The sequence below is a fragment of the Heloderma suspectum genome, chromosome 2 (genome assembly GCF_057233095.1).
Source record: "Heloderma suspectum isolate Gila_16-S chromosome 2, 16-S_ref, whole genome shotgun sequence".
NCBI classification, from domain to species: domain Eukaryota; kingdom Metazoa; phylum Chordata; class Lepidosauria; order Squamata; family Helodermatidae; genus Heloderma; species Heloderma suspectum.
In genome coordinates this window covers 96,179,894-96,468,251 of record NC_139459.1, presented here as the reverse complement: position 1 = coordinate 96,468,251, position 288,358 = coordinate 96,179,894, and the positions used below count along the sequence as shown (strand labels likewise).

Sequence of the window (288,358 nt, the reverse complement as noted above, 5' to 3'; positions counted from 1 at the left end):
CATTTTATATATAAAATTATACACACACACACATTTTATTTTATTTTATTTTATTTTATGTATATAAAGTAAAAAATATGCCATCTTTTTTCCAAAAAAAGGAAACTCAAGGAAACCCAAAACATATTACAGAAATAAAAATTGCATACAATCAAGTCCACAAAATGCATTAATCAACAGAAAATACTAACATCATACAAACATCCTAAAATGTGATGTCCCTCCACAGACCCCTCTATTGGTTTCCCATGACCCCCCACATCCAACACAAACCTCTTCTCTTACCTTTAAAGTTCTCCATGATCCTTATATTTTCTACCTTTCAGTCTTTATTTTGCAATATACTGATGCCTTCACTCTTCCAGCTTTACTATCCTCAGCCACTGAAATGTCTCCTTATTTCCGCCCGTTCTTTCCTGCTTCTCTTTATGCCTAGGATGCCCTCTCAGAATACCTACAGTGGTATTTCTCTCTTCCCTCATTGAAAACCACCTTTTCCATGAAGCCTTTTGTGTGTTCCTTTTGTGCGTTAGTTAGCCCATTAGGACAGGGCCAAACAGTATTCCTAGAGCAGGGAGTTCTACACCTGAGCACCACAACTGAAAAGGCCCAGCTCCATGTCCTGGCCAACCGAGTATCTGATGACAACAACACCATGAGCAAGGCCTCAGGTAACTGCAGTGGGAGAACAGGCTCAGTGCCAGGATCTGGCACACCAAGGCAGCTGCCAAGGCTCAGCGGCTCAGCAGGGCCCATTTGTGCTGACACTTGCCCCAGGCCTCCCACAACAGGTGGCTTGATCTGAGGACTATAATTTTAATTTCCCTCGGTGCCCTGGAGTGTCACTAGTTCAGGAGTTCTGAGGCATTGTAGGAAGTTAAAAATATGGCAGCTCTGAGCTTGGAGTGTCTGTGCTAGGGATGTCAGAGAATTTCGCCATGAATCTCTGGGAGGCCGAATGCCAGCGCATTCGGCCCCCTGAAATCGGTGGCGAAACAGTCTGCCCCCCCGCCACCCCCCCCCCCCGGGACTCACCTTGGGCGAATCTCCCTGGCGGCTCCGGCGGTGGTTCGGCAGCGGTTCGGTGGCAGCGGCGGTCGGTCTTCCGACCGGCTGCCACAGCTGCCATTTCCAAGTTTAAAAACAAAAAAACATGATAGGCTACGTAAAGATTTACGCTAGATTTTAAAAAAATACCACGATAGGCTACATAAATATTTATGTAGCCTATCACGGCTGAGTTAAAAAAACAACAACAACGCGCGTACGCAAATGGCGGCGCCCATGGGCGCCGCCATTTGCATACCCGCGGTTTTGTTTTTTTTTTAACTCAGCCGTGATAGGCTACATAAACATTTATGTAGCCTATCATGGTTGACTGCAGGGACGCAAACGGCGGCGGCTACAGCCGCCGCCATTTGCAGTCCCGGCAGGACAGGATTCGCGGCAGGAGGGACGGGGCGCCTCCCCCCCAGCCAGAATTTCGGGGTGAGGGACGGAGCGCCTCCCGCCCACCGCAAATCAACTTTTGTCACAGGTAAGTGACTTTTGTTCATCCCTAGTCTGTGCTGGTACTGTCACTGCAAGATAACCTGAGCGGGGCACCAGAGGGTGCTTGACCCAGGGCCACTTCCAACTCACTGCCAGCCCTGTGGGAGAAGACAGTCCTTCAAATAGTGGTGGTCCTAAACTACTTAGGGCTTTATAGTTAATAACTACCCTTCTGATATCTGCTCAGAAGCAAACTAGTATTTGGTGCAGATCAAATAGGTCTGAGTGAGAAATTTGTAGGTTTTGCATTTTAATGTGAACTTCTGAAATTGTCTTCTCTGCATTTCTTAAACTTATGCACAAACTGTAATGCAATGATACAGCATTATGCATACTTTTCCATATTTTGCACACACATGCATACAACAGGGAAATGTGAGCACAAAAATTTGTATATTAAGGGAGGTGTCCACAAAGCCAAATAATATTAGGGGAAATTGCTAACAAAACATTGTATATTTAGAAAAAGTGTACAAAAATGCATACATTTAGATAAATGCGGACAATAATATGTACAAACTTTCAAATGGACTTTAAAAAACACATTTGCAAACATGTGAAAATGAGATGAAAGGTAGGAAAAATGAGAAACTGACCAGAATTTACAAAATCCTCAAAAGCATTTGGGTCCTGAGACCCAGTAAAAGTTAATCTGCTTCTACTAGTGTCACCATGCTTCTCTAAAACATTTCTGAGGCCAGCCAATCACCCTACATTGAATTATCCCTTGTGAAAAAAGCATTAGACATGGTCTAATTTTTATTTCTCAAAAAATCAGATTGTTCTTCACCATCTAAAACATACACACACAGGACAAGGAAAAGAAAAAGAAAAAACAGAGTAATATTTTCATTCATACATTGAGGACAATTATTAGACTCTCTCCACAGCATATGTTGAATATGAGCAGCAGCTCTGTGTGACGTCCTCAAAGGAAGAGAGTTCATATTTACAATCAGTAGCCATTTCAAGAAACCTTAATGTTAAACCACCTTGAATGCCATTTTTAGCAGAAAGGGAGGATGCAAATAAAATAAATAAATAAATGTTGCAGTCTTTGAAACAAGTAGCTCCTGGATGCACTGAGACAGCACTGTTGTATCTTGATAGAAATGTGCATCCTCCCTCCACCCACCAGGCTCGAGATACAGAAAATTTTGCACAGAAACCTTGCTGAAATGAAAGTGTTACAGGTTATATTGGTACATTTTTTAATAAAATTCTCTTACCTAGATAAATCTGTGCTCTTCAATGTAATGCTGAGATTAATTCTCCAAGACACATTGTGTTGATGTATTAATACTCAAAATCATCTTCTAAATGCTTGCTTTCATATTTGGCATAACTACTGTAACCGCTGTAGAAACTGCTTCTATTGACCTTTAGATTAAAAATATGTTGGATTATCATGATTGACACATTTAAAATAACCCATTTTTGCTTGCCAAACACAGCAGAGCAACTTTTAAACATTCCCTTTTCTTTACAGCTGCCTCCACTTTCATTATGTGAAATATGGCTTTATTATATGCCACCTCTCATTGCCTAACATGCTTTTCCCCGTGAGTTCAAGAAGATTTACATTTGGAGCTAAATGTTTCAGTGATTGCTCTGTTGGATTTCATTATACCAGTGTAGTTAATCAAAGCAAGTCTGGCCTTGCAACCATGATTCATTGCATGTTTTTTTGAACTTAGTCATTTACACTGAATGAATATACACATTATCACCAGAGTACCGGATTTTATTTAACAGCCTGAACTATAATGCCTTAGTAAACTGCTTACACCATTTGAGCTCTGCAGAGCCTATGACAAAAAACAGTTACACAGATTTTGATTAGGACTCCCCTAAGGTCTCTTACCCAGTGATCTCCTCAGAATTAATGGCTAGACAAAAATTGTCTTCTGGAACTTCCACTGCATTCCTGACACATTTGTTATAGGGTAATCTTTCCATTGGCTCATTTGGTAAGCAAAAGATGAGTGTGGTGGTAGCAATGGCTGCTGGCCCAACAAAAGATGAGATGCATGTGGACCTGAAAATGTGGGACATCCTATTTTATACTACCTTAAATATTGCCAGCCCAAGTTATTATTTTGCTTTCTGAAGCAGAGCACCAAATGGTGCTTCCCCTTACTATATCAGGGCCAACTCTTTAAAATGTCTCACTGCACCATTCAGACATCAGTTCCTGCTTTCAGTTAGGGATGTATGAGAAATTTGTTTCAGTTCAGTTTTGGCCAGAACTTGCCCAGTTCCTGGAACCAAATGTGGACACTGCAGTTGAAGTCCATACATTTCTGAGCATGCAGGGGAAACGTGTTTGTAAAATGCATACATTTGAAAAAGGTGCATGGAAAAAAATACGTACTTTTGAAAAATGCACAGAAACCTGCTTTAATCAATGGGAGAACAGGCGTACATTTCAAAATGCAGGCAATTGATGCAGGCATTTGGAAAAAATGTGCACAAAAATATGCACTAATTTTCATGCCAAAGGGGGAAACAAATCAAAGCTTGCAGTCTGATACAGAGAAGAGTCAACCTGAGCTTCAAGGTGGAATTTGGAGAACCTTGATAAAGTCAAGTTTTGCTCATTCACTCATCCCTCACTTTCCTCTGTCCCTCTAAATTCCACCACCTGAACCAGCTGGCTTCCTCTTGCTACATGACAGGGACAGCCCTGACTTTAAAAAAGAGGGACAAATGCCATTGAGGATAGCTTTGTAGCTCCTTTACTATGAGATCCTTCCCCTCGTAATGCCGGGGGGGAGGGACTATCAATAGGGGCTGGACATGGTACAATTACATGGTATCAGCTCTTTAGGCCCTTAACCTACTTGGTTCTACATCCTCAACCTAAGGAAAGTTTATAATGGCTGGGACTGAAAAAAGCGAGTAAGAAAAGACATGATAGAGGAGAACAAAATTAGGCATAGCATGGAGAAAGTGGATAGGGAGACATCTCTCTCTCTCTCTCTCTCAAAATACTAGAACCTGAGGTCCACCATGAAGCTGACTGGTGGGAGATTCAGGACAGATAAAAGGAAGGGCATCTTCACAGTTAAAAACTATGAATTCTCTACCATAAGATGTAGTGATGGCCACCAATTCGGATGGATTTAAAAGGGAATTAGACAAATTCATGGAGGATACAGCTGTAAATGATTACTAGTCCTGATGGCTATGTGCTGCCTCTACTATCAGAGGCAGTATGCCTATGTACACCAGTTGCTGAGGAACATGGGCAGGAGGGTGCTGCTGCACTCATGCCCTGCTTGTGGGTTTCCCATAGGGATGTCAGAGAATTCCGCCACGGATCTCTGTGAGGCCGAATGCCAGTGCATTCGGCCCCCTGAAATCCATGGCGGAACAAAGGCCCCCCCCCCACGAAAGGCGCGCGAAACGGGACACCTACCTGCTGCTGTTCCCGCTGACTTGCAAATGGTGGCCGCGGCTGCCATTCGCTTCATCACTATAGCCGTGATAGGCTACATAAATACTTATGTAGCCTATCACGGCTAATGCAGGCACGCCATTGGCATCCCTGCGGAAGCCATGATAGGCTGCGTAAGTATTTACATAGCCTATCATGGCAAAAAAAAAGGGAACGCAAATGGCAGCGGCTATGGCGGCTGCCATTTGTGTTCCCTTTTTTTTTTGCCGTGATAGCCTATGTAAATATTTACGTAGGCTATTACAGCAAAAGAGGGACGCAAATGGCGTAGTGGCCACTATTTGAGTTCCCTTTTTTTTCACCATGATAGGCTACGTAAATATTTATGTAACCTATCACGGCAAAAAAAAAAAAAAGGGAACGCAAATGACGGCCGCTGTAGCCGCCTCCATTTGCGTTCGCTGTTTTTTGTGGGTTTTTTTCCATGATAGGCTAAGTAAATATTTACGTAGCCTATCATGGCAAAATACAGGGACGCAAATGGCAGCGGCTACGGCAGCCGCCATTTGCATCCCTGCAGGCTGCCCAGCAGCTGGATGTCCAGCTGCAGGCGGCCCCGGCCGGTGGCTCTGCGGAATCTCCATGGAGCAGAGCTGGCCAGAGAGAATTTTGGGGGGAGGGACGAAGCGCCTCCTCCCCCCTACAAATGTCACCCTTCAAAAAGGTAAGTGACTTTCGTACATCCCTAGTTTCCCACGGGCAGTTGGTTCAGCAATGTGTGACCAGAATGCTGGACTAGATGGACCCTTGATCTGATCCAGCATGGCTCTTATGTTCATAAATAAATAAATTTCAAGTTCATGTCAGCAATACTCCTGACCACATGTTTTGTTTCTTTCAATTCTGCTTTCCTCCCATTCCAGTACATGGTCCCACAGTTCCTTCTAGTGTCACCAGAATGTAGACTCTGTTTGTCAGTACCATGTTGCTGAACATTCAAGTAATGTCTTGGTTAGAAAAGAAGCCATGTAGGATAAAACATTGTACCGTGGATAATGAAGGTGAGACACGCAGATGACTGTTCTATGTGTGCTTTCTGGGGAATTAAGGGAAGATGAATAGGCCTTGGAGGTTACTGAACCAGAAGGTTAGCCCATAGAGCAATGACAAGAGGAGGAGAGCAGAATGGGTGCAAGGAAAGCAACGTGTGCAAAGGACTGTATTGGAGAGAAGAACTGATAGGAAATAAGTCCTAACTGGTGGAGAGAATTGGAAGCTTCCCATGTGTTTGTGAGAAAGGCAAGAATAATGGTTCTTGTCTTGCTACATTATAAGACCATTTAATTCTATAACTCTCAGATGACTGAATCTGACAAACCAAATTCCAGATCAAGCCAAATCCTTGCCTAGCCAACTGAAGCTTGAGAGCAAAACACTGACTAATCTTTCTGGACGATCTCTATTTATTTATCGCCGCTGGAGTGGATCTGTCCTGTAACTTCCTAAGAACTATTTTCCACATGAATGAAAGGATAACTGCAAGCATTTAACTGTAGAAATAAGAGCAACAGAAAAGAAAGTAGCCTACCAGTCACCATTTTAGATTTCCCTTTTACCTTTACCTATATCAAGAGTAGCTTGGCAGGTTGAATTTTTATTGTCACAAGTAGGGATGTCAGAGAAATCTGCAATGGAATCAAATGAGTTCAGATTTCTATGAATCTACCCCACAGATTCTGCAGCAGACTGGCTTTTCCTGAGTCACACAGAATCCATTTGTAGACCAAGTTTTTACTTTCCAGAAATTCATTCAAATTTAGTCATAGAAAAATATGTAAAATTAAAAAACTACAGCTGAAAATGTGCATTTCCTCCATAGGCTAAAGCATGAAATGCACATGGGGGGGGCGGGGTTGCACATGGGGGCTGCACATTTTTGCAAGTGCAGATTTGCACAAATTCAGGAAAAGGGGGAAAATCCAATTCCGTCAATGAGCAGACGCTCAAATGAAAGGCACCTGCCAATCCACAAAATACAAAATCTGTACATCCCTAGTCACAAGTTGTTCCACAAAGCAAACCTTGATGTCATGTAACATGTACATACCAGTTTTCATAATATTTTTATGCAGCAATCCTATGCACACTTGCCTGGGTATAAGTCCAGTTGAACTCAGTGGGACCTACTTTTGAGTAAGCATGAATAGGGTTGTACTGCTAGGCATTTCTTTCCATCTTATAAAGTAAATTTCATGGCAAAAGTTAAATGTTCCACAAGAATTAACTTTAAACTAGCATTGTTGCTGAACAATGAGCTTAGGGTACTGATTGACATGTGAGAGGGAGAAATGACACAATTTGCTTCATTAGATGTTCAGTATCAAATATTAATTCTTGTGTTTTTTGTATGCTGTATGATTTTGAAGAACCTTTATGTTAAAAATAGATTTGGACACAAATATTATCTTGCCTTTACATTCACAGCCTCAATAGCCCTGTTGATCCCAATATGAAAAGCTGAGTAAGTGGCTCAGTCTCTTTATTTGAACTACAAATGTTTAACATGCTGGAAGCATACATTTTTGAATTATACAACTTCAAGTTTGCATTTTCAAAGTTTAATTTTTTTTAAAAAAGATGGTGATATATATCTGATGTGAGCCTTATACAGCCACATGTTCTTTTAAACAAAGTAACACAAAGGTCTATACAGAAACATAGGGTTGCTTTTCATATTACCTTGATATGGGAGGGAGAGGAAGTAGGATTGAACTGTCTGCCCTGTTTTAGTGCAGCTGGTATAACATATAGCAAATGGAACTTGCATGGAGAAGGTGCACCTGCTCCAGGTGTGGAACAGCTTGCCAGTACTCCCTTGGCATTGCCATGCTATGTTCCATAACGATGACTGAAATGCATCTCACTTCTCCATTAAACCCAGGACTATTGTAATCTTACCAACGCAGATCCCGCCCTGCTCAGCTGTTCATGCTAACATGAGCGCAGCAATGCTGTTGCACATGAACAACTTGCCAGTGCTTTCAGTGTCAGATTACAACCCAAGACTGTTGGGCATGTGCATCGAGGAGCAGATGTGAAAGCCACCTTGTGTACCAAATCCAGAGCTTGTGCAGTGAGAATGGAGCAAGGCAAAGACAGGAGGAAGGAAGGTGTTAACTGTTTTTAGATCTTACTTTAGATCTTTAGATCAGAGCGTTGTTGTTGTTCAGTTGTTAAGTCGTGTCCGACTCTTCATGACCCCATGGACCATAGCACGCCAGGCCTTCCTGTCCTCCGCTCTCTCCCAGAGCGTGCTCAAGTTGATATTCATTGCATCGGTGATGCTATCTAGCCATCTCATCCTCTGCCGTCCCCTTCTCCTTTTGCCTTCAATCTTTCCCAGCATCAGGGTCTTTTCTCTTCGCATTAGGTGGCCAAAATATTTGAGCTTCAGCTTCAGTATCTGTCCTTCCAATGAGCACTCAGGGTTGATTTCCTTTAGGATGGACTGATTTGACCTCCTTGCAATCCAGGGGACTTGTAAGAGTCTTCTCCAGCACCACAGTCTTCGGCACTCAGCCTTCCTTATAGTCCAGCTCTCACAGCCATACGTTACTACTTGGAAAACCATAGTTTTGATTATACAAATCTTTGTCGGCATTAGACAGACACAGAAGCTTTTATAAGGATCATGGCGTATTACCTGTTCTGCTCTATTAGTGCAAAAAGACTTCTTTGACTGCCAAATGAAGCTCAGTGGATGTCCACTTGAAGCAGGGCCTTCTCACCATCAGTGCCAACTTTGTGGGATGTCCTCCACATCTGCCAGGTCCCAATACTATACACTTTGGGGTGCTTGCCCATGATCTGACTCTTCCAGGAAGTTTTCACTTGATCCTCATTACTTCTTTTTCAGACTTTGCTGATATTTATGGTAACTCTTGTGCTTTTGTTTTACTGTTATCTGTTGTTATATGATGGTGCCCTGTGGCAGGGGAGGGCAGAAGGTAGGTCTCCAGATGTTTTGGATTTCAACTCCCAGAAGTTCCTGCCAGCATGGCCAACGGTCAAGAAACCTGGGAATTGAAGACTGGAGATTTATTTTCTGCCTACCCCTGCTCTGGGGTTGTATTTTTATGCTATTGATATCTTTCATGCTATTGATATACATATTCTGCAACCTTGTGTTTATGTATTATTACATTATCCCACCTTTTCCCCTCTTGGAAGGAACCCATGGCAGCTTACATAGTCACCCTCCTTCTCCATTTTATCATCACAACAAGCCTATGAGTTAGATTAGGCTGAGAGTCAGTGGCTGGCCCAAAGTCATCCAGTGAGCTTCATGGCCAAGTGGGAACTAGAACCCAGGACTCACGAGTCCCAGTCCAACACCGATGTTTTGTTGATTTCATGCTGTTAGCCACTTTGGGTCTATTTTGATACTTGATATTGTACTCTTTTTTTATTAATGGAGAGAGAGAGAGAGAGAGAGAGAGAGAGAGAGATGTGACTGGTGTCACTGGTTTCCTTCCAATACCCTTCTTTGGTCAGAACTGGCTAGTGCTGCACAGGCTGGGTCTCCATCTGCCATCCCTCAGATTAGCAGTTCCTACTGCTCATAATCCCCAACATTTTGAACACCATTCCAGGCCAAAAGCATTGCTCTGAAACGTGCCTCAATTTGGCAATGTTCTGCCTGGTGCAAAAAGACGTCAAGGACTGATGGTTGGGTGAAGGTGCAATGGCTTTAGAAATAAATGTGAATGTGAAGCGGACTGCTTTCACTTTGGCAAGCTCAACTTGTCCATATTTTGGAACAGCTTTTTAGGGGGGCTTTTCCCATGTACAAAGTTAGCAGATATGCTCCTTCTACCTCATCTCCTCCTGTACACTGTCTATACACTGCAAGGCCCCAGAGCCAATAATGACATCCTGCGGTACATGCATGCATTCAGAAAAATGAAATGTGCTTTCCTCTCAAACATTCTGTGAGCATGTGGTGTGTTCATTACTTGTATTACTTGTGAAGTAGCCTACAGAATGTTTCAAGCTCTTTCATAGAAAGCCAAGGCTGGTCTAAGTTTGTAAAGCACTTCCAGATAGGAAGAGGCATGAAAGTGGTATGCAGAAATATGAGAAAGTGTATAAAAACCACTGTATACATACAGCAAAATAAATATGTGTATAATCAGTTGCACTGATAGTCTCCTGGCTAGCTGCCAATCAGCGTCTTAATTCCCTGAGCCCCCCACCCCCACCCCGCAATTTCCCACCCCGCAATTTCCCACCCTCTGTTTTGGCATCAAAATTTTCCATTTAAAATGGCAACTATTTTTATAGGCTTTTCCTCCCACAAATGAAGTGTTTTCCGCCCTCCTAAATGGAGCATATCAGTGTTCGTAATGCTAGACAGGACTACGTAAGAGAGGATAGCAATAGTTGCCATTAAAGAAATCTATGGAAAATGCTCTTTAGAAGAAATTCTTTAGGGAAAATAAAGATGGATTTCAGTAAAACTTTAATGAAAAATTGGAATGGATACAACTGATGTTAAAACTGTTGTAGGCCTTGCTTGTATTGACATCTTATGTCCCTATATATTTTCTGTATTATTATTTGGAATATGTTGTTGTTCAGTCGTTCAGTCGTGTCCGACTCTTCGTGACCCCATGGACCATAGCATGCCAGGCCTTCCTGTCCTGCGCTCTCTCCCGGAGTGTGCTCAAGTTCATATTCATTGCATCGGTGATGCTATCTAGCCATCTCATCCTCTGCCGTCCCCTTCTCCTTTTGCCTTCAGTCTTTCCCAGCATCAGGGTGTTTTCCAGTGACTTTTCTCTTCGCATTAGGTGTCCAAAATATTTGAGCTTCAGCTTCAGTATCTGTCCTTCCAATCAGGGTTGATTTCCTTTAGGATTGACTGGTTTGACCTCCTTGCCATCCAGGGGACTCGTAAGAGTCTTCTCCAGCAGCACCACAGTTCGAAAGCATCAATTCTTCGGCGCTCAGCCTTCCTTATAGTCCAGCTCTCACAGCCATACTTTACTACTGGGAAAACCATAGCTTTGATTAGACGGACCTTTGTCGGCAAGGTGTTGTCTCTGCTTCTTACTATGCTGTCTAGGGTTGCCATAGCTTTCCTCCCAAGGAGCAAGCATCTTTTAATTTCATGGCTACAGCCACCGTCTGGCGTGATCTTGGAGCCCAAGAAAATAAAATCTGTCCCTGCTTCCACTTCTTCCCCTTCTATATGCCAGGAAGTGATGGGGCCAGATGCCATGATCTGAGTTTTTTTAATGTTGAGTTTCAAACCAGCTTTTGCACTCTCCACTTTCACCCTCAGCAAGGGGCTCTTTAGATCCTCTTTGCTTTCTGCCATTAGGGTGGTATCATCTGCGTATCTGAGGTTGTTGATAATTCTCCCAGCAATCTTAATTCTGACCTGTGATTCATCCAACCCGGCATTTCTCATGATGTACTCTGCATATAAGTTAAATAAGCAGGGTGACAATATGCAGCCTTGTCGTACTTTGAACCAGTCGGTTGTTCCATGTCTGGTTCTTACTGTTGCTTCTTGACCCTCGTACAGGTTTCTCAGGAGACAGGTAAGGTGGTCTGGTGCTCCCATCACTTTAAGAATTTGCCACAGTTTGTTGCGATCCACAGAATCAAAGGCTTTAGCGTAGTCAGTGAAGCAGAAATAGATGGTTTTCTGGAATTCTCTTGCTTTCTCCATGATCCAGCAAATGTTGGTGATTTGATCTCTAGTTCCTCTGCCTCTTCAAAACCCAGCTTGTACTTCCGGTAGTTCTCGGTTCACATACTGCTGAAGCCTAGCTTGTAGGATTTTGAGCATCACCTTGCTGGCATGTGAAATGAGCGCAATTGTACAGTAGTTTGAACACTCTTTGGCATTGCCCTTCTTTGGAATTGGAATGTAAACTGACCTTTTCCAGTCTTGTGGCCACTGTTGAGTGTTCCACATGTGTTGGCATATTGAGTGCAGCACTATAACAGCATCATCTTTTAGGATTTTAAATAGCTCAGCTGGAATACTGTCATCTCCACTAGCTTTGTTGTTAGTCATGCTTCCTTAAGGCCCACTTGACTTCACTCTCGAGGATGTCCGGCTCAAGTTCCGTGACTGCACTATCATGGCTATCAGGGACATTAAGATCTTTCCTGTATAGTTCTTCTGTGTGTTCTTTCCACCTCTTCTTAATCTCATCTGCTTCTGTTAGGTCCCTGCCTTCTTTGTCCTTTATCATGCCCGTCTTTGCACAAAACGTTCCCTTGAGATCTCCAATTTTCTTGAAGAGATCTCTAGTCTTTCCCATTCTGTTGTTTTCCTCGATTTCTTTGCATTGTTCCTTTAAGAAGGCCTTCTTGTCTCTCCTTGCTATTCTCTGGAACTCTGCATTCAGTTGGGTATATCTTCCCCTTTCTCCCTTGCTTTTTGCTTCCCTTCTTTCCTCAGCTACTTGTAAAGCCTCCTCAGACAGCCACTTTGCTTTCTTGCATTTCTTTTTCTTGGGGATGGATTGAGTTGCTGCTTCTACTTCCTTGTCCAGTGGTGGAAATATTTATGCAGAAGAAGACTTCCACTAGTGCATCCATAGTTGGGTCAGAAACAGTGTGTGCAATGAGCTTTTCACATAGCTCCTAATGCCAAAAAGTTCAATCCATCCCCAAACCAAATGATCAGGATCCTGCTGATCATCAAGTACAGTTACCCATTCATTTCAGTGAGAACTGCTCAGAAGAACTTCCTGGCAGATTGCTGGCCCAAATGTGTTTTTGATCTTTTATGAGTAAAAGGTTCCCCACCACTAATCACAATATCTTCTGGAAGATAGATTTCAAAACACTATCATAACGTACCATTTAGAACTAATATAATTCAGTAAACAGCTGCCACAGATCACACTTTGCCTGTGGACCCATATGAAAAATAGTGCTGACACTTCTATGTGGGTAACCAATTAGGTAAATGTTTGGAGCTACAATAATGCTAATATTACATTTTAAAAAAAATCTGTGGCATCTAAGCTATTCAACCATATATCAGAATGGAATTGTGTGCTTATCTTAACCTGAAGTAGAGAGGAAATGTCTCCAACGTCCAAGCCCAGCTTATTTTTAACTAGATGATTAACTTGATATGAAGTATACCCCTTACTTGAGAGCAAAATTAACTAGTAGATTAATGCTGGGAAAAAAACCCTTTCCTATGGAGCAAGCAGGTAATGTTTTTAAGAACTTGCTCTGAAGCTAAGTAATATGTCTTCCTGTAGTAACCGTTAGCAACTTGAAAACTGCTGGCAAAGGGTTTGCAAGTTGTGGCCTTCCAGATGTTTTGACCTACAACTAGGGACGTACAGGTTTCGTTAAATCCGATCCATCTGTGTTTTGTGGATTGTCAGTGCCTTTCATTCTGTCATCTGGTCATTGATGGAATTGGATTATTTTTTACTAGAATTCCATTCTACTCACACTAATGCACATTAGTGCTATTGTGCACTTGTGCAAATGCGCTAATGTGCATTAGTTAATATGAATTCATGTTAATGCGCATTAGATTAATGCAAATAAGTGCTAATACAAATTAGCGCAAATCTCCGCAAAAGTGAAAAACTGGTCCACAAGTCTGTGAAATCCACATGACTTAAAGAAAACCCTGGTCTGCTGCAGAATCCAGAGTTTGGATTCATAAAAATCTGAAGTCATTTCAATTTGTTGCAGATTCTGACATCTCTACCCACCACTTCCATCAGCCCTAGCCAGCCTAGCTAATGGTGAGGGATGATGGCAGGCATAGGCCAAAACATCTGGAGGGCCACAAGTTGCCCATTTCTGCTCTAGGTTACCAACACAGTATTGAAAACAAGAGAAAGGACCTCCTTGGTGACAGCACCAGACTGTCAAATGCCCTCTCTCATGAGATTCACTTTGTGCTGTCACTGGCAAGAATTTTTTTGTTCAGGCAAGCATTTCTCTATGCTGGTTTTCTCTGTGATGGTTTTAGGGTCTAGTTATATTGGCTTCGCTCTGCTGTGGATTAGTGTTTTTTTATAAGTATTATTATTTATGTTAATGTGTTTTCTTGTTGTAAACTGCCCTGAGCACTCTGTTAAGAGTGGAAAGGTGGGTTTTAAAAAGTCTAGAAAATAAATAATTGAAATAATATTCTAGCACACAGCATCCCACTTTCACTGGCTGGAGTGGGATGCGATATGGTACAATATTATTTTATTTATTATTTTATTTATTTATTTACTTACTTACTTACTTACTTACTTACTGGATTTTTAAAACCCACCTTTCCACTTTCAACAGATTACTCAAGGCAGCTTACAATGTAGTAAAATTATATAGTAATATATATAGTAAAAATATAGTAAACATACAGTAAAAGGTGCTCATTTTACTTTATGAACATTCTATGAGGGCGAATGAATGGTAAATTACTGCTTGTTCTTTAACAATGTAAAATAATGTTGATATATTTTAATTATTTTCCCCCCACAAGCAAAAGCTTAGGAGAAATAAGTCAACTGGACTGGCATAGTGAAAACAGTATTCCCTAGGATCGTCTGTAATTCATTTTCTTATAGACCTTGAAAATGACCGTGACTGTCCCAGGTACAGATCCCTGCAGACTTTGCAGTGAGATGCTTTTGGAATGTTTTAAATCCTTCAATGAGTGAAAAAATATTTCCAATACTGGACCAAATTGTTTCCCAAGGTTTCCAGCATGGATGTCCTTTAGGCAAACTACAGAAAGCCTAGCATTGGGTGTCTGAGCCCATGACATAATTCAGCAGCGTGCAAACGGCTTTGGGATAGAGGTTGCAGCCCTTGTTGCTTCTCCTTGTCACAAAATAAAATATGGGTCTGTGTTAAATGACACGGCCCTGACTGGGCTGATTATTGCACGACAAGCACACCATGACATTCAAGGGATTCATATATGAAGAAGAAAAATTACGTTTGTCAGTTTCGGATAAAGCTTATTGTTTCAACCTTGAGGGAACAGACATGATACAGATACCTAATAACTCTGCAGTATAAGAGAAAAAAATCTAGGGCAGTAACACCATGAAGGATATATATATATATATATATGTGTGTGTGTGTGTGTGTGTGTGTGAGAGAGAGAGAGAGAGAGAGAGAGAGAGATTAGAATTAACTGTACAGAGAGATGATTGAATTCCCTGTTATGGTGCAATCTCATTTATCCAACTGGCCTGGGGATCCTCTGAAGAATTCAGATAAATATTCAGATAAGTGGGCATGCTATTTATATAGTGTTACACTAATAGGGGTTACACAGGGCACACACAGTGAATTCCTATACATTGGAATTTTGAATGTCTGAGCTTCCCATCATGGGATGTGTGTGTGTGTGTGTTCTATATTAATGGGCTCTATGACACTGACAGATTTTCAGGATGCTGAAGTGAGCACTGTTCTTCATTAATATTTACACAGTAATAGCAAGCCCACTAAAGGCTATGTCATAAAATTGAAGAAGAGATCTCTAGTATTTGCACATTCCCACTGCAATTATGTCACAATGCCAGAGAAACCAGGTGACGGTCATGGAACATATGAACCTACAAGGCTGTTCTTGACACAGTACGTCTAGCTTAGTTCTGTGTCCCTAACACAGGCTGTTCTGCTCGCTACAGAGGAGGTACTTAACAGTGTGCTAATAATATTTCATGTTGACCCTGTGAACAGTTTCCTTTGGCCACTAATTTCATATTTACTCATTTTCCTGTATTTCTAGACACTTTTGATGGACCAGTGGACTCCAACAATAGAACAGTCCCACGTCTGATTACATATATGTTGGATAGGGAATTGTTCTCAAAGCCAGCTACTCACAGAAGGGCACACCAGAAGGAGCTATGTCTGTCGGTCTTTGGAGTTGAATAGGCAGGTGACTACATGGTGAACAGATTGGGCCTTGAGAACTGAGAATACATGTTCTCATTCGTCCTCACAATAATTTGTTGAAGAACACAGGTTGCTATATTGCTAATAGTCCCCAATGAACTAAGCTGAGAGACTGGAATGCAGGTCTCCAACTTTTAGCATATCCACTGGCCTCTATATAGGATGTTGGCCACAAATGAAAATGACTTCTTCTTCAGGGTGGATTGGTCAAAAATTGTTACAAAACATTATCACATGGAGATGCAGTATACATTGCATTCTCTGAGTCTCTCTGATAGTCACATCTCATGGTAGAAAAGAACTTGGTGCATTTACTGGCCCCCAGAGACCACACAGCAAAGTTTTGTTTGTTTGCTTGCTTGTTTTTAGAACATTTTGTGTTTAATTGCATGAAGCACATTGGCTTAATGTTGCCACATGCAGTATAAAACAGGGCTCATGGGATTTTGCTAGTTATGAGAAGAAGAAGAAGAAGAAGAAGAAGAAGAAGAAGAAGAAGAAGAAGAAGAAGAAGAAGAAGAAGAAGAAGAAGAAGAACTTCAACGTCTGTGGCTTTTCTGTCTATGATGCACCTCCTGAAAGTCTTATTTCAAGTCATCTATTATAAGCACAAGAGCTCTGCTGTCCTGTACTGAATCTGCTAATCCTACAGTTACTCAACCTACTGCTCTCTACCTATGGAGCTCAAGAATTAATCTGTAGCTGTTCTCTTTCAAAAAATGCATTGCCTCATTCACAGAGTTTTATGGGCAGTCCAGACAACAATGTCTTCCACCTGTAGCCCTCCCATGTTTTCCTACCATTTCCTCAGTTTTTTTTCCTATTCTGGAAAATCTATTAAGGAGACAAAGACAGCAGTTCCATCTTTTTGTCCCTTAATGGATTTTCCACTAATGCTAGGAGGCCTCCACCTGGAAGATCCCTATTATATTTCCGATTTAATTTGATTGCTCTTACATTGTATTGATTGTTAGGAGCATAATTGTGTTTTAATTATGTTTTAAGTTTTTACTTATTGTTCATCACTCTGAGAACATTTTTCTTTGTTATACAGTGACTCTTAAATATCATGGGTTGGATCCAGGATCTGGTTTCCAGAATAGGAAGGGAACTTCCATGCCAGGAAGGGATCTCTCATGAGAGAAAGGGCTCTGTGTGTGGAGGGTCCCTCCACTCGGTTTTTGGGGCTTCCCCCCAACACAGCTCCCCCCACCCAGCAGGGTCTCCTGACTCTCTGTGTAATATTTTCAGGGGCTGCAGGGGCTGACATAGGAAGGAAGGGTCAGGGGAAGCCCACTTCTGCAGGTGCAGCTGATTCAGCCTAAATCTGGATCCAACCCAATAAATATTGTCTGTTCTGACTGGCTGTTGCTCAGAGTCTCAGGCACAGGTCTTTTACATGGCCTGCTACCTGGACCCTTCTAATGGTAGATGCCAGGGATTGAATGTGGGACATTCTGCACATGAAGTATGTGCTCTACTACTGTGCTATGGCCCTCTCAAAAGGCCAAGCAAGGGTTCTGTGGCAAATGCACAGGTTTTCTACAGCAAGGAAGCTGACATGGGAAGGGTTCCATGTAAGAACAAAGTCTGAAGAACATCTCCAGTTTAAAGATTGAATATCATGCATCTAAATGAGTCTTTGTGCTGGCTGGGAACAATGGGAGTTGTAGTCCAACACATCCAGAAGGCACCAGAGGTTGGAGAAGGCTGATCTAAAACATTCTGGTAGGTATTTGTCCAACTGTCCTTTAAAAACCTCTGAAGGAGGAGATCCCATAACTGCCGTAGCGAGTTTATAATCTTGAGGCTCCTGCTGGCTGGAGTGCTCAAATTGAACTAGATTACCTCTGCCTTTCTTTGAGGCTCAGTAATTCATTTTACTTGATCAGATTTTGGTGTGTTGTGTTGTGTTTTTTTTAGGTAAGGTTGGAGGAGTATAACGGAAAAAGAGATGAAGCAGGAGTTTGCGTTTAATATCCCAGTGTGTGACCTGCAGGGCCTGAGATAAAGCACAACCATTACCTTCTCTTGAAGGCTACAGCCTCTGCATTACTAGCCCTTTCTGAATGACACGGTGCAGAAAAGGCCATTAAGGGGAGGCTAATGCCTATACAGCCAGCGTAATGAAGAAATGGGAGGTTTAGGCACAGGGAAGCACAGCTCCAAGAGAAGGAGCTGAAGAGATATAGATAAGATTAGTGACATATGTAAAGGCACAGATACTGTGTGACAAAGTCTGTGCAGCTGAATAGACTGAAGCCAGCAGTAATAGGAAGCCCATGTTCTCCCTAATCCTCCCAGATAAGCTGTTCCATCCAGAATTATCAGCCAACAATCTTCAGGGTATCAGGCTGAAAATGAAGTTTCGGACTGCTTTGATTCCTCATCCATAAATGAGAAAGTGCCTGAAGGATCTTTATTTATTCTCACTCCCACCGAAACACTCTTCAAAAAGTGCCAATATACTAGCAACAGATGCATAAAGCCTCCGTTTGTTTGATTGACAGAACACGATATAAAGCAACCCTCACTTGACATTTCAGTTTCATAAGACTCCTAGCAAGGGAAAAAGAAAGAGAGAGAGAGAGAAGAAGAAAATACTTCACCAGGAAATAAAGGGGGATTTATGCAAACTCACAGATAATGTTTCAGAAAGTTTCTCACTTTTTTTTTTTAACTGCTTTCCAGTTTCAGGGGGTCACAAGACATTCTGGGTTGCTGATGATGAGTAATTTCGATACCTAGCTCTTTAGTCTTGGCTGTGGCGTTGCTACATTTCTTAGGCGGCAATCCAAAACACACTTACTAGGGACACAGCACTTACTATAGGACACAATAGATTTACATCGAAGTAAACATGCATAAGATTGTGTGGGTTGTTTCAACATTCCTGCTCTTCATTTGTTCTGAAACGCAGGCTTCTAATTTGGGGAAGATTGTTTTTATTCATGTTGAACAGGGCTGGACTAAGCTACTTTGCTGCCTGAGGCAAAGGATAAGATGGGGCCCCCTCTTTCCACATAGAGAAGCTGACTAGACGGAGCTGGCAGTTGAATCTTGCTTCGACACTGGGACAGTGTCCTCCACCACACCTGAGGGCAGTAGCCTATTTTAGGGACCACAGGGCGGGCTGAGTGGCACACACAACAGTGTCTTCCAACACATCATCACCATTTCCCACTCAGTATTTGGTGCCTGAAGTGGCTGCTTCACTATGCCTAATGACAGTCTATCTCTCTATCTCTATCTCGCTATATTATATTTTTTTTCTAAATGAATAGGCATTTAGGAGTTGTGTCCCTGTGGCCTTTACCAACAGAGCAATATGCCATTCAACCAAGAAAAAGAGGGTGGTCCTTTCACATATCCTTTCACCTTTGCACTCCAATGGTCTGGATTCAGTATTCCCACCATTGCAGCCTGAGTTCAAATAGTAGCCAGGGGAAGGCACCACTGCTTTTTTTTTTAGGGAGGTCCCAGAGCTTGGTGGTACAGCACATGCTTTCCATGAAGCAATGTACGGATTTTGTAAAGTCTGTTCTGTCTAGGTTTCATGGCATGTCAGGCGCTTTTCGTTCCATCATCCGCTCATTGATGGAATCATATTTTTTCCAAGTTCCCAAATTTGTGCAAATCTGAATTTGTGCAAGTTTGCAAATTCAAATTTGTGCAAATTTGCAAATGCACAAATTCCCTCCAAAATGTTCAATTCCCCGCCAAATGCACATTTTCATGCTTCAGTCTGTGGGGAAATGCACATTTTTGGCTGGTGATTTTTAATTGTATTTTTCTATGACTAAATTTGTATAAAATTCCATAAAGTAAAAAAACTGGTCAGCAAGTCTGCAGGATCCGTGCGACTCAGGAAAAGCCAGTCCACTGTGGAGTCTGTGGGTTGGATTCACAGAAATCTAAGTCATTTGATTCCATTGTGGATTTCTCGGACATCCCTATTTCCATGTACAAGGTTTCAGGTTCAATGTGTTGCATCTCCCATCAAAAGAATAGAAAGGAACAGTTCTTATTTTATTTATTTATTAATTTATTTATTTATTGCATTTATACCCCGCCTTTTTTCCTCTTGCAAGGAACCCAAGGCGGCCTACATAATCCTCCTCCTCTCCATTTTATCCTCACAACAACCACCCTGTGAGGTGGGTTGGGCTGAGAGTGTGTGACTGGCCCAAAGTCACCCAGTGAGCTTCCACGGCCGAGTGGGGACTAGAACCCGGATCTCCCGGCTCCCAGTCCAGCACTCTCGCCACTAGACCTTGAACAGCTGTTAGCAGTCAGTGTAGACAGTAATGGGCTTTGTGAAACAATGGTCTGACTCAGTATAAAGCATCTCAGCTTCTTATGTTCAAAAGGGATGGGACAGGAAACCTATAGGCCACAGATGAGGAACCTCTGGACTTCTGTCCAGATCTGGACTTTGAAGGTTCAGTCATATTGGCTATGGAGATCTCCCCTGTCCAAACCCTCTCTCTCCAGGCCCTACTGGATGATGCTCCATGGACTGCTTTCCCATATTTGCCTGCCTGCCTGCCTGCCTGCCTGCCTGCCTGCCTGCCTGCCTGCCTCCTGGTCAGCATCTGTGTCTCAGTCATTACTGTGAGAGAGACAGAGATGCTGAGCTGAAGGCAGGTATCCAGGGAAATGTGGGAAAGCCAACCAGCTACAGCATTGCTGCTCTCCATGGCCCCACATGTGCCCTCCGTTCTGCCTGTGGCCTGGTTAGTGTCTCAGACTCTTTTGGGGAGATGAAAGACACACCAACCAGGAGGCAGGCAGGCTTCGCTTCCCTGCTGCACACTGAGAAAGGGAGCCCTGTTTTTCAGCTTGCATCCAGGAAGCAAAGCAAGCTGCCTATAGAGGAAAACAGCAATGCCTTTCAAGCACAGCATGAAAACAGAAGGATCTGCGTGTGTGTCTGCATGTCTGCGTATGTGTGTACATACATTCACACGCAGGGGTGTGTGTGAATGGGATGTTTTTGTACATGTATGTGTGTAGATATATTTGTATGTGTGTGTGTGTGTGTGTGTGTGTGTGTATGAATGATTATGTGCATGAATGCGATGTGTTTGAGTCTGTCTGTCTGTATGCTTTGACCCCTGCCCACCGCTGGCATGCAGAATTCACCACTTTCCCGCAAAGGAATGTCAAACTCTGGGGGAGACGTTTTCCCACCCCTGCTATAGGCAGTAAGTCCCTTCATCATACACACACAAGCTTACAGAGTAATTTTTCCCTATTTCAGTCTCCCAAACAACAGTCCCAGTCTCCTTCAGATCGCATACTCCTCTTCAGAGCCATCCCAAGACATTTTGCTGCCTGAAGAGAAGTTGCCCCCCTCAGTTCCACGTACCGAAGCTGGCTGGGCTGGCAGTTGAATCTGACTTCAACACTGGTGACAGCAAAGAGCGCCCCACTGCACCTGAGGGCAGCGGGCTAGCTCAGTGGGTGCAGGGCAAGCTGTGTGGCACACAGAGCTCGGTCGTCTGATATCCTGCCACCACTCCCTGCCCCCCCCCCAGCATGTGCTGCCTGAGGCAACTCCCTCGCTCCGCTTCTTGGTAGGGCCAGCCCAAACCCATCATGTTTTACGCAGTTTGGAATGTGATCTTTTTTTTGGTGGGGAGAGAAAGGGTTCCATGGCAAACATGGATGTGCCTATGTACTTCTTTTGTTTGCAGCCACAGAACTAAACATAATAAACTTTTTTGGGGTGGGTGGGGGTACTTATGACTTGATTTCATTTTTGTTAAAGTGAAAACAATTCCTCAAAAGAAAAAAAGAAAGGCTTACTAAGCATGCAAAACTTGCTCTGCCATATCCTAATTAGTGATTGCGTCTTAATGAAGTTTCCATTTCCGTGTGTGCTCTGCAGTGCCCTTGCATCCCAGAAGGTCACTGAATAAAATGCAGCACACATAAGGCCTGGAGATTACCAGACGTCTGTTTTCTCTTAATGCATTAAAAAGGATTGTTTCCTTTTTCAAGAGTCTACTTTTGTAGAACTCAAAGAGCTCTCATTTACAAACCACTAGGTAGTGGTGCAAAAAGAGTTTGTGCCTACAGCAGTGTCCCAAGCCTGACACACACCCTGGGGGGGGAGGGGCAGCAGACGAGCCCAGCAACTCTGCACCATCTGCCAGGGAAAATCCTGAAATGCTCCCTGTGCATTCTGCTGGGAATATTACAAACTTGTCTGCAAGTTGCAGGAAGGGGGCAATGTTGTAGTTAGTTCATGAGCATTTGGGCATAGATTTATACCCTTAGGGTCTCTAGCCTACAGTGTGTTTTATTTTATTTTATTTTATTTTATTATTTATTTATTTATTTATTTATTATTGCATTTATATCCCACCTTTTTTCCTCTTGCAAGGAACCCAAGGCGGCTTACGGTATCCTCCTCCTCTCCATTTTATCCTCACAACAACAACCCTGTGAGGTGGGTTGGGCTGAGAGTGTGTGACTGGACCAAAGTCACCCAGCGAGCTTCCATGGCCAAGTGGGGACTAGAACCTGGATCTCCCAGCTCCCAGTCCAGCACTCTTGCCACTACACCACACTGGTTTTTCCTGTGATTTGCTCCTCCCCTTCTCCCCCCCCCTTCCTCCATTGCTGGGAACACGTGGTTTGTTCTCTTACTCCTGCCTGTGTAAAGGAACACAGAATGGACTAAACAAACTCCTTTTTAATCCCTATGCTGTACATGCATTTTATGTGCAAGAATACTTGTGAGTAAAGCTGTTTTTCTTCTACTACTAAAGGAAGAGTGTGGCCACTCGTTTTTTAGCCTTTTATGTGTATGTGGGACTGGTAAACGCTCATTCTGAGAATGCCTTTTTGATTTCATGGATCCTCGTTTTTACCCAGTCCCGCTAAACACCAAACTTGAAGTGCCATGGCAGATGTTTTCAATTGTTAATAGCCACCATGGGGAGACCCCTTTTTCTTCAAGACCATGGCACAATGGGAGGAAGGTTAACTCTTTCCTCCCCTGCCATAGTCCTGGTACATGTACACCCCACCCCATGGCAGCTACTAGCCCAGGAAGGCAAGTTTTCGTAGGCATCATGGCTATTTTGACCCATAGTTTCAGGCAGTGTCCCATTTTATTAAACTTCTGTACAGCAAATCATCATAATCAAGCAGGGGTGGGCAACCTGTAGCCCCCCCATCATGCATGACAATTGGCCATTCTGGCTGGGGCTGATGGGAAGTGGAGGCCAATGTCTGAGGGCCACATACTGCCTATCCCTATATAGAAGGCGATGTTTCTCCTGTGTTTCAGAACACATGTGATTGTGCATCAGGCGCACTGACTTCTCTGATTTGATCGAGACTTAGTCATACTTAGAGTAGACCGGATGTTATCAATGCAGTGTTAGAGTACACTAACTTAAATCCCATTGATTTCAGTGTCTCTGCTCTGGATCCAATCCACTGAGTTCAATAGGACTTATTCCCAGGTAAATTTATATAGCAGGGGTGGAGAGCATTTTCAGCCTGAGGGCCACATTGGCTCTGACTTAGCATATCAGGGGCCATATGCCCACCCCCACTTGTGGCCTGCAGCCCACACACATACACACAAACACCCATTCACGCACATGCATGGAAAGGAATGCCCATGGAGAAAGAGAACATGAGCAGCTCCTTTCTATACTCTCTCTCTTTCTGTCTTTCTTCTCTGGAATATATCTGATGCTGAATTATCAAAGTGATCCTCTTAGACCTCAGCTAGAGAAAAAGGGCACAAAGTATCATTGGTTTTATTGTATTTGCTTTCATTATGTACATTGTCCTGAGAGCTTCGGCTATAGGGTGACTCATACATTAAGATGATGATGATACACAAGTACCTAGCTTACAGCAGTATTTTTTTTATTTAGGTGGCAGAGAAAACTTCTACTTTAAGTCTTCCTCGTCTTTTTGCAAACTGACGGAGAACATCTGTTCTCCCCCCTCCCCAACACACACACCCTCCTGTGAGTGCAGAAAGTTTAATGGAGAATATATAAAAAGTCTGCATTTTGCTTTCATTATGTAGACTGGATCTCTGCCTTGCATTTGTTTATTTTAAACATATTACATTTTGTACATTCAGAACAAGGTTGCTTCAAGTATGATGCTTCCCATGGCCCAAAGCAAACAACTCTGATTTTAGCATCCTATTATGCGTGGATGAAAAGCTAGGCTAATAAGTAATTTTTATCCTTACAACATGAACGCCCCTGACAAGATTTAAAATGATTGTCTTTAGTGGATGTTTACTAACATTAGCCCAGGGTGGACAACTAGGCAAGGGAGAAAACATAATACGATCCTGCCTTACAACAAAACTATTTGTTCCCCGAATGGCTGGGGGGGGGGGTAAGGGGAAGACCAAAGCAGTCACAAACATAAACAATAAGAAAATGAAGAAACCAAGAATACCCTGTGGGAGAGCTGGACCTTTGTATCTCGGAATGTCACAGTCTGTCTCCCACCCTGTTCTATAGATGTCTTGGCATCATTCTTAGAATCATAGAATCATAAACTCAGAGTTCGTGGGTGAATCGGTTTTTTTGAGCCATGCTCACCCAAAGCTTCATGTAGGTCTAGGGAAAACTGCATGGCCTCTGGGTCTGAATCCTCCAGTTCAACCATGGCATTGGCAAGAGTTTGTCAGGGCATAAAAAAATATGCCTCTGTGCTGCAGTCAGCATTGACTTCTAGTTGGATTCTGTGAGGAATTCAAGGGCTTGAGTTAAATGAAGGATAGTTACCTGAAGGATCATCTTCTCCCATATATACTTGCCTGGACCTAAGATTGTCCTCAGCAGTCCTTCTCTGGAAGCCCCCACACCACCACAGGAAGTGAGGTGGGTGGCTACTAAGAAGAGGACCTTTTCTGTTGTGGCATCCCGGTTGTAGAATGAGCTTCCCAGAAAGGCTCACCTGGTGTCTACGTTGTGTTCTTTTCAGTGCCAGGTGAAGACCTTGTTATTTCCCAGGCATTTTAGTCTTCAGTTTCTGTTGATGTAAATCTGTTATTGTATTTTAGATCTTTGCACTGCCGCTAGGTTTTATTTTCATTTTTATTTGGTTTTTATTTTTATTTTATACTGTACCATAAAGTTCTATATTGTATTTTATCATGTTTTATTTTATGGATTTAATTGAGCTTTGGCTATTAGACAGTATGGAATGCAAATAAATACATAAATAAATAAGTAAATGAAGAGGCCTGCATGGTTTGGGAATCGGTCATGCGGAGGCAGGGTGCCCAAAGTGCAGGGGGTTTCAATATGGAAATATAAGCATTTGTTAGACAAGATGAAAGCTTCCACTGACCCTCTCTCTTTTATGTAGGTCTTGTTACATGAGGAGATTGAGGATGCACCTGAACAATTAATGATCCTGGCCAGGAGATGCTGGGAATTGTAGTCCATCACTTCTGGAGGGCACCAGCTTGGGGACAGCTGCTCTAGATAATATACATCTCAGCATATTATTTTTGGAAAAAAGAAGAGGCAATTGCCACAATAACACCAAAATTAATTTCTTTCTTGAGGATAAGAACTCCTGTCTTAGTTTGCCAAACTGGGCAATCAATCTGATTAAAAGAAGCTTGACTCTATCTTATAAAAATGCGTGCACACTGGTTTTTCGGGGAAAAGTTCAGGTAAAAGCTAGAGAGAACTAGTATGAAGACATAAACAACCATGAGGAAATGCTTTCAGCCATATGGCATGCCTGGGATTTCAACATATGTGGTCAACAGTTTTCTTTCAAGATGATCCACATTCCCTCAAATGAGGGATAAAGAAATCTGTGCAGTTTCTTCCAGCTTTTCAGTATCTTTGCTTTGTCTATTTTTTAAACTTTTTGTAATGACTATAATGTATTGATCATTGCAAATGAGCCACGTTCAACTGGAACTGTAGACTTCAATCATCCATTTTGAGAGGCAAAAGGACAGTGATGGCTTTGCACACAGGAGAACTATATTGAATCCCGTCTCTAACATGGAGTCATGGAGTGACCTTGGGCAAGTCACTATCAACTTAAGTTCCCTATCTGTAAAATGGAACTAATAGTGAGGCTTATAATAGGGTTACCCACATCATGACTGATTGATTTCATTTGCCTTGTACCCTGCCTTTTTACCAAAAAATGGTACTCAAGGTGGCTTATGAGCATAACTTAAAATCGATTAAAAAACAATAAAATACAGTAAAATACAGTAAAAACATAACAATTACACGGCACCCAACCCAACAGACCTACTTACAGGCCAAAGGCCTTCTAGATACAACAGTCTTTGCTTGCTGGTGGAAGGACAGCAGAAAGAGCGAACCTAGTGGAGGTTGGTGGCTCCAATTGTGGTGGGGCTGTTAATCCATTCCAGGTTTCAGTCGGAACCAGCTGGAACCCTAAAGGAGCTATCCATGGTGCTGAAGCTGTTTTGGGACTAGGGTTCAGCACCTTGGATAGCTCCATTAGAGTTCTGGCTGGTTCTGACTGAAACCCAAATTGGAATCACAGCACCAATGAAATTGTAGCCAGCAGGCTCTCCTGAGCAACCGTAGCCTCCCTCGGCAGGGACTTCCACAGCCTGTTGATTGATCATACTTAAGTTGATGTATATGCTACATTTCCATGGAAAACAATGTCCAAAGTGGCTCACAAGTAGGCTAAAACACAAACACCAAGATAGCAATGTGGCAAATACATATAACATTTCATAATTTTAGTTACAACGTTTCATAAATGTTAACATTATATCCGTATCACCCAGCTAACAAAAATAGCATTCCACCAATTAAATCCCTTCATTAATGAGAACCATAATCACCTTTATTTCTGCAGTGAACATATTATATTATTGTGTGTGTTCTTCTTTATTGCCTTTATTTTTAACTTCGTTTCAAAATAAAACTAAATGTCATGGGTAAAGTAGGCTTGTACAACCAGTGGTGCAATAGGTGATTTTAGACTCTGAACTTAACAGACTCAAGGCCTTTAGGAGGCCTTGAGTATTACTTCAGTTGTGAAGCACACAATTAACATAACTCTAATCCCTCCCTTCCCACCCCTACCATTCAAGGCCTTATAACTGCTTCTACATTCCTTATACCCTAGAATGTTTGCCAATTCTGATTTTTAAACTCTGAAAGAACTGACCAGGCAGCCATCATTTCCTTGGATGCAGAAAAGGCCTTTCACAAAATTCATTGGATGTTTATTTTTACCACACTGAGTCATTTTGGTTTTCCTACAGAATTTTTGAAATGGATTAAAATGTTATACTCAGCTCCAGGAGCGAGAGTAAAGACTAACAGTTTATTTTTGCCTGTCTTTTTTTTTTTTTTTTACTTGGCAGGGCACCAGACAAGGTTATCCACTTTCCCAACTGATATTCAACTTATGTTTGGAACCCCTGGCACGTGCTATTAGACAAAATAGTAGTATTCATGGATTTGTCCATTTTGGCTTAGAAGTTAAAATTAGCCTTTGTGCTGATGATCTTTTGTTGTTTATCTCGACCAAGGCGACCAAGGCCGTTTCTGTCCCATGTCCAGGCCTGAAGCCCGACTGAAATGGGTCTAGATAATCAGTTTCTTCCAAGTGTGCCTTCAACTGCACCGCCACCACCCGCTCAATCACCTTGCCCCAAAATGGCAGATTTGAGACTGGGCGAAAGTTGTTCAGAACTTGAGGATCCAAGGAGGGCTTCTTTAAGAACGGTCTTATCACTGCCTCCTTGAGGGCTGATGGCATCACTCCCTCCTCAAGGGAGGCGTTCACCACCGCCTTGATCCCCTCACCCAGTCTCTCTCTGCAGCTCATAATGAGCCAAGATGGGCAAGGATCAAGTAAGCAGGTGGTCGGCTGTACCGATGAAAGCACCTTGTCCACTTCATCAGGAGGAAGAAGCTGGAACTGATCCCACAAAACCAGTTTGCCACAGGCCGCCTCTTGCTCACTAACTGTATCCACAGCGTGCAGAGTAACACACCTAATCTGATCAATTTTATCTGCAAAGTGCCTTGCCAAGGCCTCACAGGAGGCCTTAGAATGCTTCAGTGGTTCCGGAGCCACAGGACCGACCAGGCTCCGGACCACTTGGAACAGCCTCCTGGGACAGCACTCTGCAGACACGATGGAGGCAGCATAATATTCCTTTTTTGCTGCCTTCACCACCACGTCATAGGCTGAAGATACAGCTCTAGCCCGTGTCTGATTGTCTTTGGAGCGAGACTTCCGCCACCGGCGCTCTAGCCGTCTCACCTCCTGTTTCAGAGCTCGTAACCGCGGATTAAACCATGGTGCAGTCCGAGCCCTGTTCAGGGGGAGAGGGCGTTTCGGAGCCACCTGATCTAATGCCCCAGTGATTGCGGCATTCCAGCCACCCACCAGGGTCTCGACCGAGTGGCCGTTGGCATGCCCCAGAGAATCCCCAAGCGTGTTCAGGAATCCATTTGGATCCATAAGACGCCTGGGGCGGACCATTTTAATGGGTCCTCCACCCCTGTGGAGGGGTTGTGGAACCGAGAAGTCCAACGTCACCAGATAGTGATCTGACCATGACAAGGGGGTGGTGGATATACCCCCGACTTCCAGATCACTCCCCACTTCTCCAGAAACAAACACAAGGTCTAGTGCATGACCGGCTACATGGGTGGGCCCAGTTAGAATATGGTGCAGCTCTCAGGAGGCCATGGTCTCCATGAAGTCCCGAGGTGCTCCTGTGAAGATGGCCTCCGAATGTACGTTGAAGTCCCCCAACACCAGTAAGTTAGGGGACTGCACACGCACATCAGAGACCACCTCAAGCACCTCGGCCAGGGAGTCAGTTGTGCAGCGGGGTGGACAGTACACAAGCAGAATCCCCAGACTGCCCTTCGGGCCCAACCTCCAGTACATGCACTCAGCAACCTTGGTCTCCCGGAGAGGGGGTCTGGTGAAGACCAAGGACTCTCGGTAGATAACAGCCACTCCCCCTCCCCGATCCCCAGCCCTCGGCTGCTGTGCATACGAAAATCCAGCTGGACGCATGGCTGCAAGGGTTGGAGCAGCAACCTCACCAGCCAGGTCTCCGTAATACATGCCAGGTCTGCAACCTCATCCAGGATCATGTCATGGATGAGGGAGGTTTTCTGGGTAACAGACCTGGCATTGCAGAGCAGCAAACGAAGGCCAGCAGATGGGGTCACGCCTCCCCCAGCCATCCTTTGGCTCTGGACAGGCCCGGAGCAGGGGACAGATATTACACATCTCTCCCTTGTTCCCCTTACTTGGCATGGCCTGCCCCTAGCGCTCCACCAGCTCCTGCCGCCCAGCCTCGGTATCTTCTGGCCCCCAACACTCCCCCCACTACCTCCATCATGTGGACACATGCCCCCTCGCTCCCGCCTATCAAGCAGGCTACCCACCCCTAAAACCACAACAAAATCCCCCAAGAAAAAGAACACACACACACACACACACAAAACAATTAAAAATCCCCTTAAAAATAATGCCAGGCCGGAGTCCACAGGGAAGGCCAGGTGGTGGTGGTGGTGGTGGTGTGGCGGCGGCGGCGGCAGCAGCTGCCGCCGCCGGCCCAGCAGCAGCAGGCGCGCCTCTTCCCTGGTGATGGTGGTGGCCTCTCCTGCCGGCCCTGGCTCTCCCAGGCCACCTCAGCCAGCCAGCTTATGTAGCCCCTCCAGGGAGGGCAGGTGGAGCAGCACAGCTGGCTCGGTACCTGGGGGCCTGGTCCTGCAGGGACTGGCGGTCTGCCAGGCAGAAGTCTCCAGGGAAGGCCTGGTGGTGGTGGTGGCGGTGGCGGTGGCGGCGGCGGCAGCAGGCCCGGCGGCAGCAGGCCCGCCTCTTCCCCAGTGGTGGTGGTGGCCTCTTCTGCAGGCCCTGGCTCTTAATGCTATGGCGAGATGTATTGTTTCTCTATTTACATTATAGTAGTTCTTTCTAACTTTGCATCTATACATGCAAGTTAACAGTATGCCATTTTTGTGTAGGGAGGCCATTTGTCAATCACCAAAAAACAGGGCAAAGGAGGATGACTATTTGAATAAAATGTGCATATGCTAATTTATAGCTACAGATGCAAATTTAGAAGGGTTGTTAGAATTTAAATAGAGATGCAGTGCATCTCACTATACCGGAAAAGACTGCGACCCTGGTGACCTGTGGGCCCGTTCAGCCTGCTATTCAGGTGCTGATGGTGGGCCACTTCAAGGCTCAGCTCTTCCTTCTGATGGTTCTTTATTGGCCTTGGGCCTGGACGGCACATCAGACAGAGAACTCCTTCCAAAAAGACAGTCCTCTGGCAGCCCTTCAAATAGATCTGACATCTGGACACCCTATTTTTTGTACAACCGTGTCCTCTTTTGTCCTTCTTTTTAGCAATGCATGTCTTCTTTCTTGGTCATTTGCAACTGGCCACCGTACTTCATATGCAGGTTAGAAAGCACATGGGGCATTCCCAGTAACAAGCCTCCCGCAGGAATGCGATTTCTGATACTACATCAAATGTAAACCCAGAAAAAAAATGCTGCCATTTTTGGCAGTTGGCCACCTGGCCTTTAGGGGGGAATGTGCATTCAGTCAGTGCAACTGTCTTTAGAAAGGAGGGTTTCTGAGTCAAATTTCTAATTCTTCATGCCCAAAGGCATGCAATACATGGAGGGTGATGTGCAATATGGATGAATAACCTGCAGCTATACAGTAACAGATTTGCTATGATCCTCTCAACTGTAAAAAGGGGATGGAAGACAGGATGAAAGCCTGACTGAGCCTCCATTTGGATTCAGGTGAAGAAAATTTCATGTAGGACTAGTGAATTTCTTGGGCCAGTGCCCCAGCCCCTTTCTGAGGGACCTTAGGCCATGAATGCTGTATTTCAAACAAGACAAAATCTCTGCCTCTGTACCTCTTTAGACCCACACTTACACAGACACCTTCTTCTGAAGCTCCAACCTCTGGTTGTTGTTGTTTTGAAAAGTGTTTTAATTTTATTCATGAATACAACATACAAAGCAATAATACTGTAACACAGTATCCAATGGCAAAAACAGAAAGGTAGAAAAACAATCTAATCAAAGATAATACCCGAAGACATTAACAGTACTTAATATAAATAGTACCCAACTAGAAGCACTAAATAAAATATAAATACATCTGGCAGAGCAATCCCCATCCTTGCTAGAGGCTGGGTGGAGGGGTGTGTGAGGGGGGATGAAGTGCCCCTCTGCCAGCAAGGTAGTACATCACCCTGGAAGCCCCTAATACACCTGTGGAGTGTTCTACGGACACAGATTTTCCACTGGCAGTATTTCTGCTGGAAGAAGAGGCCCTAATGGAATGTTCCAGGGGAAGAGAAGGGCAACCTTGGTTCTTCTGGATCCAAAGTCCTCTTGCTTTCCTGACCCAACCCAGGATTGCCCCCCAAAGTATGCCAGCCTGTGGCTGGCTTAGTAATCTCCCCTTCCATTTATTTTAATGGGAGGGGAACATCTTAAAAAACCAGGATAAAAAATGGGGAAAGACACCACTCCACCTCCCTCCCTGGCTTCAGTGAGCTGGCAAGGCTTTGGAATGGCAGATTATCCACCATGTATGTCCCACCCAACCCACGTGAAATTGTTTTGTTAAAAACTGAAACCAAATGACATTGTTAAACAAGCCCCTTTTTAATATAATAATGTAAGGATAACAAATATTTATGTGCTGCTTGTTGACTTGTATTGCTTGCCACATTATCATTTTTAAATAGGAAAACCACTAAAGCCTAGTTCTGAATAGGCTTCTGGCTTCCATGCGTCTTTCCTCCTGTTCCCCCTTTCCCCCTGTCCAATTCCCTCTTCACTTCCTTGTTTATGATAGCTATACTTTGCCATGACATCTGAATCAGGCAATGGAGTTACTGCAAACCATTAGGCTGCCTCCAAATCAAAATGGAAAGTCAGTTCCAACTATGGTTTCCAATTCTGGTATGGAGGTAAACTATGGTTTGCAGTAATAGTTTCTACTGGTATAATTTGCCAGTTTGTTTTTCCACTGGTTAGCTTCTACTGGTATAGTTTCCCAGTTTCCCACTGCAAACTATACTTGCTATGAACCAGAAAGTTAAGAATGGAATTGGAGTATGTGAAGAGGAGGGGGGAAGGAGAAGACACGCATGCCCAAAATTCAATGGATGAATTCATCCATTCAGTCAATGGATTCATTCACAAACCATGATTTGACTGTGATATCTGAGCCAAACCTTAGTGTTAAATTCATCTGACTTGCCTTGACCGTTTGGAAGTCTCTCAATAGAAGTGTCAGTTTTTCCATTAGCTTCCAGTTTCTTTCATATTCATTCCTTAATTATGGATTACTTTTCCAATGTTAGGATATTTCTATCCTATCTGTATTTAGTCATGATGTGATGATGATAACATGATGATGTCATCAGGTTTTCCCAGTAAAAACCTTGCATATAATCAGGTGAAACTCTAAACTCTCTCTTTTTTTTTTTTTTAAAGTGAGCTGATCACTGCAGCAGACCAGGATTTGAAATGCTGGGAACAGTTTCATGTCAGCTAGACAAATGGTTTAAACTGTGTGTGCAGAAGAAATCTATTTTCATAGCTTGCTAAAACATGTAATAAAATAAAATCCAAACATCTCTTTCTGCATGGAAAAGGATGTTGAATCAATTTATCTGACCAATCTCAAATGCTGAGCACTTTAACTCATGTCTTTCTAGATTCTCTTTGCTATTTCAGTTTATTGTTCATGTCCTAGCTGGGACTGTTAGATAGAATTAACTGGGCACCATTCAACAACTCCTTTTTATTTCAATGTCAGATATACGAAATTCCTAGACGTATTAATTCTTGTCTTATTAGCATTCAGGAAACAAATTAGAATAGTACTGTATTCGACAGGATTTTTCTCCCCCTTACTGGGAGAAGTATGGGCCAGTGCTAGCTACATTGCCAAAGAAGAGACTATTGGATGGTATCTTTGAAAGACTCCTCTCATGGACTGGTTGGGAAAGAAGGCCTAGGGGAGCAGCAGTCAGCACAGGTAGTTAGACTGTTTGCAATGGCTGACAAGCAAAGGGCTGTGCACCAGACCATCTCTGCCAGCATACAAGGCAGTAAGATCAAAATTAAAACTGAAACTGTCCTCTCCATGCCCACAGTTATACTTCTACCTGTGCAGGTACCATTGGACATGACGCGAATGCTCGCTAACTAATTAAACTGGGTTCTGGCCTAGGTAAAATGGCCATCTAATAAGCTTAAGTTGTATCCACTAGTCATAGTATTCCAATCTATATAATTGGATAAAATGGGTGAACAGAATCAGATCTAATGCCTTACTTTTTTGTACAGCAGTAATTCCCTTGAGAAAGCCCAATGCTTCAAAATTAGAGACTTCTTCTCTTACATGGCTGATGTTATTGCTTCCCTTTGCCCTGTATAGTTCTCCACAAGTTCAGTACTTAGTTGCTCACAGTGGTGTAGTGGAGTCAGGGCTTGCAGGGTTGAAGCACCAGGACTTTTTTTTATTAGGAGAGACAATGATGCCATCTGCTACACCCCCCCCCCCCCAGACTTCCATGTTCCCTGCTCCCTCCTAGCTTGGCAGCAGTCCTCACAGTAGCTGGAGGGAAATGGATTTTCCCAGCAATCATATACTGTCGTGAACAATCTATGTTGCAATGCAAAATATTTGGGGGTGGCTTGGTCATGAATGGGCAATTAAGACCCATTACTTTTACAAAATACCTGCTCCTAGTGGAGATGAAAATAGCTAGAACTGGTATGTTGTCTTGGAGATAAAATGTTTCTCCTTGGTGCTGTGAAATCTTGCGCTGGTGGTTTTGTGCTGTTGTTTGAGGACATGTTATGTCCCCAAACCACTACACTGGCCTTTGCCAGCTCACTCTTTTGTGACTGTCAGCTGAGCCTAATAAATTCTGTGTGTGTATATATACACACATATATAGATATGGATCAACACATACGCTTGCATTTTTGGACTCTCCTTGGGGTGTGGCTGAGGGACTGTTGTGATGAGTTCTTGCAAGGGATGATGGCGAAATCCACAACAGATTCAGATGAGTCTGGATTTCTATGAAACCAGCTTGTGGATTCTGCAGCAGACTGGCTTTTTCTGAGTTGTTTGATTCTACAGAGTTGCAGACAGTTGGGTTTTTTTAACTTTTGAGGGGGATTTGCACACATTTGCACTTGTGTGAATGCTCATTAGCACTGATAAACCCTTGTGCAAGTGGGTTCTTGCATGTTCCTTTAAAAAAAAATCTGATTCCATCAACGAGTGGATGATGGAATGAAAGATGCATATTTATTTACTAATTTTCTTAATCACCCATCTGGCTGGTTACCCGGCCACTCTGGGTACAAACAGTATAAAACAGTAAAATTACACATTAAAACATGGTATTTCTAAAAATACCCTAACCCACTCCCAACAACCTGCCTGAACAACCAAGTTTTCAATGCATGGTGGAAGCTCATTAAAGAGGGGGCATTGGCGGAGTTCCCTAGGGAGGGAGTTCCACAGAGTGGGGGCCACCACAGAGAAGGCCCTCTACCTCGTCCTCACCAGCCTAGCTATCCTGGCTGATGGGACAGAGAGAAGGCCATCCGAGGCTGAAATGTTGAGCAGCCTGTCTGGTGTTGCTGGAGGCGCTCGTTGAGATAGGCTGGGCCAGAACCTTGCAGAGCTTTAAAGGTCAAAACCAACACCATGAATTTGGCCTGGAAAACAACTGGTAGCCAGTGCAATTCCTTCAGCACCGGATAACGTTAATCCACGAAACACAGACAGAACAGACTTAACAAAACCCATACATTCCTAGCGCCTACACTTCAAAATTTACCACTACACTACTAGTTGCTCACAATTTTTAGAACAAAAGGGCTACACAGATGAAGGGAACTAAGACCTCTCCCTTCCCATAACATAACCTCTCTGAAATCCTTCCTTGATGGAACTTAACTCTGGTATCAGAGTGAAAAAGCGGGGGAGGATTCAGTGGCTTGAACTCAAACACTCATTTGCAAAGTGTGCTGGCTATTTCCTCTTTTTCATAGCTCTTCCACACATCAACCCGAGGTTTCTGACAACAGAAAGAGTCCCTGCCCACACACCACCACCTATAACTTGGAACTGGTGTACAAAAAGAAAATGTTTCTAACACAATCCTTTTGTGTTAGTGTGAACTGTTAGTGGAACTGGATACTAAACAATACCAGTACTGTAGTTATTTACTTTTCAACTGGTTTACCTGCAGTGCAGGCAGGCAGGCAGGCCAAAACACGCCTCCCCCCCCCCCAAAGGATCATGTGGGGAAAAAAAACTAATCAAAGGCTGCTGTGAAGCATCATCATTAAAAATAAAGGGTCCATCAAGGAATGGACCTTTCTAGGGATGTTGAACACATACCTTGGGTTGGCAGTGCTTAGGGCCCCACTCATATTAACTCCACAGTATGGGAGCTGCTGCTGCTGCTGCTGCCTGATTCCTTCCTGTGCCACAAAGGTAGCATCAGAAGGTAACATGGGAGGTGTCTATGACATGGCTCCTTAGGATCATAGGAAGCTGACCTATGCTGAGTCAGATCATTGGTCCATCTGGCCCAGTACTGTTGACATTGACTGGGAGTGGCTCTCCAGGGTTTCAGGCAGGGGTTTTTTCAGCCCTACCTGGAGATGCCCCTTCTGCATGCAAAAAAGGTACTCTACCACTGAACCATAGACCTTCCTTCTTTCTCACACTAGCAAAGCCCCAGTTTGTATGGAAGTAAACTAGCATTGGAAGGAGCATGGAAGCAACCACCTTCGGAAGAAGCCACACTGTAGTAACTCCCAGGCTTGGAAGGTAATGTGAAAACAGGCCTTTGGAGGTGATCTTAACATTACGCAGAATGAAGTGATAGGCAAAGTAGTTGAATTCTGGACTATACCATTTTTCAGGTCATGTTTTTGAATGCTCCCCCAAGTACCCTGTAGGTAGTAAAGTAGCACATCAAAGAGAAATTGTTAACAAAACATTCTCCCTGGTCTGTTAGCTTCTGTCTATAGTAGGGATGGGCCACTTGTGGCCCTCCAGATGGTTTGGCCTACAAGTCCCATCAACCCTAGCCATCATAACAAATGGTGAGAGGTCATGGGAGTTGTAGGCCAAAACATCTGGAGGGCCATAAATTACCCACCCCCCTTCTATAGGGAGCTTTTTCCTTGGGGGAGCATTCAAAAATATGATTCTCCAGAAGTCTGAAATGATACAATCCAGGATTCTCTTACTTTATTTGTGTAATGTGTATCATAACTGATAGGCTTTGGGGTATATGTGAACCTGGAGCCAGAATATTTGGGTGATGTCCTTCAAAGATTGCAATGTTTCTTGTAATATTTCAACTTCTGCACATTAGTCTGCCAAATGAAGTTATGGCCTTTCCCCCCTCCATATTTCATCTCTGGGTTTACCTTTCTACAATGTCATGGCAATTACTAATGTATAGCATCATAAATATCATTAGAAGGAAAGCTTGAGCTTTTTTCTGTTGAATTTTTATTCTACCTCTTGATTACATCATTTGCTGACACTCAGTTTTCACTGAGCACATTATGAACTTCTCTAGGGATTAGAAAATGTGTTTTTTAAGTAAGCACAAAATGTTCTGATAAATCAAAACATGTGAATGAGTTTGCTATTGGGGAGAAAGGTCTATTTTTTTATATAATAGAATAGGATTCTATTTCTAAAGTAATTGTAATAAAAAAGGATGTCCCAAAAGGCTAAACTAAATTTGACATTCATTGTTCCCATGGTATGCACACTTTCTGAGAACCTAAACTGACATAAACATGCAAACAACATTACTTAAAACTAATCAGAGAATATTGAATTGGCATAAAATATAAGCACTGGTACTTAAAGCTAATCAGAAAATATTATTTTGAGCAATCTGAAATCATAATATTTTACTGTGATTATTATATATCTCAAGCCCATGTGATCCAGATGGGGCAAGGCAGCCTCCTCCAACCTGAAACCCAACATTGGACTACATCCCATCTTGTTGTAGGCTGTTGATGATGGGAATTGTAATATAGCACATCTGAAATGCACCAGGTTTGGGAAGGTTGGGGTGAGGTGGGCAGAGACAACACCCTCTCCAACAGGCAAGACGGGTTGAGATCTGCACTGACACAGAACAGAGGTGAGCAGAAGGTAGATCTCCAGATGTTTTGGACTTCAACTCCCAGAGGTCCTTGTCAGCATGGCCAGTGGTCAGGAATGCTGGAAAATAAAGTCCAAAACAACTGGAGATCTACTTTCTGCCCACCTCTGCCATAGAAGAAGGAACCCTCTCTTACTCATGCGTATTGGCTTTCCTTGGTCTTACCAGTAGAAATGGCCTCATGCTTGCTAGATGTGCCATTGTGCCCATACTAGTACCCAGTCTTTTACATTGGCTGGGTTCACTCAATACACTAACCCACACTCAATGGTTGAGTGTGGGTTGTGGTTGAACCGTGGCTTGTTTGTTGAACCATGGGTTAGTGTGTTGTTCAAACCCAGGACATTTTCTGCGGGGTGGCTTGGTAACCATGCAGTGTGACTTGTTAATCATGCAGTGTGGCTTCTTGAACACCCTGAACAACCAAACAAGAAAGCATGGGTTCTCAAGGTGGCTTGTTTGAGAAAAATAAGTCACATTGCATGGTTAACAAGCCACCTTGCAGAAAATGTCCTGGGTTTGGACTAGGGATGATGCAGGAGTCTGAGGAGGGGGTGGAGCCAAACAGACACACACCCCATCTGGCCTCCTGGATCCTGCTCACTGAGCCATGGGGTGCTGATGCACCCAGCTGCTGAGCGCCCCGGAGCTGTGCAGATAGCTGGGAGCAGCTTTGAGGACTTGTCCTGCCTCTTCTGTCAAGGGAGCCCTTGACAACCAGGGTGGGCAGAAGAGGCCTTGCTGGTGCTCAAGAGCTCTAGCGCTGTCCTCCTCAGGAGGAGGAGGAGGCTAGAGTGCTTGGGGGTGTGTGCATGTGCACAACTCCAAGGACTTGTCCTGCCTCTGCCAGCTGTTAAGGAAGCCCTTGACAATCAGTGTGGGCAGGAAGAGCCTCAGTGGCACCCAAGTACCCTAGCCCTGTCCTCCTCAGGAGCTTGACTGCTGGCGTCCTTGGTGCACAGAGGAGGGGCAGGTAGGCAGGGTGAGCAGGGAGGCTCGCCAAGCAGGTCCAGGCTGTGTGAGTGGGCTGGGCAGCTCGTCAAGCTCCCCCATGCTCTGGACGGAGATGAGTCTGTCCATCCCTATTTTGGACAACACACGAACCCATGGCTCAACAAACAACCTACGGTTCAACAACAACCCACACTCAATCACTGAAAGTAGGTTACTGTGTTGTGTGAACCCAGCCATTGTGTGTTTGACCTATGAACCTCTAGGCCTGAGCCACTTTTTCTTTCTTTCTCTGTGACACGGAGTCATTGCTTTCATGGGATAAATGCAGAACAGAGGACCAGTTCAAAGATTTCAAATCTTCTCCATACATCTGACTACCCACAAGGTTGCATTCACAAGGGGAACACATTTTGGACATATTTTTATATGTTAACATGTATAATCAAACCAGAAAGCGAGGCTGTTATGTGAACATCTTGAAATTTCTCTTAGGGCTTTAATACACTGCAAAGACCTTTGCTTTTATATAGCTAGTACAATGTAAACCTATGGTGTTTGCAGCCCCAGCAACCTGATATTTGTGAATTCTAACATTTAATAGAAACTGTTCTTACCCCTGATAGGTGGATTATTATCCTTCTGAGCAATAAATGAGAGGGTGAAGTGGGAGAGAAAGAGATATGACAATGTCTGAGAATGCTTCGTGGTATTTTACTAGATGCTCTGTTAGATGATATCAGGGGAACATACATTTTCCTTGCATCTGGAGTTTAAGAGATGCATAACCGTTAGGCCAATGTCAAAGATAAGGGAGATGAACTATAACAAAAGTCGAAATGCCATCTGAAAGCAAGATGCATCTGTAAGTTAAAGAACATTTTCCTCCCTTGCAGTGGCTACTTGTAATAGGTTATTGTGTTAGGAGCCACAGAGCTGCCTCCAGTTAACTTTAATTTATTGTTGCAATAGCTCACGTACTTCAACAGCCTAAAGAGCATTTCCCACAGATCAGTTAATAAGATGCAGTCCAGAGAAAGGCCCAATGAATCTGTTACAGTCTACTTAGCTATGCTTTAGGCTACAATATAGCAGTGCTGAAGTCAGTGAAAAGGCACCAGCAGCACTCCATGATCCAGGGAAAATGCAGGCTGATGCAGCAGTGAAGACACTTTGTTTAGAAAGAGTAGAAACTTCGAGAACCATCTGAGCCGTTTTCTCTAAATAAATAAATAAACAAACAAACAAACAAGCAAAAGCAAAATAGACAGTAATGGGATAAAATCACAAAACCAAACAGTGAGTCATTATGAAGCGACACATGGGCACATGTTTCGTTTTGTAAAACATGCACACTTTTAAGGTAAAGATCTTGGCAAAGATAAGGCGCGATAGAAGAGTGGCATATTTGATGGATATGCAGGCCCTGAAAAATACACACACATCAATTACTTGCTTGGCTCCAATCCAGTAATTTTTATTTGGAAAAGCCACATGCTAGTGCGGTTTTAATTGCAGGAAGTGAGTGGCTGTTGTTAAAGGATACTGTTTCACTGATGCGCTTAGGCTTTCCCCTCTCCCTCTTCCCCTTTCTGATAGAGATGCCGATAGGATGGGCACTGTTCTGCTTTCCATACAGAAGGGTGAGTAAACCTGCTTGGTTTGTTTTCAGTGATCTGTCATCTGGTACAATAATCTTGTTCAAGGTTTTGAAAACACACACCTAGGGTGGCTCTTTTACAGAGGACGGGCCTCTATTTAAAGGGCTGCCAGAGGACCGTCCTCTGTATGAAGGCATCCTCTATTTGAAGTACTGTTCTGCCTAATTCTGGTTTAAAGATGATGAACCCAAAGAACTGTTGCCCATTAACAGGTAGCACCTGGGCAGCAGACTGAACAGGGAGGCCCACAGGTCACCGGGGCACAGTCTTCCACACTGCGGTGACAAGTGCTGTTTTTCTATTTAAATGGTAATATTTATTTCCAAATATGTATGTGCAAACACACAGACACATATTCTCATCTAGAATTTTTATGCAAATCAGTGTCCTCTTTTTTAGTGATTCATAAGTGGCCATCCTACCCACAACTGTGTGCGTATTTGAGTGTGCATGCATGCACATGCATATGTGGAGGCCTATCACTCTTTCAGACTGTCCTTTCACCAGTATTTGTACAAGCCGTTGCTGTGTAATAAAAGGGAATGGAGCTAGGCTTTCCTCAGGAGGTTGAAGTCCCTCCCCTCCCTGCCCTGCCCCAGCACATTTTAAGAGACGTTCTCCAGCACTGGAGACAAGAAGGACAAAACATCCCAAGGACAAAGGCCAGGGGGAAGAAAGAAAAATAGTGTTTGTGAAGGCAAGACATTAAAAATGGTGGAAGAAGGCTGGCAAGTTAGTTGCGCCGTGCCTTACAGCTATCCAGTAGGTGCTTATATTACTGGTGCTACCTGTATTGCTATCCTAAAGTAATACATGTATTATCATTGGGCCTGTTTGCATGTCACAACAAGCCAACATAGGTTAACTCAGCCACAGGACTCTGTGATGCACATGGGCACCATTTGGCATATGCAAGCCACGGCAGGGAGACACCACAGCTTGTCATGCCATGCAAACTGGGCAAGAGTGGGTTGTTGGCACGGTTAACAAACCACCCACAATCCTAAAACAGCCCATGAATTGTGGGTGGTTGGTTAACCACACCAACAACTGCCCATGCCAGTTTTGCACAGCACAACAACAAGCCATGGCAGTCTGCACTGCAGCTTGCATATGCAAAATGGTGGCTGACATGCAGCACAGAACCCCCATGGGAGAATTATTCCACAGTGGCTTACTATGCCATGTGAATCAGGTAACTGTCTAATGTATTATCATTAATCCTAGTTTCTAAACCACTGGATTTAGCTATCTGAGTGCTGGAGGAAAAGTCAGTCCCCTCCATCTGAAGCATGTGTTGGTGGATGTGATCCTATTACTTATTTGTTACATTTGTATTTCCCACTTTTCATCCAAGGAGCCCAAGGCGGCATACGTTATCCTGGTCCTCCTCTCCATTTTATCCTTGCAACAACCCTGTGAGGTAGGTTGGGCTGAGAGTCAGTGACTGGCCCAAAGTCACCCAGTGAGCTTCATGGGAGAGTGGGGATTAGAACACATGTCTCCCCAGTCCTAGTCCAACACTCTAAACCACTACACTGGCTGTGACTGAGTAATCAGTGTTTCATCTCTTCCCATCTACTCACCCAATACCATCAAATTTGGCTACATTTACTTATATACAGAAATGGGGTACAAGATGTCCTTATTTCTGTATATAAGCAAATTAAGCCAAATTTGACACAGATTCCATCACATCTCCCATTGCATGGACTTCCTTGGAAATAGTACTTCATTGAATAGTGATGTAAGACCTGCTTTCACAAATGACCAGAATGTGTTATCTTCAAAATCAACAGATTCCCACATAGGTACTCATTGACCATGTACACAGTGCAAACTTCTGCCTGGAGGGATTTACAGCATAGAAACATAAACATAAAAAGTAAAAAAAAAAAAAAGTGCAATAAAAAGAAAGAATGGCCCAGTAAAGAAATCTGATTGGGGCTAGGCACTCTGATGTGTTCCAATTGTAACCCAAGAGACCTTCTGAATGGTCTTCACATTATACCTGAGAACTCCATTGAGAAATCTGTTCTTCCACCCCCTATGTATGCTTGTTTCACTTTCATGCTAAACAGCAACCAGGGGATTATTCTTTGAGGAATGAGAAATGTATTTAGGGGGAAAAGGCATTTGGTTGTTCATAAGAACATGAAAACAATGCAGGTGGATTGGAATGCCTGCCACCGTCTGTACACAGCAGTAAATAAGGGTTCAGCAGCCACTTCTTAAATCAGTCCCTCTTCATAGCTAAGCTCCTTTCATGAATAACTTTTTCATGAGAGACATTCACATTTTTCCTTATTCATGATCTTCTCACCAAAGAAAAGAATAAGGACAAACACTTTGCTAATGCAGCTACCTGTGGGAGTGAAACTTCTTATTTCCTTAACTGGTGTTCTTGCTGAGTTGGCAGACCCATAATAACACGTGAGTCAATTTCAATATGTAATTGAAGATTAAAAGAGGGATGGCATCTTTACACTGTTAAGAGAAACTAGGAAGAAAGTTGCAGCAGTCAGTGTGAGGAAAAGAAGCTGGAAATCTTATTTCTACTCTCCAAATAATGTCCATATCTTTCTTTTCTTTTTACAAAGAATAGTTGTCCTTATTTAGCATGAGTATGGATGTATGTTTTCTCCCTTACTTGCCCCAGAATGAAAAGGCCAAAGCAAAAAATGGTAGAAACACTACTCTTTTGAATTATGTTTTAGGACTGATGCCAATGTGCATGTTCGACTTGGTATTACTGCAGGTCTCACACTGTGTGACATTTGTGTGCATAGTCCCCAAGTGAAAACAAGAGAGACACCCCTACATAACAATAAAATATGTAGTTTTAAACTTTCAGACTTTTATCATGTTGCATTTTATAGTTTTAATTGTTGTGAAACGCCCAGAGAGCTTTGGCTACTTAGCAGTATCGAAATGTAATAAAAACATCATCCTCTCTCATCAGAGTCATTGCCGATTTTCAAGCAGAGTAGACAACCTAGTGCTCTCCAGATGTTTTGGACTACAACTTCCATAATACCTGACCTTGGTGACTGGGGATTATAGTTGTCCAGCTTATATGGACAGCACCAGGTTGCCTACCCCTGTTTTAAAAGGTTCTCGTTAATGTTGGATGGGTGTTTTCTTTAAAGAAAAAGAAAAAAACAGTGGCTGCTGTGAAAACTGCTCTGATCATGACCAATAACTTGTGGCCCCAGATAAGGAGACATATCCTCATCCATGTGAACACGTACAACCAACAAGTTCTAAGGACCTGGATGAGCATTGTGATGTGGATGCAGATATGCACCCACACAGGTTGTGTATGTGGCATCCTGCTTGTTATGTGGATCTCCATTGCTAGATAGGTGAAAATGGAAAGTTGGCTGAGGCTGAAGTCCTATAAACATTAACTGCAAGCAAGTCCATTGAACTCAGTGAGGACTACATCTGAGGAGACATGTCTAGGATTATACTGTGAATCAGCATTCACCGGCTAGTCTCACTGGATAAAGATGTTCACTGTTGGCTAGTGCTCCCCTCCCAAAAATGGTTCTCAGACATCCATCTTCCTTCCCAATTGCTTTGTCCCATATTCTCCTGATGCTCTCTCCCAGCTTCACCCACCATTCTCTTGTAACTATACGTATTTTAGGCTGCAAACCTATGCATGTTAAGACAGAAAAAAAGTTCTACAGTTCCCCAAATGTCCCAGCTAGCATGGCTAGCTGGAGGGATGCTGGGTGTTAGAAGACTTTTTTCTGTGTAAACAGGCATAGGATTGTGCCCTGATTTATTTATTTCAAACCCTAACCTGATCCTGAGCTGTTTAGGGCCTTATAAATCGGCAGCAATACATTGAACATGGCTCAGTAGCTTCCAGCACAGTAGGAAGCTCCACTGAACAATCTAGCCACTGAAATCTGCACTAGCTGCAGATTCCAACCAGTCTTAAGGGCAGCCCCACATACAGCACATTGCAATTGTCCAGACTTTCAGGACGATTGCACAGTGCATGGATCACTGAAGTCAGGCTATCCCTGTCCAGGATGGCTGCAATTGCCGCACCAGCCAAAGCTGGCAATAGGCACTCTTGGCCACTGAGGCCACTTGTGTGACAGAGATGAATCCAAGAGCACCCCCACCCCCAGACTATGTCCCTGTTCATGTAGGGAGAGTACAACCCCATCCAGGACAGGTAAATTACCCAACTCCCAGACCCAGAAACTGCCCACCCACAGAGCTTCCATCTTAGCAGGATTCAGTTTCAGTTGGTTGGACCTCATCCAGCCCACCACTGCATTCCGCCACTGATCCAGGACGTTAAAGTAATTATAAGTATTAAAGTTCTAAGTCTGGTTTTTGATTTTATTGTTATCATTAAAAGAAATATGAAAGTCATTTATAACCGGGTTGTGTACTTCTGAAATAGTAAAGTGTGCACCAGTAAGATGGACCTACGGTGTCTGAGCATGTATTTTATCAGACTTGAAATCCAGTTGGAAATATTCCTTGCATGGGTTTTCATCCTGCTCCAAAAGCATCCATCAAGACATACTTCAAATGGTTTTATGCATGGATGTAGATTTCAATAGAATTCATATTGTGACTATGACTACAGAGCAGTGGCGCGATTGCTGTTCTGAAAGGGATATGTATGTTTGCATCCATCTGGACTGGGTTACCTATATTACACGATAGAGTTTAGAAATGGTTTCCTCGTGGTGCTAAAATTAAGGGTGCTTCCAAACAGGGTTCTCCTCTAGCAATGACAATCAAAGGGCATTGTGTAGGCATGCAGTTCAGAACTACACAGATAGATGTTTTGAACATATGCAGCTCCACATTTGCTAGTGAGTGCTAACGCCTGCTTACACACACATGCACCACTCTAACTGGAGTGCAGCAAAATCCTCTAATATGCAAGCACAAACAACAGGACAGCTTTATTTCTAGAGTTAAGGGCAAATATTCTCATAGGCTCAGATACTTTTTTTTTTTTTTTTTAAGAATCACTAAACTCCAGCTGGAAAGACTTTATCTCCCATATTTTAAATTAATGTGAGAGACACTGATATATTCCTACTATTAAGAAGTTTATAATTCTGCTATAAAACCTGGTGAAAGAAAGAAATCTGAAGTCCATACCGATAAAGCAGTCCAAATCCAAGAGGCACCATGCAGCCGAAGTTATGCACTTCTAAGTCCCAGAAATTCCAATAGGAAAAGTTAAGCATGTCATAGAATCATAGAATAGTAGGGTTGGAAGGGGCCTATAAGACCATCGAGTCCAACCCCCTGCTCAGTGCAGGAATCCAAGTCAGAGCATCAAACTATGATCAGACTCTTGCACATGGATGTAAATGGAATTTCATTCGCTTAATTTTGGCCACAGTATGCCCATGGTTTACAGCCAATCAACTTTTGAAGAATCTTTCATGATATACATTCAAAAAGCACATTGTCATGTGCCTCCTGGAATCCCTGAACCCCACCCCCAGCAACCTATATGACAATATATCATGAATGCCTTTGTTTAAAATCAGTCAGAAGCAACATACCTTTAGCTACTGATATGCCCTTCCTTCTACAGTGGATAGGGAGAGAGTGAAACGAAACAAACCTGAGCATTTCTGAATTCAAAGCCCTTGAGAACTCTGGAGTCGCTTCCATATATTATAGGTCATTTCACTGATGGAACTCACTCTTCAAGTGAGTGAGAACATATGGATGCATCAAAGAACTTGTCCTTGCAGACACAGAAAACAATATAGCACAGGAACCTTAATGTAAACATGGCTCTGCCTTGTCCCATTGAGGACTATAGTGCAGGTGAATGGGAGACAAGAGGTTGTGTGCAGGCAGAATGCAGGCACTGGAGTGATTCAGATCTACATTCAGCTCCCTCCACTCCCACTCCCCATGAACAGTTGTTTTTAAGACATATTAGTGTTAAGTTCCATCTTGAATAGTTTTCTTATTATTTGCCATTGTAATTTCTGTCTTTTCACTTTGCAGTCTTTTAATTTCCAGTTAATTAATTTGTGGCTTCTCAGTTTGCAGTTCTTGACTTCATAATTTGTACTTCAAAAATTGTGATGTAGTGGTTTATTATTTAGCAAATTAACCTTTACTGTGTGGCTTTGAAATGCTGAAATAAATTGCTAATATGTGATAAATAACTGGTCATGAACTACAAATGTCAACTAAATTATTAAACCATGACTTCATGACATCACTGGCCCTCCTGACTGCCATGTTTCCTCATGATATGACTGCATAAGAGCAGTGAGACAAAATGGCTACCAGCGGCTAACAACTACAGATGCACTATGTTTATTTGTATGAATCAAAAATTTTGCATTGTGCATTTGTGCAGCATCATTAAGAAATGTGTTGCTGGGGACTGGGGTGTCCAGAGCAACTGTGAGCAGTAGATGACTGCCCACTTGACATATGCATATAAGAGGTCCCTGGCTTGCAATTATTCAGTTGGACAGACTGTGGGAATGATGGGGGGATTCAACACTGGCCTTCTGTTGAATTTTCACATTAACGTAAGCCATGAAACAATGGGAGGGTTTGTAGGCTATTCTGTGATGTCCAATTATGGGTAAGGTGTCCCTTAATGAAATCCATAGACCTCGCCCCTGGACTTCCTACAGTTACGGCCCCCCTATAGTCTTCTAAAAACAGTAGCTAAGGGGGCCGTCATGTAAAGTAAGAGTGTCAGGGCCACTCTGGTCTCTCTGTGATTGGGGCGCTGTTCTGTGAAGAAGGTCCTCCAGTGCTGGACAAATATTTCATGAGTAAGGGAGTTCTGACAAGCATGTAAAACAAAGCAAACAAACACTCTGGGAATGAGCTAGCATGTTTTCAACACAAAAAGGGTAGAACTCTCTCCCTAGACACCTATCTACCCCTTGTGGTGTATTTAATTGGGGTTCATTTAATGAAATACCTGGAGGGAAACACTCCTCTAATATTTAGGTGTTGAAGGGAGTTGCCTCCTTACAGGCATCATTTGGAAGTTTGTAGCGTGTGCATTAATGGGAAGAAGCCTTTCTACTGTGGGAGTATTACTCTGGCCAAAAGTACTAATTACTCACATATACAAGACTCAAGAAAACACACCCTCAATTATTGTATTGCTTGAAGTAAATGCTTACTTTGTATGTCTCAACTTGCCAAAGCCCAGTTGTGGGACACTGTAATTAGGATCAGTCGGCAAATAACAATGCAGGAAGCTCTGAGTGGTGTGGGATTGCTTTCTTCGTACTTGCTCGATAAGCTCAGTTTCATGGCTTAGCAACATTTCTCAGGTTAATGACTTACATTAAAAGTATATGATGGCTGGCTGAGAATGAGGTTTTGGCACTGGAGAGGACAGCAGTTCAGTACTACAGAACAGAAGTCTAATTATATATTGTTACTATGTGGGGCACAAGATTCCCAGATCAACTCATAGTTAAGCTCTAAAGTATTTTATGTTCAACTTCAATTTCAAAATGCCACATGCAATCCCTTTTCTAGACAACAGAAATGCAAGTGTGTGTGTCAGTGCCAGCTCCAGGTTTTTGAGGCCCTGTGAACAAGACCTTTTCAATGGGCCCCCACCATCAGTGAGTCTACCTTCTCACTGCAATTGTCACCAGCTGCATTGCTCCTCACCCACTTTCTCATTATTGCTACCACTTGCTGGCTTGACAGAGAGCCAGTGAGCCAGTAGGCAGTGGCATCTACTGCTCCTCCTTCTCACCACCCCCATTGTCTGGGCCAGAGCGAAAGGCAGGTGAACAAGCAGGTTGCAATGGTAAAGAGGAGGAGCAACTCCAGTGGGCCCTTGTCAGTGGGCCTCTACTAGAATATGCACCCTTGACAGGTGCCCTCCCATACATACCTACCTACCTACCTACCTACCTACCTACAAGGGTAGCTGTGCCCTCCAGCACAGCTTCCATATATTTCAGTGGGGTGAAGATGTTCTTTACAGTTTGTAGATACTAGAGGAAAGCATAACACATTCTCTTTCCCCCGGTTCAATACTTTGGTTGCTCTAAAACCCCAATTGACAACTATTTTTAAATAGGTGTCCCCTTTTGAATTCAGTTAGGGTAGAAGGGCCATCAACATTGGCTCTGCCCAGTGACTCACTTCCACACAAATCAAGACACATGTAAAGGGCACACTGGAGGAAATGGTCTAAAGTGTTGCTTGACTATAAAAGAGAATATGCTTGAGTGTTGGATTGTGCCTGTCCCAGTGATGAACCATTGAGCTATATCCATCGCTAGGTGTTCTTCATTTAAGGGGACTGGAAATACCCTTGCTATAGTAGGATGTTTTTGACTGTTTATCATCATATCCCATTTCCTCTTCAACAAACTTGAAATATCACCTTCTCCCATCCAAGGCTGCTCATGTTTTAAGATCTTTGGGAGAGGCCCTTCTTTTGGTACCACCACCTTAAGAGATGCGTTTGGTGGTGACACAAGTCAGGGCCTTGTTGGTGGCTGCTCCCAGGCTGTGTACTTATTACCAAGGGAGGCTAGGTTGGCTCCCTCTCTGCTGTCCTTCTGCTGGCAGGCAATTATGTTTTTATTCAAGTAGGCCTTTGGCATGTAAGTTGGTCTATTGGGTGCTGTTTTCTTCTGTCATTGTTGTGTTTTTAAACTGTGTTTTTAATGTTTTATTATTGTCTTTTAACCAAGTTTTTATTGTAATTTTTTAAAACACAGATACATTTATGATGATCATAGATCAGCACATTACCTGTACATAATGTATGATTTTACTTATGGTTGTTAGCTGCCGAGCTCCCTATTCTTGGAGAAAGGCAGGGTACAGATCAGATAAATAAGTAAAATACAAAAGAAGCATTCCAGAAGCAGTTTACACAGCAACTGCTAAATTAGTACTACTTTAGAATACAGTAGAATACTTTAGTACATTAGTACTAAATGTACTAATTTAGTACATTAGTACTAAACTAGAATACAGGTGGGTAACTTGAAATGTTATGCAAAAGCAATAGTTATTTATATATATATATATTACTTCTGCTTAGAAATGGTGATAAGAATGGCTATGGTGCACGAGAGAGAGTTGCCCGCCTGGCTAAAAACACCCAGATACCATCCATGGTAAAATAACCTCACTGGTGCCTTCATCATCATTGGTATGATTCCACTGGTAATCTCTCCCCGACCCCCCTCCCTGACCTCGAGCCTTCCACAGTTCAAGAGTTCTTATCAGGACTCATAAAAAATGAGCAAAGGGCTGGGTGTGCCTGATCTCGGAAGCTAAACAGGGTCAGCCCTGGTTAGTACTTGGATGGGAGACTGCCTGGGACTCAGGCTTCCTGCATGGAGCAGGAGCTTGGACTCGATGGTCTTGTAGGCCCCTTCCAACCCTATGATTCTAACCCTCAGTATACACACCATGAGAAATTAAATAACTACTTGGGAGTGTTGCCTTAGAAAGGAAAATATATCACCAGTGCTATTTGTGTGTCTGCTCCCTGTGAAGTAGTAACACAGTCCCTGCTTTTTACCCAGAGTGTGCGGCACTGGTACCAGCTTGTATCTGCTCCACATGAGCTGTGCAGTATTACAATGTCCTCTTTGTTCAGATTCTGTTGTGTGCCCGCAGACACATGGATACGGACAACTAGTGTACCTACACAGTGAACTGGAGGCACTTTTTTTTGGTTACAATTTTATCGATTTTTGAGGTACAAATCAAGAAATATACTTTCACAGTAGCGTTTGCTAGATGGCCTGGGGTTCCTGCACGTAGTCTGTGATATATTTTATTGTGATATTCTGTCTTCTTCCCCTTCTTCCCATACTGTCAAACCCCATGGGGTCATTAGCAACAGTAACCGGGGCCTAGTTTAAATCAGTCCTGTGAGCTTAGGTTTTTTGGACAATGAATGTTGGCTATTGAACAGCATCCAACATTTGTCAGGTGGAAGCAGGCATGCTTGATTTAAAGTTACACGAGCAATGAGGTCTCACAATGAGGTTTTCAGCAAGCGCCATGGGAGAACCACTTCCTAGTAGTCTGATGGCTGGCATGGCCTATCCCTCCAGAGAATTTGGGAATCTTAGGGCACAATCCTATGCATGTTTAGACAAAGAAAAGGCCTACAACTCCCAGCTTTCCCTAACCAGAATAGCTGGCTGGGGAATGATGGGAGTTAGAGGCCTTTTCTCTGCCTAAAATGCATAAGATCGCGCTCTTAATCTAGGTCAGTTACTGCCTAATAGTAATAGCTTGCTTTATCATTTATTTCTTACATTTTGATCCCACCCAATAGCCAAAGCTCTCCTGCAAAGTTATGTGAGTGCATGCACTTGGGTGTGAGCGGGGGCATATGAACCCAAAAGAAAGATGCTAGAATATCAACTAGGGATGTACGAAAGTTCCGCCATGGATCTCGGGGAACGGAAATTGGTGGCGGAACGTCCCGCCCCCCAGCCCCCCCCCGGGACGAGACTTACCTTGGGCAGATCTTCCTGGTGGTGGCGGCTCCGGCGGTGGTTCGGCGGCGGCGGGTCTTCCGACCGGCTGCTGCCACCGCCATTTCCAGTTTAAAAAAAAAACCAAAACCAAAAACACGTGATAGGCTACATAAAGATTTACGTAGCCTATCATGGCTAGGTTTTAAAAAAAACACGTGATAGGCTACGTAAATGTTTATGTAGCCTATCACGGCTGACTTTAAAAAAACAAAACAAAAACGCACGTACGCAAATGGTGGCGGCCATAGCCGCCACCATTTGCATTCCTTATTTTGGCATGTCTTCGTCTACATAAACATTTACGTAGACTAAGACAGCGAAAATAAGGGGAACGCAAATAGCATAGCTTCTACGCTATTTGCGTTCCCCTTATTTTCACCGTCTTAGTCTACATAAATGTTTACGTAGACTAAGACGCGCCAAAATAAGGAACGCAAATGGCGGCCGTGGCCACCGCCATTTACGTACACGCGTTTTTGTTTTTTTAAACATTTACGTAGCCTATCATGGCTGACTGCAGGGACGCAAACGGCGGCGGCTACAGCCGCCGCCATTTGCATCCCTGCTAGCCAGCGGCCGGATGTCCGGCTGCTGGCGGAACCAGCCAGCGGCTCTGCAGAATCTCTGCAGAGCACAGCCGGCCGGCCAGGATTCCAGGGGGGGGGGGAGGAACGGAGCGCCTCCCCCCCCGGCGAGGATTCCGGGGGGAGGGACGGAACACCTCCCCCCCAACCATAAACATAATTCGCAAAAGGTAAGTACCTTTCGTACATCCCTAATATCAACCTGTCTTACTCTTGAAAATAATTATTGTTTTTTGCTTACAAGCAAAACTGTGCACCTTTGGGAGGTTGGATTCATCTACTGCAGAGGTGGCAATTTTGGTGGGTCTAGGGGGCCACTCCCCTGCTACCCCAGACCTTCCTGCAGGATGTTCAGTGACATGGCAGCAGCCACCCCCACCCCCTTAAAAAACAAAAAGTTTGGCAATGAATTTCAGTGGCAAACTGCTATAGAGGGGTAAAAGTGACAATTTTAGTTTGTTTTCCATTTTAGCAGTATGTTGGCACTGAGGACCGAAACCAGAGGCCAGGGGGAGCAGTGTGTCCTGTGGGACAGCTGTTGCCCTGATTTAAGGGGTCACTATCTCTGATCTACCCTACTGTTCTTGCGAGATTTCTTCATAGGAAATGAATGCAGAAACTATGTACATGCATTAGCTGAAGTGGACACAATGTGTATAATATAAACTGGAGTTCATAGATCTTTAAACATGTGTACATTCTTCTGGGGGATCCTATCCCAATCAGGATCCCCCGACACATGTATATGGAGGTTTAAAGATGTATGGGCACGGGCATCAATTGTGGGAGACACTGGTTTAGTACCATCATATACACAGCAATGCAGTGCTGTATAAAGTTTTGAGCTGTCCTCATTGATCCAATACACACTTACTTAGAAGCCCTATTATATGCAATTGTGCTTTCCTTCATTCTTCCCCAATTGATGGCGCACAAAATGCAAAGTTCACTTGAAGTCCCAAGGCATGGTCTGAAGGCACAGGAGGCAGCCACCTTGCTGAAGCTAAGCAAGTCCGGCTATTAGGGATGTTAGAGAATTCCACCACGGACTCCAAATGAGGCCAGATTCTTTACAATCTTACCCCTGGAGTCCGTGGCGGAACAGAGCAATCCTCCCCCCCGCCGCCACCCCGGGAAATTTCCCCGGGACAGAACCTACCTTTTGTCAGCTATCTGGACTGTCTGCTGCCCCAGTCTGTGGCCGTAAATGGTTGCCCCGGTTTGCGGCTGCCATTTGCCTCCCTACTTTAGCTGTGATAGGCTACCTAAGTATTTACATAGCCTATCACAGCAAAGAGCAGGGACACAAATAATGTGTGCTACGCCATTTGCATCCCTGCCTTTTGCTGTGATAGGCTATGTAAATATATACATAGCCTATCACGGCTAATGCAGGGACACAAACGGCGGCCGCTATGCCATTTCTGTTCCTGCGTTAGCTGTGATAGGCTACGCATATATTTACGTAGCCTATCACGAAAAGAGCAGGGACGCAAATGGCATAGCGGGCGCCATTTGCGTCCCTGCTCTTTGCCGTGATAGGCTACATAAATATACAGTCAGGGCCAGAAATATGGGAACAAGGATAACTGTTTTGACAGTTGGCCTCTGTACACCACCACACTGAAGATGAAAGGAAACACACCCAGATGGGAGTGAAGTCAGGACTTTCAGCTGTAATGCAAGGGGTGTGACAAAAGTGGGGCACTAACCATTCAGGAAGTACAGCCCGTGGCATACACACACACCCATCATTAGTGGCTCATAACTAATGGAACAAACCAACATCATTTCAAACTTAAGGATTGCCTTTAATACCTGGATGAAAATCCTTTGCAGTCAATGACTGCCTGAAGTCTGGAACCCATGGACATGACCAAATGCTGAGTTTCCTCCCTCAAGATGCTTTGCCAGGCCTTTACTGCAGCTGCCTTCAGCTGCTGCTTGTTTATGGGTCTTTCTGCCTTCAGTCTTGTCTTCAGTAAGTGAAAAGCATGTTCTATTGGGTTGAGATCAGGTGACTGACTTGGCCATTGAAGAACCTCCTGCTTCTTTGCCTTGAGAAACTCTTGGGTAGCTTTTGCAGTATGTTTTGGGTCATTATCCATCTGCAATATGAAGCAGCGTCCTATCAGTTTGGCAGCATTCGGCTGAATCTGAGCAGAAAGTATAGCCCTATGCACTTCAGAATTCATCCTGCTGCTTTCATCAGCAGTCAGGTCATCAATAAACACCAGTTACCTGGTTCCATTGGCAGCCATACATGGCCATGCCATAACAGTGCCTCCACCATGTTTGACAGATGATGTGGTATACTTTGGATCATGAGCTGTTCCTTTCTTTCTCCATACTTTTCTCTTCCCATCATCCTGGCACAAGTTAATCTTGGTTTCATCAGTCCAAAGAATCCCGTCTCTTGACTGTAGGGATGTATGAAACACTTACCTGGTTTCGTCCAGGGACATCCGCGGTGGGGGGGAGGCGCTCCGTCCCTCCCCCCGGAATCCTGCCCGGCCAGCTCTGTGGAGCCGCTGGCCAGGGCCGTCTACAGCTGGAGTTCCGGCCGCAGCCGGGCTGCTGTGGACGCAAATGATGGCCGTCGTACCGGCCGCCATTTGCGTCCAGCGAAGCTGCCGTGACATCACATTTGCATTCCTCCCCCCCCCCCGCTATAATAGCTTACGTAAATATTTACGTAGGCTAAAACGGCAGGAAAAAAAGGAACACAAATGGCGCCCACTACGCTATTTGTGTTCCCCCTTTTTTCGCCGTAATAGCCTACACAAATATTTACGTAGGCTAAAACGGCTAAAAATAGGAAACGTAAATGGCGGCCACCATGGCCGCCACCATTTGCGTACACTGGTGTTTTTTTTGGCTTGCCGTGATAGGCTACGTAAATACTTATGTAGCCTATCATGGCTATGATGAAGTGAATGGTGGCTGCAGGGCAGCCGCCATTCGCAAGTCAGCATGGATGGCAGCAGGTAAGTGCTCCGTTTTGCGCACCTTTCGTGGGTTGGGGGGGGCAGGGGCTTTGTTCCGCCATGAATTTTGGGGGCCGAATGCACTGGCATTCGGCCTCACCAAGATCCGTGGCGGAATTCTCTGACATCCCTACTTGACTGTAGATGTTGACAATGACATGCCTACCTCCTCAAGAGTGTTCTTGACCTGGCTAGATGTTGTGAAAGGGCTCCTCTTCACCATGAGCAACATTCTGCAGTCATCCACTTTGTCTTCCATGGTCTTCCAGGCCTTTTGCTGTTGCTGAGCTTGCCAGTTAATTCCTTCTTTTTCAGGATGTTCCAGACCATTGTGTTGGCCACTCCTACTGTTTTTGCTATCTCTCTGATGGGTTTAGTTGGTTTCCTCAGCCTAATGATGGCCTCCTTCACCCGCATGGACACCTCTTTGGACCTCATGTTGGGAGTTCCAGTGAACAGCTACCAAATGCAAATGTAACACTCAGAACCACCTCCAGGCCTTTTATCTGCTTGATTGGTCATGGGGTACCCAGGAAACAGGCCACACCTGGCCATGCAGCCACTTGTCAGCCATTTGTTCCATTACTTATGAGCCACCGATAGTTGTGTGTGTATGCCACTGGCTGTACTTCCTGAATGGTTAGTGCCTAGGCATGACCGAGAATTCAGCCACGGATCTCAGTGAGGCCAAATGCCAGCGCATTCGGCCCCCCAAAATCCATGGCGGAATGAAGCCCGCCCCTCCCATGAAATGGGCCTGGAATGGAGCCTACCTTTGTTGGCTGTTCTGGTGCTCCTCGAATGGTGGCCGCATCTGCAGCCACCATTTGCGTCTTTCGAATGGCTGTGTAAATATCTGTAAATATTTACATAACCTATCACTGCAAAAAACGGGAACGCAAATGGCGGCGGCTATGGCGGCTGCCATTTGAGTTCCCTTTTTCACTGTGATAGGCTACGTAAATATTTACGTAGCCTATCACAGCTAAAAAAGGGAACACAAATGGCGGCCGCTGTAGCCGCCACCATTTGCGTTTCCTTTTTTTTTTTGCAGTGATAGTCTATGTAAATATTTACATGGCCTATCATGGGCCAGCATAGGGACACAAATGGCATCCCCTACACAGGACGCCATTTGCGTCCGCAGCAGCTCGGCAGTGGCTGGAGGCCCTGCTGAGGGTTGGCCCGGCCAGCGGCTCCGCAGCCTGGCTGCAGAGCGGAGTCAGCAGGGCAGGATTCCAGGGGGGGAGGAACGGATCGCCTCCCCCCACCTGCAGAACCCGTCAGAGCCAGATAAGTGGGGTTTCGTATACCCCTATTAGTGCCCCACTTTTGTCACACCCCTTGAATTACAGCTGGAAGTCCTGACTTCGCTCCCATCTGGGTGTGTTTCCTTTCAACTTCAGTGTGGTGGTATACAGACGCCAACTGCCAAACCAGTTATCCTTGTTCCAATATTTGTGGCCCTGACTATATACGTAGCCTATCATGGCTAACGCAGGGATGCATATGGCGGCCGCCATTTGTGTCCACAGCCTGGCAGCCGATGGAAGTCTGGCTGTGGGTGGGCCCGGCCGGCGGCTCCGCAGGCTTGCCGTGGAATGGAGTCAGCCGGGGAGGATTCCGGGTGGGGGGGATGGATCGCCTCTCCCCCCAGCGGATGGCCCCACCCAGAATGGGAGGAGTAATCTGTACACCCCTACTGGCTATGGTCAATGCTTGGAGGAGCGATCACCAGGAGACCGCATGTGGCCACCTTGAGTTCCACAATGAAAGAAAGGTGGTTATAAATGTAATGAACGCAATAAAAAAAATGAGAGATGATTTTGGCTGCCCTGCAACTCAAGGCCCATTAGAAAAGAGCCCCCCCCGGGCTCAAACCTGGAGCCTCACCCGCGCCCTGGCTTTCAACGACAGCCTTTGTCAACGCTCGCCTCACACCGCAAGGCTTCCCAAGCGCTTCGGTTTCCACCGTAGCCCGCACAACGCCGTCGCCTTCCATCTGGGCTTTTGTGTGCGCGTATAAGCAAAGCCGCCAGGCTCTGCGTGCGCCGCGGGGCGGGGGCGCAATGAAATCAGGACAGTGCAGCGAGCCGCCCCTGGACATCCTGCGCCCTCCCCTCCGCTGGCTCGTTCGAAAAGGGGCTGGAAGAGGGGTCGACTCCGCGGTTGACTCCCCGCCCCCGCCAGCAGCAGCATCGGCGACGTTGGCGAGCGGAGGCCAACGATTCACTGCACGACGCTTCCCCAATTAAGCTCGCGCGGAGAGCGAGGGAAGCCCCCCGCTCCGGAGGGTCTAGCCGGCTTTCTCTCTCCGCCGCCGCGCTTCCCCCTCCCGAGTACTGCTCGGCTGCCGCCGCCGCTCTGGACGGAGGTCGCTGGCGCTGAGCAAATTATCTCCGGATAAATTATGCGTTCGAACAGCCTTCATTTCCTTCTGCCGTCTCTCCCGTTCAGTGCCAGGCCGTCTTTGTGCCCAATTAACAGCCCCGTCTTTTGTAGCCGGGGAAATCCTGACATCTCCCTAAATGGAAGAAAATGAAAAGATCCGAATCTCTCCCCTCCTCCTCCTCCTCCTCCTCCCCCGGGCGCCTCTGTCGCCCCCGTCTCCCGCCCGCCCGCTCGCTCGCTCTCTCTATGCAGCGATTCGGTCCCGTTCACATGAAAATTATGCCAGCTCCAGCGGCGCGTAAAATTGATGTGAACTGAAAGAAGTGGGAGCAGCGCGATCTTCCCTCTCTTGTCTCAACAGGGGTTTCGGCACGTTGCACAAGGCCGAGCTTGTCTCTTTAAGGAGACATTGGCCCCTAATTAGTCCGCATTCCTCCCGGTGTGGGTGACACGGCGGCGGTGAGTGGCACTGGGTGGGGGCGGGACGCGGCGAGGTTCAATGGATCCCCGCTTCCACCGCGCACCTCCCTTGTTGTGCCACCACCCAGCCTACAAGAGCCAGCAGCAGTAGCGGCGGCGGCAGCAACCACCGCCCCACGTTACTTTGATTGACAACTGAACAAATGTTTCCCCTGTTCGAACGCCGGCGCAATCGAACGTCAGCGATCTCAAAGCTCCACCTCAGGCAGAGCCGAGGAGGGAGGGTCGGGGGAGGGCCCCTTCGAACGGAGCCGTCCGATTGGTCGCGGGCCCATGCCGCGTCTGGTCCCCACGTGGGGGAATCGGAGCAGAGCCACCCCCCCCCCACACCTCAGAGACGTAAGCCCATTTGTCAGCGGCGAAATGATGGGCATTAATACAGAACGGCGATTAATGAGTGGCCGCTGCTGATTGGTCGCTGGCGAGGCCTCCGTGGGAGGAGCGGCTGGGAGGGGGAAATAGACAGGCGGCTAAAGAGGCTTTGTGCGGCCTGATGGGAGCGGTAGTTTATTTGGTTACCCTGTTCGCGTTAGACGGGGGCAATAGCTCCGTGAAGGACTACTCATCCCAGGATGCTCCGCGGCAGCCTTGTCTTCCGATTGTTGTGAATATGTATCAGAATGTTAATGATTTGCTGCTGCTAAATTTGGTCAAAGGAGTCACCTCGCCAGAGCGTGTTGTTAGAGCTGTTCGGAGCGGTGGGTTTGGGCTGCTGCTGCGGTTTCCTATTATATTGTTCTGTGTCGCTATTTGCAAGAGTTTGAAGAGGAAAAGGAGAGGATCAAAAGGGGGAAATAAACAACTCAATCAATCAAGATCCTGTTTCTTCTTTTTCTATTTTTTTTTTTTAAGGGGGAGGGAGAACAAGAGCCATTTAAAGGGGAAGGAAGAAGGGGGGGGGGAACCCACAACAAAAGGTTATTGCACTTAGACCTTTGAAGACGCTTGTAATTGCGAGGGGGAAAGACGGGAGTAACAACAACCCATTCTTTTCGTCTCGGGAGTTCCTGGTTGCTATAAAAACAAGGATTTCTTCCTCTTCTCCCCCGTCTGCCTCGTTGCGAAGGGCCAACAACTAAGATCAATAAAAGTTTTCAAACGGAAGAGGCGGCTGCGAGAGGTATCGCTGCGGGAGAGCGTCGCATTTGGTATGAGCGGAGTTTCCCTTTCCCTTTCCCTTGCTTGCCATCTAGGGCGACCGGAGGAGGGTCGATCGCGGTGAAGCGGGGGGTGGGGGGCGAGCGAGAGAGCCGGAGCCGTCCAGGAGGAGCCTCCCGAGCACCGCGACTTCGCGAGAGGGACTTGTCCGAACCCTTCGAGCGCAGGCCGAAAGCCGCCCGGGAGCGTCGAGAGCTCGGATCGCTCAGGGCCCTGGGCGTGGGAGCGCCGGAACGGTGGGAATTGGCCGCGGTCTCTCCGGCGGGGATGGACGTCGGCCAGTGACAGCCCCTGTGGAATGTGGCACGGGCCCCCTTCTGCCGGGGACATCGCCGCCGCCGCCGCCGCCGCGTCTTGTGTGTTCACTCCGGCCCCTGGGGCGGCAGAGTACGGGCAGAGCCGGAGACGCTCTCCAAAGCACGGGCGTCGGGCAGCTCCGTCCTCCTCCTCCTCTCCTCCTCCATCTCCTTCGCATTGTTGCAATTAAAATCAATGAACCGAGTTTTCCTTCTGGCCCAGAGCACCCACTAAATCGGTTTGGATGATTCGCGATCTGAGCAAGATGTACCCTCAAACCAGACACCCGGTGAGTAGCGACGAGCGGGCCAGCGTGACGAGGGCTGGGGGGGCGACGACGGCTCGTGCTGGGGCGTGTGTGGGAGCCCCCCCCCCGCTGTCCTCCTCCCCCCCCCTTTCCGAAAGTCTTGTTTACCGAATGGGAGGGGCGGAACCGTGCCGCGAGTTTGATGCCGGGGTGGCGGGGGGGAGAAAGGGAGAGAAAATAGGCTAGGGACGATCAAGCAGAAGAAAGACAAATCTCCCCCGCCCCGCTTTGCCTCCTGCGCCGAGAACGCAAATGAGGGGGAAGGGAGGGGGGCGAAGAGGAGGCGGGAGGGAGAGTTGGGTGAAACAATTGAGTTGTAGCCATTTTCTTATTGTTGTCTTTGGCTTTCCAGGCTTTACGCTGTCGGGGATGGGTGTATAGTACTTCCCGCCTTGGTTGCGTTTGAAAGATTTTCGAGGCCAGTTTTCGAGAGAAATCGCTGAGCTTCCTCGGTCTTAATTCTCTTTATCCGCCGGCGCGTGTGTTGCCCATCTGCGCCTCGCGATTCCCCTCCTCGGCCCCTTTCATCCCTTTCCGCCTGTCTTATCCCGATGAACAACAGCGGAGGGAGAGCCGCGGTTCCCTTTTCTCTCGCCGGCCTCGAGACGGCGGGTGGGTAGGTTGGAGTGGAGAGATGAGCAATCGAAGAGCAGACGCTCCCTCAATTAGAGGCTTATAGAGGTGTGGGCAAGACTGCACTTTCCGTGCGTCTCCGAGGCACGGAGGACTCCCGTGATGGAAAGACAAAAACACTCTCTGCGTGTCTGCGCGCGCAGACGCTCACAAAAGTCAGTTTTAATAGCTCTGTTCATTAATGATGTATGGGTGACCTCGCCAGGCATGTTTGTATGTGTTGGAAGCGCCAGTGGGCTGGCTTAGCTGAGGAGTAATTAAAACATTTCATTCTCATGACTGCTTCTAGGCACCGCATCAGCCTGCTCAACCCTTCAAATTCACCATTTCTGAATCCTGCGATCGGATTAAGGAGGAGTTTCAGTTTTTACAGGCTCAGTACCACAGGTAATGATGTTTACTTTCGCTGATCATCGTGTTTGCTTATCTCTTGTCACTTTTTCCCTCTCTCTTTCTCTCCCCACCCCCGCCCCACTTTACAGAGGCATGGACAGGTGTAGATGTTCTTCTTTTCTTTTTCTCCTTAAAAAAAATATATAAAAAAAATCATAATCTTGTCTTCCCTAAGAAGAGGTGACCACCCCCTCCCCCCACAAAAACAACATTCTCGGGTATCATAGCCCTGATACAACTGTGTAATTTTATCCCCTTCATCTTGCCGTCCAGGGACTGGTTTGAGCTGTGACCAGACCACTTGACTAAAGGAGGTTTCCAAATATTATGAGTGTTCTTTTAATATGTTCAAAAACACTTCATCAGAGGTACAGTTAAAACAACAAAAACACCCTTCAAATTAATCCAGGTGGAGGAAATCTTCCTTTAAATGGTTAGTCTTGGCAGATCTCATACCAAAACACAAATAAAAGAGGTCTTGCAGATAAAACGAAGCAAGGCTAGAGAATCATTTAAGAAGCAGGAGGATTGGACGCTGCTGAGCAAGGATCCCTTTACCCGCTTTAGGGGTTCAGGAGGGAAATAGCTTATTCGTTTTCCGGTGTGCATCTTTGTTTAAATGTTGTTTGGGAACTGAACCTCTTATGGCCCATCTCCTTCATATCTTGTGTGACAATATGCAATGTGAGGTGCTGATAAATTGGAATTGGAGCTGGAATGTTCTTTCATTATCCATAAGGTAGAAGTACTTTATACTCTCCTTGACAAACAAGGTCTCCCAAGATTGTTGGATTGGCCTTTATGAAGGGGGTGGGAGAAGAGTGCAAAGGAGGCTTTATTGCTCACAAGATGTCGCTTGTGGATGCTGTTGTGCTGTTTTCTTTGAAAACCTAAAACCTTTTCACCCTTTCTGTCTTTGAGTGGTTACTCAAAGTTATACTGTCTGTTTAAGGATGAGCAAGATCACAATGTAAAACCAGCTTGTATCATGGCCGTTTTGAAAGAAAATTATTCAACAGCAGAAAATTTTAGGCTTTGGAAATGGTCAAGCTTTCTAACAATCATCTTTCTGTAAGATGATCTGTGTTTTTTCTCCCTCCTTATACAAGCAAGATGCATTTGCCTCCAAACTTTCCTGGTTCCTGTTTGAGCAAAGGACAGGTGTACCTATCAGCGAAGGAAATTATAGAGATGTTCAGTCTGTTTGTCTTTGCCTTTTTTATTAATATTACAGAGATCTGTAGGGAATATTCATATATCAAGAGGATATAAAAAAGTGGCAGTATTAAATACTAATGGATGTGCTTATTTTGTTTTTCTTGAACAGTTTAAAGCTAGAATGTGAAAAACTGGCCAGTGAAAAGACAGAGATGCAGCGACATTATGTCATGGTAAGCAAGTGGTGTAACGAATTCAAAGTGTCTATTTTTTTTAGTGTGGCCTATGAATAGAGAGAAATGCTCAGGGTGCTGGAGGCGGCTAGCTAGTGTCTGGTAGAGGCGCTGTTATGATAAAGGTTGCATGATGAAGTCTTGGATTTTGAAGGCTTTTTTCCTGCTTAATATTGGTAGCTCTGTCTGATGTGAACTTTTCCTTCTGTGGCACGGTCCACTTGGACCTTCTTATATCTTGAAAATGAATAGATGTATCACAACTCCCAATGTGTCCTGCATGGCAGTAGGTTCTCAATGATTGGATCAAGCATGTTTAAAATGTATAGAATCCCTTACCTGTTCATATATTGATAAATCTATTTAGTTGGTCAGAGGCGTATCTACATTTTCATATTGGTTTCAAGGCAAAAGCTTTCAAATACACATTTCCCCCTTCACCCCCTCGATTTGTGGAACATATCTGTGTTTCAAAGAAAGAAATGTACATTTTCAAAGGTAAGAGAGAAAGAAACAACACTTCAGTGAAGTCTTAGTTCTCAGACCTGTTGCTGATGAGCTGCTTGTTAAAAGCTTCATGTTTAATTGAGGATGTCGGTGACCAGAGTTCTAGGAAGGATTCCACTCCCCTCCCCACGACACATATATCTTGGAATGTCTTTCACCAATAATCGGCATATGATGAAGTCTGTAAACACCTAATTTTCTGAGGGATTGTGATAACACCCAAAGAGTTTTCTATCGGCTCCTCTGTGGTTATATGTGGAAATAATTGCTTTCTTTATGTGATGGAGTGACTCGGTTTTAAGGAGGACAATAACCTTGAGAGAGACGCAGCCTTCTAGCCAAAGCACAAACTATCCATCAAAGCTTATATTCTGGCCTTCACATGTCTAATGTGGCTAATGCATATGGTGCTAACAGGCAAACCCTGTAAAGGAAAATAGGAGGTTTTTAACAACTGTGTATCTACTTTAAATTGCTATTGCTCTGCTCTTTTGTTTTTTCACAAAGCCTTTTTTTAATTGTAGTCATTCTATGTTTTTAATTTAAAAATATTGAAGGAGAAATCTACTCCACACTGCTGATTTATGACCTAGTCTGCTTTCTAGCACTTCTGACATTCTAGCATCTTAGATTTGTGCTCTGGAACAAAATGTATATTTGAGCTTGTCTGATCTTTAATAATTGCATTTGTCACTTTTCCTTTCTGGTATGCATGTGTGTGACTCCCCCCACCCCTTCTGAAGTAGTTGTTTAGACATGACGGAATTAAAAACAGATGAACAAAAATTAGTAAAGTGGGATATTTGGGAAGACTGAAAGTTTAGCTGTGTTACAGTACATATGCCTTCAAAATTGGGTGCATTCATGTCATTACAAGTTCTAAAATCCATTTTCCTTTTTTCTTAGTATTATGAAATGTCGTATGGGTTGAATATAGAGATGCATAAACAGGTAGGCAAAGCATTTAATCTCTTTGCGTAATGTTACATTTAAACTACTGTACTCTTTCAATTGCAGTAAAATATTTGGATCCCTTTTGCTCCGTGTGACAAAATGTGATCCTTCTTTGAGTGTTCCATAAGAAACTCTGTAGACTGACATACCTGGTCCTGATTTCTGCGAGCCACATACCTGAAAGAAACTTTCTAATCTGTAACAGTTAACTGAAGATTTTCTTCTTGCATGTGTTTATTGATCACAAAATCAGGATTGTAGGTTCAAGCTGCTTGAGTTGTAAATTGCTACCTTGTTGAGGTAGATAACTACATGGAAAATGGTCCTGAGATCAGTCTATGGTGAAGGGACAGTTGTCTTAATTTTGTTAAATTATATGTAAGCGGGTAAATCTATTGGGGTATATAGATTGACAAAAGAAAATTGTTGCAATAGGGAGGAGCAGACCCCTGGGGCTATTTAGGTGGACCTTCTAAGAAAAAAACACACCCTACGTCTTAGTGTCAAGCATTCCCCGTAGCAAATGAGCCCATACTGAGGTGAAGTCCTGTGCGATAGACTAGCAATTAGGCCAAGATTAGTAGCTTAAAGTGTAGGATAGTGCACTGGACTTCTTTTCTTGGTAATCCACTCACTGAACTTAACCGTTCCTGGTAAAAAAAGCAAAAAAAAAACCTGCTGGTTTTGGCTTGTTTCCAATGAGATTCTCCCCCCCCCCCCGCCCCCAGTTTCTTTACTACTATGAACTTGTTCCAGAAAGCATGATTTGTTTGTTTATAAACAAAGCTTCTCACAATTGTGAATTGTGTATTGTGGAAAGAACTAGAAGGATGGCAATCGGAAATACCATAGAACTGCCTAATATTTGTGATCAGTGTAATTCTGTACTCGAGAAAATTTGTCCTTGGAATTTTGTTTGTCGTTTCATACTTTGTTCCTATATTTGCAGTTCTAGGGGCTTGTCACAACTAGAAACCTGTTAAACTGGGCATAATAGCAACACACTCCCTAATGTCCTATTGTGTATCCTTTATATCCTGTGACATAACAACCTATGTGCTACATTTATGTGAATTGTCCCCTTTCAAACATTGAGGGGCATGTGCAAATATTCGCAGGGTTGGTGGTTAACAGTGAAGTTGACAAGTGGGTGCCATAAGTAATTAGGAACTACTGGGAACATCTGTTGGTTGTAATAACGTAGTTTTGTTTTATCAGGATGTTAAAGCCCGGGAAACTTTTATGTGTGAATTCAATGTTAAAAGCCCAGCTGTTTACCTATTAAAGACAATATAGTGTATTAATCTAGCATCTGTAAACAAAATTGGTAACCAACATTTCGATGGATCAGCTTACCACATGGTTTCCATGGGTGTTCCAAAAGAGACGTTCACTAATCATCAACACATCTAGAATAATTAAATATATGAATTTAGACTTTTTTATGGGGAAAATTATTTGGGAACGAGCAAAAGCCTAAATGTGAAGTCAGTGACTGCACTGTTATTTGCGATAGGGGGCGGTAGGGAAGGAAAATAAGTGGCCACTATTTTTTATTATTATTTCAAATATTTCACTTTGTGAAATGCAGTAGGCCGTTCTGAGGAAATCATATTTAATTTTCTGAATGTGCCAATTTTGTAGGATTGAGTTTAATTAGAATATCAGTTTTTCCATTACTGTCATTTCTATTCAAGTTAGTAATGTAAACACTCCACCCTTGCACCAAACAGTTCTTAATACTTTTTATCGTATGCTGCTGACACTAATGAGATACAACAAAGAAAGTTCTTGATAGAACTATCATTTTAAAGAATCTTACCTCCTCATCTCTCTCCGCTGTGTTATATGTGGGCTTGATAATGAAGATCATAGGGTTCCCTCCCCTCCCAGCTCAGAGACAGCAACATCCTGTTCCGTCTGACACTATAGAAATATTGAAGGCCGTGCTTTCATAGATGTGCGTAACCACTTCTAAGGGACGAAGCCTCCATCTTAAACCCTTCAGTCTTACTCTTCCTCTCTCCCCCCACCCCCCAATCTCCAACTGGGACAGAGTGATCTGCTTTGGGGATTATTTGTGGGTTTTGTTCTTATATTCAATCACATAAAAATCCTGAGGGCAGTTTATCACATTATGGAATACTTGCAGCTCTGCAAACCACCTACTTATTATATTTTCTTTCACCCTGTCCCTCCTCCATCTGCACTCTCCCCCACCCCCCCAGCATAGAGGCCTATCTATCTTTATTTGTTTTCCTAGGCAGACAGCCTCGCTTCCTCTTAGCTCCTTTTCCAGATGTAGTCGCTGGATGCCCTTGTAATGGAAAGCAGGCAATAATGCAGTGAAGTTGCCCTGCGGCATAATTGGGCCTAGTTCTCAAGATCAGGTTAGGCTTATTCGCTTATTAGATTTGCGTCTCGGAGGGTTCAAAAGTAGGGCTCCCTGGAGTCCCTGGAAGTACCCTAGTAATTGGTGGCCCTGATATTTGAAACCTTTGTGTATTTTTCTGTTCAAGCGTCTGTTCTTCTTGGCTGCTCCCAGCCACAGAGTATTTATTTTTAGAGAACTTTTTCATTGGAACAGAAAATGATTGCTGTGATGGAGTCATGACTTTGTGATTTAGCAAATTGATAAAAGGATAAATGCACATAGCTCTGTGTGTGTGTGTGTGTGTGTGTGCGTGCGTGCATGCACACATGCCTCAGTGGTGGGTTAGGGGTGAAGAGGATGTTCTTTCTTTCCCCTCCCCTTTTGCGAGGCTGATCATCCGTCATCCTGTGTTGATTTTGATAGAAGACTATTAAAGTGAAACCTATGGGGAATTTGTCATTCTGAAAGGAAAGCTAATGTAATTAGTACCAATTAAAGTACATTTAGTAAATTGGATTTAATCTTAATTAAGCCTGCATAATGTTGCCAATTTTTAACAATTATGTTTGAGAACATAATTAATTTAGATTTTGGTAACTGAGTAAATAGCATTAGAGTGATAGAATTAGTTCTCTGAATTATTTTGGTTTATTTATTTTTTTAAACAACCAACAACCTTGGTGTGTGGCATAAAAGCCTAATTTTTTTATCTATGTTTTTGGCAATGTCTGCTAAGATCACTAGAGTGGGATAGATCAATTGGGAGATGCTGGATGAAAAAGGAGTGTGTTTTTGCCTTGGGATATGGGAAAAATATTATCCATCCTTATGGTTAGATGCTATTAACAAGGCTATAATCCTGAATATACTTACTACGAAGCAAATGCCTTTTACGCAATAGGGCTTATTTCCAACTAAGCATGTTCACAATTAGGCTATAAAAGTATTAAACAGAGTGTCCTGAAAATATTTATTTTTTCTCTCTCCTTCTCTTGCTAAAGCACGTGGAGGTATTTTAAAAAAATCAACAAAATTAGGAACATGTGGGTGTAATTCTATTTTCTGACTGCTTGGATTATGTTTTTAATGTTTTCATTAGTTGATTATTGTACAGTGTAATAATCTCATGTTAGTCAAACAAGTATTGGAGTACGTTTATTCAGATATTGGGAATTTATCCCCTACAATAAGGATTGGTGCCTGGCTAGATAAGACACTTATGAATAGGACCAGTGGGAACTTAAATAGGAGGGAAATATCATTGTGGGATTTTTTTTCCTGACTTGAGAGTATAGTAGCGCTTTGTTCTTCAGTTAAGCTTGTTGTAGCTGAAAGAATTCTCAAACTGATCTCCTTTTCCAAAGTATGGAGGGGTGGGGGTTGTAAGGAAGATCAGACCTTGAAGCTGGACATAGAAAAATGAATGACATGATTATTATTTTTTTAAATCACCACGGTAGTCCCCTCCTCCCACTTCTTCTATCTCACTGCAATCCATGTAAATTTTATTACAAGTCTTAGGCAACAACCATTTGAGTGCTGCTAAAATATTAATTGAGTAGAAATGAAAGGGCTCTGGCCAGCTGATAGGATATCATAATCGTAGCTGCAGCAGTCGATGGTAAATGATGATAAATGGCATTAGGAACCTTTTAGCAAACTGTAATAACTACAAGGAGGGAAGTGGTATGGATTTGCATTATATCTGATACCCTCTGGTACCAAGTGGATTGCCAATACTGCTTGTTTAGCATTTTCTAAGGGCAATAGGATATTGATTTCTGACTTACAAGGAACAGCTCTATTTTCACCATTGAAAAGTATTGCAGGTTGTTAAGAAGAAATTGACTTGAAGAGGCCTGACTGCTGCCCATCATGGAGCAAATAAAGCAAAACTGCCGAAGCATGGTGGTGCAGTGAGATGGGGCCCTCAGCAATTTGTTGCTATTAATTTACCATGCTCGACAGCAAATCAATCGGCATCTACTTCATCTGCTGGAGAAAATGCTGTCCAGGGCAGATAAAAGGCCCCGCGTAGTTCAGGGAATAGACTGGATTGGCCAAACGGAGGCTGCAGCTAATGTGTAAATAAGTGAAATCAAGGCCGCTGTTGCAGAGGAAGCTGTTTTTAATTAGGTTGGGGCTTTATAGTGAGCTATTTAAGAAGGTAGCATAGAGCTTGGAGGGGAGGAGATTTATTGCTGACTGGGTTAATATATGGTTTGTATGACATCCTAGCCTTGAGTGTGCTTACTGCTTGCGCTTCAGCAAATTATTTTGGTAAAAGACCAAAGATGGGAATCCATTTGTTTAATTTAGTGCCAAGTTTTGACTATTCTTCATCGTCATGGCCGCAGAATGTTTATATCATTGAGAACACTGGTATGTTATCCTATCTGAGCAACACAGGCCAGGCATTGGCATGGTTGGGCAGTTGCTGAGGCCTCAGGCCCTCAAGGGCGGGCTCCGCCCAGCCATAGCAGCCGCTGCTGCCAGATGCCTGTCTCTGGCTTGCAGCGGCATTGGTGAGATTCGGTACACTCACTACTCCATTGGCTAGCATGCACGCTCCTCTTTCTCCCACTCTTCCTCAACAGAGAAACTAAGGCAAACTGCCATTGCTTGCTTTGTTTGCTTGAATGCAAGTGAGCAGGGCTGGCTGCAATGAGTTGTTCCTTGTCTGTTCTCTCTCTTTTGCAGCTGCAACAAGTGACTGCTCCTAGGCACTATTGCTGCCCCCTCACTCTCCACAGTAGCGGTGGCAGCTGCTGGTAGCAACCACCCGTTTGAGCTGGTGAGCAAGCAAGTGGCGATGGCAGCTTGGGGTGGCAGCTGCCACTGCCCAATTTTCGGCAGTCTCCTCTTGCAAATGGCGGCCACTGCCACCTGTGCTCTATATGGGGGAGGAGGAAGAGGAGGAGATGCCAAACACACGACCAATGGTGGCAGCCCAAGCAAGAGGGGAAGTGTCCCCCCCCCCTCCCTGGGATGGTATGTTGCCAAGGGCTGGCCCTGATTTCATTTCGTTTATTACATTTGGATACAGCCCAATATCCAACGCTCTCTGGGTGGTTTACAAAGATGAAAAGCCCTAACAATATGATAGTGTAATATAAAGCTATTTATATACAAAAATATAGAACAGCTTTGCACATTTGACGATAAAAATCCCAGGGCTCGTGAAAAAATCTTAGCCTATGCTGTCAAATGCCTGGGAATAGAGGCAAGTCTGGTGCTGCAAAAAAGGTGACAATGTTGGCACCAGGTGGCCCTCACTAGGGAGAACATTCCATAATTGGGGGGGCCACCACTGAGAAAGCCTTCTCTCTTGTTGCCACCGTCTGAACCTCCCTCGGAGGAGGCACCTGGTGGGAGGGCCTTAGGTGATGAGCATTGTATACAGGTTGGCTCATGCCGGAAGAGGCACTCGGTCAGGTATTGCAGTCCCCAGCTATATAATGCTTTATAAGTCAAAACCTGCACCTTGAATTGGCCTTGGAAACATACTGATGCAACGAGTACTTTTTCTTAATGGTACGGAATCTGTGTGTGTGTGTGTGTGTGCGTGCACACGCGCGCGTATGTGCTTCACATAGGGGACATATCCCAGATGCCGCTTCTTTTCGTAACATGTGCAACTTGTCCCTAGAGGGGAAGATTCTGATGTATAAAGGAATCCTGGTGAGCAGAAGCTTCCCCATTCACTTCAGTGTTGTGCACAGCTCAGCTTACAAAACCTACAAGGGTAGGAACTTCATATATGTGTTGGAGATCCCATGCTCTCAAGGAGCCTCTGTATCAGAAGGGAGGGGGGTGTACCTCTCCTTACATCCTCGCTATACATCTCAGGGATCAGTGGAAATTCTCCACAAATTGTGTAGTGTTTAAATGGCATTCCTGTTTGTTTGACCCCCCTGATTATCCAAATGTCTTGGATTGCAAATGAAGTTGTGCGTGTGGGTAGAATTGCAAAACATGTGTGCTATATTGATCTGTGGCTGGAGATGTATTGCCCTCTATTTGAAGGAAAGCTGGAGAACCAACTAAAATTATACTGCTTGAATTTTCTTTCCATTTATAAACAGTAGGAAAGATTTAATCAAGACACAAGCAGTGAGGGAGTAGCCGTCAGAATTACTGGGGAGCTTCAAAATAAGATAGACTGGAAGTGAAAATGTAAAGACTCTGGCATCTCACAGTGTTAAGGGAAGGAGGTGCCCTACTTGTAGGGGTTTTTTTTCCTATCAAATTTCAAAATATAAAAAGTAGGTTGACAAATCAACATGACAGCCAAAGCTTATCTTTCCTATTTAAGATTATCTACTCTATAATATGGAACTGGTTCAGCCAAAATAGCTTATTTAGAGCCCAATCCACACCCTCCTCCAAGCCTGATGTTTGCCTCCTGCAGCCCTCCTGTGAGCACAGCTCTCTGGACATGGAAGGATTAGTGACAGGAGCGAGGCAGAGGGTCAGCAGAAGGAGACTTCTGTATTTGAAGAACCTTCTTTAGGGGTGGGAGGTGAGAATGTCGGGGACTAAATCATCCAATTTCTTATTTGAGAAACTGTGGAGTTGTAGAACTACTGACTTAAATTCTAAAAGGTACACTTTATTTTAATAGGGAATGCTTATGTATGCCTGTAATCATAGAATAGTAGGGTTGGAAGGGGCCTATAAGACCATCGAGTCCGACCCCCTGCTCAATGCAGGAATCCAAGGCAGAGCATCCCTGTCAGATGGCTGTCCAGCTTCATCTTGAATGCCTCCAGTGTGGGAGAGCCCACCACCTCCCTAGGTAATTGGTTCCATTGTCATGTTGCTCTAGCAGTCAAAACGTTGTTCCTGATGTTCAGCCGGAATCTGGCTTCCTGTAACCAGAGCCCATTATTCCATGTCCTGCAAGAGATCCTGGCCTTCCTCTCTGTGACAACCTTTCAAGTACCTGAAAAGCACAGTCATATCACCCCTCAGTCTTCTGTTCTCAAGGCTAAACATGCCCAGTTCTTTCAGCCTCTCCTCATAGGCCTTTGTTTCCAGTCTTCTGATCATCTTCATTGCCCTCATAGAATCATAGACGAGTAGGGTTGGAAGGGGCCCACAAGGCCATCGAGTCCAACCCCCTGCTCAATGCAGGAATCCAGGTCAGAGCATCCCCGACAGATGGCTGTCCAGCCTAGTCTTGAATGCCTCCAGTGTGGGAGAGCCCACCACCTCCCTAGTTCATTGGCTCCATTGTCGTATTGCTGTAACAGTAAGGAAGTTCTTCCTGATGTCAACAGAGGCTGTAAAAAAAAATCCTGTGGAGGGACACATCTTGGCAGGGAAGTGTTTTCCTAGAAGTTGAAATGGTTGTGAAAATGCACTCCTATTTCCCTAAAAGAATCTACAGTAAGACAAAAGCTGCTTCATGTTTGCTTTTTGATAAGACAGAAGACTGTGGTAATACCTTGACAACGAATGTCTAAGGCTGTAATCCTACGCACAGTTACCCAGGGAGTAAGCTCCATTGAACTCAGTGGGATTTGCTGCTGAGTAAACACGTATAGGATTGGGCTGAAAAATATATGGTGGAGCATGTGGTGGTGTCATCTAACAACCCCTGAAGATGTGTGGTTATGAGCTGGTATTTTTTAGCTCCTTAGCTGGCAGTTGTGGGGTTGGCTGGATTGAGGCTGATAGGCTCAAAATGCCTTCATGGTATATTGCTAAAATATGCAATTATTCTCCATTTCTTTTTCTGAAAGACACTAATTTCAACGCTGCATCATTCTGTTTAGCATAACCCTCATTTACCTGCACTGCCTGGAAGAGAGCAGAATCATTTGAATAATTAGATTTTCTTATAATTGGATAGACTGGTTTGTATAAGGTTGCACTGTCCCAGAGGGCTGCATGGTGAACAGGGTACCCAGGTTCCGTAACTGGGGAGGGGCTCTGCTGCATGTGTCTATGTGTTTTGTGCAGAGGTTCTGTGTTCTTCCTGGCATAGACTTTTTCCTTTCTTTTAAATGTATCCTCAAACGGTGGAACTGCTTTGCCGCAGCTCTGTACTTTTTGTGGCAGGTATGATTATTATTTGACTTGTATTCCGCCTTTCTACCAAGGCAAATGGCATTCAAGGTAGCTTAAAATCATAAACAAAACTTGACTAAAGTAATAATAAAACAATGCAGCAAAACACAATAAAACACAGTAATAAGAGCATAAGAACTTCATCCAGCTCGACAGACCTGCTTACATTCCAAAGTCCTGCTTGAATAAAGTGGCCTTTGCCTGCCAGTGGAAGGAGAGTTGACAGGGAGTTCCACAAATTGGGAGCAGCCACTGAGAAGGCCCTCTTTTGTTTTGCCACCAAATGCACCTCTGAAGGTGACAATTTCGAAAGAAGAACCTCTGCCAAAGATCTTAATTAAGACCTGGGCAGGCTTGCATCGGAGAAGGTGTTTTTTTCAGGTTGCTCCTGGTATGTCAGTGTCTCCCAGAGCAAAAACAAAGCGTTCATGATATGCCCACATCTTTAAACATCTGTGATCCAGGTCTATGTATAGAGGCTTTAAAACAAGTCTTAATGCAGCAGGGGAACAGGGATCGGAGATAAGGCAGGGAAGCTGGCAGGCCAGATGGGGACCTCCCATAAGCTGTGTTAGACCTATGGGCCAGTGGTTCTCAATCTCTGATGTACAGGGAAGATCTATACTTTACCTATTTCTGTGAGGAGGGAACTAGTTGGTGTATGAATAGCAATTGTGTCTGCCAAGTAAAGTGCCGAGTCACTCTTAGAGACACTCTCCACTTTATGGAGCTCCACTCCATGCTGGTGTTTTCCATAGCAAACTGGGTTCACACAACATGATGATCCATAATCAAAGATTGAGTGTGGGTTGTTGAAACATGGGTTATCATGTTGCCTGAACCTCGCTGGTTTGTTAACCATGAACAACCCATGAAGAGAACCCATAGGCTCGGTTTGTACAACACGACAACCTGTCATGGGTGACAAGTCACAGTAGGTTGTCTTGTGAGAACGTGGACCGATTCTCTCAGGGTGGCTTGTGTGTGGGCAACAAGCCACCCTAACAACCCATGGCTTGTTTTAGGGGTTGTTGTGCTCAAAATGGGTTGGCGTGTTGTCCAAATCTGGCACTACCAACCCATTGTGGGTTGTGGGCATCAGCGAGCAAGTCACTTGGCAAGAACGGTAGAAACCCCTGCCACTCTTGCTGAGTGATCTCTCCTGTGCTGCAGTGACAGCCCCTCACCGGTGCCCAAGCAGCACTTTGGAGGGGCTGTCACTCATTTGGCAATGCTTAAAAAAAAAAAAAAAGTGTCACAATTACAGAAGTGTGCAATTGCAGCTGTCAAACTACATACAGCCTTGCCTTGTCTATTGCCTTGTACGTTGCAGCTGTCAAAAGGAACAAAATGTACTAGAAAACATACAAGTTAACTAACAAGGTGGGGCTGCTAGCTTGACAGCCTTTGACAGCTGACCGGTTGTGGGGAGGGGAAGGGGAACAGATTGGCCTCTTTGCAAAGATGTTAAGTTTTAGAGTGGCCTCCATTCTACCTCTCCCCAAATCTCACCCAAGTGGTTTTAAGGGTGATCTAGAGCTCATCCCATTTCTGGACCTCCACTTTTACTGCAAGTGGGAGCTCTGAAAATGGGGTGAACCATAGATGACCCTTAAAACCACTTGGGGAAGACTTGGGAAGGGGTAGAATGGAAGGGAGGACCCCCAAGGGTAAGTTCTACACTTCAAACCCTGGAGACCAGGTTGCTAAGAGTGCAATCTAATCCCCTTTCCCCCAGTTTGACAGCTGTCTGGGTGGGCAAATTACCCACTGACAGGCTGGGGAAATGGAACCAGCTCACACCCTTAGCACAGTCATCCTCAAATTCTGAAGTGTGGGATATACTCTTGGGAGCCCCCCTTCTATTCTACCCCTCCCTGAGTCTTTCTCAAGTGGTTATCTCCCCCGTGTTATTGTGTTGTATGAACCCAGACAATGCGAACAGAGGCACATGTTTATGCAGCAGTATAACATTTCAGATACCTCTGTCAAACATGACTGCTGTCGGTAGCAAGGTCCTGCTTTTCATGGCACAAGCAACGTTTTCCATAATTTTTATTGAAATTTTATTAACTGCTGAGTTTTCAGAAATTGAGTTGATTGGGTTTAATTTGCTCTAATTAATCAGGCACTCATTTTGCAGGCAAGTAAACTCCATACTTGAATTGTGTGTGTACGAGAGAAAGAGGCCATAGAATAGGGGTGAGGGACCTGCAGCTCTCCAGCTGTTGTTGGATTGCAGCACCCATCAGCATTGATCATTGGCCTAGCTGGTTGGGGCTGATGGGAATTGTAGTCCAATAATATTTGAAGGGCTGCCGGTTCTCTACCCCTGCTATAGAAACTTTGTGCCACTTTTGGAATCTAAGTGGTCAAAATGCACAATTTTCTTCAGAAATCACTTGGCTATAGACTGCGTGGAAGCAGTTTTCCTGTTGGCCCTTTGAAAAATGTGATATCTGTGATGTGTAGTTCATGCCATTTCTTCGCCACTTCCATTACACTACAAAGCAGAACTGATCTCAGCAGGTCTGATGCTAATTGGCAAACATACGTCAGCTTGTAATGGCAAGTCTCTAATAAACAAAGCCTCTAATATTCTTCTTAATTGAAGAGTGTAAACACTGGACCAGTTGTTAGTACAGTGAAGCATAGACCTAAATATTTGTGCCAGCCTCTCAGCTAGTAGTATGAGAGTAATACCCCATGAGGCTGGCGTAGCATCATATTTATGATATTGTGCTTGTCCAACAATAGGTGAGCTCCATTCCAAACATATATATTGAGCAGGGCAGAAAATCTTTGGATCTGAATGTAACATGGCTAGAAAAATGATGTTAGGGAGGGCTATGTTATCTGTTTGGTAGACCTCCTGTACTGTGCTCTTCAGCCATGAAAAAGAAAATCCTTTTTCTGTATAATTCAGTTTGAAGTGATTTTTATCATTATTTTTCAATAGGTTGTTTACCTTTTATCTGCTTTCATTTCCGAATGTGTGAGGCAGGGACACCCCTCCAGCTTACTATATGGAGTGGTTTCCCCAAAGCCATTGGAGTTAATCTAGGACAGGATGGGCTAACTAGAGATTTGTGGGTCGCAATGCAATTCTATCTGCTCCTCAGTAGTCCTGTGACATTTTAGTATGGTGTAAGAAACATTGCATACTTTTTCACTCAGTGAGAGAGACAAAGATGTTTTTGAGTATATTTTTATGTGCATGTATATACAATAACTTCATTATATCTCTCTAGTTTTTTATTGTAATGCCATCCCAAACTTGAATAAATGTTCTCCAGTATGGCCTGTACCACCAGGTGTTGTCTGGAAGTTGGCCACCCATGAAGCATCAAATCTAGCCCCTGCTGTCTGTTGTTGTTGTTCAGTTGTTCAGTCGTGTCCGACTCTTCGTGACCCCATGGACCATAGCACGCCAGGTTATGTCCTGTGCTCTCTCCCGGAGCATGCTCAAGTCCATATTCATTGTATCGGTGATGCTATCTAGCCATCTCATCCTCCGCCGTCCCCTCCTCCTTTTGCCTTCAGTCTTTTCCAGCATCAGGGTCTTTTCCAGAGAGTTTTCTCTTCGCATTAGGTGTCCAAAATATTTGAGCTTCAGCTTCAGTATCTGTCCTTCCAATGAGCAGTCAGGGTTGATTTCCTTTAGGATGGACTGATTTGACCTCCTTGCAGTCCAGGGGACTCGTAAGAGTCTTCTCCAGCACCACAGTTTGAAAGCATCAATTCTTCGGCGCTCAGCCTTCCTTATAGTCCAGCTCTCACAGCCATACATTACTACTGGGAAAACCATAGCTTTGATTAGACGGACCTTTGTTGGCAAGGTGATGTCTCTGCTTCTTACTATGCTGTCTAGGTGTGCCACAGCATTCCTCCCAAGGAGCAAGTGTCTTTTAATTTCATGGCTACAGTCACCGTCTGGTGTGATCTTGGAGCCCAAGAAAGTAAAATCTGTCACTGCTTCCATTTCTTCCCCTTCTATATGCCAGGAAGCGATGGGGCCAGATGCCATGATCTTAGTTTTTTTAATGTTGAGTTTCAAACCAGCTTTTGCACTCTCCTCTTTCACCCTCAACAAGAGGCTCGTTAGATCCTCTTTGCTTTCTGCCATTAGGGTGGTATTGTCTGCATATCGGAGGTTGTTGATAATTCTCCCGGCAATCTTAATTCCAACCCGTGATTCATCCAACCCGGCATTTCTCATGATGTACTCTGCATATAAGTTAAATAAGCAGGGTGACAATATGCAGCCTTGTCGTACTCATTTCCCAATTTTGAACCAATCGATTGTTCCATGTCCGGTTCTTACTGTTGCTTTTTGACCCTCGTACAGGTTTCTCAGGAGACAGGTAAGGTGGTCTGGTACTCCCATCACTTTAAGCCGCAAGAGTACAAAACTTGATTGTTCCTGCTCTGGCTCAACAATGTTCAAGCCTGGTTAAAGAATCCTTAATGATGAAGGCATACAATACTCCTCTTGTACCCCATTTGGAAGGTCCGAGTCACATGTTGAGCCCTAGATTTAAGGTTTAGTAATTTGTGGAAGTCACATAAAGCACTGGGCTTGAAGTGGTGGCTTGAGATCCACAATTAAGTCACAAGCCTGTGTAAGGAGGGTTACGGCAGTTACACTACCACCATATACGTGTATGGTTGAAAAACCATGGTCCCATTATGCATGTTTGGGCTAAAGGTGTGTCTGCATTAAAAAAAAATTGAAAACTACTGATATAAAGAATTTTAGCAAAATGAAAACAGCAAATGCATATAAAAGGGTTCTGGGTGGCTTGTCAGCAAGCTGCGCTGGTGAGGGTAATCATGCAAATGCCCCCGGCATGTGGCTGGCACACGTGGCAAGGGAAATAAGCCGCCATGACCATGTGACCTGGGCCTATGAATCCAAAGAGCTTGTAATGTAAAGGCCTGTGTGTGCAAACTAATACCAGTGGTTTTTAGGAGGCTAACTACTACAGTATCAACTAGTTAAGAGTGAATATGGTTATTATCAGTGGTATGCCACCCCTGATAACGTAAAGCACAATTCATGGTGATACTCCTTGAAGTCACTAACAGGAGGGATATAATATCTGTGATATTCGTTGTGTACATGATGTTATTCGTTTCCCCCAGAAGGTATAGTTACCCCCAATACTTGTTGCTCTGATGGGCATGCTATTGAAAAAGTTAATAGTAGTGTTATATCTCAGCTGTGTTAATTACTGTGAAAGGATGATGGTTTATATGAAATCTTAATCAAAAGGAGCATGGGGAACTGAAAGAGAAGATATACAAAAGAAGGTTTTAATAGATATAAGAAATCTTTAAATGAAGAGGCCTGATCCTTTCCCACTTTCATTGTCTTATTTTATGACCCTTGATTGACCTTCTTCCCTTTCATGGGAAGGGTATGTAAATCCCTTGAGTTACTAAGAAGGAAGGAAAAGTCAAGTATAAATATTGCAAGTATATCAACTCCCTCACATGTAGCACTTCGTTACTAGAACTAATTAGAATATATTGCTAGTGGTAAGCAGACACTTAACTCTTTATTTCTGAGAACGTGATCAGGAGTGTTTGGAGTAATTTTCCATCTTGCACAAATGGTGTGTAATCTTTTCACTGTGGCATCTAATGAGGTGTTGTGTTTAATGTTTTTTTTTTTTTAAAGGGTTTTAAAGCCAGGGAAGTCCATGGTTCCCACAGTTAAACTCAAATTAGTCCCTTTCTGGTCACACACGTTTGTGTGGGGTTTGATGTACCACTAAAAGATATACGTATCAAGTGGACTTCATTTTCTCTTATGGTACTCATAAGTATTTATACATTTTTTTATTACTAGTTTTAAAAAATTCCGAACACTTCAGTTCTTCAATATTTTGGAACAACCTCTTCATCATTTACTTGATCATTCAAATGTATTTATAGCATGGGCTGATCCAGGGTTTTTAGGCTCCAGTGTTAATGGTAAACAACTGGTGCTTGCTTATAGCCATGTTTCATGTTACATTCCTGTGTTTGCATTTTAAGAGATTTTAGGAAGTAGGTAGAAAATGATCAGTGATGCTTATCTTGCTAATGTGCAAATAATCGGATGTTATCTGAAATGTACAGCTGTGGTAGATGAAACTTGGGGAAATTCACCAGATATGTTCTCAGGCCTCCATCTAACTATCTGTATGTTTCAAAGTGGTGCATCTTTTATAATTTTCTGTCTGTTTCCTTTCATTCATCTCAAAAACATACAGAGGGGAAAGTAACATGGAAAGTAGCCCTTGCTTACCACTTCAGCCTGCCTTTTCATGTTCTAAAATAGCCAATGACTTCTGATGTGTTTGGAAATATTTGATTCATTTCAAGGTCCCCTATGGCGAATGCATCATGGTTTGAGGAACACTGCAAATAGAAAAAAAAGTACTTTTCCTTCTAGTTTTTAGTAGCTCCTCTAGTATTTACTTTGAGAACAAGATTTTTTTCCCCATTTACCTCACCAACCAATTCTTTTTCAGAGATGCTCTTGGCAGCTGCATTCCAGAGGTGGGAGGGGCAAAAGGGGCAGGGCCAAAAATACCAGCATATTTGCTTAAAGTTCTTACTGCCAGTAACTAAGTTTTAGGAGAGGCATCTGTTTTTAGAATGGGGAAACTATTACCTATACAAAAGCAGTGGAACAACCAAACAATTGTTGGATGGTTGCAAGGGGGTGGGTGGGGAGGGACAAGGGAAGTTGGGGTGGCCATGTGGGGAACCCTGGGCAGGCCGGATTTGGTCTCCATGCCTGAGGTTCCTAACCCTTGGGCTAAAGAACCTTTAATCCATTATTTGTTCTGGTGGCTGAACTGAGAACTCTGGCTTGCTTCTCCCCAGACAAGCCAGAGTCATATTCCTGCAACATGTCATAAGCCAGCAACTCAAGACTGCTGCTCAGTCACAGTAAGACAGGGCTCCCCAGAATCCTGCCTTATCGTGACATGCAAACCAGTCCTTATTCTATAAAATCAGTAACTTTTTTGTGAACATCAAGTTCCACAATTTTCTCAACTGTGCCACTGCATTTCTCTCACTTTCTGTGTCTTAGCTCTACCTAGTTTCCATATTTGACTTCCCAGGGGGCCATGACAGACTAACAAAGTGTTCAACAGGCATTTTCTTGGGCTTCTCATAATATGCCCCCTCAGTGTACAAGACATTAAGTTCCTATACTTTGCTACGAGGCTGGAGCCTCCATCCAGCAGACTCCCCCCACCCCCCACGTGCCATAACCTGAGTGGAGGCATTGTTAAAATGAATAGAACTCCTCTAGTTGGTTGTGTGTTTCCCTTTTCAACTCCAGCATCCAAATCTTCACATTAATTCATTTTAGTTTTCAAATTTTCTCTTTATTTGGGAGACAGCGTCAAACAAAAATAAAAGGCCAAGTATAGTGAGGAGTAGCCACTGGTCTACGGGCCTCTTGCATCACTTGTACAGAAATGGTAAATAAGGCATATGGTAATGCTGGGTTAATCCATCAGGTGTTTCAATTGCATCCTTAGGTCAGGTATGTAGATTTACTGTCTTAGAAAAGCAGTTCTGAAAGCAAAGGGACCAGCTTCCCCTTGCCTTTTCTGAGTTTGAACCCAGAATCAACAAATCAAAATACAACGAGACCAGCATATGCTCTCTGCAAAGAGTTAATAAAACATTTTGGTACTTGTAGGCAGTGACAGCAGAAGCTGTTTGGAAATTTAATACTGCAGAGGGGTGGTGAAATAGAATGGGAAAAAAGGGAGAGAATACAAAAAAAATCCACTGGCTATAGTTTGGCTGTGTACTGAAGATAGAAATGCAGTTGGGGAGTGTATTAGGAGTTGTGATTGCTGCCTATCAACGGGAGGAGAGATTGAGCTGAAGGCCACTAGGCCTTGCCAGTGGTCTGCTTTTTTCCATGTTGCACAGATAAAATGGGCTACAGAAGATTAATGTCAGTGTTGAGAAAGTCTGAGCTGCACAGGTTGATGACACTTGGCCTTCAGCAATGCTTCAATCCTTTTTTTTTTTTTTTTAGTAGCATAGTGGTGAGAAATTCAGCAAGTGCAGCTTCTCCCATTACTGCACTTTTATGAGAAATCCTGGGTCCCGATGTTGGCTGGTAGGATATAAGTACTGAATAAGCGATGCACTTGCAGAGTCTCTCATAACCACTCATGTACAAAGGTGCTCCCTTTTGGAGTTGGAACACCTTGTCAGACTTCAGTAAATACCGTTGAACAAAGCTTTGTGTTTTGGAAAATCAGTTTGGCCAATTTAATTGCTTTTAGAATAAATGAGCGCTATTGGGAGGAATTTCTTTTTTATACTGTTGAGGAAAGAGAGGATTTATGGTTGGAGTGGGTCGGGGAGTGCAGATAAGAGGTGAGAGGTGTAGTTTCTAGCTGGAAGAACAGTGGGGCAAAGCTCCAAACCGCTGCTGGAAAGAGGAATTTATAATACTTAATATACCCAATGTTTCAACTTAAAACCTTTTCCGGGGGAAGGAACAATCCTGGCTTGCATCATGTTATGCTAATTGGATAAACTGCATTAGTTCACTTAGAAATCTGCCCCATTCAAGATGAAAGCAAAGAAGACAATGCAAGATTGTTTTTGCTCCAGGTGAAGGCTATGGCTGCATTCGGAGGATTTTATAAGCTGAGAGACGCTCAAGTCTTTCCCTGGGCATGCAAAAGACTCATTCATATCTATCTTGGCTTTTTAATCCTTGAGATGATTATCTGAACCCAGCCTGTCTGTGGGTATATTAAATATTTAAAAGATCCCACCTTCGCGTTAGAGGCTTTGGGTGAAATCCAGTCGTCTCTGTCTGCCGACACAATAGCATCCATGAGCAAAGTGAATTCATCCTACGCCCTGTGTGCTCCTCCAGTCTGCTTCAGGGGATGGGAGTGGCAAAAGACTGGTGGACCAGGAGAGGGTGGGAAAGTCCCATTGCATAGGTGGACATTTGCTAACGCAGTGCTGGATGTCGCTCTTTTCCTCTTTTGGCTTTTTTGTGTACTTTCTAGCTGATTACAGTAAAGCTAGATTTTAGCGTACGTAATGGAATTCTAGCTACCAGTGATTGTCCCCACTGAATGCATTAATCCTTTGCGGGACTACTTCTGAAGGGCTGGCAAAACACCAGGGAATGCAAGCATGGGGTATGCTTGTTTTGACTACGTTATGGTTTGGAAAACATAGAAATTGCGACTGGATTTAGAAAGTGTGGAGAAAAGCACTTGAGGGAATGGTGTGGCAAGAATGGAGAACGTGATCTGGGAAGGATATTGTAGTTTGGTGGTTGTGAATGAAAAGATAAAAATAACTCATCAGCTGAAATAACAAGGATGGAGGAATCTAGGCTGATATGAAGAGTAGGAGTGTTAAGTGATACCATTCAAGCTTAAAACAAAATCTGGAACAAATATTGGCAGAGAACTTTGATAATTTGGAGTTTTTATTCAAGCAAATGAATATTATGACTCTTGTGAGTGAAAAGCACGGTTTGCTTTATCTTTACAATTAAAACACCATGTGTAGAACTATTCTGCAATAAGCTATTCTGTACAGAACACAGCGTTCCCAAATATTTAAGTATGTTGCATCATGGCAAATGTGTATATAAATATTTTATGTTTTAAGTACAATGTAATTATTATGCATAATTATTCGTAATAAATGACAACATGTTCATTAAATCACTGTGGTGATTTCAACATCAAACAATTACATTTTTAGCTTGCTCCATTGCATTTGCACCATGTTATTTATTTCTAGTATATATATGCTGCCCTATCACAAAGTTCTCAGGGCAGCTCACACAGTAAAATCAGCAGTTCTGTTCTCTACCTAACAAAAGAACTTCTTAGCCTCCTTCAGGTGTTTCCCCTAACACAGTTAACACCTGCATGTGTTTGGAAGGTTTTCCCATTACAGCCATGTACGTCCTGCAGTGGTTAAGGGGCAGGAGCAACAGGGGACGTGATGGTAGAGGTGGGGCCAGCAGGTGGTTATTAATTGTGTTAGGGAGAACACCTGAAAGGGATTCAGTACCCAAGCCATGCAGTTTTCTCTGTGTCAAGCCATTCTATGGGTGTGAAGTGCAGAATAGAATGTGTATCAGACTGGACGTTGTGTTGTTTGATATTAATGGACGTCAAATAACACAAGTGACAAAACAGCAGTTTTGTCAGCCTAACACAGCAGTTTATGGACTGGCAAGTAGTAATCATTTGCAAACTGTTTATCAAATGTTACTTTTTTGTTGTTGCATCCACATGTTAAATAGTTGGCATACAGGTAACATTTTAACCTGATCTTTCTGAATGCATTGAAATGCTTCAAGTGACTGTTGCCATTTAAGCCAAGTTGTTTTTCTGTAGAAGTATGGCCATACCGTTGGAGCTAAGTAGGTGCCAATCAGAAAAAACAAAGTCTAAAGATATACAGATGAGAAAATTGAAATGGAAGACTTTTTTAAAAAAAGGAAAGTACTGAAAGGCACGGGAGGACCTAGATGCGACAGAAAGGATTAAGACGCATCTGGGTTTCTGGAGAGGGAGAGACGGTGTGCTGAAGATGCCTTGCCTTTTCCCCTTCCTCATGCCAAAACAGGTGCAGGACGACTTGCTCCTCCATCCCTCCTAGTTCGTGCATGCTCCGTCAGCTGAGGGATCTCCCTCTGGTTCTTCCTAGGCCAGCCTCTCCCAGTCGGTGCCCTCCAGATTTTTTTGGACTACAACTGCTAGTATTTCTGACCATTGGCCATGCTGGGTGGTGTGAGTTGAATTACAAAACATCTGGAGGTAGCTAGGTGGGGGAAGGCTGCTGTAAGCTACAGAAGATGCAGCAGCAGTTAAACATGCCCATTCGAAGCAATCTAAGCAGTTGGAGACACAGTCCCTAGGATGTCACTGTTCACAGGGATGATGTAGGCCATTCTTCCCCCAACCTGGTGCATTTTGGGTGTGTTGGACTACAGCCCCATCATCCCCAGCCAGCACAGCCTTGGCTGCAGGTAATGGCAGTTGTAGTCCACCATATCAAATTGGGGAAGACTGCTCTAGCTGTTGGATCTGGCATTATCTTTATGCTTTGAGTAACGTTGTGCCTGGTTTCTCCTCCTACTAAAATTGGAAGAAGAACCTGTAGGCTGGGATAAGGGCAGGGATGGGCAACTTGTGGCCCTCCAGATGTTTTGGCCTACAAGTCGCCCACCCCTGCGGTAAGGGATGGAGTGAGTGGGGTAGGGGGAAAGGAAAGAGAGACAGGCTTATAAGCTACTGGGTGCAGGAGAAAGGAGCATATGCAAAGGAAATGGAGGAATGTAAAGGAGTGGGAAGGAACAGTATGGAGGGCAGTGGAAGAAGTTGGAGATGGACCGGTGTGATGCAAAACAAAGTCCATCTTCCAAACCATACATGAAAGGGAAAAGCAAGATAGAATCCTGGGGTCCTTCTTTTCCACTTCACCATGCCTGTGAATTTCACAGGACTTTCACTAGCTTTATGGTCATGAGAGTCTGAGGGTGCTTCCAGATCATGTCATTGCTGTTCCTCAATCACATAATTTCACAAGGGGTCGGATGTTGTCGCTTTTATCTTGTAACCCTTCTGTGTTTTCCCACTGCTTCGCCCATCGTATTTTTTTTCTTTCCACAAAAAAGCCTATTAAGGAGGAAAATACGGAATAGCTGCACAATGTCTTTTGACTGGGAGCCTTCCGTCTGGAAGGACTGTGGGAATAGGAAGGCCTTCTTGTGAAGGTAACGTGGGTGAGCGGAGGAGAAATCAAATCCTTGTTTTGTGTGTGCTCTTCTTCTGGTGTAAGCCGTTTTGGCAATCTGGCCATTGCAGTTATCCAGGCACAAAAGGCACTGCACATCAGGCTTAAGTCAATCAGAATCTACACTGGAGTCTTGGTCTGAGGGAGGCTTTCAGAGAACAAGGAACAATGGGAAGAAATTACTTAATTAGTTTTCTCTACACGTCTCCGATTTCCCTGCAGTACCATTCACTCTGTATGACAGCCTTCCCATTTCACAGTACTTTCTTTGAAAGATGGCAGTGTATTAGCATGTGAGACAACTGAATGTAAGGGGGTGGGGGGGAGAGTCCACCACAGCAACGCCACTGTCTGCATTCTGGCTTTTGCGGGGGGGGGGGGAGAGGGGAGATTTAGAAAAGAAAAAAGCATGCGACATAGCACAAAGTAAGACAGCTGCTTTTAAGAGAAAAGCTCAGATTTGGCCAATGGCAGAAAAGCAGTCAAGAAAGGTGTGTGTGCGTGTGCGCGTGCGCGTGCGCGTGCACGCACATATGTGTGTATACACACAAGCATACGTATATGAATATGTATATGTATCCCAAGTGCACCGCGTGGGGAGCTTAAGAGTTTGCATTTTTCTATTTCTAATGTCTAGTTTTACATCCTCATAATGTTTTTAAAAGGATATGTCATACTTGCTTCCGAATTTGTGGGCTTATTTACATACACGTGTGTGTGTGTGTGTGTATGTGTGTGAGAGAGAGAGAGAGAGAGAGAGAGAGAAATAAACAATTATGTTTTTGTTCAGAAATGTGGCAGTTATTCCATGGTGCTCATGTGCTCGTATTGTTGGAAATGTCAGATTTGGCCCTGTTTCGATTCTAATTGTAGCTCTGTCTTGGCCATGTGTGCGGCCTTCACATTCTTCTCTCTCTAGTCACAGCACTAAGTTGAGGATAACAGTGACTTACCACATAGGGGCAAAACATATAAAGGAAGTTTATTACTTGCCCTCAGCCCTGGGGACAGGGTAGGTTACACATCTGTAATGATATTGATCTAAAGGTGTACTGGGTCCAGAAAATTAAGCAGTGCATAGTTACTTATGGATGTAAGAGGAGAGAAACTACAGATTTAGGCTGCACACTTCTTTAGGAATAAGCCACATTGAACTTCATGGGATTTTCTTCTAAATACATGTGCATAGGAATGTTCTCTTATGAACAGAATATCAAATGGTATCACAAGGCAACATGGGAAGAGGCTCAGAGACTGACAAAAAGGTTGCAGGCCCTACAGATAGGCCTGTAGTAAGCCAGTTTTGCTCAGTGGCAAAAAACCACAGCAGTAGTTTAAATATTAGACAAACAAACTTGTGGTTTTCTGTCAGTCTGTGTTCTTTTCTTTTTTTGTCACCTGATGCTTTATGGTAAGCTTTGACAAGTCTGACCAAAGTATTCTCATTTCTTCCTCACATGCCTCCATACATTTTGAAACTAAAGTATACCAAAATATTTTTGTCTTTATCTGCTTTTAAGTCATAGGGAGAATGCTTTAGAGGCTAGAGGATTAGCAGAAGGAAATTTTAAACATAATCAAAGTTTTTGGTGCCAAGATGATGTGTGAAGAGGTTTTTGGTGTGACAGACGTTAGTGTTTTTGGCTGCAGCGGTTAGGGAAGGAAGGAAGTCTTCCCATTCTAAGAAGGGGTGCGATTGTTGAAAAAGGTGGTAGCAGAGGATCTATGATTAACGTGTTGTTTTCAGTGTAACTTGCAAAGGTGGTGTTCACATCTCTCTTTTGTGGGTCATAGCTGCAGAGATGTGAGTTTACTCCTTTCCATGTTGGGCTGGAAACATGAGCAGATTTGCACACATCCGTCACCAGTTCTCTGAATATCGACATTTGCCCTGAGCAAATGACTAAAGCAATCTGTCATCTGCTGCCACAAAAGAGTCGGTGTGGTCTAGTGGCTGTAGTGCTATGTTTGAAAATAGGAAGTTGCAGTTCAAATCTCTGGTCAACTATGAAGCTCACTGGGTGGCCTTCGACAACTCATCTCCGAAATTAGTGGTGAGGGGGGCGGGGGGTTAAAAGCAGAGGACTTGTCATCGTAGACTAAACTAACTTGGCCAAAATGCTTGTAGAAGCTGCATGATTCCCCCTCTTCAATAGCAATTCTGTATAGGGCATGGATTCCTGATGGACATCAAAGAACTTATCTTTCCCTCTTCCATTCTAAGAATAAGTTTCTAGTCAACATGGTACAAATACTAAAGGATTAGAAATCTGGGCAATTTGACATATTACCTGTTTTACAACTTACAGAATTGCCAGAGGCTGATACAGTCTTTTAAAATGTATCAGTGAGGGTATAATCAAATAACTAGAGGCCTGTACCTAAATATTTGGCTGGTTATTTCCAATTAATATATGAAATTCAGCCTTCTTTACTTCTTCAGCTCCTGGTCATCTGCAACTGTCACCCAGTTTTGTTTTCCCTTTCAGACACGTTATCTTCAGAGTTCTGGCTTTGAGTACAGGGGCCCCTGCCCCCTTCCCACAAATTTTCAATGCAGGATCCCTAATCTGGTTTAGGACCTGTGTGTGTGTGGTTTTTTAAAAATAAAAATAAAAAATTGCATGCCTGCAATTGGCATTGTCAAAACGAACGTGAGATTTGTTTCAAATTGCAGGTGTGGGGAACCTGATCTGAATTGGGACCACAGTGTGGGCAAATGGATAAAAAAAAACACCCTACCCTCATGCGAGGGTCTTGATCTAGCCCCCCCCCCCAGCAGTTTGTGAAAATAACAATTCTGTACTCAAGGCCAGAACTACACAGATAAGGTAATGTGTAGGCATCTGAGGGAGCACCTCCCCTGTTAACAGCCAACTAGGGCTCTCCAATCCGCGGGAAATGCCCTGCTTGTGGTTCCCCCATAAATGAGGGGAGGAAGCATTCTCTGTCCCCCCCCCCCCACACACACACACATCTGTGGTACTCCTTCCCAGGAGAGGTGTGATTAGCCGCCGCTGTGACTCCTTTTAAACATAAGTGAAAGACCTTTTTATTTACACAAGCATTTGGCTCCTGATTCGTTGGATATAGTGTTTTTAGGTCAGATTATTATTGTTGTATTTTTATTGTTTTAGTGTGAAAGTACGATTTTTACAGTGGTTTTCTTGGTATGTGCTTTATTAATATTGTGAGCTGCTCCATACTCCTTTGGGAGGAAGTGTGGGGTATAAGAATTTTAAATAAAATGAATAAATTTAAATTAAATGAATACACAGTTTGTTCCTCCTGCGTGTCCAACAGTTCCTCAGAACCATTCCTTTTCAGCCTTCCTTTTCTATGGCTTGCTTGGTGCTGCCTTCTCAGACCCTGCTACCTTTTTTCTGCCTCTCTGTTTTCATACTTTTCTTCCTGCTTTGCCTTTTCTAACATCAGAGCAGCGAAACCAATGACAGCCGGAGATCTTTTGCATAGGCCGGCCAAGACAATGTCAGCTCAATAACCTTTTCCTTTTTCCAATCGAAAGACAGACCAGCCAGTAGCTGCCAGTGGGTTTAACATCCCCACCCCCCATTAGTAAATTAGAGTAATACTACAGACTTTAACCTATCCGTGTTCGTCTACACATTATGCAAGTTGCTCTAATCATGTGCAAGAGAATTATGTAAATTAGCTCTGGACCTCAGTCTACTTATGTATTATGTGACCTTTAGGATTGAACCAATTTCTCATCTGTGCATTAATGTGACCAGGTTTCCAGGAGTGCATATACTTCCCCCTGAGCCCTCCTCATCCCTTGGTGTGGTAGGTATCTGACTCCCTCAGAAATATTGATATCAATCACGTTTCAGCTTAGGCAAGAAACACCACCTTATGAGTAGGTGGTAGGAATAAGATTGATTGCCAGTGCTTGTAGCATTATTGTATCCCTGGCTATATGCTCTTCTTTCTTGCCTCTGTCAGAGAACATACGATTTTAAAAACACATTTGTTTGTTCTCCTTGAAAATAGGAAACTTATTATAAATTGGTGGTTGCTTTGGCGTGGGAGGGGGGAAGACTGCCATATCTTCCCTATATATTTTTTGTGTTCAGTTTCATATTGGTAATGTTGCACACAGATATATGCATTATTTTAGGCATAGACCTTTATGTAATACTTTTTTTTTTTTTCCTGGCAGCACCTCTAAAGATTGAATAGAGATTAGGGCCTCACTGTAGCCTGGCACAGGCATTCACTGAATTCATGAGAGCTAGAAGCATGTAGAAGAATGAAGCAGCACATGCTGGCCCTTCCCCCTACATCCCCGCACAGGTCAGGCCTCACCTTGCCCCTTCAGTTTCTGATCTTATTGCGTTGAGTGGCAGTACCTATTGCCAGGCATATAGCAGTGACACCCTTCTGCTGTCCGTGTGTTGGGCGCACATGAGAATGGGCATTATGCGCATACTGATTTTCCACACAGATACTGTGTGGGGGGAAATACTGATTGGGCCATGATTCTTTCCCATGAGGTGGGTCTCCTTGCTTGTAGGAAGCAAGCCTTGCAGAGTCCATTCTTTTATGTATGCTGAATGCTCTGATGGATGGTGTAGATGCTCAGCACAGCAGGGGCAGGTCTAGCCGTTCCTTCAACTCGGGGCGGGGGGGGGGGATCATCTGATCATCTGTTGTTAAGGAGATAACCTGCCTCTAGTCCATTTGAAAGTGAGTAGAAAAAAGCCATGCGGAGTCTAAAATAGGCCTAAATTCATAGGGATAAGTAATAGTGCACATATACAGCTCTGTTATCAATGTCTCTTGTAATAAAAAGAAAATCAGAATAGCTTTCAAAATAATTTCCAAGTTACATGAATGGCATCCTGCAAAGATAGCTTTTTGAGGCTTATTTCATAGTTTTCATTCATTTTTCCAGTTCAAATGTCCTTCATACATCTGCCACAAAGGCAAGAAATGGAGTGAATGAAGACCCAATTGGGGATACCCTTTTTCAAATATATCCCTTCCCTCTGAATCAAGGGAAGATTGTGACTATGGCAGGTTTCTTATTTCCAAGATGCAATTGGATAATGTCCCTAGACAAGAGTATATAATAACCCAGTGTGGTGATATCTCTGCATACACACACCAACAGATTAGGCATGCGGGCTAACTCCCAAGAAATACTGTGACTTGTTGACTGTCTAACCTTATTGCAGGTATGTGAAGTGCTGTTGTGGCCACCATGTGTGGTATGATGTATTCTGATGCTGAGCTTCAGCCAGGAGAGTTACATTCTGTAGTACCCTACAGAGATTTCTCTGTAATAAGGCTGCAAATGCTTTGTGTGGACGCTGGTCATTGGCATGGGAATTGTAGGCGGCATAGGTAATGCACAGAACATAAAAATCATATAAAATTGTATAAAAAAAAACGACACTAAAGAGCAGGCCGCTACAGGTGCAAAGACATACAAAGCCTGGGTAGGTGCCCCAACCATAAGGAAGCTCCTAGTAAACATTATTTTGTCTTTTAGAGAAACATCTATTTTTCAAATTGCAGACCTGTAGTTACTGAATTGCACTTTTGGAAACATCCCTTTAAAAGTTTATATGTTTTGTGACTCCGAATTCCCTGATATTCTTAAGATTACGATTTTCATCAGATCTTACAAGTTTTGTACATTGCCACTTTAATGCTGAAAAATGCATGCATGTGCTTAAATTAAATTTAATTGGATTAGGCATGTCCTTTATAATATTTTGACCTAAAGTTGGTTACACCTTTCGGTTTGGAGATTTCAAACACAAATTCTACTGAAAACGATAGTATAGGAAAGATGTTAGATGGGAAGAACTCTTCAATGAAACACACAAAGAAAATTGAGACCAAATGTATTGCTTGGAATATAAATGCCACTTTATATTGATATTGGGTGAGGGTTGATTTCCAGTACCCTGAGACACTGCTTGGCCTCCAAAAAGCTTGTGTAGCTAAACTAGTTGAGGTTTGCTAAAAGGCCCCAATATATAGAAAATAGCCTAAAATTACATGACTAGAAGTAACCAACCATATAGAGTATTATTCAAGTTTGTTAGGCCCAAATCACATAATGACTTAAAGTTTACTAATTCTGAATGATTGCTTGATGCTGATTAAGGCCTGATGCCTCCTAGCCATCTGTAGAGAAGGTAAGGAATGGCTGGGTTCACACAAAACATGCTAACCCACACTCAGTGGTTGAGTGTGGAATGTTGTTGAACGCTGGGTTGTTTGTTGAATCATGGGTTAGCGTGTTGTCTGAACTCAGGACATTTTCCACATGGTGGCTTGTTAACCATGCAGTATGGCTTATTTTTCTCAAACAAGCCATCTTGAGAACCCATGGTTTGTTGGGTTGTTCAGGGTGGTTAACAAGCCACAATGCATGGTTAACAGAAAATGCAGAAAATGTCCTGAGTTCGGACAACCCGCTAACCCACGGTTCAGCCAACAACCCACACTTAACCACTGAGTGTGGATTAACATGTTGTGTGAACCCATGCAATAGGAGGGATTGGGGAAAATCTTGCAGAGTCGCAGATAACAGGGTAGAGGCAGGATAATTTCCTGTGACTAAAGAGTGTTTGTATGTACTTTGCTGGATTGTGCCTCAGCCATCAGTCCATCTAGTCTTTGCCTTCTCATATGCAATGCTTGAAGGTGAGTGGAGAGAAGCATAAAAGCAATGTGTATACTTAGTTATTTCAATAAATGAAACTTCTCTTAATGTGATTTATGATGGAGGAAGCATATTGAACACAGAGTGAATCTGGATAAAGAAATTAAAAAGCTCTATGTAGGCATTCTGAACCTGAATAGGCAAACAGGTGAAGAGAAGGAGTGCTCGAGTCCCAACTCTCTCCTTTGTTGCATTTATCGCCCTCTAACTCATGGAGGGTGACTGTCTGAAGAAGAGAACCTTCAGTATCTGTGAAGGCTGTCCGCGCAAGCCAGGAAGCTGAAAACCCATGAGTAGAGGCTGACAAATGCAACGAAGGAGGGGGGCGGATCTGGAGCGCTTCTTCTCACACATTTGCCCTATTTAGAATGCCTTAATAGGGCTTAAGACAACTCTGTGTGGGTAGAAGTGCAATGGAAGTCCATTTTATACATCAGTGGGAGGTAGTAGTTAGGGTGTCAGACTAGGATTGGGGAGACCAGGTCCAAATCTCTATTCGGTCATGAAGCTATTCGGTGACCTTGGGCCAGTCATCATAACCTACCTCACAAGGTGGTTGTGAGGATAAAAGAGCTGGGGCGGGGTGGGGTGGGGAGGAAGAACCATATCTACCACGTGGAGTTCCTTGCAACAAGGGTGGGAGATGCATGTAATAAGTAAATGTACATGCATGAAAAGGAGAAGGGGACGGCAGAGGATGAGATGGCTAAATAGCATCACTGATGCAATGAATATGGACTTGAGCACACTCTGGGAGAGAGCGCAGGACAGGAAGGCCTGGCGTGCTATGGTCCATGGGGTCACGAAGAGTCGGACACGACTGTACGACTGAACAACAACAATGAATGTGACAAAACTTTAGAGAAGAGTATTGTGTAATTGACCACGTGTGTGTGTGTTTCAACCTTTTATTAGAAACAAAGTAATGTACATAAACACGGACTTTGTTTTAAAATGCTAAACATTTAACTGCAATAAAACTTTATATTAACAAATATTTTAAGAAATTGAAGCAGCCCATCTTCTCTGGGTCATCACTGGTGTGTTTTTACACAAGGCCAATGCTTTTGAGGGTTAAGGGAAAGAAGCAGCAGACATGTCAGTATTGGTTAATGTTTTTGACAAAGTATGGCAGCACAGACTATCCTTTTTAGGTTTTGGCATGAACAATCGCCCTTTTATTGGGCCATTAATGCTCTTTCGGAACATTGTGCTGCATCCGCAGGCAATAATTTAGCAGCTGTTTATCAGAAGCTTTCATAAAGCACTGAACAGTCTTCTAACATTCAGTCACCCTAACATCAGCATTTCAGATTCCATGCCTGTTTTAAATGGGAGATCTGTGAATGTAGTTGCTCAGGGATGCGTGACCCACATAACCTATAAATTTGATTGGAAGTTACATTGCTGGCATAGGCTGATGGGTAGCCGATTAGGACCCTGATTAACCATGTGATTCGCAGGCTGGGAATATATTGTCTAAGCAAGATTCATCAGATGCAATCAGAATTTCAAGTGGTCAGATGAAATTCAAATGTGCTGTGTGCCTCCCCCCCTTGTGCTTTTCTTCATAGGTTGCCTTCTCTCTTCTCTCTCTCTCTCCCTCCCACCTCCATTTCCAGGGCTGAAAATACTTCTTTGATGAATCTGCTCCTCACCCTAAAGCTGTCTGTCTGTTGTTCATCAGAAAGCAGGTCGCAGTTCAGTGAGCAGAAGAAAAGATTTTAATAGAAGCTGTGCCAAGGGCTGTAATGCATCATTTTAGGGCCCTAATTACATTACAATGACAAATATCAATGGTGACAACAGCAATAACCTACATCCTTTAATGGCTATGCTGGAAAAGGAGTTTGGGCTCTGTGCCATTAGATTAGACTTGGTTTCAAAACAGAGGCCATTAGAAGTGTGTGTCCACAGTATTATTGGCCGATAACTGAAGCCCACTGGAAAGCCCTGTAAATAAATGCCTCTCTAAAGCACAGCCCCATGGGACAAAAGCAGCAAAATTAGATGACCATGGAAGCAGCAGTGTTTCCGAGGCAACTTTAGCTTTCAAAGTGAAGAATTGGCTACTTAATTTCGTGAAATCCTGCTCCTCCCCCACCTCCCTCTACCACTTTCTCTGCTTCCTGCTGCCAATTAGGGGGATCATAAAAACAATTGGCAAAAGCATCTGAACGAAGGAAAAGAGCATCTTAAGCAAAGGCAGCTTCCTTAAACCTTTTGCAATACAGAAGGTTGTTATATATAAGTTTGTGTACAGAGTTGCCCCCCCCTCCACCCCCCCCTCTGCAGTCAGGAAATCCTGCCATGCATATTAACCTAGCGATGAAGGTGCACACTCTATACTTGTTCACTCTGAACGAATGAGACAAAATTATTTTGAGTACTTCTTAAATTTGTTTCAACAGAACTGGCTTTGTGAATATTGATATCAAAAAGTAGAGTGCTTTGCTAAGTTCTCTGAAAGATTGCATCTCATCGATACACACAATGGAGGACCCTTTTCTATTTATTCAGTACAACCACAGGAATGAAATATAAATAAGCTCTGTTAACGTATTCCATATCTTAAAGCTCTCTATTATGGCATTTGCAGCGATTCCCAACTGGTGAGTTGGGAAGAACTCATTAGATAATACAGTAACCTTCCCAGTGGTAACAGTGTTGGGTGATGTAGCACAAAGGCCTGATGGAGTTTAATTTCTAGCAAAACGAAGTTGGAACAGATACATGGGCTTTTAATCGAAATGAGACTTGGACAAGTCCCTCTACATGGGAAGTTATTTGAGAGCCACAAACTACCAGTATGTTTAGCCCTCTTGTAAAGGTAAGCATTCAATTCACCGATGTCTTATTTGTGACCCTCTTGGTGCTTTGAACATTTATGTTGACTTTCCCCGCATGATACAGCAGGGGGTTTGCTGCTAGAAGTGGACGGAATCACAAAAAATAAAGTGAACCTCAGGGAATGCCAAGCAACTAAAAAACAACAAATCAGCCTGACTTTTTTTCGTGCACTTTCAGGCCAGTATTGAGAAAAGCAAGGGGCAAGGCCATCCCCCTCCCCAACCACTTTTGTCTCAGGGGCTGTCCTCCTGACAAGACAGCCCACCAGTGCTGTCAAGCGGTGGCATGTGTTGAGCGTGTGTGGCCACCAATTTGAATATGCAATCCCAAACCCAGCAACCATGGGTTATGCAAAGGTTAAACAACCCTCATGCCGTTTATGGCCCATTTTCGGTTATGTGAGGGTTTAACCTCGCACAACCCACACTCGCAGGGTCTGCACAACACGACAACCCCAGAGTGGGGACTGCATAGTCAACTTGGTGCCTGCAGGTGCCGCAACTGGCTTAAATAACCCATGACGACCTGCCATGTGTCACCCAAACCCAGACTCTGTGTGTATTGTAAATTAATAGATGGCTCATTCTGCCAAACACCACTGATAGTCCAAGTACCATCCTTGTACCTACTCTGGGCTCTGCCCTTTGGCTCTACCTCTGGGCCTCCAGATGGGTCTGTAGCCATGTACCAGTATTTTATTAAATACTGTTAATAACATACCAGAATGCTTGGTTTCAAGTGTGTCTGTGGGTCTGGATAAGATATCCTTCAAGTCTTAAAATACAAGTAGATGTAAGTCCAGTAGATGTCCAGAGTTGGTAAAAATGATTGGACTGTTGCTGCCGACTGCAAAGGGTAACTATGTAGGATTCATTTGGCATTTAAAAGGACTTATTTGGAATCTTAGCCTGAGAGCTCAAGGTGTGTTGCAGCTCAAATTGTCTTTACGTGTAATTACAATATAGCCAAACATCCCCACTGCCAAGCCCTAGATACGTTGTGATTCTGTCATCCTCTTTAATGGGATGTGGAAAAAAATGATTGAAGAATTGTTTCAACAAGCCTGTGACCCAGGAATAATTTGTATACCACTAATAATACGTTTGTGCGGATTGTACACACAGAACAAAATGAAGGCTTGTCCTGCGCCCAGGGAGTTGTACGATCCTTGTGCTATCCTTTTATAGAAGAGTGATGTCAGAGCATCTGTGTGCTTCAGTTTCGGAGCTGTTTTTTCTTTTCGGGGCGAGGCTCCTTTTTGCAAGGAGGGGGCGGTATTTTGAATTCTCCTTTTGTACAACTCTTAAAATGATCTGCTTTAGCAGGTGGCAGGTTACAGCAAGTTTTGGGTGAACACACAGAACAACCCGCTTATTTGCAATAAACTTTTATTTGATGGTTAAGATAAATCTTTGGCTTTGAGAGAAGGATTTAGACAGGCTTCTGGGTGGCCAGCCCCAAGTATTGTAAAAACAATGAGTCAACCACCCTGCATAATCATGAGAATTTAAACATAAAATAAACCTTGGTTGCCATTTCATTTTCTAACATTCAGCATTCTATAAAATGTCTTGTCTACTTCCCCCACTCCTTATCCAGGAGAATCCCCACCCCCAATGCCTGAGACTGTTTTACTTATTTTTTATTTCAAACTCATAATAAGATGTCATGTTTGTAGGTAATCTTCTGAAGTTTAGAATCTACACTTTTACTTTGCTTGGCAAAGAAGTATTTTACTTCTTTGCCAAGCAAGAACAGGTCAGTTTGTGGTATCACAAAATGGATAACCTGAGCATTATCTTGGCAATTGCCATCTCGGGGAAGTAGCTGTCAGCTTTACCCAGTACAAATGGAGTTGCTGATAGTAAATGTATCTTCCTGCAGTTGTTCTTGGGGCCTTATTAGTCTGTAGGCAGTATTATGAAAGTTTGTCACCAAGGGTATTTCATGTATGTTCGTAGGAATTATAGTCGATTTGGTTAAAGCTTGAGTCCCGTGGATGTCTCTTTCAGAATACAAAATACAAATGATACAAAATAAAATGGTGATAGGAACAGAAGTAGACGTTTCTATGGATATGGCTACTGAGTTTTGGTGGCCAGCATCTTAAACTCTCTCTGTTTCTCTGACTTTGTCTCTTGCTCTCTGTGTATGTCTAATGTATAGACAAGCACACACACAGTCCTGAAATAACATATTCTCATCTTGTCTTGCAGTCCTTTGTATTTAGTATGTTTGTACCAGATAAGCTTTGAATTATAAGTGGCTTCCAACTCTGGCTTGTCCAGGAAGAGATACGCCACAGTTACAGGATTTGGACAGCATCCCTGGTTTGTTTAGCAGCTCCTGGTGGCAGGCATTCCCGGGTGGGAGTGATTGAGCAGTAGGGACTAGTATGGTGACTTGTTCACAACAACCCAAGGTTTTAAAGAAAACCCCTTGGCTGTTGTTGTATGTGAACCAGCCCATTGCCTATACTGCAGTCACCTTTTCCCAGTGGTTATAGTCCTTAAAGATGCTGTAACTTTCACACAAGTGGGTAATATTGGTGATAATCATGAAACCTACAGTTTTGCTGGTAACCTGTATTTAAAAAGGGTGTCTGTGCAGTTGCAGCAGAAATTAAGGACATTCATTTTGTGACTCAAAACATATTATTATCTCAACATGCTCTGCTTGTTTTCTTAATTTTATTTTTTTAACCTTGGTCAACTTCTGTTCCTTTCACACATCTTCCTTCTAGTGCAAGAGAAGCCATGTCTCAGCGCTTTCCAGGAAGATGACCTTAAGTCCTTATTTTCCTTTTCTGTACATTTCCATCTGGTCTTTCATCCTTGAGGAAGGTACCCTTTTAACAAATGCATAAAACTTGATTTTCCAGCCTGGAATCGTGAAAGAGTGGATAGTTTAGGGGTGGCATTGACTGCTGTAATTAAAACTGTGTAAAGGTTTTCATTACTCTTGCTTTTCATCAGACATTACAATTATTTATATCCCTTTCACGATGAGAAACAAAAACCCTTCAAAGGTGGCTTTTGCTGTTGTTGTTCAGTCGTTCAGTTGTGTCCGACTCTTCGTGACCCCATGGACCATAGCACACCAGGCCTTCCTGTCCTGCGCTCTCTCCCGGAGCGTGCTCAAGTCCATATTCATTGCATTGGTGATGCTATCTAGCCATCTCATCCTCTGCCGTCCCCTTCTCCTTTTGCCTTCAGTCTTTCCCAGCATCAGGGTCTTTTCCAGAGAGTTTTCTCTTTGCATTAGGTGGCCAAAATATTTGAGCTTCAGCTTCAGTATCTGTCCTTCCAGTGAGCACTCAGGGTTGATTTCCTTTAGGATTGACTGATTGGACCTCCTTGCAGTCCAGGGGACTCGTAAGGGTCTTCTCCAGCAACACAGTTCGAAAGCATCAATTCTTCGGTGCTCAGCCTTCCTTAGAGTCCAGCTCTCACAGCCATACATTACTACTGGGAAAACCATAGCTTTGATTAGATGGACCTTTGTCGGCAAGGTGATGTCTCTGTCTAGGTTTGCCATAGCTTTCCTCCCAAGGAGCAAGCGTCTTTTAATTTCATGGCTACAGTCACCGTCTGGCATGATCTTGGAGCCCAAGAAAGTAAAATCTGTCACTGCTTCCATTTCTTCCCCTTCTATATGCCAAGAAGTAATAGGGCCAGATGCCATGATCTTAGTGTTTTTAATGTTGAGTTTCAAACCAGCTTTTGCACTCTCCACTTTCACCCTCAACAAGAGGCTCTTTAGATCCTCTTCGCTTTCTGCCATTAGGGTGGTATCGTCTGCATATTGGAGGTTGTTGATAATTCTCCCAGCAATCTTAATTCCGACCTCTGATTCATCCAACCCGGCATTTCTCATGATGTACTCTGCATATAAGTTAAATAAGCAGGGTGACAATATGCAGCCTTGTCGTACTCCTTTCCCAATTTTGAACCAATCGGTTGTTCCATGTCTGGTTCTTACTGTTGCTTTTTGACCCTCGTACAGGTTTCTCAGGAGACAGGTAAGGTGGTCTGGTACTCCCATCACTTTAAGAATTTGCCACGGTTTGTTGTGATCCACACAATCAAAGGCTTTAGCGTAGTCAATGTAGCAGAAATGGGTTTCGAAGAGGCAGAGGAACTAGAGATCAAATCAAAGGTGGCTTACAGGTAATTTAAAAGTACATTTAGAAAACCAACATAAATAATAGGCGATATTCAGTGCAGTCACAGAGCTACCACTAATGGCACTGCATGAGCGTCAACCAATGCTAGCACAACATCAAAGGCAAGGAATTTCGGTGGCACATCATCACATTTCCCCTTTCTCTAGCAAGTGGTAATGACGTTGCACTAGTGTTGATTTATGCTAGTGCAGTATCATTAGCACTAGTGCTCTGACACTTGCCATCAAGTTCTTTCCCAAGGGCAGCTGGTGGTAGACGGCCCTGAGGTCAACTTGCAGCTGTAGCGTATTTTATGCGAGCTGAAGCTGAATGCAAGATCTTAAGTAGAACGTGTGAAGGGAAGGTTAACCAGTGGAGAAACATAATCCATTAAAAAAAACAACACTTTTTGCATGAAAAAAATAAAGCAGATGGTAAAATGTAATGCTAATTAGAGGCTCAAGGTGGGAATAGGAAAGGCTAAAGTAGCAATCCTGTGGTCCCATTCTCGGAGGAGGTGGTTTGTTTTTGCAGGCCTCCCTGTTGTGGGCACAGAAGCCTCTGCTGCGCTGGCAAAAAGGGGGCATGGCAGGGGTGGATCAGCAGAGGCTTTGGATCTCTGGCGTCCAAAGCCCTCCTGTTTCCCCAGCATGCCCCTGGAACCGGGGGGGGGGGAATACCCCAGCCCTGGAGCTGACATATTTATTTGCCCTTCGGCTGCTCTCCTAGCTTCCAGCCTGTAGGCATGTGTTTGGAGTTTGGGTTCTCCTGCCACAGCTTTTAGATTGCTGTGTAAAAGACAATTACAATAACCAGTTGGGACAAAAAAATAAGGAGAATGCACCAAAATATGAATAGAAAGGAAACAAACATTAGCAATATTTGACAACTGAAAATGGCAAGGCTTTACTAATGATATCTGGAAAAAGAAGAGAAGAATAAAACAAAAAGAAGACCAAGATCTGTCTTGAGGAAGGTAAGGAACGATTACATCATAATCAGACAAACAGGAGGAATGGAAAGAGAAAAGTCTGGAGGAAAAAGAAATTCTGTCTGTGAAAGATGTTGCTTGAAAGAATGAGCAGACAGCTATGAGGAAGTAACGTGACAAGATGGAAGATTAATGGATGAAGAGGAGGACACAATTAGGCAATAGAAAAGAATAACTGATATTGTCAGCATAGATATAGGGTTGGATTCAGATCTAGTCATGCTTACAGTAGACTTATTGCAGTCCATGGTAGAAGTAAGTTATGACTAAAGTCTCATGGATTTCAGTGGGTATACTGTAAGCATGACTAGGTCTTAATCCAACCAATAATGAATACCAAAATATTGAAAGAAGAACCCAAATTAGAAGATGCGGAATAAAAGACAAAGGGCCTGCAACAAAAACTAGAGGCACTCGGACAGTTTGAACAAAAGGAAGAGAGACCAGGTACAGAAATACAGAAAGTATTGTTAGAAAGATAAGAAGAAAACCAAAACAGACCAGAAGCATAAAAACCCACTACACACACACATAGACACACACACACACACGAGAGAGACAGGGGGAGAGAGAGGAGAGAAGGAGAATGATCTACCGTATCAAAAAAGGGAATCAGTCAAGAAGGATGGAATACTCCTGATGCTGTTTAGACAAAGAAAATTAGTTAAGGAAAGGAAAGCATTTCTGTTGAATAGTAGACACAAAACCAGATTGGTAAGGATAAAAGAGAGTTATATAAAAGGAATCAAAACACTGAGAGAAAACAACATGTTCAAGGAATTTAGAAACAAAAGAAGAGAAACTGAATGATAGTAAACAAGGAAGAATCAACAGTAGATTTTTTTAAATATAAAACTGGCAGAACTAAAGCAGATTTAAACTCTAAAAGAAATACCAGAAGGCAAGGGAAGTTTAAAATGTGAAGAAGTGAAGATAATGAGAAGAACAGGATCAAGAGCACAAATAGTCTTGGATGGAGGAAAAAGACGAGAGAGATTGAGATCGTCCTAGGTAATTGAAGAGAGAGAGAGAGAGAGAGAGAGAGAGGAGGAGAGGAAGAAAACCACAAGGCTGAATGTGGCAGACTTTTTGGAAAGAAGAGGTATAGAAAGCAAAGACTGAGTAACAGAAACAGATGATCAAACAGCAGTAGATGCATCATGGGGAAAAAACTGACAAAATCCTGAAGTTATTGTTGGGGGTGGGCAGAAGTAGAAGGATGGAGCAAATGAAAAAATGAAATGGTTTAGGAAAGGAAAGGGCAGAAGAAAAGGAGGAAAGCAGAAATTATACTGCAGAAAACTGGAGTGTGCTTCCACCATACAGTAGTTTGGTGACACAAAGAGAGATAATTTTATTTATGTATTTATGTATTGATTTCATTTCTATACTGCCCAATAGCCACAGCTCTCTGGGCGGTTCACAAAAATTAATGCAATTAACATGGAAATGAATAATGAGAATAAACTAATAGAAGCAAGGGCAATCAACTGTAGAAAGAAAGGGGTGAAATAACCTCACTAAGGGAAGAAGCAGGAAGAAACAGGTGGTGGCGGCGAAGGGGTTTAATTAGAGCAAGGGCGGACAACATGAAACCCCATAGCAGCCCCCCAGGGGACTTTTGCAGCCTCCGCTGGGTACCCTGCTTCTGTGGTAGCCCCCACTTCAGTCATAGTACCGGATTCCCAGTGATCCTCCTGGGAAACAAGGAGCACAGGGAGTGTCTCTCCTGTTTCTGAGCACATTTGTTTGACGGACTGGGGGAAGTGCGAATTTGCTGGGAAATGAGGCATGTATTCACCCCAAAGCTTGTTTCCCAGTAGAATGCAGCTGCTCAGCCACCTCTGGTTGCAGCGGAGGCTGCAGTGGAGGATGGAGTGGTCCCTGGAGGGTTCTGGGGCATCCAGTGTGCCCCCCCTCCAACTGTTTGGAGTTCCCCGCTCCTAAATTAGAGGGTCAAGCAGAATCCAGAAGAAATGTCACGGAAAGCAAGTGGTGATCAGACAACCCCAAAGGAGAATTAATCCAATCAAGAGGCAAGCAAGAAAAGTCTGTTACCTGATTGGAGTCATGACCTGGCATGTAGGTAGAAGAGGTAGGAAAAAGAGAGTACCAAAGAATCAAGAAAATATTAAACCTCCAAATTACCAGATTGATCAGTATGGACATTATAATCACTCAGAAGAAGAACAATAGAAGATAAAGTAATGAAGAACAGTAGCCTTATTAACAGATGAATGACACTTCATCTGTTTTCTTTTCTTGCACTATACTGACCAGGGAACAGAGATCAAGTTAGACAGAGAGGGTCGGGATTCGAAGAAACATTACCTGCTGGTATTAACAGATGAGACAGATTAATAGTATAAGAAAAGTAGGACCAGGCAAAAAGTGTACACACGCATGCACACACCATGATGATCACAAAAAGCAACATATAATAGCTTTCATCATTTATTTTTAGTCCCTCCAGGACATCTTAGTTACCTGTGCTTAATTGGTACTTAGTGTTGGATTTTGACTGAGGAGACCTAGGTTCAAATCCTCACTCACTATCTCTCAGCTAAACACACGTTACGTATTATTGCATAAAATGAGGGGGAGAGAAACTGGGGGAGGGGAATGGAGTAATCTAGAGCACAGTAAAACTCTCTGAAATCAGCATAATTTTCTCTATTGCTGACCAATATTTTGAATGGTCTGTTGCCCAAAGTTTTTGTTTTGTCTTTGTTTACTAGTCAGATGCCAACCCTAACATGAAACATGTTAGTGTCTGGGTAAGCGTTTGCAACCCGTCTTCGTTTTAATATTTAATATTGCCAGTTCTTGATTTTAAATAATTCTGTAACTTGGATCTAAGCTGCTTCCAACTGCACAGATGAGTCTGGATCATGTCAGTGCGAGGAGCCGCACAGCGATGTGGGTATATAAGCAGTTCCTACCGTTGCCATGCAGTGTAGCTCGGCTATCGTGCACCTTGTGAGGGTAGATAGAGGTGAACCACACCTGGACCCTGCAGTCTTCCATGCAGTGACTTTAAAACAGTGCTCTGGCAGAAGGTGGTGCGTGAATACATAGTTCGCTCCATTTAAGCATTCTCATGACGCAAAAATGCTGCTACAATTCTGGTTTTTCTCAGATCGTGCTGTGCATGTCACGTCGCCCATACATGTATGTGTGCATATTAGCATGTGTGTGTAAGGACTTAGCAGTGCATTTTTGGTGGAGCCCACCAAGCAGATTCAGATTTGCCACATGATTCCCAGACTAGAAAATGTACCCTACCAGCATAGGGAAGGAACCATAGCTCAGTGGGTGAGCATTTGCTTTCCACACAAAAGATCCCAAGTCCAATCAATGCATCTCCAGTTAGAAGGAGGTACCAGATGATGTGAAAAATTCTCTGCCTGGTCCCCTGGAGAGCTGCTACCATTCAGAGTGGACTCTGGGCCAGATGGCCATATAGGCAGACCCTGAAATAAGACAGTTTCTTATGCATTATGCTTGGGAGAGATGGTTACTAGTCTACTAATTGACTGGTTCAATGTGAAAATCATAAATTTGGCCTTTCCTGGCATTCATCGAGATAACTGTGTAACTGCGGTGTTTCATTAATGAGTATCTTGTCAGGAATGTTAGTCTCTTATTGGAAGCTCTCTAATCTTTTCTGGGTTAGATGGATTTTGAAGGCTGCTCCTTTTAAAAGACTGCATAGCAAGAAGGTTGAAAGGATTGCTGATGAAAGAAGGAAATCTGGATTGCACAAGTATGAGTGTATCTGTCATTCGGGTAGTGACTTTGCATGAAAGCATTTTACCACTGAATGTAATGGCAAACTGACCAAAAGTAGAATGCAGTTTTAAAATGTCCCTCTAGAGGTGATCTATCTTTCTCTTTCTATTAGAATAAAAACTTATAAGGTGAATTACAGACTAGGTGGCTACATGGTACATCATGCACCCTTGTGAATTACTGGATCATATTTTGCTGAATAGAAAACACTTGTTTTCATGTAGAGCAACTCTCTTTTAATTCTGTGTTAACTAGCTTAAACATTTTGTTCGCAGATCCGCCAATCTAAATGTGTTTAAGTGACACTTTATCCTCCTTAAAAACATGTTGATGCATTAAGTAGATTAGAGGATGTGAGAGCTATGTAGGAGGAATATGGGAGAGTTGTCCGGAGACCACAGTTCCTTTCCACTATTTCTCCTTTAAAAGGTTTCTTTATGCAATTGGAGATATGCAGTGGTGTTTACTATTTCAATCTTGAATAAGCAGTCCTGATTAGAGCTGTAAAACTTCAGAAATTTTGAAGCCATCAGAGGAAAGACAGACATTTTGGGGGAAATATATGTGGTATTTACTTTTGTATAAAATATAAACTTACTTTACTGTTCTAACAACATAAAATGCATCATGTATAACTTCACATATAACATTGTATACTATGTAAGCATCTTTATGAAATTTACAGGGAACATTTATTTATTAAAATATCTTTCTAGACCACCTTTTAGGGTATAAACTGTCCCAAGGTGGCTTACATAAAAGAATCCTATGTATGTTTACTCAGAAGTAAGACCCACGATGCCTAGTGGAACTTACTCCTGTGTAAACACCCATAGGACTACAGCTTCAAAAGTATAAATGCCTTATAGTGCAGTCTTATACATGTCTACTCAGACATTTTCCCCATTTGAGTTCAGTGGGGTTTATTCCCAAGAAAGTGAGTATAGGACTGAAGCCTTAGTTTTAACAACCAAAATTCTGAATATACTTAGACAGAGAAATGCAAACTGCTGCATTTTTCTGCTATTAAAAAGCATGTATCTTAGTTATTGCTGTCTGAGAAGTATGAAAAATAAAAGTTGGAAGTAAAAACTACAGGTTTTGTAGTACACAGAAAAAAGTATATTATTCAGACCAAAGCTATCTTACACTTTCACAATATTAAGGGCTAGCAGCATATTTGGATGTCATTATAACAGTGACCTCTACAGTATGCACAGGACTTGCCATTCTCTAATGGCCTAGATTGTTTTTGAGCATACAGATTTTGAGTGAGTAAAACCTTATCTCATTCAAATCTCTGCTATTTACAGATTACTAAGGGCACATGACCCTCGGGCTGATGTTAGCTGCTTGAAATTCCTGTGCCTTTTAGCTCCCTGCCCACAGACAGCTGAATGTATATGGCCGCTGCCATATGCAGGATTTAGTTCTTTGCGTACCACTGCAAACATAACGCACACGCGTTTGTAATGATATGCTGAAGTTTTAATTCAGTTGAAAGGGTGGCTTTGGCTGATGAGCTGGCGTAAGCAGGAATATCAAGCAAATACCACATTGATTGTCTGAAGTGACCCTGATACAGGATTCATCTCAGAGATATTTAATTTGGGACTTCAGTGTCCTTGTCTTTATTTATTCGAGAAGGATGGGCTGCCAGTGGACACCCGTTTGAGACTGTAGTTTATCAACAGCTTCCATACATGACAATGCCTGACTCCATACAGGCAACTCACTCTTGTGATAAAGGAAGATAGAGAAATTCTCTCTCTCTCTCTCTCTCTCTCTCTCTCTCTCTCTCCAGGCTCCCTTTCTGTCTGACTACTAGTTTGGACTGTTTGCATCTTGGTGTTGGGCCCAAGGTACATATAGGGGATTCTGGTGGTATACTGCTCACCCGCTACTCAGCTGTCTCCCTACCTGTGCTACTGAGGTGTCCTTGGATGTGGTGTTGAGTTCTGGGAGATGCCAGCTATTGGTCTTGGGGGAAGAACCAACTGGTGCCCATTTTAAGCTTATTTAGGGCGGTGAAGTCAGTGAAGAAACTTTACTTCTCCACTTCGATTGTGAAGAAACTTTACTTTTCCATGTCACTTGCATTGTGTCTATATTGTCTAGTTGAGATTTTTAGGGTTGTTCAGGCCTTACTATATGCTGGCCCTAGGAGGTTATGGAACCTTCTGATGCATGCTGTGACATGTTTGCGAGGCGATTCCAGGGTAAAATCTCCTGCATTCACCTGGACTTAGATGCCATTTTATAGCAGATGAATGAGGTGAGGTATGCAGAATGCGGTCTTGTCCAGTTTTGTTGGATGAGTTTCAGTTGGTCCAGCTCAAGGACATTGATAGTGTGCTTTGGACAGTTCATGCAGTGGTACACAAAGAACTAAATTCTGCATATGGCAGTGGCCATATACAATCAGCTGTCTGTGGGCAGGGAGCTAAAAGGCACAGGAATTTCAAGCAGCTAACATCAGCCCGAGGGTCATGTGCCCTTAGTAATCCTTAGTATGGAACAGTCTAGATCATCCTTTATAATGACCTATGACAGGACAGAGATAGGGGGAATGTGAACCTGTTTATTCTCCTTGAATTCTCAGTGGCTTTTGATACCATCAACCATGGCGTCCTTCTAGGGTGACTATCGAAACTGGGAGTGAGGTGGTGGTGGTGGGATTCTGCATTGCATTGGTTTTGCTCCTACTTGGATGGTCGGCTCCAGAAGGTGGTGCTTGGGTGATATTGCTTGGTCCTATGGATTCTCCAGCTTGGAGTTCTGCGGGGGTTTGTTTTGTTAACCATGAAGCTATTGATGTGCAAGGTCAATGCCCAACTGTGACAATAGACTAGATGAGGGCTAATAACCTGAAACGTCCAGACAAAAACTGTTGCATGTGCCTGTGGGCCCGTAAAGATTGCCTGTCCCTAGCTTGATGCATCAGTTGAATTGTTTATGGTTGTCACTGGTGTTTTAGTTGTTTTATGGGGTGGCTGTATTATAGTGGATAATGGTTGTAGCAGTTTAAAATATTTTAATTTTGTTGCCTTGACTGTTTTTTGAGAAAGGTGTCTAAGAAACATAACAAACTAGAAATAAGAAACAAATAACAAAATCTGAAAAGGCTACATCCAGTCCCAGACTCAAGACATTTTGCTGTCTGAAGTGGGGACCAAATGGTGCCCTCCCCCATCATTGTTAAGGGTAGGGATGCTGGAGAAATTCGAGATGGATTAAAGTGAGCTTGGATTTCTAAGAATCCGACCTGTGGAATCTACTGTGGAGCGCCCCCCTCAGGCAATGCAGAGTCTGTGGACTTTATTTTATTTATTTATTTATTTATTTATCTCATCTCATTTCATTTCATTTCTATACTGCCCAATAGCTGAAGCTCTCTTTCCTGAAATGTACACACATAAATCCATAGAAAAATACACCAGTTTCTGCTGAGGAAACGTTGACTGGAATGGGGGACAATACACTAAATGTTACGTGCTGAGGTAAATTACATAAATACTTAGGTAATTATTTCCATATCTTTTTGCAAGACCAAAAAAAAAATATTTGCATCCATCTGTGGGTGGATGATGGAACAAAAGGCGCCTGACAGTTTGCGGAACACAGACGGAGTGGATTTTACATGGTCCGTACATCCCTAGTTAAGGGCAACACTGTAAAAAGTCTGGCTGCTATTCAGACACTGATTTCTGACTTCATCCTTTCCCCCCTTCCTCATGACATCACCTGAAGCAGGCCACTTCACCTGCTGCATGGCTGAACCAGCCCTGGCTACATCAGTGGTTTAATTCTCTGTGGTGACTGCTTCATATCCAAGTTACCTAATGCTAAGCCTTTTCCCCATTCCCTTGTTATTGCCTGTAGGTCACTCCCAGGTCATTTTGTTCTTGAGTTGTTACTTCTGCCACTATGGCTTTGTTTGTGCAGCCAGTTACTCCAGAGTGGAGCAGAGGCACAGAAATGGTTTCTCATTATTCACAAGATCCCTGTCCCCTTCTGCTTCCATTGCCTTTATACCTTGATCTCATGAATATATTTGAAGGTTACCCAGTACTTGCAACCTCAGGACGGTATGAGCATGTAAGCAAGCCCTATATTAAATACCAGCTTGAGGAATTTAATTCATGTGTGCACCATCATATCTGGATAAGAGGGGATATTATTTGATCGGTGCTGTGCCCCTGAAAGGATGGGTGATTTAAATATGAAAGTGTTACCTGTGTTGTCATCACATTTATTGGTGAATGAACAGACTATCTTGATTCTAATTGATCACTCAAATAGAAACCTTTAATCATCCAATAGTTACTTTTTAAATAAGTTCACGTCAGTAGGAAAACCCTCATTTAGGAGATCTCATTGTCTCCAATTCTTCTATTATTTTTAAATAGAGAAAAATACATACTTTATCCCATACGAGATGCAGTTGAATGATACGGTGTTGCTTTTTCTTTTCATTAAGGGAAAAAAAATCTTATTTAAGAAGGAGGAAGGTGTGTGTGCAAATCTCAGTTGTTGTTTTAAGAACTTTCTTACTGAGTCATGAAAGTCTCCTAAAGCCTTTCAAGAAAGTCCGATTTAGTGATGGAAATTAAATTCTCTGTCCGACATTGAAGCTTGAATGCTTGCTGTTGCAAGGAACTCTCGGAGCGGTGAATGGTTATTGTTGACCATTATTCATTCCTTAATTGCTGAACTGGGTCTCTCACTGTTGTTCCTGACATTTTATTTCCTTTTGGAAGGGTTTGTACAATTGGAGAATTGTAAAGTTCCAAGAAATCCAAAGGTCACCTAAGTCTACACTTCTTTGTGAGGCATGATCCTCCATACCTGACTGTTGCCAAATGTCCTTGTGCCCAGGAACTCACATATGTACATGTGTACCTGATGCACACAGAAATGTTGGGATCTTTTGCAGAGATACACAGTGCACAAAATGGTATATTGTGCATTGCACCTCAACAAAATTCAGGAGATTAACTCAAGAATGCTGGCAATTCAAGTATAGAAGTTTTGCTTCACCATAAATGTTTGCTGAAAGAAAAAGATGGATTTGTACACTATTTGCTAGTACTGGACCAGTAGGCTATTCCTGATAATGGTGATAGAGTAAGAAATGGTGGAGGTGGGAGTCATGGTTCACCCCATAAGTAGTGGGAAGGGCATTATGGAAATGGTGAGGTGGTATTTGGAGGCCAAATACAATGGGCAACCTCAACTTTCAGTGGCATAAGGGGATCCCATGAGAAGCAGAGTTGATAGAACAAGATCAGAGGTTAGGGAGGAAGAAATAGTCAAAGCAGACGTATTTACCTTGTTTCAGAGGAACGGGAACACAAATCAGCTGATCCCGATTACTTCGAAGTTCACAGCGGGCACAGGCTACCCTTGTGTTCATCAGCCTTTGGACATGAGTTTTGATTTTGTGGTCTTCAGTGCCATTGAGACCAATGTACTGCCGTCTCCTCAAAGTCTGATGTATCCAAAGATGGTGGCTAAAAGTGACAGTGGGGAGCCCAGCTGGCTAAGCTTTCAATTGCCCTGTGTTACCTACATACCTCTTGTGATTGCTTCTTTAGGTGTTTCCTTTCAGAAGTCTATCAGGATATTTCCACTTCTGTGTTCCATTTAGTGTTCCAGGCTAGAAAATGATGTTTTCTGTTCTTGTTTAACTGGAAGTGCAAATGAGAAAATGGGCTTCTTTTGGATTTTTAATAGACTTTCTTACTGAAATTACAAATATGGCTGAGGCCAGTGATCAACAATACATAGCTTTTTGTACTGCCTTTTTTATAATTCTTATTGATTTCATGAGCGCATACGTAAAGACAAACCTCAGTGCCATCCGGACCAATGTGCTGCCATCTTCTCAAAGGCTGATATATCCAAAGATGGTGACTAAAAGTGACAATGGGGAGCCCAGCTGGCTAAGCTGTTATTAGGGATCCTGAAGCCCCACACAAAGCAGAATGCAGTTCAAAAATAGAATATAGAATGGAGAACACTAAGAGGCCCTCCATTGATCCTTACACTCACAAAGAGAATAGCAAACATGGAGAGAGACAAAGGAACTTTGGGAACAGAGATAGGGAGTTTAGTCTAGTCTTGGGGATGCATGGTCCAAGGTCCCAGGAAAACTTAGGACAATGCATCTGATGCCTAGCTTGACTATAGGAAGAATAAACCACTGTGCTTAAAGTCAACAATTCATAGCAGTGATCCACCTTCATCTGTGAGGTATGGCTCCCTGAGATTCCAAGAGGCCCACAGAAGGTCAGCAGACCCAATATTGTGGTCACATGCCCAAAGCAGGCGTGCCTTTAGGTGCCCCAGGCAGATAAATGAGTTCACACTGTGATTAAGTAGAAGCAACAATGGATGAGTCAAGTGGGTGAAGCTAATTTGGGTGTACAAGGCAGCACAGTCTCTTATCTGGATATACAAGGCAGCCAAGGTAGTTGAAGTAAAAGAGAAAAACCCTGGAAGTGTGGGGTACCACAGGAGCAGGGAATGGATCACAAGGAATGGATCACAAGGAATGGGCAGCAAGCCAAGCAAACCCCAAGCAGATCTGCCCATGTCTTGTCCCACAGCCAAACAGCACACAGGCTGGATAGACCCAGTTATAGGTTCAGCTGAAACGCATTAGGGCAACAATTCTGGGTGTTCTTAGAATGAGGTTTGGCAAAGGGTGTAATGTTGTTGCTCTGGAGAATGAATAGGAGCCTTCCAGAGATTCCTGGGTACATGACTGAGTTAAGGCTAGCTACCTGAATATTACAGAAAGCTATGCTTTAGAGAGACAATTAGATGGACATTACTTGAGCAAAGGAGTACTACGAGGGGTGCCCACATGGTGCTTTACCTGTGGATTTACCTTAAGGTGAGGTTGCTTCAGGATTGAACCATATTTCCCACCAAGGCTTTAGACTGCTCAATTAAAAGGTACCACCATGGGTTGCTTGATTAGGTGGTGACTTAGAGGTCAGGAATAAAGATATTTCTGCAGCAAATTTGGTGATATGGCAGGGGCAGCCTCCAGTGGGTTGGGAGGGGGTGACTCCCAGGCCGCTGGAAGTTGCCCATCGCTGTGCCCCCCCCCCCAAATATACAAACTACACATATACAGGTCATCATGGCTGAGCTTCTCAATAACAGGAGCACCCATGAGACAATCCCATCAGTATGGCAGGTTTTTTAAATTATGATTTTTGGAGTGCAGGAGCTAGCAGAACCTCAAAGGATATCTCTGTGGGTTGGCAGCAAGGCCCGGACATTAGCACTGGGGTAGCAGAAGTCATCAGTGGTGGTGGCAGCACCTACAGAATCTACAGTGTTCTTTCAGGCCATATTTTTATGAGTCATGTATTGGTTTTGGAGCTATGAATATTGGAACAACCCCATGCTCCCATTGTCTGTAAGGGGAGTTGATCGCCAATGGGGCAGACGTTTGAATCCCTCAGAGGTTCCTGTTTTCCAAGAATGGGGGTCACTCTAACTGCTGTGGTACAAATTGAAATGTGTCCCGCTGCTGCATCTGAAGCCTGTCGAAAGGACCAAGCTGCCTCATCTGTTGAAGCTGCAGTTTTAAATGCATTTGCTCATTATATGTGACTACAGTGTTTACAACCTGTTGCTGACTAACTTTCCCTTTCTCATCCACAGGCAGAAATTGTCAAGAGACTGAATGCCATATGTGCCCAGGTCATCCCCTTCTTATCCCAGGAGGTAAGGGGGGTTGTTTACATGTGCTGACTTCAAACTGCAAGCTTTTACTAAAGAAGAGCAAACGTGGAGCCCTCTGGCAGCGTGATACTCGTAACTGTTTATAATGAACTTTACTGCAGTTTCCCGCTTCGCCCACCATCATCTCCCTATTGTGTTAATGCTCCCTTGGACGGCATACGCGCGTGTGAGGCAATTTTACGTGGTGATCCTAAGTATTTGTGCCATTAGCATCTCTGCCCTCAGCACCAGTATGAAATCAAGCAAGCCTTGCTGGATTAGCTAAGGTTCATCCAGCATCCTGTTTCTAATGGGAGCTGGTCAGATGGCTCTGGAAGCTTGTAAGCCAGGCAAGAAAGTTATAGCCTTGTTGCTTCCCCCCAGAATGTGATGCTTGGAGGTATACTTCCCCTGAACATCAAAGTTCCAGTGGGCTGTCTTGGTAACTGCCATTGATAGACCTATCCTCTTTGAATGTGTCTAGTCCCTTCTCTTTAAAGCTATCTATGTTAATTGCCATCTCCATGTCTTGGGAAGGTGAATGACATAGTGGTGGTTTGTAGAGTTGGCTGCAGGTATACCTGCATCCTACGCTGTCTTGTGCCACTGCTGGACACATTAGGATTGGGTTGTTAGTTATATAAAAATGTTTGCCTGTCATGTCGGTGCATTGGTGCTCAGAAATATGACTCTGTCAAGCTGGCATCTAATAGGATATATTGAAAAATTGCTGGAAAGGCATGATTTGTGCAGCATTCTTGACAATTGGTGTTAAGTTTGGCAGAAAATATGAAGAGCCATCAACTGCTGATGCTGTAAACAGCCTCATACAGGTACCCCCTCATACATTCTCTCTCTCTCTCTCTCTCTCTCTCTCTCTCCCCCCCCCTGTCCCTGGTTTCCCCTTCTTTTATCTGTAGCCCAGTGGTAAAGCACATTTGTTACATACAGGTACTGCTGGAAAAGAGTCAGTATAGAGTAGGCAATACTGATAGACTCTGTATAAGACAGAGTCTTATATGTTTTTATTCACCAAGGGTTTAAAAATATATATCTGTGCATTTGCAGGGAGAACATAAACAGACTTGGAGAGCTGGTTTCCCAAAGCATATTATGTCCTCATGCTTTCCTAGTATGTGGGGATGCGGGATCCTCAGTGAGAGATCAGACTCTAGGCCCGTTTTAGGAGCTTTACCTGTGATAGGGGAAATAAAATATGACTTTTTTTTTTTTTTTTTTAGACTATGAAAAATGTCATAAGAATTAATAGTGGATTACTGTTAGTGCTGCAGAGGGTAGGGTCGACCAAACTGGCAGGACTTCCACGAAGAGAACCTTTCATGCATCATCCAGTACCTATGTCAGACAGTTATTTCTCTCTTTCCATCTGCTTCCCAGCAAGCCTGAGGAAAGCAACCTGGTTCTAGGGACTTCTGTTTATAGCAGGAGTGCTACACAGCAATCTCTTGCATCCTGTGGGTAGACATTTTTGTTGCTGTGTTTAGTCAGGGGTAGAAATGTAGTTTGGTTTAAATGAAAATTATTTTTATTGTATTTCATAGGCCACCCTATCCCAAAGGCACCCCCCACGCACCCACCCCGGTCACATAGAGCAGCTTGGAATAAAAGGATAATATGCAGTGTTTTTCCCCAGCCTCGACCAGTGTAACCATTGAGTCACAAAGGGCAGCCCAAATAAATAGGTCTTACAGTGCTTCTTCATGGTGCTTAGGTTTGGATTTTGAGTCTATTGTGGGAGGGAATTCCATAATTGGAGGGAACGTAGTATTTTTCCATTGATGCCTGAATCTGATGCAAGGATAGTATCATTATGAATGTACCTTGTGGACTTCTGAAATTGGAATAAGACCTACAGGAAGAGGTAGTCTTGTAAGGTAAGTTGGGCCTAAAGTCATTTACAGTAGGTTTCATAGATTATAATCCACACCTTGAATTGTACCAGGAAAAGAATAGTGAGCCAGTGCTGATGTTGGAGTGTTGGGGTAAGTGCCATGGCCCAGCCCTTTACGGTGGCTTGCTGTAAACTTCACCAGCTGACACTTTCAGACAGTGTTGTAGGGTTGTCTCAACAGGAAGCATTATTGAAAGGCATCTGAGCCACTACCTCAGCCTGGTCTTTCCAGGCTATAGGTGTAGATCAGAAGTCTTTTTAGGCAGGAAGACAAGGAGTGAAGCATGTCAATGTTATGAACCTAATCTGGCCATTCTCCAGGGCTCCTTGGAGGAAATCATGACTCTCAACTAAAGTTGAGAAGGAATTGACATTTATTGTGTAAATGCCAGGAGTGCAGTACATAATGTCTTCACATGTGCTGCTGGGTACCTGCTTTCAGGTGCCCTGTGTTACTGACCTGCCTCTTGTGATTGCTTCTTTAGGTGTTTCCCTTTAGAAGTCTATCAGGATATTTCCACTCCCGTGTTCCATTTAGTGTTCCAGTTTAGAAAATGAGAATTTCTGTTCTTGTTAAACTGGAAGTGCAAATGCGAAAATGGGCTTCTTCTGGATTTTTAATAGACTTTCTTACTGAAATTACAAATGTGGCTGAGGCCAGTGATCAACAATACATAGCTTTTTGTACTGCCTGTTTTATCATCTTATTGATTTCATGAACGCATATGTAAAGACAAACCTTCCATCTCTAATCCTTGGGATTATTCTGTTGGGTGGTGCTTTTATAAACAAAGTTATTTTCCCCATCCCAGTCTTACATATGCACCACCATACTTACCTGACCAGGGAGTTATGCGATTCCAAAAAAGGCTCTTGCCAGATTTTCCTAATAGATTTTTAGAGGAATGCTAGAAATATCTGAAGGGATGCATTATTCCCACCCCTTCATTGGTCCTTTTCCCCTAAGCCATGCAGAAGCAGCAGAAGTTTAGACAGAAAAGAACTTCTTTGGTTCCACTCATGCTGTGTTCTCTTCCCATCCCCTTACCCTCTGGTTAGCCACAGGAAGTGAAATTTAAGTGCCAGTAACCGCATACTTTTGTTTAAGCAACGTCTTCCCAGAATTGTGCTGATCGTTGGACAATACTGCTGAAGTGTGCCTAATTCTGAGTTGCTCCCATTTCTCTTCATAAGGGTGTTTTGAAACCACAGCCATGATTAACACTATTTAGCGTGAAAGACAGCTGAGAAGGGCAAGATCTGGTGGCTTCTGCGGAACGTTGTAGCTGCATCGTTAATCTCTCCAGTTCTTCACAGCCCCATAGCGGAGCTTTCCCCAACTTGGTGCCCTCCAGATGTCTTGGAGTATAACTCCTACCATCACCATCCAGCATGGCCATGCCTGGGCATGATGGGCATTGTACTCTAAGACATCTGGAAGGCACCAAGTTGGGGAAAGCTGCCGTATCTCTTACCCTTGAGTATTGATTTGTCGAGGTTCATCCAGTGAGTGCTATGTTTTACTGGGGACTGAAACATGGGTCTGCTGTGTCCAGACTAAGGATTCGCTTAACTGTACCACATTGGCCCTGTTAAGTTGTAGATCATGGTTAAATATGTTGGCCCTCATGACTTCGGAGACAAACACGAAGACCTGTTGGCAGTGTCTAGTTATAAGATGCGAATCAAAAAAAGAATGAATTGCCAAATAGGGAAGTACCTTGCCAGGGTCAGTCCTGTCATGCAGCAGAGGGAAGCAACCTGCTGCAGCCAGCAGTATGGAGGGGGAGTAGATAAAGGCAGCAATGAGTATTTGAAAGATGCAGCAAGACTTTTTAAAGTGTTGAATTGGGGTGGGTGGGTGGGTGCACATCAGAAGGGCACCACTTGGTGCCCATTTGGTGCCCTCCACTTAAGCTGCAAAATATCTTCAGCAGGCATTATAGGCTAGAGAAGCAGGGGTGGAGGGTGGGGAAGTTCAGGGAAAGTTCACAGTTCATACCCATATCAAGAGAGTTTCCCACATGTTTGTTCAAGAAGTGTTGCATAGTTTGTTCTTCCTCTTATCAATGGGGAAATGTGCTGCTTCATTAAGACCCTGGCTTTATTCATTTCATGGAAAATCCCAAACCTGCTGCCTTTCAAGACCAAGAAGGCTTGTGAACAGTGCAGGCTCAAGACCTTATTCCCTGTACAGAGAGATGTAGAGGGAACCAGTCTTGGGCTTGTACTGATCATAAGACTGTGTGGTCAAAAATCTGAAAGTCAGATAGTTTGGGCTTTTCCATAAAATGAATAAAACCTGGGTCTTACCGTTAGTGCTGAAGTAGCACATTTCTGTAGATTGTCAGAGCTCCACAGGGTGAGCATTTTTTCCTTCCTGGTCTTGTGGAGCTTTGATGCGCCACAGAACACACAGACAAGGGTCAAAAGCTTAGGAATATAGTTGATTTGTGAGAAATCAGCATGCTCTAAGTTTTTGAAAAAGCAATGACCCTCCCGCATACAGAAAAATAAGTGCTGTGATGTGGAATTAAAATGCTGTGCTTACCCAAGCTACTAGTATGAGCTCCTCGGTGGTGGAGGCACGGCATGGGGAAATGCAGCTCTGAGGCTCTTTTTGGAGCGGGAGCGATGATACCATTTGCTGGAGCGCCAAGATGCCTGATTGACAGGCCCTCCTTGCCTTGGCAAGTGAATGAAATGGCAATGAGCCTTACAGGTCTTTCTATTGTCTGTGACCAATGAGCATAGAGAAAGTCAGAGAAGGAGGGAAATAATCAAACAGTCTGGATACTACTTCCCTTTTCTTGGATGGAATTTGTACTTAATGCTGGCAGTTTAAATGGGAGCACTTCTTTGCAAGATTGTTTGCATTTCTAATTATAAAAGCTAAAGATCCCATTTCATCTGGCTAAAGATCTTTTGCCAAAGCTCTACAGACTTTACAAGTTGAACCTTTGAAGTCGGAAGTAAGCATCACTGATTTCATTGGAGCTTACTCCCAGGTAACTAGGCATAGGATTGCAGTCATGCCTCTTAAACTTAATTTTGAGATTTTGCGGTTTGTTGATTGATTGATTGATTGCATTTATATCCCACCTTTTTGCCTACTTAAGGAACCCAAGGCGGCATACATAGTCCTCCTCCTCCATTTATTTGTTTTGGATGTCTTTCTTATGATGGAGTTTTTAGCCAGAGTATTAGCTCCTTTGAGTATAAATAACATAAAAGTCCTCTCTCTCTCTCTCTCTCTTCCCCCCCCCCCCGGGGTGTGACTATGGATTCTCCTTGGGAGCATGGCTATAGTATGGGGGCTGTCACAATGAGCTCCTTTTCTTCAACTTTTATCACTACAGCACTGGATATCCTGTCCCTATGTCCTATGCAATCATAGACTCATAGGGTTGGAAGGGGCCTACAAGACCATCGAGTCCAACCCCCTGCTCAGTGCAGGAAGCCTGATTCCCAGGCAGTCTCCCATCCAAGTACTAACCAGGGCTGACCCTGTTTAGCTTACGAGATCAGATGAGATCAGGCGCATCCAGCCCTTTGTTCCATAACGTATTGGTAGTGGGGCGGTGAAATTAAACACAGGTGAATTTGAATAGCCTGTGTGTATGGGGGTAGGGTGGGGGTTGTATTTATAGTTGCCTGGCTGCCTTAGTCCTTTGGTCTTCTAAGGATAATTTTTTATGAGACCAAGTCCTCCTTCCTTCCACCAGTGCAAGGCAGGAATCTTCCACACGTATTAGGAATCTCCCTAGAGTGGATCTTCTGACATAGTCAGTCCAGACCATACTGTGAAAGGTGCCTATTGAATAAAAAGCTTTTTGGGACTTCAGCAAGTAAGACTTGCTAAACTCTGCTGAGAAAGGTAAACCGAGCCACTAGCCATTCTTGCCTAGAGGGATGAGCCCTTCCTGACCTCGGAAATGATGACCGGTCATCTTGAGTGGAGATGATTAATCCATCAGATTCTTTCAGTTTGAATCTTATTGTATCTAGTTGTGATATTGCCTGAGATCATGTAGTGGAAACGGCTGGGCACCCTAACTGAAGCAGCAGAATAAAAGTCCAAATATATGTTTGTATTTTATTGTGATTGCAGCATAGTCTAATAGCAGAGTTATAGGGAAGGGTTTTGAATGATGTTATGCTCATGAGCAGGAGAGTAAAGACTGGGAACCAGCTGGAAGGGACATGGCACTGTAGAAACTGAATTATTCCCTCTCTGTGACTCCAACCAATTCATGCCCCCTCCTTTTCTCTAAGTCTCTTAAGCACAATTTAACTCTTTTTGAGGGTGGCAACCAAAATGGCTAGAAAACAAAAACTGAATTTCTAGGGAGGTGATCAGACCAGTGCAACAAACCAGTGTTCCTGTCGCCTTGATGCTAGGATGGTGATCTGTCAAATTCTGAGCCTTGCACAAAGAAGGTGGCCTTCGAGTTTCTACAGCAATCTATTTTATTTCTGGTCACTGCCAGAGACTGATAGGAGCAGGGAAAGGTTGTTGCTGACACGTAGAACCTTCTAAGTTACAGTATCTGTGTACATAATACATGAAAGGTAAAAACAACAGTAAGTGAGTACAGCTTTTTCATCTGGGCTTTTTTATTTGTATATGTACAGTAGAAGCACATTAAAGAAATTATGTTTTCTTTCAGCATTTTGGAATATGCAGGCATTGGATTGTGGCGTAAATGCTGTGTGTTCCATTTTACATACAGTATAATTGTTAGAGAGACAGGAGGCCTGGAAATGTCACCAGTCATTTCTTTATTGTACCTCTGGGAAAAATGAACAAAATACAGTGGCTGCGTGCACTGATGGCAGTGTTAGTGCCTGATAATAGTGCCAGGTTAACTCATCTTATTGCTTGTTAACTTCGTAAGAAATCAATGGCGTGTGCTAACATGGTTTGATGCAAGAGATCATTGTCAAATTCGCCTGAGGTTCTTGCTAAGATTGGAGTCGTTGTATGTCATCGTTGTGCAAACTATTTTCAAGGCAGTTCCATCAGCATGCTGTAGAACATTCTGACCTTGCTATATAAACGATCTCTGAGGCAAACTAGCTCAAAACTGTGGACAATTCTGTCAGGTCATTTCCTTTTTATTATTTAATATCTTGTCTTACATATTTCTAGTAACTATGGCTATTAAGTCAGACAATTAACTTTTAATTCTGTAGATTAGGGCCAAAGTAGTTGTTACACCTAGTTAATGCCTGTCACTGAAAATGGCAACCACGTATTTAATAGCTCACCTTTATCTTCCTACTGTCTAGTAGAATGTACCTTGTGACATGATATAAATGTGTGTGTATGTTGGGAGCAGTGTAGTTGCCATATTTAGCAGCGGCCACACTTTTTGGTAGAGCAGTGTTCTCAAACTTCGTCAAAATGAGTGATCTTAATTCACTTTTAAAAGAAAATGAAGACTTTCCTAATTGGAAACACTCATTTCCCTTCCCTCCCCCACTCTTCCACTGCAGCTGCTGTGGATAATGCTGAGGTCATAACTTTGAAGTCATAACTTTTCTCATGCAGATGAGTCGTGGGGATGCAGAGTTGGTGCTGGCTCCAGGTTTTGGGGCCCCCTCAGGCAAGACACCCTCAGTGTGGTGTTCCTCTCCCTCTATGGATCCTTATATTCTGCACTGCCAGTGCTTCCATCTGCTTGGTAGGGTGAGAGCAAGCACATACAAGCAGATGTTGCTCCTTATCCATACTGACATTACCACTCTCTTTCTCATTGCTCTGGGCGAGTGAGTGAGTGAACAAACAAGTGGAACAGTGAAGAGGAAGAACAGCGATTCCAGGGCACTGTCAGCAATGGATCCTCTGCCAAGGCCCATGCCACTCCTGGACAGAGGCTAGGGGGTTGCTTGTGGATGTGGGACACCGAAGTTTGAATTCTTGCTCCACTACAAAGCTTGCTGGATAGCCTTGTGCAAGTCATATTCTCTCTCACTACCTCATCCTCTTAGCTGGTCACTTAACACGGGAGGGCAGAAGGTAGAACTCCAGATGTTTAGGACTAACTCCCAGAAGCCCTATCAGCATGCCCAATGGCCAGGAATGCTGGGAGTTGATGTTCAAAATATCTGGAGATCTACTTTCTGCCCACCCGTGACATTATACTTTCTAGGCATTCACCTAAATTATTTTAAGTTTGCACCTGAAATGTATGAAAATGACAAATTCATGTTTGTAAATGTGTGTCCTAGGTCATTTCATTAGGGAGCCTTGTATGGTGACAGCCTGTTGTCTGTGACATGGCCCAGTAATAAAAGACTTAGTTCCTTAGGAATATAAAGAAAAAATGTTTCCCATTTATCTTCTGTGGAAAGACAAAGAAAAGTTTTCTCCATAGTGTACATTTATGCTACTGTCATCTAGTGGTAATGGTATAGTACTCTATCAGCATATAATGGATTGAGGAAATAGCATTGCTGTTACAGCTTTAGTGTGGGCAGGAAGAGGGTAGCTGTGTTGTTGCATATATCTTGGGGTGTTTTTTTTTTTAAAAAAAACCTCTGGGTTTTAGAAGATGTTAAATAAAATGGCACAAAATGGCACAGGTATTTAATATGAGCAAGACTTGTGTTGCCCTATGTTTGAGATGTGTTCGAGGCACTGTTCACTAGGTGCCAGTGAATCTTGTTCAACTGATATCATACAGCTCTTGCAATAACCATAGATATCCAAGGGGAAAGGAATAATAGTTTCCCAGCAACAAAATATTGTTCATTGGAAAAATGTGATACCCCCTTTACAGTAGTCTATCCTTGAGGGACTTGATCCCCATGTAACAACCAACATCACTTTTAGTCCTCTGTAAACTGATTATCTGGAAATAGCCTCAGTTTTCCTTAGTCTATCCCATTTTCTTTTTCATTCTTTTTTGTCTCTACTTTCCATCTCTGCTCTTGTTTTCTTATCAGTAGAACAATAAGAAATGTGAACAATCTATTTTCCTCTTGGGTAAAGGGAATGCTGGTTTTGCAGTGTATGGAAATCCTTGAGACCTTGAAGTTCAGAACATTTTGGGCTGTGTTCCTTTGCCAGTCATAACTTTCCGATGTGATCAATGTCAATTTCCCTGTGACTAGCACCTTCTGTCTGGGAAATAACTGTCATTGTTGTCTTCTGGCCGTGCATAGTCATAGATGAGCATTATAGGCACACTGATGAACAAAGGCTTTAACTTCTACATTAATTTGTTGATACTGAAAGGTCTGTCTTGCATGGTATATGCCACATGAGCACTATTTCCTTCTGGTGGTTTTTCTTCTGAGTAATAATCTCAGTACAAAAAAATATTCTGGAAATTGTATTCTAATGGTAACTGTATTCAAATTAGTTGGAGCATAATTGATATAGGGTAAAACTAGTCAGTGGGCAATGCTTAACTGGCAAAACTGGAAATAGTTCATAAAGAAAAGACACTTCCTTACCCAACTATTAATAATATATCCTGAATATTTCTCAAAGGAGTGATGTGAACAATAGGATATGGGATCCATCCTGTTTCAAATCAAAGTTGGGGTGGAGGGGAAGGATGGGCACTTTTTTTTTTTTGCTCCATCACCTTATGCAAAAAAGTACTGCTGCTTGCTTTTCTAGACTAGGGAGAGCTGATTTCAATCTTCTGTGGCCTGTTGTAATGAAGTACATTCCCCATAAACTGGGGTTAACAAAATGGAGAATTGCCAACAATATCTACATAGAACTTGTGTCTGGGGTCTGTTCTAGAATCACACTATAATACAATGGTGGGCAGAACATAGATTGTAGGCAGTTTGGTGGCACATTGGCCTATTAGCAATGGATCACCTAGCACCTGCTGGTTTCTTGGATTCTTGTAAGAAATGAATAAATGCTGGACTAGGTGGATCCCGGTCTGATCATGCTAGGCACTTGTGATGTTCTAAAGGAAGAGTGAAAATAAAGAGTCATTTAGGGCGCAGTCCTATGCATGTTTAGACAGAAAAAAGTCCTACAACTCCCAGCATGCCCCAGCCAGCCATACTGGCATTCTGGGAGTTGTAGGACTTTTTTCTGTCTAAACATGCATAGGATTGCGCCCTAAATGTAGATTAGTTATGTCGTAACTCTTAGGATATTCTAAGTATGCACTCGTGCTTTAAAAATTTAAAACACGTATGGTGGATCCTGGGTTATTTGGTAACAAAGAAAAATAGACTCCTGAAGAATGAAATCTGTTCTCCCAGGTCTAGAGCATCAAGCAGAAGTAATGGTTTGCACAAGGTGAAGAAGCAAAAAAAGGTTTCCATCCTTCTCCTCCACCCCAGCTCTCAAGTAGCGACTTGAATAGCGTATACATGTCATGGGGTAGGTGCATATTTCCTGATGCGTAGCTAGGTTTAAGGGATTGGGAATATGCGATGGGATCACCAGTTTGCGCCACTGTTACAAATTGTCCCTGCTCTCCCCTAGCTGCCTTAACCACAATACATCTGCACATCTCTCCTCTGCTACCTCGGATGAATGACTCTAGCACAGAGGCAGGCAACCTGTTGCCTTCCATATGTTTTGGATTACAACTCCCAGCAACTCCAGCCAATGGCAAGGGATTATGGGAGTTGTAGTTTGAAACTTCTGAAGTGCACCAGCTTGGTTATCCCTGCTCTAGCAATATGTTAAAACTTTCTTTGCTAACTTGCGACATTTTAAAGCAAATTATCTTTTTCTTCCACTGAATGTATACATGCGTACATGTACGTGCACACACATATATAAACATAACTTCCTTTCCCCGTGGAACGTGGAAGAGGCAATGGATGTTTTATGTTGTGGTAGAGGAAAGATGTGCTTCAAGAAAACCATGGCTTCCACTCAGTTATGAGTACAATGTCTTTGGTTTCTCTTCGTCCGGTTCTTTATAACAGATGAAAATCCTCTTACAGTAGTTAAGACCTGCTTTTCCCACCCACCCCATCTCTTCTAGTTCCCATCAGCATAAAGAAAATCCTCCAGTTCTTAAATCTCTCTTCAGCCAGTGTGTACTACTAGAGATTTGTTTTAAATGCTCTGCTAGCTCTCTGTGGCATGGCACTGATTTAGCTTTTCTTTTTTTGGGGGGGGGGTATACCTACTTTTCTAAATCTTTTAGAAGTTATCTCCAAAGTATTTGCAAATCCAGACTCTGTACCCATCCGAAAGGGGATTAAGTGAAACAAAGTTTACATTTAAGAGCAAAAAGATATTTAGATACCCCCAGAATAGCCCCTACAATTTTTTTTATTAATGCCTAGAAGTAAATGCTAAATATTGAAGTGTTGCAATCCTTTTTGTGCTTCTCAGAATGCAGAATGGAGAAAGCAAACTATTTGGAAAGAGGATGTGATTAAGCCTTCCTGGTGCTTCTCATATTTTGGGTCTGTTTAGGAACTGACCCACGTTAACAATATCCCAAATGGCCTTGACACATTGCATCAGATGGAAGTTCCTATTGTCTGATACACCAGGTACTGATGAGAAATGCTCCTACTAGACTAAGCTTTCATAAACATTTGCAGCCCTGTTCAGGCATAGAAAGGCTCATGCTGTTAGAATCTCATGAGGGTAGAAGGGTGGCCACTGGTAAGTTGCGAAAAAAGACAATATGTGCTACCAAAAAAGAAGAGGACACCTTTTTGCATAACCTTTGCATATGCTAATATGCAAATTTAGAAATAATTATAATAATAATAATTAGAAATACAGTACAGATCACCATATTATGGAAGACTCTGACCAGGTGACCAATGTGCCTTGTTCAGTCTGCTGTCCAGATATTGCTCCTTCCAGCCCTTTCTTCTGATGTTCCTTTGTCTTTAAACTGGACTTGGAATGGACATTCCTTAAAATAGAGAACAGTCCCCTGGTAGCCCTTCAAACAGAGGACTGTAAAAGAGGACACACAGCCACCCTAGCAGAGCAGAGATGCATTAGCTGGCCCTGCTACTCCACCCTTCACCACCACACTCCATGCATTGGAGGATGAAGGTCTGCAGCAGGGAGGCTGCTGTACTTGTGTTGGCTTCCTGTATGACCTAGAACCCTGTGCAACCAGCGTTCTAAGTTACGTGGGGAGCCTATATGCATAGAGCAGGCCTCTTACTGGAGATCTCCACCCTCCAAAGCACGAAGGGCTGGGTAGCAGGAGCACAACCGAGGAGGTGGGACTAGCGAGCACATCTCTGCTCTCCCTCTCATCCCATGAGGCTTTGAATGTCTGAACCAGCACTTTAGCTTATGTATTCAATGCATTTCCCCACAAACTCCAATTATGGTTTGTAAAGCCAGTCTTCTAAAACCCCATTACTTTGTACCTCATCCTGACTGGTGGGATAGATTGACATATTCATTCTACCTTGAACTCTATTAGCTGGACTGAGAGAGAGAAAATAGTTGTGTGTCTTTTCAAAACTAGCTTTAAAAGATATTCTCTTAGGCTTTCTCACATGTTGCTCTGGTAGCACACTCAGAACCAGAAATCCAAAGCACCTGGTGCCAACTGAAGCTTCCCCCCCTTTTTAGCCCCATGCTTGGGGGAGGGGTGAATTTGAAAAACAGGTGGTGGTGATGATGAAGGTTTAACCCTTCCCTACCCATGTGTGATGGTCTTGATCCAAACTGGGGCCCTCCATGCTTACTTGTGAGTAAAAAAGACTCCTTTTAATGTAGTGTGTAGATAAATCCTTAGTGCCTCTTCATGTGGTGCGTAGCTGGTGTGAAGTGGGGCCACCCTCATGATTTGGGTCCTGTAAGAACCCTTTGACTGCCATCCTACACTAGCAACAGCTGTCGCATTTTATCAGATCAGAAACTTTATGCATCCATTGCGTTTATTTTCCATTTTTTCAGATGAATGTTACTAGGAGAAAAAACCCAGATGTTGGTACCTATATCTATTCTGTCAATAGATAGAATTGATGCAAAGAATTCTATCGACTTCTTTGTCTTCCTTCAGTGTTCCTTTGACCCCTATTATCTTCCTAGCCACTTGCTCTTCAGACTTCTTGTCTTGCCTTCTAGTAAATTTGCCAGTTTGTGCTTTTTATTACATTCTTTCTGGCAAGACTTCTGCTTCTTAAAGGCATCTGTATCACATTTTGTAGCCTACTTGACTTTGCAGTTTTAACCCATGCTAGCATCCTTTTGGTCTTGTTTCTGCCTTTTCCAATATGTGGTATCCCATCCTCTTTAAGTCTGAGAGAGAGAGAGAGAGAGAGACTGAGATGATGCTTGTTGAAGGGATATGACCCTCTAATTGAATACTTCACCTTCCCTTTAATTAACCCACTAGTGTTTGTAAAATTTGCTGCTGGGAAATTAAATATAGCTGTGTTGGTTTTGGGGGGTAATTTCCTGCTTTCACTTATTTAATTTTAAAACAGTGTTTGTTTTGCATCAAATCCTTGGCATCACTTGTAATTAAATCAAGAGTCACCTCTCTGGTTGTTGGCTTATAAATAATTATATCTGGAAATGTTTCTTCTCAAGGCCTGAAATTACATTTTACACTCAAAATGACTGGGTAGTTGATGGCATTCATTATTAAATTTTTGGCTTTTTGCTGTGTTCCTGATTTGTACTTGCATTTTAAGATCGCCATTGGAATTTTGGTCAGGTTGCATACTACATGGGCCTAGTACTGTGTTGCTTTTTTGACTAAAATTTCCACCTATGTGATTCTGTGGATAAGCTTGTTTCCTGAAAGACTTCAGAAGCTGTGCCTCCTTTTGACATATAGTGCAATGCCTCCTCCAACGTGACCTACTCTGTCTTTTCTACAGATGTTATATCCAGGGATAACAGTATCCCATTGATTTTCACTGTTCTACCAAGTTTCTCATTTGCCTGCTATATCTATATTCTTTTAGTTGCAGACATTCAATAAACATTGGTTTGGAAGGTTTATTCACCAGTTTATTTGTGCAAATAACTGCTACACATTTTGTCTACTTAATGCTCATGCGAGTATTTTGCTTGAGTGAATGGTTATTTGTGTGAATGAGCTGGCAGGTATATTACTAGAACTATCTGTTTCACCTATTTAGTATTTGCATAAAACACCCCTTTTTTCTTCTATTTAGCTGTTTTTGTGACTAACTTTCTCCTTTCATGCTTGTGTGTATTTTAAAAACTAGCTTTAAATATTTGGAGCGAGCTCCCTGATGAGGTCCGCCTGGCGCCAACATTATTATCTTTTCAGCGCCGGGTTACGACCTATCTCTTTTCCCAGGCATTTGGCAACACATGATGAGTTTTAATCGGTCCTTGATGTGTCTTTCAACTTTGACTGTTCAAAGTTGTTTTTAGTTACATGTTGTTTGTGTATATTGTCTGTGTGCTTTTATGTAAATGGCTTTTAAACTTTTTATATTGTATTTAATGTTTTAACTTCTGTGAACCACCCAGAGAGCTCCTCTATGGGGAGCTATAGAGGAGAGGATGGATAGATAGATAGATAGATAGATAGATAGATATGCTGTTAGTGATAGTGACTGGCTCACACTAATTTCCACATTTTTTGTCAGTAGAGTATGTAGAACATGATCTTTGAAGAAAGACACATTTTGGCTAGTCTTGCTGGCTAAGCAAAAATGTGTTCTCACCAGGCACTCTGCCCTCAAAGATCAGGTTCTTGTCTCTGACCTCATGTCATATCTTTCCTGCTCCTCTATCCTGCGCTAAACTTGGAGGTGGTGGTGAAAACAACCACCACCCCTGTCCCCTGTCATACCAGAGCTTGAAGTGCGGGAGAGGCTTGCTTTGCTCTGCACACAATGGGTGCATCCATCTTCAGGCACAGAGACAAGCCCCACACCTCTGTCTCCCTAACAGCTCCGAGGTGCAAGGGGAGGAGACAGAAGCATGCCTATTTTGGAGCACCCACCAGGTGCGAAGGCAAATCCACAAGCCTCCCCCTACAGCTCAGAGATGGAGACGGGAGGCAGAGGTGAAGCAGCATGTTCTGCTTCTACACAAGATGGATGCTCTGAGCAAAAGGCACCCCTCAGCCCACACACTTCCATTTCCCACCTCCAGCTTCAAGCGAATCGAGAGAGGTTCGCCTGACACCTACGTTGTTCTCCGTCCGGCGCCAGGTGAAGACCTTTTTATTCTCCCAGTATTTTGGCATTTTAGCTTCTTAATCTTTTAGCTCTGGTGTTTTAAATCTGTATTTTAAATCTTTGCATTGCTGCTAGGTTTTATTCTTGTTGTACTGTTATATTGTGGTTTTAAGCTTTTATATTTTATATTGTTTTATGTTGCAGTCTGTGGTTTTAATTTTTGTGAACCACCCAGACAGCTTCGGCTATTGGGTGGTGCAGAAATATTTATTTATTTATTTCTGTACCGCCCAATACCAGACTCCACCCTGGTGTCTGGCAAAGCTAGAGCCAAAACAAAGCCCAGCCTTCAGCCAGAGGTTGGGGCTGGAGAGCTGGGTCTAGAAAGGAAGTGAACGAGAATCCCCAAAGTGGTGGAGTAAGTTAAGAATGGCAAATTGAAGGGTGAGAGAATAACAAGGAGGAAAAGAACAATGCCATGATTAGAAAGTGATGGAAATGGGGTAGAGGAGGCCATAGCCAGGTCTTATAAACAGCACACATGAGAGGAGAAACCTGCATCCTGGTCTCTTCAGCAAACCAGGTGTCAGTCATCAGGCCTAGTATTTTAGGTGTTAGGAGGTACTGATCTTTGCAGCCCTCTGGTTGCCTGTGTAGGTTATGATACAGGAGGTTCTTGATATTTGTAGCAGCTCCCCCTTCCTTTTCTCTGCCTGACTAGTCATAGGGTTATTGGAGAGTTGTTTCCCGCTCCAACATGCCTTGCTGCCTGGATTCAGGCGAAACAACAAGCCGTGTCTGGGCGGTGATTATGGAGATCACACTGCATGCTCCATGGTTTAAATAAGCCACATTGGCTTATTTTGATTGTACAAGCTGCCCCCCTGTGTACAAAAAGTCCTTTCTCTTCATAAAAGACAACAGGACACCATTCCACATGGGACATTTGAGCGTTTTAATACTTTTGTTGTTGATGATTGTACAAGCTGGTGTCTTCTGACTTTGTAGCTAGCTCAAGGAAAATCCTGTCTCTTGTATTAGTTTACCAACCACTTATTTAGAAATTCATTGCAAGATACTCTTTCTGAGCATAGGGCTAGAATATCTTGCATTCCACCCTTCCTTGGACCATCATCCAACCCTCGGTGAATCACTTCCCTAAATGAGAGACTTGTGGTATTCTGATCTAGTAAGCCTTCAGTTCTGTTTTGTGCACAATTCTACTTAGTGTGAAATAATACTATTTCACTACTTTGGGTGAAATAGTAACGAGCGGAACCAGTTTCAAACTTACTGAATTGAGCACCGTTATTTCATCTTTACCATATTTTCTCCCTACCTGATCTTTATGAAACAAATTGCATTTTACTGTCATGACTTACAACCGAGGAACCCTGGGAGATGTAGTTCTTTGTAGAGGCCAGAGGTACCTAAAACCAATCTCTCAGTAACCTCAGAGAACTATAGTTTCTTGACAGTTTCTTAGGGCAGGGGGCGGGAAGCCATGACAGCTAAAGCAATAGAGTATGTAGTTACAGGTAAGCCCATCTCAGTCCAAACCTCACTTATTTATCTGAAGGTTCTATTTATATTTTTCACAGTGTAACGTCCAGTTAAGCATGTTTAGAATCGCAGCCTTAACCTTCACGGCTTTGGTGAGCAAAATAGTCAAATTCTTTAACATTTTGATTGAAATGTGAACCAGTGTTCTGTCTCCCATATGGGAGAATGGAGCCTTCATATGGGAGAATGTCTTCCTATAGCTGAGCATCTTTGAAACATGCCAGTGTCTGTCTGTCTTCTGTAACCAGGGTTGTAGTGGTAATCCTGAATTAGCAAACTTTTCTTTAGCTTGTTTACATACAGACAAAAGGCCAGGGTGTTTAAGCCATATGTTCTTGCACTCCCATTTCTCTCTACTCTCTTTGCATTTAATTGCTTCAACTCTGGATTAACCCCTTTATTGACGTAAATAAATTCAAGGCTGGAGCAAGTTTTGGGATATCTATATCAAAAGTAAGCAAACCATGTCCACAAATCATAGAGAAAACGGGGACTAACATTTGCTTTTCTGACAAGGAACTAGTGTGGTGGGTGAGTGCCCAAATGCACATCTTGTTTTTCAAATACATCACTTCATTCGCAATATTCTGTTGGCTTAAATCTGGAGAAAGGTCTTTGCGGTCCAGGACAGTACTGTCCTCTTGAGTAAAGATTGGTATGTTGTTGTTGCCTATCTCGGAGTAGAGCTCTCTCTCTTGGGAAGTGAGATGAAAGTTGAATTCCAATTAATTACTTGGTTTGGATAAAATAAACCTTCACTTCTTGCTATCTTACAAATCCACCCAGAATTCTTGCTCTTTAAGGCACACATTATTTCAAACCTGCATGCAATCTGAAGAGAGTTTTTTAAAAGCTTATTTTTAGAGGAGAAAAAGAATTAGGAAATTCTGTACTTAATTCACTAGAAAGCAAATAATTTTATTCTGTTTCTGATCTTCATTTATAGCACCAGCAACAAGTGGTGCAGGCTGTGGAACGTGCCAAGCAAGTGACCATGGCAGAACTGAACGCAATCATTGGGGTATGTGGTCTTTCCATTTTAGCTTTAATAGTCTTTTTTTTCCCATTAGTTCACTTTCTTTTTTTCCAAAGGTTGTTTTTTGTTGTTAAGTTTAGTTCTTTCAGCGAGTCAAAAACATATTGGACACCAATGGACTTGGCAATCTGTATCATCTGTGCTGCTGCAAATTGGTCAAGTTGGCCCTTTGTTGTAGCTGCTCCCCTACAGTATAGACTTGGCAGTTGAAGCCTGCTGACAACCTGTTCACAATGCTATTGACCATTTGGCCATTTCTCACTTTCATTTTTCCTAACTCAAATTCTTAAAAATGAACATAAACTCTGAAAATGGCTATTAAATTGACAGAAGAATCTCATCCTTGGGGTACTTTGCCAGACATATGACTAAGACTTTGTGCCAGTGTTACTTTCAGCTCCTGCTTTCCTCACCAGAGATATCTACTTTCATGAACAATGTAAGGTGTGAGTTGAGATATCAGCTGTAGCAATGTCCACAGTCTGAAATTTCCCTTTTGATGATGTGGAAGTTGCCATAGCAGAAGACTAAGTCGGACGATGCATAAGATGCAGGATTTGTAGAAGCTGTTTCTGTAAACCCTGCATTTGATATATTATTTATATTTTTCAAAATTGCAACCCATCACTCAAGCCAAAGCTTTCAGGATGGTTAACAGTACAAATTATCCTTCAAAATACAATAAAACATTAAAAATGGCAAACAACATTCCAAAAGCAGCAAACCATCAACCACGGCAAATATATTTGTACATATTGGCCCTCAGATCTGATTATTTTCTGCTCACATATCATATTGCTGATGGTACTGGATGCCTTCTCTAAGTGAAGAAAGAAGCCAAAAGTAATATCTGCAGAAGCCCTGAGATACATGACAAAGCGCTCCAAAGATGGCCAGTGAGTGCCCCCTGCCCTGGACTATAGTCTCTGACTATTTCCACAGGGAGCATTCTTTGTCCCTTTTGTGCTTGCTGCTTTGGGCTCATTTCAAGAACATCTGTAGGGGAAAACTAGAATGTGGACCTTGGAAACTAGAGACTGATGTGGTATAGGAGCCCCATATGAATGTGACCATAGGCACATTAGGTCGCAAATAGGTTGGCCTAGCCCAGCTTGCCATCACGCTTTGTGAAAGCAATTTTTGATTACATCTGCTTTAACGAACAGTGGAATAATTAAAGTATTTCATCTTATCCTCAAGTTAACATACTGCTTTGATGGTCTTCTCTTCCAGTTCAGCATGTCCCTTTGACCTCTACAAATACCATTTGGGTAATGTTGCTGTGAAGTCATTGTATTCTACACTCAGGACCCAAAGGGCCGCACATAGTGTTCTGTTTGTGTATATAGAGTTTTTTTTTCTTCCCACCCCAGCTGCTCACACCCTAAAAAGCTCATCCTAAAGGTTGGGGAATCCTTCTGGAGCAGCATTTTGTAGCACAAGGGGCTACAGCCCTACAGGGAAAATCTGACCATAAAGAAGGACTTTGAACTTGTACATGGGATTTGGTATGGAGACTAGCCCAAGACTGTCATCCTAATCACATATGTTTGGACACCCCGTTGAAAGTCACAAGTCTTATTGCCAAGTAAATATTGTTAAGGAACAGCGCATCAAACATTATGACTCATAGTGCCTATATACCATCACATTTCAGTTGGCCTTTGATTGTTTTAAGGACTGGTGGGTTCAACAGTGGCATCAACTGGGGTAAGATTTTATCTCTTCAGTTGTATACTAAACCTAATACAAAACGTTACTGTCCATATTTGACTAAAAAAAATCTGCCTCCTGCATATTGGACACTAGAGGCTGTATATAACAAACTCAGTAGCACTATTTAATGGCCTTCCTTTAATAAAAAAACCCCAAAACTTCTAATGCTTTGCTTCTAAAGGCAGATGAAACAATTGGTTGAGAAAAAACACGAATAGCCCATGATTCACATCTGTAATTATTCTGTTAGTGCAAGCAGTTTAAGTCATTCTAATGAAGATGGTGCCACCATGCCTTCCCTTTTTCTGCCCACTCACAAATGCTTTTTTTCCTTTTGTGTATCAAATACACATAAAAGTCTCTCTCAAAAAATGCAGTGGATCAAATACAGTTTGAAATGCTAATTATTCCATTTACTTCCATTAAAATTCAAATTGCTGAGTGAAGATGTGGAGAAGGGTTGCCGAATAATCAGTCTGTAGTGAAGATATTCCTTCATTTATGCTTCTGTCTTTTAACAAGGAAATAGGGGCAGTCTGATCATTGCTGACAGCACTGTAGGGGGAGGTCTGATTGTAACTTGTTTTTTCTTAATAGGCTATTTTGAGCGCTCTTTCCTATCCTTCTGACCACAAGAAAATACCAGCAGTCAATTAAAAAATATAAATGGGAAAGAGTAACCTTTATTTCCTCTGAAGTGCCCCTTAGAAAGAAGAGGATGAATCAGACAAGAGTGGGTTGTGTAGAATCATGAATAACATTTGTTGTATGTCTTTTACGCTCCAGTGGGGAGACTAGAAGATGAATAATTTCCCAATTAGTTTTCATTACCTAATAAAACTACTGCTATATAAATATTCTTTGAATAAAATAAACTGCAAAAGGTCAGATCTTTTTAAAAATGTAAGTTATGAAAGTATCAGCATGGGTTTGTTCTGATTTCTGGGGTTTGTTTTTAAAAATAACTCAACTTCTTTTTTCACTCAGTGTGGCTGCATCTTGTGGTCCAGAATGTGTCGTTCTGTTTTGTTTCTAAACTATTCGGGAAGTTTTCAGGTGAAAATCTTCCTTTTAACTTCTCTGTGCTATTGTGAACTATAAACTGCCCCAAATAAATATATCCATGCTAGCTGCTTGCAAAGAAATTTGTTTTGATATACTTGGGTTCTAGTATCTCAAACGAATTTAAATGTCCTACAGAGGTGTGTATATTTAAATGAAGAAATTTGAAAATAAATTATTTCACAAAAGGCATTTAATTTTATTAAGGAAGTAGGAGGGCTTTTCCTCAGTAGGTAGGTGGTTGTTTTCACTGAATTTGCATTTCAGAGCATAAAATAGCTCTTCCTAGCCATTTTCATCACCTTTTTAACTATGTCTACGAAACAATAGTACTTCATTTATATGAAAATCTTGGGGTTGCTGAAGAAGCATGCTGCCTTGAGAATATTTTAATATAGAAAGATGGGGTATAAAATGATATAAATAAATAGAAGTGTGGGTGAAAGAAAGTACAGTTCTTTGTAGATTAAAAGATACACAGGACTGATACAGGAGTAGCAGGGAGTTGATCAAAAGGAATCCCACTTTGTGAACATGTATTTCTAGTACAGTGTAGATAGATCCTTCATAGCCTGATACTAGAATTTCATGAAACCTAATGAAACACCTTGTTAACTTTGCAATATTCTACCTTCATTGGTAAATGAACCAAACCACTGATCCATACGATTTAAATGTGGAATGCCGAAGTGAACCTGAAACATGGAGAGACGGGTTGTTCTCTTGACAGTAAACTAGTTGTGTTTAATGGAATGAAACACTTATAATGACTTCTTTCACAGGTCATGTTCCATACAAAATTACTGACAGATTGACACAAGTTAAATATTAGCCATGCTTCTTAAAAAAATGTTTTTTGAGGAAAATGATGGAGGGAAGTATGTGTTTAGGGGAGCAGGTCGGGGGAGGGGGGAGAAACTTAACTATTACAATTTTAACAAGAAGCTTTAGTAATTGGTCATTGTTCATATTCTAGAGTTTTTCTTCCCAGCTGCTCTTACTTACTGCTTCATTTAATGGCTCCTTCCAGATTCTTCACTGAGATGTTTTGTGCACTTAATGAGTTTTGTTTGGTGTTATCCAGTTCAATTGCACAATATTAGTGGTCCTTCCCGCTCCCCTTCTTCTGTCTCTCCATGTAAGGTTATAGTTTTATGTACAATGAGTTAGAACCTGAGTTGCTCTTCTGCAAATGGAAGAGCTACTTCCATTTGCAGAACTACAGTTCATTGGACACTCTTGCCAGAGGAAGGAAGGAAGGTGATTTTCATCAATTTCCACTGTGCCACATCCCATACTGGGCTGGAGGAACTCCCAAACCTCTAGAGTAGGGCATTGGGTGGATTGAAGGAGGAATCGGTGAAAATTCCCTCACAGGAACTCTGTATCCAAGTCAGTGTGGATCCCCAGTGTAGTAGCCTGCTGTGTTTTAAACATTAGAGGTACAATAAAGCTAAAGTTAGTCATGACTTATTCTGATCAAAATAAATGGGACAAGCTAGTCTTGACTAGCTTTTCCTGGATTATGCATGCCCTAAGAAAGGCAAGATCACATACACTGTTGGAATAATATACTATTTATAGTCCTAAATCAGAAATACTGTATGAGAAACATGATCTGATTTTTTAAAAACAATCTTACATACACACATCATGATATGGAAAATGTCTCCACTTGGGCCATTGTAACTGATTGCTTGCTGTGGCGTATCTGGGGGCAGGGCAGAACTGACTAGAATTGGGAAGAAGGAAGATTTTCAGATCTTTGGATCGTTGTTGCAAAACATCAGAACCAATTCAGTTAGTGTGTGCACTCCTATTATTATTATTATTATTATTATTATTATTATTATTATTATTAGACTGAAAGAAGAGGGAACAGGGATTTCTCTGCACAATGAGGCTGGTCCCCTTGCCTTCCCAGGAATTTTATTTTTCTTTATCAAATGCCTACCTTGCCTTTTTTGTGTGTACAATAAAATGGCCTCAAAGAATGGACAGCCTTCTGCTTTGTTGTATTAGCCAAGGCCAGAAATTCCACAATGCCTTTTGGATGGGAGGGGTCCGAAATATGTCACCAAACACCAGGCGCAGCTTCATGAAAGGCAGAGTTTCTGAAGCTAAGTTGCTTGAATTATAGGAGGTCCAAGGGTGTCTTCCCCCTTTTTGCATCATTCCACTGAGGTACTGTTTTTAGAAGGCTTATGCAGTAATTGTGTAAAACTGGGGATTGTTTTGTGGCTTTCCTTCAAGGATCCTTACCTCTTCCTTTATAATTCAAGCACTGCTCTAGAAGAACATAAGAAGTACTGTGCTGGATCAGACCAAGGTCTATATAATCCAGCATTCTGTTCACACAGAATTCTGTGGCCAACCAGCTGCCCACAGGAAACCCACACATAGAGCATGAGTGCAACAGCACCCTCCCACCCATGTTCCCCAGCAACTAGTGTATGTAGGCATACTGTTTCTGATACTGAGGGTAGCACATAGCCATCAGGACTAGAAGCCATTGATAGCCTTATGCTCCATGAATTGCTAACCCCCTTTTAAAGCCAATCCAATTGGTGGCCATCACTACATCTTGTGGTAGAGAATTCCATAGTTTAACTATGTGCTGTGTGAACAAGGACTTCCTTCTATCTGTCCTGAATCTCCCACCAATCAGCTTCATGCAATGACCCCGAGTTCTCCTCTCCCTTTTTGAATGAGACTTCCCGAGTGTCTTCGTGTGCACGTGTGTGCGTGTGCAAGAGAGAGAGAGGCTGGCTGGCTAACTGAGTGATTTAGGTGGCTTCTGTGCTTGTGGGAGTGAGATAGCGTGGCTGCATTTGGGGCGGTTGTACCTTTTGAAATAGCAGTGGAGCAAGTAGGATGTGGACAGAGCATACGTGGACTCTCTAGATTTATTTGGCCACTTGGGAAAACCAAGTGATTCCCTTGTCTTACCTTCTCCACCTGTTGGAAGGCTTGTTTTGGTGGAAATAAAGATGTAATCTTCATCTCAAGCGCAGGGGCTTACTGTGAGAAGACCCCATTATGCTGTGGTTGGAGCGTCAGTATTTTTCTTTGCTGTGCCATACTCTTTTTCAGTTGTTCTTTTCAGAAATCAAACCCAGTCACAAAACTTTCTTTGGGACCATCCTTATGTTGCTGTCAATGAGCCTGCTTTGGTATGGAAAAGAGAGAATTGGTATGAAAGAAAGAATTTGGTATGAAAGAGAGAGAATTGGTTGGAGTGGGGATAGGGTGGTTTTTCCCTTTGTGTGTATGGGGGGAGTTAGGATCTTCTTAAAGAACTCGTGTGCATTAACTAGAGGTAGTATTGTTATCTTTTTGCCCTGAACAGGGATCTTGTCTCTTTAGTAGCTGTTATGACAAGTAGAAATTCAGCAGGTCAAGCTTTTCCCTGCAGGGAGAATAGAAAAAAATAGACCTCTTGAATTCCTGCTACTTATCCAACTCTTAATGGTTAAGTAGCCCATTTGGGGAAAAATAAAAATAGTTGTCAACGTACTAGAAATTAATAAAACTATATAAAATATAGTTTTATATAAATTATTTAGAAACTACAGTGGCCAAAATGCTGTTGTGATCATCTAATTTTATGTTTTATGATCTTGTATTGTGATGTGTATTTTTGTGAACAGCTCAGAGAGCTTCAGCTATTGGGCGATACAGAAATGAAACAAAACATCACTATCTAGAAACACTACCGTATTGCATTCTAGATATGCATGCCCAGATTCAAGAGAACCTCCTTTGGTGATGTTAGATACAGTTGCTTTGATTACATGCAGAACTGTATATGAGATTGTGTCACGAATTAAATTCCCATCTGCAATGCATATTTTAATGTAAGTGTGCACTCTCATCTGTCTTACAATGCAGGCAGTAATGTGCAGTGTTCTGCTCTTTGGAATAAATATTATGAAAGGCACTATACAGATATCTTAAATAAATAATAAAATCGGGGACAGTTATAGTTCTTTAACTGTCTGGAATGGGGCCTTGGATATGACGTTTAAATAAAACAGTATTTATTTATTTAGGTTATTCTGATGGTGGTTTCAAAATCCGTATTAATGTAACACCTTTATTAGGCCAACCAAAAGTTCACAAAAAATGTACAAGCTTTTGAGGTATCGAGATCTCTTCATCAAGCAAGATGTTACAAAAAGCATATTGGTGGAAGGTGGGGAAGGTAGAAAAAAAATAACAAGCTGATTTGACGTTGAACTCATGATGTCTGTGTAATCTAAAGATGGTATGACAGAGGAGGGTTTGTAGACATTCAAATCGGACTCCATCAGGTGATGTGATGGTTTCATCCCCACTTCCTCCTCCAGGCCCACTTGGAGCAAGACGATGGTAGAAAACATTGGGGCACACAGTAAGGGTGCGACGCAGCCAAAATTAAGAATTGTTGGGTCCTATTGGTTTCAACTTACATTGAAACCAATGGGATTTAGAAGTGTTTCATGTTGGCTGGATTGTGTGCTAAACGTATAATAAGGAAGCATGTATAAGGAGGTTTCTTCTGTATAGTCATATACATACTATATGATATGTTCATACTGTATATATTAGCTACAATCCCAAAGTCTAGGTAGAGAGATCTCAAGCTTGCTCTAGCAATGCCTTTAGAGTTGATGTGATTTTAATTTGGAGTGAGGGAAGAGATGAGGAGGTTCTAAGGGCAAAAACACACCCTGTGCCTTGGCAGTAAAATATAATTGGTTATCTGTAAGGATCCATTGATACTTCCCTCTTGGCAGGTCTTCCCTCCTGACTGTGTGGAGGCTCCATTTCAATGGCTCTGAGCCCTGGCACCCAGTGTTAATGTCACATATGGTCAGTTTGTGTTCCTCTCAGGTTACTGGAGGCTGAGCGGTCAGAAGGAGGTATAGCCACCTTTTAAAAGGCCTGATGGCATGGTCATGGGAGAAGAGATACCCAGCCCTGGAGAAGAGATGCCTAGGCTGGAGCCAAGAGGAGGAGATGTAAGAACACCCTAGCAGCAGCAGGGAAGACAAGGAAGTGAGGAAATTCCCAACCTGGGAGCAAGACTCATAACCAGGCAAGAAATGTGGTGGCAGGAAGTAGAGGCCAAAAGGTCTGAGAGGCTTGTACCCCATCTTGCCAGATGTCCCTAGTTACCAACTTGCTGGCCATTCCTGCCCCAATAATAGGCAGCTTCTCACAATGACATCTGTACAGAGGCAGACGGGAGCAGCCCAGCATTGGGGGCAGGGAGTTCTCATTTCCTGTTCTGAGGCAGAGGTGGCAGCCTGATGAGGAAGGCCTTGGCATGAAGACCCCACTGCATGTGTTCTAAAGAAGCATGAGTTAAAGTAACAGAGGAAGAACTCCCACTCCCCCCGAGCACTAAGGAGGAAGCCCTGGGTGCCAAAGAGACTCCCTCCCTCAAGTGTGACAATGTAAGGCTCCCCCTTCATGACACAACTAAGTGGAGCTAATAAAATCTTACTGGTTGAAATTCTGTTGCGTCCTTTGTTCCTTTGGGGGCAAAATAGATGAAGGGGGGCTTTAATATAGCTCTACTCAGGGAGGCAGAGATGACAGTATCTTTATCAAGCAAAATGTTTAGATGCAAATTAGTTTGCCATTTTAAAATATTGTATTAGAAGAAGATGAATGGAAGAAGAAAGATGTAGGGACGTAGAATGACAGAGAAAAAAGGAGGAAGAGATGGGGAAGAGGTAGACAGCTAGAGAAGAAAATAAAGAGAAGGGTAAGGCAGGAGAAGAGGAGGAGAAGAGATAATAGAGAACAGCGACTGGTCCCCAGAAATAACTTCATACCCGGAAGGGCTGCAAACTCAGCCAGATGTTGGTCAACCTCTCCTGCTTACAGTCTTTCCAACCTGGGGGCAGGGTATTCCTTCAGTTAAGCTGGTCTGCCTCTGTTTTGGCCTGCAGGGGGTGAGGGGAAGATGACTCTGCATATTCTGCAATCCCAATCAGCAATCCCAATGCTGAAATGCATCTAAACAGTTTATAATTTACAGATTTCATTAATAAAGTGATGTAGATGCCAGCAAAGCTGTCAGCAGTCTAAGGCACAATTTAAACTAAATTTTGTAGTAATTAATTGCTGTTTTAATGTTAGGATTTCATTGTTAGTCCTTATGTCTGGCTGACCCCACCAAATGGGCGGCTACAAGAGAAAGGGCCTTTTTTGTGGTAGGCCCCAATTTGTGGAATGCTCTCTCCAGAGGGGTTTGCCTGGTGCTTTTGTTACAATCTTTTCAGCATCAAGTGAAGACCTTTTCTATCTTCCCAGACGTTTTAACTTGTAATCCTAAAATCTTCTTTATGTTTTTAGTTCTGCTGTATTAACAGTTTGCTTCTGCTGTTTTCATTTCTTTTCCATTTGATGCTGTATTTTAATGGTTTTAAACGTTAGTGATGGGTATGCAACTGTTGTAAAATAATAATAAATAACGGACACATATCTAGGCTGAACATTTTGGCTGGGCAGAGGATCAGTAAAAAGCAACATCTCTTGGAGCAGTAAACCGCACTTTTAAAAAGGCAAGCAGTAACTTGTACTTCCAGAAAAACTTGATGGATGTACAATCCCACCCACCCACCCCCACCATCCAATTTGGCAGCTGTTATCATTTCTGCTCCCCGTCTCTCATACCTATGTCTAGATACAAAAATGCACGTGTGTGTGCAGACAGAGAATAATATATGCCTATGTTGTGTGCGCGCATGTGCATGCATTCCTAGATTGCGCACCACTACTTCATTCCACGGTTTATGTTGCAGCATACAAACGGAGGCTAACACTTGTGTACCTGTTTATCACTGAGAGAAATGTAGCAAAAATGTAAGAACCAGGTATGCGGTGATGTTCCAAAAAATACAATTTAGCACAAGAAGTGCTGAACCTCAATTTTTAGCAGTGACACTTTAATGATAGGAAGCCTGCAAAATTATTTGCTATCAATTGTGAAGGCAATAACAAGCCTTGGTGGTTTTTCACACTCTCTGTGTTAAGTGCTTTCAGAATGACAGCATAAACTGTGTTAGAGAACTCCAAGGAAGTAAAACTGATTAAAATGTTCATGCTTGAATGGTGCTGATGGAATAGTTCATTTGGACTTTCTCTACCTCCTGCAGCTGAAGCTGAAATATTAAAATTCAGTGGATTTAAATCTTTCTCCCCTCAGCTCAGGGAAAAAAAAACATTACATTTTAATAGGTTTTAAACTCATAATTCACTGGTTTGGAGCAGTACTATTAAATCTATTTAAATATTACTTGTATTACTAAGGAAATGATTTAAATGATTTTGCCTGTACTGTTTCTCATTCATTTATGAATATGAAATATATATATATATATATATATATATATGTATGTGTGTGTGTGTGTGTGAGAGAGAGAGAGAGAGAGAGAGAGAGAATGTGTCATTTTAAAGCCGTCTGGGTGATTTTTAAGCATTTTGCTTGATTAATATGGTTACAGTACTTGCTTTGGAAAATTAAAAATTGGTTGAAAGCAAACGGCAGACTTCAGAATAATTCACATTTTGTATTGCATATAATTAGCCGACTTTAATTGTTTCTCATTAATGCACTAGTTGTAAAGGAATTCCATTCTATGCATGAGAATGAAATGCCCATTACCCCATTTTGAAAGGTCTTCTAATTTTAATTTTAGTAAATAGTCTATTGGTCAAAGCTTTCATAAGATAATTGAGTGCCAGTCAAAAGAACAATACGTTACTTTTTCTTTATATTTTCTGACATATTTGGGGCTTGGGAGGGAGGTAGAAAATTCTGGATAGCCATGTGGTATAGATAAGTGCATACAAGTTCTAATAAAAACTTAGCATCAGCGCATGCTATTATCCCCATGGCGCCACTGGTCCGTAGCTCATGCTGCTAAATGCTAATGCATTTTTGCACTGGTGCTTAGCACAGGGAAGAATTCTGTCTCGATGTGTGAAGGGGCTGCTTTTTGCCTTTCAAATGAGTTTACTCTTTGGGTCTTTGATCTGAAACAAAGGTTAAGAAATAAGGGCTAGGCTACTGCCTGGCATAATTTGGCGCAGCCCCACTGATTTCTGTTGACGTATCTTGATTTATGCTGGCTGAGAGAGTCTGCTTCTGAATCTATATTAGGGAAGAGGATTTGGCTGTCCCCGTCGATTCTGAACATTTTGATTTAATGCCGGGGAGGGGGGAAGTTTTCATTTTCTCCGTGAATTATGGATGGTAACAATTTCAGTTTGTTTAGTAAAGTCATTTCTACCCAATGTGTGCCTGTTCAGAGCTGCCAACCTCTGAGAGCCAGGAAAGGTGTTGTATAAATTAGTAATAGACTGTGACCTCTGTTCAGCAATCATTTATTTTTCTGGCTTTTTATTGTTTGATCAAAGGCTCTGCCTATATTAAGCTGTGCTTGGAGCTTAAAGGCTGTAAAATAAATCGGCTACCTCCTGAATACTGTACACAGATTGTTATGGTGGGAAGGCAGAAGATGGGCTGGCTTAATGGTGTGTCTGTTTCCTGTTGTCTTGTTTCCATGTTGTAGGAAATGCTGAGAGATGATGTATGTTATTTAATTGCAGTATTTATTTGTGTGTGGAATAGGCATGATGGCTTGGCTCAAATTGTGTCTGGGTTTGATATTATATGATTCTCTTCAGAGAACTTAAATTAAAGTATGGATATTTCACTTGATGCTGCAGCTTAGTATACTGCTTAAATAAGCTGAATATATTTCTGGTTGGATTGTAGTATTTGCTTTGAGGTTGTTTTTCCCCCGGCTTCAATCCTGTTAATCTTAAGGTAGCGACTGTGTGGTGAAGGCGCCTTCCGAATATGCTCAGCATATGGTGGTATCAATGCCATTTTCGAAAGAATGCTAGTTTTCAACAATGTCCCTGGCAAGGTAGTTCCAGGTCACCTTGGTGTATTTGGCAGGGTCATCTAGAAGGTAGCCCAAAGAACGATATGGCACCTACCTTGGTGTCATTTCAGTGCCTGGCAAAGACCGTTTTATTTTCTCACGCCGTTCCAGCTCAAGTTTGTTTATTCTTGCCACTGTTTCTATGTTACTTACATATTGTTTACTTTTGATCCCTTTACCTGTTTATCTACAAGTAATTCATTTTTATTCTTCTGAGCCATCCTGAGAGCTTGATTATAGGGAGACGCATAAATACTTTAAATAATAGAAAATAATAATTTTAAAAGATGTGTTTTGCCTTGAACAGATTTTTGTACTTTGCCATAGTGATTCCGGCTGTGTTTTTCCGTTGAATGAAATGTGTTGTGAGATGAATGGGTTTTGGTTGGCAAAAATGTAGCAAAGCCTGACTTAAAAGGCAAGCACATGAAAAGTAAATGTGGGCACAGCATTATTTAGTCTCTTGGTCTGTTTTAAGTTTCACAAGGGAGGTGCAAAGGGAAGCAAAACCTCTGTGGGGTTAGAAATGGCAGGCTGCCCTATCACCTCCATCAGCACATGTGGAAGCATCTCAGCTACATGTGTTGCTGCAACTGGGAAGGTGCAGCGTAGGAATTCATTTCTTTCCCCGGTCAGTAATGCAAATGCACACCAATTACACAGGGTAGGGTTAGAGATTTCAGGGAGCTACTCAAGGTTCCCCCTGGTCTTGGTGACCTCACACTTTGAGAACCATTGGCTTTAAAATGAATGTACACATGTCTCCCAATCACCTGGGCTGCCCTGCCATGGTAGTCCCTAACCTGAGCAATGGATTTGGGCCCTACTCCCGAAAGTGTCACAGAATACAAAACCATAGTTTGAGGTGAAGTCCAGTAAACAGTGAAAGGCTTATGATGATCACTGTAAGAAGCTCATGATATGTTATGGTCACAAACAGTTTTCATGGCCACGTGGACGAAGTTTCACTTCTGAATTTTTCCCAGCCATCCCTGTTACGAACCTTTAATTTTAGTGTGAATATTCCCAACAATTTTTTTTTTGAAAGGAGAAATATTACTGAATTGCATGGTTGTGTGCAGTTTTTAAAATCTCACATCACTTGTTTGTAAGAAACCACAGCAGACATCCTTTGTTATGATTTTTGTTCATTTGCAGGCTTGGGTCTAGTAAAGTAGCCTTTCCCAACCTAGTGTCATCCAGATGTGTTTGGCTACAAATGGCCACGCTGACTGGGGATTATGGGAGTTGCAGTCTAACACTCCGGAGGGCACTAGTTTGAAGAAGGCTGTAGTAATGCTTTGATGGAAGATTGAGATCCAAGAACTTGTATTCATAGGGGCTAAGCAAGAGTTAATACCACTGTCTGGTGGATGGGGTGAGGAAAGCCTATTTACTAATCCTACATATTGAACATACCAGCTCATGTATTAAAGAATGTTTACCTAGATCGAAGTCTATCACAAACAGTGGTTATTAGGGACCAAGATGTGCCATGCAATGCTCAAATTGTAGGGGGACCCTTAATGAAATCCACAAACTGAACCTCTTGGCTCCACCCAATTTTAGTCAATTATGCTCTTTCCCTCTAGCCAAGGGGGTTGGGAGAAATGGAAAGGGGGCTTGTCCACCTCTGGTCCCTGTAATTTTAGCACTGATGCTATGCCAGTCAAGTTTCCTGTAGGACAAGAAATTAATGTAGGACAACAAAGTCAGATGGCCCAAACAGAATTACAAAGCTGCATGCCAGACAAGACGATGTTTAAAGAATGCACGACCACAACAAAACTCCCCTTATCTAGTTCATTGGCTGAACAGAGCCCTATTCAGGCATTCCTTTTCTGAGTTTAAGTATTGTGCAAGGGGATAGCAAGCACGAGTATGCTTGCTCTGCCCCTCCTTTATCCCCTCATGTCACCCTCCACATATTGAGGGCAAACTTCTGCATTGTGGAGCCTTTTCTAACCATGTGGTATTCCCTACACAGTTTAGAAACTTGGGAAATCAGGGTTGTAATTTTCATATGGAGGGTGTCAAGAACTTCAGTGGAGGGGGGTGGGTCTTACATGCTCATCCACACTCCCTCACATGTTACCAAATTCAAAAAAGGAACACCTCAATAAGGCCTAGGAAAATTCCCAAGGCACTACCTAAAGCAGGTGTGGGGACTGTGTGGTCCTCCAGTTGTTGTTGGAATGCAGCTTCCATCAGCCCTAACCAGCATTGTCAATAGTGATGGATGATAGGACTTGTAGTCCAACATATGGAGGACCACACATTCCCCATCCCTGACCTGAAGGAATGAGAAGAGGAGCTGAGTGGTGGATCAGTGTTCATTTTTTTAAGGTTACTTTTCCATTCAGGAATATTGGCAATGGTGGTGAGAAGATACCTTCTATTCTCCTGCCCTCCGCTAGGGGTGAGTTTGTGGATGAGTAGGTTTGAGGTGTGTGAAATTGGTCTTAGCTGCTGATTTACTTTTGGAGATTTCTGTGTCAGCCTATCAAATATTTCGGAGTCCTGTTCTTCTGTCCCGGTATTCTTCCCATATAACTTTCTAGGTTTGCTTGTTTCTCCACTTCTCAACCCACCCTGCCTCCCATTCTATTCCTTCACTTGGTAGCTGTTTTTGTATGCAGTGTGACTTGAACAGTAATACTAATGAGAGTATTTTAATTGGATGTTGCTTCTATTTTCCGGGCAGTGTGAAAAGGACATACATCCAGCATGCATGTGGGTTGAGATATAAAGTGAGGTCTCTGCAAGATTAATTTGTCAGTTAACATTAGAAAAGTCTCTGGGTTGGAGGAGGATGTTAGGGCTGTTTGGATAATGGCAATGAGCTTTCAGGGTCTATAAGGGGAAAAGCACTAGATTACTCTGGCATGGCGCTGCCTGGAAGATATCCAGTAGAAACCTGAATCCTTTCCAGGAAAATAGGCTTCTGAATGTGCTGACTCTAACAAGAGAACATTAGAAGCTAATTTGTCCATGGTTTATAAGCACATTGTGCTTTTAATTTGATCCTTTTTAGATATGTAGGGAGGGGATTTAAGCTTGCTATCAATATTAAAGATCTCACTCTTAGGAAATGGCGGTGAAATCAGTGTTAAAGTTGAAACCTTTCCATCACCATCCCTCTTTTTCCTCCCAGATTCCTTTCAAGTACACCAGAAATGAGGCTGATTCTCATTTCTGTATTTTGTTCCTGAGTATAGATGCAAATTACATAAAATACATATACGTTTATGGGTGGATGCAAATTACACGAGTCGCTTGACAAGTGTGAAGGATCTAGGTGTGAACAGTTTGACCTGCTCCTTTAAAATACTCTGACGAACTGGGCTCCTGCTGCCAAGATTTTTAAAGAGAAACGTGCCATGTTCTGCATGCACATATGCTTTTGCTCAACTAGAGGCTTGGGTATCCCTATCAGAGTACAAAATGTAAAATGAGCATTGGCCTTCAGTTCAAAAATCTTGATCAGAGTATTTGATTCCAGCAAATTAATTCAGAAATGACTGCCTTAAGTTTGCTTGCCTTCTAAAAGATAATCAAATGTTTTAAAATGTTGATACATTGATGTCTTGTGCTGCTGGCATTACAGCAGAGCCCCAATTGTCTCATCTGCTCATCAAATAGATGCTTTTTGTATACCTGTAAAGTAGCAGGGTGTGGACATAAGATTGTAGATAAGAACAGCGGTGCACACAGAATGCTGCCCAATTTATGACGCATATTGGCATAATTTGATGGCATAATTGGCATAATTTGTATTACCCAGTAGGATAGTTGGAAGGTAGGTTGGGAATGGCTGTATCACTTCAAGTCAACACTACGTATTTTTAAAAGTCAGTTGTCTTGCCATGCTTTAAAAATATGCGTGCTGGGGAAGAGAATCAAAATACCCCTGAAAATAACATGGCATTGCTGATTTTCCCCCATGCCCATTCATGAAAACAGTTGTAGAGGTGCAATCGCTGAATTATGGGAGGAGTGCGGAAATCTTCTTGGCCTAATCCACAGATGCATAAAATCTGGGTTTGGAGTGGATATAGATGCAGGTTAGGAAAGTTCTGATCTCGTCTTTGTTTGTACCTCTCTTTGAAGGCCTGTTGCAAGGGCCCTGGCTGTGATCAAGAACCTTACTTGAATATGGTATCCCATTGTTGGCTGGGGTACTTCATTTGCCTAGCTGACAGTAGGATGGGGCTGAATTACTTGGATCACATTTTTTAAAGGAATGTTCCTATATTTGAAATTATGGCCTGAAAAGTGACTTCAAGGTTAATTTCAGTTTGAACAGGAGCCAACTGTTGGCTAACTTTTGACATTTTGGCCCGACGCACCTTCTGTGGCTAAAGCATTCATTTTAGCTCAAACAGAAGCCCAATGTTGGTTAACCTTTCCAAAACTCTAGGACTGTGTGATTGTAAAACTGTAAATCTGATCACTTGTGTGCCTGGTTCCAATCCAGGGTGAAAGCGAGAGGTAATTATATATACCTTTTTCAGATAATGAATTTGATTGCAAGGTAAGATTTGCAAATAATACAGAGTTGCAATTTAGATAATAGGCAGGGAGTTTTGAAGGGGGTGTTTTTGATGCTTGGCAGTGCAGTTGTTTGTTTTCTGAAAGGGACAGGGCCATTCTTAAAGGAGAGGAGACAGTAAATGAGACTCCATTTGCTTAAATAACATGGTCTGTGAAAGTGCAAGCAGATTTCAAAGTAATTCTGTGAGCTATTTGGTAAAGGGGGTGGGTGGAGCGGGCTATATTGTCGGTGCCAGGTGTGAAGTGAAACAGTGCCCTGTTGGGATAGATTGAGCGTGACATCTTTCCTCCCTCTACCACCTTATCTCGCGCCCCACCCTTCTCATTCAACAGCATCAACAAACCATCTACCCCACAATGGTTAGTGTAGTAGAGAGCTTGATGCAGCCTAGGCTGAGGTCAAGCACTCCAATTCTAACCTCTCAAGGGCTTTCTCTATGTGTTGCCAGTGTACTGGTAAAAATGACTTTAAACTCTTGTCAGCGCAGTTACTGGTGCATGCATCACAGTCCCACTCAAATAAACCTGTCACAACACAGAGTCAGCAGCTAGAGAAGAGTACAAGGGCAGGCCTCTAGCTTTTCATTCGAGCATCACTAAACGTGCACAGAGTGCCCAATTATTTCAGCATTATTGAGCAAGCCTACAGGAGGACCAAAGACTTGCTACATTAGATTTTCTTTAGTAATTTGCTCAAGTACCGCTGAGGACACTTAAAGGACTTAAAACGGTGGCTGCAACCAGTTTCCTTTTCTGGATTGTTAATTCAGGTTTCCTCTTTCAAATTAACTCTCACTGCATGCTGTGTGGCAGCTCTGGGAGAATTGTTTAACTCTAATTTTCTCAATTTTCAGCTTCCTTGCTAGAAAAAAAAGGAAAGAAACAAAACTTTATTACCGCTGTTGTAGTTAACTCACGTGTTTTGATTAGATGCGTGTATCTGTGCGTAGCTGCTCCTGGAAGAATGATGTCGAAGGAGTTGCACTTGAAATGTCAGGGTTTGGGGTGGTTGGTCCTTTTGGATACTGTAGTTGAAAAATAGTTTAATAAAGCTGATAACATGCAGCCTTCCCCCACACACCCCATTTCATCCCAATACAGAGCTCTTGTTTCAGGCAATTTGTCCTAACCTGTTTTCCAAAGAATACATGATTATACACCTCGGCCATGAGCAGCAGTAGCATTCATCCTATGTCCTTTCCCTATACTGAGATACTGCACTGTTTTTAACTGGCGGATTAATTTGTAGCAAAGCAGGGCCACGGATGGGTTGACAGCCCTTGAAAGTACACAAGCACAAGGCATTGCACAGCTAACGGCACTTGGGGTGTGCTTTCTTGGAACAAATTCAATATCTGTGTTTAATTTTTCACAGCAGCAGCAACTCCAGGCACAGCATTTGTCGCATGGACATGGTCTCCCAGTGCCTCTCACACCACACCCTTCTGGATTGCAGCCACCAGCCATCCCACCCATTGGCAGCAGCGCTGGCCTTTTAGCCTTGTCAAGCGCCCTTGGGGGACAGTCCCATCTCCCGATCAAAGATGAAAAGAAACATCATGATAACGATCACCAAAGAGGTAGGAGATGCTTCACTGGTCTCAGGGAAAGATGCTTCTCTCATTCCACCGTACACTTTGCTCCTTTGTGGAAGATGGGGTGGGTAACAGAAATTTGGTGAGTTTCCAAGGGGTACCCTCAACTGTTTCAAATCCATGGGCCACCCTCAATTGATCAAAGGTCCCTGTCTCCCTTAAATGTTCCATCAATTCTTCCTTGCTTCCCCCTATTTATGTAACTCCTTCCCTGAACAAGTACATAGTGCCATGCCACCTCTCTCCTTTGCTTGAAATCCTTCCCCAGTACCCATGTTTCCCAGGTGGTCTTTGGTTTATCTCCTTGACCTCATTCCCAACCATAGCCAAGCTTCACTGCATTCGCCCACTTTTATCTCTTCCTAACCTTGTCTTCCCTTCCCTCCCTATTTAGTTTCCCCATTGTCTGTTTCAGACTTGGGGCTTCTTGGGTCAGGGACCCGCCTACTTTGCCAGTTTAACTCTGGCACTGTTTTAGTGTTGCGGGAACAAACCTGTATCCGCCTTTGGCTTATGCACTTCTTTGCATGAGAAGATCACACAAAGCCTCCACTGCTTATTGAGAACCAGCCACAGTTTCATGTGACATTTGAACTCGTGTTCTAACTTCTCTTAGTCAGTAAACCAGAATAGCCAAACCTGTTTTGGATCCTGTTACGTTTTAATTAATAACAGTTAAAATTAAGCACACCATCTCTGATTCAGACGTCATAGGGAATGGTGGTTTAGTTCTAAACTGAAAGGGGAAATGAGCCTGAGGTTTAGCATTAAGTCTGAACTGGACCGCTGCGCAAAAAAGCTCCCAAACCTATAATAATAACAAAAGAGGGTATATGCCTGCCTGCCAATACCGTAGCACCAAGACCGTGAAGCCTAAATACCTGAAACATGGCCTACATACTAAGGGGACCGTAGATGTGTGTACCTTGGAGTCATGTTGTTTTTAAAATGCATCCATTATTTAAATTAATGTAAATGTGTCTGTGGTTGAAGCCTGCAGTTACACCTTCAGCCACTAGGGGAAGACTTCTCTAACCAGCATATACTTTTGCAGTCCATACAGTTTGAAGGCAGGGGAGATTAGTGGGCCAAGGGACACAGTCATATGGCTGTGGCCCCTTGCTGTGGGTTAGCCCCCCCCTCAGGGGAATGGAGTGGACAGACCCCTCCCCCAGGATGCCATGGGGTGCACCATGTAAGGGGCTGTGCTTAGGTGTGCCAGGGTGTGTTGCTTCACTCAGACAGGGCGGGCATAATGTGTCCAACTCTAACATCTGTGTAAGCTTGCTTGAAAGCTTCGCTGTAGCAAACTAAGGGCTATTTCAACCTGTGAGAAACTGCGTCCATTCAGTAGTAATAAATAATACCTTACCACACCCTTGCTTTTGCAAGTGCATTGATTGCTACAATGGTGTTGTTGTTAGACTTTAGAGATTTCAGCAGGCTGTAATGCAAAGAGATAAGGATGGAATATTGTGCTTAAGAACTGTGTACTCTGTTCCCATCTCTTTCTTGGGGGAAAAAAGTCTTGGTCCTATATTGCATCATAGACTCCCATATTACTGCTATAATATTTATTGCTAAGTTTGCCAGTCAACAGATATATTCAAATGATAGGTTCAAGTGTATAGAATTGGTTGCTTAGTTTTTGAATCAACTGATATATTCAACTTTATAGAATTAGTTGTACAATATTAATAATCAACTCTACAGAAAAGTTAATATTTCAGCAAAAAACCCATTTTTTTCAGTGGGGCTCAGGTTTCTTCCTTTTTCTTTTTTCTTTTTTTGAAGTATAAAATTGCATAATTTTATGTTAAAATAACTTGCATTTGTCTCTCTCTTTACTTCTTTCGCCTGCTTGTGTTGCCGCTGCTGTTCTGCATGAAGACAGAGACTCCATAAAGGTAAGACTCCATTTCACAGATGGAAGGAGTAGTTTAAAAGAATTGCAGTGCATTTTACTATGGTTGAACTGAAGCACAGGAAATGCTATAACTAGACAGGGAGATCCATATTGGTTAGCAGAATCTTGAGTAGACTATTCCAAAAGCGCTACATAAATGAGAACTTTGTACAAACCCAGCTCCACACACAACCCTTGCTTTGAAAGAAAGCATGAAGGGTGGGGTGGGCGGGGGGATTACGGGATCATGCCAGCTAGCCTTGCTGCCTTTGCCCGGAGTGGAAACGCTTCCCCATTACTGGCTGGCATGGGAGGGGCTCTGTCCCAGTCAGTGCAGGGGAGCCCTACGTGCATACATGAGTACCCATGGAGAGCTCCTCCTCACCATCTGCACAGCATGAGGAAGTGTTTCCACTGTGGGTGGCAGGGTGTCTGGCCATGTTGCGCATCAGCATTAGGTGGGGCAGGGGAGGTCATGTGAAACTACTTCAAGGCAACTTCAACTAATAAAATACCAACAGCTATTGGATGATATTTTGGCCAATGAGTAATATTTACATATACTTCCTTGTTGGCTGATCCCTGAGAACTACACCCTACTCTTATCAGAAATGTATTGAGGAATAAAAGACCCACAGTCATGAATTGGTGCATGCAATTCATGCACCAGTTTGGAAGAAGCTTGGTGTTCCAGGAGAAATGACACTCGTGGGACTTTCCCCTGCTACCTCAACTCCTAAATCCCAAGAAGTCCTTCATTCCAGTTTAAAGCTCTGTAGAGATGAATATGGTGGGAAGACTGCTCTTTGGGCTTGTCTCCCATCTGTTAAATAGTTGTCTGGAGAGACTCCCATAATTTCAGCCTAGTAATGAATATTTTCACTGGAATTAGTGCTGGTGCCTAGAGACTTTTTGATATTTTAACACAAATTAGCTGTACTGAAACATGGCCTTTCAGATCTTTGGGTATAAAAAGCATCCTAAATGTGAGCACTAATCTGTTGTCAAGCAGGAACTAAGTCATATGCCTTTGTAATAGTGGCCTCCAACCAAACTCCTGGGCTGGTATACTATGTAAAATAGAATCTTTGAGTTAGTCTAATAGGCTGGAAAAGAGTGAGTTGTTGTTATTTTTTTAAAATGTTTGCCGCTAACTAGCTGAAAGGGTCTAGCTCTAGTGGCAACTAATATATAGCAAAATCCTAAAACAATTTGATGGATAAAAAACCTAGAAAAAAATTAAAATGAACATTTTAATATAGTCTGTCCATAGCACAATAAAATAACTTCAGCCATAAAATTAAAAGCCCTTCTGAAAAAGAAGTCACCAATGAACCAGCCAACTCCTGTGGCATAAGGGAAATTGGAACCTAGCGATTGCCCTCCAAAACGTTTTGATGCAGTGTGAAATGAATTACTTATGTTCCGGCAAAACTCTGGAGTAGATTGCACATCCAGAATAGATTCTGCAATCCATTTCAGGCCTTTCTGAGGCCTCCAACACATCAACAAAGCAACAGTATTACTGCCTTCAGCATCTCAGAAGCCTCAGATATGAGAACAGGACTAGTTTGACCCAAGGGAGGCTCAGGCTTCACAGCACTCACCTCTCATATTCCTGGAATGGGCCCAGAATAGGCTGTTCAGTGATGCTCATATTGCTCACCATGCCGGCTGCTTCTGGTGAATAAGGTGAGCCTGAGGTTTTCTCTCCACACCACAGCTGCAGAGTGGGGAGGGATGATCCCTGCCCCTTCCACATCCCCACCGATGAGTAGGTGCCTGAGATTTGTTTTAGTTCTGCACTTCCCGTGCACAATCAGAGAGCCAAAACAAACCTCTGCCACCCTTCTCTGGCTCCCAAGCTAGAGAGGGAAGGCAGAGGCACATCGTCTTGTCTCTCTACCTGTCAGGTGGTTGGCATGCCAAATGCTCAGCAGAGGCAGAGAAAGCCGGCTTGCCTCCGCAGCCCTTCGCTGGCTCTGAGCTAGACAGAGATGGCAGAGGCACATTGGCTTGTCCCTGACTTCATGCTGCCCCTTTGAAGCAGGGACATCTTCCAGCAACCAGAAATGTTTGGTGGCTTCTTTTCCCCACCCCGCGCATGCTGCTCACACGGCTGCCATTTCCCTAATTACCCTTGTTGTGGTGCAGGTTGCCACGTCATCTGAACCTGCCAAGTTGTGTGATGAGACCAGCTTCCAAACCACCCTATAACTCCTACAACAAGCTATGGGTTGTGGGGTGGTCTGGAAACCAACCCTGCCATGCACTCGCTGGGTTTGGACACAACAGCAACCCGTGCCATGGCGAGGGTCATTAGGGGAATGGTAGACACATGAGCAGCATGCGCGGGGTCGGGAAAAGAAGACAACATGGCTTCTTTTCTCCTCTGATCATCCCAACCTGGCCAGTGACTGGGTTCACACAACATAACGTATACTCAAGGTTGAGTATGGGTTGAGTGTGGGTTGTCGTTGAACCCAGCCTTTCTAACAGACCATGGTTTGTTAATCACAAGCAACCCACAGTTTACAATCCAACAATAACCCATTGATTCTTTTTGTGCATTGTTCATGGTTAACAAACCATGGTTTGTTCATGCAGCTGAGTTTACACAACACAACATTCCATGGTTCAGCAACAACACATGGTTCAACAACAACCCACACTCAACCCATACTTAACGTTGAGTATGGGTTGTCATGTTAGGTGAACCCAGCCAGCATGTCATGCACAGAAGGAGGTAAGACGCTGAGGGACAAAACAGCAGAAAGGCTCCTAAGAGCTATCCCCTCCACTATTGCTACCCGCAACCAACAGGATGCAGAGAGGTTTTCTTAAGGCAGGCATCCTCACAGGCCCTCAAGAGTCTTTCACGTAGAGAACACCTCACTTATGCATGGTACTTACTGGGTCCAAATTGAAAATGGTGAGGAGTGTTCCTGAGCAGAGCAGTATGAAGATCCAGATACAAAGACGAGTTCAGTAACGCTTCAAGGCTACCCTGAATGCTTCAAGGTTCATTGTGGTGTGGTGGTGGTTAGCATGTTGAACTAGGACTGTGGGAACCCAGGTTCAGATCCCACTCAACTATGAAGTTACTATCTGTCAGCCTGCCTCACAGGGTTATTGTGAAGACAAAATGGCAGGCAGGGAGAGAACCATGTATTTTGCTTTGGGATCCTTAGATGAAAGGTGGGATCTAAATGGAATAGATCACTAAATAAATAAACTTGGGTTTTCTGGTTGCAAACATTTGTGGTTGGAGTGGAATTCTAGATGCCTCTTAGAAATATCAACTTCTCATCCAAGAAGCCTTTTGTCTAATGTAGGAACAAGAAGTACCAGGGTGACTTCATATGTACATTTACATGATTACATTTACCACTGTGGGTTTTCCTATGCACATTAAGGCAATGTTACTCCTTCCTTATCTCTCTCATAAAATAGGAGGAGTCTGCAGCCTGAACCCTGTCCCAGTCCACTGCTGGTGCTGTTTACAGCTTTGTCATGTTGCAACAGAGTGAAATGGACCCTGTTCTAGTCCGTTTCACAGTTACTCTCTGGGTTCTTAACAGCTGCAAACTGACAAGAACTGTCAGTTTTCCATCTGCAGTCATTTTCAGCATGTGAGGTGGTGGCAATAGAACTGAACAAATGTAGTTCAGTTTCCCAAAGAATGTGGTCTAGAAATGCACCCCCAAGAAAGAGAATCTGTCTGCCTATACACACATGCGTGTGCGTACACACATACACACACACGCACAAGGGTTCCAAAGGGGAATAACAATTAGAACAAGTTCAAAACAAACAAAAACAATACATTTCAAAATCCAACAGTCTCTGTAAATTAATGCCAGCCCTCTGAAATATTTTCGCACTCATCTTTGATGTCAAAGTGGTAGATTTATCATGTCTTGATTAAAAAAAAAATCTTAGTGTTCATCTCCTTCCATATGAGCCTTCCCATGTGCTCCGTTTGTCTGGCAAGATCTTGCTTTGAATACCTTCGGTGTCTGAAGTTAGGTTGGTGGCTGCAAGGAGGAGGGCTTCCTCTGTAGTTGTGCCCTCATTACGGAACTCCCTCCCCAGAGAGGCCCGCCAGGCTTACTCTGTTTTGGCTTTTAGGAAGCAGTAAAATAATGCGTGAACAATAAATAAATAAAGAGAGAGAGAGAGAGAGACCTTTAAGGTAATAAGCTGCTGTGTGCTGCTTTTACTGTTGCCATATTTCTGTTGTGAATATTTTAAATTCATTGTGTTTTAACATGGATTATGATACGATTGGTATGTATTATGATATGGCTGTAATATGCTTCTGGTCTGCTTGGGCCTAAAGATGGGGTATAAATTTAAAAATATCTGTAATGAACACTGCATTCACTCCTTTTAAATTTTCCATGAGTTTGCAGCCCACCTTTATCTAATTAGCGTTTTGCTTTCAGGGTCAGTGTTACTGGCTTTTCCTCTGGATATATGTATATACAATGAATAGGGCAATGTAGGGCTCATCAATGAGCTGCACCCTTCAGCCATGTCTGGTGGCCCTGCAAGGTCTTAACAAGGATCCTATTTTTTTCCGTGCTTGCCCGGAACTGCAGAACACAGGGGTTGTCTAGCAGCTATTGGGCAACTTATGGCTAGATGGCTACATGTGACTTAGTAGGGGAAAAGTAGTGTGGGCCTGTCATATGGATGGTTTATAGTAAAAAGAACCATGCTTATGTCCATGTGCTTTTCCAAGAGTGCATTACTAAAATACCAAAATTCTTTATGACATTAAAAAAGAAGAAGGCTATTATTGCTCTTCCTTTTTTTCACTATGTAAACACTGAAAATTTATGATTAGAGATGGTTCGGGATCTGATCATAAACCTAAGAATGGCATGTTAACAAATCCTGTGCGAACTATGAGCATATATAAGCCATCTTGTATGCAGGCCAGCATTGCTCAAAAACTGAAGATAGGGCAATAGAGATTAACCAATGAGGTGTGTCATTGTTCAGGAGATGAGACTAATTCATCTGCAATTATTTTGGGTTACTTTTTCCCCCTAAGCCATTAGGTAGGCATCTGGAGTGACAGCATGCAAGGTGCAACTCTTTTTGTGCTGATTTATTAGATGGTGATAGCTGCAAATAAATGTTTGTCTTGTTCAGCCATCAAGTCACAAGTTGGATTGTGTCCGCATCTAGGGCTTGTTGCCAGCTTTGCAAGGTGAAATAGTTTGCTAATTTCCTTAAATGTTATCCATGATGCCCAGAGTAGCAGTTAGTTGCTTGTTCTATTGATCTGCCCTCTCTTAAGTGGCTCCTGGTTAAGAAAGGCTTTTTATGATTGTCTGCTGTGCGACTTGAGATGGTTTTTATCAGCCAGAACGTGCCACTTGCCAGCAGCTGGAGACTGTGTGCTTGTATGAAATAATTTATTCATGCAAGATAATGCTCCTTAACATTTAACAGGTAATGAACGTGACATAAATTTCCTCCTTGCTTTTAATTTTTCCCTTTCCTCTTCTAATGTGCAAACAGGCAGCTCTGGTGCTCTAAATAATAAGTAATTTTTGGCCATCTGTCAAAAGGAAATTTCAATACAAATTTAAATTAATGGTGCCTGAAATTTTTTATAGCTCCTCTAAAAGCCTCTAATGTGCAGAAAATTCTGAATCTGCTGGTAGTAATTAGTGTACCATGTAATGAGGATGTGGGCAATGTTATGCAGCCCCAGTGTAACGTTTTGATATGGTAGCAAAAGTTTGATTTATACAAGGTTGTGGCTGGGTTTAATTGTGAGAGACGCTTTCAAGTGTTTTCTTGAAGATACAGATTATTAAGCAGGGCAGATTTTAGAATAGCTCATAAAATGTAAATTTAGGTGTCGCTGTAAGAATGAGATAATTAAGGTAACCTACTCACTGGTATGAAGAGTGAAGAAATATGTCCAACTGTATTTTTATTCCCATATTTTTGAAAAGGTGCTGCTACCACCATTACATGTACTGTAGATTTTGTCATTCGATCTTTCCCCTCATAATTACACTGGTCCTGACCCCCCCAGCACCACCAACCTCTAAGGCCCCCTGAGAATAAAGGATTCGCTAAATCTAGAGACCTAAATCAATGCAGGAAGAGGATTATCTTAGGCCAAAAGTAGAGAGGATCCGTGAGAAAGTGATGCAATATTTTCTTGCACAGTTGTGCAGGAGAAAATACATTTCCACTTCTTTAGAACTTTTGAAATCAAGATAGACTGATGAAACTGCAAACCACAACAAGATGACTGTTGCGAACTTGAATAGCTCTTGTGTAACCTGTTTCATGTTGCTCACTGGAATTATGTGTTTATGCCAAGGGGCTAGCCGATGAAATGGGTAATGGTAATTTAGGCTGGAAACCTAAACAGACATTAAAGAGTAAACCCCATTTGACACAGTGGAATTTGTTCCTCAGTAAACATGTCCAGGATTGTGTGGTTGGAGGTGAGCCCTCTTCATGAGTTAACTATGCGATGGGACTTCATGATCAAGGGTATCAGGGCTGTACTGCTGGTCTACTCTTGAGGTTGCACGGTTTCCTGGCCCTGGTCTTGACATTCATGCATTAGGTGTGGATATCTGCAGCAGGCAAGCCTAAGCGTATACACCCTCTGCCTGTTCTAAAACCCTACAGAAGGCTATACACATAGAGGTCTCTGCGTGTTGGCTTCTCAGCTTTGACCAATGTGGGCGGGGCGAAAAAGCTGCATGATCTCAAGGCCAGTGGCACAGCCCTGCTGCTCTTTGATCGCATGGTGTCCCCTTTGTTTGATTAACACATGCAGGGGAGTAGAGCATAGGTACATAAATATGGGTGAAAATGTGGAAGCCTTGGCTTTTCTGTATTGTTGGGCTCCAGTTTCATGCTGATTAAAGTGCAGTGTACATAATATGGAATCTTTCACCAACATTGTCTATGGCAAAGGTGCAATTTGCCATTTCTGTGCTGATATGCCACAAACTACCATGGTTTTAATGCTTTCTTGCTGCCCTTCCTAGCCCTTTCATGCCATGGTGTAGCATCTGAACTGCCATTTCCAGCATGGGGAATATTAGTTTTCCTTTTCTTTCAAGCTGTGGAAAGTTTTTTGTGGGTTGATGAAGATTGTGCCAGCAGACTGTCTTTAATTATTTGCAATGCTGGCCTATGGCCTGTAAAAATTAGGGACTTTGTTTATTAAGCATTTTCCTGGATCAGTGGTAACTCCCATAGTAAAGTAGGAATAGCTCCTCCTACTGGGATTCCACCCCACCCCCTGGCACCAATGGTGGAGGTTGGGGGTCTAATAAAATACCTTTGCATCCTTATTTGGCAACGTAAATTTGCGCCTTTGTAATTATTTTAGAAAGAAATTGCAAGTGGCACTTTTGGAATGATCTAAGCTGAGAAAGAATAAGGAGAAATACCTGTAGCATAACACCTAGTACTTTTTAGTTACATTGAAAGGGTGCAGACATATGGACACATTGCTTGCATCTCTGTATATGTACATATGTTCTGTGCAATATTTTTTCCTACTCATTGATAGTGCTACAGCCCAACTACCTCCTGTATTGAGACAGAAAAAAATCTCAATTTGTATTCACAAAAATTGTGCACCTTTGGTCAAAGATGTGCATGAAAGTGACTCGCTTTATCAGGAATTTGTTGACTATCAGTCCACTTAATCCTCTGACTCACTGCCTGTATGTGCAAACAAACTTTGAAACTGATGACCGTTCATTGGTCACTGCTTAGCAGCTCTTCTCTCTCCCCACTCTTAGGCTGATCTAACCATGTTGGATCTGTGGGCTCTATCCACATGGTGAGTTGAGTGTCATCACACCTTCCACTTTCCTGAGATTGCAGGCATGCAGCATAGGTAATGCTCAGAATCTCAACAAAAGGAGTTCAAAAGCAGCAAGTGGCAGTTTCCACTCCATTGCAAAGATTGACATGAGTTTAGAGCAGCTTTCCCAGAATAACATTCGATAAAGAGACCCAGTGTGACTTACCCTTCATTTCAGAAGGGTACATTTCCCCAGGGACCCCTAGTATTTTTTTAGGGTGTGTGTGGTGGGGGGGAAGAGATCACTTCATCACAGACTAATTCAGTGCTTTTGTTGGTCTGCCAGTACAGCAATTAGTTCAGTATTAATTGATACCTGCCTTTGGGCATGTAGGCTGTAGGGAATGTAACAGGTGCTCTAATTCCAGAAAATGTGTTGTAATTGTTTGTGGAGCAGATGAAGAAATATCTGTGGAGCAGAGCTAGTACTCAGGTGGTGAAACATGAGTGGACAGATGATGTGATTGGGTGAGACGGGTTTGCTGGTTTGCAATCACATCCAGTAACTGCTGAAGCGAAACAAATATTAATTAGCAGGGACCTGTTTCTTGTCTTGGTCTGCCTTAAGTGGCTGGTTTTGCATTTTACTTTATCATGCCCTTTCCTGTTGTTGGGTCAGGAATATTTTACACATACACATTTTTAAATTGTCATTAACCTTACACTCTGGTAAATGCCTTCTGATGTACTCCTCCAACCCGCCCCTTTTTATATTTCTGCGTTTCTCTCATATTGATGGTGTTTCTGATGAAGTAATTTTGTGCATTTTAATTCAGCACAGAGCACTCATTTAAGAATAACTGCAAGTATTCTGGTTTCAACAAAGCTGATACTTTGTCTTCCAGTACTTATTTTACTAAATTTTTGGCTGTTCTGGTGAACCTTGAATCCAGATTCTCCATCAGGGAGAGGCAATCTGGTGTCCTCCAGATGTTTTCGCCTACAGCTCCCATAATTTCTCGCCATTGGCCATGCTGGCTGGGACTGATAGGAGTTGTAGTCCAAAGCATGTGGGAGCACTAGGTTGTCTGAACCAGCTAGTCACCAAAGAGAGAAAAATGTACATGGTTGTAAGTTCCAGTGTTGAATAGGCCTGTTAAATGTGTCCAATGGCAACAGAATGTGAAGTTATAAGAACATAAGAAGAGCCATGCTGGATCAGACCAAAGGCCTATCTAGTCCAGCATTCTGTTCCCACCCTCCCACTTATGTTCCTCAGCAACTGGTATATTGGAGGTAATATATCGCTATCATTACTAGTAGCCATTGATAGCTTTATATTCTATGAATTTCTTGTAGCCCCTAGAAAGAGTCTGGGGGGGCACATAGGATTGTTCACATTCTCAGCCCCAAGGTTGTAGACAGTGCTGCAACCTCGGAGCTGGGAATCGGAGCTCCCTGCCCCCTTGTGGAGTATGGAAAGAGGGCAGTTCTGTGGGCGGCGAAGGGTGAAGGCTGGGGCAGTTGGCTTACTCTGGCTGCCCCAGCCTCCTTTCCACCCCCCTCCGCAAATCCCCAACTAGATGGGCAAAAACACCCATATAGCTAAAATACAGAGTGGTAGGAAGGTGGGAGCGAACATTGCCTCCACACTCCTCCCATGCTGCATAGGATTCCCATCAGCCTCTGAGTTCGGAGGCTGATTGGAATCCCGATAGGATTGCGCCCTTAAAGTCGTCCAAGGTGGTGATCATAACTGTTTGTTGTGATAGCAGATTTCATAGATGAATTATATGCTTTGTGAAGAAGGGTTCCTTTTCTCATTGAGGAATCTCCCACCAAGCTATGAGGGAGCGAAGTCTGGGATAAACCTGTGTATGGACTGTATCACTTCAAACTGTTGGTATGCACTCCCATGATTGAATAGTTCTGCCTGCAGAAAGCTAGGTGTCAGGGAGAATGGATCTAGTCTAACCTTCACCAAACTGGTGTCCTTCAGATGTTTGGACTACAACTCCCAGCATTCCTGACCATTGGTCAGCTGGGGCTCATGAGAAGTGAAGCCGAAATCATCTGGAGGGCACCACGTTGGGGGAGGCTGATCTAGTCTTACCTACTCCGTGACATGCTAGCTTTCCATGTATAGGAAATATATTTTGTGCAGAAATACATTTGATCATGTGAGCCCTACCTTGCGGTCTGAAGGAGTACAGCCTAGGCACCTAGTTCTCACTAGGTAAAACAAGTATTTTTAATGGTTAAGGTATTGTCCAATTCCAAACTCTGTAATACCTCTATCCATTCCATCAATTCCGAATATATTTCAGAGAAAGGGGGAGATTACTGAACTGTCTACCTTGAGATTTCCCAAGCTGTCATATAGTTTTATTATCATAATTAGCTTTCATGTGATGATATTAAGAAGAGCTACATTTTATTCATTGTGAACAAAACCTGCATGAAAATAGCATACTTACATTTCATGTTCACATAATGTCTAGTCTAAAGATGATGGCAAGAGGAAATAGGTGCTCATCAAACTTTACCAAAGCTGAATTTTAAAAATTGACTCGGTGTTCTCTCAGCTGTATAAATTGTCTTCTGCATTTCTCTCCTAAACTGATAAGCTCAGAATTAATTATAAATAGTCTTACAAACTGTACCGGGTTCTGTGTAATTTGAAACATCTACTGGGTTTATGGTCTGGGAGATATTTAAGGAACCTGGCATTAAAATATTTAAACAAACTACCTTATGCTACTAATGGTTTTAACTTAATTTTATTTATATATCAGTATCTCAATATCCCTTCCTTTCTTTAAGGCAGAGGTAGACAACCTGGTGCCCTCCAGTTGTTTTGGATTACAACTCCCATGGTCCCTGACCATTGGCCATGCTGGCTGCGGGATGGGAGTTGTAGGTAAAGATGGATGAGTCTGTCAATTGCAGTTTCTCATTTTTTCATTCTTAAGTTCGATTCATATAGAACTTTGGAGAAATTCCCAATCTTAACTTCAGTTCATCCTAGTGCTGTCCCGAAAATTTCAATTCTTCCACTTTTGGCATTTTGTGGGGGGTGGGGGTGAAATGAAAAGAGGCTGGGAGAGGTGAGAATTTCACATGACTTTCTCCTTGTGGTGGAGGACAGGATTTCCCCTTACCTTTTTAAGTGTAGGTTGTGGTTGAGGGGTGTTCTTTCTATTTTTTTATTATTATTTTTTAAAAATCCCCTACTCTTGCAGGAGCCCAGGACTCTTCTCCAGCCCATCAGCTCTTTCTGAACTCCCAGGAGACCACGTGGCCTCACCCTTTCCAATAGGCATTCAGGCAAGGCTCTGGGGCTGCAGAAACTTCTTTGCAAAGCACGAGCAATCAGGGATTTTAGAACGTTGGACTAGAATTCTGCTCTCCCATGCATCAACACAGAGCAAGCAAAATAAGCATTTTTCTAAAGCTCCCAAAGTCCCATTTGTTCTTTGGAAAGAAGCCTTTTGCAAAGAAGCTTCTGCAACCTGGGAGTTCTTCCTGAATGCCTACTGGAGAGGGCGAGGTCACGTGGTCTCCTGGGAGTTCCAGAAGTGCTGCCAGGCTGGAGAAGCCTCTCATGCTGGGGATGTTTTTCAAGTAAAAACACAAAGAAATAGAAAGATCCTTCAGCCACCTCCCAAACTTAAAAAGGTATGTGGAAACCCTGTCCTCCTCACCAGAGAGAAAATTCTCTGAAATTCTCCCCCTCCCTGCGAAAGAGGCAGAACAAACAATGCCTCTTTTGCAGGGAGAGATTAAAGAAACAAGGGGCAGATTCTTAGAAATTCCCAAAACAAGGGGCAAAATTCAGCACAGCACTAGTCCATCCCAAGCTTTGAGATTCTTTTTTTTAAAAGTTCACATGAAAACTCATAAGCATTTTTGTACACATTTCACATACATTTTTGTATGCATTTTTGCCTAATACACACACTTTTTGCAAGCACTTTTCCTAATGTAATGCATTTTTCATGCTATTTTCCCTAATAAATACATTTTTGTATGCAATATTTGCTGGGAGAACACTGCAAAATTCCAAGAAGAGCGAATTTTGAAGGATAACCGAGTTTCAAAAGTGTGATACTAGGCAATTTTGCATTAAAATGTGAAGTAAATGAATTTATCCCCCATTCCTAGTTGTAGTACAAAACATCTGGAGGGCACCAGGTTACCTGCCTGTGCATTAGAGGAAGGGATACAGATGTGAGATATAGATACAGAATTAGTTTAAAACCATTAGTAGCATAAGGTAATTCCTTTGAATATTGTAATCCTTAAATATCTCCCAGACAGAGTAGTGTTATATTAACCTATATTTAAGGTACACCGGGTGGCATATATAAAGCTTTCTCTTTTAAAAAAAAAATCCTTGTAACGATCCTGTGAGATGGGTTAGGTGAGAGAATGTGACTTGCCCAAGGTAAATCAGTTTGATTCATGCCTGAGTGTGTATTTTAACTGTGCAGTCCTGTTGCTGCTACAACACTCACACTGCTATGCTGATTGTAATTCATGCTACAGTAGCAAAATACAAGTTGCTGGGGGAACATGAGCCGGATGGTGCTGTTGCATTCATGTCCTGCTTGTACGAAAAAATGTTGGACTAGATAGGCCTTTGGTCTGATTCAGTACAGCTGCCTTTACGTTCTTAAGTGAGAAAGGGGTACAACTGTACTAAAACTATATCAAAGGGAGTAACGTAACAACATTTAATTGGTCATTAATAAATGTAGATTGGAAATGAACAGGAGCTTTTTTTTTCCTGTTTACTAGTAAAACATTCTGAAATAGTAGAATTGCTGTGGTATTAGAGGATTGTACTACTTTAGAGTAGGGATGTATAGACTGTGTAAACTCTGCACCATCTGTGTTTCGCAGATTGTCAGGTGCCTTTCGTTCCATCATCCTCCCACAGACGGATGCAAATAGTTTTTTTTGTCAGGAGGAAAAATACAGAAATAATTACGTAAATATTTACATAAGTATTTACCTAAGTATTTACATAATTTACCTCAGTACATAACATTCAGTGTATTGTCCCCCATTCTATTTAACGTTTCCTCAGCAGAAACTTACATATTTTTCTACAGATTTATATGCATAAATTTCAGGAAAGCAAAAAAATCATCCAGAAGTCCACCGGCTCTGCATGGCCTGAGGAGGGTCGCTCCACAGTGGATTCCGCAGGTCGGATTCTTAGAAATTCAAACTCATTTTAATCCATCTCAAATTTCTCTAGCATCCCTACTTTAGAGACAGAGGCCGGATCCTCATGGAAATGATGAAACCCATAGTGGAAAATGGTTGAGAATAAAATGCATGTCTCTTTAGCATCAGTGTAACTGACACAAGGGCCCATTTTCCCATTACATAGCAACTTTCGTGTCATATTTTAAGCATCCTCCACATACACAGGTTGGATCTCCCCCCCCCCCACCCATGCATCCTGTCTACCCGGTGTGTTTTGGAAATGTGTCCCAGCTCACACCCGTATCTTCACCTTCCTCAGTTATGGAAAGATGCCTAGTTGGCACCTTTTCCATCTCCCTCTGTGTTGGACAAGTGGCCACATCAAACCCTTCCCCTGATGCCACAGGGTTAAAAAGGGAAATTATTCCTTATGGAAACTGGCCATCTTCATGGGGGATCCTTGAGTAAGTTTGAGTTTCCTCTTTAAGAAAATCTAGCATAGACTATTTAGAGAGTACACAGCAAGTAAATGGGAAGTTAGATGTTGGTTGCCCACTTCCGATTGGGAAATATATGTAATCCACAGCTCTTGGCATTCCTGTCTCTTAGAAGCTAGGACTGGAGTTGCTAACGTGGTGCCCATGGATACCAGTATGCTCATGGACACCTCTGTTGGTGCCCATCGGGGTCCCTGCCCCTGATGCTTTTTATTTCTTAAGATATATATATTTATTTATTTAAATTAACTTGAGAGGCTGGTATTCTGCAAAGTGGAGTTCTGCCCTCCAGCGCCATCGTTATTAGGGTTCAAAGGAGTGGCTTTGTGTTTTGGAGCTCAGACTCCACCTCTGCCTTGTACTTAGGTTCTTGGGCAAGTAACTTTCAGTCTCACTGGTTTGTCTTCTGGAAAATGAGTATTTTGTGACTGGCCATGCCCCCCATGGCAGCCATTTTATGAATGGGCAAGCTCCCATGCCAGCCATTTTGTGAGAGAGCCTACAACACATGCTCAGAATTCCATATGTGCCACCGATCCAAAGAGGTTGGGAACCCCCGAGTTAGAATGAATCGAGAAATGGTGGCAGACATAAGCATGAGTGTTACAGACTGGCCTTGACTTCAAGGCAGTTGGGCATTTCTTCTTACGCACATCTGGGCTGTGCCATTTAACATGGCAGGCAAGGGCTCACAGAACTGAATGCTCCTTCATACAACCCCCCCAATTCACATAGATAATTAGAGGTCATGGAGAAGGGTTCTAGCCTAGCCTTCTCCCTGGCATATTCACTTCCTATGAAGAAGCAGTAAAGTGTTATGACTACCATCTGTAGTACTGAGTGGTAGAAATACAGGTCTGTCCATCTTAGTGAGAACAAGGCCAAGGTTGGATATATTTATAGAAAAGACTTATGACTTTACTTTCATATTTCAGTTGTGGCCTATTGGGATCAGGAAGCATTGTCCTCCTGCAAATAACTGAGTGATCATTTTCTTCCCTTGCTCAGGAGCATGGCAGACTACTGCAGCAGCTAGAGGCCAGTTTGATAGAGGGAATTATACCCTATTTCAGGTGCCCTTCAGAAGACTTGGTGGATTGGTTATGAATATGCTTTTGGTCTGACTCAGTAGGAAGGAATTCCCATTGTCTTTGGGGACTGAGGGCTAGAGGGATAGCATTTCTTGAGGTCCATGGCTTAGCTCCATTGCTTGGGTCTTCTAATCTCTTATTGCAGTAGGAAGAACACAAGAAAGAAGTTAGGAAGCAGCCTTATATCAAGTCAGACCATTGGCCCATCTAGCTCAGTATTGTCTACTGGCAGCAAGGGCTTTCCCAGCTCTACCTGGAGATGCCAGGGATTGGACCTGGGATCTTCTTCATGCAAAGCATGTGATCCACCACTTATCTAGGACCCTTTCCTTAACAGACCTCTGTCCGTGGCACATACTGCATTATGGGGATGTGGGGAGTAAATGATGGGTAGATGGTCCTGTCTTATTCCAGGGAGGTGAGAGAGAGTGTGGCCCCGATAGATCTGACATTTCTAGTCCTGTGGTACTAAACCATTCAACAAATTTAGACGTCTTTTATGATGCTATTGTAAAGTGTCCTACTACAGATAGCAAATACTCTTTAATTTTCGGAAAAGTTTATGTAGATACATTTTCCCCTGGTTCTGCTCGCATGTCATGACAGCAAACTGTAAACTAATTAATTAATGCACAATTTGCCATGGCATGTGCAGGGTGTCTGCCTTAGCCTTTTTGAATATTCAACCTCCAGTTGGGCTGATCAGGGATTGTTACTTGGACACTATAGGTTACATGTGGGTTAATCAACTACTAATTGTAGGTCAGCTGTAGTTTGTTTAACTCATGATTAGCGTCTGGGTTTGGATGCCACATAGCAACCCACAGTCGGCCCAGTCAGAGGTTAAATATTCAAAATGGCCACAGAACACACCCAGCACCTGCAGTGCAAACCTGGTCATTGTAAATATCAGGTAAATATCTGTGAAGACTCTGCCAGTTAGAATCACGAGTTCGGTGAATGTTAAAAGACACAGAAGATTCAACTTCAATGTTTATACTGTTTTGGAAAACTAATACATTCATTGTAAATTATCTGTGTTTATGAAAAAAAATTAAAAAGGAGAAAATGGAGGATTGGTGGATATGCACCGATTGGAAAGATCTGATAAGAAATTTAAGCTACTTCAGCTTTTCATGTCTGGTTCTTTTAATTAGACTAAACAAACACATGCTTCTTGGGTGACCCGTTGCTTATAGCAATTTTTGAAGTTTTGTGTTTTCTTAAGCAACATTTGGCCTTTTGAAGAACAAAATAAAATTGAAAATGCTAATTTTTTTTTTCCAGCCAACTAAGGGAAGAAAATAAAATGTCACCATGGTAACAAAGCTGCTTTCTCGATGGCTTCCTAAGATATGCCTGAACTAGAAGCAGATGTCTGATTTGAGAATCTTGCCTCCTTCAATGTAAACAAATAACTTCTAGGCAGGTGTTGGAAATAATATGGAAATCCTATTAAGGGGCCCTGAGTTCCTGTCAGTCAGGAAGCCCCTGCCACAAAAGGGCTGGTTGTCTGAAGAAAAGAGACAGAGTAAATTCTCATTAGGCTTTAGCTTTCCCAGGAAATGATTGTCTCTGCATGTTATTTCTCCTGTGAATCTGAATGTAAGCTGTTTCTCTATTGATCTATTCTGCTAGCCCTCTCTTTTTCTGCCCCTCCCTTTCTCTTTTTGGATTAACACTTGATATGTGCTGCTACTCTAAGAGTCCTGACATTTGTGATTTTAACCCCTAGCCCCTCAAGGAAGAAGGAAAAGAGCCCTAACAAAACCTCTTTAGTCTTAAGCCTTCGCTGGCCCGTTGAGTAGGAACAAACACATTAAGGAAGAGTAGGGAGGTTCTGGATAAATGCACTGAGCTAGATTATCTGTGTGAATTTATAGATTATGTTTGCGCTCACAAACCCAGTTAATTCTCAGCATTACAGGAAACAAACATTTCTCCATGTTGTAAGATAACTCCATAGTTTTGAAGAACCTTGGCCAAAAGTCTGCTCATTTTGGATTAATTATTACCTGGTTTAGTTTTTTTAAAATAGAATTAGGAGACATGTGTCCGGGGTGTGTGTGACACATACGCGTGCGCATACATATAAACTGGAGGCAGTTTACCTTCCCATCAGATTCAATAAATATGCCTAAGATTTGTTGTTGTTTTTGGCTTGCATCTGAATTTTATCACAGGCCTATCTGAAGCTAACCTCAGGAAATATGTCTGCATCTCTCAGATTTGGAAGCTGCATATCTTTCCCACCCTGTTTATGTGTGTGTGGTGTGGGGGTGCCATGGCTGTGCATAGCAATGTGCTTAATAATACTCTGAGGGTTAAATGTGGATAAACACAAAACAAGGCTTCTGAAAAGCCTTGCTATTATCATGCAGCATTTCTCGGACTATAGTCCCCGAGACGCACTTCATAAAGCCAATAAAGCGCACACTGGTGGTCTCCTGTTGCCCTAGCAACGGGCCATAGGGCACAGTGTATGTGAAATGCATGAACATCTGTGAATTAATCTTTTTTAGTTTGTTCTTTTCTTGGCACTGATTGGGCCACTCTGGCTTGCGCTTGTGACATTGCGTGAGGAGGGATAAGCTGAAGAGTTCCCCTGGGCCCTGCCCTAAGTGGTTGGCAGAATGGAAAGTGAAGTGAGATTTATCCAGGCAGTGCTTTCAGTAGTTGAGGGATTTAGTCTGACAGCCCTCTCGGTGGGATGTTATTAGCTTACTTTCTGCTGCATTGGGGAAATGAATAAAAAATTTTCTAGTAAATCTAGGCATTATTGGGTTTATTGGTCTGCCACGAAAGAATAATCTGAGAAGAAAATTGAAATAATCGCTTGTGTTTATACTACAGTTTACTGGACCTTACCACTCCTCTGCTTGGCTCTTATTGGGTTAGGAGGAAAGGGAGGAAAGAGTTTTGAGAAAGTCCAAATGGAAACATGAAAGAAGGAGGGACTGGTAATACAGTTTTATTTGAATTTAGGGGCATATGATCAGATCTTTACATTTGGGAGCCAAAATGGCAGCGGTGGATATTGTTTGGGTGCTGCTGAAACTGAAGTTGATATCCTTGATAATTATTAAGTATCACACGTCAGCCAGCAATTAGCTTCTCGGATGAGTCTGAGTGTTGATATGTAGTGCTTCTTTCACCTTACCCCTTGGGCACACTACAACGTAGATTTTGTGTTCAGCTCCTAATGTCAATACCAGATGCTCACTTGTAAACTGCTTGGCTTACCCTTGTTGTTTTCCACTGTGTCTCTGAGAGGACTGTAGGGGGAACACTATGTACGTCATATAATCAGTTAATGCTGCGTGCAGTCAGTATCTTAATGAAGTGAAATACTGCTTTAATCTGCTAATTGCATTAAGAGGGCAACAGATTGCTCCGTATTTCTCCTTCCTTTTGAGCTATGAGCTTATCAAAGAATACTGAGGTGCTTTTTAAGTGATGCATATATTACATCCAGTCAGCCCTTAACCATTTGTATCCAAATAGTAACTGATAGAAGCTGTACTTCCAGGCTTTTCTGCATCTCTTGAAAGGGAGGGAATATGTTCATACAAATATTCTTTATTTGCTTAATGAAGTGGGGGGAGAGAGATTGCAGTTGCACTTCAGTTTATTCACATGCAAGTACAATCCCAGGCATGTGCACTTGGAATTAAGTACTATTATGTTCAATGGGGCTTACTTCCTATGATGTGTTTAGGATTGCAGCTTTCTTGAGCCATCATCTCTGAACTATGGTAGTTGCTCTGTGTGCGGTCATGCAGGATGCAGCTGTATTCTGCACAGTGGGAGGAGTTAGCTAACACAAGTTGGTATGGCTGCAATTTCTAATGTAACTCCACTCAAGTTTTTGACTTCATGTTTTAACCACAGTGACACACAAGATAATTGCATCACACGTGTGATTTGTATCTCTTGTTTAGGAGAGCTCTGCAGCCATGGAATGGTTTTAAGCTCCTGTAGTAGTGATTTGTGTTTTTCGCTTGCTGCACTGAATTGTGTTTTATTCCTGGAGGGTTTTTTTAAAACGTCTGCCTTTTTTTTCTTCATTCTTTTACATTTTTTTCTAGTATTCTACTGCTTTTAGGAATTTTGGTTTTGGTTTCAGTTTTAAAAACAACACACACACACACACACACACACATTGTTAGTCACTTTGAGCTTCTTTTTTTAAGGTGGGATATAAATGTTTTAAATAAAAAAATGTCTGGGGCTCTGTTGGTCAATGGGGCGCCATCCACTTTTGCCAACAAAATCTGTTATTTTTATTGATTTATTTAAAAACTATATTCCTTCCTATAAGGGCAGCTAAGAGACCATAATCACAATCCACAATACAATAAAAGCAAAAAATAAAGGGCAGAGGATATTTAAAGCAGCACGCTAGAACAGCCCCCCCCCCACACACACACACGCTAAGTCAGTTGAGCTTGGTGATGCCCTATTTTAAAAAGCTTGGAAAAATAAAAAGGTCTCCTTCTGGCACCAAAAAGGGCATGAGAATGGTCACTAGCTGGGGAGAGCATCCCACAAGCTGGAAGTCACAATCAAGAAGGCTCTTTCACTGGCAGCCACCCGCCGAATGCAGAATGTGGCAGCCAGGATGCTGACTCGAATGTCTAACTGTGCACATATTACACCACTGTTGAAGCAACTACACTTGCTCTCTATTAGCTACCGAGCCAAGTTTAAGATCTTGTTGCTGCTATAGAAAGCTCTGAACCACTTGAGACCAGGCTAAAACCTGGCTGATCACCTTCCCCAATATTGTTTGTTTGTTTGTTTATTATATTTCTATACCACCCCATAGCCTAAGCTCTCTGGGCAGTTTACAAAAGTTAAAACATTAAAATACAATATATAAAGTTTTTTAAAAACCATTTACATAAACATATGGACAATATATACAAACATATAACTAAAAACAACTTTGAATTAAAAACCATTTTTAAAAATCTAACAATAAAACACAGCTTAAAACAACTGCTTAAAACAGGATACAAAAGTCAGCGAGAGGAACAAGAGTTCTAAAAAGGGAAGGCCTGCTGGAATAATAGAGTCTTTAATGCCTGCTTAAAAAGCTTCAACGAGGTCAGCAGGCACATTTCAACCAGCAGGTCATTCTACAATTGAGGGGCAGCAAAGGAAAAGGTCCTCTTACGTGTGGCGGCAGATCTCATATTAGGCAGCTGCAGCAGAGGGTCCTCTTACGTGTGGCGGCAGATCTCATATTAGGCAGCTGCAGCAGAGAGCCCTCAGAGGACCTTAGGTGGTGGACTGGGACATAGGGAAGAAGGCATTCCCTAAGGTGTGCAATCACTAAGATCATCAGAGTTCTGCTACCTGCATCTGGTGGTAACCCTGAAGTGAGAATTCTCTGTGGTAGCACCCACCTTGTGGGATGTCGTCCCCGCAGTATTTGGGAAACACCAACTGTGATGTACTTTAGGTGCCCATTAAAAACCTGTCTCTTCACCCAAGCCTTCCCTGACTGATTGTGCCGCCCAGTTTGTAAAGGGTTGTGTTCTGAGTTTTCTGATTTAAATTTTTTAAAATTTTCATCAGTTGTATATACTATCATGTTTTGGATTTTAATGTTTGTTTTGGGTTTTTCATCTTGTATTGTAAACCACTTTGAGATTTTTTTTCAGATATGGTAAGCAGTCTATAAATTGACTAAATAAAATACTCTGTTTTAGCACTAAATGGCATCTAAACAACTATCCTGAATAAGTATCTGGCATAATGTGGCGACCTACCCTAGTTTATTCTGGATGTCAGTATGATGCCCTTGGGGTCCACTCTGCTAAAGACCTCTGGCATGATTGTGGTTAGGAACAAGGCACATGCTTGCAAAATTGTTTGCTTACAAAATTGCTACTTTTTTGTCATCGCTGCCAAGGCAAATTTGGCAGCTATTTCGGTGGGTGGGTGGGGTGGCCCTGGTGACTTCTGGGGAGAGTAATGCAGCCCCAGTGACTTCATCCACATGCTTTATAATGAAATCAAAATAATTATGTGACATAGTGACTTTATTTGGTTTATGATTTCTTACCTTAAGGTGAACAGGACTTTGAAATTAAACTGAGGTATAAACATAGCGCTGTGGGATTATCTTGGGTGCAATATTTTAGAAAAACATCTTACATCTTGGGTTATAGGAAAATGCATATTTTTCCTTCTTTGTGGTTTTAAGGAGTCTGTTAAATGCCACACTTCAATGTTAGCTTTGGTAAACTATCCAATACCAGTGCTATATTACCTGAAATAATTGATTAGCATAATTCTTTGCTTATAATTTAGTCTGTGTGGATGTCTTCTCTCTTTCTTGTTATGCAAAAGGATCTTCCTTTAAACAACCTATAGGATGTATTGAATGTGTGAGCTAATTACCAAATGTTGTGCCTCAAGGTGTGAGAATTCCTAGGTAGCTGAACAATTTCAGTGTGCCCATTTATAATTTCGTGAAAAGGAAAGTGAATCTATATTTATTACATTTATATCTTGCCTTTACTCTAGGGAGATCAAAGCAGTACAAACAAGATTCCCGGATAGGCTCCCAGCAAGGTTTTCACTTTTTACGGTTCACTCAAAATGTGAAAGGAGGCCGTTATTCCATATCTTTCTTCAGTATACCTTTAGCTATGTCATTACAGATATAATAGGTTCTTGGTGGCATGCATAGAAAATAAAAATCCATACTTTTCTATTGAAAAGTGCTTTCTGAAGCATGAGATATAAGCTGCGCTATATATTTTTCTTCAAAGTTTTTAACCACTATAGAGCGACTCCTAAATGTACTTCCATGTTGCTAAAATCACTCAGATCTCTTCTGCAAGCAGCAGTGAGATGGATATTGACTTACTGGTAAATGGCGACATTTGTGCCCGGATCTTGCAGCATACTGGACCTGTCAAACACTTCATCACCATCTCACTAAATATTTGTAACATACATAAGATGATAAATCTTCCCTCAGGCAACCTGTTTTTGATCAGTACCTCAACAGATTTTGGCCATATGAAAGTATTGAGGAATGTAAGCCCTAGGATTTGCATGTCACTTGGTAGATACTGAGGGATACCCCTATTTTAGGATTTCATAGTAGCTGCTAGAAGCCTTACTCGGTTCATCCAGGGCTCCTTCACACGGAACTTTTATCCTGCAATTGAGATGGCTCCTTCAGAGACGTTTGCGGGCTCGTTACATGATGCTGTGATCAGTCAAGGCGTCTCCTGCACTTAATGCCCTTTGTTCCATTTTTAAATAGATTGCAGATAAGAAGCTATCAAATTACCCCGTCGTGTTCCGCTTCAGTTTCCTCTGTGAAAAGAGTAACAGCGGCAAGAAGAGGAGCGAGGACAATGAAAGAAAATGGAAGACTCAGATATAGGGAGAAGGAGGGGGAAGGGGTGGGGGAAAAGGAAGCACGTGAGAAAGAGAATCGTTGTGATCCTGCATTTAAAATGGAAGCAGAAAGCCCTGTTTTAAATGCAGGATTTTAGACTGGTGTAGAGATGCCTCCAGACAACTCCCATCTCTGCCGCATTTCCTCAATAATCCATTTATGTTAATGACATACCAGGCTTTGTATATGCTAAATGTTCAGCATATACATAGTTTCATTGGTTTCAGGGTACTCTGCTGAACCCAGGCAATCTGCTTTAGGATTAGGGATTAAATTGTTGACATAGTTTAGTGACTATATTTATGTCAGCATTTATATTTGTCTTTTGAGTCTCTAACAAATCTTAGTTATTTCAACACCCAAATATAAGCCACCTGTTCTGTCGTGGTTGTGTGTGTGTTCGTCTTTCTTTTCTCTTTTTCTTTCTCACTCACATGCATCTACTTCCTGCTGACTCTTCCTGCCTGCCACCATGTTTGGGATTTTAATGTACATGAGTGCACATATGCAACATATAAAAATAGCCTTCTTAGATGCACAGACATGACCTGTACGTTAAGCAGTAATAGCAGTGGTAGAAGGGAGTGGGTGGAATAGGGAAAATGGAGTTTGGTAGCTCTGAAGTTCCAAACCTGTTTTGAGAGCTGGTTCAGGCCCAACACCCTGAGTTCCCTCCACTTGCAGTGACTGACCACTCCAAACTCCTGCCCAAATCCATACTCGTAGTCCTAGCAACTGATGGCTAGCTTTGTAATTATAGCTTTTGTGAAGCATGGACTGGGAAGGTTAATATAGGTCATCATCTGCTCTACACTTTTTTACTTCTTCATTTCTTTTTATTTTAAAGCCTCTTGTGGCACCTTAGCGTGCGCAAAAGAGAGTTATGAGACAAACAAACAAAATACATTGAAACAGGAATGCAGCATGTTATCAGTCAGTTGGATTAAAAGTTGTTTTCACTCATTCAGCAGCAGATTTTTTTAATGTATTATTTTAAATATAAATGCTGTAGATGGCAAGCACAGTTTTAAAATAGGGATCATCTCCTCTGTGGAAGGAGTAATGCCTCTTCCAAGATGGCTGCTATAACACACATGCTTGTTTTCACTCACATGCAAATGTAATCCATTAATTTACTAAAGTGTAATCTTATGTATGTTTAGAAAGAAAAAAGTCCTACAACTCTGCCTGGGACATGCTGGGAGTTGTAGGACTTTTTTGTGCGTGTCTAAACATGCATAGGATTGCTCCTTAAAACTCTTTATTAAGACTGCTGTAACTAGTTACTGGACTGTAGTTACTGCAGGTGCACTAGACTGCTGCCAGGACAGCCAATCAGCTGGAGGCTAGCCTGCCAGTATTAACTAGGGTCTATTCTGAGATGAGGCATCATTTCTGCCCCTTTGACATTCAGTTGCTTTTTAAGGGGAATGGCATGCCAAAATAATGTATAGATTATGGGTTGGATTGAGATTTATTCATACTTAGAGAAGACCTATTGAAATCAGTAAGACTTTTTTTGTTTTTTGGTTTTTGCATGGGAATAGGAGGTACATACCCAATATAGCAATTGCTGAAATGTGTTATTGTTTTACTGGGATAGGGCCGGTAAAATTAGCATGTTAAGGCTGTAAGTCTAAAATAGCATCCATCCATAATTCCAATTATCTTTTGTTGCCATTGCCAAGCCTTCTGTGTTGGAGTTCTGTTGTACATTTTATGACATGAACTATTTAAAAGCATGTTTAGTCCTGTGTTCACACCCAAACTATGCCACCCAACCTCAAACAATGTTGCAGTGCAGTTATTGTTTTCCTCTTAATAATGCACAGTTATTGCACAGTTATTGTTTTCCTCTTAATAAAATGCTTATGCAAAATAAAGAAATTGCATTACTGTGCCGTCATGATAGTGATTAAGGATTACATTTGTATCCATCCCCAATCAGGGGGAGAAAAGATGGCAGTCATGCAAAGATTATGCAATAAATTGGTAGATGGCCAACAAATAAGCCCACATTTCCTGCGGTTTACTACACTCATTAGAACTGTGCTTAAATTTTTAGTCCCAATTTTTAATCTTTAGAGTTGCTCTTCTACTGTTATGGAGTTAAAATCATTTTGAGAGACCATTAGTAGGCCGGGGTGGGTGGGTTGTTGCTTATTTTACTTATATTACACATCTGCTAAGGAAACAATCTTCATTATATGCCAGTGTGGTGTAGTGGTTGGACAGGGACTTGGGAGTTCCAGGTTCTAATTCCCATTCAGCCATGAAGCTCACTGAATGACTTTGGGCCAGTGTCTGACTGTCAGTCTAACCTACCTCGTAGGGTTGTCGTGAGGATAAAATGGAGAGGAGGAGGACCATGTAAGCCACCTTGGGTTCCTTGCAAGAGGAAAAAAGGTGGGAAATAAATGTAGTAGTAGTGGTAGAAGTAATCCTTGAAGATGTAAAAACTTTGGAGTGTATAGTTGATTAGTAACTTTTCACATTGTTATATGAACAGTGGTTGCTTTTCATGGTGTCCATGCGACCACATAGGAACTCATCATCTGTAACAACCTTCTGAATGGTAAACAGAATTTTACTACTTTTGATTTCTGGGTGACCATGAATGTTTGGTAAATATTCTCCTTATCACTTGGAGGGATTTTACATACAACTGGCTTCCCATACATGTATTTATTTGTTCCTTTAACACTTATGTCTCCCTTCCTCCAAAGGGACAGTACAGGGTGGTGTACAAAGCTCCTCCCTAGTATCCTCTCAACAATCCTGTGAATTAGGATATATATGCTAACATGCTATTTAGTAAATGGCTATTTGTATTCATCTCTTTTTTACCATCACATGTGAACACTTGTAGGGTGAATGGTTAAATACACCGCCAGTTGTATTGTTTTTAGATTTCTTTCTGCTCTGTCCTAATCTAATTTTATTCTTGCCTTATATTATTGTTGGTAGGCCACCCTGTGAGCTTCCTGGTTGAGTGAAGTTAAACCTGAATATCCTACATCCACTCCCTCAACACTTCATCCAGTATCACTTCAGCACAATAGCTTTTGCTAGCCCTCTGCTCTTTGAGTGTTGACATGTATGAGAGAACCTTACCATGTGTTTTCTCATCAAACTGTGATGCACAACTACAACCTCAGTTATGAGTAGCCGTGACAGTTATTTATCACAGATGCACATATCAGAACCCCCTTCTGTTGTAATTGAGCCAGAAGCCTTTGGCATGGGGGAAATGGAATCAATCAATTGAAAGCTGTGACATTCAGTTGTTTTATTTAAAAGGAAGGAAGTAAATAAATAAATAAATAAATAAATAAGGGCCCAAGTTTCCTTCTGTCCTCTGTGTCAGGATTTGCCTAACGCGCCTTCCGTTTAACAAATTGGACAGCTGGTACTTCCTCTGAAATATTTGAGGAGCTGTCCTTTAAGCAGTTTATGTGACGAGCCTTGAATAATTCATGCACGACAAATGATTAGACAAGCCCTCGTCTATCTGCCTGAATTATTCTGCATGTTTGCTGAAGCAGTAAAGCGGGAGAAGAGCATTTCCTCCTCCAGAGGGTTTTACAGTGGTAGTATTGACCCACCCCTAGTTATTGGGTTTCAGCCTTTTGTTGACATTGTTGTAAATGAAAGCGGCCTGGACAAGCCTTGAGCAGCTGGGGTTGGATAATTGTGAAGGATTCGCTGCTCGTTGCCGTTACCCCCAGTGTTTGTAGTGGGTTGTTTGCTTTGCCTTGTGTTGAACTGTTGACAAAAGCATTAGATACAAATGGGAACAAATAAAGTGGTGAGGTGCCAGGAGGGCTTGGCAGACATGGCGGTTTACAGGCTGACTGAAATGAGGGCTGTCGGCACTTAATCTGGATGGGAAAGTGCCTTGAAGGTGCCTGGAATGTTTGTGTTCCCTCTCCTACTCTCCCCCTCCCCAATTTCAATTGCTGTTTGCAAACAAAGGTGTTAATAAAGTAAAGAAGCCAGGCTTCGTCCACTTCTTAGCTCTTTTGCACTGCGTGTTTGTTTTACTTTGATGGAGTTTCTGCTCTGACCGTTGAATCTGCTATTCTGGTTGAATCCGGTTCCTGACATGAAAGGGTTAAGCATTGCAAAGAGGGGGGGATTGGGGGACTGGAGGAGATGGAGGATAGGAGTGGTTGCAGGATTAGACTAGTATCCACTGGAATGGTATAGCCAGCAAAATTGAAGTCATTTACTGGAACGTTTTTAATTTGGTTTAAACAAAATGCTCTTTTGTATATTCAAATAGGGAGTAGCTCAGCTGTTGTGAAGCCAGAAAATTAATGGTATTTTTAGTGAAATAGCAAAAAAGCATGTCAACAACATAGCTGTGGATGATAATGCTGGCATTTTTATTCATGAGGAATTATCGGTGCTGGTTACTGGACAGCACAGTGAGACTGCGAATGTCTGAGCATGGGGAAGCGGCTGCCATCCTCCAGCTAGACGATTTCATTTAGTCTTTCAAAAGGAGGGAGGGAGTTTAATTCCCCCCTCTTCCTTGCCCCTCCCATTCTCCTCCACTTCACGAAGTCAGAGGGGACTAGTACAAACCCTCTGTAGGATTAGCCGAGTTTCCTCCAGGGACCTACAGAAAAAGCTCAGAGCGGTAGTCTCTTGGGAAAATCAGTAAACCTAGTTGATTTTAGACAGAGAAGATTGTGCTACAGAGAAAAAGGACACGTCAGACACATTTGGATGCAGATTCACAGTACAAGGGGACCATCCCCTGAGATGCAAGGGTTTTTAGCTGCAGTATTGCCAAACAGTGGAGAGGTGACAGGAAGGTATAGAGGAAAGAGTGTAAATTTGCCAGCTTAAGGGTACAATCTTATGCATGTTTAGACAGAAGAAAGTCCTACTCCCCAGCCAGCGTGGTTGGCTGGGGAGTGCTGGGAATTGTAGGATTTTTTTCTGACTTATACGCAGGATTGGTCCCTAAGTCTTCAAGCAGTGAAACCAGTTTATGATATTATAGAATAGAAGAGCTTTGCCTGGTAGCCTGACCTAATATCTTTGGATGGTGTGTTCTTTCTTTATGAAAGCTTTAGATTACCATTGGATGTTGGTTCCAAATGGTTACTTTTTAAAAACACTTTTTGTAAGTGTAGAGTTATTTTCACAAAATGCAGATTTAGAAGGCTGCACACACAGCATAGGGACAGAAGATATTTACTGTTAGATCTTAAGTCTAGCTTTCCTGCTTCTTGATCAACTGGCTGCTTGTGAATGGGTCTGTCTCTTTCTTATCTATCTATTTTCCCCTTATTTTCATTCACAAACTTTAAACTGAAGTGTCACCTACCTCTTGCTCAAGAACTATTCTTCCACAACTGTCTTGGGTGCTTTATGGGAGAAAGGAAGCCTAGAAATTTTTAAAAAATAAACATGTCAGACAGTTATAAATACTTTCTACTTCTACCATGACTGCAACTATGGTAAGTAATCACCCTTAAGTTAGAACAAGTGGAATCTGCAACAGAAATGTTGCGGTGTGGAGTGCTCTTGTTCATTGCGTTGGCCAGCCATGCATTGCATCACAATACTCTGTTCCCATTCCTACACTCATCCAGTTATCAGTTCTTTTTTCCCAACAAAAAATCAGCACTGAGTCATGGGCACTGAACACACTCACCTCATTGGGCTTTTTTTTGGTCCCCCTCCCGTAGGGTTGTTCCCTGTCGTGTTTCTTTGCTTGCAAGTGGGTGCTGCCATTTTGGCTACATAGGTATCCACATTCATGCCAGCAATAAAGGGAATGATATTGCACTGTAGGCAATTTAATATTTAAACAGCAAAATTGTTGCTGTTTAAATTGTTGCAGACTTTAGTGGGCTACTCAAGACCGATTTGCATGCACCATTGACATGGTTAGTTACTAATCAGTAGACTGACTTGATAGATTTGATTGAGGTCACTGGTAATTTCCAGCAGGCTTTTTCTGAGTGAGTGCAAGTGTTCCATTTTTAAAAAGTGAGCTCTTTCAGAGACATTTGCAACTCTCCCTTTAGGGTCTGCTCACATAAACCCAAGGTAGCTTCTTCTTTGGCACACAGTCAGGTGCAGCCTTAGGGGTGAGAACTTCCAAATCATAGGCACATGATCAAAATTTTTGTTTACTGATAATTAAAAGGTGGGATCTATGCCTTGCCATGTAAACAGTAATCACTCTTAAATTGCCATTATAGCCTAGTAGCCTCGAGAAGCATCCCAAACTAGGATACAAACCACTCACATTTGAAGATAGATATCTAAGGATGTGGTTTCCTAGACAACCTTGATGAAATGTTAGCTTTTGCAAAGATCTAAACCCACACCAGAGACATTGTTATCTCTGTCCCTGCTGGGTAATTTGTACACTGCAATAGTTTGTTTGGAAACATGCCTGTTGTTCCTTAAAATGGTACTTAATGCTAGATTAGAGAACAGAAGCATTTTTCCTCCTTCTGTTTATACCTTTTCATTTCTAAACCATTTAAAATGAAGAGCTTGAACATGTATAGTGTTCAAAAACCTTTCAGATGATTTTAAAAAACAGATAAATTTCAGCATGAAAATGTTAGGAATAGAGCCAAGAAAAGCTCGGCACAGATCATATAGCTATAACGATAATGTATTATACCCCCTTTCCTTGAAAGTGATTGTAGCAGCTGAGTTGACCCTGGTGAATTACATAATTTAGGAGTGTATGCCAGAACAACTGTTTTAGAGGGATTACTGTAGTCTATCTTTAACAAAAGCAAAATGAAATATGGATTCTATTATGAAGTACTCACCAAAAAAGAAGCTTTTCAACGTATCTAAAGATAACTCATTTGAATAGAACAGAAGGTTACATGTTTGAATATCAGTTATCACACTTAACGTGTTGGCAGAATGTGGGAGAGCACTAGACAACGAAACCTGTTTTTCAGCTGCTCTAGCTTGAATTAAAAATTTATTGGCCGCTCATTGCTGACATTAAAACATTTCCAACCAGACAGGCTTGATCATGCTTTTAACATCTACAAATTTAACTGAGCACCCAATCTCCTACCAAAAGTAAAAAAGAGAAATGGTGCCAAAGCTGCTAGTGCCAAAGCTGCAAACCTTTTAGGTGCTAGAAACCAGAACCCCCTTTTTTTAATTGGCAAAATGGATCTCTCCATATTCAGTTTCCATGCATATGGATATGCAGCTATAATTTGTGTCAATGCTTAAACACTTGAAGAGTTGTATCTCTTTGGCATGGGGTAATTTGTCACTCATGCCCGCCAGTCTAAGGGTTGCTTGACATTACAAACATCCTACAGGTGTTTTCAACGTTGACCCTATGCAGCTGTTCCATCACCAACCTTAATGGCTGCAGTCAGACAGTCATATCTCAGCTTTATATGTTTAATAAGCCAAGAGAAGAATGAGGGCATGCAACCCTTTTGCTCCTCCCTTTGTTTACACTGAACTGGGAAACTGGGCTCCAGCTTTGGAACAAGCCAGGATAACAAACCACTGTTTGACACTGGTTTAATATTCTCACTTGTTCCAAAGCTGATAACCATTGTTTCATGGTTTGGACAAAATAGGAACGTGTGGTTAAGTAGAGGCTTCCTAGTTTGTTCACTCATGCTGCAAAGGGGCTCATTTATATCTCAATTTATTAAGCTTATGATTGTCTGAACTGCACTGGTGTGTCTTAATAGCATTCATCAGTACTACCAGACTCCATGATTTGGGTAATACCACGTAGTAAGCTCCCTCCCTTTTCCTCCAGATCTGCATCTCTAAACTATGTTAAAAGCCATCAGTATAAATATTTAAAATTAAGGAGAATTCTATTGAAAATTATCTGGATAGTCTGAAGTAGTAACAAGCTTAACACACTTTGAAAATAATTTGCGAAATTTTTAAATTGCAAAGGTTGCATCCCAGTATTATTTGTAGTTGGATGAAATTCAGTCTCCTCCCTCCCTGTAAATACTTGAAAATACTGTCACTGAGGATCAGTGGATGCCTATTTGTATGGTCCTGTGTTTGCTATTGATACTAACTTAAGAGAGCCATTTAAAACATTCAGTGAAATGTAGTTTTCAAAGAAAAAGTCTATAAATTCAATGTATAATTGTTGAGAGATGTAAGGTTCAAACAGCCAGTTATTTGCATGCTTGGTGGAACTGTAAGAATTTAGTACAGATTGGAAGCAAATTTTACTACAGTTAAAAGTACAGGATATGAACTACCTCAATCTATGAATATCCTGTTAGGTTATTTACAAGGTATTATTAATCAGAGAGTTTTTAAAGTAAGATTTTAATTTACTAAAAGTGTTAAATAGATACAGTACAGCTATGGGCTCTGTTCAATGTCACAAGTGGACAGCTGCTCATGCAACAGGAATTCCCCTTCCTCTTCTTTCCTCTTCACCACATCTTCCCTAGATCTACTCTGGAGGCTGCCCCAACAGTTTGGAGCATATTGGGAGGGGGCATGCAGTGGCAATGGGGAATCCATTCCTATCAGCAGTGGCTGTTCCACTGGTAGACTGATGCCATTGAAAACAACCAGTTGAAACAAAAAACAAAGAACATGGTGTTCTAGGACAGCCAAGGCACAGACCATAGAGTGGGTCTACAAGGCACAGACCATAGAGCCAGAAAGAGTCTCAACGTGAGTTCTATATTGCCCTGCAGGTGCTGAATCATGCGGGTTCTCAGGATCAGGTCGAGCTGGCAGCTACAGAATAGTGTCTCTATCTTTAATAAGGAGTTAACCAAAAATACAAACAAAAGATGGAAGGAGAACATGACGTTGCTTAACTACAAGTCTTCTCTTTCTTTGGCCTGGTTCAGTGGGGTTTCCAGGATTGGTTCTGGAATGGAGCTGCCTCACGTGGGTGTTCTTTCTCTCTATCTGAGCTTGTATCCTCTTACTGAGAGTTAAATTCAGAGTTCTTTCATCCTAGATTCTGCTGCCTTACCCAACATAAAGAAGGGGCATGATGGCTCGTTGAAGATGAGAACCCTACTCTCTGCATGCCTCCTCCTTCTGCCGGCTCTATCCCATTGGTCAGAGTACACGGAAATAGGGTGGCTTGGCAGTTCTTTGTGATTATAGATGTTGTCACTATGGTGTTCCTTTCCTCCATATTAAATGGAGGATCTCTTGGTCAATAGAGTGAGAGAGTGGGTGCTAAGGCCAGAGTTTGATGTGGGGCTGGTAGTGTCTTACCACTCATTGTCAACCCAAGACTGGTCTTGGTGGGTTTGCAGTGTTGTAGAAATAGTAAAACTGACACATTTAGTACCTCTACGAGAAAGGAAATAAGCAATCACTACTATTTTAGTGCAGTTGTTGCCATTCTGTATCATTTGTTGTTGTTGTTCAGTCGTTCAGTCGTGTCCGACTCTTCGTGACCCCATGGACCATAGCACGCCAGGCCTTCCTGTCCTGCGCTCTCTCCCGGAGCGTGCTCAAGTTCATATTCATTGCATCCGTGATGCTATCTAGCCATCTCATCCTCTGCCGTCCCCTTCTCCTTTTGCCTTCAGTCTTTCCCAGCATCAGGGTCTTTTCCAGGGAGTTTTCTCTTCGCATTAGGTGGCCAAAATATTGGAGCTTCAGCTTCAGCATCTGTCCTTCCAATGAGCACTCAGGGTTGATTTCCTTTAGGATGGACTGATTTGACCTCCTTGCAGTCCAGGGGACTCGTAAGAGTCTTCTCCAGCACCACAGTTCGAAAGCATCAATTCTTCGGCGCTCAGCCTTCCTTATAGTCCAGCTCTCACAGCCATACATTACTACTGGGAAAACCATAGCTTTGATTAGACGGACCTTTGTCGGCAAGGTGATGTCTCTGCTTCTTACTATGCTGTCTAGGTTGGCCATAGCTTTCCTCCCAAGGAGCAAGCGTCTTTTAATTTCATGGCTACAGTCACCGTCTGCGGTGATCTTGGAGCCCAAGAAAGTAAAATCTGCCACTGCTTCCATTTCTTCCCCTTCTATATGCCAGGAAGTGATGGGGCCAGATGCCATCATCTGAGTTTTTTTAATGTTGAGTTTCAAACCAGCTTTTGCACTCTCCTCTTTCACCCTCAACAAGAGGCTCTTGAGATCCTCTTCGCTTTCTGCCATTAGGGTGGTATCGTCTGCATATCAGAGGTTGTTGATAATTCTCCCAGCAATCTTAATTCCGACCTCTGATTCATCCAACCCGGCATTTCTCATGATGTACTCTGCATATAAGTTAAATAAGCAGGGTGACAATATGCAGCCTTGTCGTACTCCTTTCCCAATTTTGAACCAATCGGTTGTTCCATGTCTGGTTCTTACTGTTGCTTCTTGACCCTCGTACAGGTTTCTCAGGAGACAGGTAAGGTGGTCTGGTACTCCCATCACTTTCAGAATTTGCCACAGTTTGTTGTGATCCACACAATCAAAGGCTTTAGCGTAGTCAATGAAGCAGAAATAGACGTTTTTCTGGAATTCTCTTGCTTTCTCCATGATGCAGCGAATGTTGGCGATTTGATCTCTAGTTCCTCTGCCTCTTCTAAACCCAGCTTGTACTTCCGGTAGTTCTCGGTTCGCATACTGCTGAAGCCTAGCTTGTAGGATTTTGAGCATCACCTTGCTGGCATGTGAAATGAGCGCAATGGTGCGGTAGTTTGAACACTCTTTGGCGTTGCCCTTCTTTGGAATTGGAATGTAAACTGACCTTTTCCAGTCTTGTGGCCACTGTTGAGTGTTCCAGATTTGTTGGCATATTGAATGCAGCACTTTAACAGCATCATCTTTTAGGATTTTAAATAGCTCGGCTGGAATACTGTCATCTCCGCTAGCTTTGTTGTTACTAATGCTTCCTAAGGCCCACTTGACTTCACTCTCTAGGATGTCCGGCTCAAGTTCAGTGACCGCACTATCATGGCTATCAGGGACATTCAGATCTTTCCTGTATAGTTCTTCTGTGTATTCTTGCCACCTCTTCTTAATCTCATCTGCTTCTGTTAGGTCCCTGCCTTCTTTGTCCTTTATCATGCCCGTCTTTGCACAAAACGTTCCCTTGAGATCTCCAATTTTCTTGAAGAGATCTCTAGTCTTTCCCATTCTGTTGTTTTCCTCGATTTCTTTGCATTGTTCATTTAAGAAGGCCTTCTTGTCTCTCCTTGCTATTCTCTGGAACTCTGCATTCAGTTGGGTATATCTTCCCCTTTCTCCCTTGCTTTTCGCTTCCCTTCTTTCGTCAGCTACTTGTAAAGCCTCATCAGACAGCCACTTTGCTTTCTTGCATTTCTTTTTCTTTGGGATGGATTGAGTTGCTGCCTCCTGAACAATGTTACGGACCTCCGTCCATAGTTCCTCAGGCACTCTATCTATCAGGTCTAATCCCTGAAATCTATTCCTCACCTCCACTGTATATTCATCAGGGATATGATTTAGGTCATACCTGAACGGTTTAGTGGTTTTCCCGACGTTCTTCAATTTAAGCCGAAATTTTGCAAGAAGCAGCTCATGATCTGAGCCACAGTCAGCTCCAGGTCTTGTTTTTACTGACTGTATGGAGCTTCTCCATCTTTGGCTGCAAAGGACATAATCAATCTGATTTCGATATTGACCATCTGGTGACGTCCATGTGTAGAGTCGCCTCTTGTGCTGTTGGAAAAGAGTGTTTGCTATGATCAGCATGTTCTCTTGGCAAAACTCTATTAGCTTTTGTCCTGCTTCATTTTGTACACCAAGGCCATGCCTGCCTGTTATCCTGGTGATTTCTTGACTTCCTACTTTAGCATTCCAATCCCCTATGATGAAGAGGACATCTTTTTTTGGTGTTAGTTCTAGAAGGTGTTGTAGGTCTTCATAGAACCGATCAACCTCAGCTTCTTCGGCCTCAGTGGTTGGGGCATAGACTTGAATTACTGTGATGTTGAATGGTTTGCCTTGGATTCGTACTGAGATCATTCTATCATTTTTAAGATTGTACCCCAGTACTGCTTTTCCCACCCTTTTGTTGACTATGAGTGCTACTCCATTTCTTCTAAGGGATTCTTGCCCACAATAGTAGATATGATGGTCACCTGAATTAAATTCGCCCATGCCTGTCCATTTTAGTTCGCTGATTCCCAATATGTCGATGTTCAATCTTGCCATCTCATGTTTGACCACCTCCAGCTTACCTTGATTCATTGATCTGACATTCCAGGTTCCTAAACAATATTGTTCTTTACAGCATCGGATTTTCTTTTCACCACCAGACACATCCACAGCTGAGTGTCCTTTCGGCTTTGGCCCAGCCGCTTCACTCTTTCTGGCACTACTTGGAAATACCCTCTGCTCTTGCCCAGTAGCATATTGGACACCTTCCGACCTGAGGGGCTCATCTTCCGGCGTCATCTCTTTTAGCCTTGTGATACGTTCCATGGGGTTTTCTTGGCAAGAATACTGGAGTGGGTTGCCATTTCCTTCTCCAGTGGACCACATTTTGTCAGAACTCTCTGCCATGACCTGTCCGTCTTGGGTGGCCCTGCACGGCATAGCTTATGGCTTCACTGAGTTACGCAAGCCCCTTCGCCACAACAAGGCAGTGATCCATGAAGGGGTCTGTATCATTATGGAATTATAAATATGATGAAAATGTTAATCTCCAAACCCCTGTTCACAGTAACTTGAAGTGTATATGTTGGGCATGTAGAGCACCATTTGTTTGAATGTGTCTGAGGTATCCTATGCATGAAAACTTGTTCCTGGGTTGTCTCTCTCTAGCATGACACAGAGGAAAGCAGATAGTGAAATTGTTTTATTTTGCCCCTCAGAACTCAGTAGGAGCCACGGAACAAACTGTCATTGGCAAGATTCTGTCAGGGAGGGGCAAACCTCTTCTCCCTGAACTCCCTCCCACAAAATAGGTGTAATCGGAAACAGGGGTATGTTTATCCCTCACTCGCTGGATCATCACTGTGTTGTGGTAAGTGGGCTTGTGTGTTCCAATGAACCCTGTGAGCGAAGCCATCAGAAGTTATGTACTCTCAGCAGGGACACCCATGGCGGTAAGGTCAAGGGGGAGGAACCAGACAAAGAACGATCCAAGAAAGTCCTCAACGGCAGAACAGGTGGAAGATAACAAGATGTATGTTACAACGACTGTGAAGGCGGATGAGGGCTGCAACAGATAAAGGACTACCAATCGTCATGTTATTCATGCCATTGAATTAGAGCCTTTTTCTTTGAAGACTGTGTTGTGCACTGATCTCCGCACATAAAACAAATTTACGCACAGGCGTCTTCCAATCCACCTAACCAACCAAAAGTCCCATGGCGATTGGCGAATGGCAACGGAGGCAGGACTGTGAAATCCGGAAGCCCCTAGTCATGGACCGGCACATGGGCGGTGGATACAAATTCAGTCATCCTGACTCAAGGACCGAGGCAGTTGAGTAGTTTGGCAGCTGTATCCACAACTGAGCAGTCCTATTTAGGGTCCACTCTGCTCACCCCGTAAGGGGAGGGGGCTAGAAAAGGTGCCCTAAATATAGTCTGCCTCACTCCTCCCTGACTGGATTACCGCATCCAGTGGTGTCACCACTTAGCAGTCGCAAAAGACAAATGAACTTTGGAACATGGAATATACGGACACTGCTGGACAATACAGATAGTGAACGTCCTGAACGCAGGCCTGCCATCATTGCAAGGGAGCTGAGACGTTTTAATATAGCAGCACTCCAAGAAACCCGAAGAGCAGGAGAGGGACAACTGAAGGAAGAGAAAGGAGGTTATACCTTCTTCTGGAAAGGACTGTCTGAACAAGAACGTCGAATACATGGAGTAGGCTTTGCTTTTAAAAATGATCTTATGAAGCTCTTGTCAGAAGTTCCTACTGGCATTAACGAACGACTCTCAACCCTTCAAATAAAACTCTCCAGAAACCAGCAGGCAACTATTTTAAGTGCCTATGCACCAACATTAGATGCTGATGAAGACATCAAAGAAAAATGTTACTCCCAGCAGGACACAATCTTATCAGAGATACCTAAGGAGGATAAAATTATCCTCCTGGGCGATTTCAATGCAAAAGTTGGGTGTGATTTTGATTTGTGGCCGGGGATCATTGGGAAAGAAGGAGTCAGCAATAGTAACCAGAATGGAATTTTACTTCTGACTAAATGTGCAGAGCATAATCTTGTTATTACCAACACACTCTTTCACCAGAAAAATAAATTTAAAACATCATGGAAGCATCCTCGGTCAAAACACTGGCATCTCTTAAACTATGTAATTGTCCGTGCTAGAGATCGTTGTGATGTACTCCTCACTAAAGCCATGACGACTTCTGGTGACTGCTGGACAGACCACTGATTAATTCATTCTATGATGGCCATTAAGATTGTCCCTCAACGTAGGCTTCAAGGAAGAAAACTAAGATGTAAAATCAACACCCAAGCCCTTCAAGATCCTATTAAGCGAGCCTGCTTTCAAACAACTCTCAAGGAACATCTATCTGTGGAAACCCCTGAAAATGTCAAGGAACACTGGAATAAACTGAAGACCTCCATTATTGCAGCCTGTGAACAAACTATCGGATACCAACCTAAGAACCATCAGGATTGGTTTGATGAGAATGATAGGGAGATCGACCATATTATTGATAAGAAAAGGAAAGCCTTCCAAATATGGCAAAAAGACATCAACTGTGCCGCTAAGAAAAAAATCCATGCCAGTGCAAAGGCTGAGGTCCAAAGAAGAACTAGAGAACTTAAGAACACCTGGTGGATAAAGAAAGCTCAAGAAATCCAGCATCTTGCAGATGTCCATGACACACGGGGCTTTTTTAATGCCACAGAGGCCATTTATGGACCAACAAATCATGGTACAAACCACTTATGCTCAATAGATGGTGCCAAACTTCTAAAGGACAAAGAGTCCCTTGCACTGCGTTGGAAAGAGCATTATCACAACCTCCTTAACTGTAACTCTATTGTGGCTGATGAGGTCTTCTCACAAATTCCACAAAAACAAACCAGAGATGAGCTTGCAGTATCCCCTAGTTTGGAGGAAGTCAGTAAAGCTATCAACCAAATGAAAAATTACAAAGCGAGTGGACCCAATGGGATCCCTGCTGAAGTTTTTAAAGAAGGTGGTCCTGAAGCAACACAACAGCTTCACAAGCTCATCGAAAAAATCAGGATGAGGGAGGAGATCCCAGCAGACTTCAGGGATGCCATAATTATCACTCTCTTCAAAAAGGGCGATAGAACAGATTGTGGAAACTATCGAGGCATGGAGATGCCTTCTAGCTACGGCAGGCAAAATCCTGGCAAGGATCCTCGCAGACCACCTTCTGTCTATCTCAGAAGATATCCTCCCTGAATCCCAAAATGGCTCCCACCTCTCCAAGGGGACAGTGGATATGATCTCCACTGCACGACAGCTCCAAAAAAAAATGCAGGGAGCAAAACCAACCTTTGTACATGGCGTTTATTGATCTGACTAAGGCCTTCGACACTGTAAACCGAACTGCTCTCTGGACCATCCTTCTGAAAACTGGATGTCCTAATAAATTTGTGAACATCTTACGGCTCTTCCATGACGACATGACGGCAACGATTTTGGATAACAATGGCTTTCAAAGCGATCCATTTAAAGTGGGATCAGGCGTTAAACAGGGATGCGTCATTGCTCCAACCTTATTCGTTATCTTTATCGCTATGATTCTACACCTTATTGAAGGGAAACTTCCCACTGGTGTAGAAATCATATATCGAACAGATGGAAAACTTTTTAATCTCAGTAGGCTGAAAGCAAAAAGTAAGGTAATTACAACCTCTGTCATAGAACTTCATTATGCTGATGATAACGTAATCTGCGCACATTCAGAGGAAGATCTCCAAACTATCCTAAACATCTTTGCAGTTGATACAAATGCAGTTGATTTCCAATAAGATTCCCAATGAGCACATTTACAGCCTAATCCTGAGCATGGCAATTCAAAAGCAAGTCCCACCGAGCAAATGTAAATGTTCTAGCTTGGTGCTAGTCAGGCTTTCTTAACTTCTGCTCTGACTATTTTTTCCAGCAGCCTCTAAGCACCACACAGCCAGGCCCACTAGGGGGCCATTTAAATATACAGCACAGACTCTGCTTTATTTGACACGTCTTTGTTTTCCAAAATTTCAATATTGGTGTCCTTTACTACATTTATGTTGTAAACCTGTGCACACTCAATAAGAAGTAAGCCCCACTGAACACAGTGAGATGTAATTTTGAGTGTTAAATGTGCATAGGATTGTACTATTAGAATCTGCATGGACTGGCTTAACACCTCGTGTAAACACTGTTGAGGTAGGCCAAGTCTAAATGTTACACTGCCTGTATTGTTAGGGGATGGCATCGGAAGTGAGATGTAATGTTGCTATGTGTGGTGTTTGCCCTAGATTAGTCTTGTATGATGCATGATAATTTAAAAAAAAATCTATCAATCATGGCTGCTTTTTTAAAGTGTGCACTGGGGAAGAATTTCCTGTAAAGCATAATTAGCAGCTAAATGGAAATCCTGTGTTTTGTTTCCTTAATGAAGGGGTGTAGAACGTCAGGCCAGTGGGCTAAATCCAGCCCACCTGGGATGCCAATCTGGTCCTGGGAACTCTCCAGATGGCCATGCCCCTTCCTCTGGCCCCACTCCCTTCCCCCCGACTACCAATAGTTTGGTGGTTTCCAGACACTTGTGCAGTTCTTTCCCCAGTTCTAAAAGGTTGAAGTGTCTCTCCTAAGGTTTAGTTACAGGCAGTAAGTGCTTTACGCTAAAATATTCTGGTATTGGGGGTATTTTTGGAATTTTGGCCCACCCCCTTTACCTCTGGCCCTGCCCACCTCTGTAATGCAGCCCCTGAGATCTTCTCAGCCCCCAAGCCTCCTTTGATGCATTGTGTCTTCTCTTTCTCATGCCACCAGCTGCCGCTTCTTTCTGTTCAAATTACCTGCTTATTTCTCTCCTAGATGTTTTCTAACCTTCATTGTACTGAAATTGATTCCAATTGTCCAGGGTGGTGCTGGAAGAGCCTTGTAAATGACTTCTACTGAAGCAATTTCCAAATTTCTCATGAATGAGGCTTTGAAAAGGGAATTTTGGCCTTACATATTCTCCATTTGATCATGATAATGGGGCACCCCACTCCCTCCAACCTGCAGCATTTCTATCCATTTCATGCATGGTGTACACACCGTTCAAGTCTTTTATTCTGGAATAAAAGACCAGGTGCTCTGCTGAGTTCTTCCCTTTCAAATCCTCTAATGTTATGTTACGTTACGCTTTATTTCTATGCCGCCTTTCAGCCAAAAGGCCCCCAAAGCAGCTCACAAAAAAATATACAAATACAATATTTAAACAATATACTAAATACAAGTGTAAAGCAGAAATATTGCAACAATTATTTAAAACTAACATAAAACAAAGAAAACCCTGAAGCTCAAACACAACTTCTTTGTGTCCAAAAACAAAAACCCATCAGTAACCATGCCAAAGGAGAGCTGGAATAATCCCCATCTCTTTATAAGGTTTCCCAGGGAGGGGGGTGGAGCAGAGGAGGGTTTTTTTTTTTTCAAAGTAGAACTAGCCCCACCCCAGCATTATTTTTATAATGTTGTTGTTCATTGTCCCCAAATGCCCAGTGTTTATCTTAAATCATAAAGATGAATCTCTGGTTGGTCATGAACTCTCAGTAGTCCTGGGAAAGTCGCTGTTGACCTGAGTTTACCATTTGTGAATTTGGTATTTTGATTTCTCTCATGCAGAGAAATTGTAGGTGATATTCACCAGAATGAAAGAAGACTCCCATAACTAGTTCCAGTTTGGTCACCAAAACCCAGCCCAGTGTGTACTGAAAGACAACTCAGGCCTCTTCACACAACCCACCTGGGTGTAGTAGCCACTTGCTCATGCCAGTAGCAAGCTGCCGTTGTTGTAAGTGGAAGTAAGTGGTTATCTGACAGCTGAAGTGGCAAGCAGAAGCCTGCATGCTTTGTGTTTTAGCTCAGTATTAAAAATGGCTGGGATTCTGGCCATTTGCCGTGTTGTGCTAAAATTCAGTGAACACAGATTTGGGGAAAGGACTGTAGCTCAGTGGCAGAGCACATGCTTTGCATTCAGAGGGTCCCAAGTTAAATCCCTGCTATCTGCAATTAAAAGGATCAGGTAGCAGGATATGTGAACCATGTCTGAGACTCTGGACAGCTGCTACCAGCCAAAGCAGACCACACCGGAATAGGTGGGCAAAGTCTCTGACCTGGTATAAGGCACGTTCCTATTTCCTCATGCCCTTCCACTCCTCCCACAATTGCTTCTGCTTGTGGGAGCCGCCGCTTTCTGCCAGTACAAGCAAGTGACTACCATGCCTAGCAGGGTCATGCTAGAAAGACCTAGCTTGCATTAAATCAGTCTTGTATGGTGCAGGAAGGCAGATACACATGCCCATACATTCACAAACGTGCATTCTACAACTTTGAGGTGTGACAGGATCTTCCATTGTGCATGAGCGTTTTTCTTCCTAGAATCAACCTTATACCATCATCATCTTCACCCACAAGGGCTCTTGCATCTTCAAGAAATTATTATTTATGGATTGTATCTTTACCTCACATTTATTTGTCTTTAATTACACATGCAGAAACTTTGGCATTCTCTTCTGAGAGCATGATGACAACCGGTGTGTGCATTGGGGAGCCCCTGTATAAGTGCAGAATACTTCCCCTTCACAGAATGGCAAGCCCTGCCTATGCGAGCTTTTTTGTCATGGCTACCTGCAGGTGCAGCTAACGGCAGATGTGAGACTGAATTGTAAATTCCGAACTGTTTTGGTATAGTTTGTGTGAGCCCAATGGAGTGAAGCCTTCCTTCATCCCTAACAACTGAGAAGGCTTTTAAAATGTATTTTTCCAGACCGTGTTTCCTCCGATTTATTTCCTACTAAGGAATGCCTGTTATCATACCATGTGCCTTTGTTTTTATTAGCCTTCCTCCCATGATGGCTTTCCAGTGACTGTTTCCACTAAGCTTTGCTGCTGTGCTGTTCACGTTTGCTTTGCTGGCTATCCTTCAGCATGGCTGGTTACTCTCACCCTCCATTGACCCTTGCAGGTTCAGTAGCAGCTAGGCCTCAGTCACGTTATATCCCCTCAGTCAGTGATTACAGAGGAAGCTGTACGTTAAAGGATTAGTTTTAAACATCCACCTGCGCAACACAAGGTAGCAGCCCCGGCTGTTGCTTTAAACTCCTGTTAAGCTTGCCTTTGTGCACTTGTATATCAGGAGGGGCCAAAGAATCAGCAACCCATGCTGATAGAATTATACTTCAAAATTGACTGGTATTTTTGACTTCCACTGTGTAACTTGATCTGTCTGTACAAATGGTGTGTGTGTGTGTGTGTGTGTGTTAACTGCACACATTGAAACAAATCTGCAGACAGCTTAGCAAGACCCTACAAATTAGTTAAATGTTTATATATCGCCAGACTTACAACTATGATTAAGCATTTACGCTTTACATTTTCTTTTTCACAGCACTCTGCCTCATTTTAGGCAAAAACAGTCTAATTAATTCAGTTCACTGTTAAGGATAAACATTATGGCCTGTGTGGCCCAGTACCCTTGTGTCTAACAATAAATGTATCAGTTTTTGGCAATATAGCAAGGACAACTTGGAGGTGGGGAAGATGGTTTCTATTGATTTTTAAGTAGGGAGCGGCAGATCTGTGAAGTCCATTTCCATAGACGTCCTCCTTTTCCCACCTCCAAGTCCCTTCCATGTCGGTTCTCTGTACAGATTTTTTTTTTAACAGAAAAACAATCCATATGCAAAAATGAATTTTTGTGTGCATTTTTCAGATGGATGCATGCCGTCATTGACGAAAGCTTGTTCATGAACATTTTAAAAATGTATGCAGTAGGTTTTGTGTATTTTTCAAATGTGCATATGTTGTCAAATGCATTTTCTTTCTTTTATGGAACGCATCACAAGCCTGGAAATGCATGGATTTCTATGCACAAATTGTGTCAATTTCCTTGTTCCATTCTAGGAGGTGCATGTTAGGTAAATCCATTAAAAACAACAGCAACCTCAGTTAAGCAAATTTCCAACCTATCCCTGCTTTTAAGGTCTGCTAACTTATTTCTTTTCCTTCAGGCCTCACTGGCATATATACCTTGCTCCCTCTTTCTCTCTGCTTGGGGCACCATATGCTCTAACAGCTAATTGCTAACCTGGGAACCCCCTGGTTGAAAGCAGTGTTTAAATAAACACAAATGATATGTGGTAATCTGAGCATAGAACATCCTTTCCTGATCTAGCAGAATTGAAATACTTCACCTCTTGGGTCCTTGTGTTTTTTATGTTATATAATGTTGTTCTTAGTGCCATTTTGCAAGTAATTTGCTTTTATGTAGGCCTCTGATTTAAAAGAAAAACAAAAACGTTTCAGAGTTAAGTACCAGAACTAAATATTTATATTCTGCTGTATTATATAGGACACTGTTCTCTGTTAATTAACTCCATTTAATCAGCAATTAGTAAAGTTAATTAGTGGGTAAAATGCCATATAAACATCCAACACTGCCTGTTAAAATCATAGTTTCCATTAAAAAGTAATGATCAGACCCTTGGATTACTAACATCAATCCAATTATCTGAGAAAGCCCATGTGAGGGAAAGTGATTGCTGTTTGACGTATTTGCAAAACTCATCAGTAGTTTTTGATACCAAGACACACAATGTCCATTGGCCAACCCATTTGAGGATGAAATCCAGAGAAAGTTGAGTATTGCCTCTGTACATAAATGTCATGACTTTAAACTTGCCTAAGTTTGCAATCCTAAACACACTTTCCTGAAAGTAAACACTGTTGAACACAATATGCATAGGACTGTGGTAAGTCTTGTTGACTTCACTGAGATGTAAGTGTGCCTAACATTTTCTGAATAGAGCCCTAAAGCTGCAATCCTAATCACACTAGGAAGTAGACCCCATTGAAGAAAGTGACACTTATTTGCACCGTAGAGTCAGAAAAATGGTGGGCTATGTGTAAGTGTAGGACGTAGGTGGGCTCTGCACAGATGCCAGTGTGGCTTCAGGTATGCTGAATTATTACACCCATATGCCTCCAGAATCCTCCAAATGCCTCCACAATCTTTCGCCCTTTGGAGCAAAAAAGAGAAACCATAAACTAACCATTCATACAGGAAAGTCTCCGTGCAAGTGCAAAGTCAGCCAAGTAGCCTCCGTCGAAGGTCATTTTCCTGCCGTGCGTACTTTATCAATTTTTTATTGTTTCTTTTGTACTTTGAGCAGACTTTATAACAGCAATAATGTCATTCAGATAATTATAATATAATTGACCATAGAGTTGAGCACCCTTGGCTTTTACTATGGTTTGTTTAATACCTCAAAATGGTCAATTATCTCATAATCCCCACTTTGTTGGGAATTATTGTTTTAATTATTGACCCTAAATACATCATTGTCCCAGTGTTGTAAAGCTTCACAAGGGAATGATCACACTTTGCAGAGGTTTTGAGTTCCCAGCCTTATTGCGTGGGAGCATTGTTGATCGTCTCTAGTCATTATTTCTAACACTGATTTTGTTGAATTACTTTTTTAGTTTTCTTTGCCCACCTGAGGTCAACTGTCTGATGCTTTGTCAAATAGCTGAACGGTGTGGCTTAGCAAAGGCAAGCTTGCTTTATTTCATTGTATTGCCTTCTTCCCTTGTTGCACTTTGAGCTACATATGGTAATGTAAGTTATCTTCAGTAGATGTTGGGGGTTGAAGGGTAATAATCATTCTTGGCTTGTTCAAGTAATCTGAAGTACTAATTATTGCAAGCAGACAGCATGCTGATGCTTGCCCTCTTGCTGGTGAGATATTTATGGCTTTCTAAGAGGCTTTCTATTACCTTCTTTATGATCAGTAAAATTGAGCATGGTCATAGCTGGCACCTGCTTTCATCAATGACTGACAACCTAAAATTATGCCAAGGGGGATGGCGCCAACTCCCTGCCATAGATCGGCCTGGTTGCTGCTGTTCTGTAGGCTCGCTTTTCATCTACCCAAATTTTCATGGTTGATGCGTATTTATTTATTTACTAGTATTTATAAACTGCCTGTATCTAAAGATTTCAAAGTAGTGTACACAATTCATACAGACATAAAAATAAACACCAGTACATAGAATGTATTGTATTAACATAAGATGGTAGTCTACACTACACAGGGAAGGTTCAGTCCACAGTTGTTTGGCGCAGGACATTTAGTTTAGTGGCACTCACTATGTGGAATAATCCCTCCCCTGACATTAGACATGTACCAACACTTTTTATTTTTCGGTAGATGTGGAAGACCCATCTGTCTTCCACATCTACCGAAAAATAAAAAGTGTTGGTACATGTCTAATGTCAGGGGAGGGATTATTCCACATAGTGAGTGCCACTATACTAAATGTCCTGCGCCAAACAACTGTGGACTGAACCTCCCGGAGGACACCACCCTCACCAGATGACCTCAAAGATCAAATGGGTCTATAGGGGAGAAGGCGGTCTCCCAGGTAACCAGGCCCCAAGTTCCTATGCCAGCTGAGAACTATCCATGTGGTTCCTCTTAATAGAATGTTTAGCAGGCCACACAGTCTCCTTGCAGGAACCCTGCATCACCTGAACTATAAGCCAAACATTTTGTGGAAACATTAAAATTAATACATTAATAACATTAATAATAAAAATAAAAACACCATGTCAATAGAAATTTCTGTATCACAAGTGCAGAACTACATTTGGGTCGTAGGCTGGTTGACATCCACCCACCCACCCAGGCCCTCAGCGGGCTGTATGATGTCTGGTAGGTGTAACCATACCCACCCGATGTCATTGCTCTCTGGCCCAAGGAGCATAGTAGTTCAAAAACATAATAGCTCAAAGGCTTTTTTTAAAAAAAAAATTGGGGAATGTATGCATTTTCAGACATTTCAACTCAACTCTGAAAAGCAGCAATTCTTGAGTCACATAGCATTACTACGAAGGTCCAGAGCAGTTCCCTATAAGCATTTGATCAGCATTGTTGGTGAACAGGCATGAAAAGCAAGATTGGTACATTTTGCCAGAAAGTGTATTCTATTATGTGTGGTCAGTTGTTCCTTCTTTATTCCAGATTATACATAATAAAACATTCATCAGTGATAAAGAATTAAAACCATCATTTATATATAATAAAATATCAACCATAAAACTAAAAAACCAGCAGAACACACACATAGTACAACTCTCTGTGTTTCTGTGCCCATGATCCATATCAATTCTTTACCAGCGAGTGTAAAGAGTGAGGGAAACCCATGAAGTGATAGCTGTGACTTACATGGTGAGTTGCACTAAACAGTTTGCACCAGGAATGTATGTGTCATTTGCCTTAGGGATTCCAATCCACATGGTAGGTGTAGCATCCAGCATTCCTGACTTCGTGTTGAAGATTCACTGCAACATGAATAGTCCTATAGCAATAGGCATTGTTCATAGGAACATAGAACATTTCCTTACATTGACACAGACCATTGGTCCAAATCGCTTAGTAACTGTGTACTGGCAGCAGCTGTCCAAGATTTCAGAGAGGAATCTTTCCCAGCCCTATCTGGAGACACCAGGGATTGAACCGCGGTCTTTCTACATGCAAAACATGTGCTCTACCACAGAGTTATGCCCCCTCCTGAATCCACAATCACAGGGATAGCCACAGGTGTTTATGTAAGCTTACAAAAAAGTGAGCTATTCACCAAGCATACCATGTGAAAGAATCATTGCTGCCTGGAACAGACCATTCCCATCACCAATATTATTATTGTCATAGGCATCACATATGGAATGTGCACATCCCTGTCTAATGTAAACATAACTTCTCAGCCAACTCTTCACAAAAAAAAAAGATAACACGAGGGGTTGTTCTTTCAGACTAGTTCAGCTGATGTTTGTGTCTGAATAAAAAAAACTCTTAGATATGATCATGAACAAGTTTGTTAACATGAAGATAGGAATATGTTGACTGTCCTATCAAGAGTTCATGAACAACTGTTGTGTGGAATTCTTAACCAAAGTGAAATGCATAAAGATCAAAACCAAATATGGAGCACCATTCATGAAGGAGTCCCACAGCTCTTGGCCTTCATGTTATCAAAACTTGTCAAGCTCATTTACAATCATCTCCTAGAGCTTGGATTTGGATGCATGATCATCAGCTAAATGAGTCTGAACGAGTATCTTCTCACTATTATCCTAGGTCTTTGTGAGGATAAAGTTGACCACCAAGCTCTGTGTACATCTAATGAGGATGTCCACAGTATCATGTGTGATGCCCATGAAAAGACTGCTATCAGTGTGGGTTTTGTCTAGCCTATGGATCTTTTTTTTTCATGAGGTACATTTGTCTATCTCAAACATGATGAGTTTTTCATTATAAAAAGTCAGTCCCAGCAAATTTACTTGCAAGTATTTCCATTGACCCCAGTGGGTTTTACCTGCTATAACTGGACTGTATTTAGAATGTAAGTCCAGTGTGATTCACAAATGTCTGTATCCATACATTTTCCACATGCAATATGCATCTGGTATCTGGAAACAGAATATTTTAGCCTTGTGTGGTGCTGGGCAGCTGCCCTGAAAATGGCAGCCATGATTCCAGAAATGGTGTGGCTATCTCCCATGCAAGCAGTTGGTCAGACTAAATTTTCTCCATAGGGTCTTGTACCCAACTGCATGGATAAATTGCCTAGCACTTGTTTGTGTGAACCACCCTTTAGGACATATCTAACAACCCTCAGTTTCAGTGTCAGTTCAGTAACAGTACCATTTTCATGGCTCCCCTACCTCAGAATCCTGGGAAGCATAGTCGTATGCGACTGCAGAAAATTCTCTTGTGGACATCCCCAGCCCCATTGCAAATTGCAGTATCCCAGGTGGAGAGAGAGAGAGAGAGTGACTATTGAACTGATTTGAGTCTGTACTGTAAATTTGTCGTTACTCATCTCTTATTTTCTAAGAAATAACTGGGTATTAAGCTCTGTGTGTATCTTCAGCTTCAAAATCTTGGACTTCCATAACAAATTGCAAATATGTGTTTGCATGCCTATGCCCAAAACACTTCAGCTACTAAGCAGTATGTGTTACCTCAGTGTGTGGATCATCCTTTAAAGAGCTAGTCATAATTAGCTACTTTATCATGCTAGTAGGGTGCTCTAAATTATAACTTTATTAAGCATCAGAATCAAATATTAAAAGGATATTTGTAGCACTAAGGCTTAACTAGATTGAGAAAAAATGAATCCATGTTTTTTTTTTCAAATTTATGAAAATAAATACTTTGGTTTAAATCAGTGCAGTGGTTTACTCTTGGCTCTTTAACCATCATTCTAATTGTCATTCAGTAATTAGTTTCCCCCTTTATTGCAGCCAATTACTTTAAAAACAGGGAGATAGAGAAAGAGAGAGATGAGTCATAGTGAATTGAATTCAAGTTATGATCTGCCTTCTCTCCATTTGTGGAATGAATATAAATGGGGCAGGGGTATTCTTAAGACACGCATAAGGTTATTTGCATAAAGATATGTAAAAAACACACACACCCCCTCCAGTTTTTAATAGTATTGGGACATAGGGAAACGGGTCTGGCCCTGATCCTAAATATTGCTACTTATAACTGAGGGGAAGTTGTAGCTTCTTCGTATTGATCCCAGCCCCCTTCCCAAGACATCATGAATCCTTCACGCAAACCAGATCCCTGTGTATCGCATCCAAAGGTAACTGAAAAAAAAATGAAAAAAAAAATAAATGGTGTGAGAATGGGATGCATGGATTCTCCCTAGTAAGACTTGGGCCAGATTTGTGTGTTGCTGCTGTGGTTATTTTCTATAGCTCAATCCTTGTGGTTCCAATTTACATATGTTGTGGGTGCAACTACTTCCAGACCACTCGGAAGCAGTTCCAATGTCACAACAGTAACAAATCATAGGATGCGTGTTGTCAGAGCCACATATTCTGTATGCTTTTCTTTGACAGAATAGTGCAGTCTCAGGATAGTGTCCAACAGCGCTCTTCTGCGTGTGGCCAACCCGTGCCCCCCACCACTTGTAGCCACGATGTAGTGCTTCCAGGGCAAGCTCCCAAATGAGCAGGAACACTCATTTCTGGAATGGGCAGTTTGTGCTTTCCAGAAACAAGTGTTTCTGCTCATTTGAAGGCTTATCCCCGGAAATGCTACATTGCAGCCGTAAACGGTAGGGGCCACACCCACAAAACCCCTGTTGGATCCTGCCATTAGTGTTAATATGCAGTATTGCAGTATGTGTACGTGCATGATATTCTTCTTATCTCAAGGAAATTGAACCAGTTACTTAGTACATAAGCATGCAAATAGGGTGAAAACCAGTTATGGTTTCCTGCTAATGGAACTGCTTCCATCAGCAGAATGGGAGAACTGTCCAGAACAACTTTTTCAGAAAGCACAGAGGGCTGCAGAGGGAAGGAAAGAGGGAGAAAGTCCCATTGTATGAGCGGACTTCCACTTGTGTGACATTGGCTTCCACCCATAGTAACCTATTTAGGTAAACATGCATTTAAAAATACCATATTTTCAGCTGCCTTCATCAGCCCAATTTAGTTTCCCCCTTATACCATCTGTCCTTAGTTAGTAAACAAATCCCACTGTTTTCTGTGTAGCTTACTTCAAGTGTACGTATCACCAGGGTGCCAAGCAGATCATTTTGCATTTCAGTATCAGAGGAAACCCCTTCATGGATCACTGCCTTGTTGTGGCGAAGGGGCTTGCGTAACTCAGTGAAGCCATAAGCTATGCCGTGCAGGGCCACCCAAGACGGACAGGTCATGGCAGAGAGTTCTGACAAAATGTGGTCCACTGGAGAAGGAAATGGCAACCCACTCCAGTATTCTTGCCAAGAAAACCCCATGGAACGTATCACAAGGCTAAAAGATATGACGCTGGAAGATGAGCCCCTCAGGTCGGAAGGTGTCCAATATGCTACTGGGGAAGAGCAGAGGGTATTTCCAAGTAGCGCCAGAAAGAGTGAAGCGGCTGGGCCAAAGCCAAAAGGACACTCAGCTGTGGATGTGTCTGGTGGTGAAAAGAAAATCCGATGCTGTAAAGAACAGTATTGTTTAGGAACCTGGAATGTCAGATCAATGAATCAAGGTAAGCTGGAGGTGGTCAAACATGAGATGGCAAGATTGAACATCGACATATTGGGAATCAGAGAACTAAAATGGACAGGCATGGGCGAATTTAATTCAGGTGACCATCATATCTACTATTGTGGGCAAGAATCCCTTAGAAGAAATGGAGTAGCACTCATAGTCAACAAAAGGGTGGGAAAAGCAGTACTGGGGTACAATCTTAAAAATGATAGAATGATCTCAGTACGAATCCAAGGCAAACCATTCAACATCACAGTAATTCAAGTCTATGCCCCAACCACTGAGGCTGAAGAAGCTGAGGTTGATCGGTTCTATGAAGACCTACAACACCTTCTAGAACTAACACCAAAAAAAGATGTCCTCTTCATCATAGGGGATTGGAATGCTAAAGTAGGAAGTCAAGAAATCACCGGGATAACAGGCAGGCATGGCCTTGGTGTACAAAATGAAGCAGGACAAAAGCTAATAGAGTTTTGCCAAGAGAACATGCTGATCATAGCAAACACTCTTTTCCAACAGCACAAGAGGCGACTCTACACATGGATATCACCAGATGGTCAATATCGAAATCAGATTGATTATGTCCTTTGCAGCCAAAGATGGAGAAGCTCCATACAGTCAGTAAAAACAAGACCTGGAGCTGACTGTGGCTCAGATCATGAGCTGCTTCTTGCAAAATTTCGGCTTAAATTGAAGAACGTCGGGAAAACCACTAAACCGTTCAGGTATGACCTAAATCATATCCCTGATGAATATACAGTGGAGGTGAGGAATAGATTTCACGGATTAGACCTGATAGACAGAGTGCCTGAGGAACTATGGACGGAGGTCCGTAACATTGCTCAGGAGACAGCAACTCAATCCATCCCAAAGAAAAAGAAATGCAAGAAAGCAAAGTGGCTGTCTGAGGAGGCTTTACAAAGAAAGAAGGGAAGCGAAAAGCAAGGGAGAAAGGGGAAGATATACCCAACTGAATGCAGAGTTCCAGAGAATAGCAAGGAGAGACAAGAAGGCCTTCTTAAATGAACAATGCAAAGAAATCGAGGAAAACAACAGAATGGGAAAGACTAGAGATCTCTTCAAGAAAATTGGAGATCTCAAGGGAACGTTTTGTGCAAAGACGGGCATGATAAAGGACAAAGAAGGCAGGGACCTAAGCAGATGAGATTAAGAAGAGGTGGCAAGAATACACAGAAGAACTATACAGGAAAGATCTGAATGTCCCTGATAGCCATGATAGTGTGGTCACTGAACTTGAGCCGGACATCCTCGAAAGTGAAGTCAAGTGGGCCTTAGGAAGCATTAGTAACAACAAAGCTAGCGGAGATGACAATATTCCAGCCGAGCTATTTAAAATCCTAAAAGATGATGCTGTTAAAGTGCTGCATTCAATATGCCAACAAATCTGGAACACTCAACAGTGGCCACAAGACTGGAAAAGGTCAGTTTACATTCCAATTCCAAAGAAGGGCAACGCCAAAGAGTGTTCCAACTACCGCACCATTGCGCTCATTTCACATGCCAGCAAGGTGATGCTCAAAATCCTACAAGCTAGGCTTCAGCAGTATGCGAACCGAGAACTACCGGAAGTACAAGCTGGGTTTCGAAGAGGCAGAGGAACTAGAGATCAAATCGCCAACATTCGCTGCATCATGGAGAAAGCAAGAGAATTCCAGAAAAATGTCTATTTCTGCTTCATTGACTACGCTAAAGCCTTTGATTGTGTGGATCACAACAAACTGTGGCAAATTCTTAAAGTGATGGGAGTACCAGACCACCTTACCTGTCTCCTGAGAAACCTGTACGAGGGTCAAGAAGCAACAGTAAGAACCAGACATGGAACAACCGATTGGTTCAAAATTGGGAAAGGAGTACGACAAGGCTGCATATTGTCACCCTGCTTATTTAACTTATATGCAGAGTACATCATGAGAAATGCCGGGTTGGATGAATCAGAGGTCGGAATTAAGATTGCTGGGAGAATTATCAACAACCTCCGATATGCAGACGATACCACCCTAATGGCAGAAAGCGAAGAGGATCTCAAGAGCCTCTTGTTGAGGGTGAAAGAGGAGAGTGCAAAAGCTGGTTTGAAACTCAACATTAAAAAAACGAAGATCATGGCATCTGGCCCCATCACTTCCTGGCATATAGAAGGGGAAGAAATGGAAGCAGTGGCAGATTTTACTTTCTTGGGCTCCAAGATCACCGCAGACGGTGACTGTAGCCATGAAATTAAAAGACGCTTGCTCCTTGGGAGGAAAGCTATGGCCAACCTAGACAGCATAGTAAGAAGCAGAGACATCACCTTGCCGACAAAGGTCCGTCTAATCAAAGCTATGGTTTTCCCAGTAGTAATGTATGGCTGTGAGAGCTGGACTATAAGGAAGGCTGAGCGCCGAAGAATTGATGCTTTCGAACTGTGGTGCTGGAGAAGACTCTTACGAGTGCCCTGGACTGCAAGGAGGTCAAATCAGTCCATCCTAAAGGAAATCAACCCTGAGTGCTCATTGGAAGGACAGATGCTGAAGCTGAAGCTCCAATATTTTGGCCACCTAATGCGAAGAGAAAACTCCCTGGAAAAGACCCTGATGCTGGGAAAGACTGAAGGCAAAAGGAGAAGGGGACGGCAGAGGATGAGATGGCTAGATAGCATCACGGATGCAATGAATATGAACTTGAGCACGCTCCGGGAGAGAGCGCAGGACAGGAAGGCCTGGCGTGCTATGGTCCATGGGGTCACGAAGAGTCGGACACGACTGAACAACAAATCAGAGGAAAGGCCATCTAGCCTTTGTAGGCATCCTAAATGATAAGAAATAGCATTGAAGTATTTCTTTTTAAGTACAGTAGTTTAGAGTTCCTTTTGTTTTTCTTTTTATCTGTCTGTATATTCTGTGACCTTGCAAAAATCTTACTGGCGTGCTTCCTTGCTACAGTGAGAAATGTGTGCATTCATTGATGTTCTAGGAATCTAGAATGAAGAATGCTTGCTTTATTATGGCTCCACTTCCACTTTCTGCTGTAGGTACCCTGGGCAGTATCCAACTATGCTGCTCCACTTACACAGTTGACACGGTGCTTGGGTAAGTGACCTCAAGTGCAACACCAACAGTGTACGGTGGCATGACCAGTTGTGCCAGCATACACTATTGGTGTTGCACTGAGGTTGCGTACGCTAGCACTGTGTCAACTGCGTAAGTGGAGCAGCAACGTTAGATACTGCCCAAACTTCCTTGCACCATTCAGAAATAGCAAGAAATGCCCCCCCCCCAACATTTCAGGTTTACAACATGAACTGACAGCTAATCCACTAGGAAGTAGATCTGATCATGGAGAGGTACCCCAGCCTGCTGTTTCAAGTGGCAAGCTGGTACATCCACCCACAAGTATATCCACTTGAGAGTAAGCACCATGGCTTTCCACTTGCATTGGGAGTCTAAAGCGCCTAGTAGGAATTAAATCTTCTGGGAAGGACTCTGGCCTACTGACTGAAAAGGTAGCCCAGAGCCATTCCCTATCAGTGGATCTGTTCCAGCCTGCCATTTCATGCAGTAGATATATTTTGCAGGTAAGCCTTCCAGCCTACTGGAGATGATGGGCACATCTGCAGCCAGGTGTTTGATGGGGGAGGGCTAGAGCATTCCCAAGTAGTTCCTGTGCTGCTCTGATGTGCCAGGAGCAGGACAGGGAGAGACAGGCTCCATCTGCTTATTTCAGAAGGAAATATGAGGCTCAGTTTTTGCAGACACAACTTCAGCTTGTAGGTTACAAGGAAGAGGTATAAAGTACTTAACACCTCACAATAAGACCTTGGATGTAACTGTTCCTTCATTCACCTTTTCCTCTCTTCCCTTTAATTTCAGAGCTCATCTGTGTCTCCATCAGCCAGTTTCAGAGCCTCTGAGAAGCACAGAAATTCAACAGACTACTCCTCTGAAAGCAAAAAACAGAAAACAGAAGAAAAAGAAATAGCAACTCGTTATGTGAGTAAAATCATTAATATTTTTCCTATTTATAATTTTAGATTGCATATAGTGCTGCACAGTCTGTTTGCCCCCAAAGGGGCTTGACCCTTTTTCCTCTGCAGGCTTCTGCAGCTACCACCTTCCCCTTCCCTTCTGCCCACCCCACCCTGGCTCCACTGCCCCAGGGCCTTTCCAATTTAATCCAGGGCAGGAGAAGGGGGGCGGAATGGTGATGGCTCCAGCTCTTTAGCAGAGCTTCCCTTCCCACTGAAGAGTGCACTGTGATGCGAATAGCATCATTGTCCTTCAGGGGATGCTGGGATGTATAGTCCCAGTGTGCTCCTTGATGAGAAAGGATGCTTTGCTGAACAGCTGGAGCTGCCTCTGCAGCCACCTTCTCCCCCTTCTACTGCCCTGGGTAAATTGGAAGGGCCCCTGAGGAGGCGGGGGGAAGGGAAGGCAGCAATTGCAGTGGTGGTAGAGGGCCCACATGGGATGGGTAAAGGGAGGTCCTGCTCGTAGCAGACTGCAACCAGGACCCCACTTGACCTGTCCCTCCTTGTAATTAATCAAGTGGGAGCTTGCTTTTACAAGCTCACCTTTGCAGTTACTCACCAATTGCATGTTCCGCATTTGACTTCAGCTTCAGCAATAAAACTGTTTTTAAATAACCATGTCATGAAAGATGTAGATGAGTGGCTTGTTCTGTGATGGCCTGTGGAAATTTGTATATGGACTAACTTGCCTGAAAGTTTGCCAGTGCAGCTCTACTACCAGTCCTTATACTTTATTAAAAATGTAACTTTTGTATGAGACTAGATTTTTGGTGTGCTTAAGTGTTCTTCTTCTTCAATGCAGGACAGTGATGGTGAAAAGAGTGACGATAACTTGGTGGTTGATGTTTCCAATGAGGTATGTAGGATGTTGCTTTGGGTACCTCTTGAATACCACTAGATGCATATATGTAGCTTTAGATAGGTTGCTACTAATAGGAGGTTGGATTTGTTTTGTTATAAAGGAATCAGTTGCCTCTCTTCATTAGAGTCAATGGAAGCCTTGTCATTGTAATGATACACCTGTAATAATGTCAAACCATCCCCTAGGGTGGACGTATGGCAAGGGGGGGTGGTGCTACCAGCCATTTATGTAGGCTATAGGAGAAGACACCATTCATAGGCCTCATTATGAAAGCAATACCAAAGGAGTCATATGTTGCTCATCCAATGTAGACAAAGTCAGATTAATTACAGTTTGCTTTTAGGATCCGTCATCTCCACGGGGAAGCCCAGCACATTCTCCAAGGGAGAATGGCTTGGATAAGACTCGTCTACTCAAGAAAGATGCACCAATTAGCCCAGCTTCAATAGCATCTTCCAGCAGCACTCCTTCCTCCAAATCCAAAGAACTTAGCCTTGTAAGTGACTGTACAATCTATGTCCATGTTCATATCTCTGTGTGTACTGTTGGGTGTCTAAACAGGGAGAAAGAAAATAATGAGATGTGTCCTGGTTGCTGCCTTCAGTATATTTCTACTAAAAAATACCATTGAAACCCAGGATCTTTTGGGGTGATAGAGAGGGCTTATTCAGCTAGCAGTGTCTGAAAATGATGCATGTGCCTTTATTGTGATATATTTTTTTTCATGTCAAGAAGCTTGCCATTCTTTGGATAAATAAGAGCTCACAGGGGTTCTTTGAATATTTTTTTTGTATGGCAGTTTACAGTAAATTCAGCTTCCTGCTTGGACGGGATTTGGCTCTTGCCTTTATTTGTATTACTGGGCTATGTTCAACTACAATCATTTTCTATCTAAAAAGTAATCTGTCATTTACAAGAGCCTTTCTTGACTTGCATAACAAGTCACAATTCAGAGTAGGGCTGCTTGCAAACCCAGAATAGTGCTGGCTGCCATTGATATTGAGAGTGTGTGTCTGTGCATGAGAGAGATTGCGTCTGTGTGTGTGTGGGGGGGATATATACAGATTGTAGTTAATTATCTTTCCAGGCTGAAACTGTCATGCCTCACTCGTGCTCTTCTCTGCAGGAACAGAGAACTTCTCACACCATTGTTTAGGGGGTAAGGTAAATCAGAAGCAAGTGTAGTGGTAACCCTTAGGGTGGAAATTATAATTTATCCATAAGCCATGGAAACACTGCACCACTGTGCCCCAATGCATCTTGTGAGAAGAGTGTCTAGTGGTGGGTAGTCATCTACTTTAAGTCATCTCAGTTACCTGAACTTTGGTTATCCAGAGGTCCCAGGTCTGCTCCAGAGATCCTTTCACAGAATAAGGAGTTGACAAATAACCAATGGCCTGGAACAGGGGTCGTGCAAGTTTGCATCTCTGCCTGTATGTTACAGTGTAAGGGAAGAGGAGGAGGGCCTTAGGCAAGCTACTATGTCTTATCATCTGCTCTTCCATCTGTAATGTGGATATAATACTCCTGGACTACCTTACAGGGAGGTTGTAGGGATTGCTGAGAGAATGCTTTGAACATTTAGGGAAATCGTGATATGTAAATAACTAAGTGTTATTCTCTCAGTGAAGTAAACTAAAAGGGCGTCAGACGTTATGTTGATGCCAGTTCATTAAATACTGGGCTGAGTAAATGATGAATATTGCATAGATCAGCAATATCCTGTGGAACGATAGATTCAGACAATCGCTGTTTTCCTGCCTCCAATATTTCTTGACTTCTGATGTCACAGTGGTGTGGAAATCAAGCTGAACTAGGTTGTTTTATGGCATCCATTACATGATGGTCTTCTCATTGGATAATTCGGGCTTTTGCAGCTTGTGGAATGAGCCCTGACTGTGGGATCCATTGTGTGTTGGATCCCTTTAGGAAATCCCATTTCACTGTGCATAGTTTGGGATGTGAGGCATAAGAGACAGTTGTCTGAATACAAGTGTAGAGCCTGGAAATGCAATAGCTGAGTTGAAATCCTTTCTGATCCCGTTACTGGGTACCTTTTTAGCATGTCACAGTTCCTCAGCTTCTTGTTTTGCATAAGAATGACTGAGTTAGTTGTTATAAAGCTATTTGTACTGGAAGTAAATAAATGATTATAAAGCAGTGGTGGCTACTATTTAAATGATGTCTGGGCTTTGCCTTTCCTGGAAACACCTTCATGATCCAAAAGAAACAGGCATTTCTACTAATTACACGAAGCAAGCACCTGTTCCTGTGTGCATTTCTTATGATATAGTCTGCTAAGAAGTACACCTGTGTAGTAGAGCCATTGAAATGAACTTGTACAGGTTCCATTCCCTGTGGTTGGTGCAGCTGGACAAGTAATTGCACACTTAGTTGCCAGTGAAGGCAAATAAAAACTAAAAGAGAATCCATGCTAGTCAGCCCAAGCCACATATGTATTGATCATGTTGATTGTCATGTTCTTAACTCATCTAATCCGTCTCTCTCCATATTAGAATGAGAAATCCACCACCCCTGTGTCTAAATCAAGTACCCCCACACCACGGACTGATGCTCCAACTCCAGGCAGTAATTCTACACCCGGATTGAGGCCTGTTCCTGGCAAACCACCAGGAGTTGACCCCTTAGGTTAGTTGACAGACAACTTGGGGGATGTGGTGATGGGAGCCTTGCGTCATAAGGTGACACTGCTGCTTTGCTCTCTCACAGCCATAGGGGGTTGGGGTTGAGTCAGGGTTTACATCCCACACTTCCCCTGGGTTTGCTATATAATCTTAGGCGAGTCTCAGTCTGAAGGGAGAAGAGTGTCCTATCTCACAGTGAAGTGGTGAAGATGAAGACAGTGAAGCACTTTGCACATTGAAAGTGCATACCTTATAAATGATCAGTCATCATTTATCTTTGAGATAATCCAAATGTGCAGAAATAGCACGAGGTAAAGTATTTCCTGGCCCTTCTGCTCCAGTTTGCAGGTAGAAGAACTTGTGTGAATGCTCTGTGTAAAGGAAAATTTCCTGTGGTCATGTAGGGAGTTGTGTTTATTTTATTTGTTTTGTGGGCCAGCATTTAAACATTTAAATTTAGAATTTAGCTGCCGTATAAAGTGATGTGGTCCAGTAAAGACTGCACCATGTCCCATTTCTGCAGTTTCAAAAAGGTCCTTAGTAGTTTCCAAGAATCAGGGAGAATTTCTTTGCAAAGGAATTGTGAAAACCTAAAGCACTTCTGTGATTTATTGTAACCTTCCCCCCACCCCATTCCTGGTTCCTCAAAGCTTATTGGCTGACTTCTTTCTCCAGTGTACTTTCTGAGACCTCTTTGTTTTTCTCTCTGTCTGCCCTTCATAGCTTCAGGCCTAAGAACACCCATGGCAGTACCTTGTCCTTACCCTGCCCCATTTGGAATAGTGCCCCATGCTGGAATGAATGGCGAGCTGACCAGTCCTGGAGCTGCATATGCGGGTCTGCATAACATCTCTCCACAAATGAGTGCAGCAGCCGCTGCTGCCGCTGCCGCCGCAGCTTACGGGAGGTCTCCAGTGGTAGGTTTCCTGTGTCTTTGTATCCCTGGAAGCGGATTATGTTCTGCGTGGGAGGGGCTTGCTCCCATGCAAAGCAGCGGCTCACGAAGCAGACGACTGCCCTGGAGAAGCGTAGCTGAGTACCAGAGGAAGTCTGATCTTCTCCCTGAAACCTTTTCAAGAAGTGACACAGAGGTGGTTCCTATGGAACGTATCTGCTGGGGTGGAAACTCTCGTCTTGCTCCTGATCATGAGTTAGATTATTTTTTTTTTAATAGAAGAGCCACTTTGAGGAATGAATGAAGGTTGGTAGGGCAGGTGCCCGAGCCTCCTCCATAGTCTCATTGCTGCAGCCACTGTCTTGCAACTAGGATAACAGTTGGAGGTCAAATTTGTGGTATTCAGGGGAATAGGATCTGTCCCTTGGGCCTCCAGTTGCTGACCCCCTATTCTGTGCGTTAGAGGCAATCCACAAAAATGAGCAGCTCTTGGACATTATAGTTTCTGCATACAAACACTATGGTTCAGAAATATTTCCAGTGGTTTCAATGTGAGGAATGTAATGTGGAAATCAAACTTGGCTGAGCTAGGAACGAGCGCTCCAATATAGGAGGCTATGTGGCCTGCCTCTTTTTTGTAACTATAAAACAGTCATTTATTCTGACTTTTTTTTTTCATTCCTCAAAGCCTTTCTGTTATCAGGTCCTTTACAATATGCTGTGACTTCATGATATCCAGTGCTTCAGTTTCCTTTTGTGTTCGCCCATGGGCCAAGCAAAGGAGTGGACCTTGCCAGTCATGTTCTTTCTTAGCTACGCTATGAGAGACTTGAACAGCTATGTGTGTATAGTAGGGAGAGAGCTGTGCATGGTGCTGCCTTGGAAGACTGTCTGGAAACTGCAGTTAGTTCAAAACACAGCTGCTAGGCTACTAACTGGAACTGGGCATTAGGAACCTATCTCACCAGAGCTCCAGTAGTTTCCAGTCCGTTTCTGGTCACAATTCAAAGTGCTGGTGCTTACCCTTAAAAGCCTTGCACAGCCTAAGATACTTCTCTGACATAGACCATGCATTAAAAAACTTCTTCAGAGGTCCTCATCCCAGTGCCCCTGTCCTCTGAGGTGAGGCAGGTGGTAACCAAGATCCTTCATCTCACTTGTGGAACTCACTTTCCATGGAGGCTCACCTGTTGCTGAATATCTTTTAGGCACTAGGCAAAGGCTTTTTAAAAAATATTTTCCCAGGCTTTTAACCTAGGATGTGCTCTCTATTTCTGTTAGTGTTATCTTTTAGTGTCGTCAAATATTTTATTGATGACTGATGTTTTATTACGTGTTATGAGCAGTTGTAAACTTCCATGGGAGGAGGAGCGGGGGGGTGGAAATGTAATTGAAGTGCAGTATGGGCAAGATTTCAATCAGGGGTGCAGAACCTCTTTCAACTGAAGGCTAGTTCCATTTCAGAGAAGCTTCTGGGGGCTGCATTCAGTGGTGGGCGGGGCTGAAGGGCAAAGGCGGGGTCAAAAATGCCGGCATATTTCCACTTGAAGGTCTTACTGCTAGTAACTCTGCCTTAGGAGAGGCAGTTCAACCTTTTAGAATGGTGAAAAAACCTCCACAAAAATGGAGAAACCACTAAATGATCAGTGGTCAGGGGAAAGGAAGTTGGGCCATCGGGAGAACCCTAGAAGACTGGATTGGGACTCCGGGCCTCAGGTTCTGCACCCCTGATTTAAATAAAGAAGGAAAGGGTTGCCTGTTATATTTCCTCCTACCACCATGTTCAGAGGCGGTATAACTCTAAATATCAGTTGCTGGGCACTGAGGAGAGCTTCCTGGAGGCAAATGGCTGACCATTGTAGGATGTTGGACTACGGACCTTCGGCCTGATTGTGACCAGCACTGCTTTTCTTATGTTCTTAAACCTCAGGAAAGGCTCTCTGTAGTAACATCTGAGTACACGCTGGCTTAAGACAGAACAGTAGAATTCTAGAGTTTTCCATTAATGCTCTGAACTTTCTTTGTTCTGTTTGTGGGAAAACTTCAGGTTGGTTTTGATCCCCATCATCATATGCGAGTCCCCGGCATCCCTCCCAATCTGACAGGCATTCCAGGAGGAAAACCGTGAGTGTTAAACGTACAAACTCAATCGTATTATTAAGCTTTTGTTCCTCTTGCTTCCTCTGTGATACTGAATTCCATGCATGGCAGAGGGTGGTTAATCCTTCTTTTAATCTTAAAAGCCTATTTGGCAGTTTTTCCCATAGGTGAATATGCGCCAAGGGTATCAAATGCTGTGGATAAAAGAGGGCATGGGGAAGGGGTTATACTTCTGCAATGGGACATGCTGGACTAAGGTAACTAAACTTGGCACAGAAATGCAAAGGGCTCTCTGGTGTGCATGTCTTCAGGGTTCTGCCTCTCCATTTTAAAAATAATTCCTTTGTGCACAAAAGAAGCCCTGTAATCAGTTGCAGGCTTTTACTGGATTCCATAAACAGCATTGTGCAAAGGAAGCAACACCGAAATGTTCTGCTTGATTGAAAATACTGAAAAAAATTATGGTGTCATAATGTACAAATGCATCCTTGATGGAACTGACCGGAAAAGAGGAACTATGTTAATAAGCTTGGCTCACTGGGAGCCAGGTGGAAAGAATTGTATAACTAATGTGGAGTTTTCACTTGCATTCATCTTCAGCAAAGAGAAAATTACACAATGATCCGGAGCATGTATCAGTGTGTAAATTTGTAAGACTGTGTTCCCTTTGTCAAAGCAAAAACAAAAATGTCCAGTAAGGAAGCAGAGCTGTTGAGGATATTTGGTCACTCTCCAGGTTTTTGTGTATGTTTTCTTTAGAACTGAACATATAGAAAGAGTACTCATTCCTCAAAATCATGCACATTTGTTCCTCCCTCACACATGAGGTCATGCATGAGACCCTGGAATTGCCACATTCAGTAGGGACTGAATTTCTGCATCCTTTATAGGTAGAACTTTGAGAGTGGGAAAGGGGAGAGGACTGAAGTCTCCTATGTAACAAGAGCCCCTTCAGTTCTTTAGTATTATACAATGACTTTTACAGCCCCCAGGGGACACGAGTCAAAAGCAACTAGGTTGTCTGAAGGGGTCCAATACAAGATAGACCCTGTGACCCACCAGCTAGAATCTCAGCTTGCTGTTACCTGCCATAATTTCATACAATTCAGTGGAAGTCTGCCAATTTACCTTTTTACAGTATGACCTTCCCTCTTCAAAGCCATAAATATATGTAAGCGTTTCCAGAAAACACAAAAATATGAATTTTATACTGCTCAAAATGCCACTATATATCTTAATAAAGCTTACTGTTTGCTCATCAATTTCAGTGGAGCAAAATCTTGTAGAAAGAGATTTGTGAGCTGTTTTCAATAGCCTATGTGAGTTTTTCACATAGGTGCTAGTGCCACAAATCTGCTAGCTGCCCACTCCTTCTGTTAGCCATATATTTCCGTATAATGTGTTTCAGCTGCATCCTCAATAAAGGTGTGTTAAGTGACAGTACCGCTCCAACATGTTGCTTCTTAGAACAAAGCAATTTTGAGCACTGGAGTGCTCTCCCTAGCAGAGCATTTGCGATGAAGTTGTTGATAGGTTATTCACAGGTGGCATAACTAGCACTCATATAACATGTTGTTCCTGGTGAGACATACTGTTGCCATGTCTGTTCAGCATTTATTGGCCTGCCATTTTGCCAATTGTTATTGAAAAAACTGAGACTCCTTGGTGTTGTGTCCAAAAGTAAGGCAAGAGCAAGAAAAATCTGTCACGTGTCTAGAGTTTGTTAAGTCCAGTATTATGTTTCACAAATTATGTTTCAGCATGGATCTTATTGCTAAGTTAAAGTGGGCCAAGTTGGACATTCTAGATCTATATATGGACGTATGAGAATTTTGTTTCTGTTTGCAGATCAGAAACTATTCCATTTGCAACCCTGAGGACCAGCACATTTTTCAGAAAAAGCCCACACATTCCAAAGCTTTCGATTGTGTTTGAAAAATGCATATTTGTTGAAATAGTCACACTTTAAAATGTGCCTTTTTCAAAAAGATGATGCATTTTCAAGCTTTAGTCGATGGGGGGGGAGAATGTGTGCTTTTTAAAAAATGTGCACCAAAATGCACACTTTTCCTATTTGAAATCACACTTTTCCCATTCAAACAAAAAGAACAGGTTGCAAATGAAAATGGGAGTGAGGCAAACCAAGCTTTGAAGTTCAGAGTGTTCTTGAAGGGTCTTGAAGAGCTTGAGCATCTCCGGTTCTCCCTGGTTCTCCCATCTGTAGATCTATATTGCCTTTTTCTCTTATGCATACACAATCTATCACGCTTTAAAATGTTTTTGTCTCTTCTTTCCCTAGAGCATACTCATTTCATGTAAGCGCTGATGGCCAAATGCAGCCTGTACCTTTCCCTCCTGATGCCCTTATTGGACCAGGAATCCCACGTCATGCTCGACAGATTAACACCCTGAACCATGGGGAAGTGGTATGTGCAGTTACGATCAGCAACCCTACAAGGCATGTGTACACAGGTGGAAAAGGATGCGTCAAGGTCTGGGATATCAGTCATCCAGGAAACAAAAGCCCTGTGTCTCAGCTAGACTGTCTGGTGAGTAAGAGTAGCAAGACATCTTTAGAGGGTGCCGATCAGAGTGATCATGATGTGATAGCCATAGAGGGGCATAGTCATCATTTGGTGGCTATGGTATCTGTAAATTAGTCAAACACATTGATGTTTCTCTGTGTAGTTTATATAAAAACAAAACCCAGTTGTTGTTCAGTTTTACCAATTGCTTATGTCATTAATCACATTGCAAACTTCTTGAATTATTTATTTATATTAGTTATACAATTATATATTGCTTACCATATCTAAAAAAATAATGTTCTTGAAGTGGTTTACAAAATCATACATTAAAATACAACATAAAAATGCATACATATATAAATAAATTTAACTGGATTGCAAAGGGAGCTGCCCAGTTTTTATAGAGGTTTCAGTGCTAACAACATAGTTTGTGATGCTTAATTTTAGACATTATGCTAAAATAATTTCCCAAGGAAAACTATTATTTGGTTTTTGTGCTAATTTTGGTTTAAGTAGATGATGGATCTATTGATTTGAATTTGCATAAACTTGCATACAGATAAAAAAATATTTCTGAATCATCTGTTTTTCGATGATGCACAAATGTCATAGTGGGTATCATCTTCAAAGTTGTATTTTAGAAGATGAATTCCACCTGTGTATGATAGAATGGAGAATGTCTCTTGATGCTTGCAATGTGCATTTTTTTAAGTACTTATATAACAAATTTTTAAAAATCCACTGACTGATTAACCAGGGGTGCCTTTTTGGTTGTTTAAAGGATTTTTTAAAAACCTGATGAATTGAACATTGCAGCCTAAAAAATGTATCTTAATGCATTGGCTTAAAGGCAGTATTTGGATGTATGACATTTGATGATAATTTGGTTCCATTGACTTCAGTGAAGATACTGGATTAACTGGGTTTTTTCTTTGTTTTGTTTTTTGACAACTCTGTCTAATACTTGGCCCCAACCTTACGTTGTACATTGAAGTGAACTAGAAGACCATGTCATGATTTCTCTCTGCAGTACCCCAACATCTGACCCATCATATGGCTTTTTAGGATGGGAGGGGAGAGGGAAATCTGCAGCAGTAATCCATATACATTACGTAATTATTAGCCCTCACTGGTGTGTAGATGCATTTATGATAATGATACTGAGCACTGATAAAGCACATTGACATGATCAGAGCAGGTCCTATGCACTACCCCAGTCATCCTTTCAATAACCCAATAGGGTATGAAGGTCAGTAATATCCCCATATTGGAGATGGAAATGCTCAGGCTGACAGGTAGAGGCTTCGTAGGGCGAAATCAAACACTGCATGAGCAGACTTCCACTCACACAGTGGGACCTTTCCTTCTTGTCCCCCAAAATCTGCTCTGGAGGGTCCTCCAACCATCTTGGGCAGATTTCAAGGGTGTGCAGGGGGCTGCAGGACAGAAAGAGAATTGCTCCCTCTCCATTCCTCTGACAGAAGCCATTCAATCTGTGGGAGCAGGTAATTTGGTACTACATCTAAGCCTAACTAAGCAGAGGTAAGATTTGAACTTCATACTGATCACACTGTGCATCATTAGGTCAAAGTATGTATCCTGCCCTATTAGAAATTGCTTGCTTCTTCAGCTTCTAACAAAACCCGTATGTGTCTAGTATGTCGTATTGTACTCTTTTCCAAGTATGTGGCAAGGTAAAAATCTCCCTGCAGGTATTATATAGGAGCATGTTAAATATTTATACATGATAAGCAGAACCACCATTCCTTTGTAATTTCCCCATTCATGATGTGATGTTGTCTTCCTCTCTAATGCTGCTAAATAAAAGTGTACAGTACTCCATCAAGTAGGGAGTGAAGCGGTGTGAAATTGAAGATACTTGCCAGATCTCTCTTACTGAGTGTTCAGATGTTTCTAACTCCTTGGCAGTGGTGGTAGATCTTCTGAAAAAGATGGTTGTCTCTTTCAAAGGATAAAATAACAGAAAGAAAGCATTGTTTCTTTAAAAAAATGTAGCTATCCACATAAGCACTCAAATGGCTCATGAGCTTTGAACTGTTTGGAGCTGGGTGCAGGTCTGTGCGTTTTGATGCTAATTAAGATTAAATATCTCTCACTGCTGAATTTTGTAGATCAAGTTTAAGTACTTCCCTAATGTCGTGTAATTTTCTGGCATTAATCCACTTTATCATTGTCATAAGTATAAATGGCTCATTAAAACCTAGAGGGAATACAATACTTTTATGGATTTCTGCTCTCATGTTAATGCTGTTTTCCTTTCCTCATGAGTAATTTCTTGATGGCTTCTGTCTCCACAGAACAGAGATAACTACATCCGCTCCTGCAGATTGCTCCCAGACGGCCGCACCCTGATCGTTGGTGGGGAAGCCAGCACGTTATCCATTTGGGACCTGGCAGCTCCGACTCCGCGTATCAAAGCGGAGCTGACGTCCTCTGCTCCTGCCTGCTATGCTCTGGCAATCAGCCCTGATTCCAAGGTCTGCTTCTCCTGCTGTAGTGATGGGAACATAGCGGTGTGGGATCTGCACAATCAAACGCTGGTCAGGTAGGTCAACCAAGCTGGATTATCAAGCAATGATAAATTTGTTAACAGAAACTGGTATTTATCCTGGAGGCGTCATAGCATTGAAGGTACATCCAATGAAGGAGCCATAAGCTTTAAAAGCTTGGTAAAAATCACACACCTATTTGCATGCAAGTTCGGTTTTCAGAATCTTTCTCCCATGGCTTATCATATTTTATATGATATGATATTTTATATGATAATATTTGGTGTCCTTTGGACAGGAAAGAAGCCTAGGGCCTATTACATGCCTAGAACCTTCCCCTTCCCATTATATCAAGGGAGAGGTTCCTTTCTGCCAAGCAGGAAGCACTGCAAGCTCCCTCATCCCCAAGCTGGGCCTGAATTTGTGTGTCTGTGTATGTAGCCTGGAGACAACGAGCTAGATTTCCAGTTGGTGCAGGACAGAATAGAGGCCTCTGGGTATTGGTTTTCAAAAATCTACAGCATGTCTCAGGGAGCTGCTAGTATATCAGTTTTGTACAGAATTCACAGGGAAGTGAAAGGAAAAATGCATGTTTGTATTGCTGACTGAATAAAAGATATAGGTGGTGATAGATAATGAGTGGATTCACACAACACAACAACCCACACTCAACCCATGCTCAAGGTTGAGTATGGGTTGAGTGTGGGTTGTCACTGAAATGTGAGTTGTTGTTGAAACATGGGTTGTTGTGTTGAGTGAACCCAGTCATGCTATCAAACCATGGTTTGATAACAATGAGCAACCCACAGTTCATAACCAAACAACAAACAATGGGTTCTCTCTGTGGGTTGATCATGGTTATGAAACCATGGTTTGTTAGTGCAGCTGGTTTCACACAACACAACAGCCCACACATCAACAAAAATCCATACTCAACCTTTAGTATGGGATGAGTGTGTGGGCTGTTGTGTTATGTGAACCAAGTCATTATCTGCAATCAGATTGTGTGACCCTATATACTTGATTTTGAGTGGCTGCCAAAGGGTGCCAGCCATTTGTATGTTTCTACTGTTTTGCACATCTTTCCCTGTGTTGTTTCTTCTTTGTCTCATTATGAGTGCTTTGGGGTTGGGGTGGGGGATGGGGAGAGAAATGGGTTTTTTAATGTCTAAATTTAATTTGCTCCTGAGATCTGAGGGCAGGTCAGGCAGTAAACCTAATTAAATACAGGTAAGAGTTTGAGCAGCCCCAACCTGGGAATTCTTAGAGATATTGGTTTGCAGTTATCTCCAGTGGAAAAGAAAACCAATAGCCTATGCAGAATCTGAAGTGTAGTTGTACATGAAAACATGGGATGTCATCAGCTAATAACCCCATTCAGGGTGTTCTGCATTAACACCACTTTAAGAAGCTTGGTGTTTCAAAAGGTGCTTAATTTAGGATGATGTCCCAAATGCTTTGAAGGAAGAAGGTGCATCACAGAGTTAGGGCATATGATGCTGCATATATATATAGCAGGCAATCTTCTAAGTATGTTGGCCGTATTGGGGAAAAAACAAATAGATTAAGATACCCAATTTATCTTACTGAACCAAGTAGCATTCGAAATGCTAGCTTTTGAACTTCTCAGAACTCTTCTTCAAATATAGTTCTTTAGAACATTTTATTCTAAATGTATTAATGCATCATAGCCTATTAATTTGGTAAAACAAAGGACTAAGCAGTCTTTTAGAGTACTGAACTTTATCATATTAACATCAACCTCTTGTTAACGTTTTGTTTTGTTAAAATCATATATGCATTAGTATTTTGGGGGGGGCTTGATCATATATGCAAGAAGAAATGTTCATCGTAATTCAGATGCTTCAAGGATTTTGAAAATTAGTTGATCCTCTAAAAAAAGCATTGCCTTGCTTCTGCATATTTTAATTTCAGAACATATTCAGCTCTCAAAAATTAGCATGGAAGCATTTCAAATTCCTGTCTCAAACCAGTTTTCTGTCCAAAGTGATGGCACTTGTGCCTGATTTGTATCCCAACTTGACATTTCCAGGCAATTCCAGGGCCACACAGATGGAGCCAGCTGCATTGACATTTCTAATGATGGTACCAAGCTCTGGACGGGAGGCCTGGACAATACAGTGAGATCCTGGGACCTGAGGGAAGGGAGACAGCTACAGCAGCATGACTTCACATCCCAGGTGCTCTCTTAAAGAAGCCTTGACAAGTTTAAGCAGTCTCCATTGGCTTTTATAAAAAAATATAAAGGTTTTTTAAAACAGGCTTGAAGAGCAGCCAGAGAAGAATCTTTTCTTTGGGCTTCTGCATGATTTAATAATGGAGGGGGGCGGTTCCCTAGCATCCTAAACATGGTCTAACAGAAGTCTCCCTCTCTCCCCAACCCCAAAGGAGTAGAGGAGTTTCATGAGCATAATACAGTTCCCAGACTGAAGTGCTCCTGTAGGTGATCAGTTGTCATTCCTGTAGATCTTATTCCGAGAGTAATCTCTATGAAAACATTATTTCAGCCTATCCCAGAAATAATGTTTAGTTCTTGATGAGTGCTGTATTAATTGGTGTTAATTGAGCTGTGTTTATTTGAGCAGCTCCCTCTTGATCTATTGCAGTAATTTGATTAGCATCTTTTCTTTTTTAAAACTGTGCAGTAGGCCAAAGTGTGTTTCATGTCTTCTGAACAGCAATAACTGTGTCACCAAGACAGGTGGTGAAAAAACATGTAATGTCTTCTGTTAACCATCACCCTGTGTGCTATTTTAATTCCAGATCTTCTCACTGGGCTATTGCCCAACTGGAGAATGGTTGGCAGTAGGAATGGAGAACAGCAATGTTGAAGTGCTGCATGTCACAAAACCAGACAAGTATCAACTGCATCTTCATGAGAGCTGTGTACTATCCCTGAAATTCGCTCACTGCGGTAAGCAGTTCAGTACAGGCTAGCATTCTCTTCTGCTTGCCAAACACATTTCCAATAAAAAACCAGAAAGGGAGAACCAGACATTGGGATATTGTTTAATTTTACATGTTTGACTGAATTTTTGTAACTCAGACGTGTGTGTGCCGGGGGAGCATCCTGGTGCAGATTGTTGTTATGTCCAGAGATAATTGCCCAGGGAGGGGCAGGGATAAGAGGATAGAGGATAAGTTTTGCTGATATGCAAATTAATCAACTATCTAGCTGCTTCTAATATATATATAAAATCTTATTTCAGGCAAATGGTTTGTAAGCACTGGAAAAGATAACCTTCTGAATGCATGGAGAACACCTTATGGAGCCAGTATATTCCAGGTAAAAATCATAGAGTTGGGAAGTTATCTATTCTAACCCCACTCCCTTCAACTCACATCCCAAATTAGGTCCATCCATCCCTCAGTTTAACAAGCATAGAACAGTTGCAGTGCAGAAAGGTGGCATGAATGTTTTCATGATAGCTTTCCATTCTAGGCAGCAAGTTTGTTGGATATTCCCACTCTGCCACAAGCTTTAGGTTCCAAGTGATATAATCAATTACCGTATTGTATCTTTTTTAAAAAAATTATGAACTACCCTTGATTTTTTTTCTGTTCTAACACTCATTGTGAAATTGAGTTTTAAAATGCTAACGCACTTTCTTGTAACTTGTGTCATGGGGATGTTTTCAGTTGTTATGCAGTTGTTATCACATGTACAAGTGGAAAGGAGCTGTAGCCAGTCCCTGCTTTCTGGCATATATGCCTGTATGGTATATTCATCTAGAAACACACATGCGTTAGTGCAAATACTATATTTTTTCAGGTGCATATAAAATACATTGTGTGTCTCCATAGGAAATACATGTGCAATTTGAAAATGTAATGTGTGAAATGGCCCTGAGATGTGCTATTGTCATGTGTTTATTTCTTAGATTTAAATTTCAATGGTCTCATGATCTGTAGTGTTCAGATGTGGTAATATGTGTATGTAGCCAGTCTGGTGTAGTGGATTGAATGTTGGATTTGAATGATTCTGGGGCCAATCATTCTCTTTCAGAATAATTTTTAAAAATGGAACTCTGTGTATTTTGCTAGCCAAATGCATTTTTCTACTTTTTTCTTCCAAATGTCCTTTGCAAGTTGAGAACGCAGTTCTATCCTTCAGCTTTCCCATAAGAATCTACCTCACAGAGGTGTCACTGGTTTTTAAAGATAGTTGACAGAGCAATCCTGTGTTCCCTGAAGAATGCCCCAGGGACCATATGATTTCTTGGATTCCCCATTCCAGAGCTGTAGAAACTGCTGTGACTTGGGGAAGGGGACTACACAATCTGATCCCCACCCTTCCCCTGCCCCCTCACAGCCACCATAGCACATGCTTTCCAAGGTCGCATGAGCAGCTTCGGAAGACCTCATCGTCAAAAAGTTGGCATACTGGTGAGAGGGGAGGGGTGAGGCCAGGATACAGAAAATCCTATGGCCTCTCCAGCCCCAGCCAGCGTGCCCTCCTAGATGGGCACAAAGGCCCATCTAGAGGGGGAAAAAATCAGAAAGGAGGGTGGAGAGGGAAAAATTGCCGTTGTTGCTCCTCCTGCCCTGCCAGCAGCAGCCTGGTAGGGCATAGGATTCTCGGAAACTTCCAAGATCGTTGGCTTCCATCTAGTAGGTGTCAGCCCAGTATGGTTGTGCCCAAAGTCCTCTTGCTACCACATGCACATGGACAGTATTAGACACACCATGTAGGCTTTGCTAAAATCATTTTTCTCTACAAGCTGATCCAGAAGAAGTTTGGGGAAGCAGTTTTTTTGCTCATGACCCTCTTTGATTCTCTTAAGTTCTGCCACTAGTAAGCCACTTCTTTGCCCAATACATTGTGAAACATGTATATGTCATGGCTTTGGTTTTATTCAATGCAGAATTAAAGTGAATGAATGTCAGAGTTGTGGCAAGAGAAGGAGGTGGATCAATAATCTGATATGATGGGAGGTCTGTGAGGAGTTACAACCGACCTGCACTTTGCCTTGGAAAGTGTCCATTTAGCCTAACAATTGTAACAGTTGACTAAATCTACTCCAAGGAGTGTTGCAATATGTCTCCTTTGAGGACCCTGATGAAATATTGTAGAAACTTCACTGGCTTCTGAAACCTCATGCTTATTAAGTTGAATCTATTCCCCACCCTAACATTCAAATCACTAGTCAAGGCTAATAATGTTGCCAAGACCTTCTCCTGTGTCCTATCCATAAAATCTGCTGAAGTTAGCCAAATGGAATCTGTACACTGATGAACTCTGCCTTGGGGGAGAGAGCGATATGCACACACTTTTTCATAATAACAGTATCTTGAAGAGTTTGATCTCCAATACAAAAAATAAAGGGGGGGAGAAATCCATAAAACTCTGAACATGAGAGAGGAAAGGATAAGGATAAAAAGGGCCACCTGTAAGCCAAATGCAGTCCTCGAAGGTGGTCTTCTTCAGTTCTACTTTGTGGCCTCTGTGCTGTCTTCTAAAGCCAGCTGTGGAGTCTTCCAAAGCTTGTCTCAGGAGCATCCAGCTACCTCCCCTTAGGAAGAGATTTTTTTAACCCTTTCCCTGACACTGAGGGGGGAAACACCTCCCACCTACTTATTACTGTGCTGCTGTACAGTTTGGCAGTTCTCTTCAATGTTCTTGTCAAGAGCACTCCTTATATTCCGGTTTCATTTATCTTTTGCATTTTTGGCATGGCACACCCCCACTTTCCACAACGTCTGTTTTCCAAAACCAGGCAGCAAAATAGTGCTTGGGTTAAGTGATCACCAAGCCCTGATTGCTTTCACCATGGTTTGTGAATAACATGTCACACAGATTCAGTTCTAAGCCATTCAAGCATATGGCTGATTTCTGAGCAGAGAGGAGACTTTAAATATTATTATTATTATTATTAATAATAATAATAATAATATCCCACCTTTTTCCCAATACTGGGACTCAAGGTGCCTTTATAGTGTTAAAACTTATACAATTAAAACCTATAAATAGAAATATAAATACAAGTGTACAAAAATTAAAAAATATATAATTAAATAATCAGTATTAAAATTGTAAAAATATCAAAACATTAAAAGACAACCACAACAACAAAAATAGTATCCATATGTCATATTTTCACAGGTCCAGATTAGTTACCCCCCAAAGGCCTGCTGGAACAACAAAGTTTTTACATGCCTACAAAAGCATATCAAGGAGGGTGCCACTCTCGCCTCCCTGGGAAGGGAGTTCCAGAGCCTTGGGGCAGCCACTGAGAAGGCCCTCTCCTGCGTTCCCACCAGGCATGCCTGTGATGATGGTGGGATGGCGAGAAGGGCTTCCCCTGAAGATCTCAGGGCATGAGTAGGCTCATAGGGGAGAATACAGTCTTTCAGATAACCTGGACCTGAGCCATATAGAGCTTTATAGGACATGACGAGCACTTTCAATTGTGCCCAGAAATAGACTGGGAGCCAGTGAAGCTGTTTTAACAGGGGAGTTACATGCTCCCTGTAACCAGCCCCAGTCAGCAATCTGGCAGCAGCTCTTTGAACCAGCTGAAGTTTCCAAACACTCTTCTGAGGCAGCCCCACATAGAGTGCGTTACAGTAATCCAAACGGGATGTAACTAAGGCATGTGTCACTGCGGCCAAGTCAGACATCTCAAGGAACGGGCACAGCTGGCTCAGTAGCTTTAACTGTACAAATGCACTCCTGGCCACCGCTGAAACCTGGGCATCCAGGCTCAGGGCTGAATCCAGAAGTACACCCAAGCTGCGAACCTGTGTCTTCAAGGAGAGTGTAACCCCATCTAGCACAAGCTATATCCCTATTCCCTGATCTACCTTTCGACTGACCAGGAGCACCTCTGTCTTGTCTGGATTAAGCTTCAATTTGTTTGCCTCATCCAGTCCATTACTGCCGACAGACACCACTTCAGCACCCCAACAGCTTCCTTGGAATTAGATGGAAAGGAAAAGTAGAGTTGGGTGTCATCAGCATACTGGTGATACCGAACCCCAAAACTCCGGACAACCTCTCCCAGTGGTTTCATGTAAATGTTAAATAGTATGGGGGACAAAACAGAACCCTGGGTTACTCCACAAGCCAATGGCCAGGGTGTCGAACAGGAGTCCCCCAGCACCACCTTCTGGGTCCGCCCCTCCAAGAAGGAATGGAGCCTCTGTAAAACAGTGCCTCCAAGTCCCATCCCAGCGAGGCAGCCCAGAAGGATACCATGGTCAATGGTATCGAAAGCCGCTGAGAGGTCCAGCAGAACCAACAGGGACATACTCCCCCTGTCTAGTTCCCAGCATGGGTCATCCACCAAGGTGACCAAAGCTGTTTCCGTCCCATAACCGGGTCTGAAGCCAGATTGAAGTGGATCTAGATAATCTGTCTCATCCAGGAATCCCTGGAGTTGGGAGGCCACCATGCGCTCCAGTATCTTACCCAGAAATGGAATATTGGAGACTGGCCGATAATTATCCAATATGGTGGGGTTCAGGGAGTGCTTTTTTACCAGTACCACCTCCTTCAGGCAGGCTGGAATTCTGCCTTGACTAAGGGAGGCATTAACCCTTACCCACTTGGCCAGTCCACCTCTGGCTGCTTTTATGAGCCAGGAAGGGCAAGGATCTAGAACACACGTGGTGGCTCTCACCTCTCCAAGGGTCCTGTCCACGTTCTCAGGCTGCACAAATTGAAAAGTATCCAACAACACTGGACAAGCAGGGGCCAAAGTTACATCCTCTGGGTCTGTATGAACTATAGCGTCCAAGTCAGAGCAGATCCAAGCGATTTTGTCTGCAAAGTGCTGAGCAAATTGTTCACAGTGGGCTGTCGAGCGGTTTAAATTATCCTCTTGCAGGCTAGTGTGTAAAAGACCCCTAACCACTCAGAACAGCTCCGCTGGATGGCTCTTTGCAGGTGCAATAGTGGCAGAAAAAAATATTTTCTTTGCTGCCCGTATTGCCACAGAGTAGACCTTCAAATAGGCTCTAGGCCATGTTCGATCAGATTCACTCCCGAGTTTTCTGCCAGCGCTGCTCTAGTCATCTTCTCACTCGTTTCATCACTGCCAGCTCCCTAGAAAACCAGGGTACTGGTGTGGTTCCACTTCGTGAGAGAGGGTGCTCAGGAGCGATTGTGTCCACGGCCCGGGTCATTTCTTCATTCCAGAGATCGGCCAGGGCTTTGACAGAATTGCCTGCCGAGGCAACAGGAAAATCCCCAAGAGCCGTCAGGAAACCATTCGGATCCATCAGCCTCCTGGGGTGGACCATCTTAATCGGCCCTCCCCCCTCACAGGGGTTCCGAGTGCCAGCAAGTTTAAACCCCACCAGGTAGTGATCTGTCCATGACAACAAAATTATCGAGAGTTCCTCCACTCTCAGATCACTATCACCCCATCCAGCACAGAAAACGAGGTCCAGAGTGTGCCCAGCAGTATGGGTGGGGCCAGATACCTTCTGGGACAGACCCATGGTTGTCATGGCAGACATGAAATCCTGAGCCGCTCCCAACAGGGCAGCCTCAGCATGGATGTTGAAATCCCCCAGCACAACAAGCTGAGAGGTCTCCAACACTAACCCCAAGACTATCCCGGCTAGCTCAGGAAGGGAGACTGTTGAGCAGTGGGGTGGATGGTACACCAACAGAATCCCTATTCTGTCCCGGGCACCTTCAAATACACACACTCGAACCCAGCAGACTGCGGGATAGGACACCTGGTGAGGGGGATCGAATCCTGATAGACCACTGCCACTCCATCTCCCCGCCCCCCAGGTCTTGCCTGCTGCTGGACAGAGAACCCTGGAGGGCAGAGCTGAGAGAGATTAACCCGCCCAGCTTCATCCAGCCAGGTCTCTGTAATACAGGCCAGGTCAGTGTGCTCATCCAGGATCAAGTCCTGGATAGCAGTTGTTTTACCATTCACTGACCTGGCATTCAGCAGCAGCAGTTTCAACCCGGGGGGTCTGTTGCGAGAGCCATCCAGATTATTTGAATTGGGGAACGGTTTAGGTACAGTCAGCACCCTATTGTTACACACTCTGCCTGGTTTAAACGACTTCAAACTGCATTTAAGCAAGCAGTCCCATTCATTTTTCATCACAAACTGCCTACTTGAGGGGTAATTTTAGAATATTGGTTATCATGTGGTGGTAACATGTTAGGTCACTTTTGTTTTGTTTGAACTACTCAAGGAATTAATCAGGTTGCAAGAAGAAAAGGGGTATCTGTGTAAGAAGGAGTTTCTTGTTTGTTTTTAATCATCTTAGTTTTAATCTCTAGAGAAGGGGTCATGTAAATGATAACATGATCAGAGATTGCTGCAGTTAACTATGAGACCATACAGACAAGAGAACATCATTGGGTAGGAAGAAATATATGGCTAAACCAGGGGTGGGCAGCCTGTAGTCCACATGTGCCCCCATGACCTTCTTTGCCAGGGTGATAGCAGGGGCGGGGAAAGGCTCTTTTGAAAGGAAAATCAGTGGTTTTCCACTGAATTGTGGTGGCACAGTGGTGGCAGCAGCAGCAAAAATAGGGCTATTTAAAAGAAAAAAACTGATATTCCTTAAAAGGTGGCTTCCCCCTCTGCTGTTGCAAGGCTGAATTTTGGTGGGGGGTGGTGGTAGGACAAGTGGAGGCAGGGGTCTAGCTCCCTGCTGGATTCCCCCCAGAATGTAGTACCCTAACCCCTGGCGGAACCTGAACAATCCTGTAATTCAGTATTGTTAAAAGGAAGAGTTTAATATTGCATCTGATTAGTGCAAAGAGTGGATAACTTTCTCTCTTTCTCTCCCCCTCTCTTTTGATTCTTTTAGTCCAAAGAGTCGTCTTCTGTGCTTAGCTGTGATATCTCTGTGGATGACAAATACATTGTCACTGGCTCTGGGGACAAGAAGGCTACAGTCTATGAAGTTATTTATTAGAGACAAACCTGAATGAAAACCGGACTCCTCCTTGTAGCACTTTGCTGTATATTACTTTTATTTTTCTCCTTCCCAAACCGAGGACTGAAAGTGTTCATCACAATTGTGGAATTTCCCTACTAGACTTGCTATTTAATAGCAAGCTCACATTAAGAACTTGTAATACCAAATCTCCAGCTATCTACTTGGAAGAAGATGGAATAAGCATACTTAACAGGGAACTGACTCTTTTAATTATGTATCATAGCTGTAATGTATTTATTTTGTTTAAAGAAATCTTTCTAACAAGGAACTGAGTAAATAAAGTGGTCTGCTTCTGCCTTGGATTTGAAGGTGCGTTGCATTCTTTATACTTAAACTGCTGGGTTGGGGTGTGGTTATTGGGCGGGGGAAGGGGGAAATTACAATGTATTGCCAAGTGTTTACATCTGCACAAATTCTGATCTCCGCTGACTGCTTTGTTAAGTCATACTGTTTAACAGATAATGCAGAACCTATTGTGAGAGGCAAGGACTTGGTAGGGACAGGGATATCGAAGCCAAAAGATGGTGGAGGAGCAGGATCTCATCAGACTCACTTGTCCCAAATCTGCCCTTGCCTGACAGCCATCCATTCCATAATATTTGAATGGTCTACACATATAAAGCCCAACAATAATAGGCCCAGTTCACAGTTCCCTTCAACTCCAACCATCCCCAAGCAGCATGGTCAATGGTCAGAGGTGATAGGAATTGTAGGCCAAAACATCCTCTCAGGTTGGAGAAGCCTTCCTTAAACCATAGTTAAAGCTAACCACAGTTCTTGGTTCAGATGAAATTAGCAACTGTTGTTGTTTGAAAACAGAAGTTAAAACATTCAATCTCTTCATGGCCAGCCCTGAAGAAAAGTGAAGGGGGAGCACGCGAGCCCAAGCTGAGCCCAGGATGGTTCCCATAGCACTAAACCGTGTTTTAGTATTATGTCCAAATGTGACCTATCAAGGATAATTACTGTGCAAGTTGGTTCAGTTCACGTTGGGTTCTATATGCCTTCTCATTCTGCAAAACCTTATGCCTTTGTGTGGACATAGCAGGCCCAGTGGCAAGTTAGGCATATGTAGTGAGCAGGGTATGTGGGCACAGTCCCACTTCTCCATGTTGCATAGCTTCCACAATTCAGAGAAATCGGGCCACCATGTTGGTATTTTAACCTAGATTGATCTTCACTTAGGCTTTCCTGGCTCTCTTGACATGCTAAGTGAATGTAAATGCTGGTTGGAAATTTTAAGGGAAAAATGAAAATAATAATTTATGCACAGTTCTGATCACAAACAGGTGTTTTGTTTGGTGCTGCTGCTTTACAAATAACAAATAATTATTTTTAAGAGGCAATGACCTGTTTCCAATTGAGGCTACGCATAGCGGGAGAGCGGGATTTTGCCTGCTCTGCCTGTCAGGCCTTGTGTTTGAGGGCAAATTCAGTAACTCTATTTGTCAGTGGCAAGTTTCATTGACCTTTGAAGGTCATTGTCTGCCATTTTCAGTGTTTTGTAAACAGTGCTGTGAACAATGTAATGCTTTTTGAGATCTTTAAGTATAGTGCATTGCTCAGGATTTTTAATATCACTTCTGTGTTGTGTGTTTCAGAGAGAAGTACAATAATGTGTCTCAAAGAATCACCTTCATCCCTTCTGGACGTTTTTGCCACATTTCTTTGAAAAGGGAGATGTGCGTCTTTGGGCAATTTTGCAGTTACAAAGATTACAGAAAAATATTTGATACATTCATTGGAAATGGCACTGAGAAGGGAATGAATTCCTACAAGTGTACAAACTATAAAAGCAAGGACCTCAGAGGTAGGATTTAGAAGAGCACTCATTCTGAAGTGCGGAACAGAATGGATTTTCACTTGGGAGAAGGACTTGCTTTATTTACCGCCAGTTCTATCCAAGTCTTAGTTGAACGTCCTTGCAATGGACGCAGGCTGAGCCATTGTGCCAGAAACATTGTGTTATCTTTTTATGTTGTTGTTGTTGCTGTTAAACTATGACCTGTGACATATTTTTTTTGAATGCTTTAAAAAAAATCTTTAAGTCTGTGGATCTGCTGATGTACAGTGCCTTTGCTGCTATGGATCAAAATCAAAAGAACTGTGTAGATAAACCTTTATTGTGTAAGTAGAAAATTACTTAATTTCATACTAGAAATTGGTTAATGCTGCAAGTTGAAATGGACTGTTCATTGAAGTTCCAAATGTGGTAGCAAAAAAAAAATTGTGTTAAGTGCTCAGTGTTTGATGTCATTAACAGTTTCGTAATACTCTACAGTGTAGAAAGATTTTTATACTAAACTGTGTCATTGTACATAGTTCTAATGCATTGTATTGACCACAAGTACTTCTATAATGGTAGATTATTGTTTGTGCATTCAAACTTTTAAGCATTAAACATAAGTAACTTGTAAGATGTGGTTTTCTTAACTTTTTTTCCCTTTTCTTGTGCATTGCAAAATGAAACCAGCTGATGGAAGTAATAGAAGTAAAAGCTTTTTCAAATTACATCATGAATAATGTGTGTGTTAAAAAGCACTTCCCAACCATATGTGTATCTATTTTCTCAACTAGTTTATTAACAAAAACTTTGTAGGGAAACATTAAGTGCAGTGTTTGCCAGCTCCTTGGGCATTAGTGCTAGGTAAGATTTCAGTTGCAGCATTCAGCTCCTGTGTATGTGTCCTTCTTTGCTAGTGGGTTATCTACACTACAGACTTAGCATTTAATTGTCATTCTGTCTTCCCCAGGGAACTCTGGGAATTGTAGTTTTGTAAAGCGGAGGTGGGAATATGTAATAGAGAATTCTCAATGCTTGCCACATTATGGTTCCAGGAACATTGCAGGAAGGCATGACAGTTAAACCAGTATAGCACTGACAGTTTTGAGGTAGATATATCCTTATTCTCCAACTTGGTTCACATGTCACGACAGCCCACCATGGCTTACCCATGGGGGCTGTTGCTTCATGCTGAGGGCCTACAAGTACCTGGCTTGTCGTATTATGCAAACCCAGGCTGCAGTAGTTGTTTGAGGATTAGATAACCCTCACGTTTTAGGCAAAAAAACCCTGCTGCCTTCTTGTTGTTCAGTCATTAAGTCATGTCCGACTCTTCGTGACCCCATGGACCATAGCATGCCAGGCCTTCCTGTCCTCCACTCTCTCCCGGAGTGTGCTCAAGTTCATATTCATTGCATCGGTGATGTTCGCACAATTCGGCACGCTGAACACTCATGGGCACCATGCAAAAATGGTGCCCATGGGCGCAACACGACAGCCTCCATGGGTAAATTAATGCACAGTGGGCTGTTGTGACATGCAAACAGGCCCTCCATCCATCTCTCTCTCTCTCTCTCTCTCTCTCTCCATCTCTTTTATAATGTTGATGAATAAGACTATGAAGCAAGTCATATTCCAGTAAGTGTTCACCTTGGATGTCTGAGAGAAAAAATGATTACATATTTCAAGGCTTGCAGGCACAGGTGCAGAGGTTTTTCTTCCATTCCATGTTTGGTTCCTTAGTACCAGTTTGGAAATCAGCTCATAGGAGTCGTCCTCCTCATCTAGACATTGGAGTGATGCCTCTTAATTATAAGTACATAGAAAATGTACGTCCTCTATAACTTCACAGAAGCAACCACTTGGTCCATGCTGGTTTATGCTTCTGTCAAGATCTGGGCTCGCTTCCCCCACATCCAAAGAAAAGTTTTCTCCCTGCCTCCCTCTGGCCCAGTGATGGGGCTGATATAATTTGGCATTGAGTAGGATTAGGCTTGATTCACATGTGATGTGCCACCTTTTTTTTTTATCTGTGCTGATGGTCTAGATCAAAACATGCTTGGTGCAAAGTTGATTGTATGAGTGCTCTAATTCACCTTGCAACTGTTCAGTGCATTTTAGGGCTGTTAACGTGGCACATTCAACTGCAGCGTGATCATGATAGCATACTCTTGCAACGTCTGTGCACTCGCACACTTGAATCCAGGCTTGTAATCAGAATGGAGGAGCAGCAGCCCACCACACACTTCACAGTTGTGCTAATCAGCCCTCAGTGAGATGAGGTCTGAGAGCTGCCCCATGTTGCCCTGCTGATGCTGTTAGCCAGTGATAGCTGAATTTAAGGCCTTGACCATCCTTCAGATTGCTTTGTTTGAAACATTGCTACTGCTGCTGCTCACTTAGGAACACCCTTTGACATTGTTTGTTTGGATGTCAGATCTGGCAATTGCTTATTTACTCGTGTATGTCCTTGTTTGAAGTGCACTTTGTTTCCTCTATTCAAATATTTAGGATACTTTGAAAAACAGGATGCAGTTGAAATTAGAATTCTATTAGCACAAGTAACTAGCAGCAGCTGATTCTCTTCGGTATGGATCGCACACTGTATATTATATTAAGTAACCAGTGTATGCAACACACCAAGAGGTGCATATGATCAGAGTCGTCACTTTGGAGTTTGTGGCTTCTTAGTTGTATAATGCTATGTGCATAGATTCCAGGGGCTTCATGTTCTATTTCTGGTTAAGTAATATGGTTCGGGGCTGCAGCCAGACCATATTGAAATGAAGCAATGGGGACAGAGTAGTGACTCAGTAATAAGTCCCACATTTTCCACAGTGGGCCCCCTTCACATTCACTGGGAAAGATTAAGCTTGAAGAAATGTGCAGTAGAAGATCATCTTTGATAAGCTCTTAAATAATGCACCTCTGCATCTCCTTTTGACCAAGAGTTACTGAACATAACCCTTGAGATTTTATGTTTCTTCCGGTATTTGGAATACAGCATTTCTACCTCACAGTGCTTTTTTTTTTTAACGTCAAAACCAATAAATGTTTTTACTTTTACCAAATGATTTTCTGTCCTGGTTACAAGGAAACAGTATTATAGTGTCTTTTTTATTATTAAAAAAGAGGTGTAGTCTGACATTTACAACATATCCATAAAACTGCTGTTGACTGCAATGAAGCATGTCTGTCGGTCACTTGGCTTCATATGGATACAGTAAAAAATGTTGCTTATATTTTTCATTTCTTATCAAACTATTGTGTTTTGTGTAGAGGCCAGTAGAACTTTCTCACCAGCCAAGCCAAGAGCTTTTGAGCCTCTTAGGGCGCAACCCTATGCATATTTAGACAGAAAGAAGTACTACAACTCCCAACATTTTCCAGCTAGGCTAGGGAATGCTGGGAGTTGTAGGACTTCTTTCTGTCTAAACATGCATAGGATTTGCACCCTTAATGCAGAAAGGGTTGGAGAAGTGGCCTTGTTGTTCGAATATTCCTATTGTTATGCTAGAAAATTAAATAGTAATTATTCAGAATCTGAAGCAAAATTTAGAGGGTAATTAATTTTGTTAGCTGTAGAACAAATGTGAGATGTTTGTATGGCAAAAACCTCTTAACAGCTAAAGTATTATATTCTATCAAGCTTACGGAGGTTATAATAAGCAACACTTACCTTAGCAAGTTCTTCTCCTTTAGAGCTGTGTTTGTATGTGCACATATGTGTGTCTGTGTTCAAAGCAATTTTGTGGTGAAGTATTCAGCTGATGAAATGGAGCGAAGAATTTGGTTTTAAAGAGTGTGTCACTGAATCTTCTGTATAGGAGGCTGCAGCAAAATTAAGGCCTTCATAGAAGAGAAATAAAAAATTTGAAAGGAAGCTAAGTGTAACACTGTTAAAATATATCTGATGAAAATCAGTGGTTGCTTAAAGCATATTGAGAGAACTATGTAGCTTTTCAAGAGTGCTATGTAACTATGTAATTTTGCAGAGTCTAAATCTTCTGAAGTATGCACAATTGCTGAGCACGGGCCTCTTTGGGGGTGGAAGGGGGGTAGTGTCTAAACAAAGAGAAAAACCGGGGTGGGGGGGTCCCCCTGAAGATGGATCCTTCTACTTTGGAAAAACTGCCTTTAATGCCTGTTTCCTATTGAGCACCCAGAATCATGGGTTGCTTTTAAAAATTATCTGTGTAGTGCACTTTTGACTTCTAAAATACATTGAACAATAGTACAGGAGTATGTAGAGTCATTCTACTAATGGGTAATATGCTGAGAGGTACTCCTTCAGAATCAAGCTTCTTTTCCTGTGGAGAGCAGAATTTTGTATAATTAAAATCAAGTCACGCTATATGGTTCTCCATCGTAAATAGACTTCCTGGGTAGGCTACCACTGCATTTAGGTGATTGGAACTGAAGTGGAAAGCTCTTTGCCAAGCTGATGGACAAGTGGAAGGAAAGTAAAAGCAGGTAAAAGGTTGTTTTAAAAAAAAAATCAGTGGATAAAATTCTTAATACGTATTGCCCATGATATGTGCAGCAGATGCATTAAAAGAAAAGATCATAGAGGATGCAAGCTTGTGTTAGACAGCTACTATATTTTCCAAAGGAAGTTCTTGGCTACCTGTCAATGGTTTTCCAATGCTTTAGCATTTGATGGGGTCGGACAGACTTGATGAATTTGGTTGGAATGAGCAATGCAATCTCCTTCCCTCTTTCACTTTGCTGTCCTGGCTTGTGAGAAAAGGCCACTAACCATATCACTATGACAGTGGTGATAGGTAGAGAGTGAAATGCTCTCTAGTTAGGTGACAGCACTTTTCCCTCAGAGGATTGCCAACAATAAGTCCAGAGACAAGAAGCAGCGGGCAACAGAGGGGACATTTTCTTTCTCTCTGTCTGAGCCCCAGCCATTTCATAACAACACAGAGAGAAAGGGATTATTTGGAAGTGCTAGAGAATGTGAGAAATGAAGGACAAAGGTGGGTTCTCGCTTTCCTTGACTCTAGCTGCTAAGAAGATGCAGCACTATGTCATTTCAGCATAGCTGGCCCATAACAGTGTAATTCTATTGGGGGGGGGGGAATTGAAGTGGCAGAACGACCACACCTTCAAAAGACCTGTTGGCTCTGGCAAGAGGTGTGTGTGTGTGTGAGGGGGCAGGCTCACCACCACCAACATGTAGATCTTTACTTTGCCTCCTACCTGGAGTGGGGGAGGGAGGGTTGATCCTGGTGAATGAAAGGAACCTTGGATCCAGTGAATTCAAGGCTGCCCTGTCCCCAGAATGCCCCATTTTGGTGCCTACTACCTGTGTCAGGTTTACAACCATGACACTTTCCACAGGCATACCAGGACCTCCAGGGTAGATCCAACACACACATGAGGAACTCCTCTCTGGCAGATGTAGACCTGCCATATCCACCTCCTTGGAAGGCTGTCATGGAGTTGGGTAGGACTGCTATGTAAGGGACTTTTTTGGAGACAAACATTTGGTTGGTGTTGGGTTGCTGACTCCTTGCTCCTTAATCTTAGCTGAAACATAGAAAGCTGCTTTATATGGAGTCAGACCCTGGGTTCATCTAGCCCAGTATTGTTGACACTGACTGGCAGTGAGTCTTCAGTGTTTCAGGGAGGATTCCTTCCTAGCCCTACCTGGATATTGAACCTTGGACTTCCAGGATGCAAAGCATGTGCAGTACCACTGAGCTGTGTTCCACCCATGAGACACAGTTGTAGTTCCTGTAGGCCTGCTTCTACCTGGCTTTGGTGAATTCTAAACTTGTTTCTGTTTTCACTCAACCTGATCTATGTATTTGAATACACAAGTTGAACTACATATTCAACAAAAATCATATGGTGGAGTATTCCAGGAACTACAGCACTCCCTGGAGTTTGGAATGCAGAAAAAGAGTCAGGTATGCCAGAAGTGCTATCAAAATTCTTTATTCGGTGGGGCTTCACAGTGCTTGGAAGCATGCGTGTGCATCAGTAAAGCTTCACAAAAGGGATTTTGCTGCTATTTTATTGGTTCTGCCTTAAAGCCATGATGGTTTCCAAGGCAGTTTGCAATCACACACATTAAAACAATTCACAATTAATAAAATAAGTTGCATGATACAATAAGTTGGAGGAACAGCAGTAGAAGCCAGCATTGGGTGTTCGTGATGCTACATTCTTTCCTCTCCCTCTCCCCCATCCAATCCAGCTTTCTAGTTGTTCTGGCTGATGCTTTTCCTCCTTTATTATCCCTTAAGTGCAGATCACATCAATATTATTTTTGTGCACATCTAAAATGTAGAAGACCAAATAATGCAATCAACTGAAGGACAGAAAGGTGCAGCTTCAATTCTGGAATTCAATTTGGAGATTCTCCTTGTTAAAGCAACGTTCAGGAGGAACACAAAGCAGAGTGAAATCTGGAACAATAAAAGAACACGGTGAAGGTAATCCACCCACGCCTAGCACCTAGAAAGCTTAATACAACAGGGAGAAGGAGAGGCTATGCTAGAACTTATCTCCTTTCCTGATAGGAAAGCTTGTGAGGGTACATCAAAAACAAAACCCTATGCCTCCAGTCTGAAGTGGTACAATCCAGGATTTAACTGTATGTGTAGCTTGACATTGAGGTTTCTAGGTATTTTAATGACTGTTCATTTAATAATGCTGTCAGGAATGAGCATACCAGTCTAATTGGGGAATAAATTTAGGCAGCCTTAGGCAAGCTAGTATCTCTCAGCCTGAAACCCATGTCCAATATGGGGATAATACAGATCTACCTTACAGGATTGTTGTAAGGATCACCAGCAGAATGTACGTGAAGCGCTCTGGTACTACAAAATGCTAAGTATTATTAAGTCAGTCCCAGCGAGTTCAACAAAATTTACTGCCAAGTAATTGTGCGTAGGGTTGAAGCCTTAGTCACAGATGGGCTATCACTTGAATAATTTCATTAGAACTGTGAATTACAAGGATTTGCTCTTTACGTATTTCTGCTCTGGTTCATGAAGTTCACACTTGCTGCAAATACAAGGACAGTGAGTGTAAAGCAAATTTATAATCACGTCTTTTCTCCAATCCAGTCTGCGTTCATCACTTAAAGTAATAGGTTTTGTTAGCTCTGGATTTCTGCCGTCATGTGACTTTTGCAGTACATTAAAATTCCAGCTCAGTGAATTAATGTAAGAATAGTACTTGACTGAAAATGTTCCGACATAAGAGATGTAGGAGTCAGACGATGGTTTCCTTATTATAATCTATACTATCCCTTGGCTGCCTCCTTTCTCCAGCCCCTGTTTTTTATGTGGCTAGTTAAAGTATGTTCGGATTTATTGCAGGCTTTGTTTACATAAGGACTTGAGCCTCAGATGGTGTCAATTAGGCGAATATGAGAAAGTCGAGGCTTCAAAGTTGAAACCAATGTATAATGGTTTGCCAGTAGGAAGCCAGCTGTGAGATTAACTAGAAAAGGGATCCACAGTGATTCTCTGCCACTTACAAAGAGTGTCAAACAGCCTTTTAGCAACTCTGGGAAGAAAAGCTGTGATTTGTTTACATGAAAGTGGTTCAAACTCTTCATCTGTGACAAATTGTGTAGGGCACATCAGTACATTAAAGTTTACCATAAATCACTTAGTCTTGCTAAGATAAAAGGAAACTTTATCACTTTTTGTTTCACATACACAGGTTTAGCTTTATATAGCTATTTCCTCCCAAGAGGGCCTAACAGCTTTTAATGGTTGTAAGCACCTTAAAAGATCTCTCTGTCGTGTGTGTGTGTGTGTGTGTGTGTGTGTATGTGTGTGTGTGTGTGTGTGAGAGAGAGAGAGAGAGAGAGAGAGAGAGCGCACACACTTAGCATACAGACCCAGACCTGGTTAGTAAGCTTGGTGTATCACCATGTGCCATGCGTTAATTCCATTGCCATTCCCCATATAGCTGATATTTTTCTTCTGCTAATTTTTTCAGTCGCCTTTAGAGGAGGTTAGAAAGGAGTTTTGTAAATCTTTTTTAAGGAAAGCAGAAGATCCCTCTCTCTCTCTCTCTCTCTCTCTCTCTCTCTCTCTCTCTCTCACACACACACACACACACACACACACACACATACACACACACACCAGAACAAAAGTGGGTTGTGCCCACCTTCTGGGACTGGAAGCAAAGCCTTTTAGAACCTTTTCTGCAAAGCAATCTTCCAAATCCATTGTTTCTCTAAACAGATTGTGAATCAGGCAGGAATTTATCCTGTAGGATGTTGGTACTTCCTAGGGTGGCCATGTCTCCTACTTTATTGAGGACAGTCCACTATTCGAAGGTGTCCTCTATTTGAAGGACTGTCCAGTTCAAGTCTGGTTTAGAGATAAAGACCTATTCAGAAGGCCTTGAAGTTGTCCATTAATAGTTAGCACCTGGATAGCAGACAGAGCAGGCACACAGGTCACCTGGTCACAAGCATCTCCACTATGATGAGATGTATTGTTTCCTTTTTAAATTATAGCAATTATTTCTACATTTGCATCTAATGATATAAATTAGCATTTGCAAATTTTATGTGAATCTATATTTTGTCCTCTGCTTTGGTGATGCTTTTTGTGTTTGTTTTTGTAATGTGTAAGTGGCCACTCTTTTACTTTCTCCCCACAATCTGTTGCTCCCTTCTCAGCAAAGAAACAGTTAAGGAAGTTCTAATCCCAGCAGTAGAAAAGTCTGTGTAGGCACTTCTAATGTAATGGATGCATTTATAAGATAATTCAATCACATTTAATACTTCATATAAAATATTCTTGTTTGAACTAGAAAAATTGTAGCTTTAATTACTTACTCTGCTTATTCTACAGTCTGGACAGGATGTGATTCATAATCTTCCTGTTCTAATGGAATATGTTCAAATGTGAAAGAAAAATGAAATAAATTACAGCTAATGCCATATAACTACAGTTGCCATATTTCAAGATGGATCTGTTTTGTCCTTTTGCAGGGTGGTCGATAGCAGACTCATTCCCATGTATGTAAATCCCCTTGAAGCCACTGTGTGTTAAACCAATGGAATATACATGTATGTTAAGAGAGGGACAGCCATTTTGTTTTGGTGATGTGATGATTGAGGGAGACTGAAAATCTCACGATCACGTTTCTATATAGCTGAATGGAAAATAATAAATGAAATGTATTTGATCTTGTTCTGAGAAGTACAATGAAGGATCTAACAGCAGGATTAGAGTTTTCCCAGTATTTAGAAACCAGTTTACTGGTTGGGACATGTTTAAGTACAAATTCCAATAGGAACATCATCTTTTAAACCATCTTTAAAATTTGTGTGAACCGCCCAGAGAGCTTCAGCTATGTGGCAGTATAGAAATATAAAAAATGAAATGAATGAAAAGAAATGAAATGAAATCTTGCAACACTGTGGGAAATGGCTTGCAGCCACTGTGCATTGCAGAACCATCAGTTCTGCTCACCGCCAGTAATCTCACTGGGTGTGCTCATGTGCTGGAGGGGCTCACTCATGTCAGGGGAAAGCACCCCGTCAGTGTGTTCTCTTGGTTCCAGGACATTACATGGATTTCATCATCAGATAGGCATTGTGGAGAGTATAATCGTCATTGAAAGACTAAGGTCCAGTTCACACCCACACACTTCATTCCCCCCCCCCCGCTGCCTTTAAGTTGTGCAAATGGACAATTGTGCAGTAAAATGTTAGTCTGAACTAGGTAGTGTGCAAATGCAACACAGTAGTTCCCGCAGTCACAGCTGCTTGGAAAAGCACATCCATGATGAAGAAACTAGCTGTCTCTGCACCACTCAGTTCACATTAAGCATTCTGGGTGTGATCTCCACTATGGGGAGAGAAGGCAGATTTGCATCATGAACTGGGTGGGAGGAGCTATACCTCTATGGTAAAACATGTACGGTCAGCACAAGATCTTCAATTCAGTCCCTGCCTGAGACAAAAGAGCAGCTTCCCCAACTACATCCCTCCAGATATTGCCTACAGTGCCCATCATCCCTGGCCGTTGGCCATGCTGGCTGGAGAAGATGGGAACAACTTCTGGAGGCCACTGATTTGGGATGGTTACCCTAGAGAGCTGCCACCAGCCAGACTAGATAATATTGGATGAGCTGGACCAATGGTTTGACAGTATCTGCTTCTGGCAGCTTTAGATGTGTATATGCCCTAAGAATTAAATTGCCAAGGTTCCAGGTAAGTTAAAGGAAAGCAGTGAGTGCTGCTTAGACGCCCAGTCCAAAGGTGGTCCTGTTTCTCCAAAAGCCAATGATCAAAACAGAATCCAGTTAACCTTTTGATGAACAGACAATTAACTCAGCATGTGTTTATGCCATACAGGCAACTCCGTGGTGTGATGCAAAATAGGAACATAGGAACCTGTCTTGTACTGACTCAGACCATGGGTTTGGGTATTGTCTACACTGATTAAAAACTATCACAAGTTGGAAATTTCTGCATTTTCCCATTCCTACCCTACATTGATTGTATCCTTTTGTTGTATTCCCTAAGTTGTAGTCCTTTAGGAATGCTTGAGAATTTGATTTTTTTTTTTTACTTTGAAACAAAAAGTGCCAAATTCTGAATCCTTCCATCTTTTTAATTGTTTCCATGATCCTTTTGTGTGCGGGCATCAAAAATCAGGCAATATGGGGAAACGGACAAGGCTTCAGACCCTTCCTTGGCACATCTTGTCCCTAATCAAGACATGCTATGCAAACGTGCAATAATGAAGTACAATAATATTTGCCACAACTGTGCTGGGAGAACACCTTTCAATTTTCTTCTCCACCTAAGCAAGCCGCCGCATTAGAGAGCAACTTCTTACAATGGGCCTAATATCTCTGCTGGCTGCTTGCCAGGGGACAAACGTTTCTTGGCAGCTCTGAAAAAGAGATCCACAAAAGAAAGTCTGTTACCGCAAGACACGTAACACTAGCCTTGGGAAATATAAATCCTGCTGTGTGGAAACCCAATTAAACACAATCACAGATCCCGTCTGCTTTTTCTTGCTTGCTTTCCCCCACCCCCTTGCATTAATTGCATTAGCAACATTTTCTAGGAGTAAAACAAAAAAAATGTATTTTTTACCACGATGAACTCAGCCTCTTCTACCACACATCATGTGCTAAATGTTGAAAAGCTGTAAGTATTGATGGACTGTTGGAAAAAATAAAATGAATAGCTGGTACTTTGTAGAGTGTCTGGCATGCTGCATTATTTATTTATTTTTTCAAGATAGGTACAGTAGGGAAGAGCTGCAGTTCTGTCCCTTGCATCCCTGTTTAAAGAACCTCAGACTGTAGATATGAAACGTCTGTGACCTGTTTTTGAAATTTACAACTTATATTATCAAAAGCAAAACTTCAAGCTCCTAATATGTTAGCTTGTTGGATAGGAGGAGATTTTTATGAAGGGGCACATCAAGAAATTCCCAGTGTGCATTCTGAGGTGATAGGGTCATGTGGAAGTCTTATTCCACATGCCTGTCTGAATGTTGAGTCACAAAGCCAGTGCTGATAGAGTTTATATTTTCAAAATGCAAATTGAGGAGACTGTCTTGTTAATCCAGAATTTAGTTCCCCTTCCTATTCACACTTATTGACCAGGTTCACATGTAACGGTGGCAATTCCTGGGTGGTTTAACCCAGGAATTGCCATTGGTGTGAGGAGCTTCCATTTTCAGTTTATAACCCAGGAACACCCCATTTCTGGGCTTGTTTCCTGATGTCCAAACCCAGAAACAGTGGGCTATCTCTGGGTTAAACAACCCAGAGTTAACCATGGGCAATTTCTGTGTTAACTCTGGGTTGCTTACACAGTTTCCATGGTTCGAACACAGGGTTGCTTTCCACAGTTTCCAGGTTCGAACACCATGAAACAACCCAGGAACGAGGCATTCCAGGGTTGTAAACTGAAAATGGAAGTGATGAGTGCACGGTCAGTGCTTCACTTGCCAGTGGAAATTTCTGGGTTAAAGAACCCAGGAAGCACCACCTTTACATGCAAACTGGGTCATAGTGATGTAAAGTGGTGCAATCCCATGTCATTAGGGAGTGTGTGTTAATTAAGAAGCCATGTGGGTGGAGCTACTCAGGTGACAAAGATTCACACAGGGGGTTCCATGCGTGGGGTTGCTTAATTCCCACCCACTCTAGTAGTACCATAGAGAAGCAGTTCTTGCATGGTTTTATGTGAAAGGGGGGTTGGGTTAAATGAGTCAATAGCTTAAAGTGAATGATACAAAATGACTGATCAAGTCCAAATGCATTTGGAAAGAGAGATTTTAATGTATGCTGGATATTGAGATCCTATAAAGCAGCCTTTCCCAACCTGATGCCCTGCAGAGGTACTGGAGTATCCCCCAGCCCCCAGACTGTACTGCAAATACACTAGAGCTGTGCACAAATGGCCTCACAAAATTCTCCAGCCTATTTGTGGGCAGAGAAATGGGGGAGGGGAGCAATTTCACCAAATTTCTTGTAGGAGAGAAGAAATTATCCAGCAGTTTCTCATTGATAGGGCTCACTAATGGTGGGGGTTGCAGCACAGGTTCTTTCTTTTTTCTTCAGGGTCTTTGGTTTATTGCACTGCTCCTGCAAGTGAAAACAGGATCAACTATGTTGAGGCTTCCACTTTTCCTGAGGCAGAATTTTGAATTTCTGTTGGTTTTTGAGCTTACCTAATCACCGTGATGTAGCCGAGGGTGCTGTGTGTGTTTTCTCTATTACACATCTTTCCATTGCTCTGTAGCCTCCCAGGCCACCTGCACTTCCTGAACTGAAAATACCCCATGCGAGGAATTGCCTCATGATGTCTTCCTCATGATGGCTTTCACTGAAGTGTGGGAAGCCAAGGAAGCTACAGTCTGCCAGAGATTATTGTACGAATACAGAAAGGCACTCATGCACGCTTCTCAGCCACCTCATAAGTAAGGTAAGCACAAAAACCCTAAACCCAGCCCATGAGAATTTCTCTGAAATTTCTTCTCTTTTGAATGTATTTTCAAAAGCAATTTCTTTTCTTTCAAACTGAATGAGAATGTTTGAAGAAAATGTGGGAGAAATTTTTGGCCCAGCACTAAAATACACGTACCTGAAATAATAGCACATTCATTCCGCATTTACTGCTACCACAATTTTCCTCCCCTTCCACTGTTTTTAGATTGCAAGCCCCCTTGGGGTATAATACTGAGAAACTGGACAAATTAGAGATAGGGATGCCACAAATAGTCTTGGGCCTTCATTTATTTGATTTTCATACTCTGCCCTTCAATTCACCAGAATTCCCAGAGTGGCTTACAAATTAAACATACATAAATGCAATAAAAATTCATATAACCATTAAAAACGAATGCCAAGCACCTAGCAGTAAAAACACCAATAAAACTGAAAGGCCTTGAAGAATAAGGTTTGAAAGGCCTTGGAGAATCACCAACATGAACTACCTCCAAACTTCATTTTCCTAGCCAAGGTATCAGCGGTTCTTTGAATGTTAGAATGAGGGTGTATAGTACTGTCCTATGTTTCATATTTCTGTTATTATGACACCAACTGCTATGTGAAGGCTCAATTTTCCTGGCCAAGATGTAAAGCAGTGCTGTGCCATACTTATTTCAGGAATTCAAAATAAAGGCTGGGGAGAGGTGTCTATAATTCCTTAGATCCAATCCCCAATATAGGAAATGGTGGTAAAACATAGAATAGTAAGGTTGGAAAGGGGCCTATAAGACCATCGAGTCCAACCCCCTGCTCAATGCAGGAATCCAAGTCAAAGCATCCCCGACAGATGGCTGTCCAGCCTCGTCTTGAATGCCTCCAGTATGGGAGAGCCCACTACCTCCAGAGGTAATTGGTTCCATTGTCATAGTGCTATAACAGTCAGGAAGTTTTTCCTGATGTTCAGCCAGAATCTGGCTTCCTGTAACTTGAGCCCATTATTCCTGTAACCTGAGCCCATTAGGTTGCAATTAGACATCATACACTTTGGGGCTGTTCACACAATATGCTAACCCAGACTCAGTGATTGATTGTGGGTGATTGTTGAACCGTGGGTTAGCGTGTTGTCTGAATTCAGGACATTTTTTTTGCAGGGTGGCTTGTTATCCAGAGCGGTAGGCGGCAGTATTGCAACCGAAACTCTCCCCACGACCTGAGTTCGATCCCAGCAGAAGCCGGGTCTCGGGTAGCCGGCTCAGGTCGACTCAGCCCTCCATCCTTCCGAGGTTGGTAAAATGAGTACCCAGCTTGCTGGGGGAAAGGTAGTCACGACGGGGAAGGCAATGGCAAACCACCCCGCTATAGTCTGCCATGAAAACTCCAGCGCAAGCAGCGTCCCTGTAGGGGTCAGTAATGGCCCGGTGCTTGCACTGGAGGAACCTTTCCTTTTTTTCCTTTTGTTATCCATGCAGTGTGGCTTATTAACCACCATGGACAACCCAACAACAAACCGTGGGTTCTCAAGGTGGCTTATTTGAGAAAAAAAAAATAACACTGCATGGTTAACAAGCCACCCTGTGGAAAATGTCCTGGGTTCAGACAACACACTAACACATGATTCAACAATAATGCACACTCAACCACTAAGTGTGGGTTAGCGTGTTATGCAAACCCAGTCAGAGAATCTCAGCATTGTTTCTTATGCATGTGGAGGAATGGAACTATAAGACTTGACTTTCTCAGTATCCAGCACACTTTTAAATATATCTTCCCACTCAGATTAGAAGAGCTCTGGTTTGCAATCTGGCATTCTGTGATGGGAAAGCTGCGTTTGCCACCAATTACATGTTCAACAGGGAGCCACAGCCAATCTCGGCTTCCCAAAGAATGGAAACGTGTTTGTTCACACATACGTTTAGCTGTTTATACACAAAACTTCCTTCTGTGTTCAAGTAAAACCGTGGTATGTGAAGCAGGCCTGATCTTTTCCTTATGGCACCCTTCTGAGTTGGATTGGATAAGGTCTGGAGGGGTTTCTATTTCAAGGGGTGAATCTGAGGTTGAAGCATGTGTGAAAGCAAGTCAACAATTCCAGGCAAAGTCAGCAGTTCTTAACCCTCCTCTCTCTTATCCTCAAATAAGCAATTATGTAAACACCAGTACAGTGGTTATTTCTGGGTGGTGGGTATCCCTGTGAGCGACCCGAGAAAGTTGTGTCTGGAATTTGTTATTACTTCATGATAACAACCTTCAGAATAAAACCTTCTGAATCTTGGTTGCATAAAAGAGCCCTTGAAAGAGTGATGATGAGTGGCGTGCAGTCATCTTCATGACTGAGAAGGTATTACATCCCGGTCGCTTGGTCACCCATATCCATCTCTCTCTTGCTTTCTTTACTGTTATCAGATGGGCTCCAGTTTTGTTCTTTGATAAGTCGCAGACGCTTCTTTCCAAATAAGGTCTAGTCTCACAACTGCGTAGCATAGAAACACTGGTTTGGCCCCCAGATTTGGCAAGTTCTGGTGTTAATACCAAGCATCACTACAACATTGGCTTCAGCACACATAGGTGCAAACAGTTGCACTCTCAGCAAATTTGATTTTACTATAGTTTAGTTTGATATAAAACGTACTGAGCACCATGCAGCAGGGATGTGACCAGCAGCAGTAGCAGCAGCAGCAGCAGCAGCAACAACAACATAGATGGCTGTTTCCTTCGGTGAAAATGCTGAACTTGTGGTCATCAAAAAGACAGAAAATCTAAGAAAGTGGTAATGTTGAGGTAAATTATTTCTGGAGTTTGTGGACAGACCCACACTTCTCCAAAATGGAAACTAAGCAACTAAGGGAATACACATTTCCCCCCCCCCCCCGCCATTCCAGTCAATGTTGCAATGCAAGTTCTAAACCAGAGGAATCATGAGATACAGACACAATGATCTAAAAAAAGGAAAACTGATACTTAGCAAAGTCCTGAAACTGATGCTGAGAGGAAGTGATCTGGAGGCAGCATGTCTGCTCTGATCTGCTCTCCTTCAATTGCATCGATATACAATACCTTCAGGCCCGAGGGCATGAACTTCATGCAATTTATTCCAACTGCTTTCCTTCTACTTTCTGGAGTTACCTGAGTGTTTGTCAGATGTTACTAGTATCCAACTGTGACAGATAGTAAAGAAACACCAAGGCCATTCATTCAATTAGCTGATGCTACACAGTTTGTAGTCTCATTTAGCAAATCAATAGGGGTCTGCTGGCATTTCCATATTGGTCTCGTCTCTGGCTGCGGAGCATTTATCAAGGAATCTTCTTCCAGGTGTGCGCACAAAAGGTTCTATGGTTACCTTCATAATTTCAGGAACATACTTCCTCAACATATGGCTACAATCCAGCAGCCATTGAAAGCCATTGAACAACATAGGGCTAAACAACTCCCTCTTGGATTGTGATCATGGTGTCAAGAACAGGGTTGATACAGAAGAGTCATAATGTTAGTCTGCAACAGCACAAAGATAAAGTTCTGCTATGGAAATTTAGAGAAAGGGTGGTTGTACACATGCATGTTCACCACTAAGTGATGGCAGAATCAAAGCCCTGTCCAGACATTACCCAAGCATGTGGGCAGGACTGCATATCCAGCCTCCATATGATTTATACTTGTATCCTGTCCTTCCTCTCTATAAGGAAGAGAATCCGTATAAATTGGATATGATATAAATTAGATATATAGATATAGAATTATAATCCCCCAAACCCCCAATGTACATGTGGAAGGATTTCTCCACATAATCAGGACCCTTATAAAAAGTGTGTGTGTCGGGGGGGGGGGGTTAGAAATGCAATGCAATTCTGAGGTAAGTTCATCTTGGCTATCACGTTCTACTTTAACGTCTTGCAGCAATGGGGGTAGAATCTGGTGGCACGTCTGTCTTAGCGTTTCTCTTTGGAAGCATTGCCGGTTATCGTGACATTCTAAGCTGGGCATAGCAAGATGCCCTGTGTGGTTTAAAAATAACATAGGTTCACTAATGCCCGGGAATGATACTCTTAAACTTCCATTAGCCATCAACTCCACACCACTGTGAAGTGTAAAGTTACAATAAGATGTCAGACTGTACTACTGGGAACTTGGTATACAATTTAGGTGGAAGTGATTCTAATACAAACCCCTTTTGAACTCTTTGCTTAAAGCACAATATACTTAAAGAGCAGGGAAATGCTCATGTCGCGGTCAAAGATAGATGCAGAAAGCATTTCCAATAAGGATCGTGTCAATCATGTGAACTTTTAATTTCATGGGAAATGATACGGAGAGGCTAGAGTTCAGTCTTCCCCAGCCTGGTAGCCCTCAGATGTTTTGGATTTCAACTCCCGTCAGCCCCAACTGGCATGGCCAACAGCCAGAAATGCTGGGAGATGTAGTCCAAAACATCTGGAGGGCACCAAATTAAATGCTATGCTAGATCTATGAAGGCAGCACTCTGAAATGCATGGCGAACAGGCTTACTCAGATCATATTTACAAACTGAGGCACTGAATGAAAGAATGATGTTATTCTTTGAACAGAGTGAAGCTGTCATTGGGGGGGGGAAGGGGGGACTAACATTGAGGGGGGAAAAGGGGGGCAGCAGCTCTAACTTCACAAGAGTCATTTGTATGTGAGTGAGTGTGGATGTGAGCACAAAGAAAGCATTTACATGCTTCCCCTCCCTTTGCCATTCATGGGGCTTGTGGCACTGTTGTCTGAATTGGAAGGCAAGGATTGGTGGATGATGGTTCTATTTTATAGCAACGGGATGGCATATCTACTGCCTGCTCTGTCTCCAACTGGTGAATGCAGGGTCTTTATAGACTGCACTGCTACCTCTCTTCGGAAGTCTCGCAGGAGCCCAGCCCCAAATCTACTGCCCTGACACGTCCCAAAGTCTTACAAGGCAGGCCTGCAGCCATTTCTTCCTTCTCCCTCCCACAGCAGCCTCCCCCACCACAATTTTGCCCACAGCAGGTGTGTGAGGGGCTTGGCAGGCACAACCCAGTCTCTGGCAAGTATTACAAGTGGCTCAGATAAAACTTCAGGAACAATCGAGATCTCCCCACCACACCACACACACACACACACACACACACACACACACGGAAACTGTCGGATAGGATTCTCCAGGGCAGACGGAAGCATTTCTCTGTGTGCTTCATTTCGTGCAATGCATTGATATGATCATTGTGCCCTGAATGATGTCAAGGAGATTACCTTGTGACTAGAAAAACATGTTGTGTGGAATTTTCTCCTTTCATGTGGAGGAGAAGTGAGTACAGTGAGAGCATTTGAGCTGCCTGGGATTGCCACAACTAGTGCTCAGGTGTTGATGGGAGCTACAGAGCTGGACCTCAGTGCTCTTGTTACTTTAGCTCAGTTTTGTGAATGATCCGAGGCTGAGCTCCATCCAGCCCCACGTGATATGGTCCCATTGCATTCGCTTTCAGAATACTCCTGGTCTTGCTTTAAAGGGGTGGTTATGACCAAGAAAGCCCAAAACACTCTGAGGACAATGTACCTGAGGAAAAGCTTGTTCCCACATGAACCTCCTTAATGACTGAGATCTACTTAGAATGACCTTAGAAAGTTGTTTTAACCCAATTTCAAAAGTGAAGGAAGTGCAAGCAGGATTACCAAATGACCAACATAAAATAGCCTGCTGACTTACTTTTTTCCCTTTGGGGCCAGTTGTCAGAAAAATAAAGGGCAAGATTCCCCCCCTGCCCACCCATCCACACTTTTTAGTTGCACATAATAAGTAAATATTTTACTTATATTTAGTAATATAAATATTACTAAATATTTATTTAAATATTTATTTATTTAAATACAAGCACGTGCGCGCACGCGCACGCGCACACACACACACACACACACACTCTCTCTCTCTCTCTCTCTCTCTCTGTATAAACACGATAAGAAGACAATGGTATTTCCTTTTGCTATGTGAGCCTTAAGTATCATGTATGAAAGCATCACGGGCTACAATGCAGGCAAAGCTGGCTTGAGTTATTTGTTAAAAACAATGGAATTGCACTTAGACATGATGTTTTAGAACGCTGGCAGCAATCTGCACCCCCCACCATCCCCAGGTGCAGTCCCTGCTGCCCCCTGCCACCCCCTGATGCACCCCATTAAAAAAACAAACCCCAAAATGGCATCCGTAGCACCCATGTGACTAAATTTAGCTTGTTTCGCATGGAGCAATTTACCTCTGGAGCACCAAAAAGGTTTAATAATAATAATAATAATTTCATTTCTATACCGTCCAATAGTCAAAGCTCTCTGGGCGGTTCACAACAATATAAAAGATATAACAGCATACAACAAGCTAATTTTTACCACTGTGGTAGAGTAGTTTGCCACTGACTCTTGTACTGTGCGGCATCCCATGGACTTTGGCCAATGGCAGGAAGTAAAAATGAGCCCTGCCCCTGGACCTCTGGAAGTTGCCCAGCTCTGCTTTAGATCAATAATGTTCATGTCAGGATACAAGCATACCCATCATTAGGGACAATATGATTCATGTATTGATTACTTATTGGTATTTAATTGATTATTGATTTGTAATTACATTTTAGTGATTCTGATAATGAGTTTGTCTGACTGTTCTGTGGGTTCAGTTTAGGACATGAGATCATTTGTTGTGCCTTTTGTTTTGATGTTTACGTGGACATTTCTTACTATACATCAATGAAATGAAATAAAATACTAACTTTTCTGGATTGTGCCTATCATAACATTGCCTAAATCGAAATAATGTAGGGTTTCTCTGGAAACCTACATTATGCTTATGGTCTACCTTGCTTTCACTGTTGTTTGGTCTATCTTTTGAGTTACCATACTTATCAAATATTTAACTGTATTCTGAATATCTTACCTTTTTGTATTTAGTTGTTGCTGCTGCTTACATCCTTACTGTTGAGTTCTGTGCCTTCGTTTATTTTGACTTTGTTTCTTCCCATGGCTTTGCCTTAAGACGTACTTACTAACATCCTGACTCTTTCCCAGTATGTATGTAGATGACAGTGATTATTAGAAGAGAGAGAGCGCCTGGAACTAACTTTCTCACCAGACTTCCCCGGGCTAGAACAGCCAAAGCGCAGCAAATTAGCAAATCCATCAACACCTTTGCTGGCTCTCCAAGAGGGAAAAAACAACCCACATTCAACATGAAATGTATTTTGTTTTGATAGGGAATATGTATCCAAATGCACTTTGCAAGAAATTGTACCTTGTCTGAATTGCAGCCCTGTTCTTTTTCAGCTTTAGAAAGTGTTTATGACTGTTAAAATAAGAATGAAAAATAGAGATGTGAAACAGATGTTATTTTCTCCTGCCAGACTGAACATTTGTTGTTGGGATCCAGCAGACTTTGTCTATCTCCTATAGACAGAGGAGTGGTTCTAAACGAAAAGAGTATGGAATGCATCTCAAAACAGCGAGATGTGGATTTTGACACGAGAGCAGCTGTGGTGTCACAGTGTCACAGCTTGTGGGATCATAGTGGCATTTATTTATTAAAAATGTGTGGCCTCCTTCATCCTAAGGCTTGCAATCTATTATAGCAATTTACAGTGAATATGTAGTCAGTTCAAACAAACAAAACAAATGACATATGAATAACCCAGAATGCTTTGTCAACGTAGTAGTATCAGTTGAGTTACAGTTACCATTGCTAGGCACAACATGGTGGCGTTATGAGTGCTTGGAGCTGACCTCTCTGGAGTGAGCGGAGAATCCTGCCAATGCAAGACCTCTGCATGTGCATGGCTGTGTTCAAAGGGGTTTTGACTGGACCGATTTAGCCACAGTCTAATGGCTGAATCCAGCCAGCACAGCTGGGGCTTTACCATTGTTGGTTGTGGAATGGTTCATACTTGCAAATCCTTGCTTTCCAAAGCTGACACTGGCCCCTACTGTGTCCATTGCAGGGGGATGGGACCTCTGCATCTATAGCTTTTCTGATATAAAGAAATGTGGGCAATTGAGCCAAATACATTTGAAGCCATTGTGGTAATAGTGGACAAGGTATTGGGCATGGACCAGAGACACCTGGGTTAAAATTGGTCCCATTGACCTAGGGAGCTGCCTCATACTAGATCAGGCTTTTTATCCATCTAGCTCAGGATCGTCTACTCTTTGCCTAACAATGGCTCTCCAGGATATCAAGCAGAGGTCTTTTCCATCACCCACAACCTGAGATGCTACCAGAGGTCTTTCCCATCACCTTTTAACTAGAGATGGCAGTCATGGACCATGGAACCTTTTACCTGCAGAACATGTGTTCTACATCTGAGCCATGGCCCCTCCCTCTCAGTAACATTCAGCCTAGCATACTTCACAGGATTATTAGGATAAAGCAGAATAATCCATGAGTACAGCATCTTGAAGGATAATATTACAGTAGTATTCCAGCCTAACGTTTAACCTAAATATTTACTTCTGCACTCTGAATTTCATCCTGTGGTTCTGGAGGTTTATGACCTTACCATTTTAATTATCCTTCTTTCCTCCAATTACCCACATTCACTTAAATGATCAAATGTTGGCCTTTTCTTTTGCCTGCATGTTTTCCTTTCTTTGTTTTCTATAGATTTAGATGTGACATGAAACTGTGCAGCACATTTGTTATTCTTGAATGCTCGCTGAGAGCATTTTATAACCCAGGAGAATACACATAATTTTCTGCTTTAAAGTCATAAGAAGTTATTTGTCACTCAATCAAAATAAAAATGTCACTTCAGTATGGATTTGCAGAAATGACAGAATTTTATTTTCCTGAGCAAAACAGACAAATCCCTATTCCTAGCTCAGTAATATTTGCAGCTTTGCTAACTCTTTCCTTCTTATAGCTTGCCAGGAAATGTCACTTAATGGAAGTTTTAAAACAGATGTGGATGTGGTAGTACTAAGTTCACACAAAGGAAGTGGCAAAATTAACACTCCATATGAAAGGCCTGGGTCTTTCCACAATATTTGGAAAGCACCTTTGACTTTTCCATTCAAAATCCATCTTAACAACTTGTCTCCAGACCAGAACTCTTGTGTGACCATCCTTGATACATCACAACAGTGCATGCCTGTTGCACCCATTTAGGGTGAGCCTTTCAAAGTTTGATCTGCCAGTAATCTGAAAGAGAATTGCATGTTCAAGGGATTCTTTTACATGATTGAAACATAACTTTGTATTTAATTGTTTGCTTTGTTTATTTGATAATTGTTTTAATTAGACTATATATGCCTTTGCAAAGTGTTTTTGTAGCCAATAATAACTGACATCACCATTTCCTTGATTTCTGTTCAAGTCTTCCTCTGCTTGTGCAGGTGTAACTGAAACTGCACCAGCCATGCACAAGAAGCCAATATCAGCAAACTTAGGGTAACCTTGAAGTTAGCCGGGGGGGAAAGAAAAAAACCTAAGGGAGTCCAACCCCTTCCCCTGCTCCCCCCACAACACAGCCACAGACTCAGTGTTCACAGTTCTAGCCTGTTCAGGCATAACCACCTGAACAAGGCTTTTCTAGAGAACATTTACATTTACCCATTTTTAGAGATGGGGAATATAATGTCTGATACCACCATCTGCCTGATTTTGTGGGATCAGTTTCAGTTGTTGTGGCCTGATGACATGGACAAGTTGCTTGCAGCAATGTGACCAACCACTTGCCCTCTTGATCCTTGCCCCTCCTGGTTAATAAGAGCTATCTGGGTGTGTGTGACAGGATGGGTCCAGGGGGTGGTAAAGGCATCTCTATGTGAAGGGGTGGTTCTTGCTGCCCTTAAGGAGGCAGTAGCATGACCATTCCTGAAGAAACCTGCGCTGGACCCAATTTGACAACTACTGTCCAGCTGTGAACATCTCTTTCTTGGGGAAGGTACTCATGAGTGTCGTAGACTGGATTACTGCAATGCTTTCTGTGTGGGGCTGTCTTTAAGCTTGCTCTGGAAGCTGTGGCTAGTGCAGAATGTAGCAGCTTAGCTGTTGGCTGGAGCTGCCCCACCCTTTTTTTTCTGCATGTAACTCCTTTGCTGAAGGAGTTTGCTAGCTATTTTGCTACTGGCCAGGTTTAAGGATTTCTTATTGGTGTATAAAGCCCTAAACAACTTTGGAACAGGATATTTGAGAGAGCACCTTATCCCTCACCAGCCTGCCCAGTCACTGAGACCATCAGATGAGGTGCTTCTGGTGGTTCTGCATGGATCTGGAGTCCATCTGGACTGGAATCCACTGGAAGCACAGTGTATTGGCTCCCTCTCTATGGAACTCCCTGCCTGCTGATGTCAGGCAACAGCACCAATGTTGCTTTGCTTTTTGTTGCCTGCTGAACACATTTTTGATTAAACAAGCCTTCCCTAACTGCCCAGCCACAATTTTATTGGCATTATCTGATCTTAAAGATTTTGACTCTGTATTTTGATTTTTTCTTTCTTTCTTCTGATTGTTTATCATTCAGGAATCTCCAGATACAGAGCAGTATATAAATCCTACAAACAAAGAAACAAGAGCAATGCCTGATTGCTGAGAACACACATAGCTTTCTCAGTTTCTCTCATGTGCACAGGAAAGAAAGTTCATATAATCACACATACTACAGATATCCATTTTTCTTTTTCTCTCCCACCCCTGAGTATTACATGTTAGGAGAGAAACAGCAATATGTTTGTCTTTATGCCCTGTTTGTAAGCCTCATGGGATGTCTGGCTGGCCACTAAGAGAGTGCTGGGCTAAACAGAGACAGGTGACTTTTCAGTGCCACAAATTCCAAGACACAGGGTGGGTCCAGAGCCATTTTAAGTAGGGCTGTGCACGGACCCCCCAATCTGCTTTGGATGCTGCTTTGGATCCTCTGAAGTGACCCCTATCTGCCTCGGATTGATTCGGACCTCCTCTGCTTCAACTTGGATCTGCATCTGAAGAGAGATTTGGATATCTGGATTGCTCGTTTTCAGCATTTTCCCATTGAATTGTATGAGAAAACACAAATGGTCATAACTTTTTTTAGTTTTTATGATACATGCATGAACTTTGGGGACCTCTCCACCCCCCTGGAGAGGAGGCCACCTGAAAAATTTCAGACACTTTGGCCCAGTGGTTTTTCTGCTAGATGGAGTTAAAATCCGATGTTTTCCACAGAAAATCTCAAAGCAAAGAGCTGTAACTTCTCCGTTTCCACACACACACACATGACACACTGGCCTCTCCCAGCCCCTGCCCCTCTTGGGCATTGTAACCCCAAAGCCCAGGCAGTTTGGCCCATTGGCTTGTGTGCTAGGCTCAGGTGAAATTTGAGTTTTTCCAGGAAAACTCCCAAAGCAAAGAGCCACAACTTCTCCCTGTTTCCATGGATGTGTGTGACACCTGGGCCCCTTCCAGCCCCTCTTGAGAGAGCATCCCACTAGTCAAAGTCCAGGCAGTTTGGCCCACTGGCTTGTGTGCTAGGCGCAGGTTGAATTTGGTATTCCCAGAAGCTCAGACCAAACTGAGAAGGGAAAGTATGTTGAAGCAGAGGTCACTATCCCTAATCTCTGCTGCAGGTTTCTTTGAAGTGCAAAACAACAACCCTTATTCAGAAGAATCACTGGCTCAGCCTCTCTATGGCTGAATAGACACATTACCTGGCAGGCAGGCTGGAAGAGGTTATTTTTTAATCTGCTTTTGTTTTTTTCTAGCACACACTAAATGTGTCTTTTGAATGTATCTTGAATGAACACGGTCAGTGCCTAGCCCAGAAGGGCCATTGATTTTTGAAAGCGGTTGGTGCCCAGCCTAGAAGGCCCACTGATTTTTGAATGCTGGAAACTCCCCCCTGGTGGAGCCATACTTCCCCCACCCCATCTCCTCCATGGAGACCTGCCTAAGCCTCTTGGGGGGAGAGATGGAGAGCTTGCAGGAGTTCCTCCACTACCGGCCTTATGCTTGCCCCTGCTGCCAGCCTGCTGGGGACGTGGGGGCCTCTTCCCCGAGCAAGACCAGTGGGTGCTGCCTCCTGAAGTGCAGGAGCAGGCTGCTGGTGCGGTGGCACCCTGGCTGTTTCCCCCTGCTCAGAGGCGCCTTGCCGTGGCAGCACACGGCAGTGCTGGGATCCACTCTCACCTCAAAGTGGTCCCACATGATGCTGCCCTGATGTTTCAGGGGAGGAGGAGATGCAGACTGCCTGCCTTGAGTCTGGGGGGGCATCACATGAGCAGGGGGAACAATGGAAGAGGGGTCAGCTGCTGGAGACTCTGCCTGCTGCTCCTCCTCTAACACACCCTGGAGGATCTCCTCCTCTTCACCCTCCACCACGCTGAGGACGTCAGACACCTCTGACCTAACGTCCGTCAGCGGGCTCCCCTCTTCCACTGCAGAAGGAAGAGTTGCCTTGGGCAAGAGTGCGACTGCTGCACCTGCCCACGCCAGCCTCCTCGAACAGTGGCCTCCAAGCACTGCAGCTGGCCTCCACACTCTGCTGCCCTGCTGCAGCGGGACGCACTCTAGGGGACAGGCAGCTGGCCTAACGGTGCTGCTAGTGACAGCAGCACCTCGCCCACCTCTGCCCTGGCCATCACCCCAAAGATGCCTCATATTGCGCTGGATTGCTTTGCCACACAGTGGAGTGTTACTGGAATAAGAAGGTAATTAATATAAATACTATGTGTCTCGTGCTTTTTCCACACTGCCTTGAAATCCGGACGTATAGTGTTGGTGGAACAACAACCTAGCACGCACGCGCACATGGACACAGACACACAAGAGATCAAGAAAAGCAGAACTCCCTAAGTAAATGGCAGGTGTCTTTAATTTATTACTTTATATTTCGTGTTCTTTTGTGGAAGGCAGGCTAACTTCAAGACATACAGGACAACAGCACAGGCAATAACAGCCAGATCAAACAGTAATTTTAAAAAACCTCTTTAATTTCTGTTTGGGGGGGATCAACACAGAGAAGACACAGATGGTCCACTTCAGCGCGGGGGGTGGGGGGGGGACCAACACACATGGGCTGCTATGCCTTTCTTTAAGAATTTAGAAAGAAAAAAACTAAATGCCTGAATATGACTTAAAAGGGTGGAGGGAGGAACATGCCCAGAAGTCAATGTTTGCTTTTAAAAATTGAAATAAAACTGGGTTTTTTAAAATCTAAAACAGACAGAATTGACAGACAAAAACGACAAGGAAATAGAATGGAGAAAGCAGAAGTGAGGGGCGACCTTAAATAACAAACGCAGCCTTTTCCAGAGTTCATGAGTGACATAAACAAATGAACACAGGAATGGCGGGGGAGGGGGGCATGTAGCAGCAACGAGTGAGGAAAAGCTATGTTAGTTTGAAAAAATATGGAAAGGCGAGATGAATCTAATCAAATGCAAATAGCAAATGAGTCAGAGGTAGAAAGAAATATGGCAAGGCGGCTGGAAGAGGTGCTGCAAAAGACACCATCCTAAATGGGATGGATGAGCAAGAGGTGAGGGAAGAATCCCACTACAACCAAGCTGTTCCCTTTTAATTTAAATTTTGAGGAAAGCTAATGGTATTCCAAATCGAATAAATTGAAGGAACAACTCCTAGGAATGCACACACACACACGCACACACATGATCATGTACCCACACCAGCCCTCTTGCAAAGACACAGCTAGCGCAATAACTGAATGCAGCCCTTCGCCAAAGTATATGTACCCCCTCCTCCACCACTCTCTCTGATTGGAGACTGCTGGCGTTGGTTCTGGCTGAGAGTTCCTATTCGCCAAAGCACACTCCCACCTCCTCCTGCGCTTGCCTCCCCGCCTCCCCCCGCCTCCCCGCCTCCCCCCGCCTCCCTCCCTCCTCATGCCCCTCCGTGTGAGCATTCAGAAGTTGATACATTTTGGAGACAGCCAGTCTGTACTGCTCAGGAATCAAGTAGAGCTCCGAACATACGAGGCAGGAGAGGCACTTCGTGGGGGAGCACTTTGCCCCAGGGTGCCCCAGTACTGCTCTGACCCACCTCGTATCATGAGGATTTTGCTCCAAATAAGCCTGCTTCACCTCGTTATTCGGGCTTCGTAATGGGGCAGTGCACAGCCCTAATTTTAAGGCACTGTGGTGCCCTTGGCAAAGTGCAATCTTGGTGCCACCCCTCTCCATGCCACTTCTCTTAGTCCCTGAACAGTGTAAATTGGATTCAAGGGGCAGGGTTGGGGTGGGGATGAAACATGGATTTCCTGGAATATTGATTACTTTTCTTTTTAATTTCTTTAACATTTCAACATTTGTCAGTCTCACTGCACTATAAGGTGCTTTAAAGAGGGCTATTCTATAATGTCTACTCAGAAGTAAGCCCCACTGAGCACATAGGGTCAGGGAAGCGTGTATAAAATTGTTATTTACAGTATGTGCCCTTAGGAGAAAAGCTTCTGTGTGTCCTGTCTTTCCGCAGACCCACACATTCTAGAATGATCTTTTGACTGGGATGACGACAAGGGACCATTCCAGAATGTGGACATTTTATATGAGGATGGTGATGGTGATGATTGTTATTGCCTTGTTCAGGTGGTTGTGCCTGAACAAGATAGAGCAATGTGCGTAAGGGGCACAGCACCATGCATGCTGGACCATTCAGCACAAAAATATCAGGGATGTTTGGGGTGGGACCAGGCTGTAAGGCCCTGATCCCTATGCACACATTGCTCTACCCTCTTCAGGCATAACACCTGAACTGGGCTAAAGTCTCTACATGACTTTTTCCTCCAACATATAATGCATATCATGCAGAGATTGGCTCACTTTCTGGAGGTGTCTGCTCTGTGTGTAGGGTATTTCTTGCTTTCTGAAGGACAAACAATATCATGTGGTTTGCCCTTGAATGCAGGATGTTTCTTTCAGAAATGGTCAGTGTGGGGATGGATTGGGACTCAGTGGCAGGGGGGCTTGAGCCCTCCCCCGCCCCCACAGCTAAATTCCCAGATCAACACCTCACACTTGTAATTTGAATGGGGGAAAAGCTCCCATTCACTCCAATGGGTGCTTTCCCCCCCATGTAAAGTGCAGGTACAGAGGACCTGATCTGAATTGGGACCACAGCAGTGGGGAAAAGGTTAAGCCCCCTACCACCACCCCACTAGGGTCCCAATCCAGATCACCTATTTCTAAAAGAAAAATCCTGTGCTTTATTCATAGTTTGGCCCTGATTGTAGTTATCGGTGGTGCCTCATGGATGGCATTGCTTAGTGCCAGGGAACCTATAAGGACATGCAGCAGTGTTTTCTCTGAGCCCTGCCACTTGACCTACCAGATCTGCCCCTGACTTGCTGTGCTGATAGGGGTGGCTTGGCAGAGCAGGCGGACTTGCAGCATCCCTACTTTTTGCAGGCACCAGCTACCACCCCGTGGGGCTGAATGTGTGGCTAGCCTCATGGACAACATGAATTCGGGCCTGAGAGCCATCCACAAACCAGACAGGGCAAGGGACAGGGATCCCCAACATCATTGCCTTTGATAGGTTGGTAATAACAGGCTTGTAGACTGGCCAAGCCAGGCACACAGTCATGGAGCTTGTCTTCTTTCCTTGCCCACTCAAAAATGCTGAATCTCTGCTGCTGTCTAGCATTCCATCTGCAGTTTGCACTGCATCTGGTCCCAGGGAAGGCTGCCTGCTGCTCCAGCATGGATTTGACACCATGTCACTCCTGCATTATGCATAATTTCTGACACATTGTGGACATTAATTGCACTGAGCTTGAGCAATGTCTTACTCTCGCTCCTCCAATCAAGCATTTCAGCTCAGTTTAATTTGGGTTAAGAGACTGCTGAGACTGTTTATGTCCTTTATGGGTGTAATCAGGTCAATTTCTTCTTGCATAGTAGGGATGTCCTCAGGAAAACCAGGTATTGTGTTTTTAATAATCTGCTGTGGAGACTTCCTAAGACCAGCTATCCCTCCCCCCCGACACACACGCACCTTTATAGGAATTTTAGGTGATATTTTCTTGGACTTGATTGATTATCAGTGTGTTCCTTTTGATGCTGCCACCTGAAAATCTCCTCTTTGCATAAGGCTGAAAATGTCTAGCTACCTTGTAGATTGTGCTACACAGTCTATGGAAGCATTGGTAAGGCACGCCTGTCAACAAATGTTTAAGCAAGCCACCAGACTCTCAGACACTTCCGTTTGCATTTGTAAGCTGATTCTGCTGCAGCACCTGGTCCACCACACCTAATGAAATGCATATTTTAATTCAGTCTCTCTGTGTGTCCCCTGCCAGCTTTTGTTTTGTTGTGTTGAGGGGTTTCTCCATGTTTTTAAAAAATCATTTTGGCTAGGTAGAAAACTGAGCTTTTTCTTGTCAATGAACATTTTCTTCAGCCTTGCGTTGTCAGTGTTCTCTTTCAAGTCCTTTGCCCTTGCACTGTATTTTATTTCTTTTGTGCGATTTTTTTATAACCTCTACAGCTCTTCACCAGATGTGGTATATGCAAGCTTCAGATCCATTAACTGTTGTACTTCATTCCAGCTGATTCTGAAGCACTTTGCAAGTTCTCCACTTCACAGCACTTAATCAATGGCGACACCAAACAATAGATGTGGATGGCAGGCATTAACACAAATTGAGTACAAGCTGCTTTTCTTCCATCCCTTCTGATGCCTTCCTCTTGCAAGTTACTTTACTATCTTATAGTGACTATATGCCAGGCTGGTTTGAATTCATGAGAATAAACATAGACAGTCATTGCTTATGATCCATGCATCCGTCTTACCCATCTTTTCATTTGTACAAATTCCTCTTCTTTTTCTTTTTTTTTTTTGTCATGGGCATGACTTCCTATCTATAAATGTGGATGTAGGGCAAGACCATCAGCTGAGGTGTAGCCGCACTGCTATGAACCAATTGGCATGAAGGGCTAAAGGTCAAAATTAGGTGTCATGGCCGATGACTGAAAACTATCAGAGACTGAGATTTCTAATGGCGGTGACTCTGAGGAGGACTCAGAACTAGTTCCCAGACCTTCACAAGTGGGGCCCTCCACCTTGGATACCACACTGTGTCTTTTTAATCCACAGGAAGTGCCATTGCCCTCTGGCCTCAAGGAGTAGAGCTCAGACTCCTCCAGAGAGCAAGAGGCTCTGGGGAGAGTTCCCCAACCAGCTCCTCACTCTCCAGACCCTCACCACCCAGAGGAAGCCTGCAACTGCAGGAAAGACCACTGGCCCTTGAAGAAAATGTAGCACTTGAGGAGGGCTCTTCTGGCCTGGCCATACAACCCTGCCAGCTGCTCTAAGTCAGTGCTGGGGTAACTTGACAGTGCGCTAGGTGCAGGACTGCTTTCCATGGTCCTGAACTCACTCCAAGCCCAAGGACTGGTACTTGTAATGCTGACAGTGGTGATGAAACTGCTCCTGTTCCAGTTGCCTGTCATGGTCATCATGCCTCCTCACCTGAGCCATCGATGATGGAATCCCAGACTGACCAGGGCATTAACAAGTCCATGGGCTTAGTCTATTGTTGGTCCTGTATCACTTCTTAAACTGCTTCCAGAATTGAACCAATTCAACCAATGTTTGAATATGTATCAAGAATATATTTATTAAGGAAAATACACATTAGCCAGAAGAATGTTTAGCATTCAACACAAATCATCCTAGCACCATAGATGAACATTAAATAGCCACAGTTCGCCTGGTTTTTTTTAAGATGGGGTCAGAAATTCGCAATGTATAAAATGGTTCAGTTGATGCTACCCAATGGATTTTGACCCATCTTGTTTTCCTCACACACAAGTCATCAAATCCACAGCAGAATCAGTGTCTGTGTCTTTTTGGTTGTAGGTAGATGTTAATGCAGTTCCATGATTTGGGGCACTTCTGGCTAATAGCTCCTAGAAGTGGATTATTTTACTAGGAATAAACTATAAATTTTGATTATGCATTTCCCTATCAATTGCAATTAAATTAGGTTTTGCTTTGTATAAATAACCACTGTGAGATGTCAGTTTAAGGAAGACTAAATAATCCTCCCATGAAACTGCAAACACTTTCCAGAAAAACAAACATCAAAAAGAAACCTGACACTGGTAAACAATAATCAATTATTTAAAATCATTCTAAGAAAAACTGCAGCAATTTATCTCTTTCAAACAAAAAATAGCAAGAAAATTAGTTTGAAAACTGACATCATATCAAATTGGCTATATTTGCTATTTAAAACTAACCAGCATTGAAGTTATTCTTTGTTCTATTCCCCATTTCCTTTCCGAAGTTCAGCCTTTACTCACCACTGACTTGATGAAGCATGCTTCTTCTATTCATTCTTTTCACGATCTTTCCTACTGATTCTGAACTACCTGCTAGTTCATGTAGCTGCCTTATTCTGAGTCAGAAGAGACAATGAGCTTGGTAGCCCCATCAAGAGCATCTGGGTTAAAATAAATGGAGCAAAGAATAAAAAGAACATGGTGGTCGGAGTCTACTACCAGCCACCCAATCAAGGAGAAGGCAAGGATGAAACTTTTGAAAAGCAAATAGCCAGTGTTTCAGGGAAGCACAATGTAGTAGTAGTGGGGGACTTCAATTTCCCCGATATTTGTTGGGAGACAAATTCTGCAAAACATGGCCTCTCCAGGAAATTCCTGACTTGTGTGGTGGATAACTTCCTCCTACAGAAAGTAGAGGAAGGAACTAGAGGATCAGCTATCTTTGACTTGATCCTAACCAACAGAGATGATTTAGTGGATAAAGTAGCAGTTACAGGAACTCTGGGGGAAAGCGACCATGTTGTACTTGAATTCTTGGTTCTAATGGAAGCAAATCCCGAGTGTAGCCAAACTCGTACCCTGGATTTTAGGAAAGCCGATTTTAATAAACTCAGAACAATTATAAGTAAGGTCCCATGGCAAGCGACTCTAATGAGAAAAGGAGTCCAAGATGGGTGGGAGTTTTTAAAAAAGGAAATTCTAAAGGCACAATTACAAACAATTCCAACAAGAAAAAATGGTGGAAGACAACAGAAGAAGGCAATGTGGCTTCACAAAAAGCTTAGAGATGACCTGAAAACAAAAAAAGGACACATATAGGAAGTGGAAGGAAGGCCAAGTGACAAAGGAAGAGTACAGGCAGGTAGCACTAGGGATGTACGAAAGTCACTTACCGTTTCGCGGATCTGCTTCGTGGTGGGGGGGGAGGCGCTCTGTCCCTTCCCCCGGAATCCTCGACGGGGGGGGGGGAGGCGATCCATCCCTCCCCCTGAAGTCCTGCCCGGCCGGCTCCGCTCCGTGGGGATTCTGCAGAGCCACTGGCTGGCTTCGCGCGCAGTCAGACATCCGGCCACTGGGCAGCAGGGACGTAAATGGCAGCAGCTGTAGCCACCTCCGTTTGTGTCCCTGTATTTAACCATGATAGGCTACATAAAGACTTACATGGCCTATCACTTCTGGGTTAAGAAAAAAACGCGTACGCAAATGGCGGCGGCTTTGGCGGCCGCCATTTGCATTCCTTATTTTCTGCCGTTTTAGTCTACGTAAATATTTACATAGACTATGACGGCGAAAATAAAGGGGAACGCAAATAGCATAGTGGGCGCTATTTGCGTTCCTTTTTGATTCGCCGTTTTAGCCTACGTAAACAGCCTACGCATTCGGCCTCACTGAATTCCATGGCGGAATTCTCCACCATCCCTACGTTGCACAGAATTGCAGGGATGGCATCAGGAAGGCTAAAGCTGAGAACAATCTGAGGTTAGCGAGGGATGCTAAAAGCAACAAAAAGGCTTTCTTCAGCTACGTGTCAGGGGCGCCCTAGCGGCCTCTTTCAGTAGACTCCAATAGCCAACTCAAGACACAGACGAAAGGATTCTTTTCAAGGCTTTAATCCTTTTACAACTTAATTACTCTTTCAGATGCTAATCACCAGCGACTAAGCAAGGAACAGCAGAGTGGCCTTTGTACCGAGTAGGCAGTTGATCCCTGTTTGATGTAGAGTCACTTGAAGACCCTGAACTTATGGGCTAGGGAGAGATCCTCCCTCTTTCCCTTGGGTCCATGGGAGGCAGCCGTTGCTTGCGCGCCAAACGGGCCCTACGCCTCCTTTCCATGCCCTCCATCGCTCGTCACTCCCTGCATCTGCGTCGAGCATCTAGCAAGCCCCGTTCCCGCACTTTCTCACTGCTAGGATCACTATCTATCTCAGGAATGCTGGCAGGAGGAATCTCTGCCAGCTGCTGTGGCTGTGAGGGATGAGCTGGCTCCTCTCCCATGGATTGCTGATCCTCCTCAGAATCAGAACTGCTCTGGGGTTCTATCAGCTCAGTTTCCACCCTGACATCACGTGCATAGTAAAAGACAGAGGAAAGAAATGGTGGCTCGAATATTAAATAAGGTCAGCAAAATGATAATAGGTGACAAAGAAAAGGCAGAAGTGCTCAATTCCTACTTTGGCTCAGTCTTCTCCCAAAAGAGGGTCTATATGACCCCCCTGGCAAAGGTGAAGTACAGGCTGAAGGGGCAGGATTGCAGCTTGAGATTGATAGGCATATGGTCAAGGAACACCTAATGACGTTGAATGAGTTCAAATCTCCAGGGCCAGATGAACTGCATCCTAGATTAATAAAGGAACTGGCAGAAGAACTCTAAGAACCACTATCTATTATCTTTGAGAAATCATGGAGGACGGGTAAAGTGCCAGATAACTGGAGGAGGGCTAATGTTGTCCCTATCTTCAAAAGGGGTAAAGAGGAGGACCCTGGGAACTACAGACAAGTCAGTCTGACATTAATCCCTGGGAAAATCCTGGAGCAGAGAATCCATCTGCAAGGACCTTGAAAACAATGCAGTGATTACTTGAAGACAACATGGATTTGTCAAGAACAAATCCTACCAGACGAATCTGATCTCATCATTTTTTGATCAGGTAACCTTCCTTGTGGACTGTGGGAATGCTGTGGACATAATATACCTCAACTTCAGCAAAGCTTTCGACAAATTGCCCCATGATATCCTGATGAACAAACTAGCTCAGAGTGAGCTAGATGAAACAACGATCAGGTGGATCCACAGTTGGCTACAGAATTGGACTCAAAGAGTGCATATCAATGGGATCTTCTCAAATTGGGGAGAGGTAATGAGCGGGGTACTGCAGGGCTCAGTCCTGGGCCCAGTGCTTTTCAACATTTTTATTAATGACTTGGAGGAGGAGGTGCAGGGAATGCTGATCAGATTTGCAGATGACACAAAATTGGGCGGGACAGCTAATACTTTGGAAGACAGAAACAAAATTCAAAGTGATCTTGATAGACTGGAGTGCTGGGCAGAAAACAACAGAATGACATTTAATAGGGATAAATGCCAAGTTCTGCACCTAGGTGAAAGAAACCAAGGGCACAGTAACAAGATGGGGGATACGTGGCTCAACAACACTACAAGCGAGAAGGATCTTGGAATTGTTGTAGATCACAAACTGAATATGTGATGTGGCTGCAAAAAAGGCAAATGCTATTTGGGGCTGCATTAAAAGAAGTATAGCTTCCAAATCCAAGGACGTACTAGTTCCCCTCTACTCAGCACTGGTTAGGCCTCATCTGGAGTACTGTGTCCAGTTCTGGGCACCACACTTTAAGAAGGATGCAGACAAGCTGGAGAGGGTTCAGAGGAGGGCAACGAAGATGATCAGGGGACTGGAAACAAAGCCCTATGAAGAGAGACTGAAGGAACTGGGTATGTTTAGCCTTTAGAGGAGAAAACTGAGGGGAGATAGGATAGCGCTCTTCACATACTTGAAAGGTTGTCACAGAGAGGAAGGCCAGGATCTCTTCTCGATCATCCCAGAGTGCAGGACACGGAATAATGGGCTCAAGTGACAGGAAGCCAGATTCCAGCTGAACATCAGGAGAAACTTCCTGACTGTTAGAGCAATATGACAATGGAGCCAATTACCTAGGGAGGTGGTGGGCTCTCCCACACTGGATGCATTCAAGATGAGGCTGGACAGCCATCTGTCAGGGATGCTCTGCCTTGGATTCCTGCATTGAGCAGGGGGTTGGACTCGATGGTCTTATAGGCCCCTTCCAACCCTACTATTCTATGATTCTATATTGAATAAAAGCCAAATATACAATGCCTAAAAGCTAATAGTCAAGCCCAACAAGAGATCTAATAACTGGGATACACACATATGATGATGGAATAAAGCAGGAGTGGACTACACTGCCTCCCCAGTGCTAAATTTGGTGGCAGCAAATATTGGGCAGGGGATGGCTGTTTTAGAGCTACAGAGGGCGAAAACAGCCAAATTTAGCTTGTTTGCAAGCTACATTTGACACTTTTAGCATACTGTAGCTAAATAAGCTAAATGTAACTTTTGCAGTGCTATGGCGTGGTTTGCTGCCAAATTTTGGTGGCAAATTGCTGATGTTTTTAATTTGGGGGTGGTGCGGGGGTTCTGCAGGGTGTGTAGCCCATTGGTGGGTGGGTGGGGTCTTGTCTCTAAAATCTTTTCCATCATCTCAGGTATTGAAAGGTCTTGGCCTTGTCTTGATCAGCCCTGCCTGCGTGAGATCATTTGAAGTGGAGATGCTGAGGCCTGAAGACCATCTTCATACAAAGAATGGATTCTACCACTAAGCATTGGTTGGGAAGGAGTTAGTTTAGGATTGTTTGTGATTAGAAGGAGCATAGATACAGGTAAGGAATTCTGGGCATGGCTACTCAGAAAATGAAGTATTCAAAAAAGCTGATTGAATAGGTGAAGAACTTAATTCAATCCACCCACAAGAGAGTGTATTATCTTCCAGTTATCCAACTATCACCTTGGAATTGCAGCTTTCCATACAAATTGGTATGAGATGCTTGGCTAGCCCAAACATAGCTTTGAGTAGGCAGAGATTTGGGTGTGCTCTTCAAAAGGTGTGCTTTATTAGATTGTACAGATTCTCTGTTAGGATGCTTCAGTGGAAGTATGTGTGATGAGCCATCTTATTTTATTCAGTTCTTTACCTTGTGAATGAATTAGCAGCAAAAGTTAAAGCACTTCCAAAATGCATCTCCCTGGACATAGTCCAATGCCAATTTAAATGCACTTAAGCCTACTGAAATCAATAGGCATTAGAGTGTGCTTGTCATGTGATGGGCAATACAACATTACAGGTCCATAATGCTAAGACATTAGCAGTATGTGGGATTGGAAGAGGATCTTGCTTCTTGCACATCAAGTAGGGATAGACAAACCTGTCAATTTTGGTTTCTCCCAATGTCTCATTTTTCCAGTCTTAATTTTGGTTTATCTTGAACATTAAGATTAAACAACAAACAAAAACAGCCTGCATGAACATTCATATGCATTTTTGTGCATATTTCTCCTAATACATTCTTTTTTGTACATAATTTTGCCTAATGTTTACTGCTTGGGACCAGGCTACCTTAAAGACCACCAACTCTCATATGAGCCTGCCCAGTTCATAAGATCTTCTGGAGAGGCCCCTTTTTTGAGACTACTGCTTTCAGAAGCATGCTTGGTGGTAACCCAAAAGAGGGCCTTTTCGGTGGCCACTCCCAGGCTGTGGAACTCCCTCCCAAGGAAGGCTAGGTTTACTCCCTCTCTGCTGTCCTCCTTCTGTCTGCAGACAAAAACCACTTTATTTAAGAAGGCGTTTAGTCTCAAAGTGGGTCTGTTGGACTGGGTGCTGATTATATGTGTGTGCACGCGCGCATGTGTGTTGTATTTTAATGTATTGTTTTATTATTTTAAGCAATTTAATCACAACAATTTAAATTGTTCTGTAAGCCACCTTGTAAGCCACCTCAAGTGCCATATTTTGGTAAAAGGGTGGGGTACAAATAAAATAAATAAATAAATAAATAAATAAAGTACACTTTTTTGCAAACTTCCTAATATAATGCATTTTAATGTTACCTTCACTCATATACTCATTTTTGTGCGCAATTTCTCCTAACATACACTTTTTGGTACTCCTTTTTATTTTAAAAGGGGAACCTCTGGCCAGGGGGCCAAATTCTGCCCTCTTGGGGTTCCAATCTGCCCCCCTGAGCTTTTCTAGATGGCCATGCCCCTTTCCCAGGCCCTGTCCCCTTTTCCCCAACCACCCATTGTTTGGTAGTTTCCAGCTTCTGTGCAGTCCTGAATTCAGACAACATGCTAACCCAAGGTTCAATAATAATGGAGTGTGGGTTAGTGCATTGTATGAACAGCCCCAAAGGGTATGACGTCTAATTGCAACCTACAGGCTCAAGTTACAGGAATAATGGACTCAAGTTACAGGAAGCCAGATTCCAGCTGAACATCAGGAAAAACTTCCTGGCTGTCAGAGCAATACAACAATGGAACCAATTACCAAGGGAGGTGGTGGGCTCTCCCACACCGGAGGCGTTCAAGACGAGGCTGGACAGCCATCTGTCAGGGATGCTCTGACTTGGATTCTTGCATTGAGCACGGGGTTGGACGTGATGGTTTTATAGGCCCCTTCTAATCCTACTGTTCTATGATCCTGTGATTCTATGAACTCCATTTCAAAATTTAGAGAAGTGTAAATTTCAAAGGATAACTGAGTTTCAGTTCATGGATAGGTTGAAAAGTACGAAATTAGTTAAGTTCCCATTAAAATGTGAGATGAATGAATTTCTCGCCCATCCCTAATACTGAGCCATGATTTTAGGAGATTGTACATGCTGAAAACTGTATGTACTCCAGGAAAATACCTCCTTACCTTCTAAATTATGATTTATACAATTTATGTCATCTTCCTTCATTTCATAAGCAGAATTGATCCCATTGATTCCTTACTTAAGTATGATGTTGCATGGATTTGATGAGTATTACTCAGGCAAGTAATGATGGTGCTATCAGAGAAACTATGTTGTCCGGGTGGCAGAGAATTCAACATGAATGTGAGCAAATTAGCTTTCAATCCATGTTCTGATACTGGCTCTGTAGGTGGTTTTGACCACTCCACAGACACATTACCCAGTTTGTGCTCTCCATTTATACAATAAGAACTCTAATGATCTGCCTTGTAGGTCATTGCAGGGACGGGAAAGATAGAGTGAAAAACACTATGCACATTATAGCTATGATCCGCAGCACATTTACCATGGAGCATTCTCCTAATAAAGCCAAAGACAACTCTGGAGTAAGTGGATTGTGGATTGCAATCTAAGAACCCTGTGTCAATGCAATCACCAAATTAGATAATGTTTTAAAATACAATTTAACAGATTTCTAAAAGTGATTAAAATCTCCCACTGTCCCCAAGTCACTCGTCTGAAAATCAGCAGGGTCAGATGTGTATGGCTGATATAGTTGCCAGGGCTGTGTATGTTAAAAAATTCCAATGGTACGAATCAACAGTTCAGGAGGGGATCTGGAAACAGCTCTCCCTCTTGCCACCAAACTGACGGACGGACTGAACTATGCACAGGCACATTATGGAGCAGGCAGACTACCGTACCAACACAGAGCAGACCTTTAAACTGAGAATTAGTTAAGTATGTAATCTGACAGTTTTCCATAATACACTTTGGCTTTGGTGAAAAACCAAAACCCAAGATGGTTGATTCCATGACCCTTCTATGTCTTCAGAAATCATTGTCATATCTGTCAAATCTCTGAGACACAAAACACAGGAAGAGATTGACGGCTTTCCCTAGGCTTATCCTATCTCAGGATTCCACCTCCAAGAGGAGGTGAATGGTAAGAGAAATAATGAATCAAGCTTTTCTTCTTAAAACAAAATATATCTTAGCCTATGCTTCTTTCATCTAGATTCTTAAAATATCTATGTGATTTCATAGCCTCTTTTAATAACCCCCACCCCGAAAAAAGAAGGGAAAAAAGGTGTAAACCAAATGTTCTTTATTCATGGTCTTAATGTTTTTATATGCTAGAAAACACAGTGAAATAGTTTAAAGTCTAGCATGAACATCACCAGCTATCTAAAGGGTTGTGTGCTCTTCTTGTAATGTGTATTTACATTAGCTTATGAAGCTTTCACATCATGCATATCCCTGCCCCCATTGCACATAATTGGCTATTGCTGAAGAGGGTGGGAAAATGTACAGTGTCACATCACATGTTATAGGAAGAGAAGGGAGAACAAGACATGGAGATGCCATGTTTTGCAGCATCCCTCTGTCTGCTGTAACATGGCGGCCCTCAATATAAGCAAACATGCCGCTCTGTATTATCCTTCTATTCCTTGAGAAGGCAAGTAGAAGAAGGAACTATGGAAAGATAATAGGTTTAGCCACTTGCTTAAATGTTTAGGAACAGATAAAGATTATGGTCCCTAGATCCCTGGAATGTCCTTCTGTGACACTGGCTTCTAGATACACAACTGCACTGCATTAGCAGCAGTGCTTAAAATTGTCAATGACTAAGACTTTTTAATATTTACCACTTTGCTTATAAGGCAATCATTTCTGTCAAGCTAAGAACTTGCATGAAAGCCCAGTAGAAAACAGTTACTAATCCTCTTACATTTGTCACCCATATTGCTGGGGTCAAAGATGATGTCATTTTTCAATGGTTGTTAGCAGCAATAGGCATCACAAATATTATTAGCATAAGCCTTTCTTTTTAAAAACCATCCGCAGTTTGTGTGCAAGCACTTTCATGGTGTGAACTGTCAGAATTCCTTCCAGTATGCCGAGAAAAATAAGTACTAACGCTAATAATCCTTTTAGTGCTATTAGCCATCTTAGATCCCATGAGTACTAATATTACAATCCCTACTCAATAGTTTTATGAATTCATAGGAGATGTTGCATTTTTTTAAAAACATCCAATTTTTTAATTTAGTATCATTTGTTATAGCAAATATTAACAATTATACATACAGTAGCAAAATCCATTGTCCTCTATCCTCTGACTACGAAAACAGCTGATCTACCTGGCAGCCATTTTAAAGGAGAGTGACTGTCTGTATCAGAGGTCTCCAACACGGCACTTGTGGTGCCAACAGCACCCACGAAGCTCTTCCTCCCTGCCCCCTTCAAAAAAATAGTTTTATGAAAAACCTTGGAAAAAACCTTGGGCGGCAGGCGCTGGTGGAGCACTAGGGGAAGGCCATGCCAGGTAAGGGGAACAAGGGAGAGATGTGTAGTATTTGTCCCCTGCTCTGGGCCTGTCCAGAGCCAAAGTATGGCTGGGGGAGGCATGACTCCATCTTCTGGCCTTAGTTTTCTGCTCTGCAATGCCAGGTCTGTTACCCAGAAAACATCCCTCATCCATGACATGATCCTGGACGAGGGTGCAGACCTGGCATGTATTACAGAGACCTGGCTGGCCAAGGCTGCTGCTCCAACCCTTGCAGCCATGTTGGATTCAGCTGGATTTTTGTATGCACAGCTGGATTTTCATATGCACAGCAGCCGAGGGCTGGGGATCGGGGAGGGGGAGTGGCTGTTATCTACCGAGAGTCCTTGGTCTTCACCAGACCCCCTCTCCGGGAGACCAAGGTTGCTGAGTGCAAGTACTGGAGGTTGGGCCCGAAGGGCAGTCTGGGGATTCTGCTCGTGTACTGTCCACCCCGCAGCACGACTGACTCCCTGGCCGAGGTGCTTGAGGTGGTCTCTGATGTGTGTGTATAGTCCCCTAACTTATTGGTGTTGGGGGACTTCAATGTACATTCAGAGGCCATCCTCACAGGAACACCTCAGGACTTCATGGAGACCATGGCTTCCTGGGAGCTGCACCATATTCTAACTGGGCCCACCCATGTAGCCGGTCATGCACTAGACCTTGTGTTTGTTTCTGGAGAAGTGGGGAGTGATCTGGAAGTCGGGGGTATATCCACCACCCCCTTGTCATGGTCAGATCACTATCTGGTGACGTTAGACTTCTCGGTTCCACAACCCCTCCACAGGGGATAAAATGGTCCACCCCAGGCGTCTTATGGATCCGAATGGATTCCTGAACACACTTGGGGATTCTCTGGAGCACGCCAACAGCCACTCGGTCGAGACCCTGGTGGGTGGCTGGAATGCCACAATCACTGGGGCATTAGATCGGGTGGCTCCGAAACGCCCTCTCCCCCTGAACAGGGCTTGGACTGCACCATGGTTCAATCCGCGGTTACGAGCTCTGAAACAGGAGGTGAGACGGCTAGAGCGCCAGTGGCGGAAGTCTCTCTCCAAAGACGATCAGACACGGGCTAGAGCTGTATCTTCAGCCTATCACGTGGCGGTGAAGGCAGCAAAAAAGGAATATTATGCTGCCTCTATCGTGTCTGCAGAGTGCTGTCCCAGGAGGCTGTTCCAAGTGGTCCGGAGCCTGGTCGGTCCTGTGGCTCCGGAACCACTGGAGCATTCTAAGGCCTCCTGTGAGGCCTTGGCAAGGCACTTTGCAGATAAAATTGATCAGATTAGGTGTGTTACTCTGCACGCTGTGGATACAGTTAGTGAGCAAGAGGCGACCTGTAGCAAACCAGTTTTGTGGGATCGGTTCCAGCTTCTTTCTTCTGAAGAAGTGGACAAGGTGCTTTCATCTGTAAGGCCAACCACCTGCTTACTTGATCCTTGCCCATCTTGGTTCATTATGAGCTGCAGAGAGAGACTGGGTGAGGGGATCAGGGCGGTGGTGAACGCCTCCCTTGAGGAGGGAGTGATGCCATCAGCCCTCAAGGAGGCAGTGATAAGACCGCTCTTAAGGAAGCCCTCCTTGGATCCCCAAGTTCTGAACAACTTTCGCCCAGTCTCAAATCTGCCATTTTGGGGCAAGGTGATTGAGCGGGTGGTGGCAATGCAGTTGAAGGCACACATGGAAGAAACCAATTATCTAGACCCATTTCAGTCGGGCTTCAGGTTGGGCATGGGACAGAAACAGCGTTGGTAACCTTGGTGGATGATATGAGGAGGGCTCTGGATAGGGGTGAATGCTCCTTCCTTGTTCTCCTTGACCTCTCAGCTGCTTTTGATACCATTAACCATGGTATCCTCCTGGACCGCCTGGAGGGGTTGGGCATTGGAGACACCATATTGCGGTGGTTCCGGTCCTTCCTCTCCGGCAGGTACCAGAGGGTAGCACTGGGAGAGGAGGTTTCGGACCCGTGGCCACTTACTTGTGGGGTGCCACAGGGTTCCATCCTCTCCCCGATGCTATTTAACATCTATGTGAAGCCGCTGGGGGCTATCATCAGGAGGTTTGGGGTGCGGTGTCATCAGTATGCAGATGACACGCAGCTCTACCTCTCAGTTCAAATCTTCACCAAGGTTGGCCGTAGAATCCCTGTCCAAATGTCTGGAGATGGTAAGTAGCTGGATGGGGAGGAATAAGCTGAAGCTGAACCCTGACAAGACCGAGGTACTTTTGGTGGGAGACAAGAGGAGGCTGGGGGATGTTGACCTGGTGTTGAATGGGGTACAGCTACCCTTGAAAGACCAGGTCCGCAGCCTGGGGGTCATTTTGGACTCCCAGCTGTCCATGGAGGCTCAGGTGTCAGCTGTGAGCCGGACAGCGCTGTATCAACTCCATCTGATATGGCGGCTGCGCCCCTTCCTTCCCGACCATCTGCTCCCATTGGTAGTACATGCCCTGGTCTCCTCTCGTTTAGACTACTGTAATGCGCTCTACGTGGGGTTACCCTTGAAGACAGTTTGGAAGCTGCAGTTGGTACAGAATGCGGCGGCTTGCCTGATTAAAGGCAGCCGCCGGCGAGATCACATCACTCCAGTGCTGAAGGAGTTGCACTGGTTACCAGTTGTTTTCCGGGCCAAATTCAAGGTGTTGGTTTGACCTTTGAAACCCTATATGGTTCCGGCCCAGCTTATCTTAAGGGGTGCCTCCAGCAACACCAGACAGGCCGCTTAACAAGATCAGCCTCGGATGGCCTTCTCTCTGTCCCATCAGCCAGGACAGCTAGACTGGTGGGGACGAGGGAGAGGGCCTTTTCTGTGGTAGCCCCCACTCTGTGGAACTCCCTCCCTAAGGAACTCCATCATGCCCCATCTTTAATGAGCTTCCGCCGTGCATTAAAAACGTGGTTCTTCAGGCAGGCATTTGGGGTTAGGGTATTTTAGAAAATGTTTTTATTGTAGAATTTTATTGTTTTAAACTGTTTCATTATATGTGGTACATCTCCAAGAGTGGCTGGGTGACCAGCCAGATGGGCAATTAATAAATTTAAGAAACAAACAAACAAACAAACAAACAAAATGTTAGGGCAGTCATCTTTCTCTCCCTTTCTAGCTGCTAGCTTTGTTCTTTCTTTTCCCTTTATCCCTTTGCCTTGCTAATTCCCCCTCCCTCCCAGCCTCTAGCTTCACTATTTCGCTCCACCTCTTTAGCTCATTGTTTTGCCCTCCTAGCCTCTAGCCTTGCTCTTTCTCTACCTGTTTTCTTTGCTGTTTCTCCCAGCCTCTAGCTTCGCTATTTTCCTCCACCTCTTTAGCTCACTGTTCCCTCCAGCTTCTAGCCCTGCTCTTTCTCTACCCTTTTGCTTCGCTGTTTCTCCCAGCCTCTAGCTTTGCTATTTTCCTTCACCTCTTTAGCTCACTGTTCCCCTCCAGCTTCTAGCCCTGCTCTTTCTCTACTCCTTTCCTTTCCCGTTTTCCCCTCCCCCCAGCCTCTAGCTTTGCTATTTCTCTCCTCACCTCTTTACCTTGCCGATTCTCCCCTCTCCGGCCTTGCTCTTTCTCCCCGCTCTACCCCTTTGGTTTGCTATTTTCCCCTCCCTCCCAGCCTCTAGACTTACTATTTCTCTCCCTACCACCACTTTAGCTCACTTTTGACTAGCTAGGCCCCCATGGCAGCCATTATGTGACTAGCCACATCCTACATGGGAGCCATTTTGTGGTTGTGCTCACAGCAATTTCTCAAACTTCCAAATGTGCCCATGGGTCCAAAAAGGTTGGGGACCCCTGGTCTACATTCAGTAGTGTTGAAAAGGCTCAAAAATGTGAGAGAAGGGGGGAAAGTAACCTTTTGGTCTGTGATGTTTGGAGGTCGTTCTTAAAGTTAGTGAACACAGCACTGTGGATCCTCAGGACCAATGTGCTTACATAGGAGGTGATACATCCACAAGTAGGATCATATGGAAGACTCCGCATTCTCCTCATGCCTTGGCAGACTTGCCCACCAATAAAGCCTCATTAAAAGGTTAAAGTGTACTCATTCCAATGACAGTGCTTTAAAAGTTATGTAGGTGTGCACACAATCGCTGGAGTTATAGAGGGAAGGGCATCCCAAGTGAGCTGGAAGGAGTTCAGCTCATGTTTCCTCTTGCACCTCTAACCGGTGAGCAATTGTTTTGGCTATCAGGAAATCCCAAATGCTGTTGTACCATTCCAGGAAGCTCAGGCTCTTTTTGTGACTCTTTTCTAACTATATCTTAGCTGCTATTAGCAAAATGGAACTTGTGCTTTTTGATAAAATTGAACAAGGCTATTGAGGCATAATCCTATGCATGTTTAGACAGAAAAAGTCCTACAGCTTGCAGCATTCCCTAGCCAGCATGGCTGAAGAATGCTGAAAGTTGTAGGGCTTTTTTTCTGTCTAAACATAGGATTGCACCCTTAATGTCATAATGCAGGATCTTATGAACTAGACCCATCACAGTTCTAACGCTTATAACCTTGGCTATTATAATAAGGCTTTGTTTCCAATAGCACTGATCCATTGAGCAGTCCCACCACATTTGAAAGAATGTTCCGACATGAACATCTCTAGCATAAATGCAGACAGAAAGGTACCTCTTTGTCCTTTAGTGAAACATCTTTTTGTCTTGAGAGCAGGACCATAGAACAGTTTGTAGGATATGTAGCCATGTGTGTTGCTTTGGTTGTTTTGTTCTCAGGGCCAATTTATGCTTCTCAGTTGCTGTGTGCTGTTGGTGGTTTTACATTCCACTGCATGAAAGATGTTCCACATGATGTTCTATTCTGAAGCTAGCTATTAAATGTTGATAGCATGCTTAATATCAATACATTCCATTCCTTATCAAATCAGCAGAGCTGCTATGTATTCTGACATTCCCCGTACATTTAAATATATATACATACTAGAAACCCAATTATTAGCCTGCACATATAGCAAAAAATTAAGCCGAAAACTGGAAGCAATTAAATATTCCTATTTCCCTGCAGCTTAGCATAAAACAAAAACAGCTGAAGAATTTTTCTTCAGTTGCACGTTTCTTCAGCTCCTTCTTTACTATTTCATCATAAGGTTTTATTAGTAACATGCTTTTATGGCTAGAACTACAAACCTTTGTAAACAGGTTTTACTTGAAAAATGCTTACAAAATCAAATCCTTAGTTAGCATGACTCCTGAGGCTAGCTCCCTAATAAATTTCTTATGCCCTGCAGTATTTTTAACAGTTAACACATTACCATGCTTATATAAGATCGATACAAGAGTTAATTTACATCCAGTAAAGGTGGGAAAAGAGCTCCAAGTATTAATCATTCTGGTCAAGTGCTAACTGCCACAGTCTTTAAGCATGCACTGCAGCAATGCATGTTAACACCAACGCAGCTAAGGTTTTGGTGGTGTTCCCTTTATATTTACTACTGCTCTTTATGATATGAAAGTTCATAATAAAAATCAATTTACTCAAGGCTGAAGCTTTCCGCAATACTTCTCTATATGTAATATATTTTCGTGTAGTTTTTAAACAACCATATATGTTTTTTTCCACAGAAAAAATTGTGGTTGATCATGAACATTTGTGAGGCAGCAAAAGTTGATTGCTTAAAGACATTTTTAGTATTACTGATAGAAGGGATGAATAATGGCATGAACTATGAATACTGTCCAGTTGTATATAGGGATGGATGGACTCACATCTGTTCATGCCTCCACCTGTCTGCTGAACCCCCACCGCCCACCCCAGTTCACTGTGTGAGCTGCTGTGCAGCCCACAGGCGCCCGGTGAGTGCACCGGCAGCCACCCAGTCCCTCAGCAAGCTGCCATTTTTTTGCAAAATGGCAGCTCGGCTGTAAAGGGGCCGTTCACGCAACATTACAGGCATAAACACCAGGGTCACAATTTGGAGTCCTCTCGCCATGTCTGCAATTTACTTTTTAAAAACTGGCATTCACATACTTGCTAATTATGTGAATCATGTCTAGTTGGCTCACAGTTCTATAATTGCGGGAACAAACACCATTAACAATGTCTCTCTTTACACCCGGGGCAGGGAAAGTCTTTCAGCCTGATTGCCAAATTCAATTTTGGAGAAGTGCTCGGGGGCCACATTCCAGTGGTGGGTGGGGCTGAAGACAAAGTGGGTGGGGAGAGAACTAGAAAAACTACCAGCATATTGTATCTTAAAGCTCTTTCTGCCAGCAACTAAGCTTTAGGAGAGGCATTTCAACTTTTTAGAATGGGGGAAAAAAACTGCACAAAAGCCAGAAACTGCCAAACAATGGGCAGTTAAGGAAAAGGGGGCAGGGCCTAGGAAAGGGGTGTATCCATCTGGGAAACCTCAGAGGGCCAGATTGGAACCACAGGAGGGCAGAATTTGGCCCCCTGGCCAGAGGTTCCCCACTTCTGCTTTACACCCTTCCTGGGTCTGGACCTGACACACATAAACGCATTAAGAGGATGCATGTGCTTAGGGATGTCAAGGGAGTCTGGGAAGGGGGTGGAGTCCAGCAGACATCCTCCCACTTGACCCCCTGGACTCCAGTCTGCAGACGCCCGTGGTTGCCCAACTTGGCAAACCCAGGTATCCCTGATCCCTCACTGAGCTGCCATTTTGTGTAAAAATGGTGGCTTGGCCATTTTCATACATGCCCATGTGCACAAATGGCAGCCATAAGATGGCTGTTTACACAAAATTACAGGAGTAAATAGACCATTTATGCCTACAATTTTGCATAAATGGCCACTTTACAGCTGCCATTTGTGGAAATGGACTTTCCGAAAAAGGCCGAGTCACCAAAATGGCAGCTTGGCAAGGGATTCTGTGGCTGCATGCCACTTGCAGGGCACCCGCAGACCACCTAGTGGCTTGCTGTGTACGGTGAGCAGGGGCAGGCGGGGGTCCGGTAAGCAGCACGCAACCCAGACCAGGGTGAATTCGCCCATCCCTACATGTGATAGATCTCAGTGATTGTGATGAAGCATATAGGAAGAGAGGTGATCTCTAGGGTACATTTCAAATAGCCAGAACCCTGAATTATGTCTGAAAGAGAACACAGAACCAATGTAGGTGACAGACATTGGTGTGATATGCTCCCAGCTGCACATTTTGTTCCCGTTAGGAAGTACACTCCCACATTCTGCACCTGCTGAAGACGAAAACAGAGAGCTTCGGCTATTGGGTGGTATAGAAATGAAATGAATGAATAAATAAACAAACAAACAAACAACAACAAGGTTTCAGGCTAAGCCTATCCCACATTGTTCCTCTTGAAGCAGTCTGCTCTTGAGGTGACAGAGCCCTGGATGATGTATACTGCATCATAGTCAGGTAGAAAGCTTTTTATCCAGTGAAATTGGTGAAAGGCACTCCTGGCTACTGACACAATCTGGGCTTCGAGGCATAAGAGTAAGACCAAAAGTGCCCCAACAGTGAGAACTTGAAAGACAAAGGGGAAGGATCACATTCAGGATGGGAGTCACAAAATCCCTCTGGTCACATGGCCTGGTGACGATCATCACGGCCTTGTCAGGATTCAGCTTCCTTTACTGGATGTCAATGCCATCTTTAAATGCACAGAGGGATGCGAGAATCAGCAAGGTTCTCCAAGTTCCATCCTGAAGTTTGATCTGCCTTGCTCCCATTCCCGAATGTGAGCTTTTCCCCCTTTTTGGCAGGTGTTAGTGTTCAAATAGGAAAAGTGTGCACCCAAATGCATTTTTTAAAGCATGCACCCAAATGCATACTTTCCCCCCATTGACGAAAGCACGAATATGTCTGTCTGTCTGTCTGTCTCTCTCTCTTTCTTTCTTTCCAAAATGCACATTTTTGAAGTGCACATTTTTCTAATGAATGGATTTTGTGAATGTGATCGTATGGTTGGGAACATGTGAGTTTTGCCCGCCAAATGCCCTCATGTTTGCACTCGGGGGTTTGAATGGGGCAGGTCCTAGTAAAGAATGAACCAAAACAAAATTCTCATAAAACCCAAGTGTACTCAGTCCATACTGATAAAACATCACACATTCCCAAATGAGGTAGGAGCAGTTATAGATTCAACCACACAACCTAAGGTAACATTTAAAACAGATGTTACTATTACCAGCAGGCAGAAACTCCTTCCTTCCTTCCTTCCTTCCTTCCTTCCTTTCACCAAACCAATATGACCCAGAAAAACTCCAGTGGGTAACACTTGGAAAGAACAGATTTGCTGCTCCCATTGCCATTCATAGCATTAAAGTTCTTCCAACTTAACACAAACAGTGTAAGTCTTTCATATATTTGGGGGAGGGGGATATCTGTACATAAGACTACTAAAACCCTCATCCTAAAGGGAAAATTATTATTCTCTGCCTGTTTCTCGGGGGAGCTGACATTTGGTGGCCATGAAGCAGTTCTTCTAAGGATGATTAACAGATGCTGCTTGTATCATGTGTGATAAACTCATCAGGGCCTCAGGCAGTCTTTCCCAGCACCAGATACCCCAAATCATGTTCTCTGCCACTGAGTTAGCTTTCCACAGGGGGGGCAATTTCTTGCCATGGGGAAGCATTGAAACATACAGTCTGTTTCAAACAATGAAATTTGCAGTCTGACATGATTCTCAGAGGGTGTAAATAAGCCCCATAATCAGGAGTGGCAACTTGTGGCCTTCCAGATGTTTCGATGGAATAAAGAGACAAGTCTCACAATGTAGGGGGAAAATAGTTTTATTCCTCAAAGTAGCCCAATGTGTTTTGGCCATGTTTTATATTTTTGGCCTTCTTCATACGTTAAGTTTTTTTTTAAAAAAAATTGCAGGACCATTAGCAAGATTCATCTTGCAGGTGTATCTTTTCAGAGATCTCTGCAGGCAATATTTATATTTTAAAAAAATTAACTTGGGATATTAGTGATTATTTCACCATTCGAGAAATACAGGGGATGGAAAAATATGTCAGATACATCCTGCCACTTTTGCTACTTGAATAAATAAAATTTACTTGTCAATAGAATTCTCCTCTGTCCACAAAGTCCCATAGAGAGCAAATTCCTCACTGTGAGGTCCTTCTCTGATAAATGGCAGTCCTTTAGATTACCTGACCTAATCAAGATGGAAACTAGATGAGATTATCAACTTTACTACAGTGAGGTAAACATAATTTAGAAACATAATTAAAAGCATATTCTAAATCTTCCCCCTCATGTCGATTTCTTATCAGGTACATAAATCTGAGAAAGGGCTGGCCCTACCATTTGGCAGACTGAGGCAGTTACCTCAGGCAGTATGTGCTGAGGAAGACAAATCTCTGTGTGCCATACAGCCTGCAGTGCACCCCCTTAGCTAACCTGCTGCCCTCAGTTGTGGTGGAGAAACGAGAATGCTGTCTTGTCACAGATGTGGAAACAAGATTCAGCTACCAGTCTGGTCAGGTTTTTTGCATGGAATGGGAAGGATGGAGAATGCTCTCTTGTCCTTCACCTCTGGCAGCAAAATGTCTTGGGCTGACCCTGATCATTGCAGCAGGGGAGGGGGAGCAAAAGACTCATCTCCTCCAAAAAGCAAAGACTTCAAAGAGGACATGCGACAGATATTGTTTGAATGCTAATAGCATGCAGGGAAAGGACATTCTGTTAATGCATCATCAAGAAATCAAACAAGCACAGAAGAAACTGACCCTGAAAGAGAACAAGGAAGTTAAGAGCTACTCTTTCATGGATGAGGAGTTTTAGCTGAATTTAGATATTATGAATGAAATTTGTGTATGTTTGACTAATGCTTGTTCTTGGGTTCACAACATTCAAGCCATTTCAATATTTTGACATTTCATATACCATTAAGCACCCTCACATCAACCCAGTGTGTTGAATACTGAAACAATATGGCAAGTGGGAGATGGACTGGTTCACTCCAAGAATGGCTTTCACTCTGCCATATCAGGTTCCCATGTGTGTGTACAAAATTGGTATCTCTCAAATTCAGTCCCCAAGGAGCATCATGTTGGATCTAACTGTTGTTTTCAGTGTTGCAATCTCATCCGGATCCAAGGCCTTAGCCAACACTATCAGGAAACTAATATAATTAAAGCAGGGTAGTTGTATGAGCACACTAGACATGCAGCATACGAGTACCGTTGCAGTGAGAGGCGACCTAGATTCTTCAGATGGCATCTACTATGTTGTTCATCTAGTGGTACAGGACATGATTTCGGTACCATCTTGTGATTACTTCATAAATGAAGTGGACTTGTACGCTCATGGTTCTCCTGATGTGTAGAAGTAAAACGTGGCCATAAAAGGGTCACTGCCACATTGTAATTAAAATCCAGCTGTTTCCCCTCAAGGTGCACCTGCAAATATCCAGAATGGGTTTATCACTAAACAAGTATAGAACAACCTCTAAAAATTGGCTATCGCCATCATACGTTTGTCAAAGAGCAATAAATTAGTAATTTCCCCACACAGCTTCAAGGGAACTCAAAGCAATCCTGAGGGGGAAATGCCAATTGTGATAAATTATCTGAAAATCAGTTTATTGTTTGTTTGTTTCCAAAGACAGATTAATTTGGTTTGGTTTATGATGTTAAAATAGTCAAGGCAACATAGTTACATCTTAGCTCAGAAATGGTCATCATTCCCCTTCCCCCAAAAGTGTTGTCAAAAGGTGATTGTCTGGAAAAGATAAAGACTGACATCCGTGCCATTAGAGAAGTCCTTGATGATGAATAATATAGCATATAAGAGAACCTTTCTTTATTACATGCATGCAAATGACCAAGCAGAAAATAAACAGTGTAAGGATACCAATTAAAGTGAAGTTAAAGTAGGTAACACTGAATTGAAAAGGGGCTGCACAGGACAGATTGTACTCAGAACAATGGTGGTCATTCTCAAAGACCTGTAGTTAAAGCTTGTTTGAACTAAGGAAGGACCAGAAAGGACGTGCCACTTCACCTGAGGAGGTCAAGAACAGGACTATTGACCATAATCAAATGTGGATTTTGAGCCAAATCTAATGTAAACAAACTAGGTGCAGACAATTTATTTTATTATTTATTTTATTATTTATTTCATTTCTATACCACCCAATAGCTGAAGCTCTCTGGGCGGTTCACAAAATTAAAACCAAACAACACACAATAAAACAATTTAAAATATATAGAATATTAAAACCACAATATAACAATACAACCACAATAAAACCTAGCAGCAGTGCAGGAGTTTAAAATACAGATTTAAAACAGCAAAGATAAAAATTTAGAAAGCTAAAATGCCTGGGAAAATAAAATGGTCTTCACCTGGCGCTGAAAGGAATACAATGTAGGCGGCCAGGCGAACCTCACTAGGGAGCTCATTCCAGAGCCGGGGTGCCACAGCAGAAAAAGCCCTCCTCTTAGTAGCCACCCGCCTCACTTCCTTTGGCAGGGGCTCACGGAGAAGGGCCGCTGATGATGATCTTAAGGTCTGGGCAGGCACATATGGGAGGAGGCGATCCTTCAGGTAACCTGGCCCCAAGCCGTTAAGGGCTTTGAATGTTAACACCAGCACTTTGAATCGGGCCCGGAAATGGACTGGCAGCCAGCGCAGCTGGAAAAGTACTGGCGTAATATGAGCTTGCAGGCCAGTCCCTGTTAACAATCTTGCTGCCCTATTTTGGACCAGCTGAAGTTTCCAGACTGTTTTCAAAGGCAGCCCCACATATAACGCATTGCAGTAATCCAGACGAGAAGTTATCAGAGCATGGATAACTGTAGCTAGGCTATCTCTGTCCAGATAAGGGCATAGTTGGTATACCAGCCTAAGCTGATAAAAAGTGCTCCATGCCACTGAGTTCACCTGTGCCTCAAGTGACAGTTCTGGATCCAAGAGCACCCCCAAACTACGAACCTGATCCTTTAGGGGGAGTGCAACCCCCTCCCGAACAGATTGAATATCACCTAGCCGGGCAGACGAACCACCCACTAACAGCACCTCCGTCTTGTCTGGATTGAGTTTCAGTTTATTAGCCCTCATCCAGTCCATTACCGTGCCCAGGCACTGATTCAGAACAGCCACTGCCTCACCTGGTTTTGATGAGAAAGAGAGGTAGAGCTGGGTGTCATCTGCATATTGATGGCACCTCAGCCCACACCTCCGGATAACCTCCCCCAGCGGTTTCATGTAGATGTTAAATAGCATGGGGAATAAAATAGAGCCCTGTGGAACCCCATGGCACAATTGCCATGGCACAGAGCAATAATCCCCCAGCACCACCTTCTGGAATCGGCCATCCAAGTAGGAGTGGAACCACTGCAGTGCAGTGCCTCCAACTCCTAACCCAGACAACCTATCCAGAAGGATACCATTGTCGATGGTATCGAAAGCCGCTGAGAGGTCCAGGAGAATCAACAGGGTTGCACTCCCCCTGTCCCTCTCCCAGCAGAGGTCATCCCACAGGGCGACCAAGGCAGTTTCCATTCCAAAACCAGGCCTGAAGCCCAATTGAAATGGATCTAGATAATCTGTTTCATTCAACAGTGCCTGGAGCTGTCCTACAACCACCTGCTCAAGCACCTTGCCCCGGAAGGGGATGTTGGCCACTGGCCTATAATTGTTAACATCCTCTGGGTCCAGGTTAGGCTTTTTCAGGAGTGGTCTAATTACCGCCTCTTTTAAAGCGGCAGGCACCACTCCCTCTCTCAAGGAGGAATTTACAACCTCCTGGACCCAGCCGGACATCCCCTCCTTGTTTGATTTAATAAGCCATGAAGGGCAAGGGTCAAGCACACAAGTGGTCCATCGGACTTGGCCAAGCACCTTGTCCGCATGACAATACACAGATAGAAATCATGGGCCAAAAGTTAATTCCTTTATAACAGAAAAGCAGATATCTTAGTAAAAATCCTATCCTATGGGTACAAAAAGACAAAGAAGCCTTTTATCTTATTGGAACTAAATAAGAACTGTGTTCATTCATGTCTACAGGAAAATATGAAATACTGCCATGTCCTCATTGTTTTTAGTTTGGCAGTATAATAGCTAACACTCTGTAATGTAGCTATATAGTACGGCAATAACAAGAATTTTGTTCATGATACTAATGTGTTCTAAATTCCACAGTAAGAAATAACAATACAAATAATAAGCTAGATTTGAAAACCCAAAATGTGTAGTTCAAGAATTAAAATAGTCAATTTTCTGACATAAAATGTTTTCGCTTATGTATGAGCATTGTGCCATTTGATCCAATTATCAGGATGCTTTCATTCAGATTTGAGGCTCTTTTCTCTAGTAGCATATTTGGGAAAGAGAAGATGGGAGTCCAAGAGAAGTATATTTAATGTTCTGATTTATAACTTAGTTCCATGGTCTACCAGTTGTTTATGATTCACTTTCAGGTGGCCCCAGAGATAACAGAAACAACCAAAACAACAGAAGAAAATACTGAAAGACTTCACCAGGGCAAATGGAGATGAGCACTAAATTGAAACTTACCTTCTCCTGGACACCACTGCTATACTGAAAGCGAACTGGAAGTCCTGAATAGTTTTTTTGGGGGGGAGGGGCTTGGTTGAAAAATATCTCAGTGCAAATTGAGCAATACTTGCTGTGGCTAAGAAGTGTTTCTCCTTTCTCTTTATACTACACGTTAGTATGGCTGATTTGGAATGTAGAAAAATAAAATAAAATTTGTGCTTGGCTTGGGCTTTGTTGATCACCATCTTTTAAAAAATCACTTTCATTAAATAGTTGTAAAGGCGCCTACATGATAAATAAATAAATAAATAACCACTGCCCATAATTATAAATAGGTTCTTGGCGGCTGGCTAAAGTTAAACCCTTGTGTTGCAGAGGGGGAGCGTTGCTACAGTTGAATTGACATCCCTTAACTCTATCCTCCTCCTCTGATTGCCTCATATTCTTTATTCCCTGTTGATGGCAATTACATCAGAGCCTTATGAGTTGTCCCAATATCTGTAATAAAACACACTCATATTCTGTGTTGTTACTGAAACACATTGCAGTTTACAATAGTGGGTTGTGTCCCAAAACATTAACTTCTTTCATCTGTATGTGAACATGCCTTTACATAGAGAGACAGATTATTAAATGTGGCACCATTTAAATCTCACTAGATGGGTAATTACCAGCATGAAGTAAATTAAGCAGGGACATGTTGTATCTAATGAGTTATTGTATGCCAGTTCTGCAGCTCATACAGTTCCAGAAATAGGTGTAAGAGAATGTTGGAATTATTTGACTTAATATATTACAATTCCATTTATTTGCTTAAAACAAATGGTCATCACAAAATAATCAAGATATGTATATCGTTACTTGAAATCTCCACAGCATACTTAAAGTAAAGAGTCTCCTGAGAGAGGGGCGGCAACAGCCTGTAGGAGTCCAGATTTATTTATTTATTGTTCTGGTACTACATACAATGCTGGTTTATATATGTAGCCTGCTCCAATTGTTGTACTGTGACAAATTTATGTCAATGTCAGGGGAGCTGTAGCAGCGTCATAAACCACGACAGCCATTTTACACATTGTGTGGCATCCATACAAATAAAAATAGCATATGTCTCTCTGTGTGAGTATGTTTTAAAAACCTACACAAAAACTATATACTATTTTCCTCAGGCAGTTCTAGGACAGTGTAAAAAAGGAAATTCAATGTTGTTCATACCCTACCATTTCTGAAGTGCTGATCTGTAACAGTTATCCATTCTCAATATCCCCCAGCTTCTATTGTGGTGAGGCGGCTACTCTATTAAGTGTAAACAGCTTGTTGCCCTGCTTGGAGTTGACTACTTCCTGCTATGAGACCTTGGGAGGTAGTTACTATTGAGCTATGAGAGTATGTGTAAAAAACACAGATTCTCAGTTTGACAACTGATCCAGACCAGACGGCTCTGCAGGTGATCTAAAGCAGAATACCGGACAAGGCAAATATGATGCTTCAGAGGTTTATAAGGCCTAGGGTCAAAGGGCTAGAAAATGTGTTTGGAGGAAAGCAACTAGAGCATGCTCAGAAGGAGATGGCTACAGCTCCAAAGTGCAGCATATTTTCTTAGTGCCAGTTCACTTGTTGCTTTTGATCAAGAGATGAGCTGGGAATCATGGACTTCCGCCATTATGCACATTCTGCCATTATGTACATTCTGTGATATCAGAAGTTCCAAAAATGGTGCATTCCAAATGGCAAAACTTGCCACAGCTGGAATTCATGAGCTCCCAGCTAGGGATGCTGTAGAAATTTGAGATGGACCAAAATAAGTTCAGATTTCTAAGAATCTGACCTGCAGAATATGTTGCAGACTGGCCCCCTCAGGCCATGCAGAATCTGTGGATTTTTTTTTTTTAACTTCCCCCAAATTTACGCAAATTTATTTGGATGAAAATATGCAAGTTTCTGCTGCGACATATGCCATCCTGGAAAATATACACAGGGAAAAGTTGAATGGAGTGGGGGACAATATGCTAAATGTTATGTACGACATAAATTATGTAAATAGTTGTGAACCCTCTTATGGAATTATGTGGTATTTTTCTGCATAATGGAAAATAAATAGAATCTGTCTGTGAATGGACTCCAGAACAAACAATACCGCACAATCCATGAAGCACACACAGGATGGATTTCACAAAATCTGGACATCCCTGCTCCCAGCTTGTATGTTACGTTGTTTTCATGGAGGAACAGCTCCTGTGTCTTGCTTTGAGCATGAATGGGCAATCTCTCCTGGGTCGATGGCCACTGTTGGCACTCAGAAATCGGTTGGAGGCCCACGAATCAAAAAGGGGGTGGGGCTAGATCCAAAAGGGGGCAGGCCAAATCCAAAAGGAGAAGCTTACTCAGAAGTAAGCAGGACTGAGTAACTCAGCAGCACTTGCAAATAGCATCCTCCAAACCAAGCCCCTACATTTCCGCTCTGAAGGAATCAAGACTGAGGGCTCCTTCACACGGAGCTTTTATCCTGCGATTGAGATGACTCCTTCACAGAAGTCTGTGGCCCTTTACATGATGCCGTGATCGTTCAAGGCGTCTCCTGCACCAAATGCCCTTTGTTCCGTTTTTAATTAGATCGCAGATAAGGAGCTATCAAATTACCTGGTTGTGTTCCGCTTGAGTTCCCTCTGTGAAAAGAGGAAAAGCGGCAAGAAGAGGAGCGAGATCAATGAAAGATAATGGAAGACTCAGATAGGGGGAGAAGGAGGGGGGAGGGGGAAGGGGGTGGGGGGAAAGGAAGCACGTGAAAAAAGGGAGTCGTCGTGATCCTGCATTTAAAACGGAAGCAGAAAGCCCCTCTTAAATGCAGGATTTTAGGCTGGTGCAGAGATGCCCTGAGTCACTCAGCGGCACTCGCCATTAAATAGTTGTGGGTATGGCAGCTGTGCAGGGCCAATCTGTTGGAGTCAGTCAGGGAGTCAGGCGAGCCTTCAGCCTTTCACCCAGGTATGGCACCTGGACAGGGCCATTCTGCGCCACTTGTGCTCACTCACCAGACCAAACTGTCAGCCCCCTGCAGCTTGGCAGCATGCCAGGCACCTGCCCTTTCACCACCCCCACTGCGAGCCTTGGTGCGGGAAAGGACCGGCACCGTTCCTATTGCTACCACCATGGCCGATCTGATCAAGAAACTCGTGCAGGTGCTCCTACTGCTGCTTTTCCCAGAATTGACATGGCCCAGGAACACAGCTGAAAGGAGAGGAAGTAAAGCAACAATTGTGATTCCAGTGGTGGTAAAAGATGCAGTTTTGCTGGGGAGGAAGGGGGAGGCAGTGATTTGGGGGTGGCAATACCCAATTTGACTATACCCCAAGGGGGAGGAGAGTTAGGACAGGAGGGAAAGCACAACTTTTTGGGGTGGTGCTCTCAGTGGCAGCAGGGCTTTCAGGGACAACTTTGCTGCTGGTGGTTGTGGGGTACACATGGGGCCAGCACAAATGGCAGGGTGTGTCTTGCCCACCCCTGGCTTAAAGTAATGATCCTATACATTTTTGCTGCTATTGCAACACAATGTCATATGAAAAACCTGTCTTTGATTAGCTCTCCTCCTGTTCTTCCTCTCTCACTCTCCATTTTGTGGCCTTGGGTGTCTCTTTGGGGGCTCCCAGATGGAGGCCTCCTAGTGGTACTAGCATTGTGCAGCTATTCCACCTTTTTCTCCTTAGGGGATTTTCTTCAGAAAGAGAAAAGTCAGGAGAAACAGTGTGAAAGCAGGTGGAAGACAACATTGTATAGACACCTGGCCGCCCAATCAAATTCTGTGAATGAGGCAGGGCTAGGGCATGATAAAAGCCTTTTATTATTATTTTTTTTATTTGTTGCATTTATACCCCGCCTTTTTCCTCTTAGCAGTGTTGTAAGGTCAAAGCATGATAAGACTGAAAGTCACTTTGCAAACTAGAAGTGCATTTGCATTATTCAGGTCTATAAGTCATCACTAGGATGCTTTTGAAGAAACTAACCCAAGAAATTAACTTGGTTTCCATTTAGAGAATTCTCTACTTCATTTTACTCAAACATGCTGAGTACTCAAAGAAACGATTTCCTCCAGCTAGCTATTGTTCTTGGCTTCACTTTCTCCACCTCACAATCTTTTAATGTTTATATCTAAGTTTTGCTTTTGATAATATTAGTTGCTGTTCAGTTTCCTGAAGCCTGAAATATATCTTTTTTTGTAATTAGAGCCAAATGTTTTAATTTGAGGGTTGTAAATATACATTTTTCTTTTTCTTAACAGAAAGTGTAATAGCAGTGTAAAGCTATTTTAGAGATAATTTTCTGGCTGGAGCAGAAAACCCTGAATGCCAGGAGAAAATATACAACGTAAGGAAAGACCTTCTTAAATCAACATATTGCGTCTCCTATTCCTCATAGGAAATAGCCATTTCAGGTGCACCACAGTCTTTCAAGTTCTCTAAAAATGTCTTAAAGGCATTGTTACTAGAGGGATTAGTTCCTCTTAATACATTTTATCTTCAAAAGTATGCCAGCAAAATTGTTCCTTGGAAAGCTTGAAGCTTGGTGGTAAATGCTCCTTTTCCCTTCCGGTGATTCATCATCAGCATCTTTCAAATAGCAGGCACTGTTAATGTCTACGAAACTAAGCCAAGTAAAAGCTTCCTACTGTTTCTTCATTAATGTGTACTTTGTAATGAGTTGCACTCTCCCACTGCACACCCTTGAATATTTAAAGAGGAACAGGTTTAGCAAGCTCTTTAAATGTATCCCTAATTATAAGCCCAGTATTATTGCCACTGTAGTCAACTGGGTGGGGAACGTGGATTCATATGGTTAGGTTACTTAAAAGTGCTTTGCTGAATCAGTGGCTGTAATTCCACCATTTCCTAATCCACTCTAAACTTCCAGTTTTTATGAGGATGGAAGGAATGTTGTTGTGTTTTTTTCAGATGTTGTATGGGCCCCAGGAGCATAACCAAGTCACCTGTAGTTTAAAGGGGCCTAGAGATCCACTGTGCCTTGCTTAAGTTCATTATTAGTGCAATTCCCTTGCTAGTAAGCCTCTGAACATGTGAAGATGAGTCAAAGGGCCGATAGCGTGGCCTAGCCCATTCCATACTAATAAGTAGAGTATCTAATCAGGATGTGCCTGGGAAGTGAAGTTTGTTTACCTTAAAGCTACAGGTGGCTGTGCTGAGAACCAAGTACTGCTGGTCTATGCTGGGAATGAATGCTAGGGGGTGCTTGCTGCTGTTATGCTGCCTCATTCTTAACATGTATGGTATAAAACCCATTGTACCCCATGGCTCTGGGTTCAGAGAAGCTGTCTGATCCAACCATTGGGTATGCCTGTGTGCTGTAAGTTACTCAATAAAGTACTCCTTGAAAGTAAACCTGGGTCTGATTTATCACTATCTTGGCACCGCTAAATTAAGAGGTCGAAGCCCATGGCTGGGGCAATACAGATGTTCACCTTGGATTAAGCTCGATTTACTCTACAACCTTGATACTTTGACTTCTAGGGATGCACCCACATGGAGCTTCTTTAGCATGCTAGCAGTCTATTATTAACATTACCCATTTTTGGTCTTGATTGGCCAGATGAGAATTCAGAACTTGGAATGGACCAGAGTTCTCCACAGTCATTCTAAACAGTATGCGGACAAGTTCTGAGAATCGTGCGGTTCCAACCAGCAGGAGTCTGTGGGCAGAATTCAATGGGGTGCTTACACCTGCATCGATTCCCTTATGCCCTGCCAATTCCTGTCTGCGAGCAGCATCCATTGGTTGTGGAAGGAAGATTAGTGCTTCCAAGGCAACTGGAAATGAGCAAAAGCACTTGTTTCTGGAATGGGCAGGTCGGCAGAGCTCACATAAGGGAGCTCCGCTGACCTGCACCAATCGAGAAACAAGCATTTCTGTTCATTTCAGGGCTTCCTCTGGGAAGAGCTAAATCACTGTTGTGCAAGCAGCGGGTCCCCCTTGTGCAATGGAATTGGCGGGACCACAACCTGTGAACGAGAATCAGTGGGGCGCAAGAGAATCAGTGGAGGCATAAGTGCTCTGTTGGAATCTGCCCTTCATGTCAGATAACAGCATCACACATCCTAAATAGAGTGTACATGAAACCCCAGAACAATTCCACCTTATATCAAGTTGAGCATGATTCCTTTCCTTCATGGATGTTTTGTACCTGTTTATGATTTAATTTTTTAGTCCCTTACATTATTTTATCTTGAGATCTATTTTCTTCTCTTTTGGAGCCTCTATGGAAGATTTTCTGGTTGTTTCTCTGTCAATAATCAGGGTCATAAAGGCATTTGCAATGATTCTACTATTTCTTATCGTAATTTGAAGAATCACTTAATTGTTGCACTGAAATAATTTCTTCAGTTCAAGTTGCATAAGCACATTCACAGGATGTCTCATGCAGTGATTTTGTGGGTTCATTTTTTATACACCCATCAGCAAAACATTCAGCTGCTTTGTCTGGATTCCCAGGTAGTCACAGCTCATAGGGTCACCTCCAGCAAGTTCTATTAATGACCCATTCCTATGAAATATTTTCAGACATGTACCTGTGGTGATTATGCTAAAAGAAAAACAATGGCAGCACAATGGTACATATAAGCAGCTGCTTAATGGTTTGCCTTACACACTACTGTCAGTCATAGCTGACTGAAGATCTCCAAGGTCTCAGAGAGATGTCTTGTCCAGCCCTGCTACCTCAGATCCTTTCAAACGTGGTATACTGGGGAATGAATCTGAGGATTCATGCATAAAAAGCATTCACCAGACCAGCAAGCTGTGCAACCTCTGTGGTTTGCAGGAAACTGCCTCTCATTGTATGGCCAGACAGATCTTCTGTCTTATGGAGCTTCTTGTAAACAGACCTCTTAGCCTTTGACAGTGGATACAAACTGAAATTTGGAACCAGTAGTATACAACTTGAAACAACAGGGCAACTTCTTAAATGACCTAAATCAAGCATAAACACTAGACTAGTCTGAAAGGTTTGGGAATATGGAGGAGAAAGTCACATTCTGTGGAAGTATGATCCCTCCGTTTGATCTGTCACTAAAATTTTCAAAACATGACACTCCTTGAATGTAATATACTTTGATGATAAACTAGATTAACTTTCCCCAGTACGAGTGAAAGGCCACCTGTTGCCAGAATGCCCATATTCCTCGTTGGCTGTCTTGTAGCTGTCATCACTTCAATGCAATCTGCGCCCAACATGCTGGAATATAATGAATATGTCAGGAGTTGGAGGTCAGCCATCCAAGTACATGAAAACTTGGCTTGCGTACAGTGTCAGCATGGAGGCCTCGCCTATCATCTTGTGCAAAGGATTTCTGCACCACTTGATTTGTTTGCACAGGGTTTGTTTTTGTTGGATGGGAACACATTTACCGAGAGGCTTTTTGACAGCCCATCTAAACATTTGCAATTTGGAACACGGCGCTTCCTCTTTCGAGCCTCTTAACTAATGGGCGGTGTGAAAATGCCACTGCTGCTGATTGCACTTTGGGTTTATTGTTATTATATTATCATGGAAAAGGTTCAAATGAGGCTTGAGTGTTTACACAGGGTAGGATAATCTGTCAATGTAACAAGGCTCTTAGCCTTTTAATGCAGCTCGACCGAAACGTGCATCCTATCTTTGGTTTTATGCATTTACTGGGCATTATATTATATTTAAGCACAGAGCCTAGTTGATTTTTGGAACTCGCTGCTATGGAATGTGGTTAGACAAATGCATGGAAGATAGAAATGCCAATAGTTGTTGTGAGTTATCTTGAGTTTTTTCTGAGAAAGGCATCTAGATCATCATCATCATCATCCATACATTTCTACCAACTCATACAGCCATGCCAGTCCAGCTCTGGAGGGCCCTTGGGCAAGGCACCCTCAATGAGTCTACCTACCTCAGTGAGCCTACCTACTCACCACCATTGTCACCTTCCGCTATTGCCCCTCATCCTGTTTCTCATCATTTCTAGGACTTGCTTGCTTGACTGGCAGGAAGCCAGTGAGCAAGTAGGCAGGGGCATCTACTTCTCCTGCTGCTCACCACCACCATTGTCTGGGTCAGAGTGAGAAGCAGGTGAACAAACAGGGTGCAATGCTGAAGAGAAGGAGCAACTCCAGGGGGGCTCTTGTCAATGGGCTGCTGCTCGGGCGTGGGCCCTTGGCAGATGCCCAACCATGCCTACCCTTGACACCAGCCCCAACACCAATCCTTGACACCAACCCCCCCCCCCCACACACACACCCAAACCTTAGAACCCCTTGCCCATGGTCCAGCCTCTAGATTGGGGCATTTTAATTTTTTCTTTTCTCTTCTTCGACAGAAGCTCAGCACTCCTCAACACATCAGTCCAGCACTGTATCACTCCACATCTTGCTTTTTAAAATAAAAAAGAAAAAGAAAAAAGAAAACTTGGCAAGTGGCATCAAAGCAAGCCTCTCCTCCAAAGCTCGACTCACCATTAGCTATGTCTGGAAGAGGGGCCACTGTTCTGTGGAAGAGCATATGTTGTGCATGTAGACGCTCCCAGCTTCAATCCCTGGCCTCTCCAGTTAAAAGGTGATGGGTAGAACCTCTGCTGAAGACTCTGGACACCCATGGTCAGTCAGAGTAGACTGTACTGGACTACATGGGAAAAAGGCAGCTTCCTATGTTCTTTCTATCTTTTTTTCTTTCTAACTATTTGCTGCAAGCTTTGCACTGCCCCACTCTAGCACTGGAGTACAGGGGAGTACACATTGTCTGATTAAAGGGGATATAAGCTAGTCCCTCCCTGAGAGCAGCTCTCACATGTTCTCCATCCATTAACTGTGTTATGTTCATTCCAGTGTTGGGTAGGGAAAGTACAATTAAATGCTGATGTTGCCTCTTAAATTGCTATAAAATGGGAAGACCCCATAGACTGTGGGTTGGCTTTGGATATCATCTGTTGGAAGGCGGAACAAGTGCAAGCTACTCATGCTCCCAGGCCATTATCCCCACATAGCATTAGGGACACTTAAACCCAAATTCAGGGAAAAGAGAGATGCCAGTGGGTGTGAATAACCACAATGGTTAGGGAAAAGATCTGGTTGCTTAGAGCTTCCCAAAATGTTAGTCATCTGGAAGTGATCACTAGATTTCTGGAGTGTTGTATAAAAGCAGTTTAAAACATCGTTTCACCCTTTTCATAGGGCTATTCCAGACAAACTATTTCTTAGTTTTCTGCCACCAAGAATACATTTGGCTAACATAGTCATTCTCCAAAGCAGAGCACACACTGTGGTAGGATCTAATGGTCTTCACTCCAACTAGAACATCACATCATGAAACTGTAGGGCTCTTGTGTGGATGAAGTGAAATTATAGATCTCAGATACTTGTGTCATTGCAGAAGTGTGGAAATGAGATCTACCCCAGAGTGGCCTGGTAGCCAGACAGATGGGTGGCTAATAAATCTAATAAATAAATAAAAGTATGGAAACATAACCTTCAGCTCAATTTCCAGTGATTTCAGTTTCTAAACAACAACAACAACAACTTTAGGCTGGATCCAAACTTAGTCAGATTTAAGGTTGACCCATGGAAGTCAATGGGAATTAAATTAGTCTAACTTCAGTCCCATTTATTTATATTTATTTATTTCTCCTGTAAGTATGGCTAAGTCTGGATCCAACCCTTTGTGTGAAAATTCACTCCTCCCCCCATTAACAGTCAGCATTATTGTTTCTTTTGTCAGAAAAAATACTGCATATTTTTTCCTCCTTTCGCTGCTTCTTTCTCCTTCCTTGATCAGTCACATGAGTCCTCTCCCACCTGAGTAGGGAGGTCACTGTGAAGAGGATGACATCACAAGTTATGTAACCATCAGATTTTTGCATGTGCACAAAAAATATTGAAAAGAGGAGACGTTCTTAGCATCACTGAAAATATTCATGGAAAAACTTGCAAATTTCAGCACAGACGTAGTGAAACAAAAGTGTGAGTTGCTGCAACTCCAGGTGCAATATCTGAAGCTGCTCTAGGAGTTACAGCCACACCATTTTGTTTCAGAGGTGGGAGGGAAAACCAGCATCTGGAAATGGCCTGATGCCACAGTATTTTTGTCACTTTAATATAGCTCCCTGCGGATTGGTATCAGATCCAGCTGTGAATTGTAACTAATAGTTACAAATGAATTATCTTTCTTTAGAAATGAGCCTTATTGATTCCTGAGCACATTTTGCCTTAGTGCCACTCAAGCAGGCTCAATAATAATGTATTTATTATTTATTGTATCCCAGTTTTTATTGAAAGAAATGTTATATCACAAACTTATCTCATTTTATTCTCAAAATAACTGTAAGGTCGATCAGGCTGCGCGATAGTGACTTGACAAGCGATATCCAGTGAGCTTCATGGTTGAGCATACATTTGAATCCAGTGCACTCTGGTCCAAGTCTAACACTACAGCTATGTTTGGATGCCACACTAAATTATGGTTTAGTGAGATGTGCTCCTCCAGGCTTGTGTGCTCCACCTTCCCCTTGCCTCTGGCTCAGCTGGGAGATCTGATTAACTACAGCTTGCCATGTCATACAAAACCAGAACTGTGTTCTCGACTATGGTTAGTTCAAACAAGCCAGCTTCATAAACCACAGTTTGAAGCTGTCTTGTTTGAAACTATAGTTAAGATTAATCACAGTTTGCTGGGTTTGGATAGCATGGTATGCTGTGGTTAATCAGAAGTGAAACCTTCCAAACTCCTCATGGATATGCCAGAGGAGGAGTGGGGAAGAGGAAGCATGTGAACTGGGGGGGAGGGGAGGGAGGCAGCTATCTCATTCACATCTCACTAAACCAGGGGTCCCCAACAGGGCTTCCGATTAAATTCAAGGCCTTTAATTGTGATCTCTATGGATGCAAGGCATGTCTGCTAATTTCCTGGTTAGCCTACATTTTTAAGTCTATGGACTTGGTTTCTCTATAATTTTAAGTCTATGTTCCTCAACTTGCCATTTTGACATGCCCCCTTGCTCTCTGATTGGCCAAAGTAATAGGTTACAAACCAATGTCCTTACTCCCATTCTGTGCCTGCTAGGAGTGGGTGTGAGTGATGGGTGGCTGTGTTGGAAGGGAAAGGTAAGTGTTTGCCTTGAATGCAAACCAGCACTGGGACCAAGTGGGCTGGGGTCTTTTCCATCTGAGAGGAGAGCACAAGCAAAGGGAGGGCATTTCCTGCCTGCCTGCTCACCCTCCTATCTGCATTTTTGGGGGTGGGGGGGTGCTTGGTCTCCAACCCTTTATTTTTGTGTGTTGAGTGGTGTAGTGCTTGTCCCCTGTGCCTTTCTATTTGTTTGTTGGAGATGGGTGTGTAAGACAATGGAATTTCCAGCATGTTCACTCATCTGCCCATGTTGCTTTACCTCCAGGTGTTTGTGTTTGGGGTAGTGCTGGTGCGGGGGCATTTCCCATTCTCCCTCATGGCTGCCTGCATTGTGTTTGGCACTCTGGATGTTATTTGGTGCATCTCAGGGGCATGTGCAAAGTTAAGCATTTTGCCACATGCTCACTGACATGCCTGTGCTATTTTTGTTCATAGTGCGTGCTAGATTTCTGGGCTCACTGGCTGCCCCACCCAGCCCCATTTATTTGTTTTTTGCGATGCGGGATGTGGGAGGCAGAAGCCAGAGTCTTTCCCTGTCTGTTTGCCCACCCAACTCCTTTCTGACCTGACCCCCTCCCCATGGTGGCCATTTTGTGACTGGCCATGCCCCCTCCATGGCAGCCATTTTGTCACTGGTGACCATGGCACTTTGTCAGGACTCCAAATGCACCCACAGGCCAAAAAAGGTTGGGGATCCTTGCACGAAACAGTAGTTCAAATACAGCCTACAACTCCACAATGGCTCATAGACTTTAGCATACTCTGTCACTCTCTTTTTCAGTTTTATATGTGTTTTGTCTTGCTGATAAGACAAATAATCTGTTTTATCCATGATGGATACCATGGTGATTTTTGAATTCCGCTCCAGCACTTCTGACTATGATTAGGTTATAAAAT

The 288,358-nt window shown here is 42.9% G+C and overlaps 1 protein-coding gene across 7 annotated transcripts; it reads left to right on the top strand.

Moving 5' to 3' along the window:
* Positions 1-57,427: 57,427 nt before the first annotated feature.
* On the top strand, positions 57,428-223,606 carry LOC146352515 (transducin-like enhancer protein 4). Of its 7 annotated transcripts, XM_084834240.1 has the most exons (23): positions 57,845-57,906; positions 58,436-58,502; positions 59,443-59,540; positions 60,874-60,937; positions 62,351-62,395; positions 108,843-108,905; positions 126,416-126,490; positions 129,209-129,277; positions 144,161-144,365; positions 146,271-146,287; positions 199,420-199,539; positions 200,380-200,433; positions 200,783-200,935; positions 202,956-203,088; positions 203,808-204,001; positions 206,027-206,103; positions 208,379-208,628; positions 210,926-211,173; positions 213,171-213,318; positions 213,902-214,052; positions 214,348-214,424; positions 220,928-221,368; positions 222,661-223,606. In XM_084834240.1, the coding sequence occupies exons 2-22, from the start codon at positions 58,458-58,460 to the stop codon at positions 221,033-221,035; spliced, it is 2,394 nt and encodes a 797-aa protein (XP_084690366.1). In that variant the 5' UTR covers positions 57,845-57,906; positions 58,436-58,457; the 3' UTR covers positions 221,036-221,368; positions 222,661-223,606. The 7 variants fall into 7 exon arrangements, with proteins under 7 accessions (XP_084690368.1, XP_084690365.1, XP_084690370.1 ...); XM_084834242.1 differs by having other exon boundaries at positions 57,428-58,502; positions 144,164-144,365; XM_084834239.1 differs by having other exon boundaries at positions 57,428-58,502.
* Positions 223,607-288,358: the final 64,752 nt, after the last annotated feature.

Coding starts and splice junctions, on each gene's coding strand:
- LOC146352515 (XM_084834239.1), top strand. CDS start 58,458: ATGATTCGCGATCTGAGCAAGATGTACCCTCAAACCAGACACCCG. Junction 200,936..202,955: donor AATCCAAAGAACTTAGCCTT/GTAAGTGACTGT, acceptor TCTCCATATTAG/AATGAGAAATCCACCACCCC. Junction 214,425..220,927: donor ATGGAGCCAGTATATTCCAG/GTAAAAATCATA, acceptor TGATTCTTTTAG/TCCAAAGAGTCGTCTTCTGT.